The sequence below is a fragment of the Dromiciops gliroides genome, chromosome 1 (assembly GCF_019393635.1).
Source record: "Dromiciops gliroides isolate mDroGli1 chromosome 1, mDroGli1.pri, whole genome shotgun sequence".
In the NCBI taxonomy this organism is placed as follows: domain Eukaryota; kingdom Metazoa; phylum Chordata; class Mammalia; order Microbiotheria; family Microbiotheriidae; genus Dromiciops; species Dromiciops gliroides.
The window spans coordinates 710236498-710515083 of record NC_057861.1 but is presented as its reverse complement, the minus strand read 5'-3'; the positions used below and the strand labels follow the sequence as shown (position 1 = coordinate 710515083).

Here is a 278586-nt window from a genome sequence, read left to right as displayed (position 1 = left end):
CCCGCTGGAGGTGTTGAAACTTGGGGAGCAGATGACCCAGGAAGCTCGTGAGCATCTCTACCTCGTCCTCTTCTTTGACAACAAGAGAACCTGGTAAGGGGAAAGGGGAGGAAGTAATGGGCTAGGGAGGGGAATTAACACAATCTATAAGGATAGCTCTCGTTGTTGCACAGAAGTAGGGTCCAGCAGTCGACAGCCTGACAAACTCTCTGGTAAAGAACAGTAAGGAGAAGGCTTCGATTTATTTGAGCAGAGTAGCTCCAGCCAGAAACCAGGAATACTTCCATTTGTACCATGGAGAAGACAGTCACTGTAATAAAATACAGAGTATCTGATAATGTAGTATGTGCTTGCTGACTGACATCCTGGTACATGCCAGATAGGATTAGAAAGATGGGAGGGACATCTGGCCTTCCTCATTTATTTTATAAATGAGCAGACTGAGGCTTACAAAAGTTGAAAACTTGTACACACAAGTAATAAATAACAGAAAGCTGGGAGTTGGACTCAGGCCTTTGGTTTCAAAGCCAGGACTCTTCCCCAGTGGACCATGCTTTTTCTTCCCAAGATGCCAGTTGTCATATCTTGACAAAGCTCTGATTGTTACCCCGGGAAGAGCTCTCTGAAGTCATCTCATTCAACCCCCTCGTTTTACAGACTGGGAAACCACGGTGGTGGCTGGCCTCGAGGTCACACATAGTTTAGTGATGGAACTGGGATTTATATATACACTTCTAGGACTTTTCCCAGATATCACCTTGATGCTGCCTCCCACCATTGGAGACAAGATGGGGGAAGGACAGTGGGGTCCTGGATCCCCATTCTTCCACCTACACATTTGCTTTCTAGCGCTATCTGTAGAGGGTGATTGGGGTGGGCATCTTGGAAACAGGAGATTTGGGGGCAGGTGGACACATGGAAAGGGTTCCTGGTGTTGAGTGTTCCGGCCTCTCACGTGGTCCCTTTCCACAGGCAGTGGCTCCCCAGAACCAAGCTAGTTCCTCTGGGAGTGAACCAGGACCTCGACAAGGAGAAGATGCTGGAGGGCCGCAAGTCTAACATCCGGAAGTCGGTGCAGATCGCCTACCACCGCGCGCTGCAGCACCGCAGCAAGGTGCAGGGCGAGCAGAGCAGCGAGACAAGCGACAGCGACTGATGCTGCCCGCCCGGCCTGCTCCCCTTGCCCCCAGCGCCGGGGGCTCCCATCAGCCTCTGCACTGACTCATTCCTGGTCTTGGGGCCAGTCTCAGGGGAAGCTGGGCGGGCTGCTCCCGCTCCGAGTGCAGCTGGACTGTACGGGACACTCCGGAGGGCCGGGCCAAAGAGGGGCCCCTGAGCATCCCCTGGATGGACCCTGGCCAGAGGCTCTGCGGTGTCTGAGGCCTCGAGGTGACCTCGGGTGCGGGCCCTTCCCGGCCCGGCCAGCTTGAAGCGAGCCGGGGTCTGTCTGTCCCGCCCTGAAAGTGGGGGGGGGGTAGTGCCTGGTGACCCTTCTGCTACTGTACATACTGTAAATTAGCGGAGAATTTAAATTATTCTCATTTGTAACTGCGTTTCCGGGTCGCGCCAGAATCCTTTGGCACTAAGAAGCCAGGGGCTGGGGACAAGCCCCCGTCCCTGCCTCTCCCTCGGGTCCCCGCCCTTCAAATTGGTTTGTATTTATTTCGGAGGAAGAAAATATATTGATTCTTAGAAAATAAACGGTCTATTTGGAATCCCACTTCCTGCCAAGGGGAAGGGGCAGACGGGAGGTTGGGGGCCGGGTGCGGAGAAACTGCTGGCGGGCACAGGCCGCAGGGCGGGAGCGAGGAGCCGGGGAAGGAGGGAGAGGAGCTCCGACTAGAACCCGCCGCCCGCGAAATCAGACGAGCCTCCCAAGCCCCTAGCCCTTCATTGGCGCTGTCCCGCTGCCTCCGCTCCGGATAGGCTGCGGTCCTTCCCGAGTGGGCGGGGATACTGAGGGCGCTGCTTCCGGTAGCAAAGAGTCTCGAATTGCAGAAGTATCGCGTGAGCGGAGCGCCTCGCGCTCTTTTGCAGCGACTTCCTACTATGCGCAATAAGCTGCAACCCCTGTGTGAAAAACGGGGGTGAAGTGGCATGGGGGGCGGGGCCTGCGTGCTGTGGGGGAATGGCGGGAGGCTTTGATAGGAAAGTCAGCCAATCTTGAGCGGGGAAAGTAAGCGCTTCTGTGCGAACAACGGGCGGGGCTTGGCGGGGTTTTGGGTGGGAGGAATGGGCGGGGCTTCGGCCCAGTGAAATGCAGAGTGGGTGGAGCGTTGAGGAGAGGCGGGGCTGGGGTAGGTGGAGGCGGTCTTTAAAGGGCCCGCGCTCAGCCTTCAGGGCGTCGGACAGTGAAGTTCGGGGCTCCGCCGGCCTCCTGTCGGGATGCAGCATCGCACTCTGGCCTCGGCCCCCGGCCTGTGGGCCTCCATCCCCTGTCCACGCTCAGAGTTGAACCTGGACCTGGTGCTGTCCTCGGGCCAGTCCTTCAGGTGAGCATGGGCACCTTTGCAGCCCCACGTGCCCCAGAAGTCCCCTGGAGGTCTGGGGGGGTGGGTTTCGGGGACGGGACCACCCCACCCCCGTGCTGGAGGTGAGACGCAGGCCCAGCGGGCGGCCTCTGTCTGTCTCTCCCTGGGCTCAGGTGGAGGGAGCAGAGCCCGGGGCACTGGACTGGGGTCCTGGACGGCCGGCTGTGGACTCTGACCCAGGCGGACGGCCGGCTGCACTACACCGTGTACGGGGAGTCGGCCGGGCCCGGGGCCCCGCAGACCCTGCGCCAGTTCTTCCAGCTCCACGTGTGCCTGGCCGAGTTGTACCGTCACTGGGCTTCCGCGGACCCCCACTTCCGAGAAGTGGCCCCGAGATTCCCGGGTAAGCGGGAGTCGGGGCGCCGGCGGAGGGACACCCGAGGACTGCTCAGGCCGGTGACGATCCTCCCTCCCCCGCAGGTGTCCGGCTGCTCCGACAGGACCCCGTGGAGTGTCTCTTCTCCTTCATCTGCTCCTCCAATAACCACATTTCGAGAATCACCGGCATGGTGCAGCGGCTGTGCCAGCACCTGGGGCCGCAGCTGGGCCGGCTGGATGACGTCTCCTACCACGGCTTCCCCAGCCTGCAGGCTTTAGCTAGTGAGCCAGCCTGCCCGAAGCCCCCAGGCATTCCCCGGCTTCCTGGCAGGAGCCCCTTAATTAGCACCCACCCCCCACCCCCCCCCCCACCCCCCGCTCCTGCAGCCCATCCCGCTCACGTCCAGCATCCTCCAGGCACCCATGCAGACAGTCCAGGCAGCCCTTGTACACTTCCACATCCCAGCCCTTTTCTTCAAAGCCCGATGCAAAGGAAAGAGCGGGCAGTCCAAAACCTGAGTTTAAATCCTTGTTCCCTTATTTATAAGAGGAAGGAGCTGAGCTCAATGATCTGAAAATCTGTGATGCTTTGATCTTGGGGACTAGCCCCACCCAACCTCCAGGCATCACTCCGTTATTCCATTACTTTACACTTAACATGGCTTTGTGTAGGCCTTATGTCTTTCCACACCTCTTCCCCAGGAGGCTGTAAATTCCCTAGACACAAGTTGGGGGAAGGGAGGTATATGATGAATCTGTTTCCCATTTGGGCAGCCATGAGCCCAGAATGTGGGGTATTCAGCTCATCAAGTTGCCCAACTCTCCCTGCAGAAGCTGAGGTGGAGCCTCAACTTCGGGAACTGGGTTTTGGGTACCGTGCCCGCTTTGTGAATGAGAGCGCCCGTACCATCCTGAATGAACTGGGGGGACCCAGCTGGCTGCAGCAGCTACGCTCAGCATCCTACGAGGAAGCCCAGCAGAACCTCTGCTCACTGCCTGGGGTCGGGATAAAGGTAAGGCCTGGAAAGATCACCAGCACCCATCACCTCCCTGGTGCCCCACACACACTCTGGATGGTGGGGATTGCCAGAATAGGGAGCAGCTTAGAGGAAAGAGGAGCTCATAGGTGAGAGATTTGGGGCAAGGCAAGGAGTCCTAAGGAGCAGACTAGATCCTGAGCTGCTGTGTTGAAGGTGGCCGACTGTGTGTGCCTCATGGCACTGGACAAGCCTCAAGCTGTGCCCGTGGATGTCCACGTCTGGCACATCGCCCGCAGGGACTATGGCTGGCAGCCTGCTTCCAAGAGCCCCCGGAGCCTGAGCCAGAAGGCCAGCAAGGACCTGGGTGAGCAGAGGCCCAGGGCTGTGTGGGGAGGAAGGCACAGGGGCCGGGGAAGGGAGGCACCATAAGAAAAGGGGCAGATTCAGCAGCGTTCCTTCTCCTACAGGAGACTTCTTCCGGGGCCTGTGGGGACCCTACGCTGGCTGGACTCAAGCGGTTAGTGTCTTATTTCCTCTGAGATCCCCCAGCCTCCACACATACACACACACACACACACACACACACACACACACATACACACAAACATACCTCATTGTACCCTGCACCTACCTCCTCCAACTCAGCCCACGGCACCCACCCGCCCTTCTGAGGGAATACCCTGTACCCCTGGTTCCTTTCCCCAGGTGCTGTTCTGTGCAGACCTGAGAAAGATCCCCAAACCACAGATTCTCCAGGCAAAGGCAAAACCTCGGAAGCGCAAAAGGGGAGCCCCTGAGGAGAGCAAGGGCCCAGTGTCAGGGCAGGAGGACACTGGAGACCCAGGGTGACAGGAAGGTGCCTCCCTCTTCGGTAGCATCAGAGAACCCTGCTTCCTCCCCTCTCCCCAGGCCTTCTAGCATCTACCTCAGGGGCACTCTACATCCTCCTAGCAGATGGCCAGTTAAGCACTATTGGGGAAAGGTAGGGATTGGGAGGTGCTTGCCAAGCTGGAGGGATGAAATGGAGCAATGGTTTTTAACCTCTTCCCTTTAATAAAAGAATGAACAATAAAATAGAAATATTTGTTTGGAAAATGGGTGCATACCTTGACCAGGACATGGGGAGAGATGGGGAGCGCTGAGAGGAGGAAAGCCAAGTGATGTCCCCCTCCAGCGCTGCACACATCTCTTCTCAAGGCCCTGGCTCTCGATTCCACTTCCCTCCTCAGCTCCTCACCCTTCCCAGAGGCCACTGTGGGCAGGGGGAGGTGCTAGAAAGGGGTCAAGAAAGGGATCCAAAGCCAGGCCAGAAGGGTGCAGAAGAGGGTCCTTCCTCCCAGGGGAGGCCTGGACTGATGTGGGCTCAGGGAAGAGCCCTGGAAAGGGAGAAGAGGAGGCTTCCCTGGGGAAGGGGGGGACAGGGAGAGCAGAGGCTTTTACCCCTCCCCAATCAGTGGCAGCTCTACTGCCCTGCAGCGGCCAATCCAGTCAGGGACGCAATGGCTTCTCTTTGGCAGGCTCCAGCCTGGCCCCTTCCCCGGGAGCTCACCCTGAGTATGGTGCCCTCCCACCTCCAGTTTCCCAACCCCCAGCAGCTGGGGGAAGGCTGCTTTAGAGCTGGGGTGGGAGAGTGGCCGGCAGCTCCGGGGAAGACTCTGCACAGCAGTCCCTGCAGCAGCCGACATGGGGACCTGGCAAGGGGAAGCACACGCACCTCAGAGGGGGCCTTAGGAGAAGTGCCAGGAGTGCCCCCTGCCCCCAAGGCTTCCCCTCCCACACCATTGCCTCACCCCCTCCTGTCTCAGGTGCCAGCAGCTCCCCATGGCTGGTGGTCTGGCCAGGGCCGGGGCCATCCTGACTGGTGCCCAGTTGGAGCCTCCTCATATGCCGCACCACTGCTGTGGCATTGAAGGCTTGCTGAAGAGGGAGAAGCCATGGAGAAGGTTATGGGACTGACCCCAAGGGTCCATCAGCCTGACTTGGGCTGGGTGCCCCAGGAGGAGGGAAGGAAGAATGTGGGGACCTAGAGGTGGCCTTCGAGTGATAGAAGAGGGCCCCTGGAGCGGTGACACCAGTAGTAAGGGCTACAACAAGGCTCTGCCCCCAGAGCCCCCGGCTCCAGAGCTGGCCCTGTCTCCTCTGTGCCGTGCTGTTTCCCTAAGGCAGGTCAGGAGGCTTGGGGAATGGGAATGGGACCCTTGAGTCAGGGGCTTGGGAGGGAAGCTGAGGCCTTCAGTGCAGCATAAGGCTCGGCCTTGGCAGGAATGTTAAGGAGATGGAGGCTGGGGCTTGGACTGGCAGCAGGGTACGTGGGGCAGGCAGAGCCTGAGGCTGAGAAAGAAAGAAATAGGTGGAGAGAGAGGCCAAGGTTGAGGAGTAGGGGCAGGGGCCACAACCTCACCTTCCATTTGCTCTTGGCAAAGTTCTTCTTGATCTGCTCACTGACAGACTGGTGGATGTTTTTGTCCAGTGCCGTGTCCCCTGCGATCCTAAGAGAAGGGGTGGGGCTGGTAAGGGATGCTCCAGAGTTCAGGGAAAGGGGCCAGAGAGACTTGGCTCTCCTCTCCTCCCACCAGAGAAGGGGCCTCCCTCACCATGGGTGCTGCAGGGCTTGCTCACAGGTGAACCTCTTCTCGGGATCTTTTTCCATCAAATGCCGGATAAAATCCTTGGCTTGGACCCCAAGGCAGGACGAGAGAAAGAGAATGCAATTCAATTAAAGGACATGGATGGAATGCCCACTATGGGCAGGGCACTGTTAGGTGAGAAGACACCATAAGGCCCAGGGAGGCCCAATCACAATCCCAAGCCCCAAATTAGCCCCAGGCCCTGTCTGGCTCCTCACCCACTCACCAGTTAGTCAATAAATAGTTCTGGATTTGGGCAAAATTATAAGGGGAAATTGTCAGTGGAGCTTCCTCTTTCCCATTCAAATGAGCATCTTTTCCTGCTCAACCCTCTTCTACCCCTATGAAAACCTACTCTTCTGAAAGTATCCGAGAAGCTTCTTCAGACAGGAGAGTAAGATGCTCAAGAATAGTTTAATGCATTGTCTCCTTTCAGTGGCATTTGAATTTTAACAGAGGGCAAAGATAGGAGCTAAAAACGTTGCACATCATCACACCAGCAGGAAAGGGCGTGTGTTTGTTTTACTGTGTTTTTGTAGATTTTAAATTTGGGGGTGGGTGAAGCAACTGGGGGTGTTTCTACTACAGATGACTGAGGGGGGAGGGGAAGGGTAGTGGTCTTCAAGCATTTAAAGGGCTCTTAATCAGAGGAACCACAAGACTTGCTTTGCTTTGCCCAGGGAGGGGCAGAACCAAGTTGAAACTGCAAGAAAATTGAGGCTTTAATGCCAAGAAAACTCTCTTAACAATTAAACTATCGCCGTGAAATGGGACGCCTCCTTGGTGGCGGGCCAAGTCATGGCTGGATGACTATACGCCAGCTAGATTCTAGGGGAAATTTCCTCCAAGGGCAGTTTAGACTGGATGGGTACTGAGGGTCCCTTCCAGCTCTTTCATGCTGTGATTGGGGAGGAGGGTTTCCCAAGCCTTTTCTGGGACCTAGAGACATAAAGGCGATCCCATCCACTGCCTCAGGGGGCCTGGAATTTCTTGTGGCCAGCCTCGGCAGTGCGTGGCAGAGAGAGGCAGTGCAACCAAATCCTTGGCAGGATGCACAGGGGCAACAAATGGGGGCCTCAGAGTATCCCCTCTGGGCAACTGCTCGGTGTGGGGATGGCCGTAGAATAGGAAGGAAGGTCAGGGAAAAGGGCCCCCCTCCCAGCATCGGTACCAGAGTCAGAGATGTCGTCCCAGTAGGGAGAATCAAACTCGTACTCGGCCTTCAGGATCTGCTCAAAGAGCTTGGCATCATTTTCATCATAGAAAGGAGGGTAACCACAAAGTCTGGAAGGCGAAAGAAGGAAGAACATGAATCCCTGACATTCCCTTCCACTTCCCACTCTCTATCCCATTCGGTCCTTTCAACTGTGAAGCAGGGTAGGCACAGAATATCACCGCCATTTTACAAATTATGAAACTGAGGCCCAGAGAGGCCAAGGAACTTGTCCAGTGAGTTACTGCCAGAGCTAACTCCAAGTCCCAGAGTTGGGAAGAAGGGAAGGAGGAGTGACCTTGCCTGTGGCTCACCACATTGGAGTCCCTTTCATCCTCCCTCCCTCCCCTCCCCCTAGCCCATACCTGGGCCCCCCACTCACAGGATATAGGCAATAACACCAATGGACCAGCAATCCACAGCCTTGCTATAAGGTTTCTGAGCCAACACTTCAGGGGCTGCAAAGGTGGAAGAGATGGAAGTCGTGTGATGGGGTGAGGTACAAGGAAAGCACCCCCACAAGAGTTGCACCCACCCCCCAACCTCTGGAAACAGGACTCTCACGGCTCCTTCAAACTGCCTCTCAAATCACACCCTCAAGGCCGCCAGATCCCTTTCTACCCTGATCCCCTCCCCCCTCAGACCAGGTTTCTTTCCTACCTACATATCCTGGTGTGCCACAGGCCGTGGAGAGCACACTGCCTGAGCCTTCCATCTTGGACAGCCCAAAATCAGAGATCATGATCTTGGAATCTTCCTCCAGGCTGTAGTAAAGCAAGTTCTCTGGCTTTGGGGGGAAAATAGCAACAATAACATATTAGTATAAGGCTTTCCTATTGGCCCCATGCTTTTGTCTGTGCTATCTCACAGAATCTGATTTGGGAAGTAATTCAGATGCCACGGTAACAAGAACCCCATCTAGAGAAAATTTGGTATTAAACATGAAAACAAATGTTAAACTCTTTAGATGTCACTGGAAAATAATAAAATACTTTTATGATTTAAAAAAAAAAAGAGGCAGCTTTTAGGAGTAGCAGTAGTCCTATTCTCCTCTTCCTTTGTCAGACTTTGTCCAGAGTACTGTGTTAAAGGGCAGCTAGGTGGTGCAGTGGATAGAGCACCGGCCCTGGGGTCAGGAAGACCTCAGTTCAAATCTGACCTCAGACACTTGACCTGTACTAGCTGTGTGACCCTAGATAAGTCACTTAACCCCAATTACCTCACCAAAACAAAAACAACAGAGTACTGTGTTAAGTTCTGGGCTCTGCAGTTTGTTTTTTTCTTTTTATTTCTTATAATAAACATTTTTATTTAAAGTTTTGAGTTCCAAATTCTATCCTTCCTTCCCCTTCCCCCTCCCTGAGACAGTAAATAATATACATGTACAATGATATAAAACATTACCATGTTAGTCATTTTGTATAAGAAAACTCGAATAAAAGGAAAGAAATATTGAAGGAAATAAAGTGAAAAAAATAGCATGCTAAAAATAAACCCCATCTATAGCATTCCTTAAAAATCTTCATACTCCACTTGAAGCCCCCTAGCAATGGGGCGCTTACTATTGTCTGAGGCGACCCTCCCCTCAAGAGTCAGCCCATCCCTGTAGCCTGTTGAGATCTTTGTGCATCCTGAATCTGTCTTCCATATTAGCTATCCTGCCTAGCTGATGTCATTTGCCAATTTGATAAGCATGCCATTTATATCTTTATGTAAGTCACTGATAAAATGATCTCATTCCGTCTTCACAATAGCCCTAAGAGGTAGCGAAGGCACAGATTATCTCCACTTTACAAATAAGGGGATGGCCTCCAATGACTCTATGATCTCACACGATGAGTCAGTGGCAAAGCCAAGGACTAGAACCCAGGTCCCGTCCCCCTTTCCCCCTCACCCCCCACCCCAATTCAATACCCTTCTTACTACTTTGTCTCTTACCCCCACCTTCCCAACTCTGATTCTCTTGTCCCTAGCCCTGGTCTATTTCCTCATCTGTTACCCCCCTCCTTCAAGCTCCCCCATGGTCTTTCTTTTTAAATTGATTAAATTTTCATTTATTAATTTTAAATCAAGTAATTAATTTTTCTTTCTTTTTAAATGAATGTTTTGTTGATGACTTTTATTTGAACATCAAAGTTATTTCCAGACATACCCCTTCCCACTACCCTCTACTCTCACACCTACCAAATAAGTTTTTCTTCTTAACAAAGAAAAATAAATTAAGCAAAACCAACCAACACAGCAACCATATCTGACATCAAAGGAAACAAACAACGCCCCCCCCCAGCCACTGCACCTCTCTGTAATGAAAGGAGCTGGAGTGTGCATTCCCCCAACTCTTCTCCAAGGCCATGACTTGTCATTAGAATTACATATCATTCAAGCTTTCTCGTTTCTTCTCCAGCCCTTACCACCCCATTGCATTCTTCATTGCACCCCACCCCCAAAATACAAAAAACCACCACCACCAACAACAACAACAAAGAAAACCTCTCACCTTGAGATCTCTGTGTACAATGCCCATGTCATGGAGGTACTTGACGGCATCGAGCACCTGGCAAATTAGTCGGCTGGCATCCCGTTCTGTGTAGAACCCCTTCTCCACAATTCGATCAAAGAGCTCACCCCCAGACACCCTGAAGCCAAAGGAGCAGGCTAGAGGCAATGTTTTCCCCAGCTCTCCATGACACTCCCCTCTCCATGGTGTAACCTATCCACAATCCCTCCTCTGCTTCCAAGTCCCCTAAGAATCTCTTAGAATGCTAATGGAAAGGGGATCATCATCAAAAGGTTAGAGAGGAAGGGAAGAGGCTGGATGAAAACAATGCCAAAGATGTTCGGGTCTGATCTGAGGCAGGATTAGAGCCAAAGAGAAGATGGGGCAGGAAGGGGATCAAGGAGGGACAGAGGTGGGGGGCAGCAGTAAGTCCAAGAAGGAAAATGGGGGTGTGCAGGTCAGGACTGAAGCTAAGAAGGAAGGGGCAGATGTCAAGGGCAGGAGAAAGGTCATGAAGTGAGGGACTGGAGCAGAAGTGATACCAGGAAGGAAAGCTATAGTCTCTGGGGACGGGAGTGGGGCTTAAAAGGAAGACGGGAATGTCTGAGACAAGAGCAGGATGGGAGGTGGGGGGCGGCGCGGTAAGTAAAGCAGGAATGAGGTTGATAAGGAAGTGGGGGCAGAGTCAAGGGAGCGCTGGGTCCTCACAGTTGCATGATGAGGTAGAGGTGCCCACCACACTCATAGATGTCATCCAAGGCCACTATGTTGGGGTGTTTGATCCTAGAAGAAGAAATGAAGGGGGAGGTTCAGAGCTGAGAGAAGATCCAGAAGCCTCTCTCCACCCCTTACCCAAACTTGAGTAGGAGGGGGCAGACAATGCTCCTTGGGGTTAAGGACCACGCCACCCCAGGAAACAGGAATAGGGCAATGCCACCCACCTACCAATTACATCAACAGGTAATATTTGAGGACCTGTGATTTTGGTGACGATGTACGTGTTCCTTCTGCCAACTCAGGTCACAGCCCTGGTTGACTTGGAAGATGGGCTTTGAGAGTTACTGGGGCCAAAAAATGAAGACATTGCTAGGCTGGCCAGACAACAAACATACATAAAAAAAAAAATACATGCGGGGGCGGCTAGGTGACGCAGTGGATAAAGCACCTGAGTTCAAATCCGGCCTCAGACACTTGACACTTACTAGCTGTGTGACCTTGGGCAAGTCACTTAACCCCAATTGCCTCACCAAAACAACAACAAAAAAAAGACTGAGTAGAGACATCCTTCCAGACCAGAATGGTCAGGGTAATGGTAATAAATAAGAAGGTGGTGATGGGTCTGGGACAAATCTGGACCCGGGCAGGGCCAACCCAAGGATGAGAAAAGACACACCCTCCCTCTTGAGTCCCCATAGGAGACAGCCCAGCTCCCACCCACTTGTGCAACACGGCGATCTCATTCTCCATGCTGCTCTCTTTGCCCTCCAAGGCTTTCTTGGCAATGCATTTGATGGCAACGAGTTTCTGGGTGGTCTTTTCTTCGGCCAGTATCACCTCGGAGAATGCTCCCCTGCCAGCGCAAAGAGGAATAAGTGGTTAGGGAGGGTAGGGGGAAAGGAAGTGAGGATATTTCCAAAAAATCTGGGTCCCAAGCTCACGGGTGGATGGGAAACTTGTAACAGCTCCGTCCTTGAGTCACACACAGAACCTCAGGGACATGAGCCCCACCCATAACTGCCCACCCCCAGGACCCCCTAACATAGTGTTCAGGATGTCAAGGGACACTTCAGCAAGGGGAGACAGAGGGAGGTGTAGCCCTGTCCTGAGGCCAAACATTTAGCCTTCCCAGGCTGGGACTGGACAGTGTCCTGCCTCATTCTGAGTATTAGGTCCTAGCACGCTGAGCCTGGAATCCGGAGCCTTGGGTTCTGATCCTCTCTTTTCAGTAAGCTCCCTGTGGGAGCTTGGCCAGCTTGCTGAGCTTCTCAGGACCTTATTTTTCTGTTATATAAAATAAGGGTAGTGATGTATATGGGCTCTGCCTAACAGGGCTGTTGTGAGGATTAACAGACAGAAAGGACAGGCAGGAGCATGGAAATGCACTTTGGGAATGGAAGGGATTAGAATCATTATCCGCCCTCTCCCCTGCTTGGCCCCAAATTCAAGGGCTCGAAGCCCTTCCTTCCCTTCAGTGTGTTCTCCCTTCCCTCCTACTGGAAAAAAAAAATAACAACCAAAAAAACCCAAACAACCAAACAACCAAACAACAACAACAAAAAAAAAAAAAAAAAACAACCCTGCCATCAGCACAGACTCTGAGAAAATCTTCCATACAGAGAGGTAAAGGATTATGCCATTTTTTAACGTGCAACCCCTCTGAAGGGAAAAGGCATTAAAACAGGGGATGAGAGAACCAAAGAATTAACACCTATTGATGCAATGAGAATGTAGGATGAGGAACAGAGGGGTTATGGGGAGGATCTTGGCAGCCCAGAGATCACACCTGAGCCTAGGACTGAGGCTACCCCTGTAGATGAAGTAGAATGGAGAAGATGTTATAGCTTCCTCAGCCCTACAAGAAGCTCGTCCTTCTTCGCCCTCCGCCCTCACACCCGGAGGGTTATCCTTGCCGGGCTTGCACAGAGTAACCACTGCAGAGGAAGGTGATGGAGAAAGGTGGGGACGCCCTGTGGGGCTAAGAGCCTCAGCAAGCTCTACAAAGGCTTGAAGGTGGTAGAAATCAATCCTTCCACGTAAGAGAATCATTCTGGGGAAAGAAGCTGGCCCAAGGAAAGGGGGGACTGGGGCCCATCTGAGACCTGGGGACCACAGCTGAGCTAGGCACATATGGGAAGACCTAAGGTTTCTTTTCTCTCCCCATGGGGTCCTCAATGCCTCAGGGACAGGCTGATCCACTCATCTGCTTCCAGCCAGAGACCATTTGCTAGCCTCGCCACACGGACCTGGGCTCATCCCCCAAGCCTCAGTACAAGACTGAAGTCATCACAAGCCAGTTCGATGTGGTCTGGGCACCAGCTCTTCCCACTGGGCCCATAGGGGAAAGCCATAAAGCAGTCACCCCCACCCTCAATCTTCCCACTCCCCCACTTCCTCTTTTCTTCTATTCTCAGGCTATTTCAAGAAGAACCTCTAAAGGCTTCTCTCTCTCCTGCTCATTTCTCCTCCCAAACACGTCGAGCCTTAAAGCTCTTCCCAAACCTTAGCACAGGAATGGCCTAGAGTGGGGAGGAAAGCCTGGGTTGGAAGGGTTGACCCCTTGGGTAGGGCTGGGAATGGAGGGAGCCCCTGACTCGGCTCTCTGGTCATTCTCTGTGGTACCCTTGAATGTCTCCTAAGGAACCTTCATCTGGATTCCTCCACTTCCTCCCCTTCACGATCTCAAGCCCCACCCCCCACCCCAGTGGGGCAGGACAAGGAACCAGGTCTCTGCTGGCCTGCAGATGTGTCCATGGGCAGGAAACAGCTGAGGGGCTGGTCCAGAGCAAAACTCCATCCACTTCCGGACAGCCTAATTTTGATGCCCAGGGCCCAGCTTGGGGAAGGGAAGGCCCCTCCCTCTCTCCCCAGGCCTCTGAGGCATACCTTCCACCATGCCAACCCCTCTCTGTCTCCCTGCCCCCTCTTCTGTAACCTTGGCCCTGCTTCATCTGCCAGAGAAGGGAGAGGTGGAACAACAGGAGGTACCACTTACGTGCCCAGGACATCCCGGAATTCATAAATGTCCCGGATGTCATCCGCATGCTTCTTCCAGCTGGGTCCATCCGCTTCCCGAGGCATTGCCCACTGACTGCTGGCTGCAGCCAGGGCTCCTGGGGGTGGGACAGCTTGGGCTCGGTGGGAGCATGGCCTCTCCACACACACACTGCCCCCCACCCCCCACATCCCCTCCCCCTGTCTCCTGCTTTCTCTTTCCTAGTTCTATACTGCTCTCCTCAGTCCTTTCCCTTCTTCATCCCTTGAATAACAGGGACTCATTTCTTCCCAAATCAGAGTTCCAAAACACACACACACACACACACACACACCCCACTCCATAATCCATAATGGTGGGAACATGTTGAAGGGGCCTGAGATATAACTGGTGACATTCCCCTGGGGTGGGAGGGTCCTCCATCACAACACTGATCCCCCTTCCTGGGCAGGCATATGTATGTCCAGGATATCCCCTCCTCCTCCCCTCTCAGAAAACAGGTTCCCAGCTCCCTCTGCCTCCAGCAATATCTCAGCCACGTTTTTAAATAGCTCCATTTGCACGGTTGCCATGACAACAGCAGCCACATCTGGAACAGCTGGTACTCTCTCATCCTCCCACCTCTTCTGACCATCATCCCCCACTCCTGCCCTACCCACGGCAGAGTCCTGGACCTCTGGGCCTTGTCTCCAACCCTGCCCTTAGTTCTTGGTTTTAAAGAGCCCCCCAACCAACCCTCCTTGATCTCTACCCCCAACCCCTCTCTGATGCAATCTTCCAGCTCAAATGAGTTGGAGGCTTCAGACTCCAGGGTCCTTTCACACTGGGCCAGGCCAGGCTAGGCTCCTTCATTTAATTCTTGAACCAATACCCAGCAAGGGGCAGAAGGTCTCTGGCTTCACCAGCTTCCACCCAACCATCTCAAATTGATCCTGAGCCCTGATCCAATTCATATCCCAAATCTAGGAGTCCTAAATAAGGAATTAGGGAGGACAGGAAGTGAATAGTAATTCCAATTCTCTACATGGGGAAACCAAGACCCTGAGTTACAGAAGATTTGAATTCAGTGTTTCCCTGGGAGGTTCAGTAGCTAGTCTCAGTTCTGCTCCCTCTAGCCAGAAGGGGACTGACTGACCTGAGGAGAAAATATAAAGTGGTAAAATGAAGGTGCTGGACTAAATAACTAGGGTCGCTTCTCTCTTTTCCATTCTCTGAATGGAAATAGATTCAGCATGGGTTCCACCACTAACAAACTATATGTTCTTGGGTCCATGACTTTCCCTCACTGGACCTCAGGGTCCTCATTAAGAAAAGGCAGTTAGACTGTATGACCTTTAAAGTCAAAGAACAGAATTTTACAAACCTCCCAGAATTAACATTGGATTCTACAGGGGACCCCTAGATACCCAGGAATCCAGATTCCTTTTCCCAAGGGAAAAGGGGTCAGGAAGAGTAGGATAATAAAGAAGTGTAAAGGGTGGTCCCACCCTCCATCTTGTAGGCCACAGCCTGTTTTTCTCACACATCTGGGAGGCTCCATAGAGTAGACCAGGCTAGAACCTAAATTTGGATGGCACTAGTGGGCTCTCCACTCCTCAGGGAAGCCCAGGTGTTCAAGTGGCAGGAAACACAAGGCAGGAACAAAAGCATGATCCATCCATGCCTCCCTCAAAACCTCCCACTGCTTCCCCTCTGGATGGCCAATTTTTCAACCAACTCCCCCCACCAGAGGCCCAGAATGCCTCTAACCTAGTGGGAGTTCTGGCAATAAAATTTTCTGGTACATAACACAGAGATATCCCTCCACAGGACAGAGCCACAAACCTAGGCACATAACTTAACCCATCAACACTGCACACTCAGATATGCCCCCAAATCTGGATATACCCTCGAATATACCAACACTCAGACACCCCCACACACACACACACACCTCAGAATGTGAGAAGTACATCCCTATCTATTCTCCAACACCCACATCCTCTTCCAGTTGGACACACCCTAACACTCCTATAAAAGGAGGTGGGGGAGGGTTGGACTATATGATAGCTCATCTCATCCATCTGGGCATCCTGTGAACCTCCTGTAACCCAGACACACAGGCACACACACACACCCCTTCAATAACCATATATGCCTTTCCTTGCAAACATACCACTAATACAGACAGACACTCTGACACACACTGAATCTTATCCATCCCTAAGGTCGTGCACACAATACAAACACAGAGCAATAAATATTCGTACAAAATGCTGACTCCTGTCTAGGGAAGGGGAGCAGCTGCCCCAGGCCCAGAGATGGCTCGCCCGTCCAAGGAAGAACCAGCCACCTAGCCCGGCCCTGCCAGAGAGCAAATTGGCCCCGCGGGTTTGAATTCAGGGCTGGCACACTCACCCCCACCTCACCCCTGCCCCATTTCAGTCTATCATTTGCTAAAACATATCCCACCCACTCCTTCGTCAGGGATTCAGACTGGGTTCCCTGGGGATCTCCTGGGAAAGGCTGAGGAACTGTACAGTGTTCCCACCCTCAACCCAGAGACACACCCTACCTCCCCCCCCCCGCCCCCTGCTGGGACTAAGTATGGGACCTTTGTTTGGAGGGAAAGAAGAGGGGCTGGGCCGTAAGCGGACCTGGGGCAAAGTCCCACGCAGGTGGCCCTACATAGAACAGGTGGATATGCCCGGGAGCCCCTGGAGAAGGGGTGGAAGGAGGGACAGCCTTGGAGGAGGGAGGGTATGAGCCACAGGGAGCCTTCCCCGATCCCTGGGTCTGGGGCTTGCAGCCGAATTCTCCTTTCTGCTGCATAACCCCTTCCTCAGCAGCCTCGGGGATGGAGCCGAGCTCATTGGCAAGGAGGGGAGATGAGGGTCCATTCCCCCCTCGGAGCCCCAGGGGAGGAGCCAGGGGAGGCCAGAGCGCAGGCTCCCTCAGACCTGGCCCCGGGCTGGGGGGAGCCAGGCAGGCTCCCTCCCGCGTACCTGAGGCTGCCCAGCAGTGGGGGGGTGGGAGGTGGGGGGGTGGCTCCTTGGGTCTCTCGGGCCCCCACCCCCACCGCCTCCCGAGGCCGCCGCTGGCCCTGGCCCCGATCTCCGAGCCGCTCTGCTCCCGCCTGGCCGCCTTCGCTCCCCGCGCCCCGCGCTCGGTGTCCTACACTCCGCGCTCCTCCTAGCCGCCGCCGCCTCGTTCCGGCCCCCGTGCCCACAATCGGCGGCAGTGGTGGCTTCTCCTCCGCCTCCCTCAGCGGCCGGACGCTCGGCGGGTTTGCTCTGATGTCAACCGGGCGGAGGAGGAGTTTGTGTGGCCGCAGGAGGGGAGAGGAGAGGAGGGAGGAGAAAAGGAGAGGAGAGGAAAGGAGAGGGGAGGGGAGGGCAGAGGAGGGGAGCCACGCGGAGGTGGGGCGCGGAGGAGCCCCTACAGAGCCGCGAGCTGGAAGCCGGTACAAGAGAGATGCGCCTGGAGAGCCGAGCACCTCTAAAACTCGAAGGCGAATAGATTGGGGGCGAAGGAGAGGGGCAGCTGCCTCTCCAAGTCGTGGAACAACGGGCAGCCCTGCCGTGGAGCGACTGAGGCTCAGAGAAAAGGGAAGAGACTTGGCCAAGGTCGCACAGGTGGTAAGCGGGAGGGCGCCCCTCCAAACTCCAACTCTGGCTCCAGATCCACTGGACATATGCGGTCTGCTGTTGCCAGTTATCTTTTCCTGCTTCTTGGCATTGCCATGTGATGGACGTTGATGCCAAGGGTTTCCGTGGATTAGAGCCAGGTTGGACAGGGGAGGAAGAGGCACCTAGTCTCAAGCTTTCCACAGAAAGGAGTGACAAGAGGTGCAGCCTTTGAACCCAAAAGACAGCGGTACAAGGCCTGCCTCTGACACAAACCAGCTGGGTGATAAGTAGCAAGCCACTTAACCTCCCAATGTCCTGGCCAATCGCTCTTAAGTTACAGAGGAGTTATCTGTGTCTATCGGTGGGCAGATTTCTCCACACCAACTGTGAGAGCTCTCAAAAGATGAGGCCATGTCCTGAACTCCTTCACAGCTTCCACAGTGTCAAGTGCAGAACTGGACCCAATAGTAGATACATATTTGTTGGTGCACTGGTGCACACATTTAGAGTTGGAGGCAGCGTAGATCTATTTTTGTTCAGTCGTTTTTCCAGTCTTGTCCTATCCTCCGTGACCCTATTTGGGGTTTTCTTGGCAAAGATACTGGAGTGGTTTGCTATTTCTTTCTCCAGTTCATTCTACAGATGAGGAAACTGAGGCAAAAAGAGTTAAGTGACTTGCCCAGGGTCACACAGACAGTAAGAGTCTGAGGCCACATTTGAACTCAGGAAGATGAATCTTCCTGACTCCAGGAACCGCAATTTATCCACTTTGACACCTAGCTGCCCCAACCTCTCTCCCGACACCTCCCCCTAGTCTAACAGCTTCACATCCCCACTGGACATGTCAAACTGAATGTCCCACAGACATCTTAAACTCAACATATGCCCCTATCCTCCATTCTTCCAGTCACCCTGCTAGCAAACTTGGAGTCATCTTTTTTTTTCCAAATAATTTTTGTTTGTTTTTCTTGGGGGTTTTAATTTTTTTTTTTGCCAGGCAATTGAGGTTAAGTAACTTGCCCAAGATCACACAGCTACTAAGTAAGTGTCAAGTGTCTGAGGTGGGATTTGAACTCAGGTCTTTCTGACTTCAGGGTCAGTGCTCTATCCACTGTGCCACCTAGCTGCCCCAAACTTGGAGTCATCTTAAACCTCTTACTCTTACTCACCCCATTTATCTAATCTGTTGCCAAGTCTTGCTTCTACCTTTGCAACATCCCTCCTATACATCCTCTTCTCTCTTCTAACAAAACAACCCTCCTGGTCCAAATCCTCCTGGACCACCACAAAAACCTTCCAATTGGTCTCCCTGCTTCCTCTCTCCCCACTCCTCGAAACAACTTAACAAAGTGATCTTTCTTTTCTTTTCTTTTTTTTTTAGTGAGGCAGTTGGGGTTAAGTGACTTGCCCAAGGTCACACGGCTAGTAAGTGTTAAGTGTCTGAGGCCTGATTTGAACTCAGGTAGTCCTGAATCCAGGGCTGGCGCCACCTGGCTGCCCCCAAAGTGATCTTTCTTCAACTCAGATCTGACAGTATCCGTAAACTCAGTATACTCCAATGGCTTCCTGTTACCTCTGGGACCAAACATAAAATCCTCTGTTTGCCTTTTTCTTTTCTTTCTATGAAGTGGCTTTATCTCTAACATAATGTTCCCACCTTTTCCCCAGCTGTCTGTCTGCTGTTTCTGGAAGGCTCTTCCTCCTCCTCTCTGCCTCCCCAGAGATTACCTCTAATTTATCCTCATACATTTTGTGTCTACATAGATGCCTGTGTGTTGTTTCCTCTTTGGAATGGGAACTTCTTGAGGGCAGGGACTGTTTTGACCTTTCCTTCCCCATCTCTTAGCACAGTTCCTGGCCCAGAGTTGGCACTTAACGAATGCTAGCTGATTTGACTTGTTGGCTGACCAAGTGAATGAAGAAAAAGGAAATTGGGGTTCAGTATGAGTTCATAGGAAAAAGGCCCAACAGGAATGATAAGCAGTTTAGGGAAGTTGTTCTCTAGGCCTGTTCCAGACTCAAGCTATCATTAATTATCTTTGCTGTTATGTTTCATGGACAGTAGAAGATTGAGTGGTCCAGGAAGATGGTGGCAGGGAGAGGCTAATCCATTTCTTTCTTTCTTTCTTTTTGCAGGACAATGAGGGTTAAGTGACTTGCCCAGGGTCACACAGCTAGTAAGTGTCAAGTGTCTGAAGTCAGATTTGAACTCAGGCACTCCTGAATCCAGGGCTGGTGCTCTATCCACTGCATCATCTAGCTGCCCTGCTAATCCATTTCTAAAAGACTGTGGGGGAGGGCAAAAGAAGAAGAAATTGGAAGGACTCTGGAGTGGAAAAGGGAGAGCTGTGAAATCCTCTGACTTTCTCTGCCCTTCTCTAGTCAGCAAGTGGCCTTCAGGACTGGGCCCCTGGGCGGAATGAACTAGGGGATGGGTAGAGGTAGTTCAGGAAAGAGCTACAGGAGGGACAGGGCACGTGGGAGGAAAGACACAGAGATTGTTGGAATCAGGTGAAAGAGAACAGCATGTGTTACCATGTGATAGGTGTCTAAGCCAAGGGTTTCATGGACTGTGGCCATGTTAGGGAGGAGTGGGGGAGGGGCACCGAACCTCCAGCTTATTTGGTTCCTCCCTGCCAAAGAACAGAGTACTCATGGGGGAAACGGGCCAGAAGCCAGAGGAACAAGGCTGAAGCAAGGTTATTCAAATGAGTGTTTTAGGAAGAAAACTGAAGAAATAGCAGGGATAGGGGAGGGAGGGGGTTGCTTGGAAAATTAGAAAAATGTAATTTTGGGGGCAGCTAGGTGGCACAGTGGATAGAGCACCAGCCCTGGATTCAGGAGGACCCGAGTTCAAATCCGGCCTCAGACACTTAACACTTACTAGGTGTGTGACCCTGAGCAAGTCACTTAACCCCAATTGCCTCACAAAAAAAAGAAAGAAAGAAAGAAAGAAAGAAAAAGAAAAATTAAATTTTCTTACTTTTCAACCTCATCCTATAACTGCCCTTCCTAATTCCTTCTCCTCTGCTCAGGGCTGAGTGCTAGGAGCATAAAGGATTTATCAAAGATTTACTGAGCACCTACTTACGCAATGCATCCTACTGGGAAGTGGAGGCGGGGGGTGGGGGGGTGGGGGGGTGGGGGGGTGTTTAAGGCTAGGAGGATGGAGAATCCATCCTGGATCCTGGGAAGGTGGCACCCTCCAGTGGCCAGGGTCTTATCCCACAGCCTATGAAGACAGGACACTTCCATCTGCAGTTTTTCAGGAAAAGGTTCCCTTCCCTAGAAAAATTATATAAACTGGGTGCTCCTTTCATTGACTTGAGACCAGGACACTACAGGTGGGTTCAAGAAGACTGGAAATCTCCCTTCTGGGAGATTGGCCTTTAAGTCCCCTCTAAGATTTTTTGGAACAAAAGTCCCAAACACGGGGGGGGGGGGGGGGGGGGGGGCGGAACGGGACGGGACACAAAGGACTCTAATAAGATAGAAAAAGCTAAGACTCTTACGGAAAATAAGAATAGTTTATGTCTTCTGTGGTTTTATGATTTACAAAGAGCTTTCCTTCTCATACCAGCCCTGTGAAGTAGGTAGTAGAAGAAGTTTATGAAGAAACTAAAGCAAACAGGTCAAAGAAGTATAGGTTTTAGACCATAAAGAGACCTTACAGATCTAGTTCAACTCTTATTTCACTGATGAGGAAACTGAGCCCCAGAAAAGAGAAACAATTTGCCCAAATTCACACTGAAAGTGAAATAGCAGGGCTTAAATTCAAATCTAACTCCTTCTCATTTGTTTTTTGGCGGGGGTGGGGCAATGAGGATTAAGTGACTTGCCCAGAGTCACAGAGCTAGTAAGTATTAAGTGTCTAAGGCGGGGTTTGAACCCAGGTCCTCCTAAATCCAGGGCCTGTAATTTATCCACTTCGCCACCTAGCTGCCCCCCTTTCATTTCTAATCTAGTGCTTGCTTTCTGGTTTCCACTGCTTGCTTTACACAGTTTATAGGACTTGGACCCTGGTCTTCTGACCTTAATTTAGGGCCCTGAATTTAGTCTTTCCACTACCTGATTACACAAGGTTTACCTGATTACACATGATTATTCTCTGTCCCCTGTGCTTGAAATGCTCTCTCCTCACTTCTATCTCTGGGAATTCTTAGCTTCCCCTAAAATGCCTTCTCTGATTCTCAGTTGTTTTCTCCCACCCCACCAAACATTTTTATTTCACATTTATATGATTGTGTTCGAGTTGTTTTTAACCAGTAAAATTTAAACTCCTTGAGGGCAGGGACTACTTTGCTTTTGTCTTTGTATGTCTAGCACCTAGGTTGGTATAATGCTTGACACATAATAAATGCCTTATAAATGTTTGCTGAGTTGAAGAAAACAAGCTAAGAGGCCATTAGGACATGAAAATTGTCTCCCTGAATCAAGCCCATAGTTCACTAACCCCACTTTAATAGGGGGCCCACTAGATACTGCCCCTCCCAACTTTCCTCAGACTGCTTAGGAGTTAAGGGTCTTAGGGGGAGCCAGGTGGCGCAGTGGATAGAGCACCAGCCTTGGATTCAGGAGGACCTGAGTTCAAATCTGACCTCAGACACTTGACACTTACTAGCTGTGTGACCCTGGTCAAGTCACTTAACCCTCATTGCCCGGGGGGGGGGGGGGGAAGTAATTGAGTTAAGGGTCTTCGTCTGAGTCAAAGTGCTCTTCAGGGATGTTGGTATCAGAGAACTTGTCCACCACTTAGCTATATTCTTTTTTTTTTTTGGGCAGTTTTATGAAACCCTGGATTAATAGGAGCAAAATGTCCTTCAACTGAACTCCAAACTTAACCTAGATAGCTAGCAGATAAAAGACCCTACCTAGTGACTTCTTTTCCCTCAGGATAGTAAGTCCCTGTCTTGTGGTAACATCTGGGCTTCCTCATCCTTGCCAAACCCTTTTTTGGAATCCTGTAGTCTTATCATGATGCTTCTGCATTTCCTCCATACTTGTTATAACTGAAATTGTTAAACTGCTTTTTGCTTCTGGGTTGATTTCTGTATCATACCATTGAAACTGACAACGCCCTGTAATCAATGCACTAAAACCATATATACCCTCAGAAATGGGGAGTCCCCCGAGCTTCTCTCGTAGGAGGGGAGTCTCCACATGATCATGTGTCGTGTTATCTTTCTTCTTGGGACAACAAAATATTAAATTGATATTGTGTTTTTCTGTCTGTCTCTGATTTGTTTCGTAGAAGGACAGGTATGTTTTTTCTATCTCTGATTTGTAGAACTTGAACATGATTTCTCTGATCTGTTTGTAGGAGACAGGCAGATACAAAAACTATATTTTAATATTCAACAAGATGAAAACTAATATAGCCCTAGTCTCTTCTCTGAACTCCAATATCACACCATCAGCCTACTGGACATTTAAAATTGGAAATCCTATAAGCATCTCACACTGAGCATGCCCAAACCCACCTGTCTTCTTACCTTGCCTGCCTACAGCAGGTCTGAAACACTGGAGTCGAAGGGAGTTCCTCACTCTCACCTCCCACATCTAATCGGTTGCCAGGTGTTGGTTATCCTACCTCCACAACACGTCATATCTGACCCCTTCTCACCTGGTTACTTAGCCCCCTCACCTAGTCTGGACTATTGCAGTAGCCTCCTAATTTTTCCTGATTCATCTATCCAGCTTCCCAAAGCTGCCAAACTGGTATTCCTAAACCTTAAGTATGACTCATCCTGTCACTCTCCTGCTCAAGAAGTCTTAGTGGCTCCTTCTTACCTCTAGGCTAAATTTCAAATCCCTTTTTGGCTTTTAAAGTCCTCTACAATCAGGTTCCGGGGCTACCTTTGTAGACAATAGGCATTGCTCCTTTTCTGAGACTCTAAGCCCAAACCGGCTGATTTGCCATCTCTGGCCTCTATACCTTTGCCCCAGTAGCACTCTCCACCAGGGGTGAACTCCTTTCCCTTCTCAAGCCCTCGGTAAAGGGGCTCCTGCTGCATTAATCCTGTCCTGACTTCGGATATGTACGTCTAAAAGTCTATATGGTCCAATTCCTCTCCCCATGTAGCAAATAAGATCCTTAAGGGCAGGAGCATGGGTTGTCTGGGTTTTATCTTTATGCCCCCAGTGCCTGACACATAGTAGTCGTTCAACAAACATTTATGAAACACTTATGTCCCAAGTGCTGGGGACAGAAACAAAGGCAAAAGACAGTGCTTGGGGCAGCTAGGTGGTGCAATGGATAAAGCACTGGCCCTGGATTCAGGAGGACCCGAGTTCAAATCTAGTCTCAGACACTTGACACTTACTAGCTGTGTGACCCTGGGCAAGTCACTTAACCCTCATTGCCCTACAAAAAAAATAAATAAATAAAAAGACAGTGCTTGCTCAGAAGGGGCTTTTTCTAATGGAGGGCACGTGTTCCAAAGCTGGTCCAATTTAATACAATAGAAAAGGTTCAGTATAAATGAACTGTTCATGACGGCCCAGAAGGTAGCTATCCCAGAGGCTTACGGTGTAGTTCAAACTCTGGGCCCTGAGGCAGGAAGACCCAGGTTCAAGTGTAGCTTCAGGCACTTACTAGCTGCATAGCCCTGGGCAAGTCACCTGGCCTCTGCTTTAGTTACCTCTGCAGTAAAATGTTGGTGATAGTGATAGCAACTACCTTACCCCCTAGGGTCATTGTAAAGATCAAAGGAGAGAATTGTAAAGCCAAGTGCCTGGCACGCGGTAGGCACTTAGTAAATATTTGTTCCCTTCTCTTCACCCCCACCCCTTCCCACAGTGAATTCTGGGTCTAAGGTGTCTATATGCTAATGTGTCAAGCTCTTTTCAATTTTTCCCACTTTTTTCAGTCTTTCTTCCACTTCACAACCCACATCTCTCACAACAGGATTGGACTAATGCATGTGAGGTCCCTTCTACCTTTTAAATCTATGGTCCTATAACCTCTTAACATTTTTGTTGACGTTCTGCCCCCCTCATCCCAATTTGTCCTATTACTGTGCTCTGATCAGTAACCCACATACATGGAGAACAAGGAAGTTATTTGAGCATTTTCTGGGTCCCACTGTTTTCCCCAAACATTACTACATCCACAGTGCATTTATCATTCTCTTTCTCTGGCTCCACCAAGAGATGATGGTCCCTAATGAACAATTTTGGAGGAATGGGGGGTGAGGGAAGGATGAAGAATTTAGTGTAAGGGTTAATTATGGGTGCAGAAAACCTTATAACAAAGGAAGACTTTTTAAAAAAACTGTCACTGCCCACCCTGAATCCTTTTAAATGATGTATCTGCCTGGGCTCAAGCACAAGTTAGTTACTCACTCCCTTTGCCCACAGGTTTATTCCTGCCCTTTCTCTCTACCAGTTTCTTTTTTATCACAGGTTAGGAAATTGATTTTTGGAAAGCCCAAGACTTTCTGCTGATTATCCACTGGTTAGCAAGGATCAATAAGGGCTTAGTGTGTATTAACACGTCCTTCTTCCTCAGAGGGCCCTTAGAATTGGGAACTGGAAAGACAGCCACAAGTTTCAGTCCAGTAATAATGGCTCACATTTCTATGGTGCTTTAGGGTTTGCAAAGCACTTTCCTAATAGGAACCCTGTGAGACAGTGCCCCCTTTACACATCCAAACGTATCTGTCTTTAAAGGCCATTCCCAATTAATGAACAGGATGGATTGGGAAAGTTAATTGGTTAGCTGGTTTGGAACTTGGATTCCCCCCCCCAAAAAAAAACCCACAACGTTCTAAATGTTTATGTTCCCAGAGAAGTTCACAAAAGCCTATTTAAATAGAAAAACAGCCACACTACAGAGCTTCCCACCATTTCTTTGGGAAAATACGTTCCAAATTTTGACTGGGAAACTGGGGAACACACTAACCCATCCTTACACCACCTTGCAAATAAAGGAACAATCTTGTTACCTTTCCACTGCATTTTTGGGACTTCCATTTCCCTTCCCCTCTCCTCCCTTCCCCCTTCCTTCCCCCCTCCTCCATCTCCTATTGTGACAAGAGAGGGATTTCTGGCCAAGGGGACTCTCAAGGAGAAGAGCTATTTCCAAGCCCAGCGTTCCTACCTCTCCAGCTGCAAACTCCTCCCGGACCAACTACCAACTAAATCACTAGCATTTGTTGCCACAACTCCCTTTGCTTGGAGGGTTCTTCCCACTGAATGTCCATTCTCTTGGACCAGGTTCATTTCAGTTCAAGTTTTCTCCTCTGATTACCCCAGCACTTCTAGGCTGTGCCCACTGAGTCCCTGATTCTACTGGCCCTGCATCATTCTCTAATTCTTCACCGCCAGCACATGGCAAGTTCCTTAATGCTGAAAACAATGATTTCTACTTCTTTTGTATCCCCCCTCCCCCCAGCACCTTACAGGGAACTAGGCACATATGGCTGCTCATATCAGGATGGGAAAGCAGGTTCTTTCATTTCCCCAAAGGCCTCTGGGGCTCACCGTCCAGTCTCCAAGTGAGAGAAGACTCCTGCCTCACTGTCCCCTCCTAAGCCCAGCCCTCCCACTCTGCTTTCTCCTGTCTCCTCCAAGAGATGACATGGAACTTGTATTATTTTCTTAAAAACCAGAGAAGTCTGTTTACTCTAAAGTTTACACCTTAGAAAAACACAGGGTCAAAGTCCTTGGAAGAAAAGAGAGGGAAGAAGGGGACAACAGCCAGGCACAGGGCATCAGAAGATGGGAAGCCAAGCACAGCCTGGGGCCAGCTCCAGCCCAGCTGACCCCTCTTGACCCCTGGCTGGGCATTGTCTAAGAAGTCCAGGGAAGACAGGCAGCAAATATACAGCAGCTCCCACCCACTCTGCCAGAGGAAGGCCTAGGCTCTTCTCACTCTTCAGCACTCAGGTTTGGGAGAAAAAGAACTAAGTGGCCCAGCCAGGCTATCCATCCAGAAGTTTAAGGATGCTCTCCCGCTCCTTCAGCGTCTTCCAGGCCTGGTCTTTTTCCTTCTTGGTGGGAGTCCTCTTCTTCTGCCGGGCAGCCATGATCTTCCGGAAGGCATCCATTACCTCGTTGTCTGCCATGCGTACCCGCTGCCTCAGCTCCTGACGATTCACTTCTTCTTTGGCCAACCTAAAAAGACCACCACACTAGGTCAGTCCTAACTAGCTTGGAGACATCATCTCTGATTCTTCTGCTCCTTTAAAATCCCAACCAAACTGCATCTTCTGGAAAACCTTCCCAGGAGGGACCAAATCAGTTCACTACAAAAACAAGAAAACTAAAAAAGAAAAAAAAAATTCTAGTTCTGGTCAACTGCCGAATTCAAATAACACAACTCCAAAACAGCCCGAGATTCTGGCCAGAGCCTTGGGCTTCATTATGAAGCAGGCATGGAGGCAGTCCATGAAGCCCAGGGATCCCTTCTCAGAACAATGGGGTTTTTTTGCAGGGCAATGGGGGTTAAGTGACTTGCCCTGGGTCACACAGCTAGTAAGTGTCAAGTGTCTGAGGCCGGATTTGAACTCAGGTCCTCCTGAATCCAGGGCTGGTGCTTTATCCACCGCGCCACCTAGCTGCCCCCAGAACAATGTTTTTAAAAGCATAAAATATAATACAAAGGCTTACCAAGAAAACCAATTATATTTCAAGTTATCAAACATTAAAATTAACACTATGTTCACAGAGCCTAGGTTAAGAACAGCTATTTCCAAAGATCTGAAAGCTGTAAGTTATATGTTCTTCATGTCGCTGTGATTTCTCTTTTGTCATCTCGTTTTCCTTGTTTTCTCGCTCAGACCCTAAATGCCCAGGGAGGGGAGAATATCTTTTTTCAGTCAAGCAAATCTTTGCACAAACCTGACATGAATGTCACCCCACCCCCACCCGGCCAAGTGTCCCAGGGGATGCTAAAGGAGGACAAGACCCAGTCTCTCCTCTCAAGAAACCTGTGGCTTGGTCACTTCTCTTCTAATAGACAATTAGAGGGTACCCACTGTTTTCTAGAAGATTCAAATTCTGACTAGACTTTGATACTAACTAGCCACGGGACATTAGTCAAGTCACTCCTTTTTTTTCCCCCTATTCCTCTTTTTGAACTTCCTCCCATGAGAAATTGGGGTGGGGGGGGAATGCCCAGAGGGTAGTGAAGGGAGATGCAATTTATTATCACCTTATTAAGCTCATGTTTTTTAAACATGACACATAGCAGATGCCCATAGTTTCCTGCTCAATTCTTTTCCCTATTCTTCTGTCTTGAAATGTTTGTGATTATTGATCACAAAAAAAAAAAAGACAGTGGGATTAAATACTGTTTGGTGGGGTCATATGCTGGTTTTCTAAACTTTTTTTTCTTTGAAGGTCACTGGGTAGAGAAGAGGGGTATATATAGAAATGATTATGATGTAACAATAAAAGACATCAACGAAACATTTCTTTTAAAATGAGGGTTTGGACCAGATTATGTCTAAAATCCTTCCAGCTTTAATATCGCAGGATTTCCTCCCACAACATTATCCCCTGACGCCCTTGCAAGAGATATTATTAGGCTGGACTGACTATGAATCTGCCCCATCTGCTCATGATTCCTAAAGCATCCTACTTGCAGTTTGGCACTACTCAGTGGGTACCCAAAATACCCCAGACATTGATAATTCTACATGTGTGGCTTTTCACACTGATGAGGATGCAAAGTGAAAACCTGAGACACCCTTATAGTCTCCATGAACTGGTATGGCCCCAAAACCCCCCAAAACAAAAAAACCCCAACCCCAAAAACCTATCACCTGGATGCCGAATCTGAGATGAGCCCCTCTGCATGTAACTGGGTGACAGTTCCTACCACTCATAGCCTTTCCGACTTTGTAGTACCCCCCAGTGGCACAGACTTCAAGAATTCAGAATCATCTTCACCCCACAATGAGATACCGAGGAAAGACTTTAAAGGGCCCAATAGTAGCAGTTTATATTCACTTAGTGACAACCTCACTGGTGTGGGTAGCACTTTAAATCAGAGACATTAAGTAACAGGTCACCTAAAGGCTGTCTACCAGTGCAGGTAATGGACTACCCAACGACCCTTCTGGCTCGTGCCCACCTTAGGAGATCATGCTTCTTGGTTCGGTTGTGGGCGCTGAGTGCCTTCAGTTCAGCTTGCCGCTTCCGCAGCTCAGCAAGGACCTCATCTTCTGAGTCCTCAGCAGGCCTGTCCTCAGACTCCAGCAGGCCTTGGGCTATGAGCTCCTCCTTTATTCGTCCCTCCAGAGACTTGGTATGGGGGACACTGTGGATGGATCACATGTTCACGGTCATGTAAGCTTCACATCACAACACCACCCTCACCCATTAAAGGACAAGCTCTGAAGAGGACCCGGCCCTGTAGTCACAGAAAATATAGCTGTTTCTTAATTTAAGCAGCAGCTACTGATCAGTTCCTGGGACTTGCACCTCTCACCCCTGTCTTCTTCACTGGAGGTCTCCCCACTTGAAGTCAGAGACCCATAAGAGTCAGCTGATCCTAAGAATGAGCAGAAGCTGGGAAAGAATGGGGTGAGGACGGGCACCTGAATGGCTTGTTCTGATTTCGTGGGGAGGTACTGGCACCATCAGCTCCAGACTCCTTGCCAGACACATCTGGGATAGGGGAATCTTCCATGGGGGAGATGATGTTTTCCTAGAACATGAAAGGAAGACAAGTACACTGACTCTAGTGTCAAGGTCAGCTCTGTTTCCACACAAATCATCTGCTCCCTAACTCCCAGCCTTTGAGAGGTGACCCCTTCCACACACCAATGAAATATTATTTTCCTTTCCAGCCAATCAATCTCAATCTCAATCTCTCTCTCAGAAACCCTGCTCTTGTCTAACTTTCTCCAGAGTCTTCCAAAACTAAGAGCAAGTGTTCTGGCAACTACGATCGCTGCAGCAAACACACCTTCTTCCCTAGCAGTTATGAATAAAGAATGTAGCCAAATAGGGCTTGAATAGGTCAAGTTCTTGAGTTTTTCCTTAGGTGTCTATCCTGTATTCCTTCTCCTTCCATCAGACTAGGAGCTCTCGGGAGACAGGAATACCTTCACTCTTCCTCTAACACCCACGGTGATTTACGTCCCATGAAAAAGGCTCTACACAAAGTTACACGTTCGGCAGGACCAAGTCTTAGGGCCCGAGACCAGGCCTGGAAGGCACCGTAAAGGCCATCTAGTGCAACTCCCCAATTTTACAGATGAGGAAATTAAGATCCAGAGCAGTCAAGTTACTTGCCAAAGGTCACACAGGTAGTGAGAAGCAATATTTGGAACTAGGTCCTCTTATCCAAAGCTAGAGCTTCTCATATCAAACTGCCTCAGTCCCATCCTGAGTCCACTGACCTAGGGCATCTTGGGCATGCCAAGATCGCATCCTCACCTCCACCAAAGCCTGTAGGAGTCGCTGAGTGAGCGGGCCAAAGGGACACCCATCTTCAGGCTGCTCATGCTGGGCCTCTGATTTCTTAAGCAATGCATCCACATCTGGAACCAGAGAGGGGTAGAGAATAAAGGGGGCAAGTGGATTTTGGGGTACAATTTAGACTTTTCCCCTGGGTCTCATAGGGATGAGGAGGGAAAAGGTGAGCTGACTAGACCCAAGAGAGCACCTTTGGTGTCCAGCTCAGTCAGTGGTCCCATTATGCCTTTCTTCTTGTCAGCCACGGCTGCGGCCCGGGCCCCGTCCTTCTGTTCCTCCAGTAAATCTTCCTGGGCCCAGCGCTGGGAATAATGCTTCCCCAGGGGTGGGATCTGCATGGAGGAAGGAAGCAACCAACCTCAGTAGGACAAAGAGCAGTCAAACCAAAGAACCTTTTCTTGTGGTTTTTCTTTCCTTATTCAGTGTGTTTCAGGTAGTCTAAGCCTCTGACTAAGACACTCCCTGCCCCAAACAGGGTCCGACAAGGGGCGGTGCTCAGAAGGGTCTACCTTGTAATGCTCAGCCTCATCTTCTGGGGGCTTCAGCAGCTCTTCCAGCGTTCGTACTTCCTCACTGGTGATGTCAGCACAGTACGGCTCCACGGAAGCCCAGAACCTGGGAGCAGAGCCTGGCCCTGAGCACAGACAGTCCCCTCGCCTATTATCAGCCACTATATTAAGTGCCTGCTAGATGGGTGGTCCCATTCTACATGCTTATCACAGAAAACAATGACAGCCCCCAGGAGAACAGAATCCCCCCTGGGGTCCCTCCCAATTCCTGACAGCCCATGTCCCTTGACTTCTCCCAGCCCTGCACCTGTTAGGAGCATCATTCTTGGGAATCCTCGGCACATCGATGGGGTCATCTGTGAACTCATATTCCTGGATCTTGGGCTGGAGGTTCTTTGACTTGGGCCGGCCAGGGCCAGGACCGGGCCCATGACCTGCCTTTCCTTCCAGCTTCTGCTTTTTGGGCTTGCCATGTTTTGCAGGGGCTCCCAGTTCATGGTCCCGACCCAGCTTCAAGAATCGCCGGTCACCTTTCTTATCCTGCCAATCAGTCAGGATCTGAAAGACAGACAGTTATTGAGGGAAAGAAGGATGTCACTGGATCACTTTCACCCAAAGAACAGCTGGAACCTAAGGGATATAAGCCCTTAAGAAATGGGCTGCTGGTTACCTCTTGATGTGAACTATAACTCAGATCCCACAGTGCAAAAGCACTCCCCAGCTCTCACAGCAATGAATGTCGGTCACTGTGTACCCATATGTGTGCCCCGCAAGTGTCTAAACTTCCTTTGTCTTCTCTAATTCCCCAAGTATCCACGCCCATTGCACGGTGAAGCTGCTTACCCACAGGACTGATTCCTTTCCTACTTGGCTCCACTACCCAATCTGCACCCCCCCAACACACACACTAGGGCAGGACAAGTTAAAAGAAGGCGTCACCTGGGTCTCAGCCTCCAGCACCCGAAGACGTCGGCTGGCTGAAGAAAGCAGATTCTCCAGCTCCAGCTGCAGGGTGTCGAGTTCCTCGATGCCAATGCCGTCATCTTCCGAGCGGGCCAGCACGGCTGTGTATCGAGGACATACCTTCAGGTGGTCCACTGACTTGAAGTCATGGAACTGCAGCGGGCAGTCCTTCAGCTCACTCATGGCCCTTGGGTGCTCTGCAGGGCTGGAGAAGAAAACAGTCAGCTGACAAGAATGGGGAGGTAGCCTGGCACAGGAGGACCGCTGGGGGGGGGGGGCGCCCTATTCCTGGGATAGCCTTAACTTCAAATGTAAGCAGTGAGTCTGCTCCTCGCTTCCAAGATGTCGCTGCTCCCTCTCATCCACTCTCTTTTCTCCAAAGCTGAGCCTAACTCTGCCCCTACCTTGACAATCACCAGCTATGTCTCCTACCAGGCTCTTGTCCTTATTCTTCCTCTCTCACAGGTGGTTTCCCCTCCTATAACCCCTAAACTTCCCTCTTCTTCCCTTCCCTTTTCTTCTTCATTCTTCTTTTTCCTCATTCAATTCAATAAGCCTTCATTAAGCACCTACTACATACCAGGCATTGTGCTAGGAACTATGAATACAAAAATAAAAAGCAAATAGTCTTTGTTCTTGAGGAATTTATATGCTACTGAGGGGAAACTATCATCTATCATCCGTCTATCCTATTTATCCTATCTATCCACACACACACACACATATACGTATACACATATATACACATAGAGGATTCTACATGGATGGATGTCTATGTATGTGTATATAGGTGTCCCTATGTGCAAATAAGTCCTAAAATAGACAAAACAAATGCACATTAGTTTGGAGGACAGAGTAATAAGAACTGGGGGGAAATCAATACATGCTTTTTGCAGGAGCTGGCATTTAAGCAGAACCTTGAGGGCCTTAGGGACGCCCTTTGTAAAGACACAGAAACAATATGACAAGTGCTGGGAGACTGAGTAGCCAAGTGGGCTAGTCTGGCTGAGAGGTGAATGCTAGAGGAAGAAGAATGAACCTGGAGTCGCAATGTGGAGGAATTTAAATGCAAACAGAGGAGTTGTCTATCCTAGAGGCAACAGGGACCCACAGAAGTTTCCTTTGTATGGTAAAGGACTTGTGAGTAAATCTGAGAAATGTTATGGAAGTAGAATTACAAAGACTTGGCAACTGGTTGAATAGGGATGTGAGAAAATGAGGGACTGAAAAGGAGCCCAAGGTTTAGAAACTGGATGACTAGAAGGATGGTAGGTTTTTTGTACTTATCTATGTACATATTGTTTCCTATTAGTAGGGGCAGCTAGGTAGTGCAGTGGACTCAGAAGGATGCATGTTCAAATCTGGACTCAGACACTTGACACACTAGCTGTGTGACCCTGGGCAAGTCACTTTACCCCAACTGCCTCAAACATCTGGGGCCATCTCCAGTTGTTCTGATGTATATCTTGCCACTGGACCCAGATGGCTCTGTAGGAGAGAATGAGTCTGGTGACTTTGCACAGCCCTTCCTCACTTAAATCCAATTTGTTGCATGACATGTGTCATGGTCCTCTTTGAGAATGAAGGATAAACAACAATCCCCTTAGTAGAATGCAGCTGACTCCCAAATACCAAAGTGAGAAGCAGCATGGTCTAGTGGACACAGGGAAGGTAGGAAGAGGTATAGGTTTAAGGAGAAAGCTAATAATTTATGTTTTGGATATGCTGAGTTTGAGGTGACTACAGAATATCCTGGAGATGTCTAGCAAGCGAATGGCGAGACAAGACTGCATCTAAGAAAGATGAGGACTGGATTTTGTAAGATCACAGTTTTTGAGCTAGAAATGAGCTTAGATGATATGGAATCTAATTCTTCCCTCCCCACCTCCATTTTCAGAGAAAACTGAGACACAGAGAAGTTCCATGAACTGTCTAGGGTCACACAACTAACGTCTGAGGGAAGATATGAACTCAGATCCACCTAACTCCAGGTAGAGTGAGTGCTCTATCCACTAGGCCATGCTGCCCCTCAGTTGCATCCTCCTGAGGTGAACAACATGTATGTAGATAAGTACAAAAATGCATATAAAATAAATTTAAAGTAATTTGGGGCAGGGAGTGATTACAAGTAGGGGGAAATCCGGAAAAGCCTTTTGTAGGAGGTGAGAGAGATGATAGCTGAACTGAACCTCAGTCATAGCCCTAGAGGACACATAGTTACAGATGAACTCGGACGCTTCTGCACTCGGGCCCAGCCCTCTTGAGCACTGTATCTATTAACTGGCAATCAGACACCATTCAGTCTTCCATCCTGACATCTGCCTGCTACCTTGTACCCTCTTTCCTCAACTTCCTACCTCTGGCACAGTAGTCAAACTAAGAGTACAAGTATTCCTAGAAAAGTCAAGTCAACTGACTGACCTCTATACATCTCACCATCCCAGTGAATCCTCAGACCCATACTCTCTTCCCTGGTTACCATGTTTGTTAACTCCCCCATTGGAATGTCAGCACCTTGAGAGCAGGAATTGTCTTGTTGTATTTGTATTCCCAACACTCTCATCCTCTCCTGGTTACATTCTGGACTTCCTCTATCACGCCCCAACCTAAACCTTTCTCTAGTCCTGGAACTCACACATCGGAAGTAACCTTGGTTCCTGAAGCCTCTCCCTCTGATTGCAGGGCTCCTCATAGAACTCCTGCCCAGGTCAACCATGCCTCATTCCTCTCCAGGATGCAATAAGAACTTCCTCTACCAGCACCCCACCTTGCCATCTCCCCCCTATTAAAGTGCAAGGGACTTCCTGTCTACATGTATTTGTATTCCCAGCACTTAAGCACAGTGCCTGGAAGTAATTACTACTTACTAAAAAGGATTTGAGTAAAAGGTGCTTGGCACTAGTAGGTACTTCCTAAGTGTTAAAGGAGACTGAAAAGAGAACAAAGAATGAACAAGAAACCCTATGGAAGAGAGAGGATCTAGGAGATGGTTCACACTGACCAATGCCAAGAGTCTAAAAGAATGAGAATGGATCCACGACAGAGCGAGGACCTTCCCCACAGATTTCCCCCTCCTTGATACGCCCTCCCAATCCTTCTCCTGCACAGGGCGCCCCAAAGCCCTTCACCCCTACCACCTTTCTCAGATTCCCCCATCCCCTGGGCCCCCATGTTCTCCCCTCATTCCCTCACCCCTCCTCCGCCTCACCTCCATGGTCCCCTCACTCCCTATGCCCCAACTCCTTCATCCCCTTGCCCCCCTCATTCCTTCATCTCCAAGCCCTTTTACTCTCTCACATCCACACTCCTGAGCCCCCTCCTCCCCCACGCCCCCTTCTCTCACTTCTGACACCCCCTCACTGCCTCACCCCACGGTCCCCTCACCTCCACGCCCCGCATTCCCCGTGTGGTCGCCCCCCCTTCCCCGTCCCTCACCCACACGCCCCCCCAAGCCCTCCCCACGCCCCTCCCCGTCTCCCTCAATCCCTCGGCCCCCCTCCTCAGCCCCCGCCCCTCCTCATTCCTCGTGCTGTTCCCCCTCCCCACGTCACACTCCCTCACACATACACCCCCGCGCCCCTCCTCACTCCCCGTGTCATCGCCCACTCCCCACGCCCCGGTCCCGCCTCCACCTTCACAGCCCGAGCTCTATCCGGATCCACGAGGCGCGAGCCCGGCCGGCCTCAGTCCCTCGCGGGTGTGGGACCGGGGTCCTCGTGCGCAGGTAACCGCTGGCCCTGCAGGGACTGGCGGAGCCGCCCACTGCGGCCCGGGGGTGGTGCAAAGGGGCCGGGCCCACTCTCGGGCGAGGCAGGGGAGCCTCGGCGGCTCAGGCCTGGGCAGTAACAGACCGCGGGCGGGCGGGGTCAGAACCGGAAGAGGCGGCGCGATCCTGTGTCTGGCCCTGTCCTAATATGGAGCCAGAACGGCGAGCTGGGCTGTACCTTCTCGCAGAGAGAGGGGGGAACGGGCGGAGGATGTAGGCATGGAAGAGGAGGATAGACACGACGGGAACTCCCGAAATCGTATCGAGCCCTGAAGAAATGTTCATAACCTCGGAGAGAAGGGGTTCCTGCAAGATCCAGGAGCAGAAGAGAACGGCTGGGGTGGCTTTGCTCCAGCCACCCCTGCCCTTGGCGCAGCGGTGGTAGCGTCCGGGCCCGGCTCCCGGAAGAGACGGCGCCCCGGAGCCAGTGCACTCCTGCACTTCCGCTTTCCGGCCTAGCCAGCACCAGCAATGGTGAGAGTTGGGGGGCATCCGCGGAGGGACCTCGGGGGGGCCTGGGAGGGAGGCAGCCCCGCGGCGCGGAGGGAGACGAGGTGTCCGAATGGCTGAGGGAGATGAGGGGCCGGTCGGGGAACCAGAGCAGCTCCACTGGGGGGGATCCCGGGAGGGCTGAGGGGGCTCCAGGGGCTGGGGGAGCTGCAGGGGCAGAGGCGCCGAGAACGGATGGGGGGCTTGGCAGAAGGGCGCCGAGAGATGAGGGGGCGTAGGAGGGGCCGGGGAGAAGGGAAGGGTTGAGGGCACGGGGGAGGGAGGGAGGGAGAATGCGGAGGGCGGAAGCAGGAGCTGGGTGGGGGGTGGATGGATGGATTAGTGGAGGGGCAAGTGCGCGGAGGGCGGATGATGGGGGAGACCAGAAGACTGGGAAGGATGGAGGAAGACAAGGGAGAAGCAGGGAGGGGCAGCCGGAGCATAGAATGAAGAAGGGGAAGTGGGCAGGGCTGGGGGGGAGGGGAGGCATGGAAAGAGCTTTCAGAGTTGGGGGACTGGACCCCAGCCCCGCACTGACAAGCGCTGAGTGACCTTGGCCAAGTCATTTCCCTCTCTTTGCCTTAATTTCCTAATTGGGTGTTGATGTCAGCTCCCCCCACCTCTGGGGTATAAACAAAAGTGCTTTGTCAGGCGTATAGTTTTGGGTCATAGGCAATGACTTGTCGTGGAGAATCGAGAGGATGCTTCGGTGACCCAAAGAGGCCTTTTTTTGGGGGGGGGTTGAGGGGGGACATGAAGAGCACAGGTGACAGAGCTCCAGGTGGACCCACTATCCGGCCTATAAGCGGATTGCCACCCACCCTTCCATCTCTGGTCACCTGGGTGAGGTGGCTGCCACAGCTGTTCAAGTCTGAGCCAATGGTGCTGTCTGGCTCCTGTTAAGACGAGCAACTGGGGGGAAAAAACCAACAACCCACGTTCCTTGGAGTAGGGGGCATCCTGCTTTGACTCCTTATGTTTTGGGTTTTTTTTCCTACAGACTGCCACTCTCCGCCCCTACCTTAGTGCCGTGCGGGCCACACTTCAGGCTGCACTTTGCCTGGAGAATTTCTCCTCCCAAGTTGTGGAGAGGCACAACAAGCCAGAGGTAGAAGTCAGGTAGGAAAAAGTGGAGCATGGTGGGCCTTGCTTAGTGGGGCTGGGGGGCACATGGAAAGCCAGGACCAAGGTCTCAGTAAAAATTGCAGAGCCGTGTCTGAAGCACTACCCCCCCACTTGTGGGAAGTCCCAGAGTGGTGCCTATGGATGAAGGACCCCCTGCGGTAATTGCAGGTGTTTTACAGATCTCTGAGTTATCACTTCCTCTTTTTCATTATCATAAGGACAGAGGGAGGGTATAGTGAGTGACGTGAGCTGAAAGAAAATTTTGGTGGTGAGTGTAAAAATTATCCTGGATTGATAATTAAAGGGCTTTGCCTATGCTTTATGTCGATTAGTCCTTGTCCCTGAATCTATCTGTATAGATGATCTCTTTGGTTCCTGTTTTGAAGCATCTCTGCAGTTAGCTAGACCACGTCCACCACCTTGCGCTTTATCTAAGTTGTTGATTTGTAGGGTCTGTTGTGAGCTCTTTTGACTATGCCATCCATCCAGTGACAGTGGGATCTTTGACATTGTATTTCTAGGAGTAGCAAAGAACTCCTGTTACAACCTGTGACCATCAGCAGAAATGAGAAGGAAAAGGTTCTGATCGAGGGCTCCATCAACTCTGTTAGAGTCAGCATTGCTGTGAAACAGGTACATTAGCCACTCAAGGGCCACTCAGAACTGGAGACCGGATATATGGGATTTTGCATTACACTGAGGACTTGAGGCCCTGAGATCCCAGAGACTGTTGAGATAAAAACTTAATGGAATGAAAGTGATAGATATTTTAAAAGATGGTGCTGTTTTCTGGTACCTGAGTGCTTTAGGAGAGTGTTTGTGGAGACAACAGATTCGATCATGAAATAAGCAGCAAATTGAATCTTTTCAAGTTGTTCTTTTTTCCAGGTTTAGTGGACAGAGCTACATGTAAGTCTGTCCTGCCTCTCAGGAGCTTTGTGGACTTGGGGGGGTTACAGACAAAGGTCATGTTTCTGGGAGCCTCAGTGTCCAAACTACATAAAACGAGGATGATACACCACCACAGGGTTCTTGTGAGGACCATATGAAATAGTGGAACATAGTTTGTAAAGATAAAATGATATGCAAATATATGTTGATTTCTAATGATAATACAGATTCAGACATATTTTAGCAGCATGGTCCAAAGCTGACAAGACTGATCCAGTTCTCTTGCTATTTTCTGGGGCCAGGCCTTTTGACTGTTTTTTGGTGAGAGTACTAGGTGGCGCCAGAGTGCACAGAGTGCTGGGCCTGGAGTCAGGAAGACAAATCCTGCCTCAGATACTCACTAGCTTTGTGACCCTGGGCAAGTCATTTCACCCTGTTTGCCTCTGTTTCCTCATCTGTAAAATGAGCTGGAGAAAGAAATGGCAAACCACTCCTGTATCTTTTCCAAGAAAACCTCAGGTGGGGTCACAGTGTCAAATACAGTTGAAATGACTGAACAACAAATACTATATACATACTTTATCTGGAGTAAGGAGGCAGAACTCATTCCCAGGAATGAAAATAGGTCATGCTAATTAACTTGTATAGCATTATGGACCCCTTGGGCAGTCTTGTGAAGCTCTTAGACCACTTCTCAGAATAATGTTTTTTAAGTGCATAAAATACAGAGTATTGCAACAGAAACCAATGATAATTAAAATACAGATGTGGAAAATATTAAAATAAGTTCATAGATTCCAGGCTAGGAAATCCTGTGTTCATGTAATATTGTTAAATTGGGAAGGACCTTACTTAATATGCTTAACTCTTCTCATTCTTGAAAATTACTTTCTTTCCTTTTGGTTTCCAGACACTTGGGTTTAGGGATGTTGCAAAGCAACAGCCTCAGATGGACAGCCTCTGTCTGGTAGCACTGTGGGGACATGGTTGGGTATGAGAGATTGAGGACCAGATCATTATGATATTCATATCCTATTATCCTGGCTTTGTGAAAACCTGGTTTGTTTATTGCTCTCTGCAGGCTGACGAGATTGAGAAGATCCTTTGCCACAAATTCATGCGCTTCATGATGATGAGAGCAGAGAACTTCTTCATCTTGCGTAGGAAGCCTGTGGAGGTGAGCTAGAGGCCTGGATCTGAAGCACTTAACCAGGGAGAGAAGCTGTAATTGATGTGTCCTAGGTTCAGAACTTTGGTAGGTTAAAAACTGCTGGCCTGTGTAGACAGGACCCTATGACCTTCATGACTCAGACTGTGTTTCTCATTTTTTTGATTTGCTCTTTTGTCTGTCTCCATGCCTCATGAAAATTCCCAGTGGGATGGGAATGGTATCTGAGGTGGCGTTTCATGCATTCCAAGATTGTTCCTGGATCGATGGTTGTCCCTGACACCTCCATCTTAGCTAGCTTAAGGCCAGAGGTCACCATCTTGAAATCTTCCTCTAAGCAGTAGTCAGTGAATTTTCTTCTTTCTTCAGTTGTGAAAGTAGTGAGGGCATCAGAGGCTGGGGAGAAGCCATTCTCTCAGACTGTGGGTAATACAAAGGCTCATAAGACAACAGTTCCAGTCTTAAGAGTATCTAATCTAATTGGGAAAATACAATAATAGTTTTCATTTATGCTTCATACATTATCTCATTCCTGCTTCACAACATTTTTAGGTATTCATTTCCCCATTTTACAACTGAGGAAAATAAGTCTTTGAGGGGTTTGCCCCAAGGCAGTTGGCTGGCTAGCAAGAGGCTGATCTGAGACCTGAACCTCCTGGCATTCCCACTTGAGTCTGGTGCTCTTCCCATTACACCATTCTGTCTAGCTATGGCAGCACTGCCACTAAGGAGCTTTTGCATCGTCCGGGCTTCCTAGGATCTTAGGATTTAAAGCTGGAAGAGGTCTTGGGAATCACTTAGTCTTACTCCCATGACTCTATATTTGAGAAAACTGAGACCCTGAGAGCCTTGGTTTGCCCAGGGTTATTCAACTTTCTGACTACCTCTAAAACTCTTGCCAATATACATACTGATTTTCAGTTTCCCTGTCAAATTTGGGTGGGCTAGATGACCTAAAGATTTTTGCATCTGTAAAACCCTATGATTTTACGGTAGCTGGAGCAATCATTGCTCCAAAATTAGATTTAAGGAAAAGATCCTGTAAAAACTTTCTAGGCAGAATAACCCTTATAAGATCAATGCTAGAGAAAGGAAATTAGGGGGAAGCTAGGTGGCGCAATGGATAAAGCACCAGCCCTGGATTCAGGAGGACCTGAGTTCAAATCTGGCCTCAGACACTTGACATTTACTAGCTGTGTGACCCTGGGCAAGTCACTTAACCCTCAATGCCCAGTAATAAATAAAGAATTAAGAAAAAAAGAGAGGAAGGAAATTATTAGGATGACCCTTATGTCATAATCTGTTTGAAAAGATACTCCCTTCCTCCAAATCACAATTTATGCCTAAATGTCCCATAGATATGCTTATAAAAAACGTAGAGAGGGGGCAGCAAGGTGGTGCAGTGGATGAGGCAACAGTCTTGGATTCAGGAGGACCTGAGTTCAAATCCTGCCTTAGATACTTGACACTTACTGGCTGTGTGACCCTAGGCAAGTCACTTGGCCCTCATTGGGGGGGGGGTAGAGAAGTTTTGTGCAGCCTGAGGTTCAGTAGCCTAATGTTCCCAAAAGAGTTGGTATATTGGTAGGTGAAAGATAAATATTAGCCTTGGAGAAGGTAGGGTTTCAATGCTATCCATTCCTGGATAGAGAAATAATGGATCTAGAGTAAAGATTGAGACATCTCTTTTGGATCTGGGCAATGCTTTCTCGGTTTGGGGGATTTGGGTGGGAAAGCAGACTTTCATTGATTGAAAAAATGTTTAAAGAATTTTTTAGAGTGGATTGAAAGAGAGAATTTGGATTAAGAGAGGATACTTGGACTTGGTCTGCAAAGCCTGCCCCGCCCCCCAGCAACTAAACTGCTAATTTTTTTCTGTTTCTTTCTCTGTTTCTCAGGGTTATGATATCAGTTTCCTGATCACAAACTTTCACACAGAGCAAATGTACAAACACAAACTGGTGGACTTTGTGATCCATTTCATGGAGGAGATTGATAAGGAGATCAGTGAAATGAAGCTGTCCGTCAATGCTCGAGCTCGTATTGTGGCAGAGGAGTTCCTCAAGAATGTGAGGCTGTTGGAGGCTTTGCTATTTCCTTAGGGGGCAAGAAATCAGATCGCCTTTTTAGTAGAAAGGCAATGCTTGGGAAATGGCATTTCTTCCCTGAAAAATTATTAGGGCTAGAAGGAGTATCTGAGACTACTCTGATACAACCAGTTGCTTTAGGCCTAGGTCTGGAAGCCAGCTCTGAGAGTTGGAGCACTTTTTCCATCTCTTTAAGACATCCCAGGAAATCTCCCATGGTGACCTAGGCCCAGAATCTCAAAATCTTCATGCCCAGAAAATTCTTTTCTATATCTCACTTGTATCCATCATAAGGGAAGTTAAGTAGCATTCTGCAGATATAGAGTAGGTAGTAGTTTGCATAGCTTAGAAGTCATTCCATATTTCCTTTCTGGCTTCTGTTTTTCAGGCTCAATGATCTTGATTTCTGTAGCCAGTTCTTAATCTTTTTTATTTACTCCTCATAAAGTTGTCTTTCTTTCTGGTTATAGGACCTTGAGTAAGGGCCGACCTACTCCAGACAGTGTGAGAGCACTGACTGGTGTGTACTCCCAGCATATTTATTAGATTTTTGGCTACATAGTCTAATTATATACTTTTTATGTGTGTACATAGGCGTGCACACACAATTGCATCTCACAGAACTTCATTTATTGGTGTATTCAGTTCATAGTCAACTCTTATCCCCAGATATTTAATTTAGTATTTGTCAACATTGAAAGTGTGCATAGGGGGCAACTAGGTGGCACAGTGGATAGAGCACCGGCCCTGGAGTCAGGAGTACCTGGGTTCAAATCCGGCCTCAGACACTTAACACTAGCTGTGTGACCCTGGGCAAGTCACTTAACCCCAATTGCCTCACTAAAAACAAAAACAAAAACAAAACAAAAGAAAAAAAAAGAAAGTGTGCACAGGAAAACAGGCTCCGTCCAGAAGAAGTTCACTTTCCTAAAAATGATAATTACAACCAGTTTCTCCTGGGATTTAATTAGACCTCATGTTGTCTGTGCGGAAAATAGATGTAATAACCACAGGTCTGGAGATGAGTTCAGTTCAACAAATATTTATTGGACCTTGTGCAAGGCACTGCCTAGGGAGATAGAAAGAGGTATAAAATAATCCCTGCCCTCAGGGAATTTACAATCCAGTTAAATTGAGGAGATGCTGTGGTAGCTTAAAGTCGAAGGTGCAGGATGCTTTGAATTCATCCTTACATAAGTAATATAAGCATTTCTTGAACAGCTGTTGCCCCAGGTTGAGGGTGAAACAATTCATTCAACTTCTATTTTCAGCATTTTTAGGATCCGTGATTTCATCCTTGTGGGCACTTTACTGATGCAGCCTGCAACCTGCCACACTTTAGTAGTCTACTGAGTTGCAGTGCTCTCCCCACAAAAAATACTGATAATCCCCTGGTAGCCAGCCCAGCCCCTTGGTGTTAGGTAAGCCTCCTTTTGATGACAGAATTTATTGTCACTAGTTCCTTGAAGCTTTTCCAACTTGGTATAGAACTTTCTAGAATTTTCAATCCACTGGTAACAACTTCAAGGACCCAGGGCTTGTGGGCCTCGACTTGAAAAGAGAGCCAGAGGACTTTGATGGAAGTATCAGTTAACAGTCATTTATTAACATCCAGTATATATGCTAGCTGGCATTGTTAATGGGCACTGTGGAGGAGATCAAAGAAATAGAGTGATAAAAGATTCTCTAAGGGACTAAAGGACCTTCCAAATCCAATTGGGGACAGAGAAAAACAGAGAGAATGAGAGACTGTCACTTTCAGAAGAGTTATCATTTCATTGGTTGGGCACGTCTTCCACCAAAGCAGATGGCAGCTCCACCTTGCCTTAACAGAAGTCTTCATGCCTTGCTATGACCTTAAAATGACTCACCCTAGTGTCAGTCCTTTGGTAACAAATCTCTCTGAACTCAGCTGGGCTGATCCTAGTTGACAGATTGTCACCAGGCCTGTCCTCAGTCTGTCCAGCTTGAGAAAGGCCTTGGTGGAACAGAAGACGTTGCCTTGAAGAACCCAGGGATGCCTTGGCATACTGACGGGACAGCAGAGTTGGATGTTAGTGGTGGGACAACCAGTGAAATACCAAATCCTGGACCCCTCTTCCCTCCAAGACTAAGGCTGGTCTGTTACCTCCCTTAGTTTCCAGGCCTCTCCACAGGGAGCCTCAGGGCGAGGTAAAATAAGGAAGAGCATGGGTCTTTCATCCTTAGTCATTTAGTGCAGTGCCAAGGTAGGCATTTATTAAGTGCTTGCTGAATAAGTAATGTCTTCAGAGGGGGGAAAGGGGGTGGGGGTATATTAGGTAGCTGAAGGAGATAGAAAGGAAGAGGGAAACTTTGAAGACCTTAATTGAATGGGGGCTATTTAGCTGAATTCTGATAAAGTGGTTGGAATCAGCATGCAATACCACTGAGTGACTAATCCATTTCCCCTTTTGTTTTCTTCAGTTTTAGAGCATCTGACTGGATCTCTGGCTACTCCCTCCTCTCATCCTCTCTCCTCTCTCTGCAAAGTTGCCCTGGCAGAGCTTGGAAGAACAGTGGGGCAAGGGGAGGGACAGGGCTTGGGGATGCTGGGCACAGGCTGGAGAGCTTGCTATTGGAAAGAAAAAACAGCAGTAGACCTGCAGGGCCACAACTAGTGGCCATCAATGTTCAGTCCCCTGGGCTGGGACAGGTTTTTTTTTAATGTCTTGAAATTTAAAACTCTGTGCTTGTAGGACACTGTAACCTTTGTCTTTTTTTAAACCAACATAACCACCTCCAGTTGCTTTACTGTGGGTCTGGGCGGGCCTGGAGCCAAAAGGCGGCTGTGGCCTTCCTTCCCCCCCCCCCCCCCCCAATGTGCAGGGAAGAGCGGTTCCAGACCAAGCCTCTTTCTTTCCCTCCTTGGTCCCAGCGGAGGCCACAGGGGCTGCTTCTTGGCTTTCTGAGATCTGCTGACTTAAGAGGGCTTGAGGTAGGGGTGAAGTGTGTGGGAAGACAGGCCCTCATTGTGCCTCAGAGCCTAGAACAGTGGTGGGTTCTCCACTCAACCTTCGGAAGGGGAGTGGAGCCTCTGTTGAGACCTGCCTCCTGGGGGTCCTTTGTTGTCCATGCTAGAAGTGGTGGATCCTTCCCTAGTAGATGCCTCTGCCAATCAGTGCCCCCACCCCTTTGCCTGCCCTTGATTCTTCTGCTCTTGCACTCGATGTGACTTTTCTTAATCTGGTGACCTCACACCCCATTAAAATCTTTTCCTGCCCTCTGAGGGGCTGCATGATGTCTTCGATGTGTGTGTGTGAACAGTGGGTGCGGTGTTTTGTGGGGGGCTGCTAGATCATCGCTATACCTGGACCCTGGCTTCACAGTTCAAGGAGGGGGGGGGTTGTAAGACGCCACCCCCCACCCTGCCTTTCCATTCATTTTGGGGAGGGGGGGAAGGCAATGAGGATTAAGTGACTTGCCCAGGGTCACACAGCTCATAAGTGTCAAGTGTCTGAGGGCGGATTTGAACTCAGTCCTCCTGAATCCAGGGCCAGTGCTCTATCCACTGTGCCACGTAGCTGCCCCCGCCCCCCACCCCGCCTTTCGACCCTTTTTCTAACCTGTGGCCACCTTGGAAGAAAACCAATCCACAGCAGTAGCTGGAACTTCAACTTCCATCCTTTGGGGTTCTAAGAGAATTTTGGCCCGATCAGCCTTCCCTCCACACTTTGCCACGGGGATAAAGGGGTTCATCTGGGAGGAAACACGGCCTTGTGGCGGAGCTAGCCTCTCCCTGGTGCATTACAGAAGAAGGTTGCTACGAGCAGCAGCCTCTCGGGGCAAACGTCCGGGAGGGAGGTGCCAAAGGAGGCAAAGCGCCTCCAGGCCCTAACGGGAGTCTGAACTCTCCACCTAGGTGCCACCCCTCCCCCCCTTTATTGTGCCCCGGGGGTGGTTTCCATAACAACGCTAAACAGAGGGCGGGGTCACGCGTGGGACCGAAGCTGCCCCGGCCAGAGGCGGCCGGACGAACCCTCCCCCACCTCACCCCTCACGCGGAGGAGCCTGCGAGGGAGGGGCGGCGAGGGACTTCGCCTGTTCTATGCAGGGCCTTGAGGCTGCTGTTCTCTTGGGGGGTGGGGAGCTCGGGACGGTGTACAAGGGTGATCCTCCATGGTATGCGAAGCAGCCCCAGGCCGCATGCAGCGGCGACCAGCTATGCAAAGAGCCAGTCTGGCCGAGGCCGGCCTTCAACGCCACAAAGCCCCAGCGCCCCGGCGCTCTCGAGCCGCGGCTGGGCCTCCCCAGGCCGTGGCGCCCCAACACCTACTGGGACCGAAACCGGCTGTCGGGGTCCGCCTCGCCCCGCCTCCAGGCTCTGCATTGGCCTGGGTCCGAGTCGACGCCGTGGGGCCCCGGGAGCCTGGGCCGCCAGGCCCCGGGAACCCCAAATGTGGGGCCGCAGAGCCGAGCGGGGCCCCGAGCTGCCTCGGGCTCTGGGGCCCCCGGGCGCGGAGCCACCCCCGCCGCCCCCTGTAATGCGGCCGCGGGCGCTGGGACTGCGGGGGCGCAGCCGCACCCGGGCGACCAGGGTGGGCCCCCCGAGCTGCCTCCCCGCCCAGCAGATAGCTCGGCCTCCGGGAGCTCTGGGAGCCTGAACCAGGTCCCTCCGGCGCCCTCGGACGGCGATGGCAAGGCCGAGGTTATCCCTCAGCCTCAGCCAGAGAACAGCATGGTGCCCCCGGGCCGCCCCCAGAGCCCGAGGCGCCCGCCGACCCTGGATAAATCGCGGCTCGAAGGTGAAGTCCGACCTGGGCCCCTTCGATCTATGCCTGTCCCACCTCCCTCCCCGCCTCGCCCAAGAAAGGGATGGGGGTGGAAGGTGTACGCATGGGTGGAAGAGGTGAACACCCGATCCAGAGGAGATGGGTGGATGGAGAGGGGCAGACGAGGGAGGGAGGGAGAAAACCAGGAGGTAGATAGAGGGGAGGAGTGGGGGGGGGGAAGAAACAGGGGATACGGAGGAAGAGATAGGATACCGAGGGCCAGGGTGTCGGGAGGTAGATGGATGGGGAGAGGAGATAGAGGATAGGAGGTGGAGAGAGGGAACCAGTTATATGGATAAGGAGGAATAGGGTCAGTAGATGGATAGAGACCAGAAGATATGAGTAATTGTGGACTGGAGACTTCGAGATAGAGGAGGAGATCAGCTGGTGTATGGATGGAGCAGTATCTGAGAATGCAGAAAATTATGTAGTGCTCGGGGCTCCACATGGATGGGATGGGACCAAGAAGGAGATGGATGGATTCAGTGATTGGAGAGAGAGAAGAAAGTGGGAGGGAGCAATTAATTCCATGGATGGGAACAGGAGATTCAGAGAAGGAACCAGGAGTTGGGGGCAGGGGATGAAGAAGAAGAGATGGGAGGGATAGGGCAAAGGAATGGATGGAGAGAACCAGGAGAGAGATGGATCAGTACTGATTGGGGAGAAGGGGGTTGGAGGAATAGCAGCAGTTGTATGGATGAGAATTAGGAAGTATATATGAATGGGGACTGATTGGAGGGAAGGAGATGGAGGGAAGTGATTCTATAGATGAGGAGAGGGGATTCAGGGAAGGCACTAAGATGTATATGGATGTTTGGCATGGAGGTTAAAAAATATGGGTAGGATAAGAGGCTGAGGATGGAGGGAAGCAAACAGGAAGTATGTGAATGGAGTTGGGTTTGGATAAGGGTGAGGACATGAGATATGGGTTATTAGGGCAAAGGGGTTAAAAAGAGACCAGGAAGTGTGTGGATGGAATCAAGGAATGGAGAAAAGGGACCAGGAGACAGGGAGGGGGACAGGAGCACAGTATAGGGGCAGGAAACAGACCAGAGAAGATGAGAGGACAGTAGGGAGACTGAAGGATGGGGAATAGGAGATGGAAAAAATAAAAGATGAGGTAGAAAGAGAAGAAGCAGGTGGCCCATTGGGAAGGAGAAGACAGGCAACAAAGATGGAAGGACAGGAAGAGGTACGGACCTGGATTCCTAAGGTTTGGGTGAGAATTAGACCATACAGAACAGGGTTTGGGAGGAGAGCTTGGCAGAAGAGCTTCCAGGATGTGTCTGGCTGTCTCACTGTAGGCCCCCAAGCTCCGATGTCTGTCTGGAAAGGGTTCCCTGGGGCCCCACTCAACATTGACCGGCTTAAGAATGCCAAGATCCTGGTGCAGAGAGCCATCAAGGTCAGAGGTGGGAAAGAAAGGGGAACAGGGAGACCTGTCAGAGTCAGGGGGAAACCGAGGGGGAATAAGGCCTCAGGGAGGACTGACATTCTTTTTTTTCTTTCTTTCTTTTCTTTTCTTTTTTTTTTTTGGTGAGGCAATTGGGGTTAAGTGACTTGCCCAGGGTCACACAGCTAGTAAGTGTCAAGTGTCTGAGGCTGGATTTGAACTCAGGTCCTCCTGAATCCAGGGTCGGTGCTCTATCCACTGTGCCACCTAGCTGCCCCTGAGGACTGACATTCTATCCACTTCCTCAGCCTCCTTCTCCCTTGCCTTCCCTCACCCCACAGCAGAAGAAAGTCTTCATGATCCAGGGCCGCTACCCCGTGATCCGAGGGATCCTGCGCCGCAGGGGCTGGGTGGAGAAGAAGGTTCCCCATTTAACAACAGTGCCAACAATGCCTCCCCCTAGGGATTTTGACAGTTTTGGATCTGGAGATAATGATATCCCAGAGGACTGTGATGAAGGTAAGAATGACAGACTCCTCACAGTTTTCCTCCTCCCTTCCCCCTCACCTCTGAGGGAGGAATAACCAAGGTTTGGAGGAATTCAAGCCAGTCCTGAGAAGGACCGAAGTCCAAGGCTAGAGCAGGGCTAGGGAGTGGAGATGAAAAATCTAACCAGCAGCCCTACTCCCCTCTTAGAGCCTGGCTTGTTTCTGTGGGTGAAAGGTTAAGATGAATACCCAGAGTGACCTTGAAATGAAAAGATGCCAAAGAAGAGGAGGGGGGGGGGCTAGGTGGCGCAGTGGATAAAGCACCGGCCCTGGATTCAGGAGTACCTGAGTTCAAATCTGGCCTCAGACACTTGACACTTACTAGCAAGTCACTTAACCCCCCATTGCCCTGCAAAAACAAAACAAAACAAAACAAAGAAGAGGAGCTTGAGGATGAGGGGTTTTGTGGAAGGGACAGTCCTGCGGGAAGGATTTCCTTAGAGTTATGAGCCAGCAACTTATGCTGCAGAATGTCTGCCTGAATCCTGGTACAAAGGGTCCCATTGTAAATTTTTTTTTATACCAGTAGAGGCTCTGAAAGGAGGGGCTAGGTGGAATAGGTCGGAGCCTCACCTATTTGGGGTTTTTGTCCCCTAGAGGATGAAGAAGATGATGATGAAAGTCAACAACCAGACCTTGAAGATATAGATGACACTCATGACCTTATGGTAATGGGGAGAGGGCCCCTCTTTTCCCTTCAGTTCAGGGATCAGAGGGTCAACTCTCCCAGGAAATCCCTCCAGGATACTTTAAGGGACTGGTAAGAAGGTGGGCTGCTCAGCGGAGGGCCCATGGAGGGACAGGGGGGGTTGACCTTGTTCATCTTTCCACTTTCCATCCTCTCCTTTCTGTCCTAGTCCCGAATGGTTCGAAATGAGCTGCCCTATTTCATCTGGACCACCCGGAGGGATGTGATTGACTGCCGCCTCCTCTGCAAAGAACAAATGATAAATCATTACGCTCGGGCAGGCTCCTTCACCACAAAGGTGGGATCCCTTAGATGGAGGTATGGCGGGGGGAGAGACACCATGCCACAGTGGGCAGGACAGGGCAGGTTTTCTCAGCATTCCCTCCACTCTGGGTCCATATAGGAAAGGGAAACACCTGTCTCTCTCTGACAATTAGTCAAGTATGATTCTTGTACATACCACCTGTCTACCCCTGCCCTAGTCACTTATAAAGAAGTCTAAGGTATAGTTCCTACCCTTAAGGAGATGGGGAGCAATTATCAGTACAAGACAAATGATGATTCAGTCCTAAATTGTGTGGTATAGACCACAATCTAGAACTGTCCAAGTTCAAAGGAGAACACTGAGGACTAGAAAGATCAGGAAGAAGACAGGGTTTTAACTGTCCCTTGAAGGATGGTGAGAATCTGGATGGTCCCCCAAGCTCCGATGTCTGTCTGAAAAGGGTTCCCTGGCATTCCAGGCATGAGGAGTAGCATAACCAAAAGCATGGAGGATGGGAATGAGAAAATTTGGGGCAGAAAAGATAGACCAACCTTATTATAACGGAGTGCCTCTTCATAGCAATCTAGGCACATCTCCAGGGCATGATCAGTCCCCTGAGCAGTCTTTAAATACTCACTTCATTGATGGTTTTTACCTTGCTTCGAAATACGTGGAAAGTATGGGTGAACCCCCTAAGTCAATTCAGCAAGCTCAGGGGAAGTTCCACCCTGCTCCCTACCCCGGCTGACTTCCTAGGTTGGTCTGTGCCTCAACCTCCGGAACCTGCCCTGGTTTGATGAGGCCAATGCAGACTCCTTCTTCCCACGCTGCTACCGCCTGGGAGCCAAGGATGAGAAACAGGCCTTCATGGGTAGGATGATGTCCTTTTCCTCAACTCCTGCTCCTTATTCCCTCCGTCGAAGGAATCACCCCTCTTTGAGGCTGGAGAGTTCTCTGCTTTGTCTGGCCATAGTTTTGATGACCCTTACCCTGCCAGATTTCCTTCTGTGACCCTGTCAACTGAGCCTTGGTTCTTTCCTAGTTATATCTTCTCCAAAACAATCACAACACTGAACTAGCTGAATCAACTCATATTCATTAAGGTCTAGTATAGATCAGGTTCTAGGCAGGAATTGGTTGCCAAATCTTGGCTGGGTTCTAGATCTATACAAGGTTCTAGATTTGAGCTGGGTCTTAGACCCACACTAAGGTACCAGGTCTAGACTGGATTTTAGATCCACATGAGGTATCAGGATTAGGTTGTACTAGGTAAGAAGACTACACTGGTGTCCAGGTTTAAAATGGACTCTAGATCTGCATTTGGTGCTAGATTTAGGCTAGGCTCCAAATCCACACTAGGGGAATAGGACTTGAGTTGGCTTCCAGATCTACGATAGGTACTAGGTCCGTGTTAGGGTTTTGGTCCATTCTATGTTTTTGTTTGTTTTTTGTTTTTTTTTAGTGAGGCAATTGGGGTTAAGTGACTTGCCCAGGGTCACACAGCTAGTAAGTGATAAGTGTCGGAGGCCGGATTTGAACTCAGGTCCTCCTGAATCCAGGGCCGGTGCTCTATCCACTGTGCCACCTAGCTGCCCCTTGGTCCATTCTAGATGCCGGACATGGTTTAACTTTCACATTTATCTGGGGTACCAAGTCTAAGTTCTAAGTTCTGCAGTTGTACAAAGCCCGGATTAAACTCTAAAAGTAGACCAAATTCTGGAAACATTTAGTTTGCTGTAGGAATAGAGGCTGCTCCCTTCTGTCCCTCCCCCTATTTCCTCTTCCATGGGCTGGTGCTAAGGAGGGTATCCCCCATCCCTCACTCCCAACCCCATCCTGGGAGCAGAGGACTTCTGGCTGACAGCTGCACGCAACGTTCTCAAGCTGGTGGTGAAGTCGTGGGACCCCTACTCTGAAGAGAATGACCGGCCAAAATCATCCCCTACTCTGTTGGAAAAAACCCTCTCAGGTAAGTAGCATGAGTCATCTATCTCCTCATCACTCAATCCATCATTTGTTCGGTCATCCAACATTGAGTCAGTACCCTCTGTGGGCCCAACCCTGTGTCAGGCACTGCCAGGGTTACAGACTCAGCAGAAGATGTGCTTTTTGTTTTCTCTTTGGGAAGGCAGAACACACCTGCATTGACTAGAAAGGCCATAAGCAGGAAGTTGCAAGTGATCCAGAATCCCTTGTACCTAAGTACTGAGGAACACAAAACAGTAGAGCAAACATTTTTTTGGGGGGGGGAGGGGAGAGGGCACTCTCCACAAGACCACTATTCCAGAGTCTTGTAGATTTCCGCCCTGGTCCACAGACCTGAAATTCAAGGGGTATTGCCAGCTAGGGACTCAGGAAAAGAAACAACTTTGAGATGAGAGGGCAACGAGGCTCCAAGAAACCTTGTCTTGTACCACAACTTTCCTCTCCATGTGGGAGAATTTCCCAGCTTTCTTTTCCTGTGTGTGTATGTAGGGCAGAAGGTGGGCACAAGGATCTATCCTTCCTTATCTCCACAACCACCCCCAGGCTCTCCAGGGGGCAGGCAACGTAAAAAACCAGAACTCAAGCAGGTATCATCAAAGCTGATTGAGGATGCACTACAGGCCTGTGAGGGTCACCTCAGCAGTTTGGCCCATGAGGACATTGACAAGACCATGGAGTCCCCAGGGTACCTAACCCAGGCTGATTGGACTTTATTTCTCCAGCACTACTACCAAGTGGTCCAGTAAGTGTGTTAGCTCAGAAAATGGGGTGTTGGGATATGAGGAGCACAAGTGGGCCCAAAGACCTTTGGGGGGGGTATTCCACCCATTCTGAGCCTGCATCAAGGATACTATTTAAAGAAGCACTGGGGGGAAGCTAGGTGGTACAGTGGATAGAGCACTGGCCCTGGATTTGGGAGGACCTGAGTTCAAATTTGGCCTCAGACACTTTACATTTACTAGCTGTGTGACCCTGGGCAAGTCACTTAAGCCCAATTGCCTCACCAAAAAAAAAAAAAAAGCACCGGAAACATTATATTGCTTACTGAGAGAACTCTGTGTGAGAAAGTGTAGGTGTGATCTATACCTTGCATAGGCAAGGTGGTTTGGGATTCCAGGGTATTTGCCCCTTTCTTCATTCATGTATTTGTATCTTCAAGTAGTTTATGTGTTCCAGTGATTGTGTTGTTGCACTGTTGCAGAATCCAGGCAGAAATCACAGCATTAGGTGAGGTGAGCCATTCCCAGTAGTAAGAATAAGAGGAAGAAAAACAGTTCAACAAAAATAAGCAATATATCAATGGGATCAGACAGTATATGTGCTGTTCAATTAGTCAACAAGCATTTATTCAGCACCTGCTCTGGGTCAGGCACTAGGCTAAGCACTGGGCAATACAAGAACAACAACAAAAAGAAAGAACTCTGGTTCTCAAGGAGCTTACATTCTATTGGAGGAGATGATATGTGCATATACGATCACATATAAAATTAAACTGTGATGGTAGAAGACAGTTTAGGGAGGGAGGAGGGCACTAGCAGTTGGGGGAATCAGGACAGGCTTAATGTAAAAGATAGTGCTTCAGTGGAGTTGTGGAGGAGCTCAGGAGGCAGAGTTGGAGAGGAGGGAATAAGTACATGCCAGGCTTGGAGGGTGGCTGCTACAAAGGCACAGAGATGAGAGATGAACTGCTAAGTGTAAAGAACAGAATGGCCAGTTTTGTCAGACCATAAAATAGAGGAAGAGTAGAGTAGCTTGCTCCCCATTACAAAGGAGTCAGTTTACATTTCCCCATTCTCTGAGTCCCAAGCCTGGTAATTATAATTCTATAGCAATCAATTTTTTTTTGTTGTTCTTTTCATTTCCGTGAGATCATAGGGGCTATCGATTTCAACCTTGTCTTATAGGTGATGAAACTGAGGCCCAAGCTAAGTGACTTGCCCAGAGTCACACAGTTAATGAGTGTCTGAGGCAGGTTTTGAACCCAGATCATCCTTATTCCAAGTCCAGAACAAACATTTACTTTTCCTGGTAGTGTTTACTTCCCTTGGTATCCTTCAGTCACTGACTTCTGATAAAAGATCATAGCTGTAGGGGTGAAGGCTATGCTAAGACTTGACATCTTCATTTTACATGAGGAAATGGAAGCTCAGAAAAGTGTAATAACTAGCCCTGGGTCACGAAGTAAATAGCAGAGGCAGGTTTTGAACTCAGGTCATGTGACCTGATAGAGATATTTTCCCACTGAACCACCACATCCTTTCTAATAGACAAGAGGTAGAGGCTTTGGGGACAAGCTATTATTTGTCCCAGACAGTTGAGCAATCTCTGGAGAAAAGGTAATCCCTCCTTTTAGGTGGCTTAATTAGGGTGTAGGGGTGTCCATCAATCACCAAGCATTTATCAAGTGCCTGTTGTATACAACAGATACTTTGTGTTAGGCACCAGAAATAAAAAACATACAACCAAAATAGTCTTTGGGGGCATAGAACATGTGCACAGATAAATGCAGCAAATACAAGATAGAAGCAAAAATAAGTACAAAGGCAATCAGGGACCAGGGGAGGGTGAAAACTGAATCCAGAAAGGCTTCTTGGAGGAAGTGGCACTTGACTTGAGTCTTGAAGGGAGCTGGGTATTCTAAGAGGCAGATAGGAGGAATGAGTGTATTCCAGGAGTGAGAAGATAAGGAGATAGCCTATGCCAAGGCCTATAGTGCAATATAATGTCCTATACAAGAAACAGAAAGCAAGTCATTTTGGCTGGAGCATCAAGTACACAGGGCCGGCAGGGGTCCGGGGATGTTTAATCTACCTGGAAGGATAGGCTTTCATGTAGGACTTTAAATACTGAAGAAAGGAGTCTGTGCTTTATCCTAAAGGCTCTTGATCATCTCTTCCCTGCTATATTGGCATTGCCTCCGGTCTCTTTGACCAATCCTCCTACATAAAGTGGCCAAGGTGACATTGCTACAGCACATGTCACTTTGCTCCATAAACTCCTGTGGGTCCCTATTACCTCCAGCATAAAATAAAATCTCCTGTGGCATTTGAAGCCCTTCGCAACATGCCTTCAACCTACCTTTCCAGGCTTGTTACTTTCCATTTGTGTTTATGCACTCTTTGGTCCTTCCAAATGGGCTTTCTTATTCTTCCTCACACTGGACACTACTCCCTGTGTTTTTGTGTAGGCTGATCTCCCTGCACGCCCACCCCCAAGTCTGGAATATACTTCCTCTTTACCCCAGCCCCTTAAAACACCCTAATTGCCTTCCAGGCTCAGCTCAAATATCATCTCATACAGGAAACGGTTGCTGATTCCTCAAGGTACTAGTCCCTCCCCGTTGAAAGTATCTTGAATTTAATTTGTAACTCTTTTGTATCTCCCTTTATGTTGTGTACATGTCAAATTCCCAATAGAATGTGAGCTCCTGGAGCACAGAAATGATTTCATTTTTGTCATTGTATCCACAGTGCCTGAAGTATTGTAGATGCTTAGTAGATACTTATTGATGAATGTAGAGAGCCGCCAGAAGAATAAAGGTCAGACCTTTGCTTTAGAATGATCTGGCAACTCTTGGGAGGATGGATGGGAGCAGGGAGAGACTGGAAGCAAGGACCCTAGTGGATGCTTAAGAAATGTTTACTCCCTTCCCCTGAAATAGGGTGGTAATCATTTGATTAGCAAGATATGGCATTGGAGTCTTCAGGACTTGTCAACTGATTGGATTTGGGGGATGAATAAAAGTGAAAAGCAGAGATGACTCCCAAGTTTGTGAACAGGGGTGTTGGGAAAGATTCAAGAGAAATAGAGAAGTGTGGGATAGGGGCAGGTGAAGAGGGAAAGAGAATACATTCCGTTTTGGACATGTAGGTTTTGACATACCTATGGATTATCTAAGTGAAGACGTTTAGTAGGCAGTACTTTGGAACTGGGATTCATAAGAGAGAGTAGAGCTGGATATGTAGATTTGGGGATCATCTACATCAAGATAATGAACTCAGGGGAGCTGATGAGCTCCCCAAGAGAAGGTATGGAGAGAGACTTGTCTGATTTAGGTGTTTGCAGATCACTTAGCCTTAACCATTTCCTTTTGTTTGGTGGGGAAGGGATTATATGTACTGGGAGATAACTATGATGTAAAAGATAATATCAAAAGGCCTGAATTTTCAAAAGGTAAACATTTATTGGAAGAAGAATGAATGAAAGAAAAGCTATCTAGCCTACTATAAATAAAACCTAGCTGAATAGGCCCCAAGGAAAGGACAGAGGTGGAATAAACAGGTAGTTTTCCATTGAGAGTTGCTAATAAGAATGACAAAAGATTATGACTTACCCAGGGTCACACAGCTAGTAAGTGTCTGAGGTGAGATTTTAACTCAGGTCCTCCCAACTTCAGGGTCACTTTGCCATCTAGCCACCCCCCTGGAGGAAAAAAGGAAAGGGCTGGAGGAACCCTTCTCTAAACTAATTATCAGAGAGAGCTGTGTTCTTTGAAAAGAATAGAAGTTTAAAAAAAGGAAAAGAATAGAAGTACTTCAAGGAGAACACAGAAGAAAAATAATATAAAGAGACAGAGCATCCATAATACTATCCTGTGACCTGCAGTTGCAGGAAGGAAGACTATGACAAAGAAAAGAAAAGGGGAAAGGATCACCAAGCTTTGGAACCGAGTCACGGATATGAGAGGTCTTTGGAGAAGCAGGGTAGCCAGACCCTCTCAGAAGGGAGAAATGGTACTCTGGGTGCCACCAGTGCCAGAGGACATGTCATCCTGTGATGTTGAAAAGAAGGCGAGTGGTTGACGATGAAGGCTCTCTACCTGCCATAAGTAATAGAGAGGTCTGCTCTTGATATCTTGCATGTGGAGAGCTTTCATAGAACAGCCAAGCCTGATGACTTGGAGCTAGCCCTGGTCATGTAGTGTGGACATACGATGCTACCAGAGGGAATCCAGGAAACATTACCAGGTATTAGGAAGTCCTGAGCAAGAAACCAAAACCTTAAGGGTGCGAGTGATGTTCTCAGAACTATTGCTGATTGAGAGAACAGGTTCCAAAAGAGAAAGACCGATCTGGGAAGTGAATAATACATCAAGAGACTTCACATCCTAGATAACAGCATCAGGCCAGTTTCTTGTTGATCCCAAGTTGACTAGGCCAGTGGAGAGACAGGGTATGCATGGTAACTATCCTTCAAGACTTATTCTGATTGGCCCCTTAGGGTAGAACTAGGAGCAATCAGTGGAAGTTGCAGAGAGGTAGATTTCAAAACTATATTGGGAAAACTTCCTGTCCAGTAGGGGGGAAAATGCCTTGAAAAGTACTGGGTTCTCCCTCCTTGGATGCCTTCAAGCAGACTAAATGACCACTTGTTGGGAATGTCAGGCATAGTTTAGACCATATAATAATAATTATCATATGATAATATAACTAATATTTATACAGCATTTAATATTGCAGGGCACCTATGCTAAGCACTTTACAGTTTATTATCTCATTTGATCCTCAAAATAACCCTTTTGACGTATATGCTGCTCTTATTATCCCCATCTTACAGATGAAGAAAACTGAGACAGGGGGCAGCTAGGTGGTACCCTGGATTCAGGAGGACCTGAATTCAAATCTAGCCTCAGACACTTGACACTTACTAGCTGTGTGACCCTGGGCAAGTCATCTAACCCTCATTGCTCTGCTCCCCCCCCCCCAAAAAAAAAAAACCTGAGACAAACAGGCTATGTGACTTGCCCGGGGTCACACAGGCTCTGAAGTCCCTTCCAATTCAGCTTCTCTGATTCAATGAGTCAGATGAATTGGACTCAAGTCTTAGTTGTGTGTGATCTTGGTAAAGTGATGTTGTCTCTTTTGGTGTCAGTTTGTACATTTGCAACATGAGGGAGGATTTCTAAAGGTCCTTCCAGCTTATATCATTCTACAATGTTATTGTATACAAAAAATGATGATGGGAGGGGGGAGGGAGGGGAGGGAGGGAGGGAGAAAAATCTGAAAGTGTAAAGCATGTATAAACAAAAGTTGAGAACTATCTTTACATGTAACGGAAAAAATAAAATATCTCAAAAAAAAAAAAAAAGAAAACAAAAATGATGATGGGGGCAGCTAGGTGGTGCAGTGGATAGCGCACCAGCCCTGGAGTCAGGAGGACCTGAGTTCAAATCTGACCTCAGACACTTAATACTTACTAGCTGTGTGACTCTGGGCAAGATACTTAACCCCAATTGCCTCACTAAAAAAAAAAAAAATGATGATGGAGCATCCAATAGAGTCTTTCTTCCTGGGTCAAATGAAAGAACTGAAATAAAACCGAAAAGAGGAGAGACCTTTGGGAAAGAAATGTGGATTTTTCTGTGCTTTTGGGGGGAACAAGTTCATCTTTGCACAGAAACCAGAATTATCAGTCAGTTTAAGTAAGTTAAGTGTTTGTCTCTCTAGAACATGATAATCTATAATGAGGTCTTAACTTCACGGAGCATTCAACAATTGCAAAAGCAGTTAGAAAAATATGCAACAAGTATGGGTTAGAGCATACAGAAAGCTGAATTGTAAATAATGAGCTGATATGTACTTTTTAAATCACATGTATTTTTATATTTTTTTCCTTTTAGTTCTTGACATTTATTATGGGCTTAGTTTATTCTTTTTAAAAAAATAATAAATATTTTATTTAATTTTTTTTTTAGTGAGGCAATTGGGGTTAAGTGACTTGCCCAGGGTCACACAGCTAGTAAGTGTTAAGTGTCTGAGGTCGGATTTGAACTCAGGTATTCCTGACTCCAGGGCCGGTGCTCTATCCACTGCGCCACCTAGCTGCCCCTATTTAAACTTTTGAATTCCAAATTTTATCCCTTCTTCCCACCCCTTTCCCCCCTCCCTGATTGTGGTAAGCAATCAGATATGGGTTATACATGTGCAATTATGTAAAACATTGCCATATTAGTTATTTTGTATAAGAAAACTTGAATAAAAGAAAAAATGGCAGAAAGTGAAAAATAGCATGCTTTCAGTCTGTGTTCAATCAATATCAGTTGTTTGGAGGTAGATAGCATGCTTCATCATTAGTGCTTTGGATCATTGTATTGCTGAGAATAGTGAAGTCATTCACAGTTCTTCATCAAACAGTATTGTTGTCTCTGTGCACAGTGTTCTTGGTTCTGCTCTCTTCACTATACATCAGTTCATACAAGTCTTTCCCAGACCTTTCTGAAATCATCCTATTTGTCATTTCTTATAGCACAATAATACATATGTACTTTTTTTTTTAATTTTGTTTTTTTTGCAGGGCAATGGGGGTTAAGTGACTTGCCCAGGGTCACACAGCTAGTAAGTGTCAAGTGTCTGAGGCTGGATTTGAACTTAGGTACTCCTGAATCCAGGGCTGGTGCTTTATCCACTGCACCACCTAGCTGCCCCCACATATGTACTTTTGAATAGGGTATAAATAAGGTGGGGAGGGGGAGATCTCCAGCCCCACTCTGAGCACCTCACCATTTCCCCACAGTGAGGGGGCTGAGCTAAAGAAGGTTGACTCTCAGATCCAGCGTTGTGAAGACATCCTTCAGCAGTTACGGGCAGTGGTGCCTCAAATCGACATGGAAGGAGACAGAAATATCTGGATCGTGAAGCCTGGGGCCAAGTCCAGAGGTCGAGGTAAGTGAAACCAGACCGAGGGGGGGGCGGCGGGGAGGGAAGTATTGGTCAGCATGATTAGGTAGAGAAAGACCCCATGTCCTAGTCAGTGCAGCAGATGAGTAAGGAAATGCCCTTGAACTGTTCATTCACATAAACAAACATCACTATGGCAGTTGTATTTAATTTTCTTAACAGTCATAGTGCTTAAGTATGTTCCCAGTTTACTCTTGCCATCTCCTGGTTCTCCAGTCTGTAGAACCTCATAGAATCATATAGTCTTTTTACTGGAAGAGTCATAAGCAGCCTCAGTGTGACATATTAGAAGCTTCATTAGACTTGAAGTTAGACCCCCAGCTCTTGGGCTCACTTTACTATCTGTGAGACCTCGGGCGGATCACATCTCTGGGTCTTTCTTCTCCTTTGTAAAATAAGGAAGATGGACCTGCTGAACTATTACCAGGTATAATAGCTCCAACATTCTTAGACAACTTTATCTCAGAACTTGTTTCTTTGTCCATGAGATGGAAATAACCTATCTCCCAGGCTTGTTATGGGGAAAGCACTTTGGAACTCTGTAAAGTACTTAGTAAATGTGATCTATGATGCTTCTGTTTCTACAAATCTAAATCTGTGGGGCCATCTTTCCCCATTGGGTAGCACAAGAAGGGAGTAGGATAAGGGAAAGGTCAGTGGGCACTGAGAACCCCACATTGTAAGGGTTGTTAGCCCAGTGTGTAAAAAACATCTCTGGCAAACAAGGTGTGACTCAATTTCAAATGTACCAGAAACTGTGCATTCAGAAATGCCTCATCACTTTCAAAATGTAATCACTTGGAGTGGAAACAATATTTCTTCCATTGTTGAAGATGATGAAATGGTACTGGAGATGGTAAGTGGACTTCATCATATTTGAGTGCATCCATTCGGATGAATTTTATCTAAGAATTAGGCTCAGCTGCCCTCCTTTTCTGAGGGAGGGGAAGCTAGGTGTGCAGAACACTTTGACAAGTGTCATACTTGGTGGCTATATGGATTGGTTTTGGAGAAATGCTTCCCCCCCCTTTTATTCTTTTTTTTTTCCTTAAAAAAAGGAATGGCATTCTGAATGAGAAGGGGAGGCAGGACAGACTGAGAAATTAAAGTGATAGAAACCCCCCAAATCAATAAAAATTAGGTTCATGTTTTGTGGAAGCAAAAAACTGAAAACAAAGCGGGTGCCCCCAATTGGGGACTGACCAAGCAAAGTGTGGTAAGAGTGTAATGGAATTTTATTGCTTCATAAGGAATTACAAACATGACGAATGCAGAGAAACCTGGGAAGTGTGTACTAATACAGGACAAAGACAGTAGAACCAAGAGAACAATGTACCCTGTGGCTACGATAATGTAAAATGACACCGAAATGTTCCACACTCAGTTTAATTGTAAAGAACATACCTCTCCTGCTGATAGAAAGGTGTAGAACCACAGATACAAAGTGTTTCACATACTCTCACGCAGGGTCACTTTGTAGATTGGATTTTGTTCATATTTTTATTTATTTCAAGATAAAATTTAGTGAGACTAGGATATACTCTGGGGAATTATGTTGGGGGAAAAACATAAAACTTGTTAATTGGAAAAAAATTAGACTTATTACCATAAAGTCAGGGCAGTTATGTGGCATAATGGATAGATCACCGGACCTGGAGTCAGGAAGATCTGAGTTAACATCTAGTCATTTAACCCTGTTTGCTTCAGTTCCTCATCTGTAAAATTAACTGGAGAAGGACATGGCAAACCACTGCAGTATCTTTGCCCGCCCCCAAAAAAACCCAAATGGGATGATGGCATGAAGAGTCAGACATGACTGAAACAACTGAAGAACAAAACCTTGTAGCTACACCTCAGAGAAGTTAATGCCCTTCAGGCAAGGTCCCCTACTCCTCTCTGCTCCAGACCACTGGAGATTCCCAGGACCTGAGTTCTGTTCCTTCCTATCTTCTCTCTTATTACCCAGGCATCATATGCATGGACCACCTGGAGGAGATGCTAAAGCTGGTGGATTGTGACCCCATGATTGTGAAAGATGGCAAGTGGGTGGTACAGAAGTATATTGAGCGACCCTTACTCATCTTTGGCACCAAGTTCGACTTGAGGCAGTGGTTCCTAGTTACTGACTGGAACCCACTCACTGTCTGGTTCTACCGAGACAGTTATATCCGCTTTTCCACCCAGCCTTTCTCCCTGAGGAACCTGGACAGGTAAAGCTGGGTGGTGGGGGAGCAGCTTAGGCCCAAGGAAAGTAGATCCCAGTGTCCCCTGCCTCTCCCTGACCACTGGTTTTATCTTCTAGGTTTGGAAGAAAAGAGGGAAAGGGTAGAGTGCCTAAATAGTTTAGAACTGTGAGATCGATGAAGGGACTTCTTTCCAGGATTGGGTTCAGTGGAAAAGTGATATGACATAGCAGACAGAATTCACAACTTGGTTTCAGTAGGGACCTCAGTCCCTAGTTGTGTGACTCTGGGTGAGTCATGTAACCTCTCAGCCTCAGTCTCCTCATCCATAAAATGGGGATAAAATTACTTATACTACCTACCTCACAGGGTTGTTGTGAAGAACTCCTCTGTAAACTCTGAATGTAAATGTGAATTATTCTCACTAAGGAGTCTAATGCAGAATATTAGAACCATGAAGAATTTGGAGACCAACGAGTCCAATGACCTCATTTTGCAGAAGAGGGGATTGAAGTCAAGTAATTTGCCTAAGTTTACATGGCTAGTTATTGGGAGGCCTTCCACAGGTTTCCTGTCTTCATTCTAGCACCGCATCCTTTTTAGGAAATCGCCCAGGTTTTCCACCAAATCCTTGACTTTAGGTTGGCACCAGGTCCCTTTAGAGACACTCTTCCAAGATGATTGTCTCTGTCAGCACCAGCTTGCTGGGTATGAGAATAGTAAAGGGCTTGACACATTGACATTTTGGTCTAAAGCATCAAAACATTAGAATGGCCTGGGATCCAGCTAGAGGTAAATATGAGATCTTAGGGGGAGAGATGACCCAGGGCTGGTCACTGTAGCAATTCTAAGCAGAAGCAACCAGAAACCACAGGAACAGGTCAGAACTGGGCTCTAATGTCTGTCTCCCCAAACCCCCAGAGATGGCAGGCAAAGGGAGGAGGGAAAGGGCCGTAGCTTCTCCTCCTTCTCATTTAGTTCTGTGCATCTTTGCAACAACTCGATCCAGAAGCACCTGGAAAATTCTAACACTCGTCACCCCCTGCTGCCCCCCGACAACATGTGGTGCAGCCAGAAGTTCCAGGCTCACCTGCAGGAGGTAGGGGCACCTGAGGCTTGGGCCAATGTCATGGTTCCAGGCATGAAGGCTGCAGTCATCCACGTACTGCAGACTTCTCAGGACACTGTGCAGTCCCGCAAGGGCAGCTTTGAGCTGTATGGGGCTGACTTCGTGTTTGGGGAAGATTTCCACCCCTGGCTGATCGAGATCAATGCCAGCCCGACAATGGCACCTTCCACGGCTGTCACCACCCGTCTCTGTGCTGGGGTGCTGGCTGATACTTTGCGTGTAGTCATAGACTGGCGGCAAGACCGAAACTGTGACACTGGTGCTTTCGAGCTTATTTACAAGCAGGTGAGATGCTCTGGCTCTAAGGCCATGTAACCTTCCCTCCCTTGGGTCTCCTGAGGGGAAAAGAAATATCATCCGGCCCACGGTCTCTTCTTTTAAAAGGAACCTTTCAAATCCCTGATGCCCCAATCAACCTCGTGTGTGTAACCCATGGTCATAGGCACAAGGGGAGGATGTGGACTGAGAAGGAAAGTCTGATCACTCCTGCCCTCTAATGATTAGCTGAGGAAATGAGATGTGTACACAGAGAACAGTTAAAAGGCAGTACCTGACAATTGCTAAAAGATGAGCAAAGACATTAACACTAGAAGAACCAGGTGTGTCAGTTGATGCAAAAATTTTTTTTAATAATTTACTATAATTTCTTTTATCTGTGCAAAAGCATTTAAAATACAAACAATTACAGGTAGGCATTACTTTATCATGAAATAACATTTTTCATCCTATTTCTACTTTCTTTGCCTTGTGGGGGGAAAATGCACTGATGCAGCTTACTCCTTCTAGATATTAGAGTCCAGTCCTTCATCAAAGGCTTTTATGAGAGCAAAGGAAGAAAAGATCACTTTGGGCGAGGCTGGGCACAAAAGTCCTCCCAGAAGAAAAAGGGTCTGGACTGGGTTTTAGTGGAGGGTATGACTTTAGGGGCCAGAGGAGGGAGGAGAGCACTCTTAGTGAGGAGAGTGATGCTGAGGCCTAAAAGCACAAGATGTTCAGGGCCCAGCTAGACCCCAAGCTCATCTTCTCTATTTCCAAACCATTTGGCCTCTCCTTTCAGCAGCTGGTTGACTCCTAGGTCCCTAGGTACAATTCTCGTTCCTTTGAATGCTCCAGAGTATAGGATCCCTTTCCTCTGATGGGGCTGTACCTATTTTTTTTCCTCCCATTTTACATCCTGATGAGACCTAGAACCCCACAAATGACCCAAGTGAATCTCAGGAAAGGATTTCATTCACTAGCTGCCTCATGGCTGTCTCTACATTACATGGAGAGAGGTGGGGGAAGTTTCATGATGCTTGAACTGTCTCTCCCACTAACACTTTTGCTCTTTAGGCAGCTGTGGAAGTACCCCATTATGTGGGTATCCGACTAATGGTTGAAGGCTCCCCTGTGAAGAAGCCTCTGAGTGTCCGTGGCCGAAGACCACCCCGTCCATTGGCACGTCGATATCTTAGAGGGCATAAGAATCCAATGCCTAAGGAGGCTAAAGAGTCTGTGCCTGGGGAGGCCAAAGAGTCCATGCCCGGGGAGGCCAAAGAGTCCATGCCCAAGGAGGCCAAAGAGTCCGTGCCCAAGGAGGCCAAAGAGTCCGTGCCCAAGGAGGCCAAAGGGTCCGTGCCCGGGGAGGCTAAGGAGTCTGTGCCCAAGGAGGCTAAGGAGTCTGTGCCCGAAGAGGCTAAGGAGTCTGTGCCCGAGGAGGCTAAGGAGTCTGTGCCCGAGGAGGCTAAGGAGTCTGTGCCCAAGGAGGTTAAGGATTCCATGCCTGTTGTTCCCAAATCATCAGGGCATTCCTACCATCGTGGGAAGACTTTAGGAGGCAGGAGGAACCTGGGGTCCACTGAGAAAACAGACTCCATAAGCATGGGAAAGAAGAAAGTCAACACCAAACAATCCACAGAAATTGTCCTGACCAGCTTACAAAAATGGGATATCCACAATCCTAAGGTCACCCAGATCTTCAGTGCATCATCACCACCCATTGCCAATCAGGGAAGGCAACTTCACCTTGTGAACAAACCTCAGCTGCTTCTGAAGAATCGCATGTCTCAAGGTAGGGCAACATTCATGCTTTGGGCCCTTAGCTGATTTCCTCTTGCTCTCTGGGTGTCCTCCCCACTCCCTGTGGTCTGTGCCCAATGGCTGGAGGTTGGGGTCTTCACAGCAGATGCTTGGCTGTGTGAGGAGAAATCCTATGGGTATAATGTGTGACTGTAATGTAATGAGACTGGTTTGTAAACAAAGGCAGGAGAATATAAAGCAGAGGACTCGAGACCAGTGAATGACCTAGGTGCAAGTCGGCTCTGTGACTGACATGCAGTCAGACCTGGGCAAGTCTCAGAGCCACTTTGGACCTGTTTCCTCATCTGTAAAATGGGAATAGAATGTGTCTTGCCCATCTCAGAGGGTCATGGTAAAGATCCAATAAGATGATGCCTGTGTGAATTACCGACAAGCATACCAGGACATAGACACCCCAAAGGGTAGTTTCCTACCCTTCTCTTCAGTGAAATCACTTTGGGAGGTTACACATAGAGTGCAACGAGACTGCCATTGCTCATTATTTTGGGAACTCTTCTTTGGGATTTGCCTTCAGAGCCAGGTTATGAGCCACATAAAAAAATCAGTCTCTTTACTTTATAGTCACACCTCATTTTTTATCAAAAAATGGTATTACCTAGCTTGATCACCCACCTTCTTCACCAGACTTGGCTCCAAAAGGCTCTTGGCTGTTTCCAGAAATCAAACCCTTCCTCAAAGGATGAAGATTTTACCACCTTTGAGGATATTCAAAAGAATCTGCCACAGGCTCTGAATGCAATTTCCAAAGAGGAGTCCCCTGAGTGTGTAGCCTCCTAAGGGTCTACTTTGAAGGGAACAACATTCATTTGGATGCCTAAGTTCTGGTATGTTTGCAGCCCCTGCCCCCCAGAGGGAGAGCAAACACTAAAACACAAGACAGTATGAAAAGATAACGCAATAGCATATCCTAGATACTAAGTGAGCAGTGCAGACAAAAGTTCAGGAGTCATCCCCTCAGGTTCTCTGCAAGGAACACAGGCTGGTCTATATATAGACTTGGTGGATGTTAAGTTAGAAGGGATGTTCAATCTCATGTCACCCAGTCCAACCCCTTCATTTTACAGATGAGGAAAGTAAGGCCCAGAATGGGGCTGTGATGTGCCTATGGTCCTCACACTCCTTCTTGGGTTGAGATCACCCCCAAGGGCTCCAGAGAGGGTTTTGGAAACATGGGCTCACCCTAGGAGTATTGGAGGGAAAGAGAGAATGAATCCGCCTCCACCCCAATCAAATCCTACTAGAGTGGGTTCTCCCAGGGGGCTTCCTTGGCCCTTTCTCACAGTTTACCGTGTACAAGCCGGGGGGCCTCAACAGGACACTAGTCCATCTGTGAAAACAGAAATGGAACCCAGTGCTCCTAATTCCGCCTGCTGCTCCTTCACCTTCCACAGAGCCAGAGGGATTCCCCAGCCTCCTTAGTAAGCCTGCGCTGCCAGATTCCCGCGCACTCAAACCTCGCACCTTCGTTCTCAGACTGCAGCTCCAAAAAACACCCATTCCCAGCAAGAACATCAGTGCCACGGGCAGGGCCTTGCTTATGTTCCCAGCTCATAAAGAGCCTGTTCCTAATTGTGGGAAGCAGGCCAAGGTGGGCCCTAAACCCTGAGGGGCCTGGGAGGGGGCTGATTGGTGCTGACAACTGGGAGAGTTTGGGGAGGGAGGAGGGAGGGAAGAGGGTTTCTCATGGTCTAGACTGAGCCAATGGGAGCTGACTCCTGCTTGGTCCAAGCCCCTTGGCCCCAGCAAGGTGTCCCCAGTTTAGAGCCTTGGCTGTGATCAAGCCCAAAGGAGTACAAGAGGCAAGTTCTATGTGTTCTTTGGTTTCACCCCAAAGCAATTTTCACAGAAGCGGGCGGGTAGGCGGGTGGGCAGGAAACAGACCACCCCTTACTAACTCCTCATCCCTTCCGCTGAGAAATTCCCATCAGCTTTTTCCCATAGCCTCACATGGCAGTTGTAGATCACTCAAAACTCCATCCACCCAAATCACAGAAAAAGGAAGCGCCTCTGGGCCCCATTTGCACCAAGATGAAATGCAGCTTCCTGCCACCTTTAGCAACTCGAAGCCCAGGCTTGATAACAGACCAAATTTTGATGAAGGCACTCCTAAAGAGTGCCCAAGTTCATGGCTCTCGCTGGCACCTGGCTTCCAACCATCACCAGCCGGGAAGGACCAGGAAAGAACTCTACGGATTGGAGGCTGTGAAATTGGGACATTCCTGGCCATATTTCTCCTCCCCCCCTCCCAACCTTAAGTCCTGGCCAAAGAGATTTTCCTGGGCCAAAAATAAATGGGATTGAGATACATCCTGCTTTTGTCATGTTTACTGTTGGGGCAATGAGGGCAGGGGTCAGACATACTGCCGGGTCTGTCTGGCTGAAGAGTAGATGGGGAGAGGGGTGGGGAAAAGGCTAATCGGGATCATGAGAAAGGAGCTCTTCTGTGGGAGGTGTCAAGTGAGCCCAGGACGTAGAAGGGAGCTCAGGGGGAGCAGTTGCGTGTAGTAGAGGAGAGATGGAAATGGGGGTGGGGATGGCTCCAAGGGGGCAAGGAGAAATTCAAGCTGAAAATCAGGAAAACTTCCTGAGGCAAGCCCGAACTCTGGGGATACAAGTGAGAGGAGGCGCCTTCCTGTCCAGGAAGGGAGTCACCAAATAGAACCAACCATCAGTCTCGGAATGGCCTCCCCAGTAGCAAGTGAGCTCGTCTTAACTTTGGCAGGGATCCAGAGTCCCCTAGGAAAGAATCTTCTCAGCTTCCCTTTTTATGCTAAAAAGGCCAGGAGGGAGGTGGGCCCAGACACATGCTTCCCAGACAAGAAAGCAGGTCTTCTTTCTCAACCCTCACCACTGGGGCTTTTTCCACTTCATGAACCAAGAGCCATCTTGAACGTTGTTGTCTTGTGCTAGTTCTTCCTGGGCTTGCCTGGCATTCGGAGCCCTAAGTTACATAGGGTTTGTGAGAAGAAAGGAGGCAAGGGAGCTACAAGCACTGTGGGGGCCACTGAGGTTTGGGGGAGAAGGATTTGATGCAGGTGGAGGTGGAGGGGTAGAAGGGCCACCTTCTCTGAAGTGATTTTCAGGCGTTGGAGGAGTTCCTCATTCAGGACCTATAGGGTAGAAAAGAATTATGATTGAGGACATGGATCTAACAGTTAAGAAAACCCCAACAGTTGCTCATTTAAAGTGAAGGCTCTGAATGGGATAATGTGAATCTGAGCTGTCTCTACCTCAAGTCCAAAGACTTTTTACTAGTGCACAGTCTGGATATTAGAGCTGAAAGGCAATTTAAAAACTGAGTCCAAATCCTTCATTTTAGATGAGTCAAAGAAGTAATTTCACATTTTCAAAGTCGACTAACAAGCTGGTGTCAAAGTGAGGACTAGGGGCCGGGTCTCCTACCACCCACCCGATCAGGTCAGCTTTCTGTTGTATCACACTGCATCCCCAGTGACAAGGTCTACCCTGCATAAAACAATTAACCCAGGCGGGCAGGCAAAGCCAATGCAGGCACCTGTGTCTGAGGCACTGAAGTCTCCACGGGCAACATGAAGTTTTCGCCTAGGACGCTGACGATTCGGGAAGAGTACACATGATCTCCAAGCACAGGACACAACTGAAGCACCATGTGCACCAGGAGCTGGCTGGGAAATGCTGGGGACAAGAACAGTGACACAAAGAACTTGCCAGCTGCCCTCTGGAGCCGGGGCTTAGTCCTGAGGTCCTGCTTCTGCCTTCTGTTCTAGCTTCCTGGCTGGACACCGAGATACTCGGAAGATCCCAAGCACCGGCTTTCAGTAGTAAACCCGCTTCCAACCAAGCTTCAGAAGCCCCAGTGGATGGCCCTGCCTCCTACCTGTAAGTGGTTGGAGCTTTACCAGAGCACAGCCAGATGCGGAGTCCTCGACAAAAAAGTGGGTCAGGGTTTTCTTGACACCCTCCTTTAAGGTCTGTCGAGATGGGGCCTTTACTGGGACTACCTGTGACCAGTCCCCCAGAAAAGAAAAACCATTTCAAACTCTACACTCTGATGCCCCCCCCAACCCCCAATGTTGTAAGAACAACCAAGTTAAGGCCCCAGGGATGCCAGATGCTCCTGATGAGTGAGGCCAATGAAAGCTCACACTTGCCCATCTGGAGCCCACCAGGAGCCTCACCACACCTCACTACCTTTACCAAATTCATGGGAATGAACTCATCCTCTCCTTTGTCCCATGGAGCAAGAAATGAGAGTCAATGCATCACTCACCAGGTCTCTTCCCCTAACTTGACCCAGCTTCAAGGCAGCTTTAATTTCACCTTCGGGGGTAGTTGGGACCCCAGCAGTTACAGCCCTGAGGGGAACACAGAAGAAGGCGAGGTCACAGAGCAGCCACCCTGGGACAGTTATCACTGAGAGGTGGAACCAAGGGATAACACTAGAAGCCAGCAGCTGCCTCTCACCAGTAGGTCACTGTGGGTTTCTGAGTTCTTCGAGAGTGGATGAAGAAATTCTGGAAGGTTTTTGTTATCTGGGGACAGCTGGAGAGCAAGACAAGCCCTGAACTCTCCCTGGTGGAAGGGGAAGAAAAAACAAAAAGAGAAATCATATTGTAATTGTTATAATCCATATATCTATAGTACTTTAAGATTTATAATACCATTTTCTCACAACCACCCCTTTAAGTAAGTAGTATTATCATTGCCACTGTGTGATGATGAACCTGACAGTAGCAGAGTCGCACGGAATGGGCCAAAGCCAAGGTTTGAACCCAGTCTCACGACTGAAATTCCAGTGATCTTTCCACTACGGAACTCAAAATGGATCGGAAGGCTCATTTTACCAATGAGGAAAGTGAAGCCAGAAGAAGTTAAGTCAGTTGCCCATGGTCACACAAATAGTTAAGTGGAAGAACTAGGATTAGAGCCTAGGTTTCCCATTATAGGGCTTTTTTCTACTATCCTACATTAATCTCTACCTGTTGTAGGGATGTCTACAGTCTTAAATCTTGCTGGAAAAACTTTATTATATTAGCTCGGCCTACCCATGAATGATTGATATTTTTCCAATTGTTTATATCTGATTTTGTGTACAAAGTGTTTTGTAATTGTGTTCATATAATGTCTGGGTTTGTCTAGGCAGGTAGACTCCCAAATATTTTATATTGTCTACAGTTATTTTAAATGGATTTTTCTCTTTCTATTTCTTGCTGCTGGACTTCGTTGTTCATATATAGAAATACTGATTTATTTTATATCCTGCAACTTTGTTAAAGTTGTTAATTGTTTCAAGTATTTTAGTTGATTTTCTAGAATTTTCTAGGTATTCCATCATATCATCTACAAAGAGTGAGTTTTTTCCTCCTTGCCTATTCTAATTCCTTTGATTTCTTTTTCTTCTCTTATTGCTAAAACTAACATTTCTAGTACAATATTGACTAACAGTGGTGATAATGGGCATCCTTATTTCATCTCTGATCTTACTGGGAATGCTTTTAATTTATCCTCATTACATATAATGCTTGCTGATGGTTTTAGATAGATACTCCTTATCATTTTAAGGTAAACTTCACTTATTCCTAAGCTCTCTAGTATATCTTGCTGGGAAAACAAGCCTCCTGACATACTGTTTTGTTTTGTTTTGTTTTTGGTGAGGCATCTGGGGTTAAGTGACTTGCCTAGGGTCACACAGCTAGTAATTGTTAAGTTGTCTAAGGCCGGATTTGAACTCAGGTCCTCCTGAATCCAGGGCCAGTGCTCTATCCACTGCACCACTTAGCTGCCCCTTGACATACTGTTTTGAGCAAGTGCAGTTCTCACTTCAGCTCAACATAACCTTTGCCTTTGATTTGCGGTTTAGCATTATCAATAACTTACTTTCCTGGAGCTCGGACAACTTGAAGATCCTGATTGAACCCTAGGTTCTGGCCTACTTCGGGAAGTACTGAGAGCAATGTCAGTTCTCCTGGTTTTCCTGTAGACACAAGGAGAAAAGTAATGAGGTTTCCTATATACCAAATTCTTTAACCTACCTTCTCCCCACTTCTATTACTCCCTTAATCCTAAATCCAATTCCCTTCCATGTCTTCTAACCCATACCTCTTCCTTCCCTTGACATACCTGTCACTGCCAGTCCTGGTGGTTTGTTCAGGGCCACCAGAGGTCCTAAAACACAAAGTTAACATTCAGATGTGATATCTGGGGGCAGCTAGGTGGCGCAGTGGATAGAGCACTGGCCCTGGATTCAGGAGGACCCGAGTTCAAATCTAGCCTCAGACACTTAACACTTACTAGCTGTCTGACCTTGGGCAAGTTACTTAATCCCAGTTGCCTTACCAAAAAAACAAAAAACAAACAAACAAACAGATGTGATATCTGGAAATAAAGCTGTGATTGCAAAACAACATGAATATTTAATAATAAAAGGAATAGCTAAATAAACCATTTTGTATTAATGTAATGGAACACTATAATGAAGAGGAATAATTAAGAAATACAAAGAAATCTGGAAAGAGACCTTTATAAACTAATGCAAAACAAAAAAAGCAGAACCAGAATTATGAAGCACACACTAACTAGGACCATATAAGAGAAAAATTTTTAAAATTGAGAAAGAATTGTGATGAGGACTTTGAAAACCTGAAACACTACTAATAATACTTTGTGTTGTTGAAGATAGTCTATTTAAATGTAAATACCAAATAAGTTTAGTTGGTTGCACTGATAATGTTAAGTTTTTAATACAATATTTAAACACAAATTAGCATGGAGTCCCCTTCCTGTTCCCTAATGGGGCATGGTGAATCACTATGCTCAAATCAGGTTTATTGATCCCTAAATCTTCTGTCCCTCCCCTCACCATTATGAAATAGCACAGCTGTCTTTATTATCTCAGCCAACTCCTTGTAGTTTAGCGTCTCTGGCTGCAGCATCCCAGGAAAGATCACATTCCTCTTCTGGGACTCAAGGTACATCTGGTACCTATAATGGTGGAAAGGGAACAGAAAAGGGTAATTACTTGTAAATCTGGTGTCACATACAGGTCTTGAGTCAGGAGACCCGAGTAAGTACCAGTTCTGATACTTTGTGCCTCGAGGAAAGTCATTTAACTGCTCTGGGAGTCAGTTTATCTGTGAAATGGGGGAAATGATACTCTACCTAAAGCTCAGTATTGCTGAGGTAAACACTTTGTAAAGTTTAATGCCTCAAGTAAGTGTGACTTACTCAAGGATCTATAGTTTCTGAAGTTCGGGAGCTCTCTCTACTAATATATATCATAAGCCTTCTGAACCTTAGTTGATGGTTTTCAGGAGTTATGGCCCAAACATTTCATTTCCTGTTGGTCAATCCTCAAGTGAGTTACCTTTTCCACACTTAACTATGATGTGGGATTAAGATGACAGACAAAAAGCCCATGACCAGAATCATACACAAAGCCTTATAATCCTTGAGAATTTGGGCCATGCTGAGACAACTGAGGAAGATGTCAGTGGAAAACGCCATAGGACAGGGTTATCACCAGAAGGGAATATAAACATTATCTAGGGTCTAGTTGGACGTTCAGTCGCCGGGGGAGGCTGAAGCTGGTGGATAGCTGGAGCTCAGGAAATCTGAGCTGCCTTCAATCCCTAAACGAATATGGTGAGCAACCACCCAGGGGCAGGGGGCCACCAGGCTGCCTATGAAAGGGTGAACTGACCCAGATCGGGAAAGCAGCTGGGGTTAAAGCTTCTGTTATAAATATTAGGACTCCCTAGCCTCCCCCACCTCTCCAACCCCTTCCCCTTCTCCCTGGTATCGTCCCCTCTCCCAGTCCCCTCTCTCCCCTTTCAGTCCCTTGTCCTTCATTTCTCGGTCTCTCACCACTCCCTTCCCCTCCTCCTCTCCCCTTCTCCCCTCTTTCACTTCCCTTCCCCCTCACTGTCCTCTCCCCGCCCTCATTGTGTCCTCCTCCCTCCTTCCCCATTCCCTCCTCCTTTTCCTCCCTCTGCCTTACTTCCCTCTCCCTCTCCCTGACTGTCCCCAGACTCCACGTTGTCTTCTCCCCTCTCTGCCTCCTCCCATATACACATTTTGCTCCTTCAGTCTGCCCGCCCCACCCGCCCTTGACCCCGGGCATCAATCACCAGGTCTTGTTCTTTAGGGTCTGGGACCGGGACAGTGCCCTGACTCCTAGTCCCTGCCCCGTCCCCCCGCACAACAACCGACACAAGAAGCGACCCCTCATCTAGACAGGAACTTGAAGCCGGAGCAGAGAGTATGCACATGCGCCAAGGAGAAGGTAGGAGGCGGAGCAGAGTGGAGAAGGCCGAGGACGAAGCCGGAGCACCACCCTCGCCATGCGGCGATTGGACAAAATGACTATCAATTAGGGCAGACGCGAGGCGGGCCTGAAACTGGCAAGCGGACAAGAAGGGAAGGGGCGTGGCCTGGGAGCTGATGCTGGCCCGCCCGGTCCTGAGCCGGCTGAGTACATAGGCCGAGATTGCATAAACTCCTTGTCAGCCGCGGCTGCTCATCTGTAAAATCTCAAGGGAGACGACCCAGATGAAGTTTTGAGGTCCTTTCCTGCTCCGAAATACCCTCATAAATTGGTCCAGGCCAAGTCCCGACCCTAGTGTCCCTCGGACTTTGTATTAAATGAGACGCACGTCGTCATCATTTCCCAAATTCATCCATCCTTCCTTAAACCTTCCCTGAATCTCCTAGCCCACAGGGAGCCAATGCCTACTCCCCTTCTCCCCACTTTTTTTTGGGGGGGATTCCTTTTATATTTTGCTTGATTCAACTCTTTCAATATCTGGCTATTTCTCTTCCATATTCTGTTCTATAATTCCTCTCTTCCTCCTCCTTTTCTTCTTCTTCTTCTTCCTCTTCCTCCCTTTTCCTCTTCTTTCTCTTCCTTCTCCCCCTCCTCCTCTCCTCCTCCTTCTTTTCTTCCACCTCCTCTTTCTCTTCTTCCTCCTCCTTTTTCTTCCTCTTACAAAAAGAGAGGCATTAGCCCAAGCCATAGGAAGACTGGCAAACGACTTAAAATTCTTCCCAGTTTTTGTAATTTATCTCCCTGCTTTCTACTTTTAGGCTTTTCCAATGAGCATCATTGGTCCTGGAAACTGAGCTGCCAAATAGCATTCTCCTGCAGAGTTCTCTTTGTTCTGGGCTGCAGATGGTTTCCTTGGCAAGAGGATGAGCTCAGGCATAATTGATAATCTCAGGAGCTGCACACTGGCTTGGAGGGACTTGGTTAAATTTATTTTCCTGATGAGGAGCCATAGAGACACCAATGATCTATGCCACTTACTATATGAATATACACCATCCTTACTATTATCCATTTATCAGAATATACCAACCTGAACCCTACCAGCCAGAACTATGGCATGAAAGGGAAGAAAATGGGGAATGGGTCAAAGCAGCAGCGTGGCAGAAAGATGGATGAGGTAAAAGATTATAGAGGAGTCTCAGAGTGGCTAGATAGAAAATTTCCTTTCACCAGTCAGGACAGCATGGCCTCGGGCTCCAGCCACTGAGGTGGGGCTGACTAAGGTGACATAGCAGGAAGATGGGTCCTTCTTATTTTCATAGTTAGTTATATCAGGGCAGCTAGGTGGCACAGTGGATAAAGCACCGGCCCTGGATTCAAGAGGACATGAGTTCAAATCCAGCTTCAGACACTTGACAATTACTAGCTGTGTGACTCTGGGCAAGTCACTTAACCCCCATTGCCTTGCCAAAAAAAAAAAATTGGTTATTCATAGTTAGTTATGTCCACTGGCATGAAGCTGCCAAGGCATTCCACAACTAAAAGGGATATCTTTCTCCTGACTCTTGCCAGCACTCACTGTAGTACTCATATTGACAATGACTATTACCTCTGATTATTCTTTAGACAATTTCCTTTCATTTTGTTTCCCCAAAGAGACTGTAAAATTCTTGAGGGCAGAGCTTTATTAGCACAAGGACTCAATGGTTAACAGCTGAAATAACACTAAACAACTTTGTCCCTGATGTCAGAGCATAGAATCTAAGGTTGGAGGAGCCCTAAGAGATAACCTACTCTACTCCTCCCCCCATATTACAGGTAGAGTGGCCCAGAGAAGGTAAATGACTTTCCTGTTGTCACCCAGGTATTAAATGGAAGAGCTATTATGAATCCACAACTTCTAAACACAAGTTTAGTGTTCTTTCCATAATATTAGGAGGTTTTCTGATCCTAGGTGATTCCTATCCATCCTTTCCCACAAATTGTCCATTGAGGATTAGCCCAATGTATTTCATACATGTAACACTCCCTTTTTGCTCATTTTTCCAGCCCCCACTTTTACTGGTGGGTTGGGTCCCCAGAAGGTAGCTGACTAGTTTTCCCTTTGGGGTAACCCAGAAAAGTTGGAGATTCTAATCCTATTTCTTACAAGCCCCGATCCAGTACGCTCCTCCCCTCATATTGAATAACCACTTGATATCTTCCCAATATCAAATAACCATTTAAAATCAATTAGCTTTTAAATAATATTTACCAAAACAGTATCGTAAGTGTTGTTGTTTAGTGGATTAGTCATGTCCAAATCCTCATGATACCATTTGGGGTTTTCTTGCCAGTTCCCTCTCCAAATCATTTTGCAGATGAGGAAACTGAGGCAAATAGGGTGAAGTGACTTACCCAGGGTCACACAGCTGATAAGTATCTGAGGCTGGATTTTAAACTGGGTTTTCCTGGCTCTGGGCCTGGTGCTCTATCCATGGCCCCAGTTAGCTGCCCAGTATAGCAAGTACAAAAACATCTTTGGCACACTGTTCCCTCCATAATTACACTTCCCCTCTGTCCCTATTCCAATGATCAGGAAAGAATAAATAAAAGAAACAAAAGCACTATGCATTTATGGACACACAACAGTCAGGTGTGAGGGAGGGACCTCACCCAGAGGTCCACAATAGTTCTTTCTCATCAGTCAAAAGCTACCACAGAAGAAAATGAGAGGTTGTCCACTCAAATATTTTGTATGTACACTCAGTTCTGGTTCAGTAGCCCATTAAAAGATTCTTTGTCACCATGCAGTAGGCCAACAGAAAACAACGAGAAAATACCTGCATGAATGATCTGAGACAGGGTGGGGAGGGTCTCTCCATTATGAATACCTGGAAGCAGGCTCACTAAGCAGCTTCATGGGTTGAAACCAAGCAGTATATATTGTATATCTTCTAAGGACTGATCCCTTAACCCATTACATACTCAGTATAGGTGTATGTGCATATACATATCATAATAATAATAACAACAGTAAACATTTATTAAGCACCTTCTATGTGCCTAATGAAGAAAGCTGTGAGCATACAAAAAGAGACAAAAGACAGTCCCTGACCTCAAGGAACTCACAATCTAATGGAAAGACATGTATATACGTTTACATTACACATATTTGTACATTTATATGTATATACTTATACATCTATACAGACAGGTTAAACCAGATTGAGGGTCACTTACAGGCCTCAAACCCCTCAATGAGTTAAGGGAGTATCTACCCCAAGCGTTTGAAGACTTCAGAATTCACTCAGCAGAATGGTTGGGTGAGATGAGTTTGTTCCAATGACCACAAAGGCTGCTGAAACAGGCGCTGTGGAATGCCATCACCAGTTGTTCTTGACTTTTTTCTCGCCATTGGACTTCAATGACTCTGGTTGAGAGAGTGAGGCTGACGACTGTATGCAACTCTGCCTCACCAATCCAATTCACAAGCAAGTGATGTCATCGGTCCTCTTTGAAAACAAAGGGGAAAATAAAATAAAATGAAGGAACAACAACAGTGTGTGTGTGTGTGTGTGTGTGTGTGTGTGTGTGTGTAGGTGGAGAGATTCAGACTATCCATTTTCTTTCATTCATATGACACAACCTCTTTTCAGATATACATATAGAGGGGCAGCTACATAGTGCAGTGGATGGAGCACTGGCCCTGGATTCAGGAGGACCCGAGTTCAAATCCAGACTCAGACACTTAACACACTTACTAGCTGTGTGACCCTGGGCAAGTCACTTAACCCCAATTACCTCACTAAAAAAAAAAGGCACAAAAAACCCCAAAACAGATATACATATATAATTGGTAATGTTTATTATTGCATCTCTTGTAAGAAAATTGACCTTGTTATTATGCTGTAACCCCCTTATATCCATCATTCATCTTTCTATTAAGTGTGTTTAGCCGTAAGGATAGGTTTATTTGAATGGAAATGGAATAGCCATCAAGTCCAAGGGTCATTAACTCCTCAGGAGTTGACCTTTTTATGCCCTGTGTAACTAAGGAGCCATATCAACTGTTTGATTTCTGTCTCCTAGGCCAAGGAACAACTTCTCTGTCTTTTAGGGGAAAACTAGCCCCTCCCAGCTGGTCCTTGATCTTTCTTCAAAAAACTAATAATGTTAACTAGTTACTTGATATTGGGAAGATATCAATTGGTCACTCCACATAGATGGGGGGAACACTGGATGGGGGAATCATCAATCTATTGCTTTATTAAATATTATTCCAGTCATAGTAGTATACTATCTGTTTTAGGAGGCTATCAATTATATGTCATCACAACAGAATAAATGGTAGATGGGGCCCCAGGAGAAAAGAAAATTGGAGAAAGATTTCTTTTTCTCTTAGTAGAGACATAGGGGACAGTGGGTGTAGAATGTTGAATGTTCTGTCAGATACAACTGCTTTGTCACTTGGGTTTTGCTTAAATTTTTCCTTAGTTACAAGTTTGTTAAGATAATAGATTTAGCAGATACTCAGGGACCCACCTAGAGATTTAAACTGATTGAATTAGATAAGGCAACTGACAGTAGACCTTACTAGAGTGTAAGCACATCTGGGTGGTACTTAAGGGTACTTAAGAAAGCATGGTTCTCAGAAGCTAACAACTTTGAACTTTGACCACCTTTGGGCCCAGTCAACCAATCAGCTTGAAGAACCTCCCATTTTCTGGGAGCTTGGCCTCTTTGGTTGTGAGACATCACAGTGGTGGAGAGAAGATTTCACAGGGGAGTTTAGGAAAGCTAGGATTGCCAGGTTATAGGAATTCTGTTCTCAATCTTTCTCTTTCTTTTACTATCTTTCAATAAACCCTTAAAAACCTAAACTTGTTTATCAATGATTTTAGTCAGTTTCCCCCCAAAACTGGGGGGACAGACTAGAACCTACATTTAGAAATTTAAATTACACACAAGGAATGAGTCCAATGTAACGAACATACTGGGAAAAGATTGTGTTGTAAAAAATAAAGTATTAGGGATAGGAATTGCACTTGTGATTTTAGTTGGCATAGGGAATCCCTGGGTAAGGAAATTCCCCCTACCAATACAAGTTGGCGTAACATATAGTCTTAGAGAGTTGCCTAGAGCATGGAGAGTTGAAATGACTTGTTTGCCCAAGATCACATAGCCCTAGGAGTTGGAGGGCAAGCTGTCACTCTGCTCTTCCTGGCTTCAAGGCCAAGGCTATATCCACTATACCACAATACCTCTCTAATATGTTGTTAAGTGGAAGAAAAAAATGAGGTTTTAAAAATAATAAAATAGCCCTAAAGTATTTTATGTGTGTGGGGAAATGTTATGGCATAGTTTGAACCTAGCCCTTCATAGTTGAGAAACCAAAATCAGATTTGTTTAATGCTTAACTTGGGGCCTAGAATTTTGTTGACCAGAAACCCAGTCAGTTCTGAAGACTGATGCAAGAAATGTGAGTTAGCTCCCATTATACATCTCCAACTACCTGGAAACTGAAGCCACAGGCCAATCAGCTATTGTTTCCTTGTTCCTTTGTTTGAATCTTAAATAATGTGTAACTAACACACTGGGGGTGGGCAGATCTCTGCTCTGCTGTATGATTTTAAAAACTTCTTTCTAAATTATTTCAGTTTGGGGTTTTGTTCTCAGCCAACACATGGTGTCATAGTTTTTCTTTTCTTTTTTCTCCCCAAAATACTTTTCGATTGATACTTTGGATAGCACTGGTGCTTTCTGACACATATCCAGACAACCACATACACTGTAGCCTATGGAGGACCTGGGTTTGAAAGTACCAGAACAACTAGAATCACAACATGATAGCAGAAAGAATTTTTATTTTTTAAATAGTATTTTATTTTATTTTTTCAAATTATATGTAAAGATAGTTTTCAACATTCATTTTTGTAAAATTTTGAGTTCCAAATTTTTCTCCTTCCCTCTCTTCCCTCCCCACTCTAAAAAGCCAGAAAGCAACCTGATATAGTTATACATTACAATCATGTTAAACATATTTCCACATTAGTCATGTTGTGAAAGAAGAATCAGAACAAAAGGAAAAAAAAACAAGAAAGAAGAAACAACAAAAATGAAAATAGTATGCTTCAACCCACATTCAGACTCCATAATTCTTTTTCTGGATGTGGAGAGCATTTTCCCTTATGAGTCTTTTGGCATTGTCTTGGATCATTGTATTGCTGAGGAGAGCTAATTCTATCACAGTTGATCATCCCACAGTGTTGCTGATACTGTGTACAATGTTCTCTTGGTTCTGCTCATTTCGTTCAGCATCAATTCATGTGTCTTTCCAGGTTTTTCTGAAATCCACCTGCTCATCATTTCTTACAGCACAATACTATTCCATGATATTAATATAGCACAACTTGTTTAGCCTTTCCCCAATTGATGGGCATCCCCTCAATTTCCAATTCCTTGCCACCACAAAAAGAGCTGTTATAAATATTTTTGTACATGTGGGTCTTTTCCCCTTTTTTTAATGATCTCTTTGGGTTATAGACCTAGTAGTGGTATTGCTGGGCCAAAGGATATGCATAGTTCTATAGCATTTTAGGCACAGTTCCAAATTGCTCTCCAAAATGGTTGGATCAGTTCACAACTCCACCAACAGAGCATTAGTGTTCCAATTTTCCCACATATTCTTCAACATTTAGCATTTCCCTTTTTTGTCATAGAAATAATTTCTATTAAAGGTAAGAATGATCACAGAATAAACAGGAAGGCTCACATTTCTAGCAGCAGGAGCAAGCCCCAGCAAAGATCCTTCTAAATGGCTACTGGTAACTACTGGAAAGGTTGGCTTGATTTGGATGGAGGCTTCAATGAGCTTAATTAGTCTGGGTCCTTTTTATCCAGACCTCTTTTAGGTATTCAGCCTAGTTTGTCATGTAGTTCTCTAGGCAGATATTGCAGATAAAGAGACTCCCCAGACCAGGCTCAAGCCACAGTCTCTACCTGACTGAGCAAGTGTTGATAGCTTTACTTGCTTCATTCAGACAGAGATGACCATTATTTACATATACTTCAGAGAGTTTTTGTCTTTCTGTATAAAGTCTTCCCAAAATTCTCTGTCTCCTATACCCACAAAAACACAGCAATGCACCAAACAAATAAGCAAAGCTGCAGAATAGGGTGATTGCTACTGACACTGCAAGTCACTTTCCTGGTGTGTTGTTTGATCTTCATAACTTCTTGAGGTAGACAGGTCAGTCATGGTTATCCTAATTTTTCATAGATAAAAGAACTGAGGCTCAGAAAGTTCATGTGACTCTCTTTAGAGTGAATGAATGAATGAATGGTTGAATTAAACATTTATTAAGTGCTTACTATGTATAAACACTGGGCTTAATGCTGGGGGATACAGACAGAAAAGGAAGAAAGTCCCTGCTTTTAAGAACTTCACATTCTAATGAGAGAGACAACAAATATGCACCTAATCAGCAGTAGAGAACAGTCTAGAATCCAAATCTTCTGACTTCCAGATCCAAGTCTCTTTCCATGACACTAGTTAATAGCTAAACTGAATACAGGTCATTGACAGCCCAAGACCACAGGGCAATATAGTGGGAAAAACAGAGAAAAGGATTCTCTAAGACAATCCCAAGGGACTGATGATGAAGCATACTATCCACCCCCATAGAAAGAACTGATAAAAAGATCACTTGTGGATTGTACATATATAACCTGGTTGCTGTCTTATGGAGGGGGAAGGAAAGGGAGGGAGGGAGAAAAATTTGGAACTCTAAATCTTATGTAAATGAACATTGAAAACTATCCTTACATGTAACTGGAAAAAATAAAATAAATGTTTTTTGCAAATAGAAAAGAAAAGAAAAGAAAAGGATTCTGTCCCTTCCTTAGAAGGTGACAGAGCTGACCAATCTGTAGATTTCCAAATTGACAAAACAGATGAATTCAAGAAGAGGAATCAAACTCATTTCCCACTAGCCACAAGCAGCCTACAAAACACCCAAGTGTAGCCAAAATCAGATTAAAATGTAATTGGGAAATGTTTAACAAAATAAATACAAATACAACATAAATAATATATTAATTTGTGGGTTTTCTAAGTCAATATGTGGTCTGCAAGGATCTATTTGAGTTTGACAGTCTGATTTAGGGGGACATCTTCTTTACTAAAACATTTATCATGTCCACTTTATTGTTTTTTGTTTTTATTTTTGTTTTGCAGGGCAATAAGGGTTAAGTGACTTGTCCAAGGTCACACAGCTATTAGGTGTAAAGTGTCTGAAACCGGATTTGAACTCAGGTCCTCCTGACTCTATCCACTGTGCCATCTAGCTGCCCCATGTCCACTTTAAATAGCCAACATCCTCCTACTCCCTTGCATCTCAATTCTATTTTTGATTATTTACATATACTTCAGGAATATACCTATTCACATTCATATAGCATTTTACATGCATTCTTTTTTGAGACTTTAGCTAATTTATTTTAAATATATAGTATTTTATTTTCTCCCAATTACATATTAAAACACTTTTTAACATTTTCTAAAAATTTTGAGTTTTAAATTCTTTCCCTCCCTTTCTCCAGTCCCTCTTCCCTGACATGGTAAGCAATCAGATATAGGTTATACATGTACAATCAGGTAAAATATTTCCATATTATAATTTTGTACAAGACTCAAAAGAAAAAGAAAAGAAAGTGAAAAATAGCATGTATTCAAACATCATTGGTTCTTTCTCTGAAGGCAGATAATATACTTCATCATTAGTCCTTTGGGATTGTATTGTCTTGGATCATTCACAGTTCTTCATCATACAACATTGCTGTTACTGTGTACAACATTCTCCTGGTTCTGCTCACTTCACTTTGCATCAATTCATGTCTTTCCAAGTCTTTCTGAAATCAACCTGCTTGTCTTTTCTCATAGCACAATAATCTATATGCATTCTTAATTCATCCTTTGTGACAAACCTGTGTGACATTGATGAAGAAGTTGTGACTTACCTGCAGTCACAGGGCTGGTAAATGACAGAATTTTATTCCAAAGTCCAGCGTCTTTTCCATTCTAACACTGTTTTGTGTCTATTGCATGAAAAGCAATAAATGCCTAAACTGGAATTTAGTGGGAAGGTAAGGGGGCAAGAAATAGAAGGGAAAAGAAAGAGGTGGAAAGTATCCTCTGACCTTGGGATATTTGCCCCCAAGGAGAGGTCTCTGAGGGGGAAATGTCACATAGATGCCAAAATATAGCAGCCATTTTTGTGGGGATAAAAAACTAGAAACAAAAGTAGGTGTTCATCAAGTGGAAAAATGCTGAACAAATTATGTTATACTAAGGGAGTGAAATGGTATTGTGTTGTAATAAATAATGAATGTGGGGGAAGCTAGGTGGTGCAGTGGATAGAGCACCAGCCCTGGAGTCAGGAGTACCTGAGTTCAAATCTGGCCTCAGACACTTAACACTTACTAGCTGTGTGACACTGGGCAAGTCATTTAACCCTCATTACCCTGCAAAAAAAAAATATTTGGGAGTCTACCTGCCAAGACAAACCCAGGAACTCTATGAACACAATTACAAAACATTTTTCACACAAATAAAATCAGATCTATGTAATTGGAAAAATATCAATTGCTCATGTATAGGCCAAGCTAATATAATAAAAATGACAATTCTACCTAAATTAATTTACCTATTCAGTGCCATACCAATCAGACTACCTAAAAATTATTTTATAGAGTTAGAAAAAATAATAAAAAATTCATCTGGAAAAACAAAAAGTCAAGAATATCAAGGGAACTAATGAAAACAAAATGCACAGGAAGGTAGGCTAGCTATACCAAATTTGAAGCTATACTATAAAGCAGCAGTCATCTAAACTATTTGGTACTGGCTAAGAAATAGAGTAGTGGATCAATGGAATAGGTTAGGCACAGGAGACACAGTAGTAAATGACTATAGTAATCTACCATTTGATAAACCCAAAGACTCCAGCTTCTGGGATAGGAACTCAGTATTTGACAAAAACTTCTGGGAAAACTGGAAGACAGTATGGCAGAAACTAGGCATACACTAAAATCTTATACCTTATACAAAAATAAGGTAAAAAAAAAAGGCTGATACCATAGATAAATTAGGAGAGGAAGGAAAAGTTTACCTCTCAGATCTAGAGAAGAAAACAATTTATGTCCAAACAAGAGAGAGAGAATATTATGAAATGCAAGATGGAAGACTTTGATTACATTAAATTATAAAGTGTTTGTACAAGGGGCAGCTAGATGGCATAGTGGATAGAGTACTGGCCCCTGGAGTCAGGAGTACCTGAGTTCAAATCCGGCCTCAGACACTTAACACTTACTAGCTGTGTGACCCTGGGCAAGTCACTTAACCTCAATTGCCTCACCAAAAACAAAAAACAAACAAACAAAAGTGTTTCCACAAACAGAAGCAATGCAGCCAAAATTAGAAGGGAGGAAGAAAACTAGGAAACAATTTTTACAGCTAGCATTTCTGATAAAGGCCTCATTTCTAAAATATGTAGGGAATGAAATCAAACTTATAAGAATCCAAGTCATTTCCCAATTGAAAAATGGTCAAAGGATATGAACAGGCAGTTTTCTGATGAGGTCAAAGCTATCTATTGCTATAGGAAAAAATGCTCTAAATCACTATTGATCAGAGAAATGCAAATTAAAACAACTCTGAGGTACCACCTCACACCTATCAGATTGGCTAATATGATAAAAAAGGAAAATAGTAAATGTTGGGAAAGCTGTGGAAAACTGGAACACTAATGCATTGTTGGTGGAGCTGTGAAGCGATCCAACCATTCTGGAGAGCAATTTGGAACTATTCCCAAAGGGCTATGGGACTGTTCATACCCTTTGACCCAGTGGTACCACTGCTAGGTCTGTATCCCAAAGAGACCAAAAGGGAAAAGGACCCACATGTACAAAAATATTTATAGCAGGGGCAGCTAGGTGGCACAGTGGATAGAGCACTGGCCCTAGAGTCAGGAGGACCTGAGTTCAAATCCAGCATCAGACACCTAACACTTACTAGCTGTGTGACCCTGGGCAAGTCACTTAACCCCAATTGCCTCACCAAAAATTTTTTTATATAGATATAGATATATATTTATAGCAGCTCTCTTTGTGGTGGCAAAGAATTGGAAATTGAGGGAATGGCCATCAGTAGAGGAATGGCTAAACAAGTTGTGGTATATGAATGTGATGGAATACTGTTGTGCCATAAGAAATGATGAGCAGGAGTTCAGAGAAAGCTGGAAGGACTTACATGAACTGATACTGACTGAGAGGAGCAGAACCAGAACATCGTACACAATAACAGCAACATTGTGTGATGAACAATGGGGATAGACTTGGCTCTTCTCAGCAGTTCAATGATCCAAAACGGTTTCAAAGAACTCATGATAGGGGCAGCTAGGTGTCGAAAGTGGATAGAGCACCAGCCCTGGAGTCAGGAGTACCTGAGTTCAAATCCGGCCTCAGACACTTAACACTTACTAGCTGTGTGACCCTGGGCAAGTCACTTAACCCCAATTGCCTCACTAAAAAAAAGAAGAAGAAGAAGAAGAAGAAGAAGAAGAACTCATGATAGAAAATGTTCTCAACATCCAGAAAAAAGAACTGTGAATTATGAATGTAGATTGAACCATACCGTTTCTGCTTTTGGACAGGTTTTTTTCCCCTTCTTTTTTAAGGTTTTTCCTTTGTGATCTGATTCTTCTCTCACAAGATGACTAATGGAGAAATATGTTTACTGTGATTGTACATATACAACCTATATCAGACTGATTTCCATCTTGGGGAGGAGGGAGGGAAAGGAGGGTGGGAGAAAAATTTGGAACTAAAAATCCTGTGAAAACAAATGTTGAAAACTATCCTTATATGTAACTGGAAAATAATAAAATACTTTAAAAAAGAACTTGTGTATATCCAAATTAACATTTCAAATGTAACACCCTATGATATGTATGGGAAAGAACATCATAAGCACCTCTATAAGGACTTTGATTATTCACTGGAGGGCAAACCAAAGCCATTCTCCTACCTCTTGCCAGCTAGTTGGGATATCTTTTGCAGTAATTGTCTCTTGCCTTTTAATTTCTCCTTAAAATCAGCCAATAAAATCTTCTAAAATCTTTCCTCGACAACAACCTTAAAGTATTCACTTGGGGCTAGAGAGACCCAAGGCCCCTGGCAGCATAGATGAGAGAAACCATACTTCCCTTCTTACATAATCTTGACTAAATCAAGGATCATTTCTAGTGTCGCTCAAAGATCCCAAAGTATAGTTTTAGAAATAGAATTTAGCAGATAGCACCTTACTTTAATCCCTATCCATTACCCTTCCTGAAAATTTTTGTCCTACCCCACACCCTGGAGGTGTATCTCTAATACATCTAAGACAGAATTTTTTCCCATTAAAAAAAAAAAAGGAAAGCTAGGAAGCCCCCCAAAAAAATTCTTTTTAATTCTCATTAACTTTTATTTTCAAATCTGCATCCTTTTTCTATCACCTCCATCCCTAATAAGAAAGCAGGAAAACCAAAACCCATTACAAATAAGTGTGTATTGTCAAATAAAACAAATTCCTGCATTGGCCATGTCCAGAAAGAAAAAAAAAAGTGTCTTAATTTGCATTCTGAGTCCATAGCTACCCATCAGAATATGGGTAGCATGATTCACCTTGAGTCTCCCCAAATTGTAGTTGGTCATTGTGTTTATCAGAGTTCCTAGATCTTTGAAATTTATGTTTTTTCAATATTGTTGTTACTCTGAAAAATTGTTCTGATTCTGCTCAATTCACTCTGCATCAGATCATACAAGTCTGGGGCACTATCTTTGACTCTCTCATACTAATCTCAACTTGGAAAGCTGTCACACTGTCACCCCAGTCTGGACACAGATGATGAGCTCTGTAGCATCCTACTACTGTTTCCATCTAATCACAAAGAAAAATCTTCCATAAACTTGCTTTGAAACACTTGTTTTGTGGGTGGGTTCCCCTCCTCCCTCCCTTGTCATGAGGTGGCTTCGGTTAACATCTAAGTGCACATTTTAGAAGCATTTGCCACCACATGAAGGAATTGAAACTGGAAGAAGCTGATCCAGTCTCCTTTTTTTCCAACTCCTCAAATTCCAGAAGCTCTCATTCCAGAGACTGCAGGGAATGGTCCCAATTTTTTTAATTTAATTTTTATTTTTTTAAAGTAACAAACATTTTTATTTATAGTTTTGGGTTCCAATTTTTATCCTTCCTCCCCTCCTTCCCCTCTCCCCTCCCTGTAGCAGTAAGCAATCAGATATAGGTTAGACATGTATGATTATGTAAAACATGACCATATTAGTCATTTTGTAGAAGAAAATTTGAATAAAAGAAAAATGAGAGTGAAAAATAGCATGCTTCAGTCTGTGTTCCATCAATATCAGTACTTTCTTGGGAAGTGGATAGTATGTTTCATCGATAGTCCTTTGGGATTGTCTTGGATCACTGTATTGTTGAGAATAGCTAAGTCTCTCACAGTTCTTCATCAAACAATATTGCTGTCTCTGTACACAACATTTTCTTGGTTCTGTTCTCTTCACTCTACAAGTTTTACCAGTGGTCCCAATTTATTGTCCACATAGTCACCCAATCCTATAGATCCACTTCCAGGCACCAAGTTGGTAAGAAAAAGAGACAAGGAAGCTGTAATTTCCATAAGTTACATATTACAAATGTATCCCACCATAGTAGGTTTAATTTATGACAACTCAAGTCAACACAGGAGTGAAGCAAGAAGAGGAAAATGCATATTCAGGAACATGTGCTACATTGCTCATGGATCCTAGTAGACTATGACTTACAACATAGGTCACTCTGACCAGGTAAGGGCTTGGCCAGACTCTGAGTCCCCCCCAGAGATGGGGGGAAAGGGAGCAAGAAAGCCCACAGCTTCCCCTTCAGTCCACACCAGTAACTTCCATTCTTCCTGTGATTTTGTGGTATAATGGCAAGACGGTGGCAAGATTGGAGAGAAGACAGGCAGAAGTCCTGGTGAAAATACTCCTAGGCACTCAATGGCACTCTGGTCTCTCTGCTTTTCAGTGTTTGGCCTGAGGCTTCATTGTAGCATTTTCATAAGGGAAGGGGCTATGAGCTTTGTTGGGAGAGGTAGAAAGCCCCCCTCTGGGGACTGCTGCTTTTCTTCATCTTCGAGGAGGTGTTGCATGAAGCAGGAGGTGCCCACAAGGACATGACCAGTGGCCTGCATGCTGAAGAGTGCACATCGGAGAGCTTCCCTGAGTAGAGGGGGCAGGGAGGGGAAAAGGGTGGGGGGGAAAGATATTTGGTTACCTGGAGGCAATGCTGGAAAACACTTCAGAGCATGTCTTAGAGCTATTGATCTAGCCTTTAACCTCCCTTCTGATCTCCAGTCTTGCATCCCCAAGATTGGACATCTTGAACTGGATGTCCTGTGTCAGACATCTTAAACTCAACATGTCCAAAACTGAACTCATTGCCTTTGCCCCCAAACCCTTCCCTCTTCCACACTTCCATATCACTGTCACCATCCTTCCAGTGACCCAGGCTCAAAACCTAGGTGTCATCTCACCACGCACCCCCCCCCAGCCCCCGTGCTTTGCCACATCCTGTTGATTCTACTTTCATAGTATCTCTTCTATGTCCTCTTCTCTCCTCTGACATTGCAACAACTCTGGTACAGTACTCATTACTTTACAATTAGACCACTACAATAGCCTGTTGGTTGGTCTATTTGCCACTTGCCTCTCCCCACTCCAGTCCATCCTTCACTCACTTGTCAGATTGAACTTAAAATGTAGATCTATTTCCCACATACCATTCTCATTTCCTGTCCCACTCCACACACTCAATAAATTGCAGAGGCTACCTATTACCTCTAGAATCAAATACAGATTTTTCTGGCTTCCAAAGCCCTTTATAACCTGGCCCCATCTTACCTTTCCAGTCTTACACCCCTCTACATACTCTGGGATCCAGTGACACTGACTTCTTTGCTGTGTCTTGCATAAGATACTTCATTTCCCAATCCCCTGCATTTTCACTGGCTGTCTCCCACGCCTGGAATGCTCTTCCTCACCTTTGCCTCCTATATTCCTTTAGGTTTCAGCTGAAATCCCATGTTCCTCCTTAATGTTAGTGCATTCCCTCTCAGATAACCTCCAATTTATTCTGCATGGACATGATTGTTTGTATGTTGTCTCCTCCATTAGCATGTAAGCCCCATGAGGACAGGGACTGTTTCTGCCTTTCTTTGTATCTCCAGTACTACGCATATTGCCTGGCATATAGTGACTACTTAATAAATACTTGCTATCTGATTGTTTTCAATCTTCAACTGAGCTACATGAAATCTTTTTCCTCCCAGGCTTCCTGACACCAAGAGCTCTTAACTTGGCATCCATTAACTTGTTTCTTAATATTTTAGTAATAATTCCAATATGATTGATCTTCTTTGTAATCTTATTTTAGTCACTTAAAAACATTCATCTAAGAAAGGGTCTGCAGGCTTCACCAAAGGGGGGAGTCTGTCTGTCTGTCTGTCACACACACACACACACACACACACACACACACACACACATACACACACACACACACTAAAAATACCTGCCCAGGACAGAGAGAAATCTTCAGACATTAGTGAGATATCAGTATCTAGCTTAAGTTGATCTTTTATTTTCATCAGAGCAAATTGGAATCCAGTCTTTGGAGCCCCAAACTTCAGGTTCTTCCTGTCTACTGCCTTTTTTTTCCAGCCAATATATAATACACCCTTGGCCTGGGCAGAAGGGAAAACTTTCAAGTGACATTCCTCACACTCAGGGATAGTGCTAAAGACTTCTGCAAAACTTTCAGAAGCAAAGGGGTTAGCTGGGCTATTGTGGCAAGAAGGAAACAAGAAAACCCACAGCTTTTGAAGTAGGCTATTCCCAGGCCTATATACAAGGGAGGAGGTAGGGTCAAGGAGCAGCAGGGATTTCAAGGAGGAAGTTCTCAGGCTGTGATGCAGAAAAAAGTAAAAGCCACTGGGAGTTAGGGGGTGCTGATGGACCAGAGCCCTGCTCTTGTGTAGGCAGCTAATGATTTTTGTTTCATGCATAATTGAAGACTTTGTACTGGTGATGTGGTAGCTAGTAGTTCCCCTGGAAACAGGGAGAGTGCCAAGTGGAGGAGGGGGCCTGAAGCCTCCTCAAATTTGATGGTTCTGTACTGTATGTTCACAAAATCATCATGGGGGGGGAAGGGTAACAAGGTCGGGTCATTCAACTGAACCAAAACCACTAATATGGATCCTTTATCTGGACTCAACACCTATATGTGTATGAGTGCATTAAATCCATTCTTTTCTAATCCCTTTGCTAAGTACTAGATGGTTTGTGCCAGCCAAATACCCAGGTTTAGGACAACTTCCCATTTAGTCATGCATCTTGGTCTGTTCCTGCCCTTCCTTGGGTGACTCATAAATTTGTAGTAATTAAGTGTTGGGAGATTCCTCATGGTCCCCCTCCCCCTTTCATTTTCTCTGCCTAACTCCTTCTGTTTAAGGCTCCATTTAAATGTCACCATATCTAAGGGAGCCTTCTTCCATCCCCCCAGCTCACAGGGAGTGGTCCCTCTATGACCTAAGACAGGTGTCTAACATGGGACCAACAGGCCAATGCTTCAGGTTGCAGAACTAGATTAAAATGTTTGGGAAGTATTTAACAAAATAAACAGAAATGCAATAAAATAGTTGGCATTGACATGTTTTAAAACTAAGTCAATATGCTTTCTGCAAGGATACACATCTATGGATTATTGGCCCCCATTTCTATTTGCCTTTGACACTTAAGGCACCTGCTACCTTAATCATCCTCATGGCCTGGAGTGATATCCAAGCAGAGAGAATTAACATCTTGTCTCTTCAACTAGAACAGAAAACTCTTTCAAACATTTATTAAATATCTACTGGGTGTAAAACACTAGGGATAGAGACAAATTAAGTAGTCCCTAACTTCAAGGAAGTTATAGTAGGCATATGATGTCTATTGATTAGTTTCACTAGGTGGCTATAAGATAACAGCATCATCATAGCTAGTGCCTATACAGTGCTTTAGTATTTCTAAAGTACTTTACATATGTTATGATCCTAATGACTTATGAGGTAGGTGTTATTACCCCATTTTACAGATGTGAAAAAAACCAAAGCTAAGAAGTTAAATTACTTTCCCAGGGTCACATATTTAGAATCTGAGGCAGTATCAGGAAGACTCATCTTCCTAAGTTCAAATCTGACCTCAAATACTTACTAGCTATATAACCTTGGGCAAGTCATTTAACCCTGTTTGCCTCAGTTTCCTCATCTGTAAAACAAGCTGGAGAAGGAAATGGCAAACCACTCCAGTATCTTTGCCGAGAAAACCCCAAATGGGGTCGTGAAGAGTTGAACATGACTGAAATGACTGAACAACAATTGGGAAGGAGAGATAACTGGGCTGGAAAGAAGTCAGGAAGGACCTCATATAGAAGTTACCTCCTGAGCTGAGCCTTAAAGGAAGCAAGGTGCTCTAAGGAGAAGGTGAGGAAGACACCTGTGCTGAGGCCCGAGATATGATATCATGTCTAAGGAACAACTAGGCAGCCAGTTTGTCTGGACAGCTAGGTCAAGGAGTGTATCTTATGCTTCTATATCTCATCCTCTGGGATACTACTCTGATTGTGTTGGCTATGCAAATACTTGTTGAGCTAAATTAGAACAGAGTTTTTAAGTAGAAGAATGTTCCTGGGAAATTGAGCTGCCTTCCCCAAAGCTACTCACTTTATGATGCGCTTGGCCCCGTAGCACTGCAGATCATAGGACAGTGTATAGTTGCCATACAGTGTTGCTTTCACATTCAGGCAGCCAATGAAGTCATCTGGCCTTGCTTTGTAAAAGTCAAAAGTCACAGAGGCCACATCCATCCTCTTAGAGGGCTTTTGAGAGAGTGAGAGCTGATATCCAGATGCCTAAAATGGGCATGACAGGTCATGGGAGGTAGGCTGGTCAGTTAGGACATGGATAAGAGCAGTCAGTGGACAACTTTTGCCACCATTAGAGTTTTATCTTCTCTTTCCCTTCTTATCCCCCTGACATGGTTTACCTGATTGGGTGCTGGTCGCCATTTCTGACCCTTCTCTAGGACCATGAGAACTGTGCCTTCATTTAGCGTCTGGAAATACTCCTCTGTTTCAATGATAGTACCATCTTCTTCCAGAACTAGGGAGAAGGTGTCTACCACTGACAGAGCTTCTTGGACCTAGGGAAAGAGAAACATAATTATGACCAGCCCTTTCCCCTCTTCTTTTCCCCTCCTTCCCTTTGTAGTAAAAAGTTTTTTAATAGTAGGTTAGTGAATACAGAAAGACGCCAGTTTTTGAAGGACCACCCTTTCAGGGAGGAGACCCACAGCCATGCATGGGCTACGCAAGCCAGCCCAGCTGCTAAGCACTCCCCTTCCGGGGTGCGAGCTTAAAAGGCAAGGAGAGAACGGAAGTGGGAGGTCTTTCCTGCTCTCCTGGTCCAATGACTGTGCTGCTCGGACAGACGCTGACTGGAGTTCGACTGGGCCGGGCTCCTTGTTAGCAGCATGTGCCTGATGCGGCTCTCCTCCCCAAAGGTGGCCTTGGGCTTTTGGTGAGTTTTATATGGAATATAGACTAAGCTTAGACTTAAGACTATTTGTTGTGTATTTCTACTTTCCTATCCCTCTAATCAACATCACCTTGTAATAATTTCCAAACAATAAAAGCTCTAACTAGAGACCAGAAGCTTCTTCCATTTACTAGTCTGGGAGATAAATTAAGGGAAAGGTTAAAGAGGGGAGATTAATGTTCTAGTATCCAATTTTAAATCTCACACCTTCATATCCTCAACAGAAGTCAAGATATCAACTAGACTGAGATTCAGTTCAACCTAGGTGCTAAGCCCTGGGGTATAAAGATGAAAAGTGGCAGTCCCTAAATGGTCTTGAGGATCTTTTTCATCTTTAAAGCTTTCCATCGGCCTGGTGACACAATGGATAGAGCACTGGGCTTGGAGTCAGAAAGATGAGTTCATATCCAGCCTCCGACTCTTATTAGCTATTTGACTATGGACAAGTCAGTTAACTATAGTATGCCTCGGTTTCCTCATTTGTAAAGTGGAGATAATAACAGCACCTACTTCTCAAGGTTGTTGTGAGAATCAAATGAGATAATATTTGTAAAGCACTTATCTTGGCAGAGTAGGCACTATATAAATACTAGCTGTTATTATCTATAAACTATAGAGTTAGATTTCCAGAAAAAGCAAAATAAACAGTTGACAATAAATAGTATGAGACATGAAACTACTATGTCACAGAAAAAGTATTGAAATGAGTACATCATAGAAGAGAGTATTACCCATAACACTGCTGGCTAAGGCTTCAAAGAATCCTACTTAAAGCCCTTCCATACTCAAGGAAATATTTTAGAATGTTTGAAATCCCACCTATGTTATAAGATCATTTTGATGAGACTGGAAAGCATGGTATTTGGGGGGGGTGAGGCAATTGGGGTTAAGTGACTTGCCCAGGGTCACACAGTTGGTAAGTGTTAAGTGTCTGAAGCCAGATTTGAACTCAGGTCCTCCTGACTCCACGGCCAGTGCTCTATCCACTGCTAAACCCAGCTGCCCCATAAGATCATTTTGTAGCCAGACTTCTTATTTTGGGGAGGGGGAGGGGGCAATGAAGGTTAAGTGACTTGCCCAGGATCACATAGCTAGTAAGTGTCAAGTGTCTGAGGTCAAATTTGAACTCAGGTCCTCCTGAATCCAGGGCCAGTGCTTTATCCACTGTGCCACCTAGCTGCCCCTCATGCTTCTTTTTGTTTTTTCTTTTTAGTGAGGCAATTGGGGTCAAGTGACTTGCCCAGGGTCACATAGCTAGTAAGTGTTAAGTGTCCGAGGCTGGATTTGAACTCAGGTACTCCTGACTCCAGGGCCTGTGCTCTATCCACTGCACCATCTAGCTGCCCCTGCCCCTCATACTTCTTAACCTTAAAAGTACTAACTAGGATATACTTTCCATGTTCTTTCATGCTACTAAAAATAATACAAATGTATAAAATCTGAGTTTATGAATTAAGCTTTTAAAAACATTATTGTTTGTTAGTATTTTGCTAAATGAAGTCAAATGTGTTTAGTGGCTACCAAATAGGGACAGGGAGCAGTATCTGACTTTTAATGTACTGGGGATTCTCCCCCACCTCCACCTTGTGATAGATTCTTGTATCATTTTAACTCTAGTCTAATTGAAAGATCTAACATGTCCACAGACAGGAGTTAAATTAATATGGCTGTCATTTCACACAATAAGGGTCTTAAATAGCTCTGACTGCTACATATTTGAACTAGAGAGATGAATTAGCCCAGCTCCTTAAAGGGAGGGAGAGGAATAGAATTGTCCAAGGTCATAGAGCCAGTTAACGGGATAGAACCAAGATCCATCTCCCATCTCTTAAGTCCAAAGCTCTTATTGTCTTCATTGTAACAAGTCTGGCCACTTGTGACTTAAAGTACTTGAACAAAGTTACCAGATTCAATAGTATAGACAAAGTTTCTTTCACTAGGAAGTGAATTATTGACTGAAATCTATTTCTGTGCCTTTACAATGTTGCCAGTATTTACTTTCAATGGGGAGAAGGTGTATAGAATATTGTATATATTGTGAAATACTTAATGTCCGTTGGTTTTGCTGAATTGCTGCTCCCCTTTCCCTTTCTAATCTATTTTACAAGGGATAAGATCTGAATAGAGGATAAATGTAGAAGTAAAAGTGTTATAAAAATGAAGAGCTGTAAATAAAAATAAGGTGTTTTTTTTTAAAGTCAAGAACCTTTTCATCTGGGAGAGCTATAACACATTGACAAATGAATACAAGGAAAATTGAGAAGGGAAAATACCATAGAAGCAGGAGATGAGACCCTCGCAAAATAGCCATTAACCCAGACATACCTCTTATCTTCTATGGGGCTCAGATTTTTTATCTGAGAAATAGAGATTGGCTCAAAATTGATCTACCCAAGGTTCCTCCCTCTTCTGAGACAGATCACAAAAATCTTCTTTATCCAGCTTTAGCTTCAGGCAGATTGGGTTTCAAGTAGGCATGGGTCACCCTTGCCTTGTGTGCAAAGATGTACTTACCACTAGAACCTGGAACCTCGGCCTCTCTAAGACAATATTCTAAATACAGAAGGCTGACCTAGATACCAAGATTCTCCTATCTAATACAATCTCTCACCTTGTGGCTGAGGTCTAAGAGACTATCAGCCATGATCCCCTTCCGAATACTCCGATCGGCATTGCTGACACGGTAGGGCCGGGCTTTGGTCACAGAAGTGGTTTCAGCCAAGAGTTGCTGTGATACCACAGAAGAATTTACTGCTACCCAACTGGAAAGCCAGATATGACAGTAAGGATGAGTTCTCTCTATAACTCCCAACTTCTTCCCTTACCTTCTTCCACCTTCTAACCACCTCCCCCGTCTTCCCAACCAAATAACCCCTCTCTTCATTCTAAAGTCTATTTCAGGCTTATTTCAGGCAGACTTCCATGGTGAACTTCACCTTGTTTGGATCAGAACATAAATAAGCGGCAAGGGGGAAAAATCTACTTAACCTGAGCCTTCTGGTGGGCTTATAGCTCAGGGAATTGATTTGGAAAAAGTGAACAGGGAAAAGCCTCACCTGGAAAGAGACTTGGGAGAAAGAAGGCTGAGGGACTTCATTGCATACTCCATCCTGGTCAGCTGTTCTGGTTGAGACCTATAAAAGAAACAAGAACTACTCATTCCAAACAAGTCCCATTTCTCTTCCTCACAACCTCTCCCCAGCAGAGGAAGCTCAAGGACTTGTTTTCTGATGGTAGTACAGCAACAAAACCAATGAGAAGCAATCTACTACCATTCAGACCCCTCTTCCACATCCCTCCCCTAGCCTGACATCCTCACAACTGGGTTTACATTTAGTTGCTTTAGTATCGACAGCTGCTTCCAAGTCAGGTTCTATACTCTGGTTCTATACTCCCTCTCAGGTCTCCCTCAGTAGGGTCTAGTCCATTTCTGACCATCATTAGCCCAGACACTCACTCCATGTCTGCCTGTCCTCCTGCTGTGTTCAAACTGGGGAAACCCAGGATTAGAGCTAAAGAGACACAAGATGACTGAACTCTGTTCCAGGGAGCAGAGTCCACAGCCAACTACGCACTTACGTAAGAGCTTGGGAGTCCTTTACTGAAATGAGGAAGGCCCCACTCCCCCACAGACTTTTCACTTACTTGGCTATCAGACAACACAGTACTCAAGAAACTTACGGCAATCACATTTCTTTTGATTTCCCATTGAGGGAGTCTATCTCCACCCCAAACTGCTCCATAGCCAATGCTGGGAGAGAGTTCAGGGCTTCTACTAATACCTAGGGAACTTAAGTTCTGAGAAAGCCCTAGATCAGCCTAGGAACTTTACCCTTTCTCTTACTCTCCCTAACCCAGCACCATCCTCACACCCATCACCCTACCTAGGAATTGTTTTCCCCCTCAGCAAGACACCCTGCCCCAACAGTCAGGGCCCCTCCATTCCCCTGACATCATTAAGAGCCTCACCAACTTTTCACCCTTACATCAGCCCCCACAACACCCCCTTCTACCACCCTTCCCCAATTAGAAGCAGCCTCACTAAAAGCCATCTCTAGAGCATCACTTGCCTGCTTGCTCCCCTGACCAGAAGCACTCTTAAGTTCAGCCCCCTTTGTCCTCCTTTCCTTGTTTTATTTCTGGCTCCCAGGAGAGCCCCTCCTTCTGGGTTATCAACTCCAGCCAGAGGAAAAGTATGTAAAGGGTCATGGCTTGAGCTGTCCCTTATGCCTTATGACTTCCAGTTGTCCAGTTCCTCTTCGTGGAAGGAAATCATGGAGAGGTGGGGAGAAGGGAAGAGTTCAGGCTGAGGTTGACACCATAGCTTCTCACCTTTTCTGGCCAAAGATCTGGGAAGTCTGCTAGACTTTCCAGGAACTAACTCCAGGCCATCAGGTTGGCCATTAATTCAATAGGTATATATTGTACATCTATTATGGGAACACCAAAGGGTAGACAGTACAGGGTATATGAAGATATATCCTACATGTACACAAATGACAGCAATACAAGGAAGTAGCTGATAAGTGTCATATGGGTACTGTTTACATTTTTTTTTTAAAGCAGCCTCAACTTATATTTTGCTTCCGTTTTCATTAGCAAGGAGAATGATTTGGAGGCTAGAAAGGATAGAGTAGAAATGGCTAATAGGGACATCAAACCCACGATAAATAGTGAGATAAGAGAGTAGCTATCTTCAAAGAATTCAAGACATCAGACTTGAATTAACTAGATCCCAGCTACAGAAAGAACAGTTTCTATTATCTATCTGAAAGATACAGCTTCTAAGCAGCTGTGCATGTGAGTTTGGGAGTAAGGGCTGGGGATTGTTGAAGGATCAGAGAAAGACAAATGTCTCAATTTTCAGAAAAGGACAGTCAAGTTTGCAAATCATAGACTAGAGATTAGAGATTCCTGGCAAAATTCTAGGAGTTTGTGGGCAGCTAGGTGGCTCAGTGGATAAAACACTGGCCCTGGATTCAGGAGAACCTGAGTTCAAATCCAGCCTCAGATACTTGACACTAGCTGTGTGATCTTGGGCAAGTCACTTAACCCTCAATGCCCCACCAAAAATAAATAAATTTTAAAAATAAATTCAAGGTATTTTTTTAAATTGGATTTTGGATAGATTACTGAAGGGATATGACTATCAAGAAAGTTTCATTGTTAAAGGTTGCATTGTTAAAAACAAACAAACAAACCACACAGTCATAACAAACTAACCTTTTCTGACAGGGATATTTGACTGGTAGATCAAAACAATGTTTTATTAAGAATTTATTAGCTTTGTAAGAGGCAGCTTGGTGGTGCAGCAAATAGAGCATCTGCCCTAGAGTCAGGAGGACCTGAGTTCAAATCCAGCCTCAGACACTTGACACTTAGTAGCTGTGTAACTTTGGGCAAGTCACTTAACCCCAATTGCCTCACCAAAAACAAAGAGTTTATTAGGTTTTTAGATAGCATTTGACAATCTCTTATGCTGTCCTTCAGACAAAATTGAGAGTTTTGGGAGCTAGACAAGAGAGAACAGTTAAGAGGATCAAAACCGGTTGGCTGACCTCACCCAAAGAGTAGTCATTAATAGTTCCATGTCACCTTGGAGGGAGTTTTCTAGTGAAATGTTGCAGGGATTGGTTCTTGGATCTGTACTATTTTAATCTTTTTATCAATGACTGGGATAAAGTCATAGATGACATGCTTAATCAAATTTGCAGATGACTCAAAGCTGGAAGGAACAGCTAACATATTTGATGATAGTAAGGATCTAACCTTTCAATTTATTTATTCATTCATTTAGTTAGTTGGTTAGTTATTTTTGCGAGGCAATAAGGGTCACACAGCTAGTGTCAAGTATCTCAGGCCAGATTTGAACTCAGGTCTTCCTGAATCCAGGGCCACTGCTTTATCCACTGCACCACCTAGCTGTCCCTGATAGTTAGGATCTAAAAAGATCTCAACAACCTAGAACATTGGGTCAAATGCAATAAGATGAAATTTAATAGGGAGAAATGTAAGGGTCTTATCTAAATTAAAAGTTTAATTTTACAAATAAAAAATAAGAGATGATAGTTCTTATGAAAAAGATCTGAAGATTAAGGGAAAAATAGTTGGTACAGAACAAAATAGGAAAGTTCCAGTGGATCTGATGAGACAAATAAGAACCAGAAATAATTGAAAATGTTATCTCAGGGTTTGATAAAAACCATGAACATAAATTACTGGGGGAAAGACTTCCTATTTGATAGGAACTGCTGAGAAAACTTAAAAGCTATTTGGCAGAAATTAAATTTATACTAGCAGCTTACACTGTATATTGATCTAACTCTCTACTTTTTAACCTATGCCAAATGCTGTCAGTGGCTGCAGCTTTGTAATGTAGTTTGAGGTCTAGAAGTACCTGACCTGAGTTCAGCTTCAGACACTTATTAACCTTGGGCAAATCACTTAACCTCTATTTGCCTTAATCCACCAGAGAAGAAAATGGCAGATCATTCTGGTATCTTTGCCAATAAATCCTCATAGAGAATGGCTAAACAAGCTGTGGTATATGATTGTCATGGAATATTATTGTGCTATAAGAAATGACAAGCAGGATGATTTCAGAAAAGCCTGGAGAGACTTATATGAACTGATGTCTAGTGAAGTGAACAGAATCAGAACATTGTGCACAGTGACCGAAATATTGTTCAATGAAGAACTGAGAATGACTCAGCTATTCTCAGCAATACAATGATCCAAGACAATCCCAAAGGATTAATGATGAAGCATACTATCCACCTCCAAAAAAGTAACTGATATTGATTAAATACAGGCTGAATCATGCTATTTTTCACTTTGTTTCATTAAAAAATTTTTTCTTATTCAAAATGACAAATATGGTAATGTTTTGAATAATTACAGGAGTATAACCTGTATCCGAATCAGGGAGGGGGAAGGGGAGGGGAATTGAAGGAGGAAGAGAGGGATAGAATTTGGAACTCAAAACTTTAAATAAAACTTTATTAACATAAAAATAATTATTAAAATAGTAAATAAAAAAGGAATCCCCATAAACAGTATGGTCCACCAGTCAGTCACAAGAATCAGACATGACTGAACAAAAATATATATATATACACACTATGTCTGCCTTTTATACATGTTTATGTATATGTAATATGTAACTATATTAGCTATAGTAAGGATAGGCACGGTATACACATAAAGTCGTACCAAAATGTTGATTTTTTAAAATACAAAGTGAACGATTAATACCACAGATGAACCTCTCAAGATATTTTTATTGCAAAATCATACATTTGTGAAAAAGCATCCGGTAAAACGCATAGGAAAAAGTTCCCTAGAGCCTATTAAGACCTCAATCTGGCCTTGGGATGAGGGAGGCATAAATGAATTATGGTGGTGGTGCGCATTTGTGCCAACTCAGCGAGGTGGTTTTGGAAGCATAGAGGACCTGAGTTCGAATCTTGACTCTGCTACTAACTTCCCCACATCTCTCAGGGATTCGGTTTCTTCATCTGAAAATGAAGGTGTTGGGCTAGATAGCGGCCCTTCTTTTCTTCCCCTCCCCCAGTCAATCCCTCCCTACCTCGCCCCATTCCCCAGTCCCACCCCGAAACGTGAGTAAACTCCCAAGGCCAAAAACTATTTATTTGGGGCTTGAACAGAGCAGATTCCTGGAAGCTCAGACACCCAACTCAGTGCCCCTGAAGGAATAGTTTCTCCCGGCTCCGAGGCTTAAATCAACCTTGTCTCAAAATCCACGTGTGAACACTGGGGACGGCGAAGGATGACTCATGCACAAGGCAGTATCACCGAGTTGGTCTTCCAAGCGCCTAGAGAGACCGGAAGTCCTCCCTTTGCAGGGAGGCGAAGGTGCTAGAGGGGCTGGACTCGGCTCCCGCTTGTGTTCCTCTCGACTGCGTTCGGCCGGACTCGGCTCCCGCTCGGCTGCGTTCGGCCGGGCTCGGCTCCCGCTCGGCTGCGTTCGGCCGGGCTCGGCTCCCGCTCGGCTGCGTTCGGCCGGGCTCGGCTCCCGCTCGGCTGCGTTCGGCCGGGCTCGGCTCCCGCTCGGCTGCGTTCGGCCGGGCTCGGCTCCCGCTCGGCTGCGTTCGGCCAGGCTCGGCTGAGGTAGCCCGTCTGGCGGGGGCGGGTCGGGTGGGCAGCCTCGCTCTCACGCTCGCTCTCCGGGCCTCTGGTTGGGCTTGGTGCGATGGCGTCTCGCGCGGGGCCCCGGGCGGCGGGCACCGACGGCAGCGACTATCGGCACCGGGAGCGCGTGGCCTCGCACTACCAGATGAGGTAGGAGAGGGGGGCCTGGTCGTCCGCCCCGGCCTCTGACCCCTGGCCGGGCCTCCTCGTTTCGGGGTCCGGGGCTGGGAGGTGGAGGTGCAGTTGGGTGGCGTGGGGGAGGGGAAGAGACCCTACCACATCCGGGGACCTGCCTCGAGCTCCTCCCCCGGGGGGGGGTGGAAGGGGGCTTCCCCTGGGCGCGGCCCCGCAGTCGCCCAGCCTTTGACACCCAGAACTGCCTTCCATTCATTCTGTGCCCATTTTAAAATTTCATCCTCGGCCACCCTCCCCCCACTCATTCAAACGCTTGACCTTTAACCTGTGCTCAGCTTTTGCTGAGCGTTTTTTAATAGAAAAAAAAAATTCAACTTAATTTTCTTCCCCACTCCCAATTAACAAGCATTTTTTTCCTCCCACCTCTCCTTTCACCCCCCAAAAGACCCGCTTCCTGTAGACGTAGTCGAGAGAAACAAGTATTAACCCTGTTTGGGAGTTTATCCATTTGGGGGTGGGAGGGGGCGGGGCAGGGAGGGATTGGTGTGAGAAGTTGACCCTGCATCACTCACTTGATCTCTGGCCTATGCTGGGGATCCCTGTGACCCAGACTGCCGCCCTCCATTCATCCAACCGAAACCCATTAAATTGCTGCCCTGTAGAAGAAAACATCCTCCCGCTATTTAAATCCTGTGATCCTATAATTAATCATCAACCCGAATTGATTAAACACTGACTATTCACCAGACCATTGGTTAGTCTCTGGGGATAAAAAGACATAAGGAAACAAACCTGCCCTCAAGGAGCTTACGTTCCATAAGGGAAGTGGGAATTGCCTAGTCTATTGGCATCACCTTATTTTTATTCCCAGTCTCATTAATCCGTATCTCTCTGACGTTCCCTGCAGTGGCCCGTCCAAACCTGCCCATTCTCATAGGTCACGTGGGGGTGAAACGTCATCTCTGTGCTGCCCAGAGTGCTTGAGCTTTTCATTACCGACCTCCCAATCTTGCTTATGCATCTCTTCCTCAGCTTCATTCCCACCCAATCACGAAGCTGAAACAGAAAGAAAAAAGGTGGAGAAAAAGTAAAGATAGGTGTTTTAGAAAAAGGACCTTCCCCAAACTGGTTGCCCAGTGTCCCCAAGACACTGAATGCATTTTTCTTCTTTTGCTCTGCCCCACAGCGTTACGTTCAAGACTGAGATTAAGAGGCTGATCTACATTCACATAGGTCTTTGGCTCCTGTTAGCGGCCCAGATGTGTGTGGGGCATCTGAAGCTCCTGTCCTATGATCAAGTCGCCATGCCCTACCAGTGGGAATACCCCTACCTGCTGAGCATTGTGCCCTCTGGTTTTGGCCTGCTCTCATTCCCCCGAAACAACATAAGCTACTTGGTGCTCTCCATGATCAGCACGGGCCTTTTCTCTATTGCCCCTCTCATCTATGGCACCATGGAGATGTTTCCTGCTGCCCAGCAGCTGTACCTCCACGGCAAGGCATACCGTGTCATCTTTGGCATCTCTGCTGTCTCCATCATGTACCTGGTGCTGGTAGTAGCCGTCCAGGTGCATGCCTGGCAGCTCTACTACAGTAAGAAACTACTGGACTCTTGGTTCACCAGTACACAGGAGAAGAAGCGTAAATGAAGCGGGACGCATGGACTATGGGCTGTAATTGGGGGTGGGCATGGGGCTGGGGGAGGGGGGAGGGGAGGCTGGGCCTCAAATTGAGAGAAGTGGGAGGGGAGAGGGACTAGTCCTGAAATACTCTCCAAGCCACTGGCCTAGTAAGGTTGGCAGCGGGTGCACAGTAGGCTGAGATTCCGGAAAACATTTCCTACCTCCCTCACCTGCGTGTTGGAAAGGCCGTGTTGATGTAGGGCTCTTGGAGTTGGATGGGGCTCCCTTTGGCCAGGATTGGATGATCTAATGCTGTGGCTTGAGCCCTTCAGGATTTCCCTTGAGAGATGGACTATCCTCTTCATCTCCTGTTTACCATCTCTTTTACTCCTTCCTTCCATCCCTTCCATTCCTTCCTGCAGCCATGAAGACAAGCAGAGACCAAGCAGAAGCTGGTAATGAATCCGGTTCCATACTTTCTAGGGAGGAAATACCTGTAGGTTGTGTGGTCTCTGATGCCAAGAATCATGACTCAAAAAGGAACTCAATAAAATTCACCTGTGTCCTGACCACCCATGTTTTGTATTTGATGAGATTTGGAGTAACGTGAAGTACACATTCCCAAAATTGTTCTTATCAATGGGTGAAACAAAGAATAGCAACGTGTACATAATAGAGATCTGCAGTTGTGTGTACAGTCCTCTTTTCTGTCCTACCATATATATGAAAATGCCTACTTCATTTGGAATTTAAGTTCTGAATAAAAGGGGGGGAAAAGAAATGGGTGAGATATTGAAAAATAAACCAGTGTGGTATTATAATAGGAAACCTGGTTCCTGGTCTCTAGCCCTGCTGCTCACTTCCTGTGTCACTGTGAGTACAGGAGCTTTTATCTCTTTTGACATTTAAAATATGGGAGGATTCCATTCTGAATTTTGGAGAAATAATAGCTCCCACTTATTTAAGTACTAAAAGGTTTGCAAAGTGCTTTTCATCCACTAGCTCATTTGAAGTTTGGACTGTTTTTAATGGAACATTTTGGTTAATCAGTCAACATTTGGGGGGGCACCTACTTTGTCCTCAGCACTGTGCTGTTCAGTGGGATGAAGTTTAACTGGCATCATCTTTTCTCATAATGAGTTTGCAGTCTAGTAAAGCAGATTAACAAGCAGAACAATTTGTTGACAACATTCATTGAGCTGAACAGATGTAATGGCAAGAAGAATTAGAGAAGGGTGAAGTCAGTGTTGGATGGAGTCATCAGGAAGTCTAAACCAAAGCAATTTATGTAGGCCTCTAAGGAGGGTGGCTATCCATATGAAAGGGAAGGGGAGGGAATTCAAGGGTTTTTTTAAATAAATAGAAAGGTATCTGGAATTATACACAGATTACCAATTTTTTGCGGGGGGGGGGGGGGGGTTAAATGACTTGCCCAGGGTCACACAGCTAATAAGTATCAAGTGTCTGAGGTCAGATTTGAACTCAGGTCCTTCTGAATCCAGGGCCAGTGCTTTATCCACTGTGCCACCTAGCTGCCCCAACAGATTAGTAAATTTGAAAAAATGAAAATGCAGTTAAAATACACAACACTAGCTATGATGTGACAAGCATAATTTTTTTTTTTTTTAGGCAATGGGGGTTAAGTGACTTGCCCACGGTCACACAGCTAGTAAGTGTCAAGTGTCTGAGGCCGGATTTGAACTCAGGTACTCCTGAATCCAGGGCCGGTGCTTTAACCACTGCGCCATCTAGCTGCCCCAAGCATAATTTTTTTTAAGTACTTCAGGTTTCTTTTACCTTAAATCCTTATGAACATCAATCATTGTACAATACCTTGGGGAAAAGAAGTCTGTTACTTGAACATTCCAGTGGCTTGGGGATGAACAGGCCGGTGCTCTATCCAAAGACATTACTTTTAAAAATGCCTTATTGAAAACAAACAAAAAAGGGGGCAGCTAGGTGATGCAGTGGATAAAGCACTGGCCCTGGATTCAGGAAGACCTGAGTTCAAATGTGGCCTCAGACACTTGACGCTAGCTGTGTGGCCCTGGGCAAGTCACTTAACCCTCATTGCCTTGCAAAAAACAAACAAAAATGCCTTACTGATGCATTTTTCATATCAGTTATTTCCTAATTACCTTCCTTGAATAGAAGCCTCCTTTATTACAGGTGTTACTCCCTATTAACCAAGTTGATAATGAAGCATCATTGAATATATTCAACAGCAAAATGGCAGAGAAACTCAGATTTCATCTGTCACCCTAAACAGGGAAGCTAGTTGACTAATGGATGAAGGCCCATCCCATGGAGATGACTAGAAGACAAGGCTGGGTCTCTGTTGAGTTTTCCTTAAGTTTCCCAGGACTTGGTTGTCCTTCTGTGGAACAAAGGTAAAGACACCCATTAAATGAACTGGATCGGTGTCACACGGACAGGTACTAGGCAGACACCTTCACATTTAGCATGTCGGGATCTCATTAAAGCAGCTGATCTTTATAGTTGATACTTTGAGACCTGCTATGTATGAAGAGAAGAGGCCGGGACCCTCCTAATTCTGGGCGAGAGAGGCAAACGTGGATCAAGAACCCAGGTTTGAACCCTAAATTAAGGTTAGAGTATGAAATGTAGCCCATTTGATTATGACATAGGCCAATAGAAGAGAGAGCCACCATCCTTGAAAACTCAAACAAGTTCACTGTTAAGTTCTGTGGAGAGAGCCTTTCTCTTGGGGAAGAAAGCATCCTTTACCCTTATTAGCGTTCTTTTAATTGTAAATAGTAATTGGTTGCAGGCAGCTGGTTGATACAATGAATAGAGAACTGGGGCTAGAGTCAGGAAGACCTGAGTTCAAATTTGATCTCAGTTACTTAATTGACTATGTGACCCATCGCAAGTCACTTAACCCTGTTTGCCTCAGTTTCCCCAACTGTAAATTTAGGATAATTTCAGCACCTACCTCCCAGGGTTATGATAATCTAATGAACTAGTATTTATAAAGTGCTTAGCACAGTGTCTGGCACATGGTAGGTGATATAAATGCTTATTCCCTTGCCTCCCTCCTCCCCCTTACTGACACCTGCCAACAATCCCTGCCATCTCATAAAAGTCATAATTACCTGTGCTTCACCCAGCTACCCACCCTCTTTCTCTGTCTTCAGTCCTTCCATTTATGGTAAACAGTCAAATCTAGTAGCATATTATTGCTAGGAGACCTCTAACACCATTCCTTCCTGTCTGTTCTCCCAAATTCTGGAGGTAGGGGGATACTCCTGGTTCAGAATAGTCTGCCTTCATTCACTCAGGCAACCGTCATTTATTAAGCACCTATTACATGCCAGGCACTGTCTGGTACTGATAACTATCAGGGGCTGAGGTGGGAAGCCACAGGACAAGAGGTGCTAGAATTCAGAAGATCGCCAAGTCCAATTCTTCTGACTTTACATATGAAAGTGAACAGGAAAACGACTTCAGTTCCCAAGATCATTTACTAGACAGTAGCAGAAATAAGATTCCAACCTGTGTCCTGACTCCAAATCAATTGTTCTTGCACCATCCTGTGCCCCAAGTTTAAGTGTTAAGTGTCTGAGGTCGGATTTGAACTCAGATCCTCCTGACTCCAGGGCTGGTGCTCTATCCACTGCGCCACCTAGCTGCCCCCCAAGTTTCTTTATTCTCTCAGCTGCCTTGGCAGGTTCCCCACATTCACAAGATAACTGAGCCCAGTACATGTCCCCAAAACGACTCTGGATAGAAGTTTGTCTGAGGCTGTTTGAATGGGGCACAAGAAGGAGGAAGCTGTGGGACGGTAGGGTCCCCACAAATAATGGAACCTTGTCAGCTCCCCCACCTTTTTTTTTTTCCTAGCACAGGAAACCGCAGGAAACCAGGTCAGTATTGTACCCGGGCCCCTCCCCTATCTCCAGGGAACTGCCTGACTCAGCTGCCTGGAGAAGCGGGTCTCTCTGATTTAAGCCCTTTTCTCCAGAGTACTCAGAAGGAGATACAAAAGGGTTAACATGAGGAAGAAAGGCCATTCTTGTCGGGCTGGCCTGAGAGGCAAGACCAGTGGATCCCCAGAATGAGGGTGGAAAGGTAGAGCTGTGCACCAGCCTGGAGCAGTCTCTCTTCAGAGATTTAGGGCTGCCAGATGGTGGGTGAAAAGATCAGGGCTCGGGGTGGTGAAGGTGAGGGACGGGAGGGGTTAGGGAGCCAGCCTTGGCAGACACTCCTCACTCTCTGTGGGCGCAGCCCAGCCTTTCCCTTAAACTTGGACCCTTTCCTCCACCTACCTGTTCCACCCCTAGCGGGCCAATCAGCCTCTGGAGTCCTTCAGCAGTTCGGGAACTGGAAGCAGAAGTCCCTTTCTGAACAAGCCCTAGCTCGGAAGAAAAGGAATGTGGTTTGGCCGGCTGCTGAGAGCTGAGGAGGAGCTACGGGGCAGGCAAGGGGGCAGGCTCGGGCTAGAGCGTCCTGTACCGAAGAGGGACACCTGGCAGCCCATCTCCAGCAATGCAGCCATGCTCCCAGTGCGCTGATCTCTCGGAGGCCCATGGGGAGTCCGGAGCCAGGGGCTCCCCTCCTCGTTCCCTCCTTGCTGCTTCTCATCAGCCTCTCTGGCTCTGCTGGGATCAGGTCTTCTCATTTGAACTGGTGGGGGCCCCGTTTTCAGTCTTCCCACATGGTAAGGACATGAAGCACTGGGGACAGCCTTTCTCCCCCCACTCCCCACCTACCCTCAGTCTGGCAAAGATCCTCTGCCACTTGATTCCCTGCTTCCCCCTCCTGCCCCCACCATCTCTGCTCTGACAATAGGACTTCAAGGTGCCTGTGGTGGGTTTGTGGCACACATAGGGTGGAACCAGCTGATGACCCCAAGTGGGTGGAATGGTAGCCTGATGACTTCCACTGGGCAGTTTGAGACAAAGGTCCTGGGCTAGCGTTTCCCTGACAGTTTTTTATTAATGGCTCTTTTCCATTCTTTCCACCCTGGCCCCAACCCTGGCAGGATGACAGTTTTATCGGTGAGTCTATTTTCGCTTTTATAAAAAAAAATGTTTCAAGTCCTCAGAGTCTCTCTCTCCCGTGCTCCCTACTCTTAAGCCGTAACTCGTAACTAGTTTCTCCAGTCAGTACAGAGAAGTCCCCAATGTTTGTCCTACTTCCTAATCCCTTGCAGAAAGTCCTGCTCTTGACCTTCACCAGCCTGGGGTCTTGTCCACAAGGTCACAGTGCTATCTGGCCTGGCGATGCCCACAGTGCTTCCACATCCAACTTGATTTGAATCTGCCAGGTATGGAGAACATACCCCTAGAACAGAAGGACGGCCCTTTGGGACCAGTCAGTTCCCACTGGATAAGTTGGGGTGAGACTAAGGCTATTAGACAATCCATTCACTTTTAGTGAGGGTGCCCTTGGGGGAGGGAAGAGAGACGTCTTGAGAAATGATGTTAGAAATGGAGCATTAAGCTCTGGAATCTTAGTTCAAACGTAGGGCCCACTGAGTCCTGGGATTTTCTCTCTATAGGAGTCCAAAGGGACACAGCGACATAAAATCAGAGGATTGTAGGGGTGGGAGGAACGTCAGAGATCATCTAGTTCAATGCCTTCATTTGATAGATAAGGAAGCTTGAAGCCGGGGGAAGGAAAGTTCTTAGCTCAAGGTCACATGGCTAATCAGTGGCTGAGCCAAGACTTTTAGTGCCTTGAATTTCCTATTTCCCAGTTCACTACTCTTCCTGCTCCGTTCCTTCTGGGAGCATGTTCACCTTCACTTTGTGAAGCTGCACAGGTTAAGGATGTGCCAGAATGACCCTACTTTGCATTTGTCATTTATCCAGGTTCTGTTGCTTATCTGTCCTTCAAATCTCATTTGAAGTGTTTTATATTTTCAGTCTTTAGTGATCCTTTGAGTCATGAATGTTCCTGAGTTTTCTGTGTAATGCAGGACCTCCTCTTGTTTAGCCTCAGTTTATCTCTTGCTAACTTTAAGTGGTACTCCCCAACTCAGTAGTACACTGGAATTTGAGGTCCTTTCTGTGCTCTTTGAAGTTTTGTTTTGTTTTTTTGTTGTTGTTTGTTTTTTTGGGGGGGGCAATGAGGGGTAAGTGACTTGCCCAGGGTCACACAGCTAGTAAGTGTCAAGTGTCTGAGGCTGGATTTGAACTCAGGTACTCCTGAATCCAGGGCCAGTGCTCTATCTACTGCACCACCTAGCTGCCCTGTGCTCTTTGAAGTTTTATAGACTATGTTGGGTCTAGGATTAAAAGGTACAGAGGCAAAACCTAGGTCAGTCAACAAGCATTTATTAAGCATCCTACTGTGTGCCAGACATTGGACTATGCTGGGGATACAAAAAGAGATCAAAGATAGTCCTTGCCCTTGAAGAGCTCACAGTCTAAGGAAGGAGACATCATGCAAACAAGATATATACAGGATAAGTTGAGATAATCAACAGAGGAAAGGTGCTAGCATTAAGATAGATCAAGAAAAGCTTTTTGAAGAAGGTCCAATTTTAGCAGGGTTTTGGAGGAAGTTAGGAGGCAGAGATGAGGAGGGAGAGAATCCCAGGCATGCGGGTCGGGGAAACAGCCAACGGTGATTACTCTGATTTAAAGGATGGAGGTTTTGAGGATTTGTATGCCCTGACAATTTCACCATCATCCTATTCTGTCTACCATCTTGATATCAGTTTCAGTTAAGAAGGATAAAAAAACATGTTTAATCTCTGGCATGCAGCTCTGAGAACGTTTCAGGCTGGCTCTGAATGGCCCAGGGAGGTTAGAGTCTGTGGTATGTTTTCACAAGGTAGGTCTAGGTGGCTGGAGCCCTTTATCAATATATCTCTAATGAGTAGGCCAGGAAAGAGTAACCATGTGGGTTAGTGGAACCCTTTGAAGTTGGAACTGGTACTTACTTATCAGTCATTTTGTCTATGTCTACCCACATATCCCCCTTTCATCCCTGCCTGTTCTGGGGCAAGAGGCCCTGTCTAACCAGACTACAGCACTGACTCAGGTTGGTCTGAAATGTGAAATGCTAAGATGATCTACAAAGAGGGTCAGTCATCTTAGTCTGCCTTCATATAGCAGCCCCATCTTTGTCCTGGACTTTTTAAGTTCATAACTTTCATTGAGCCCCTTTAAGTCGACAAAGTGCTTTATATACAGCATCTCTGTTTTACTGAGGAGGAAACTGAGACTGAGAAAGAAAGATAAATGACTTGCTCAGGGTCATGTCTATGAGATGGCATCCCAAACCAGGTCTTCCTAGCTGCCGGGCCAGGATTACATCCATTTCACCATGCTGTGTCTCTAAATGACAATTTCTAATATCCAGTACGCTTCATTAGGAAAAGGAGGCAGAGTGGTTGTAGAGGCCAGGATGTTGAATTTGGAGTCAGGAGGACCTGGGCCCAAATCCTGCTTTGGATATTTATTAGCTGTGTTATCTTGGGCAAGTCAATAATCTCTCCTGGCCACAGTTTCTTCATCTGTAAAATGAAGGGATTAGACTACTTGGTCTCTAAGGTTCCTTCTGGCTCTAATTCTGTGGTCCTGTGACCTCTGAAGGCACCCTAGATCTCCAATGACACCATCCTTTTCCTCCTACCTCAGGTCTTCGAAAGCACTGCCATCACTTTCTAGTGCGGAAATATCACAAGTCCCATAAGTTCCAGCTCTGCATGAGGCTCAAGATGCCAACTGCTGCCCAGGTAGCCTGCCTCTTCCTCCATTCTCCCGTCCCGCTTCATTCTGCGGCTTGTCTGTGCCCCGATCTCTACAAAATTTTTATTATCAAAGCAGTCTCAGATCAACCACCTCACCCCATTCTCTTGTGGGCTAGGTGGAGGATATGGGAAGGGAAAGAGGAGACGGATGATTTTTCTCATTTTAGAAATGGGAAACTGAGGCCTCGGGTGACTGACCTGTGCCCACACAGGTTGTCAACAGCGCTACAGGGTCAGATCTCTGATCCCTAGTTCAAGGTTATTGTGCTTTATGGTTCCTAGTGATCAATAAATATGCATTTAAAATGCTTAAGGGATAAAAAGTGATGGGGATAGGCTGGAATTCAAAAGCAGGCTGTACCTTCAAGCTGTTTACCTTCTCCTGGCTGAGACAACACTCAAGCAACTATGCACATACAAGATTATTTTGTCCTCTGTCTTCAGTGGAAGTGGCTGTGTGACTGCTGCCTGGCTAGACGGGGCCACCATACTGCTCTCTCCTTCCCAGCTGTGCCCAGCTCTGGACTGCGCTTAAAAAGGACCCAGCTCAGCCCTCCAGAGCTGGCCGATGGGACTCCACCTCGGCCTGGTTCCCTAAGGCAGAAAGGTGAGCAAGAGGGAATGCTGGCTGGAGGGGTGGGCTGGGCGAGGGAGAGACACCCCCCCCCCTCAGAGGGTGCCCATGCAGCAGTGGGTGAGCCTGCTCTGGGCTTTTTGTGAGCTGAGAGTCAGGGCCATTCCTCTGCTTCCCCCAGGACCTGAGTTCTCATTTGTGCTGCTGCTGGGAGAGAGGGCAGTTCAGGTCACAGCCCCCCCAGGTCCTGACATCAGTGTGAGGCTGTGCCACCAGTGGGTTCTCGAGTGTGAGGAACTGAGCAGTCCCTTCCACAAACAGGTAAAAAACCAACCCCCCCCCCAAAAAAAACATACACACACAAAACAAAAACAAAACAAAACAAAATAAGCAATCCCAGGGGCAGACAGACCACAGAGGTCAAGGGTCCCTGGAGGGCATTCTCAGGGAAGGGAGAAGGAAATCAACCTAGAAAGAGCTGACTTTTATGTAGCGCTTTATAGCTTTAAAAATACTTTCTTGACAACAACTCCATGATATATGTAGCGCAAGTATAGATTGTACCCATTTTACAGATGAGGGGACTGAGATTTAGAGAGTTTAGGTGATTTAAATTATACTGGCTGCCCACTGTAGTGGAGCCGGAATTTGAATTCAGTTCTGACTCCACCACCAAGTGCTCTTTCTACTATGCCAGTGCCTTCCTGGTGAGAATAATGTCTTTATGGTAGGGGTCCCACAGGGCCTTAAGCAAAATTCCAGTTAGTAGGGGACGTCTGTCAGACCACCTAATCTTTCTTCATTTTCTCTCATCTGTCCTCCAAGGTTCTTGACATTTATTACATCTACCCTCTCTTGCCCTATCCCAGACAATCTCTCTCTGAACCTTTGCATAAAATATTATGGGCTTAACCTGCTGAGAATATGTGTAGATGCATTTCAAGGAAAAGCTTCTCGAGTGAGCCCCCTCCTGACAGAAAGGATGAACTCAGGGCTCAGGAGACAGATGTTTTTTTGGGCATGGCCATTGTAGTGATTTGCTTTGCTTGACTATGCTAATTTGTTACAAAGTGGGTCTTTTTCCCCCTTCTGTTTTTAACAGGAAGGGTATGGGGAAGAGAGGAGAGGAGGTAGCATTGGTGATGTAGAAAAAAAGAATACTGAAACTTTTTTTTTTTTTTGCACAGAAGGGAAAGTCATGTTGAATCTTTTTTTAAAGAGCAAATGGTATGGAATGGATATTTATGGTTTCATATACAATTTTTGTATTCTACTTTGTAATGGAAATGATCTTGGGTGTTTTTTGTGTTAAGTTCAGAATTTTAAAAGCATGAGGAAAAAGAGGGGCTTATTAACTCAAGTGAATCTCAGCTTTAAAAAAAATTGTGGGGGCAGCTAGGTGGCACAGTGGATAGAGCACCAGCCCTGGATTCAGGAGTACCTGAGTTCAAATCCGGCCTCAGACACTTAACACTTACTAGCTGTGTGACCCTGGGCAAGTCACTTAACCCCAATTGCCTCACTAAAAAAAAAAAAAATGTGCTTACTCAAGTTTCCAATTTAAAAAAACCACACACATGTAAATGCAGATCTCCATCTCGTCTGTAACATTCTATGTATATGTAAGTGAGATTTCAAGCATAGGGTGACTTCAGAGGACATGTGATCCAGCCAGCTCATTTTACGTCGGCTCGAGGTTGGTCACACAGGTGCCCTTGCAGCAGAGATTCCAAATCCAGGGGTAACTTTCCAATAATTCACATCTCTTTCCTTCCTTGAGTCTCACTATGCTGTAAACATACATAGAGAACTTTCTACATAGAGAACTTTCTTCACCTTAATTTTTTTTTCTTGGTATGTAGTCCCAACTATGGAATGGCTCACCAAGTCAAATGGCATGGCCAATTTTGTAGCTTTTGTCATACTGGGCCAGGTTGCTTTTCAAAAATATTACTCTGTTCAGCACTGGAGAATGTACCTGCACTTTTCTCTTTTAAAATTTTTCTTTGGGAGTCGGGGCAATGGGCGTTAAGTGACTTGTCCAGGGTCACAAAACTAGTAAGTGTCAAGTGTCCGAGGCCAGACTTGAACTCAGGTCCTCCTGAATCCAGGGCCAGTGCTTTAACCACTGCACCATCTATCTGGCCCTGGATTCAGGAGGACCTGAGTTCAAGTCTGGCCTCAGACACTTGACACTTACTAGTTTTGTGACCCTGGACAAGTCACTTAACCCCCATTGCCTGCAAAAAAAAAAATTCTATAATGAACCCATCAGAGTAGGCCCTAATAATGTCTTCTATGGCTTTAACAGTCAGATGTTTATGGAAGGAATATTTCCTTTTTTCCATATAAATATTTTATTATTTTCAATATTTGTTTTTATAGGATTTCTAGTTTCAAATTTTTCTCCATCCGTCCCCTCCCTCCCCTCTCCCCAAGACAGCAAGTAATCTAATAGAGGTTATGTATGTACAATCACATTAAACCTATTTCTGCATTAGTCATGTAATGAGAAAAGAATCAGAGCAAAAAGGAAAAACCTCAAAAAAGAAAAACAACAACAACAAAAACAATAGAAATTGTATGGTTTGATCTGCATCCAGATTCAACGGTTCTTTTTTTTTCTCCTGGATTTAGAGAGCATTTTCCATCATGAGTCCTTTGGAACTATCTTGTACCATTGTATTGCTGAGAAGAATCAAGTCTGTCACAGTTGATCAATGCACAATGTTGTTGATACTGTGTACAATGTTCTGGTTCTGCTCATCTCACTCATCATCAATTCATGCAAGTCCTTATGGAAGGAATATTGCAGGGTGGGGTGGGGGATATTTCTGGTGATTCTTTGTGACTCTGGCCAAGCAAGGGTTAACAGCATGACACCCTATCTTTGTGGGGGTTTTTGTTTTGTTTTGTTTTGGGTTTTGTTTTTTGCAGGGGCAGTGAGGGTTAAGTGACTTGCTCAGGGTCACACAGGTAGTAAATGTCAAGTGTCTGAGCCTGGATTTGAACTCAGGTCTTCTTGGATCCAGGGCTCTTGCTTTATCCACTGTGCCCCCTAGCTGCCCCTATCTTTGAAAGGTGGCTGAGTCTGGAGCTATGACAAGCAATGGGGCTGAGATTCTAGCCAGGGTTTTGAGTTGAAATTCTTTATAATATCCCCTCATAGTTGCATGGTGCTTTATGTTTTTAAAGTCCTCTCATGCATATTATTAACCTTTGATCTTCATAGGGAAATTAGTAGGGCAAGGATTCTTTTGTTTCTTTTGGTTTTCTAGTTAAATTTTATTTATTTATTTTTTATTATCAAGCATCTATTTTTCTCTTTCCCATTTTCCCTCCCCACCAAAAATAAATAAATAAATAAATAAATAAAGGAACCCAAACCCTTATAACAAACATACATGGTCAAGCAAAACAAATTCTTTCATTGTCAGTGTCCAGAAACATGTGTCTCATTCTGCATATTGAGTCCATCAGTTCTCTGTCAGGAAATGGGTGTCATTCTTCATTACTGGTAGAAAAGGAATAATGAATCCCATTTTCTAGATAAGCTTAACTAAGGCCCTGGAGGGGTTACTCTATTTGTTCCTGGTTATTTGGTGAGTTAGTGTCACTAGTTGGTTCTAGCACTCAGGTCTTCCAACTTCCTTGTCCAGTGTTCTTCTTCCAAACTGCACCATGTCTGCCTCTCCCCCCGCATTCTCTCCAGGTGTATTCTGCCATGATTTGGCCTCTGTCCCATTGTTCCAATAAGCTTCATCCCCCAGTAGCTGTCAGCTGTCACCTCTGAGACCAGGTAGTAATTATGAGGACCTCACAGGATCGCAGACACATCACATATGTCATAGCCCGTCCATCCTGGCATCCAGCTTCCTGGTTCTGGTTGTTTACACCAGGAAAGTCAGTCTGAGCCCTGGGGGTGGGACATTCTGTTCCAAGTCTCCTTGTACACACCTCCAATCCTTTCTCCAATAACAAAATTGGCAGTCACCCAGACAGCAAAATGTCGAGAATGAGAGTGATGAGGCCGACGAGACCGTCCCCAAGGAGAGCAGGTTGTTGTTCTCCAGAGGAAGAAGAAAGAGCATTTATAGAAATATTTGGCCACTCCCATGGGGAGCTCTCAAGCCTAGGTCCTTTCTTCCCTCTGCCTCACTTGGCCTGGAGATTCCCATCCAGAACACACCTACCCCTTCTTAGGCACCTTCCATTCCTCTCCTTTCCGCTTCTCCTGCAGGAGACTGTATCTGGAGGCCACATGGTCCAGTTGCCCTATGAGTTCCTGCTGCCCTGTCTGTGCATAGAGGTGAGACATGGTGTTGCTGAGACCTTGATCAGGGCATAAGTGGACTTTTAATTCTCCATAGTAGCCAGTGGACCATTGACTCTTCCTGGTCCTCATCCCATTCGTGGGATGTTGAGGAAGGGCCTGGAATGGCTGGTCTGGGAAGAGAAGCTGACATCCATATTGCATTTTAAGGTTTCCAAAGTGCTCGGTGTACACTTTCCCCTTTGTGCCTCATAACCCTGTGTGGTAGGTTCTATGATTGTCCCCAATTTACAGATGAATACAGGGAGGCTTAGAGAGGTTGTAACTTGCCTAAGGTGGCACAGCTAGCATCCAAGGAGGGGCCTAAGCTCCAATATTCCTGCCTCCAGCATTTTATTCACTAGACTACTTTGTCTCCTGCCCCCAATCTAGGACTGATCTGGTGCCAGTTTTACTCCAGAATGTTGAGTCATTTAAGAGTCAACAATCATTTATTAAGTTGTCATAGGAGTTCTGAACTGGAAAGACACATTTGAAGATATCATTCTTACTTTCAAGTGACTGATCCCCTCCTCCCAACACCTTTACATGGATTAGTCGATAAAATTAAATGGAAAAGGAGCAAACAAGATCCTCTAGCTATGGAACATGGTGTGATGAGGCAGGTTAGGGTGTAACAGATGGCTGGTGGGTAAATAAACTGAATGCAAAGGAAGAGTATTAGGACTGGAGGCTAGAGGTTCTGCTGAGCTGGGGAGAGTACCTCATTAGGGGTCTTTGGGTGGCCTAGGTCAGGGAAGTGGGGGCAACATGAGGCCAAGGACATATCCCGCAGGAGATATTGCTGAAATGAGACTGTGGGTCAGGGGGATGGAGCCCAAAGGGGGAGGGTGTAACAGTAACCCAGATGTGACATAGTTCTTGGTGGAAAAAAGGAGATGAAATATCAGCTATTCTTATTACTTGTATTTTGTTTTGCCTCCCACCTACGGATTTTTCCTCTCCTTCGGGTTGGGTTCTCTTGATTTGTGTGTGTCCCCTTCTTGGACATTGAGTGTATACTCTAGTTTGTTATCTCTGGCCCCAGAGAATTAGGTTCTAATGGGGTGAGATTAAAGTGGGTTTGGGTCTAGGTGGTATAAAGAAGTCTGTCCCTCTGAGCATACAACTCTACCCCTTCATTCCATCAGGCAGCATACCTGTACCAGGACAGTGTGAGGAGGAAGCAATGCCCCTTGAAGGACCAGCCTCAAGTCTGTGCGTAGCCCACACAAACCTCATCCCTTCTTTCAGTCCAAGGATGAGCTCCTCCATTCAACACCCTAACTGGGACTTAGTGGGGTCAGGATGGGTGGGGGATGGGTTTGCCCTTTGGGAACAGGAGACAAGATGGCAGTGATACTCAAGTCTTGGCACTTCAATCAGTCAGTCAATAAACATCGGACCCTTGGTGGGCATGCCCATTTCTCCCTCCTTGTAGTCTAGATGGGGAGACAGGCTATAGAGAGCCTTCTGCTCACTAAGTACTTGTTCAATGAGTATTATGAAATGGTGCACAGTACAAGATAGTGTATAAGGAAGAGACCAGTTGTATGGTACAAACTATAAATGCTCTAAGACTTTGAAGAAGGAAGAAAACCAGGTGGGCTGGAGCCCTCTAGGACTGCTTTGTGGGAGCAAAGGGACTTTAGATGGGCTTTGAAGTGTAGGTAGTACTGAAGAGTTAGTGGGGAAAGGGATGCATAGACCACACATGGTCTGTGTGGAGGTGAGGGAGGAGACCAGAGAAAGATGGCCCATGTGGGGCAGAGGATACATGTGAGGAGCTATTTGATCTAGTGTTGGGTCAGACATGAAGGACATTGGAATGGCCTGGTCTGCTTTGTCTATCATGTTAGCACCACCATAGAGAGATCATCTTGGGCCTGGGCTGGGAGCAAGGAGGGCAGGGGGTTGGTAGGATGAAGCAGAGATGGGCCAGAGGGTGAGCAAATCCCTCACCAGAAGACCCTTTGTCCACAGACAGCATAGACTTCTGGAGGTCAGTGCAGTTCACTGACCACAGCTACCAGGACCAGATGGCCATGACCCTAACCCTACGCTGCCCAGTGAAGCTTGAGGCCTTCCTGTGCCAGAAACAGGGCTGGCACAGCACCTGTGAAAACCTTCCCAACGCCACAGTCTCTGAGTCAGAGGGGGTGAGGAAAGGGGATTAGGGGGGAGGAAACAGAGATGGGGAGGGAGGGAGAGAGGAGACAGAGAGAGAGAGAGAGAGAGAAAAAAGAGGAGAGGAGAGGAGGGGAGGGGAGAGGAAGGGAAGGGAAAGGAGGGGAGAGGAGAGAGGAGACAGAGAGAGAGAGAAGAGGAGAGGTAAGGAGAGGAGGGGAAGGAAAAGGAGGGGAGAGGAGAGGGAGAGAGAGAGAGGAGACAGAGAGAGAAAGAGAAGAGGAGAGGAAGGGAGAGAAGAGGAGAGGTAAGGAGAGGAGGGGAAGGGAAAGGAGGGGAGAGGATAGGAGGGGAGAGGAGAGAGGAGACAGAGAGAGAAAGAGAAGAGGAGAGGAAGGGAGAGAAGAGGAAAGGTAAGGAGAGGAGGAGAAGGGAAAGTAGGGGAGAGGAGAGAGGGAGAGAGGAGACAAAGAGAGAAAGAGAAGACGAGAGGAAGGGAGAAAAGAGAGGTAAGGAGAGGAGGGGAGAGGAGGGGAGAGAAGGAGGGAGGAGAGAGGAGACAGAGAGAGAAGAAGAGAGGAGGGGAGGGAAGGAGAGGGGAGAGAGGAGGTGAAGGGAGGGAGAGAAAGAGAGAGATCAGATATTTTTCATCTTTAACATTAAGGGAGCTTTCAGTATATTATATGGTGGCCCCACAACATGAGGTGACCCTGAGGTGAATTGAAGCTCAGAACTTCTCCCATCTGACTCGTTTCTCTCCCAACAGTGGTACATTTTGGAGAAAGTGGATTTGCACCCACATCTTTGCTTCAAGGTACGACTGTAGCAGCAGAAGTTTTAGGGAAGAAGGAGAGTTGGTGCTTTGGTTAAACAGGGGATATATGAAAGGGGAAATACGTATCTCTCCGCCTTCTACCTCCATCCCAATGACTTTCTTTTCCTCTCTTCCCTAGTTCTCTCTTGGAAATAGTACCCACGTCGAATGCCCCCATAGGAATGGTGAGTGTGTGATCTCCCCTCCCCCCAGCCCATTTAACTTCCTTTCAGCTGTGACCCCCAACCCCATGCTAAGTACTTGTCCGTGTATCTCTGTATCTCCCCCTTTCCAGCCTCCTCCTGGAATGTGAGCATGTATGTCCAGTACAAACAACTAGTCTTGCACTTCTCCTCAAGGATTCCAGCTGCTTTCAGTGCTGCTTGGAGCCTCCCAGGGATGGAATATTACGCTCCACAGCTGCCTATTTATTCTGTCAGCCAGGTACAGTCTCTGAAGCCTAGAGCAGTCCCTGCCATCTCCTCTAGAACCTCAATCCTCCTTTCCCCCCTCCCATGTTCTAGGATTCCCTTTATCTCTTGAGAGTTAGCCATGAGCACAAGGATGTGTGTGCATGGGGCGGGGGGGCAATGTTAATATTAGGGAGAAAGCAAGAAGTTCTTCACTGCAATACCTTCATCTCTCTCTATGTTTGTCCCATTATCCTTCTACCCTTTATCAAGAGAAGACTTAGGAAGAGATGTGGTTCTCAAGTATTTGAAGGACTGTTGTGTGAAAGAGGGAAGAGTCTGGTTCTGTTTGGGCCCGGGGGCAGAACTAGCAGCCAAGAGGGAAAGTTAGGAAAGGCTGATTATAGCTTGAGGTAATGGAAAACTTCCCAAATAATCAGAGCAATTTGAAAGTGGAAGGTGGTGGCTTCCCTGTCCCTTAGGGTTTTCAAATGAAGACTGAAGGCCATTTGTTAGGAATGCTGGGAAAGCTAATCTTGCTTGGTATAAGGACCCTACCAGATGCCTTTTGGAGTTTTATATCTAAATCTTAGAGCAAGAGTTCTTAACCTGGGAGCCATGATCTTTTTTTTAAAAATTAATTTTGGTGCCAATTTCAATATAATTTATTATATTTGCAAACCCATGTATTTTGTTTTATACATTTTAAAAACATTACACTGAAAAAGAGATCCATAGGCTCCACCAGATGCCCAAGAGGTCCATGGCACCAAAAGAGTTAAGAACCTCTGTCTTAGATTGTGACTTCCTTTAGTCTAGAACAACATTTCCTAATTTTTCAGTTCCTGACATATCTGTGAACTTACTAGGCTGTGGCAAGTGGCAAATTATCCAATTCCCCCAACCCCCTCCCCCTATCTCACTTGGTCAGTCATTGGTCTAGCCAACTGTTTATCCATATGCCATTTTATATTTACACACACATATACACACATCCTTTTCGCTCTCTACCATGGCCACTGCAGCCTCTATCTTTTACCTGATCCCTCCAAAATAACCAGGTATTGTTTTTGGTTTTGGGTTTTTTTTTTTTTTTTTAGTGAGGCAATTGGGGTTAAGTGACTTGCCCAGGGTCACACAGCTAGTAAGTGTTAAGTGTTTGAGGCCGGATTTGAACTCAGGTCCTCCTGACTCCAGGGCCGGTGCTCTAGCCACTGCGCCACTTAGCTGCCCCAATAACCAGGTATTGTAACACACTGGAACATATTTAGGATGTATCAGGCTGGAAAATAGTGTCTTAGAAGTCTCCCCTCTGCCCTCCGAAGACTAAATCCATTCACTTTGGTGAATCCTCAGCAAAGAGCAGCATCTAACCCATACATTTGGACAGATCTTTTTTAAAAAATTCTATTTTAGGGGGCAGCCAGGTGGTGCAATGGATAAAGCACTGGCTTTGGATTCAGGGGGACCTGAGTTCAAATCCAGCCTCACACACTTGACACTTACTAGTTGTGTGACCCTGGGCAGGTCACAACCCTCATTGCTCAACAAAAACAAAAACAAAATCTGTTTTATTGATTCCTTTGATTTTTATATCACAGTCCTTTCATTTCATTACCCTTCTAGGGTGAGATCTGCCTTGTAACAAAGAAACAATTAAGCAAAAATATGTCTTAGAGTAACCATCTTGAATGACGCACTGTATTCTATTTTGTAGTGTTCTACTTCTCTGATGAGTCAAGAGAGGTATATTTTGTTATCTACTCTTCAGTACCTTCTTTGTTTTCTTCTATTACTCAGAGTTGGCTTCTTTTTTCTTTTCATTCTCTGTTGTAGTCATTATGCCTATTTCTCTTGGGCCTGCCCATTTCACAATGCATCAGCTCATACAGATCTCATACAAGTACATCAACAGTGAGTGAATCAGTGTGCCAATTTTCCCACAGAACATTGGAGTTGGACCAGATGCCTTTTGAGGTTCCTTATCTAAGTTTTAGAGCAGGAGTTCTTAACCTGGGGGCTGTGAACTTGATTTTTTAAATTATTATTTTGATAACTATTTAAATATCATTTATTACCTTTTCAGAATTCTGTATTTTACTTTATGTAAACATTGTTCTGAGAAGGGGGTCCATAAATTTTTGTAGGTCCACCCCCTATGGAACATTTACTGTTCCCATCTTTTATCTTCTTTGCCAATTTGTATGGTGTAAGATAATGATGAGAATAATAATAATGACAACAATAATACAATAATAATAGCAAAGTACTTTATTGATGTTATCTCATTTGACCTCACAACAACCATGTGAGGTAGATATTATTATCCCCACTTTACAGATGAGGAAACTGAAGAACAGAGAGGTTAAAAGTCTTGCCTAGAGTAAGGCAGTAAATATCTTTTTCTTTCTATCTTTCTTTTTTTTTGGGGTGGGCAATGAGGGTTAAGTGACTTGCCCAGGATCGCACAGCTAGTGTCAAATGTCTGAGGCTGGATTTGAACTCAGCTCCTCCTGAATCCAGAGATGGTGCTTTATCCACTGTGCCACCTAGCTGCCCCCTCTTCTTGACACTTAGTAGACACAAATAGTCAAGTCTTCCTGACTCCACATATTGTTCTCCTAGCTCCTTTGTGGCGAGTAAAATTATGTGTGTCCCAAGTGTAGGGAAAATTAGCTGGGGTTCCTAATATAGTTGTTACTTATAAATTAGAAGCTTTAGCACTAGTTTTAGGGCATTAAGCATTTATTAAAGTAAATTAGATATTAGTAAAGATAGAACACATTGGCTCTGAAAGATAGGAAAGCCTAGCTAGGATCTAGGGAAGAGAATAGAGCTCAGCCTGGCCTTCTAGCCTAGAGGAAAAATAGAGCTCAGCCTTCTTCCTCCAAGTCCTCTGCTAGAGTCTAACTCTTTTTATGGGTCCGGAGAGGCGGTTCTTACACACTGCTTAAAGCTAATAGGCTAGCATCATGCAAATCTAGTGGTTCACTGGACTTGAGGGTGGTCCTGTGTTGAGGTCAGAGTTCACACCCTCTGAGAACACCCCCTCTTGAGGGCCAGGCAGGTGTGGTTTTTAATTGAATTAACTTTAAATGACTTAATCAGCAAAATCAGTCAATCCAATCAATCTTAATCCAATCAATCCCATCAATCTTTTATTTATTTTATTTTATTTTTTTGTTTGGTAAGGCAATTGGGTAACCCCCAGGGTCACACAGCTAGTAAGTACCAAGTGTCTGAGGCCAAATTTGAACTCAGGTCCTCCTGAATCCAGGGCCACTGCTTTATCCACTTCGCCACCTAGCTATCCCTGTGTATACATTTTTTTTTTTTTTAGTGAGGCAATTGGGGTTAAGTGACTTGCCCAGGGTCACACAGCTAGTAAGTATTAAGTGTCTGAGGCCGGATTTGAACTCAGGTACTCCTGACTCCAGGGCCGGTGCTCTATCCACTGCGCCATCTAGCTGCCCCCTGTGTACACATTTTGAACTAATTGTGGTATATGAGTTAAGTTGTTGGTTTATGCCTGGTTTTTGCCGTACTGCTTTCTAGTCTTCCCAGTTGTCCAAAAGGGAGTCTTCCCACCAGTAACTTTTGTTTTGGGGTTCCTATCTTTGATTGTTCCTGGTTCTTGCTTATCTAGTCACTTCTACTAATCTACTTTGGGGGGGGGGTAAACCAATACTCAATAGTTTTTCTTTGGCTTTTGACCATAGAACTGGGTATTAGAAGAAAACTTGAGGTCATGTCCAACCTCCTCATTTTGTAGTGGAGGAAACTCAAGTCTAGAGAGATAAAGGGATTTATTTGCCCAAGGTAACATAGTAAGTAGCACCCCTAGGATTTGAATCCAAGTGCTTTGACTTCAAGCTCTCTTCTTTCCACTGCACCATCCTGGGATGGGAGGTCAAAGAATGCAAGGTTCAGTAGTCAAAGATGGCTTCATGGACAAGGTATGACTGGACTCCATCACTCCTAAGAATGAGGAAGATAGGCAGAAAGGAGACAGAAAAGAATTCCTGATCATAAAAGCATAGAATCATAGGGTTAGAGCTGGAAGGAACCTTAGAGGCTATTCTTCATTTTATAGATGAGGAAACTGAGGCAAACAGAGGTTAAGTGACTTGCCCAGGGCCCCACAGCTAGTGAGGCAGGATTGGAACTCAGTTCTTCCCGTCTCCAGGTGTGCTCTATCACTGTCAAAGAGGGGAGTAACATGGCAATAATTATAGGACCCTTTACACATTTTCATGCATGGGGATGACCATTGTATCCTTTGTTCTCATAGCCTCACGGTTCCAGCCCAGTGAAGTCAGATCTCATCATCCCCTTACAGAGCTCTGGGGGCTGTGTTCTGGTAATGAATCTTTCTCATACCCACCCCCTTCCTCCCTACCCTCCTTTCGTCTCATTGTGAACCCTTTACTGGGCAGGTATGGCGGTCAGATGTCCGGTATGCCCAGAAGCACCTTTTGTGTCCTGATGGTAAGTCTCAGGGTCAGCGATGGCGAAGAGGTTGAAGGAAGGGAGTCCTACCCTGGCCTCACCTCTGCCTGCTTCAGTCTCTCACAGGCACTTGGGGCTTCTGGCTCTGGGGCTGTTGATGGGGGCTGCCCTGCTGGTGACCATCCTGGCTTTGAACTTCCAGGGCTTACAGAAGCTGCTGACAGGTGAGATGGCCTGAACGATGCAGGAAGGGGGGGGGCGGGGCGCGGATCTGGGGACATGGCCCTTCCTGCATCGGGGCTCCCTTTGGGAACAGCTCTGTCTCTTTTCCACTCGCTCCCCACACCCCACCCACCCATCCCACTGCTAAAGCTGCCTCTCCCATACCTCCCCCTCCCGGTCCCTCAGGCTCAGGCTGGATGCCTGAGGATGGAGCGCCCCCTCTCCAAGCCCTCTCCCTCCCTTTGCTCCTGGCCTTTGTCCCTCCTGTCTCCACAGGCCCCGGTCGACCTAGGCCCGTGCTGCTGCTCTACTCTGCGGATTCAGAGGTGCACCGCCGTCTGGTGGGCGCCCTGGCCGAGCTGTTGAGGGTGGCTCTGGGAGGCGGCGGCGACGTGATCCTGGACCTGTGGGAGGGAGAGCGCGTGGCCCGCTTGGGGCCCCTTCCTTGGCTGTGTGGGGCCCAGGCCCGCGTGGCCCAGGAGCGGGGCACCGTGCTGCTCCTCTGGAGCCGGACCAGTGGCCACCTCTACCGCCGCTGGCGAGCCGGGGCCGGAGCCGGGGGCGCCCGGGACCCCCAGGACCTATTCCTCGCCGCCCTGAGTTGCTGCCTTCACCCTGGCCCAGGCGCCGCGGAAGGGACTAGACCTCCACTGCTGGCCTTCTTCAGTAAGCTCTGTGCCAAGGCGGACATTCCCCGGCCGCTGCGCACCCTCCCTCGGTTCCGCCTGCTCGGCGACTTGCCCCAGCTGCTCCGGGCCCTGGGCGCCGAGGAAGCTCGCAGAGTCCCGCGTTGGCTTGGGCTCCGGCCCCGGCCCCCAGAGCTCCAGGATTGGCGGTGCTATTTGCGGACCCGCCTGGAGTTGTGCCAAAGACTGGAGAGGGAGGCTGCCCAGGTTGAGCTGCCCACCTCGGACAGCGGCTGATCTGGAAGGGAGGGAGAGAGGTGCCTTTGTTCCTCCTTCCCAGGGTGACTGTGAAGCCCAGCGTTATGTGAAGAGAAGCGAGCTGACGCCAAAGGGGTCTCCTCCCCATCTCCAAGCTGGAGGGGAGGACCCTGAGGATTGAAAGAGCGCACAAAACGTCTGGCCCCTCCCCTCCCCGCAAAAGAATTGGTGCTCTTACACCTCTGGCGAGGGCCTAGCTCACTGACTTCCCCAAATCAGCAGCATTCCATTGTTGCCCCATCCTTTCTCACCCCTTGCACATGAATTCTCGCTTCTATTAAAGTGTCTTGGTCAGAGATCGGAGGTAGTCTTGGATTGCTCGGCCCCCACACCGCCCTAGTCTCCCGCTTGGATAACAGTGAGGAGACCTTTTGCTCCAAGCTGGAGAACCCAAACCTAAGATGGAGGAGGGGAGGGAAGCTGGTATAGGAAGCAAAGGATGGAGGGGTACAAACAGATGCGACCCCACTGATCTGAAGTTAATACAAGAGCAAGTGTGTGTGAGCCCAGAGTTCCTGCCCCCATCTCTTACCTAAGTAGAGGTGATCTGTGATCTTTGCCTGTTCAGCTAGCCTCCTTCCTCTGCCCCCATTATCCCCAAGGTCTAGGGAGGACTCCAGAGGAGGAGACTGAGTGATGAACTTGGCTGGAGTGAGTAGTGCAGGCTACTTTTTACAGCTTGGGAAGGAATGGGCTACACAAAGCAAACATGGTGAACTTTGATTACTTAATTATAGAAGTGATAATGAAACACACCTTCCTTTTGGAAGGGGGGGGGGTAGGTTACTGCTATGCCTGTTAGTTTTACTTGACTTTTTGGGGGGAGAGGGGGGTTAAAAGTGAGAGTTCAATTAATGTGTGGGATATGTTTTTAAAAAGTCATTAGAGGGGCGGCTAGGTGGCGCAGTGGATAAAGCACCGGCCCTGGATTCAGGAGTACCTGAGTTCAAATCTGGCCTCAGACACTTGACACTCACTAGCTGTGTGACCCTGGGGAAGTCACTTAACCCCCATTGCCCCGCAAAAAAAAAAAAAAAGTCATTAGAGAGGGTGCAGCTAGGTGGCACAGTGGATAAAACACTGGCCTTGGATTCAGGAGGACCTGAGTTCAAATCCAGCCTCAGACACTTGACACTTACTAGCTGTGTGACCCTGGGCAGGTCACTTAACCCTCATTGCCCCGAAAAAAAAAAGTCATTAGAGGGAGGGGAAAAAAATGAAACAAAATTAAAATTTAAAAATAGTAAGTGTAATATGTGTTATTAAAATATTTAAAAATATACTGCTAACATTTTAAATAACAATCAGTATGTTACAGATTCATTGTTTTATATATTATTCTAATTTTCTGGCCTTTATATGTGGGAGTGTTGGTGTTCATTGATACTTTTTAGTTCATAGTGCAAAAAATTATTTAATAACAAAAAAGTGTTGCAGGCAATAAAGTGCGTGTGGGGGGGAGGGGGGTTGACCATCAAAAAAGACATGTCAACTCTTTTTTTCAATCAATTTTTAAAAAAGATCAACATGAAGGAATCCAAATGTACAGCAATGGTCACAAGAATGGGTGGGTAGGAGTCAGATAGAAGGAGAAATATAGTAACTAAGCTTGACCTGAGAAGAGTCAAGTCAACTATGGACTACCTAAACATTACCCTAAACAAAGGTCTCCACTGAAGTGATTGAGATGGTTCCCTCTTCTTGGTGGGCTTCAAGGCTAAGTTATCACTAATCTGGTATGTTATGATACATATTCCTTTTGTGTACAAAGTGGACTGGATAGCTGCTAAGGTCCTTTGCAACTCTCAAATTCTGTTATTTTATTTTATTTATGTATTTATTTATTTATTTTATGGGGCAATGAGGGTTAAGTGACTTGCCCAGGGTCACAGCTAGTAAGTATTGAGTGTCTGAGGCTGGATTTAAACTCAGGTCGTCCTAAACCCAGGACTGGTGCTTTATCCACTGTGCCACCTAGCTGCCCCAAATTCTGTTATTTTATAAGATCACACCTTACTAGCTGTGTGACCCTGGGCAAGTCACTTAACCCCAATTGCCTCACACACAAAAAAAAAAGAAAGAAAAAGAAAAGATCATACCCATTTACCAAGTAAGGAAGGCTCAGTGTCCTGGGAGTGGTGGAGGGACATGCCCACTTGAGTTGTAACTCCAACCCTCCCTTTTGTGTGGTGAGCAAAGGACCCGAAGGGGGTATTTGTCCTCTTAGGGCCACCATGACCCAAAAGGTATTAATAGTGCCAGGTCTCTGGATGCCATCAGTGCCTTAAGGCCTATCTTGGTGCCAGCCTGGGAAGGCATGAGTGGGACAGGGCTTTCAGATCCAGGAGAGATGGGTTGGGTGTTACCTTAACATCAGCAGCAGGAAGATGAATATCATGCTTTATGACATGGAATAGTTTCATACCAACAAGTACCCAAAGAAGGGCCTCTGGGACTGCCCTCCCCTTTCCCATCTTCCCACAGGACTCCCTGGGGTAGTAGGTGGCCTTGCTCAATATTGCCTTTGATTAGTGGCCACTCCCTAGCTAGGTGTATGTGTGTGTGGGGTGTGTGTGTGTGTGTGTGTGTGTGTGTGTGAATTGGGAGGGTTGTACCTTGTCTGGAGTGGCCAGTGAGTTGCCTGCTTCCCAGTCATTCACATTCTGGGCACTGGGCCCAGTGTTTTGTGGGAGGGACAAGACAGGAGAGGGGCTGGAACAAGAGGCGGGACAGGAGGGCTCAGAGCTGAATCGAAAGCACTTTGGATCCCGAGATCAAACTGAAAAAAGTGATCGGAGGGAGCCTCGCTACTGGAATCTCTTCCCAACCCTCCCACCCTAGGAGGCCCCAGAGCCAGGATAGGAGTGGGAGGGGAGGGGTCCCAGTCCCCACTGTGCCACTGCTGGGCATCCAAGAGGAAAGGAGCAGCAGTTGGTCACACCAGACCTGGGTAAAGCAGGGGCAGAGCTAGCTTCTGCCCCCCATGGGGAGCAGCCTCAGGCCTGAGCCCTGGCTGACAGCAGAGATCGGCAACTAGAAGATGCCATTTTCATGGCTCCTCCTGCTCTTCTCCTTGGTTCTTGGTAGCAGGCTGTGGGTCCTCTCTTTGGAGAAGTTGGCAGGATCCCATGATGATGCTCGATGCTCTCAGGTAGGTTGGGAACCCTGGGCTACCTGGAGGTCCTGGAGGGGTTTAGCGAATGGCCAGGGGAGAGGCCACATTCTGCTTGGGGCTCTGGCAGTGGCAGCCATCGCCACCCCACCTCTGGTGTAACTGCCCTTTCAGGTCTGGCTAGGTGTGAGGCTGGTACCGGGCTAGGGGGAAGGGCAGAGTCAGGGGGGTGGCAAACATCCACCTCTGCTGACTCCTTTCCTCCAGGCCACTGGCTTGGGTGTTCGGAGGCTTAAGCAGGGTTCAAATCTTTGTCCTTAGAGCCTGAGATCAGAGTAGCAGGTACCTCTGGAAAAGTGTGGGCGCTCATGGAGGCTCTAGCTGTCTCTCCATACCCTTAAGTCTAGAATGAAGTCTGAACCCCACTTATGGGAGCTCAGGGATGCACGTGGGAAAACTGGGGAAGGGAGACATGGAATCTGTGAACTCCCTTTCTTCCCCTAGGGTCTCTCATGTCACCTTTGGGGTGAGTATCAAGAGAAGACTGGAGATGGAATTTACTTTCCTGCTGCTGGCTCCTTGGAAACCTGAGCTGGTTCCCTGGGGCTGCCTAGGGGATCCTCCTGTGGGCATCTACCCTTGTCCTACCATGGAGGGCAAACACAGTATTCTTCCCTCATCCCCCTTTGCCCCTGTTCTGGCCTGGGTGGAGAAGGCATTTCCAAAGGCTGCCACTTGCCTCCTCCTGCAGATGATGTGCTCTGCCTACTGGAGAGAATCGAGCCCACCAAAGACCCTGTGCTGGTGCCCACAAAACTACAGACAGAGGTGGTCCTTCGATGCAGGGAAGAGAATAACTGTGTCCCCTGTGTTCGAGTGATCCTTCACCTAACAGTGCAGGGTGAGAGACTCTGTGTGTGGGGAGGGGGGGGGGGAGGGGGAGCAGTGTCGTGAGGGACCTCCTGCCCTGAAGTGGGTCTCTGGGGCAAGAAGGAGGGAGGGTTTTTCAGATACAAGAAGAGGTGGAGGGTAGAGGAGGCCCCAGGGATAGGATGTGGATCTAGGGTAAGAGGTAGAAAGGACCTGAGGCAGGGGAGAGAAGGCTGGTAGGGACATAGTTTGGCACAGTGGAATGTACACTGGTTTCAGGTTAAAGGATTTGGGTTCAAATCTTTCACTCCTCTATTTAGGCTTATAGGATCATAGGGCTAGAGCTGAAAGGGACCTCAGGAGCCATCTAGTTCAACCCTCCCTCCCCCTCCCATTTTATAGATGAGGAAACTGAGACTCAGGGAGGTTAAGTAACTTGCCCAGATGTGAGATTTGAACCCAGATCCCCTGATTCCAGAGCAGATAGCCTTTTCTGAACTACATGCCTCTCTCAGGTGACTTTAGGCATTTAATCTCATCTGTAACATAAGAGGGATACTCCAAAGTCTCCTCTAGCTCTAAATTCTAAAATTGTGTGGTGGGGGGACAACATTGCATTTAAGAGGGAGAAAGAAGGAGGGGGAAAAATCTTGATGAGAAAACGAAGAGGAGAAAGAGTTGGTGGGAGGGAAGAGGGGCAAGAATGGGGCAGAAGATACTGCTCTTGCCATCTATGTGTGTGTGTCACTAGGTTTGAGGGGAAAGGGATCCAAAGTGATTGAAAAGACAGGAAAGGTCCTGGCGGGAAGCATTTGGCAAGAGGGGAAGGGAGTGGTGAGGGCAGAAAAAGCCAGTAAGAATGTGGTCATCTGGGGAGGGCTCAGGCCCATGGCTAGGAATAGAGAAGCTTTGGGGGAGGGGGAGGAAAGGATTCCCCCTTAAATTCTCTAAAGGCGGCAGGATCTCAGCTGTTGGCTCAGCGTCCCTTCTCCTTGGGCAGGATGTCCTGGGCTCCCCTACCTCTGGCCCCAGCAGCTAAGGTAGGCAGGACCCCTTGGGATGCAGCCCAGAGGCTTTATTTCCCAGCACAGGGAATTCCAGAAAACCTGGGAAAAGGGCCAGAAAACTTACTCACTGTCTTTGAGCTGGGGGTGGGCGGGGTGCTAGGGCAGGGGGGGCTCTGCCCTTACAGAGTCATTTTAGAGCCTAGGAAGGAGGATCCTGAGGAGGGCGGGCTCCGAGAAGATGCTGAACTAACATCTCGACCTTGGCCGAGGAATGGTGAGACGGCTCCCTCTCTGCTCCCCGGCTCTGCTCCCTCCCTGGGGAAGGATGGTTCTTAGCACACTCTTCCCTTTGTGCCTCATCCTTGCTTTGCTCCTCAGGCCAAGCCGGGCTGCTCTTCCTAGCCCCGTGTCTTCCCAATGCAGGTGATATAAATGTTTACTGAGTTGAATTGTATTGTGTCTCCCATAGAATCTCTCCATGCAAAAGTCATAATCTCCTTCCAGGCCCACCTCTCTGACCGATGTGTCTTGGTGGAGGTAGAGGTGCCTGCGGCCATGGTACAGCCAGGCCAAAATGTGGTAGGTTGAGAGATGAAGGGGGGGAGGGAAGCTTTCGGGGTGCTGGCCCATCATTTCAGCCTTATCCTGAAGCTCTTCCCTGAAATTCTACCCTGACACACATAATACACGATGGAGGCATAAAGCAGGAAAACAGCAGTCTTGGAGTCAAAAGGCACTAACTTGTTGTGTGACTGTGGGCAAGTCTCAGACCCTCTGCCTCAGTTACTCTAATTTCTAAAATTCTGCCTTCCTTCTAGGGTTGTTTTCAGGAACAAATAAGGGGATAGTTAGGGTCGTACTTTGAAAAGGATAAAAATAAAGAGTACTTGAGGGAAGGAATTGAACTTGGGTAGAACTTTCTCTTTCACATAAAGGGGAAAGGAAGATATTAGAGCTTACTGTGTGCGTCACTATACCTTATAAGTGCTTCACAAATATTATCTCATTGGATTCTCACAACCACCCCGGGACTTGGGTGCTGTTATTGTCCCCTTATTACACTTGAGGAAATTGAGGCAGACAAACGGACGTTAGGTGACTTGTCCAGGGTCATATAGTAAAGCATCTGAGGCTAGATTCAAACTCAGGTCTTCTTGACTCCTCTGGCCTGTAACTCTCTCCACTTTGTCATTTAGATGCCAATTGTGATATATGTGTGTGTGTGTGTGTGTGTATGTATGGATATATACAAGTGTGTATATGTATGTGTGTTACATGTATATATACATACATGCATGTGCATATACACACACACACACATACACTTGGAATCAAAAGATCTGGGTTTGAATCTTAACTCCCACTTTGGACCTCAGTTTCTTTATCTCTAAAATGGATCTGTATACTGCCCCCTGATTTCTCAAGGCTCTTGAGAGGAAATCACAGGGTAAATGTTCCTAGCAAATTATTTTTAATTTGCCTGTAGGGGATCATGGAAGGAGAGGCCAGGCTGGGGAGACCTAGTAGGGTAGAGAAAGTCAGCATTGCTTAATGGAAAGAGCTAAAGATCCAGTTAGTGACCCTTGCTTTTGATATTTTTTTTTTGTGAGGCAATTGGGGTTAAGTGACTTGCCCAGGGTCACACAACTAGTAAGTATTAAGTGTCTGAGGTTGGATTTGAACTCAGGTCCTCCTGAATCTAGGGCAAGTGCTCTATCCACTGCACCACCTAGCTGCCCCCCTTGCTTTTGATCTTAACCCAGACCCTTTGGGGGGCTTTTGGCTTTTTCTCAGGGCTCACTGGTATTTGACTGCTTTAAAGCACCAGTAGGGGGGGAAGTACGGATCTGGTCATATACTCAGCCCCCCTACCAGAAGGAACTCAATCATACAGAACAACTACCAGGTAAGAGCTAGGCCTGGGGTGGGCTGGGGGAGGGGAGAAACAAGATTGGACTTCAGCCACATCTAAAAGGGGGAAAATTGGTTTTCAGTCTCTTCACTCTCATCTTTTTGGCTCCTTTCCTCTCAAGTCTGCTTTCTCCCTCCTCCTATCACAAACTAATGTCAGGAGCCTAACCATTTTTACCTAAAATTGAGGGTTATTATTATTTTTTTTTTTGCAGGGCAATAAGGTTTAAGTGACTTGCCCAGGGTCACACAGCTAGTGTCAAATGTCTGTGGCTGGATTTGAACTCAGGTCCTCCTGAATCCAGGGCTGGGACTTTATCCACTGTGCCCTGAGGGTTATTTTAAATATAAATTTAATTTTAAATTGGTAGCTCTCATTTTTATATCACCTACATTTCCTAATAGATCTTTTCCCCTCCAAGAGAGACATCCAGTATATCCAATAATTTTTCAAATAAGAAAAAAATAGTTCAGCAAAAGTAATGAACACATTGAGAAAAAATCTGACATTATATATGCTATTTTTCATCTGTAAACTCTGCCAAAAATTTTTTAAAAGGTGGGGCGTTTTCCCATATCTTTTCTTTGGGGCCAAGTTTGGTTGTTGTAATTGTAGAATGTTCAACAAACTTGAGTTTTAATTTCCAAGTTCCTTCTCCTCAGAGCACTGCCTTTTATTACATTGAAGAAGACCTGGGTTCAAATCCAGCCTTTGTTCCTTATTGCCCTTGTGACTCTGGGCAAGTCACTGCCCTTTGCTGAGTTTTAGCTGCATTGTCTGTAAAATCAGAGAATTTGACTTAATGATCTTTAAGGTTTCCTCCAGCTCATGATTCTATGTCTAGGCTTATATCAGAGCTACCCCCAGTCTTAGCTCTTACTGTGGGATGAAAGGTTCTAGCCTTTGAAGCACTTCACAGTCTACCTCCACCCTATCTTTCCAGGCTTATTCTGAATTACTCCCCTCCAAGCGCACTAGCATGGGACGGACTGAGCCTTCTCACTGCTTTTCACATACTCCATTCTTCCTCCCATGTCTGTCCCTTTGCATGAACTGTTGTTTTCCACGTCTGGAATGTCCCCTGAGTGAGCTCCTCCTCTTTAGAAACTCTAGTTTCCTTAGAGGCACAGCACAAGTAGCACCTCTTTCTAAAATAACCTTGTATTTATTTATTTATTTATTTTGGGCGGGGCAATTGGGGTTAAGTGACTTGCCCAGGGTCACACAGCAGGTCCTCCTGAATCCAGGGCCAATGCTCTATCCACTGCGCCACCTAGCTGCTCCTGTATTTGGAGATTTTTTTGTTTTTTGCTTTTTAGTGAGGCAATTAGGGTTAAGTGACTTGCCCAAGGTCACACAGCTAGTAAGTGTTAAGTGTCTGAGGCCGGATTTGAACTCAGGTACTCCTGACTCCAGGGCCGGTGCTCTATCCACTGCACCACCTAGCTGCCCCTCCTGTATTTGTTTTTTATGAGATAGCAAGTCAGTCTATGGGGAACTGACCTTGAAACTGGAAAGATCTGGACTCATAGTCAGACCTCTGGACCACCCTGGCTGTGCGACTCTCTCTGGACAAATAGCTTGATCTCTCCCTGTTCTAGGCACCTCCCTAAGATTATAAATTGCAGAAAAGGTATCTACTTCCATTGGTAGATGGATTTCCCTCCCCTGGGAACTGTCTCTACCAATGAAATCACAGATCTAGTCTCTATGCCCATTTATTTTGTATGTATATATATATATATATATATATATATATATATATATATGTACATCTTATTTCCCCCAATAAGGGGATAAGGTAATAATAAGGTATAATATGTGTGATGATGGTGATCATGATGAGTTAATAACCCTTGAGAACAAGAATTGTTTCATCTTTGGTTCTGTATTCCCAATATGTGGCAGAGTCCCTGGCAGAAAGTAGATTTTTAATAAATGTTTACTAAAGGTTGATTAATTTCAGGCACTGGGGAAAGGTGGGGACAAAGTCTGGATTTACAGGTTGGAGTTGCTGGATTAAAATACTCACTTTACCATTTGTGTGATGTTTGGCAAATCATTTCACTCCCCCGGTCTCTGTTTTCTAATCTTTAATTAATGGGGGTCAGATTAGATGACCTCTAAGGTCCTTCCCAGCTCCAAACCCAATGACCCTGGGTATTTGGGTTGGGGGAGGGGGAAAACAAGCACAGGTTTTACTGAAATCTTGTCTTGTGACGTGTAGTTGGTTAGTTGTTGTCCTTCATTTTCAGAGGACCGAGATGACATCACTATGTCAGGGTCAAGGTACAGTGTGTCTGACTGGGCTGATCAGATCAATATGAGCTCAGAAGGCTCTACCACAGGTCAGGAATAGTCCACATGAACATTGGGTGTGGAGATGTCTCTAAATCTGTGCGTCTCACATTTCTTTTTAGCTACTGAGATTCTGCTTCGCTCAGAACACAGCCCTTTCTTTGATATGGGCATGTCATGCTGGGTAGTCCCATGCTAGTGTCTCCCACGGTTCAGAATTGATTCCAAGGTTCTTCAGGGAGACCTTGAGAATGTCCTTGTATCTCTTCTGACTTCCATGTGAGAGCTTGCTTGCGTGAGTTCTCTATAAAAGTCTTTTAGGCAAACATATGTGTGATGCATAGGGAGCCCTTAAGAAATGCTTGTTTTATGTGTAACTGGAAAATAATAAAATATTTTATGATTTTTTTTTTTAAAGAAATGCTTGTTGACTGGTTAGTTACCTCCTCAGCCAGTGAATAAGAACTTGTGAAGAGATGTTATATCTCTCTCTGGTTTTTTTTTTTTGTGTGTGTGTGGGGGGGGCAATGAGGGTTAAGTGACTTGCCCAAGGTCATACAGCTAGTAAGTGTCAAGTGTCTGAGGTCAGATTTGAACTCAGGTCCTCCTGAATCCAGGGCTTTATCCACTACACCACCTACCTGTCCCTGAAATGTTATCTCTTAACCCTACTGTTTTCCTCTTAGTCCCTACTGAGGGCATTTGTTCTGTTCTCTCCTCAGATTGCATCAGGCCTGAACTGCAGGACAGCGTCCCGAGCTGCTGGGGTATAGAATGGAGTGGGGGTGAGAGGAGGGGTACTCTGGGTGGAGGGGTGAATTTGGGGGGGCAGGTGGAGACAGAGGGGAGTCTGAGTTGGGGGGCAGACAGAAGGAGGAAGGGACACTGCTAGGGATGAAGGGGGTGGACCTTTACCCCATGCCACCCCCATTCCCTTCCAGTGCTGCCCTGGTTCAATATCTCAGCCGAAGGGGATGCTATACAGCTGGTGTTGGATGTCTCCGCTGAGCAGAACTATGTCCTCTTTCTTTACTGGAACCAGACCCGGAATTTCAGCACAAGGTTTCATGAAGTCCTGGTGAGAAGGGATACAGCTCTCCTCTTTAATATCCCATCCCTGTTTCAGTCATCTCCTACCCCCTCTTCCCTCCACTCCACCAGCCTCCAAGTCTGCCTCCTCCCTGCCTAGGATCTCCTAGTCAATGCCTCTCCCTCTCCCCTGCCCTCTCCTCCAACAAACCAACCAGCCCATTTTAGGCTTGCGGTCTCTCCCCTTTGTCTCAATCTCTGAAGTTCCTCTTTGGGTCCCTCCTATCTTTCCTGTCAAAATCTCTTTCCTGGCCCCTTCCTGGCCCTGGCTCTGATCCCATTCCCTGTCTCATGCTTGTTCTCTGGTGCTAACCAACTCAGCCTGGATGTGGTGTATTGTCTGACAAAGGTTTAAGCACACCTATCCCCTCCCTCTCCACCCTCCCTGTTATTCCATTAGGGTTTTTATTTTAAAAGGAGACTCGCAAATAAGAAAGCCTCTAGGCCCCAAATGGTAAATCTGTAATGACAGAATTTCATGCACTGGTGATTGGCAGAAGGGGAAAATCATTGGGGAATACAGCTGCTCCAACCTTTCTCCAGTCATACATACCCTTCCCCCAACTCTCAGGGCTGACCCGCTCCCTTTAGCTATGGCCTCTTGCCTCCTTTCCAAGAGCCTGTCTGCCCTGACTCCTGCCCCATCTCCCAGTGCTATTGATATCTCTGATTCCATGCTTGACTTGTCCCCTAGACAGGACCACAGAATATCACTCTCAACCAAACGGATTTTGTTCCTTGCCTCTGTATTCAGGTACAACCTAAGTCTATTCAGGGTCTGGAGCTTGGTGGTGGTGGTGGTAGTGGTAGACTTAGAATTCTCTCTGTGGGGGGAGAGAGAGAGAGAGAGAGAGAGAGAGAGAGAGAGAGAGAGAGAGAGAGAGAGAAAGAGAGAGAGAGAGAGAGAGTGAGTGTGTGTGTGTGTGTGTGTGTGTGTGTGTGTGTGTGTGTGTGTGTGTGTGCGCGCGCCTTCACCCAAACTGATTCATTTTCCAGATGTGGCCAAATGTGCAAGATGCTATCAGAAACAGCCATTGCCCCTTCTGGGAGGGTGAGAAAGTTTGGGATCCTGGGTTCTTGGTGGGTGAGGCAGTTGCTGGTCCTGGAGTGTTAGTAGGGGGCGGGGAAACGGAAGCCTGGGGAGGGGACAATGAGGTGGGGATGGGAGGTGGAAGTGGGCGAGTTCCTCTAGTGGATGGCACAGGTAAGGGTCTCCCACAACACTTTCTCCCCAGACCCCAGGGCCCACAAGAATCTGTGGGACCACAGCAAGCTGAAGCTGAAGTTCTGGGGGACGACAGGCCTCAGCTGGATGGTGGAGGCACCCTGCCCCTTGTCTGCAGAGACTGTTCTCTGTTGGAAGCCCAGGGACAGTGAACTCTGCCACCCACTGCCTCTGCCCCTGCCTCGGGAGAATGTCACTGCAAACGTAAGGGAAGGGAGAGGTGGGAAGACAGAAAGGAGGGCAGTGAGGGCAAGGGGAGGATGGGGACTCCAGAAGTAGGCTGGAGAAGAGCTGAAGGAGGAAAGAAACAGGGGACTGTCACCTGGAGATTAGCTCAGGTGATCCAAAAGGTTGGGGAGGATGTTAGAGAGTTTCTAACACACACACACACACACACACACGCACACACACCCCTTGTGTCTGTTAACCCTGAGGGTTTCCCTTTCCCTCTCTCCTTCCCTCCTTTTCTGCAGAAATCCCAGGACCTCCCTCTGCTGACTGTCCAACCCAATATCTGTGTGCAGGTGAGATCCCAAAGGAGGAGAAAGAAGGCTGGGCCCAACAGAACTGGAGCTCTGGGTTCTGTTTCCAGCTCTGCCATAAACTCTCTGGGTGACCCGAGGCTGGGCCCCTCCCTTCTGTGAGAATCAACTTCCTCTTTTGTGAAATGATGGTCATCTTGTGCTCCCTGTCTACTCTCTGGGACTGTGTGGAAGACCCCTTTTGGTGCAGTGGAAAGAATATTAGTATAGGAGAGAGAGGGCTTTACGGCAGGCCATGCCATGAGCTGACTTGGTGACTTAGTGTATGACCCTCAGTTTCCTCATCTGAAAAATGGGGGGGGGGCATGGTAGACTACATCAGGGGTTCTTAACCCCCTTCCTTCAGACTCAAAGGGTTGATGGATACATTTCAGGGGGTCTGGGAACTTTGGAAGGGGGAAAATTACTTTATTTTTACTAACCTTTAACTGAAATCGAGCATTTCCTTTGATTATGAATGTAAGCAACAATCCATTCTTCTGAGAAGGGTCCACAGGATCCATCAGATGGCCAGCGGGGCCTGTGACATAAATAAAGTCCAGATGGACAGTGAGCCTCTCATCCCCAGAGGTGGTATTTTGCTGGCAAATGCTTGGTTTCTTTATCTTGGAGATAAGATCATATCTCTGAAAGAGCTTTTAAAAATACATGAATTGGGGCAGCTGGGTGGCGCAGTGGATAGAGCACTGGCTCTGGATTCAGGAGGACCTGAGTTCAAATCCAACCTCAGACACTTAACACTTACTAGCTGTGTGACCCTGGGCAAGTCACTTAACCCCAGTTGCCTCACTAAAAAAAAAAAAATTAAAAAAAAATACATGAATTGCTATAGAAGTTGAAGGATGATCATCGTTATTCCTCAACCTTTGACTTCATTGGGAGGGGAAACTCCCAAGAAGGAAGCTCCTACTATCAATGCAGCTGTCTGGAAGCAATGAAAGGTTAAATGAGTTATCCAGGGTCACACAGCTCCTATTGGTCAGAGGCAGGAACTGGACCTAGGTCTTCCTGACTCATTATGTACAACACTAAAATTCTTCCTCATCATAACTTATTTTTACATTTGAAACTTATCCTTCTCATTATAACAACAATAGGTAGCATATATATACCACTCTTAGTTTTCCAAAGTATTTTACAAACACTGTCTCACTTGATTCTCACAATAATTCTTGGGAGATAGGTGGTATTGGTGTCCCCATTCTGCAGATGACACTGAGGCAGACAGAGGTCAAGTGTTTAGGGTCCCAAAGCTAGTAAGTGTCTAAGACTGGACTGAACTCCATCAGGCCTAGTGTTCTATCCACTAAGTGACTTTTGTTGTAAAGTCGTTTTCAGTTTGGGAGACTATTTGGGGTTTTCTTTTTTTTTTTTCCTTTCTTTCTTTTTTGGGCTGGGCAATGAGGGTTAAGTGACTTGCCCAGGGTCACACAGCTAGAGTAAGTGTCAAGTGTCTGGGACTGGATTTGAACTCAGGTCCTCCTGAATCCAAGACCAGTGCTTTATCCACTGTACCACCTAGCTGCCCCCTGGGGTTTTCTTAGCAAAGAAACTGGAGTGGTTTGTCATTTCCTTCTCCAGCTCATTTTCTAGATGAGGAAACTGAGGCAAACAGGGTTAAGTGACTCGCCCAAGGTCACACAGCTAGTGTCTAAGGCTGGATTTGCACCCGGGTCCTCCTGACTCCAGGGCTGGTGTTCTATCCACTGTACCACCTAGTTGCCTGTTGTTATTATTTAGAAAAAGTTCCCCTCCTCTTCCCCCCTGTCCTTTCTCTTAGCCTGCCCTTCTCCTTCCTCCTCCTCATTTGGAGCCTTCTCCTCATGAGGCTTCCTGATTCTGTCCTTATTCCCTACAGGTGTGGAGTGGGGGAAAGCTCCAGATTCAGGAGTGTCCACAGGAGGGTGAGTGAGCCGCTGGGAAGAGGGGATGAGAGGAAGGAAGAAAAGGGGAGACCTGGCCAGGGAAAGATGAAGAAAGAAGGCATGGGGGGAGGTGTGGTGGTCAGATCGAAGAGAATGAGGGAAGGTTCTCATTCTGGTTTCTCTGACCTTTAACCCCTCCCAGATATTCTGGGCCCCCTAAAGGATGACATGCTGCTGCTGGAGACTTGGGGGCCTGAGGGGAGGCACTCCTTCTGTGCCATGGAGACCAGTGGGTGTACCCCCCTGCCAAGCACAGCCCACACGGTGAGAGCCAACCCCTCATCCTGCAGACCCTCTCCTATACCACATACCATCTTCCCCCATCTCCACCAATCCTCCCTCAACATACCGTAGCCCCCAGTCTTTCAGGGAGGTCCCCTTCCATTCTCTGACATTGGACTTGGAGTCAGAAAAACATGTTCCTATCCCAACTCAGTTACTTACTAGCTTTGTGATTCTGGGCAAATCACTTAAGTTTTTGGTGCCTCAGTTTCCTTATCTATACAATGAGGATGTTGGACTTGACATCCTAGGTCCCTTCTTCATTCCTGGTTTTCTTTATTCCCTGTTTTTCCCCCTCAAACCCTGCAGCCATAAGGCCTGAGGTCACTTGCAGGTTCCTGAGATTTGAGGGGTCTTGCCTCTGTCATCCCCCAAAGCTCCCTTCTCCCCCTCACCCCCCAGCTCTGTGGGGCCCTGTGTAACATCTCCTACCTTCGATTTGACAGAGAGCAGCCCTCCTTGGAAAACAGCTTCTTCAAGACATACAGTCGGGTCAGTGTGTGCAGGTCAGTGGAGGGGAGAGGCCAGCAACTGTGGGCAGGAAGTTCAAGGGAGGGCGCCTTAGGCAAACATCCTGGCCTGGGAGAATGGAAGGAACACTGGACAGAGACAGAAGACCTGGGTTTAAGTCCCAGATGTGATGCTTTCATTGTGGGTATCACTTAATTAACCAATCACTTAATTAACCCTCAGTTCCCTCCACTCTAATATGGGAAGAACATGAAAAACTGTGTGCTTCAGTGGGAACTCACCTGTGATCCTCACCTTTGGTCCTAACTGTGTGACTTCCAGATTTCACTCTTATTACTGGGAATCACTGTGCAATCATGGAACTTTGCTGGGCCTTAGTTTTCTCATCTTTAAAATTCAGGCAAGGACCCAGATGGCCTCTGAGATGCCTCTGAATTCTAGGTCTGTGAACCTATGATCTGAAGTAAACTTACACAGGGAGGCAGTGTGGTATACAGGCTAGTAGATTTGGCTTCAGAGTTAGGAAAACCTGGATTCCAGCCCCACCTCTCTCTCTCTCTCTCTCTCTCTCTCTCTCTCTCTCTCTCTCTCTCTCTCTCTCTCACACACACACACACACACACACAGGCAAGCCATATCACCACTCCCTCCCTCCCCAACCCCACCCCCAGTGCCTTAGGCCACTTACTAAGACTCTAAGAACTGTGGCAGATGAGAAGAGGGAGTTTCCTGATCTACGCCAATGAAATCATAGTTCTGGACCCAAACTTGCCCTTCCTGCCTCACAGGGTTGTTGTGAGCAAAGTGCTTAGGCTGAGTTATAAGGGAATCATTTTCCTTTCTTCTCTCTTCCCTCGTCAGTCTCTTCCTTAGTGGAAGGGGAGGAAGGTGGGGAGGTGACCCTGGATTAGATGAGCTCTATTAAGAGCTCCCTTCCAGCTCCATTCTCCCTTCTAACACTCCATGCTTTCAGATCTTCTTCTTCTTCTTCTTCTTCTTCTTCTTCTTCTTCTTCTTCTTCTTCTTCTTCTTCTTCTTCTTCTTCTTCTTCTTCTTCTTCTTCTTCTTCTTCTTCTTCTTCTTCTTCTTCTTCTTCTTCTTCTTCTTCTTCTTCTTCTTCTCTTCTTCTCTTCTTCTTCTTCTTCTTCTCTTCTTCTCTTCTTCTTCTTCTTCTTCTTCTTCTTCTTCCTCCTCCTCCTCCTCCTCCTCCTCCTCTTCCTCCTCCTCCTCCTCCTCCTCCTCCTTTCCTTTTCTTTTCTTTCTTTCTTTTTTTGGGGCAATGAGGGTTAAGTGACTTGCCCAGGGTCACACAACTAGTAAATGTTAAGTGTCTGAAGTCAGATTTGAACTCAGATCCTCCTGAATCCATGGCCGGTGCTTTATCCACTGAGCAATCTAGCTGTCTCTATTCCTATTCTAATAGTCTGTGTTCTAAGGTCCCTTCTGGATCTAACACTGTCCTAACATTCTGTGTTCCACGGTCCCTAAGAGGCTAGCATTCTAAAAATGTCATATATGTTGCTGCTGTTTCCTAAAGATGACTCACCACCTCAGATAGAACTCCTTTCCCTTGTAACAAATACAGAGAGTCGATAAGAACGAATCAGTACATTTGGCCGTCTCTGAAAATATATCCTTCCTTCCACACCTGTGGGATCCACCTCCTCTGCCAACAGGCGGGAGCCAGGCTCCGCCCTAAATCAGTTCTCTGAGGTCAGGATGAGTCACTGCATAAAGCAGAGGTCTAGAAGTCTTTCAAGTGTTCTTTCCTTTACCTGGTGATCCCTGTGTCAATAGTTCTGGGCTAAAGTAAGATTGCAAGGTTCCTTCTAGCTCCCACATTCCGTGTCCTTACATTCTGTGGTCCCAGGTCTCTGCCAGATCTAAAAGTCTGTGACATTCCATGGGCTAACACTATTTAACAAGGTCCCTTCTGTCTCAAATCCCTTGTGTTTCAAGACCCTTCGAGCTCTAGTATTCTGTCATATTATAAGCAACGCCACCGACAGGGATCCACTTTGTACTGAGCTCTGGGCTGGACCTTCTAGGAAGATGTGGAGGAATGGGGGGGGGCCCTGATCCATCTCTTTAAGGAGCTAGCTGACTAATGGAGAGACTAATGACCACAGGAAGCAAAAAGGAAGCCTATTCTGCTGCTGCTTTTCTATCTCCAGCAGCACCTAGCAAAGTGCCTCCCGAGTAGATGATTGATGCAGGAAACCCGATCTCTTGCTATTTCTAGTGAGCCCTGCAATCCCCTGCTCTCTCCGTCCCACACAGCCTGGGCTCTAGGGCAATATTCATATTTAGATGGCATTATTAGATTGCTTTTTATGCAATTTAACATTGGCATATGCAGTAAATTTTCTGCTAAGAACAAATCCCTCTTTGCATTTAAATTTCTGTTCTTGGAACCTCCCAGGAAAGGTTTCCCATAATTTCCTGATGATTTACTGTCATGTTTAAAACAGAAGGATATAAACAAACAACATCACTAACTCTGCCTCTAACCTGTGATGTCATCATAGAGCCAGTCACTTAATGGTCATGGTCTTCAGTTTCCTTTGGAGTTAGAATGGAAATGGAAAGAATAACAACAAAAACCTGAATATAATATAATTCTAATCACCAACCTGGGCTCATAAGAAGAGATAAGGAAATACTCCAAATTGGAACCCAAAACTATAAATAAAAATGTTTATTACATTAAAAAAAAAGAAAATACTCCTCCTTCCTTTCTTTGCAGAGGTAGGGGATCATGTGTATAGAAGACCAAATGCACTGTCAGGTGTTTTGGTTAGTTTCAATGAATTGATTTCCCCCCCACCCCTTTCTTTTTTATTCACTGTTATAAGGAATGGCTTGATGGGAAGGGGAAGTGGGAAAGATGTGCTCAGAAATAAAGATACTGTAAAAACAAGAGATATTTCAATAAAAAATAAATTTAAAAAACAAAGGGGTTGGGCTAGTTCTAAAATTCTATGATTCTGTACAGACAAGGAATTTCTAAAACCTAATTTAGTTATAGTTCAGAACATATTCATTCATTTTATAATCATTCCATAATTTTATGATGGCTTTTATTAATTATTTTATTATTTAATATTTCTCCAAATGTAACCAAACTGGGTTTTGGAAAACTCCCAATATGCCTGATGCTGGGGGAATACAAGGAAACAGTCCTTAATAGTGTTCTGCACTGATGGAACTTATAATCTAGTTGTACACACAGGATATCATACATGAAACAATTATGATAATACAAGATAGAACATAATTACTGTGTTGGTCCAAACATAGACCACACCTAAATACAGTCTGCATAATAAGATCTCTTTGAAAGGAAATATATGTATGTCCTGAAAAATAACTTGATTGTAGGCCACATGGGTTTTATACAAGCCAGATACAGTGGGAGAGTACAGTATTTATTTGGATTGGTATGGAAAGTGAAAAATGTATGGGAGGGACTTTAATGAGATGAAAAGATCAGAGGGCACTGGGATATCCAGGAAAGGTTTCTCTGAAGAAAATCAAGCTTAAGGTAGTCCTTAAACTGAGATTTAGGGGCAGCTAGGTGGCGCAGTGGATAAAGCACTGGCCCTGGATTCAGGAGGACCTGAGTTCAAATCCGACCTCAGACACTTGACACTTACTAGCCGTGTGACCCTGGGCAAGCCACTTAACCCTCATTGCCCCACCAAAAAAAAAAACAACCACACAAAACCACCCCTGAGATTTGAAAGGAGAGATAGGATTTGGGGGATGGGCAGCATGGCATAGTATAGGGAGTGTAGGATTTAAAGTCAGAAGATCTGGGTTCAAAGTCCAGTCTTGATACTTATTGTCTCTTTGTTGTTGTTGAGTTATGTCTGATTCTCTTCGACCCCATTTGGGGTTTTCTTGGCAAAGATACTGGAGTGATTTGCCATTTCCTTCTCCAGCTCATTTTACAGATGAGAAAACTGAGGCAAACAGGGTTAAGGGACTTGCCCAGGGTCACACAGCTAGGGAGTATCTAAAGTAGGATTTGAACTCAGGAAGATGAGTCTTCCTGACTCCAGGCTTCCACACTCTATCCACCAGGCCAGCAAGTTGCTCCATACAGTCTGTGTGAATTTGGGCAAATCAACTGACCTTTTTTAAGGCTTAATTCATCACCTGTCAGATGGGAATAATAACATTCATCAGGAAGTACTTTGTGAAGATGAAGATACTATAGGATCCCCAGATTCAGAGCTGGAAAGGACTTTTAGAGATCACCTAATTTGGAATAGGTTTGGGGACTGGAACTATAATTTCACAGATAGAATTACTAGATAAGGAAACTCGAACAGTGTAGATCAGCATCTTCTTTGCTCCTTGAAGAGAGCTGCCTAAGAGGCTCACCCATACAACCAGGATGTCAAAGGGGATTTGAACTCAGGTCTTCCTGGCTCCAAAGCTAACTGTATCCATGAACACACTGCCTCTCCATCTAGTCTAACTCCCTAAGCCAAGAACCAGGAATATATAGAGACTTGTCCAAGGTCACATAGGTACTAAGAGACTAGACCTGGGATTTAAACCCAGGTCCTCTGACAATGAATGCAACCTGTTTCCCACTATCCTTCTCCCTCTTTCTCTGTCAAGGGTGGGGAGGGGAAGTGGGTAAAGAGTTCCTCAAAGGCTCAGAGCTGAGTTGTCAAGGAAGGCTTCTGGGTGGGAAGGATCCTGGGATGGCTTGTGGAAGAATTTCAGAGATGTGGTTTGACAGAGGGAAATGGGGCAAAGCAGGATGTTATCCTGGAAGGGAAAGGAGGAAGAGACAATCCGTGATGCTAGGAGGGGCTCCTGACCTTTAATGCTTGCTTAATACCTTTCAGTTGTGGAATGACACAGGGATCTTGTGGGCTTGCTCTCTTCAAAAGTGTGAGTATAGCTTGGGAAGGGTAGTGGGTGGTGCCTTGACCCTCCTATAGTCCCTGAGGGAGGAGATCTGAAGGATGGTTCAGACCCATCAGGGTGTCTGCCTCCCCTTCCCACCCACTCCAGGGGCCCCGGTCACTAGCCCTGGTGCTGACTTCTCCCCACTCTGTCCCTCAGACACCCATGAGCGTTGGGTCCTGGTTTGGCTGGCCTTCCTAATACTAACGGCTTGTATCCTGCTGCTCCTCCTGCTCAACAGAGACGGTATGAAAGGTGAGATGCGACACTCTCGGGGTGTCATTTCCAGGGGCAAGACAAGAACAGACCTCCTCTTCTCCCCTCCGGCCCCTAGCCTTTCAGGCCAGCTTTCCCTCTTCCTCACACAGCCTTAGTACTGCATAGAGCCCTGTTAGTGAGTCCCTAGTGGGGAGGGAGGTGGGCCAGAGTGACCCTAGAGTGACCTAGACCTCGCAGGCCTAGAACGCCAAGCACATTCAGGGGCCAGGCTGATTGGCTGCCTCTGCCCCTCTCCCCTCACAGGGTGCCTGCAATTCTTGAAGGAGGATTACCGCTATGGGGGTGAGTGTCAAGGGCGGGGCCCGGGTCACACCTCTCCCTGTTCTCTATAGAGGGGCTGTAAGGCGGGAGTGGGGCTTTCTCCTTCCTCCACTCCTTCCCCCCCCCAACCACAGCCCTCTTCCTTGCAGGGGCTGCCCGTGGCCGCCGAGCCCTTCTTCTCTACTCTCCAGACCATGCCAGCTTGGAGCGCCTCGTGGCCACCCTGGCCACAGCCCTTGGGCAGCTGCAGCTCTCGGTGGCTGTGGACCTGTGGCACCGCCGGGAATTAAGTGCTCTGGGTCCCCTGGCCTGGTTCCACGCCCAGCGTCGCCAGGCCCTGCAGGACGGCGGGGTGGTCATCCTGCTCTTTTCCCCGGGGGCAGTGGCGCTCTGCCAAGAGTGGCTCCAGGAGGCGGGCGCTGCCCAGCCCCCCGCGCCCACTCCGGACACCTTCGCTGCTTCTCTCAGCTGTGTGCTGCCCGACTTCTTGGAGGGCAGGGCGTCGGGGCGCTACGTGGTGGCCTGCTTCGAGCAGCTGCTCCCCCCGCAGGGCATACCCGATCTCTTCCACGCCGTGCCCGTCTTCTCTTTGCCCTCACAGATGCCTGACTTCCTGAGGGCGCTGGTGGGGCCCGGGAAGGGGCACCACGACACTTGGAGGGCTCACGCCACGCGAGTGAGTCAGTACCTCCAGCCTGCCCTGGAGGAGTGCGTGCAGCTGGGGTCATCGTCCTGTCTGTGACCCTGCCCTGGCCCCTGGACAGGAGGCCCGAGGACAGCGGCCGGCCTCTGGATCTGCATCCACACGTGGGGAGCAAAGGTCGCCTCCCCACTGTAAATCCCGCCCATCAGTGCCTGAGAACGTGTGGACTTGGTGGGGACAGGAACCCCTGCTTGGGGCTGCGCGGGCATAGCTGGGTGAATAAAGATAGAATTATTTTTGTAGCCCACGAGTCTCCAGTCTATGCGTGCGTGCAAAGGGCCTGCGAGCCCGGGACACCGCCCTCGCGCGCTCCGCGCCGCGTCTCTTTAAAAGCCCGGACAGGTGCAACCCGAGCCGCCTCCCATTGGCCGCTCGGGCAGTGACGCCAGGGCACATGGCCCGCCGCTATTGGTGGAAGGGCTGGCCCCGCCCTCCAGACTGCGGAGCTTGCGGAGGCTCCGAGCCGCGCGGAGGCTTCGGCGGCGGCGGCTTCGGCGGCGGCGCGAGGGCGGCTGGGCTGGGCGCGGCCCTGGAGCCCCCCGGCCATCCGGGCTCCGGAAGACGGCGGGTACGGACGGCCCCACCCTCCGCGGGTCCCGCCCCCTCCTCTCCCCTCCCCCCGCCCCGCCCCACCCCGGAACTGAGCAGGGGGGGTCCATGTATCATTCTCCCCCGCCCCCAGGGATCCCCTCCCCCAAACCTTCCCTTCCCCTCCCCCCACCGCGGTTAATATGAGCCCCTTCCCGAGCCTCTTCCCTTCATTACCGCTGTTCACTTCAGCCCCCCAACGTTGCCCCGCTTAATACCCTGGTTAATATCAGCCCCCCCAATGCCCCCTTCCCTGAATATCTGGTTAAAGCCCTGCCAATATCGTTTCCCTTAATACCCTGGTTAATATCAGCCCCTGATATTGTCCTCTTCCCTTCAAATACCGTGGTTAATATTAGCCCTTAATATTGCCATTGCCCCCTGAGTAACTGGTCAAAATCACCCCCCCCACATCACCCCCTTCTCAATATCCCAGTTAACATCAGCCCCCCTCAATATTGCCCCTTTTTCCTTAACACCCTGGTTAATATCAGTCCCCTCATATTTCCCCTTTCCCCTAAATACCTGGCTAATAATATCAGTCCCCTAATATTTCCCTTTCCCCGCTTAATACCTTAGTGAATACCAGTCCCTGATATTGCTCCCTTTTCCTGAGTACTCCAGCTAACATCAGACCCTTTGATACTGCCCTCTTCTTTATTTGGTAGTTGCTCTAACCACACACCCCCCCCAGCTCATGTTGCTGCCTACCCTGGGGGGGCGGGGTATATCAGGCCCTCTGATATTTCCCCCTTCTTTTCCATACTTTTCTTAATATCAGCACCCCTAATATTATCCCTTTCCTCTCAGTTCTGTAGTTGCTATAACCCCCCCCATATTAGCTCTTCTCTCTCAGTATTTCAGTTAACATAAACCTTTCCCCATACTTCCCTTCTCCTCCCAATATCTTTATAAGCCTCCCCTTCCATGCCCCCCACTGACTCCTTCCTTGGAAATACCTCTTGCCCTCCTATCATTCCTTCCTTCTCACCCCTAACTCCCAGCATGCTCAGCACTGCTCTTTCCAGCTCACCTCTTTTGCAAATACCACAATTTCTCCTTCTTCCCCCCAACCCCTACACACAAGCCTCCATGGACACCGTCCCATTGCTGTCCAGCTTTTTGCCTCCTTCCCCTCCCCCAATACTATAATCCTAACCCCCCTCCCCTTCCCACCCCATCCCCAAACAACAGGCAGCTCCTCTTCCTCAGTCTGTCTTCCCCACCCCACTACTCTCCCCTTAACTAGAAAGTCCAACGTAGTTATTCCTGTCCCCATTTAGAGTTTCCTAGTCACTGGTTTCTTTCCTAATTCATTCCACTTGCCTAGAAATGGAGCAATTTACCTTCTCACTATTTTACTCTCTACTGCCCTTCCTTTTCTCTGATTTCCAGGAGGACTTGTCCCTTCTTCCCCTCCTCCTCAACACTCCCTTGCCTGTTATATATTCTTCTTCCTCCAGTGCATAGTCTCATCACTACCCTTGGGTTTCCCCCCTGGTTTTCCGTGGCCCCTGAGCCTCGCCCCTTGACCTCTCTCTGAAGTGCCACCCAATAACCCCCAGCCTTCTGGAAGGAAGATGGCTCTGGTGCTCTGGAGAGGCCTGATTCCAGCCCTGCTATGGGGCCTGTGCCTCCTTTTGAGCTTCCCAGGCCCTGTGTGGCTCCAGTCACAGCCCTGTCACACCTGCCGGGACCTGGTCAACAGCTTTAGCAAGGTGGGTGTCTTCTCTGGTCTCTCCAGCTCCCCCCACACCCTGGTACCTCGTGCTTCTTAAGTGTTTGAGGCAGGGCCACTCCTCATGCAGTGGGATGAATCCTGGCGGTTTTTTTGCCCAGGGCCTGGAGCGTACAGTTCGGGACAACTTTGGAGGAGGGAACACTGCCTGGGAGGAGGAGAAGCTGTCCAAGTATAAGGACAGGTAGTTTCAAGGGTTGGAGGACCCTGGGGCCTTGGGGGCTGCTAGTTTGGGGCAGGACTTCCTTTCCCAAGGAAATGGGGATTCCCCTCGATGTATTTCCGATTTGTGCCCCACGGGGGGCTGGGAGCCTTCAAAGGTCAAGTCAGCCAGCTGTGGCGATCGAATCCCCTCCTCTGCTAGGTACCATTGGTGGGGGGGTCACCCGCTGTGCCAGGCTGGGGTGGGGGAGGGAGGGAGGGCCGGGCAAGGAGCCGGGCCGGGCCTCAGCTTGTCCGTGTGCCGTGTGGCCAGTGAGACCCGGCTGGTGGAGGTGCTGGAGAGTGTGTGCAGCAAGTCTGACTTTGAGTGTCACCGACTCCTGGAACAGAGTGAGGAGCTGGTGGAGAATTGGTGGTTCCACAAGTGAGTGGGTCCCCTCCCCCCGGGGGGTGGGGTGGGGTTGGGAGGGAGCTGGCATCGGTCCAGAAGAGCAGGCTGGCACCGAGTCTCTTCTGCCCATATCATGCTCCATCCATCTTGGGTAGTCTTTGCCAGTGCCCGTTAGATTGTAAGCTCCTTAAAGGCAGATGCCACACTTGGCATAACACCTCTGTGCCAGGTGCTTAATACATGTTTTTAAATTAAACGGAGCGGAACTGCTCTTTATTTTGGGAAACAAGATGGTGAAGTAGAAAGAGCATTGGCTCTGGAGTCAGGACCGCGGGAAGTCTGGTGCTCGCCCCATGGGGGACCAAGCCAGTCAGCCTTGGGGGGCCCTTGCTTCTCTCTCTGTCCAGGGAATGGGTCTGGGTGAGGGAGGTCTCTCTTCCATAGCAACCCTAAAATTCAAATCTGTGGCTGGCTCCATGGTTGTGGAGCATCAGGGGAGGGGGGATCCCCAGCTAGGTGGGCCAGGACTCTCTCCCTTCAGAGAATTTAGCCCCCCGTTCTTTGTGGCACGGATTCTCTTCTGCCCCTTTAATGGTACCCCCACCCTCTCAGGCAACATCAGGCCCCAGATCTCTTCCAGTGGCTTTGCATGGACTCCCTAAAGGTTTGCTGCCCTGCTGGAACCTACGGGCCTTCCTGCCTGGGTGAGTTGTTCAAGCTGCCTCTGGGACAAGGGGCGGTGGGATGTGCAGGACATCTGTGCCCCTCTCAGGGACCCTGCAGATAGGGTGGCACAGAGCCTCTGCTCTTAGGGAAGCCGTTTAATTTCTTTCAGTCTCAGCTTCTTCCCACTTTCTAACTGCATTGGATTTGCTTGTACAAATGCTTTTCAGTTTTATCTCACAAAAACTGCCCATTTTCTCTTCTGTCATCTCCTCTAACCCTTGGGTAGTTAAGCTGTCTCCTTCCCTTCATCTCCACTGGTCTTCTAATAGGACCTAGCCTTAATTCCTTTATCTGCAAATTGGGGATAATGATACTTGTCTAGCTCCCAGGGTGGTTGTGAAGATGAAGTGAGCTAAAAAGATGGAGCACGCTTTGGAAGAAGGCAAGTGTGATACCATATGCTGATTTGAAGGTGTGACAGCTAGGCCCCAGGGCCTCCACCTCAGGCGAGACCCAGTCATGCTGACGCAGATGAAGGGGGAGTACTGTTCTAGGGGGCTCTATGTACCTCAGGATATTTGGGAGAAGGGCTGAGGGAGTAGCTTTTGCCAGCCTCGTTCCAGGGCTGTTCCAGGGCTGTCCCAGGCTTAGGATGGGTGCTATCTCTTACAGCCTGCCCCGGGGGCACGGAGAAGCCATGCAGTGGTAATGGGCACTGTGACGGGGAGGGCACCCGACAGGGCAGTGGGCGATGTGACTGCCGGCCCAGCTATGGGGGCCCTGCCTGTGCCCAGTGTGGGGATGGTTACTATGAGGCCACTCGCAACTCCAGCCACCTGGTATGTGAGGGTAGGTAGCGGGCCAAGGAGAGGGAGGCCCTCGGGTGGGGGCTGGAGATGGCACGGTCTGCTCAGCTGTGGATGGCACCCACCATCTTGCCCCATCTCACACCATCCATCCCTTTCTCCCTGCTTCCATCAGCTTGTTTCGGCCCGTGTTCCCGTTGCTCTGGTCCCAAGGAGGGTAACTGCCTACGCTGCAAACAGGGTTGGGCCCTGCACCAGCAGAAGTGTGTGGGTGAGTGTAGTAGAGTGTGCCAGGACCAAGGACAGAGCTTCCACACTTTGCAGGCCTGCCCCAAAGATGAATAATTTTGCCAGAGTCATGAAAAGAGTCCAGTGAGTTGGATTCTTGTCCCTGTACCACTAAGTAGCTATGTGACTTTGGTTAAGTCACTTAAACTACATAGGCCTCAGTCTTCCCATCTGTAAAAATGGAGCTAAAACTACTTTTCCCTTATGAGGTTGTTGTAAGGATCAGATGAGTTCATGGACATAAAACTTGAAAAGAACAAACTATTGTAGGTTCACATAGAGTATTGTGGGGCCTCTGAGGACAGGGTCCCCACAAAGTAAGAGGGCATTAGGGGCGGGAGGGTGGCAGCCATTTCTGAAGGTTTCCCCTTCTCCACAGACATCGATGAGTGTGGGACAGAGATGGCCGCCTGCAAAGCCAACCAGTTCTGCGTGAACACGGATGGGTCCTATGAGTGCAGAGGTCAGACCCAACTTTGGAGGTGGTGGTATGGGAAAAGGAGGGCCCTTGGGAGAGTCAGCCCCTCCTTCCGTCTCTCACTGCCTACCAACCGTCCTAAGTTCTTGACTTCCACAATGGTGTCAGATCATGGGGTCCTCGTCACAGCCCTTCCTCTTCCCTTTCTCCCCAGATTGTGCCAAAGCCTGTGCTGGCTGTATGGGGGCAGGGCCCGCCCGATGCAAAAGGTGCAGTGTGGGCTACCGGCGAGATGGAGCCAAATGCCTGGGTGAGGGAGTCTTCCCATCTTGTGCTGACCACTAACAAGCCTTCTGGTCTACCCGACACTGAGAAATGTGGTGGGGCCCAGGACTCTGGGGCAGGGTGTCAGGGGCTCATGCCAGAAGGTCACCCCCAGATGAGACCTGACCTCCCTTTCATCCCCCCCCAGATGTGGATGAGTGTGAGGGTGAAGTAGAGGTGTGCACGGGTGCTCACGAGCTCTGTGAGAACACAGACGGAAGCTACCGATGTGCTTGTGTGGAAGGTTACGAGAGAAGCCAGGAGGGCTGCGTGCCTCAGCAGGCTGAAGGTGAGCCATGGTTGGGAGGCAGCAAGCGCACCTGCCGGGTTAGTCTGCTGATGTCCTGCCCTTCCTCTCAGTCTCCAATGAGATTGCTTGGAGGCCTGGCCAGCGTTTATCTGGCCATCTGCTAGACACTTGTCACATTTGCTCTTTAGTGTCCATTACGCAACAACTCACTTTCTGTGTGTGCTCTGTTCTTACCCCAAATTACGCTCTCCCAAGGCCTTGCCATGTCCAGCGTGGCCTAGTGGTTAGAACCCTAGACTTGGGTCAGGATATGGGAGTTCAGACCCACTTGGGGACGCGTGGGGACCCAAGTCCCTGCAGCTCTCTCAAAGATGTTTCCTCATCTTCAGAATGAGGATAGTGATGTCATGAGAGCAACTACCCTGGAAGGTTGTTGGGCTCAAAGGAGGTCCTGGGAGTAACACCCTTTGTAAAGCCCAGAGCGCTGTGCACCTGCTAATCTCTGATCACCATTTTCAGAGCCCAAGCCTGGAGGCTTCTTCTCCGAGGTGACGGACGATGAGGTGGTAGTCTTGCAGCAGATGTTCTTTGGTGTCATCATCTGTGCCCTGGCCACGCTGGCAGCCAAAGGTGACATGGTCTTCACCGCCATCTTCATCGGGGCCGTGGCTGCCATGGCTGGATACTGGCTGTCTGAGCGCAGTGACCGGGTGCTGGATGGCTTCATCAAAGGCAGATAGAGAATTGCCACAGGTGGGAGGGCACCCCCTCCCTCTCTACAGTGCAGGGCCAAGGGTGGTTGGCTCAGGTCCAGCCACTAGGGCTGCCACGAGGAAAGCCTGGAAACTGACGGTGGGGGGAGGCTGGATCCAGATGGGAGGCAGCTTGGGCAAGAAGGGAATGAGCCAGAGTGGGGGCAAGCTGGGTCAGCAAACCTTAACTCTACCCCTGCCTCCCCAAGCCCAACTGAATCAGGATCGCTGGCTTCCAGGTGCCGCACCGGGCCTCAGCGAAGCTCAGTGCCTCTCTCTGTCCCTTGGCTTCCATCTTTGCCCATGTGGCCCACCTGGGGAAGAGCTGGAGACAGGGCAGATGTCTCCCTCCCAGCCAGAGGCAAGGGCGGCAGTTTGTTTTGATGTGTGGGGACTGAGCCAAGGTTCCTCCCTTTCCTCTGGCTTCTTCACCACACTCCCCTTCTCTACCACATGCACTTCCGGTGGCCCTTCCCTCCCCTTTGCACTGGGGCTTCAGTCCCTCCAGTGATGCTGAGGCCAACCTGTCTTAGGAAGGGTTTGGAAAAAATGCCTCTGGAGGCAGGGCCCAAAACTTTAAGGGGAGCTGGGGACGACAGTGGGAATGAGATGCCGAAGGGGAGAACGGGTAGTAGTTAAGTGATTTTTGAGAATCATTTCCCCCTTTTGGTAGTGCCTACGACCTTGGCCACACAGCTGTGCCCTACCTTCTTCCTTCTCCCCAATTTCGTCCTGGGAACTGGGAGGCAGAGGGAGGTGATCTACGCAAGGGGAGGGCAGCAGAGGGACGGAATCCTCCTGCATGCTCCCTGCCCTTGCTTTTGCCCACACTGACTCAACTATTTATTCATCTCAGGAAAATAAAGTTCTTCATAAATCTAGCAATGACTTGAGCCTGTCTAAGCCAGCCTGCCCTCCACCCCAGGCCCCAGCCTCCCTGGGAGGGAGGGCTCCAGTGGGCCTTCGATGGCCTTGAGCAGGGTGTCCCAAATCACCCTCCATCCTCACTTCATCATCCTGTGTCTGTGGCCTCCCCTAAGTTTGCCCCTCATGGCTGAGCTAATGAGCTGGGAATCTTCTTTCATTTTCCCCTGACTTCTCAAGGATACCCTGTTCCCCTTCCTTATCCCTCACTCTTGCCAATGGACCAGCCCATCTTTGCCACTCATACATTTCCTGGACATTCTTTGTTTTTGTTGTTGTTTTTTTGTTTTGTTTTGTTTTTCGGGGCTATGGGGGTTAAGTGACTTGCCCAGGGTCACACAGCTAGTAAGTGTCAAGTGTCTGAGGTCAGATTTTAACTCAGGTACTCCTGAATGCAGGGCCAGTGCTTTATCCACTTCACCACCTAGCTGCCCCTCCTGGCCATTCTTGACTCTAGTTTTTCAAAATTCCTCATTTTGTTAAATATCACACCCTGCTCACTCCCACCAAGCACCTCTTCGTTGCTCTTTGTGCAGTACTTTTAAAAAATTGTGCAGTACTTTTTAAAAAATGTGCAGTACTTTTTAAAAAATTTGTGCAGTACTTTTAAAAAATTGCCCCAAAAGTTTGGGCCCAAACATTACTATCCTTATTTTACAGAGAGGAGTCTCACAAAGGCTAAATGACTCATGCTAGGTCTGTGAGGCAGGACTCACACCCAGATCCTCTGACTACGAACCTTGGCTTATAACCTTTTCAGCTCCCTAGAGAATAGAATCTGGCTGCTAAGGAAGCTGAAGAAGTGGCAGCAGCAGGCACTCTTGCCATCATTTCCAGCCTGAGAGCTTCAGGAATTGTTCCCTGGGGGAATGTAGCTTGTGTCCAGGAGATTCAGTTAAGAGCAGGGGCCTGAAGGCAGCTGGGTGGCCAGCAGATAAAGCACCGGCTCTGGATTCAGGAGGACCTAAATTCAAATCCGGCCTCAGGGACTTGACACTTACTAGCTAGGTGACCCTGGGCAAGTCACTTAACCCCAGTTGCCTCATGGGGGGGAAAAAAAAGCAGGGGCCTGGGAATTAATGGACTCCTTGGAAGTAGCCTGAATGCCAAAGGAGAGATGAGCCTCTGTAGCCACTCTGCCCACTCCCCACCTCCAGCCACCAGTCTGTCCGTAGTTTGTCTCTCCCAAGAGCTTCTCATTCTTCAAGTACAGCTCCTGGCTCCTAGACCTAGAAACAGAAGGGACCTTAGAGAAGATCTAGTTAAACCCCCTCATTTTACAAATGAGGAAACTGAGTCACGGAGGGGAGGTGTGACTAAATAGCAAAGCCAAGATTTTAATTTCTATCCTGTGACTTCTGAGTTCATGACCCTTCCCACCGTGGGTCATCACGGATGTTGCACCAATGCCTGCCTTTCCCTTCCTCCACTTACTCTCTCTTTCATTGGGTGGCTGAAAGCGCAGGCTGGCGTGGTAGTAGCGGCCTGACCCTTCATAGAGCCGGAGGATGGAGATCACACGGGAGGAAGACCACCCCTCTAGCAAAGCCCAGGGACAGAAAGGGCTGGGCCAGCAGGATTGGTTTTAAAAGTTTATTTTTTCTTTCTTTTGGCACAAAGCGGGAAGTTTTAGACGCGGCTCTCCAGGGGGCTTCTTGCGGAAGCCTAATCCGCACTCCTCCCCCAGTATAGCTCTCGCGATCCTTCCTTCCGTGGCTCTGTGCTGAGGGGGCAGCAGAGGCCTGTGGCAGAAGCACCCTCCCCTAGAGCTCTTCCCAGCTCTCCTTCCGGCTCTCCCTCCGCTCCGTGAAGGCCATAGCCCCAGGACAAAATCAGAGTTCAAAAACGATGTAAAAAAATAATCCTGGGTTTGGGGACCGGATGCCCCATTCTCCCCGAGCTGCTGTGGGGGAAGGGGAGCCACCCCCCATTCCTGTGTAGCTCCCAGTTCCCCAGTGTCCGCCCATCCCGGCTGATCACAGCTCTATGGTCTCGCTGGAGGCGCTTCGCGAGTCCACCTGCTTGCTCAGGGCCAGGAAGCTCCGGCGGGCCTCTCGCTCTGGGTCCCCGGGCTCCTCGGGAGCGGGCGTGGGCTCCGGCTCGGCCTGGGAGGGCAGCAGCTGCACGGTACTGGGCAGCTCGTCCAGGGGCAGGCTCTCCACCGATGACAGTCCATGGCGCCACGGGTTCCAGCTGATCTTGAGGGAGCCCTTGGAAAAACTGTCCAGCGAGCTCCCGGACGCTGCCCCGGCCTCAGGCTCGGGAGCAGGCTTGGGCACGACCCGCACGTCGGTCAAGGAACAGCAGCGGTCCTGAGGAGTGAGGCCCGAACGGTCGGGGTCGCTGCTGCGCCTCTGCCGCAGGAGGGGGCTCCCGGGCTGGGGGAGGGCCTGCAGGGAGGCGGCCGAGTCCCGACGGCCCAGGCCAGCTGGGTACTGCAGGCTGGAGCGCAGGAACACGCTGTCGCGGACCAGGTGCTCCCGGAACAGCGCCTCGTCGATGCTCCGGCTCAGGTTGATGGGCGAAGGCGGCCGCAAGTCCAGCTCACTCAGCGACAGCCCCGCAGTTTTGTCCAGGCACACGCTGCTACGAGAGCGTCCCGGGCCCATGTTGTTGGGGTACTTTGGGCTGCGGCCAGCCCGAGCCAGGGAGGCCGCCGAGCCGGCGGGGCTAGGAAAGACGTGACCGGCTCTCAGCTCGTTGCTGTCTTTGGGGGGCCGGGGGGCCCCGCTCTCCGCGGGGTTGCGGATGAGGCTCTTGCTGATGTCGATGCCGCCGCGCTCGATCCCGGCCGTGCCCGCCCAGTCGTAGCAGTTGTTGGGATACTCGGGCACCTCATTTTTACCTGGTGGGGGGCACGCATAGTGCAGCAGCTTGCCCCAGCACGTGTGTTCAGTGGGCCTCGGTCCCCAGCGACACGAGGCGACCCCAGCCACCAGGGCCAGGGCGGCGGCCCAGGCGAGTTCCACCAGGCGTAGCCAGAACTGCACGCCCCACCAGGGCCAGGAGAACCGGCTGGGGGTCCCCGCCAGCGGGTACAGCCACACAGCGGCCGCCAGCTGCAAACCGCTGGCCAGCAGTCCCAGGGCCCCGCCCACGGCCAGGACCCTGGGCCCGGGACCCGGGGCTCGGCTCCTCCCCTGGCCCTCGGGACCGAGCTCCACCGCACCAAGTAGCCAGCGGCGGCACAGGAGCAGCGTGCCCAGCGCCACCCCGGCGCCCCAGGCGCATGACAGTCCCTGCACCAGCAGGTTGAGGGTGGGGCGAAGCCAGGGCGAGAGCAAGTCGGCCCCCAGCAGTAGCGTCCCGTGCACCGCGCCCAGCGCGCCCAGCAGGCGCAGGCTGCGCAGCCGGGCCGGGAGCAGCTGCCCCAGGCCCAGGAGCGCCAGCGCCCCGAGGGCCGTGACGAGCAGCGGGAAGGGCAGGTTGTAGAGGACCAGCCCGGTGCGCGCTGCCAGGCGGCCCCGCGAGCCGTAAGGGTCGGCCAGTAAGTAGACGGCGCGCAGCAAAGAGGCGGCGAGCACGAGGGCGGCCGCGGCCAGCGCGTTGGCTCGCCCGGGCACGTGGGGCGTGACCGCGGCGGCCACCAGGCCGGCCAGGGCCAGCAGCGCCAGCAGCAGGAAGAGGGCCCCCGCACCGTACACGTGGAGCTCCCAGGCGAAGCTCAGCGTATGCCTCAGGGGCCCCCAGCGCAGCGGCGGGGAGCTCGTCTCGTTGGCCTGGGGGCCGCACGCCCTCGGGCCGCAGGTGGAATCGGGGGGAGGCTCGGAGGCCTCGGGGCTGGGAGAGGGCTCCGGGGGGTTCGGCTGCCCCAGGGCCCTCTGCGTGGTGACCCGGATGAGCCCCCTGCGGGACGTGGTCGGGGAAGGCTCGGAGGACGCTGGAGGCGCTGGAGGGTGGCTCTGAGGAGGCCGCTCCCTAGGCTGACTTGCCGCTCCACCTGCAACGAGGACATCAATGCGTGAGATCCCTGCCCTCCAGAAGACACCGCCCAGGACCACGGGCCTTCCCACAAAATAAGCACCTACCTCGCAGCACTGTCGTGAGGATCAAACGAGAGAATGACGGTCAAAGCTGCTTGGCTTTAGCACAGTGCCTGCTTATTAGGGTAGGTGCTATCTAAATAGTTATTCCCTCCCCCTCCCAGCCAGCTAGCTAGGGGGACTTCCCCTGGTCCCTCTCTCTCAATCGCTGAGGCCCTGCAGAAGAAACTGGAACTCTGTGAAGATGACCCCCCCTCCCCCTCCCCCTGCCCCATCCCCGATCCCTTAGATCAGCAGAATGGAGAGGTAGACAGAAATTTACTTGGCATTGGGAAAACTCCTCAATCCCGAAGGCCACAAATAAATCAGCTGGCATGGCCTTCCCTTTTTAGAAAGCTGAGGACAAGCGAAAATGGGAAAGTAGTGACTTTTTAAAAAGGAGAACAGCAGAACAAGAAATAACTGTTGTCCTTCTAGGAAAATCGGCTCTAAGTCAATGGAACTAGATATGCTTCCTGATCTCCTTCAAATCAAAGTTCCAAATCAGAAGATTTCAAATCAAGAATCTTCCCTTCTGTGGGTAGTTGGGTCAAAAGGGTCCTCTGCCCCGCCATAGCATTCCCTCACCTGGTGGAGCAGCTGCTGGGAGGCTCTTTGTAGCATTGGTCATCCTCTCAGGAACAGGGGTGCTTGGAGTGGTAGAATTCAGGGAACTGGGTGATTCCACAGCTCCTCTTACTCGCTGAGGAGCAATCAGTTCAGCTCCTTCCAAGAATACTGTCTCTGAAATAACAATAACAACATCTTGGTAGGGGTGGGGTGTCCCAGTATGACAACTCCCTCCACCAACACAACTGATTGGATGTCTATCTTAAGAACTTTGCCTGATTGTAAGTGACTACCATGTTCGTGTACTCCTAAATGTTAGAGGAAGAATTTGATTAGGGGTCTTATTGATCCACAATCCAGAACTCCATCCACTCAGCATATTGCTGCTCTACTTATCCCATATGCATAGCAACTCACAATTTCCAAGGATTTTTTATTTCATTATCTCATTTGGTCCCATCATAGGATTTATTTGTTTTGTTTTGGCGGGGCAACAGGGTCTAAGTGACTTGCCCAGGGTCACAAAGCTAGTAAGTGTCAAGTGTCTGAGGCCGGATTTGAACTCAGGTCTTCCTGAATCCAGGGCCAGTGCTTTATCCACTGCGCCACCTAGCTGCCCCCCCACCCCCATCATAGGATTTATTTTTTTTGTTTTTTGTTTTTTGTTTTTTGGGTTTTTTTTTTTTTTGTAGGGGCAATGGGGGTTAAGTGACTTGCCCAGGGTCACACAGCTAGTAAGTTTCAAGTGTCTGAGGCTGGATTTGAACTCAGGTATTCCTGACTCCAGGGCCAGCACTTTAACCACTGCACCATCTAGCTGCCCCCATCATAGGATTTAAAACTCAAAAGGACCTTGGAGATCATCTAGTCTTACCACCATCACTTTTATAATCCAGGAAACTGTGGTTCAGAGTGGTTATTAAGTGATTTGCCCAAAGTCCTACAGGTAGTAAGTAGGAGAGTTGCGATTTGAACCCAGGTCCTCTGATTCCCAAGGCAGTCTTCATATTCTTTTCATAATCAATACTTCGTATTATTTTCACCACATTATTCACATTTTGCTGATGAGAAAACTGAGGCCCTCAGAGGTTAAATAACTTATCTATGGTCATATGACAGGGAGCTCTCAAGTTTTCTCAGAATTCTGCTTCCTTGGAGGCAGACCACAGTCTCTAGGTCCATATTCCTAGAGAGGGTATACCCAGGGCTGTGTAAGCTCCCAGAAGTAGCATGAAGGCCAGGCCTAGACAGGGCTTCTAGTGTTGAGAGGAGACGCTCTGGGCATTTATTTGCTGGATAGTTTCCTTCTTTGCCCAAAGGAGCCCTGTAGGGTCTAGGATGGAGAACGGGAAGGGTGTAAGCATTCAAAAGGAGCCTACTTAGAGGGACCAGTGCCTAGAACATCCCCTTGGCACCTACCTGGCCCAGGCTGATGCCCAGAAGACAGTGGAGCTGTGGTGTCGGAAATGGGGGAAGAAGCTGATGGTGACAGGGAGCTGGGGAGAAGGGTAGCAGAGGGAGTGTTCCCCACATTGTCAGAGTCCTCCGTCTGGGGGCTGAGTGGAACCCTTTGGGTGCTGATTTGATGGGCAAAATGGGCACTCCAACCTCTGGTCCTGAGGTCAGGCTCTTCAGCCAAGACTGAGGGAAGGCGATTTGCTGAGATCCAGATGGGCAGGGACCTGGAACTCTGAGAGGAGGTCACTGTAGCGGAGGATGTCATCTCAGGCCTTAGGACAGGATACGCAGAACTCTTCTCCGTGATAACCTGGGGGGCCTGGGCTTCTCCACTCCAGCTCCTCCCTGACCCTGGGCTTGGGGAGCCCTGCTTCCTCTTTTCGGTGGGAAGCTTCCCACTCCAACTTTGTGCTTTGGCTGGAATCCCCTCTCCAACTCCCACTGTGGGGCTCAGGGCGTGGTCTATTGGGAAGGGGACGTAGCTGTTCATGGTCCTGAGGGTGACTGAGTCTGTTTGCATAATCAGCTCTCCATCTGCCTCTGGGATCACAGGACTGTGACTCCGTGGCCAGGGCTCCCGGTCAGTTGTCATGGAAGGCACCCATGAAAGAGCCGGGGCCTGGGCAGCCAATGGCCCTTGAAGACTTAGGTCGTCACCCCTGTTCACCACCTTCCAGCCCAAGTCCTCCCTAGGAATCCCTTCTGGGGTGGTGCCTGACATACCTTTGGACAAGACCTCTACCTTCTCCTGAACTATGGACTCCTTTGGGTGGGGGCTTCCTGTTCTGGGTCCTAGGGCAAGGGTGGGGAAGAGATGAAGAGTTGGGGACCCCTCAGGGGACCCAGCTGCAAAGGGGATTGGGGCCACTCGTCCTGGAGCCTGCTCTGAGTTCCTATCTTTGGAAACAGGTCCCTTTGTAACCCAAAACTTGACCCCCACATCCCTGCCCCCTGCATCCCCAGTGCCTAATTTATCCACCAAACTGTATCCTTCCTGCCGAGGGGGGGGTCCCATCCACACAGCTCCAGTGACATTATCCTGACTAGGAGGGGTCCCAAGACTGGCTACTGAGCTCAGAGGAGGAGAGGTGGCCAAGGGCAGGGCTGGGCTATTGGGCCTCTCAGTGTCTCCTGGTCCCACAGTGGCCCTGAACCAAGGAGGCAGCGTGGGTCTCAGCCAGTCTTTGAGTTCTCTGCCAAGTCCACCTTGAACCCCATGATTTAACCAAGACTGGTCCTGAGAGTTAAGGTTCTGGTGCCTGGGCCCAGGGGATCCCCCAGGGTCCTGCTGGGATTCCTGAGTAGGGTGTTTGTCAAGGCTTTGCCTTGAGCCTTCTGGCTGTCTAGGAAGCTGCCCAGCTTGCACTATGCAAGGGAGGAGGGTTGGCATAAGAAAGAGGCTCCAGAGGGAGATGTGAGTCGTGGGGGCCATGGTCAAGATCTGCTCTCCAGGGCTGGTCTTCCTCTGCATTCACTTTTCCCTTGACAAACCTGTAATAGAAAGGAGAATGTGGGGGGGGGGAGGTGAAGAGAATTGGGAGAAGGTAAGCTCCCAGAGGACAGGCACTATTTCTCTTTTAGTCTTTGTATCTTCTGGATTTAGATAAGCCTCACACAGAGCAGGAGCTTAATTAGTTCCCCTGCCTTTTTTATTTTGCCGGGGGGGGGGTATTTAGTTCTTGATTAATCAATTTGATTCATTTATGTAGCATTTAAAAGTTTACAAAGTGTGCAACTTATCCTCATTTCACAGATGAGGAAACTGAGGCAAGTGCCTTGCCTAGAGTCACATAGCTAGGACCAGAGCTGAGGTTCAAAAGTAGGTCTCCAGGCTCCAGACTCTACTTTTTTCACTTTACTCTGATGATTCTGAAGAGGGCATTGGCCTAGAAGTCAGGAGACTCATGTGCCAATTCCAGTTCTGACTCTTAAGTAGTATGACTTTAGACAGCAGGGGTTGGTTCTCTATTTCCTCATCTATGAAATAAGAACTACAGTATTGTAAAAATGAACAATTTTGGGGGGGGGTGGGGCAATGAGGGTTAAGTGACTTGCCCAGGGTCACACAGCTAGTGTCAAGTATCTGAGTTCACATTTGAACTCAGGTCCTCCTGAATCCAGGGGCAGTGCTTTATCCATTGCGCCACCTAGCCACTCCCAAAAGGAACATTTTTGAAAGACTTAAGAACTCCCATCAATTGTGAATCCAGAGGATCAATGAAGAAGCATCCTCTCAATGGAGAAGCGACAACTTAACTTGTAGATTGAGTCACATGTTTGGAGATGACCAATGGGGGGATTTATTTTGCTTGAATATATATATATATATATATATATATATATATATACATAACACATACATAATACACATATGTGTATATGTTTCAAGGTTATTATTTTTGTTTTCTTTTTAGTAGCAGTAGGAGGATAAGGAAGGTGGAAAAAATGCTTGAAAATTTTTAAAAAATTTAAAAAACAGTTTGTAATCTCAGAAGGAAATGGCAAACCACTCCAGTATCTTTGCCAAGAAAACCCCAAATGCCATCACGAAGAGTCAGATACAACTGAAAAACAAAACAACTGAACAACAAAGGCTCATCTCTGAAACCAACTGGTTCTATAATCTTGGAAAAAACAACTAACCTCCTTATCCTCAGTTTTCTCATCCATCAAATGGGAATGATGCCGTTTGCCCTGCCTATTTTATAGGATTGTAAGCTTAGTCAATTACTTCAGAGAATGTAAGTTCCTTGACAGCAAGCCCTGTTTCTCTTTTGTCTTTGTAGTCCCACTGCCTAGCACAGTGCCCGGTTCATGGTAGATGCTAAGCTCTTGTTAAATGAATAACTTGTGAGGATCATAAGAGATCATGAGAAAATACGTGCTTAGGAAAGCACTAGATAACCTGCTTTTTTTTAAGGACCATGTTCCCAGGATTTTGCCCCATGCATTCCTCCTCTGGCCTCAGACTCTGTGGCTCTTGAGGGCTGAGGGGCCATCTTGTCAGTTCTATTACCTCGCTTCTAGGTCTTGGTCAGCCAGACTGTCATCATTCCCTGTCCTGGCCCTCTTGTACTTTGTGTCTATCCCAGGGATGAGTTGGCACCTGACTGAAGGATGAAGGTGGTTCATGCCCCACCTGGCCCCAGCCCCTCTGTTCCCCTAAGAAAAGCCTGAGTGAGGGTGCCTGGGCCCCTGTGGCAGGTAATCAATAATAATAATAATAATAATAATAATAATACCTCCTTTCCTATCTAGGATCGGATGATTTAAAACTGGAAGGGGGGAAGCAGCTAGGTGGCACAGTGGATAAAGCACCGGCCCTGGATTCAAGAGGACCTGAGTTCAAATCTGACCTCAGACACTTGATACTTACTAGCTGTGTGACCCTGGGCAAGTCACTTAACCCTCATTTGCCGCCCCCCCCCCCCCCACACAAAACTGGAAGGGACCTCGGAGATCATCTAGGCCTAGAGAGGGAAAGTCAGTTTCCAGGTCACACAGGTGTCAGGGGCTGAATTTGAACTCGTCCTCTTTATTATTTTTGAGCAGGCTGCCCTCACCCAAAGAGGAATTGTGAGGGTGGCAATGCCCAGAGTGTTTCCAGAATGTGCTCCTGCCCCTGAATATCACAGGAACATAAAAACAGGCTTCCCGGAGCAGGAGTACGGCCTCGGGGAGCACTTGCGTTGACCCCAGTGGCTTTTTACCTGAAAACTAGGGCACATAAATGTTCTGAGTGGGAGTGTGGGAGGAGGAAGAAAGGAGAGGTGGCATCACAAGTAAGGTTGTATTTTCCCCATTTGGAAACCGTCTCTCAGGTCACTCTGGTGAAGGAGATTTGTGTTTGGGGAGGAGGAGGGGAGATAAGACCCTTGGTTCCCCACCAATGGCTGCTGTTACTGACAGCACTTGGGGCCACTGTACTGAGGACCAGGTACTGTGCTCCTATCACATTACCCCCTCTTCCCCACCCGGACTCTGATCCTTCTCTTGTGCCTGGCACAGTGCCCTCCCTGCAGTGCCCAAGCTCAGCCTGAACAGGATGTGTGTGTCTGTCTGTCTGTTTGGAAGGGATTGGGGGAGCTACCCCATGGAGCAGAGAGGGGGAGAGGGTAGGTCAGCAGTCTAAGAGATGTTCCAAGATCCCTGATACCCAGTGCCCCTGGGCTGAAGTGATCCCAAGGATGACTCCTTACCTGGGCACTGGCCCCAGAGCCTCCTCGTTCATTCACCTTGCATCCATCTCTACTGCTTTCCCTGTGCTTGGTATCCTCAGAGATGCTCAGACTTGGCTAACTGAGCCCTGCACTGCCGATGAATGGGCTTGGAGCACCATCTCCAGTCACTGCAGCCAATTTAGCTCTTTCTAGCTAGCCTGCTCTCCCTCTGGTCTAACCCCGCCCCCCCCCCCATCTCCTTCCCTCCCACCATGAGCACAGGTTCATAGGTCATTAGAGATGAAAGCAACCTTAGAAATCACCTGCTGTCAACGCTCATTTTCCTATGGAAGAAACTGAAGCCCAGAGAATGTAACTTGGCCAGAGTCGCACAGTTAGCAGATATTGGACTAGAGATTTGAAGCCAGGGGTTTCTAAGTTCTGAGTCTATCATTCTTAGGAATATCACCTCCCCAAAGACTCATTCTTCCTCTTTTGTCCCATTGTCTCACTACAAAGAGAGCGAAAGCTTAATCTACCGCTCTAATGACCCGCAGGGTTCTGGTTGATCCAAAGAGAGAAGGACTGGAGAAGGCAGACCAAGAGAATGCGTTTTCCTGGACCATTCCTAAGCTTGGAGTGGCCTCCATCTGAAAGAGTTTTCACTGGACCCCTACCCAGCTTCCAGTCTCAAGAACTATCTATGCCTCTAGCGTGAATTTGTTGTGTGGCCTTAGACCACACTCTGTTTTTCCATCTGTCAAATTGGATTGATAATACCGAGACAGCTAGGTATACGTAGGCTAGAGCACTAGTCCTGAAGTTAGGAGGACCTGAGTTCAAATCTCACTTCAGACATTTACTAGCTATGTGACCCTGAGCAAGAAACTTAACCCTAATTGTCTTAAAGCATCTGGGACCACCTTTAGTCCTCCTGATCTATATCTTGCCACTGGACCGAGATGGCTCTGGAGGAGAGAATGAGGTTGGTGACCTTGCACAGTCCTCCCTTACTTAAATCCAATTCACTGCAAGTCATGACATCGGTGATGGTCCTCTTTGGGAATGAAGGAGAAATGACAACAACAATAACACCTGTTTTACCTAACATCATTATCATAAAAATAAAAAGCGTCTCCCATGTGTAGGACACCATTGTGAGGATCAAATTAAATGAGGAGACCTTGAGGTCTGGTGGGAAAAGCACTGGACCTGTGTTCAAATCCTGCCCCTGCCTCTTACTACCTATATGGCTTAGGGGAAATGGCTCCTTCTCTCTAGGTCTCAGTTTCTTTTCTTTTCCTTTTTTTTTTTTTTGCAAGGCAATTGGGGTTAAGTGACTTGCCCAGGGTCACACAGCTAGTAAGTGTTAAGTGTTTGAGGCCGGATTTGAACTCGGGTCCTCCTGAATCCAGGGCCATTGCTCTATCCACTGCGCCACCTAGCTGCCCCTAGGTCTCAGTTTCTTGATCCATAAAATGAGGTTGCACTAGGTGATCTCTAAGACCCCTCCTCCAGCTTGTCGTGAAAAGATTTTTTATACAGAAACATGTTAATGAGAAGTTCCATGTTTTTATTATTACTGATAGAAGGCTCTAAAGTGATTTTTGCCTGTTTTAGAGAAGCCCCCAGCCTCAATATTAGTCCCTCTCTTCCTAGGTCACTTAGCTCAAGAGGATGATCCCACTAGCTACATGCTTAGCATGGCCTTAGTTTCCCCAGCCTGTATTCCTTTGGCTTTTGGTCAACTCTCACCTCATCCTCTTGTCCAAGTATTCCTTAGTTCTTCCTCTTTGTATTATTTATAAGGGTGTGTGTGTGTGTGTGTGTGTGTGTGTGTGTGTGTGTGTGTGTGTCACTTGCTTTAATCTTTTTTTTTTTTTTTGCCGGGCAATGAGGGTTAAGTGACTTGCCCAGGGTCATGCAGGTATTATGCAGCAGAAGGGATGGGCATCTATTTCCTCTTACTCAAAATCCAGCCTATTGTAGTAGAAGGAGCAGGGAACAGGGGAAAGGATTTGAGATTCAGCTGCCTATTGCTATGTGGTTCCTGCTCTTTCTCCCCCATTTCCCTAACAGCTTGATCCAGTCCAGATACACCTGCTCTCTGTGTACTCTGCCATGTGTTCTTCCTTAGAGCAGTTCACCTACCTGTGGTTAGAGGTTGAAGAAGACTTCTGGTTCAAGCACCCCACCCCCACCCTGGGCTGGGTCCTATAGCAGCAGGTAGGTGAAGGATCAGCCCTACCTTCCCCCTCTCCCCCGATCTGCCTCCATAGGCACTGTGGGTGTCAGAGGCCTCTCGTCCAGCCCCTTCACTGGAAGAACCTGCCTCCAGTTCCTCATAGCCCCGCCTCCTGCCTAACCAGGCACCCTAATCCTATAATGTTTCCATGTGGTGGATTAAGAGGGATTCAGAGATTCTGGACAAAGAAAAGATGCATTTTTCTAGCCCCGAGATTGAAGCCAAAATGAAAGTTAATCCTTCAAGAGGAATGGGGACTGGAGAAGTGTGTGTGTGTGTGTGTGTGTGTGTGTGTGTGAGTGTGGATGGGGGCTAGAGAAATTGTGTAGTGTGGATGTGTGTGAGTGTGGTTGCAGGACTTAGAAATTACATGAAAAGGAATGGCAGAACTTTGTTACTTTAGTGGGAGAGCTTCACTCCAGAGAGTAATAGAGGTCAGGAAACCCAGACCCTTAAGGAGTCCAAGTCTGAGTCCTGGCTATGAGGAGGGGCTGGTGGTGGCAGAGAACAGGGAGACAGGCCACCTTGGGGGTTCTTAACCTGGGCTCCATGGACTTCCAAGAGATCAATGGACAGATTTCAGTGGGTCAATAAATCTTCAAAAGTATTTGGATAACTTTATTTTAGTAGCATTGGTTTTCTTTGTAATCCTATGTATTTTCTTGTATGCATTTTAAAACATTGCTTGAGGGGCAGCTAGGTGGCGCAGTGGATAAAGCACCAGCTCTGGATTCAGGAGTACCTGAGTTCAAATCTGGCCGCAGACACTTGACACTTACTAGCTGTGTGACCCTGAGCAAGTCACTTAACCCCCATTGCTCCGCAAAAACAAACAAACAAACAAACAAAACCCATTGCTTGGAGGAATCCATCGCTCTTTATCAAAGTGCCAAAGAAGTCCATGGTGCTGAAAAGGTTAAGAAACTAGAGGCACTGGAGGCCCAAAGCATTTGTGAGCCAAGGCAGTCCTATCTTAGCTCTCTTCCCAATGCTCTAGTATCCATGGAGGCAGGAGAGAGCTGGGGGGGGGGGGGGGGAGCAGGGAAGAGATGTGGGAAAGATGGGGGAAAGACAGAGGCACTTATAAAAGGAGCCTGGGCTCAGTAGCTTACCCGGAAAATCTTTGCAGTTCTCAGCAGCTTTGGGAGCCTCCCCAGCCCAGCATCCTTTGCATGGGAGCCTGTCGGCTAAACAAGAGGCCATCCATCCTGGGGAGAGGTCCACAGCTTCAGCCCTTCCAAATGCAGTCTCTTTCCTTTGGTTTTCTTAGCAGTCTGGTGCCTCCAGTAGCCAGAGTAAAGAGGGGCCTGCACAGGTGACTCCCTAAGCACACAGAGTCTGGGTGTGAAATCCTAACAGCCAACCCCAAGGTGTGCCCCAGAGCAGGCTAGGTGTTGTACATACCCACCCACCCACACAGGCAGAGCAGGACACACACCTTAAGACACCCACCGATGGCTTCCACCCATCCACCTTCCTAGGCAGCAGGGTATGGAAATAGCAGTTTAGATTTGGGGATGAAGGTAGGCGTTAGGGAGGGAGCTGGGGCTAGTCCAGGTTGGAGGAGGGGCCCCCTCCCATCAGATATACCGGGAATGAGAACAAAGTTCCTATGCTGCAAAACTCAGCCAGCTTTCCAGTGAAATGGGCTGGGGGAGGGTGATGAGTCCTCTCTTCAGAGGGCTGTGACTGTATTCTGGGGCATCCATGTCCTAAGCTGCCTGGGAGCCCAGGCTCAGAACTGTGCTCTGCTCCTCCCCACCCCCTACCCCTTGCAGGAACCAATACAAGATCATAGAATATTATTGCTCTTCTCTAAGGCTAAGGGACAAAAGGGCGAATCTAGTCTAAGCTCTTCATTCTGCAGCCTGAGGCCCAAGACGGGAAATGACTTGCCCAAGGTCACACAGGTAGCCCATAACAGAGCCGGAATTCCATCTCTACATTTCTGACATCTCCATCGGTTTCTGCCACCATCCTAGCTCTTGGGACATCCAGCAAGCCTCTCAGCTCTTCGGACGCTTGGCCCTTCCCCTTGAAGCCCCGTTCCAGCTCCCCATTCCCACGCCCCGCCCACTCCCACGCGTGCTCGTGGACAGGGCTAGCGTGGGGGTTAGGGGCGTCTCCAAGAGCCCGCCTCCTGGCCCGACCCATTCCCGAGACCCCTAGTGCCCCTGCTCCGCTCCACTCACCTGAGTGTCGGTCCGAGGTGTGCAGGGCATCCTCCCCCGCGCCGGGTGCCCGCCCCCGCCCCGAGCGGGTGGCGTCAGTGCGGAGCCCGCAGCCGCTGCAGCAGCCTCAGCCGCAGCCCGGCCTGGCCCAGCCCAGACCAGACCAGACCAGCCCCGCGCGTGGGGATGAGCTCTGGGGCCCCTATCCCTCCCTCCCACCCGACACCTTCTCCTCTCAGGCGGGCGGTTGCCACCACGGACAGAGCTACGAGGAGCTGGCCCAGCGGGCGCCAGGATGGAAGGGGTGGGGGTGGGGTGTGTGGGGGTGGGACTTGGGAGCTCTGGCCAGCCCCCTCCCCGCCCAGGCACCCCGGGAGCTCCTGCTGTCGCCGGTTCTTCAGGCAGCCAGGGGCGAGCAGGCTCTGATCTGATTACTGGACCCGCGGTAAGGAAACCTGGGTTCCTGTCCCAGCTTTGTCGTTGGGGACTTGTTGGATGAACTCATTGGGAGAGGTGGCTGTCACTCCACGTTGACGAGCACCTATTCGGCCTATGTATCAAGCCATCCCTGGGGCTGGGCATTATGGAAGCGTTAGTCAGTTGCAGAATGATAGAGGTAGAAAGGACCTCAGAGATCAGCTAGTCAAATTCCCTACATTGATTAAAAGTGTAAAAAGAATTAAATTCATATAATAGGGAGAGGCTCTGGAGCTGTGAATTCATTACTTATAAGGACTTCCCAGGTAAGGAAACTCCCTCCGTCAATGCAGGTGGGCACCTCTGCAACTCATGGAGGGAACTGCAGAGGTTAAAGGAATTAACCAAGCGCAGGGCCTGATGTGTCAAAAGTAGAGCTGCAAGCCAAGGATTCCTGGCTTTGAGGCCAATTCTAGATTAAGTACCAAGATGCCTTTTATTTTCTTTTTTAATTTAAAAAATTTATTTCGTTAAAAATTTCCCCAATACATTAACTTTTTTTTTTAGGCAATGGGGGTTAAGTGACTTGCCCAGGGTCACACAGCTAGTAAGTGTCAAGTGTCTGAGGCCAGATTTGAACCCAGGTACTCCTGAATCCAGGGCCAGTGCTTTAACCACTGCGACATCTAGCTGCCCCTAGTACATTAAATTTTAAAAAGCATTTTAAAATATTTTGAGTTCCAAATTCTCTCCCTCCCTCCTGGCCCTCTCCCACAGCTTGAGAAGGCAAGCAATATGATATCAATTGTGATGTGAAGTCATGAAAAACATATTTCCATATTAGCTATGTTGCAAAAGAAAACACAAAAATCCAAGAAAAATTTAAAAAGTCAAAAAAGCACGCCCCACTCTGCACTCAGTTCATCAGTTCTTCCAAGCTGCCTTTTACAAGAATTTTGCTCAACTCTTGATTTTTTTTTTACATCAAATTTCTTTTTTTTTTTTTTTTTTTTTTTTTTTTTAGTGAGGCAATTGGGGTTAAGTGACTTGCCCAGGGTCACACAGCTAGTAAGTGTTAAGTGTCAGAGGCCGGATTTGAACTCAGGTATTCCTGACTCCAGGGCCGGTGCTTTATCCACTGCACCACCTAGCTGCCCCTCACATCAAATTTCTTAACATATTAGTTATTCCGGGGCAGCTAGGTGGCACAGTGGATAAAGCACCAGCCCTGGATTCAGGAGGATCTGAGTTCAAATCCAGCCTCAGACACTTGACACTTACTAGCTGTGTGACCCTGGGCAAGTCACTTAACCCTCATTGCCCCCCCCTACACACACACACACAAAAGAAACATATCAGTTATTCCTTTGAATCTTTTCTTGTACAAAAGAGAAAAGATGGACAAACCCCAACCCAAAAAAGCAATCAAATTCAACAGTGTAAACAAAATTCTGCCACCCTTAGGTAATTTTTTCTATTAGGAGATAAATGTGTTTTATCATCTGTTCTCCTGGACCAAGTTAAGCTACAATAATTAACCCGAATTCAGCTGCATTTTTGTATTGTTTCCCATTACATTGTGGGGGGCAGGGATCTGCAAATTGTATTCAGTTTTGCTTTCCTTACTCTACATCAGTTTATACAAATCTCCCTATGTTCTTTCAAATGCTTCATATACCATTTCTGACTGGAGGCAGGGAGGGCAATATTCCACTATATTCACATACCAAATATTTTTGAGTCATCTATCTCTTAGTACTGATTCCTCAGCATTGATCCCACTTGTTCCCCATTTGTTTTCAATCACAAAGAGTGTCGCTCCAAATATCTTGGTATACATGAGACTTTTCTTTCATTCATTTACTTTGAGTATACTACTCAATAGTAGTATTTCTGTATCAAAAAGCATAAACAATTTTGTGACTTTTCTAACACAAATTCAAATAATTTTCTGGGTCAATTGGAATAATTAATAGTTATACACATATATGTATAACCTGATATGTGTGTGTATCATTTTATCAGTGTGTCTGTCTTCCTTCAATTATTTACTCTTTCTTTTAACATCTTTGTCAATTTGGTGGGTATGGAATTGTTTCAATCTCTATCTCTCTTATTAGCAATTTGGAATGTTTTTTTCATGTGGTCTCTGGTCATTCACATTTCTTCTGAAAATCGTATGTGCATATTCTTTGACCTTTGACCACATTGAGTGATTCTTGGTCTTGTATATTTTTATCAATTCCCTATGTGGCCATATAAATTCCGGCTATCTGTATCCCAACTTCTACCTCCACTGACAAGTTTAGTCCCTGGAGGACTGACTAGCCACATTTCTTTCTTAAGTTGCTAGTGTTATCAATGATGGGGAAGTGTCATATGTTTCTAATGCTATCACCTCTAATCCCTATTCAACCGTATTCCCTTACTATCAATCCGCAATTAGTATCTCTCCTATATTATTGATTGACCCAGTGATTAGCATTCTAATATTATCTCACCAATTAACAACAATTAGGTTTTACAAAGAGATCTTAACTGAGAAGATATAGATATATAGAATGCAAGTACAAATATGGCCCTTCAAGCCTGAGAAATGCCCCTCTACCATCTCGGTCCTTGAGAAAAGTCATTACAAAACATTCATTCCACCAACTTCATTTCTGAATACTGCATGGCCTAGCCAATAGATTAGTTGCTCCATTGTTGCAGCAGGACATAAGATCTTGGATCCCCAGGACTACACCAGTACCTCACCCTGCTTGCCAACCAGCAAACTAGCAGGGACTCCAGTTCCTGGTGGAGGTCACTCATATTTCTGCTCTTCCAAAACTCACGAGGTTATAACCATTTTAAATGCTTCTTAACTTAAGAGCATTAAAAGATAGATTCAAAGAGGCTAAGAATAGAGGCCAAATGTGTTCATAGCCAGAGTGAGTAGAGCAAAATGACACTGATGTCCTGTGCTCATTCCCCAGATATTTTCAGCAGTCACTGCCTTGATCACCACTAGGAAAGAAGAATGTGAGGTTGACTCAGCAACCAATCAAAGGATCCTCTTTACCACACAGTAAGCAGACAGGAAGCAATCATGGAATGATGATAAGAGGGCCTTCCATTATGCATGTCTGGAAGCAGACTCATCAAACATCCACTTGGGGGATTGCATCAGGCAGAATACTTCTGTGCCTGCTCCTAAGCTAAGCCTCACTGGCCAGTCTCCCATTACTTCTTTATCTTGGCTATCAGACTCGTAACAGATATTGAATGCAAAGATTTTCCTCCATGTGACAGTATCATTTCTGTCTACTTGCATTGATTTCATTCATCAAAAAGTTTTTTAGTTGTATATAATCCAAATTCCATATTCTATATTTTATGATCATCTCTGTCCCTCATTTGGTAAAGAATTCTTCCTTTTGCCATAAAGTAGCTGCAAAAGGTGCCTTCTTCTGTTCTTTAATTTTTTTTGTATATGTGACCTGTTACATTAAAGTCACACTCATTTGAGTTTATTGTGATATATGGTGTAAGATGCTATTCTAAACTTTTTTTTTAATCAAACTGCTTTTCAGTTTTCCCCATAGAACCTGTTGAATGTGAGGCAGCTAAGTGGTATAGTAGATAGAAGACAAAGAATTCTTTTTCGGATACAGAGACCAGAATTCAAATTCTGTCTCCAACATGTCCTAGCTGTGTAACCATGGTCAAGTCTTCTTATCTATCAGTGTACCTGGCAGCTCTCTAAAACCATGAGTTACAGACTAATTATAGATCTGTATCAGTGAAGGAAGGTTCCACACTGGCAGTTCTATGCATCAATGAAATCAGAGGTCATGACCAAGAAAAGGTCTCAGATCATTATTTCTCATCACTGTGTACTTCTAAGCTTCCTAAGTTGATATACAGGCATACTTCATTTTATTGTACTTTGCCGATATTGCATTTAAAAAAAACAAATTGAAGGTCTGTGGCAACCCTGTGAAAAGCAAATCTATCTGTACCATTTTTCTAACAGCATGGGCTCACATCATGTCTCTGTGTCACATATTGGTAATTCTTGCAGTATTTTGAACTTTTTCATTATTATTATATTTATTCTAGTGATCTGTGGTCAGTGATCTTTTTTCCATAAAACTATTTTATTATTTTTCAGTTAGATGTAGAGATAGTTTGCAACATTTGTTTTTATAAAATTTCTAGTTTCAATTTTTTCTCCCTCCCCTCCCTCTTCCTTCCCCAAGACAGCAAGCAATCTGATATAGGTGATATATGTACAATCACATTAAAACAGTAAACATATTTCTGTATTAGTCATGCTATGCAAGAAGAATCAGAGCAAAAGGTAAAAACCTCAAAAAAGAAAAACAAAAAAAATTGAGATAGTATGGTTCAATCTGCACCCAGATTTCGCAGTGTTTTTTTTTTCTGGATTTGGAGAGCATTTTCCATCATGAGTCCCCTGGAACTATCCTGGACCATTGTATTGCTGAGAAGAGTCAAGTCTATCACAGTTGATCAACACACAATGTTGTTAATACTGTGTACAATGTTCTCCTGGTTCTGCTCATCTCACTCAGCATCAGTTCATGTAAGTCTTTCCAGGTTTCTCTGAAATCTGCCTGCTCATCATTTCTTATAGCACAATAGGGCAGCTAGGTGGTACAGTGAATAGAGCACCAGCCCTGGAGTCAGGAGAACCTGAGTTCAAATCCGGGCTCAGACACTTAACACTTACTAGCTGTGTGACCTTAGGCAAGTCACTTAACCCCAATTGCCTCACCAAAAAAAAGAAAAGAAAAGACAAGTAAAAAAAGAATGATTTAGAGCATTTTTTCATATGGCAATAGATAGCTTTGATTTCTTCATCAGAAAACCACCTGTTCATATCCTATGGCCATTTTTCAATTGGGGAATGACTTGGATTCTTATGAATTTGATTTAGTTCCCAATATAGTTTAGAAATGAGGCATTTGTCAGAAATACTGGCTATAAAAATTGTTTCCCAGCTTTCTGCCTCCCTTCTAATATTGGATGCATTGCTTCTGTTTGTACAAAACCTTTTTAATTTAATGTAATCAAAATCATCCATTTTGCATTTCATAATATTCTCTCTCTTGTTTAGTCATAAACTGTTCTCCTTTCCATGAATCTGAGAGGTAAACCATTCCTTCCTTTCCTAATTTAATCAGTGATCTTTGATGTTATTATTGTAATTGTTTTGGGGCACCACAAACTGTGTCCATATAAGACAAAGAACTTAATTGATAGATATTGTATATGTTCTGACCATTCTACCAACTGAGCTGGTCTGTCTCTCTCCCTCTCCTTGAGCCTTCCTACTCCCTAAGATACAACAATATTGAAGAATATTACATAAACTTAGTTGATAAAGCAGTCATAGGATTGACTCCAATTTTGAAAGAAGTTCTACTGTGGGTAAAATGCTATCGAACAGCATCACATGCTACAGAGAAATCTTTGGTGAAAGGAAGAGTCAATCTGTGTGGCAAACTCCACTGTTGTCTTATTTAAAGAAATTGCCACAACCACCCCAACCTTCAGCAATCACCACCCCGATCAGTCAGCAGCCATCGACATCAATGCAAGACCTCCACCAACAACAAAAAAATTTACAGCTTGCTGAAGGTTCAGATGAAGGTTAGCAGTTTTAGCAATTAAGGATTTTAAAATTAAATATGTACTTTTTAAAGCCTATACTATTGGGGCAGCTAGGTGGCGCAGTGGATAGCGCACTGGCCCTGGAGTCAGGAGTATCTGAGTTCAAATCCGGCCTCAGACACTTAACACTTACTAGCTGTGTGACCCTGGGCAAGTCACTTAACCCCAATTGCCTCACCAAAAAAAAAAAAAAAAAAGACTATACTATTATCACACACTTAATAGACTACCGTATAGTGTAAACATCCCTTTTATATGCATTGGAAAACCAAAAATTTCATGTGATTCACTTTATTGTGATAACTTGCTTTATTGTGGTGGTCTAGAACTGAACCTGCAATTACCTCTGAAGTATACCTGTATAAGGGGCAGCTAAGTGGAGCAATGAATAGAGCACTGAGCCTGAAGTCAGGAAGACTCATCTTCCTGAGTTCAAATCTGGCTTCAGACACTTACTATTTGTGTGTCCTGGGGCAAGTCATCTAACCCTGTTTGCCTCAATTCCTCATCCATAAAAATGAACTGCAGAAGGAAATGGCGCATTACTCCAACATTTTTGTCAAGAAAACCTCAAATGGAGGAAAAAATGACTGAACAAAAACAAAATGCCTGTATGAGGAAATTAAGGCCCAGAAATGATGTGGCAGGTAGCCTCATATCACAGAGATAATGAATGAGAAAACTGGGATTCCATTTTCTCCCTCAGAATCAGATCATTGGAAAGGATTTCAGTGGTCATTAAATCCAAACCATACTCCAAAGGAATCTCTGCTCTAATATGCCCAATAAATGTTGGTCCTCCAGCTTTAAGCCAGAGGCCTCCAAGGAAGAGGAACTTTACTTTGGGGGGGGGCAGGGCAATGAGGGTTAAGTGACTTGCCCAGGATCACACAGATAGTACTTTTCAAGTGTTTGAGGCTAGATTTGAACTCAGGCCCTCCTGAATCCAGGACTGGTACTTTATCCACTGTGCCACCTAGCTGCCCTGGAACTTACTTTCTCCTGAGGCAGGCCATTCAACTCGTGGACAGCTTTGATTGTTAGGAAGGCCTAAATTATCCTTTTTGATACTTCTACCCATTGCTTTTAGTTGTGTTCCAAAGGCTAAAACAGAACAAGCTCAATCCCTTCTGCATAGGACAGCTAGTCCAATACTTAGAGGAAGTTATCGTGTTCCCCACAGTATTCCATTCTCCAGGTTAAACAATCTCCATTCCTTCACATTGGCCCCATGACCTATTCTTTTTTTTGGGGGGGGGGTTTGGTTTTTTTGAGGGGCAATGGGGGTTAAGTGACTTGCCCAGGGTCACACAGCTAGTAAGTGTCAAGTGTCTAAGGCTGGATTTGAACTCAGGTCCTCCTGAATCCAGGGCTGGTGCTTTATCCACTGCGCCACCTAGCCGCCCCATCCCATGACCTATTCTTTTTTTTGTTTTGTTTTGTTTTGTTTTTGCAGGGCAATGAGGGTTAAGTGACTTGCCCAGGGTCACACAGCTAGTTAAATGTCAAGTGTCTGAGGCTGGATTTGAACTCAGGTCCTCCTGAATCCAAGGCCAGTGCTTTATCTAGTGCGCCACCTAGCTGCCCCCCATGACCTATTCTTGATGAAGTCATGCTGATTCTTTGTAGTCAAAGATTAACTCGAAGGCTTGATGGATAGAATGGGGCTACCTAAAGGTTGTAGTGAGGATCACCAGATAAAATTTGTAAAACGCTAAGTATAGTGCGTGACACATAGTAGACACTATATGATAACCACTACAGTTTCTAGATATTTGCCAAACATCTCTTTCATGATTCTTTCTGGAATTTTTCCAAGAACCAAAGTCAATTTCACTGGCATAATTGGTAGATTGTTTTCTTCCCTTCTTTGAAAACTAGTACAATTGGAAATTGAGGGGATGCTCATCAATTGGAGAATGGTTGAACAAGTTGTGGGATATGATTGGGATGGACTACTACTGTGCTATAAGAAATGATAAGCAATATGATTTCAGAAAAACCTGGAGAGACTTACAGGGACTGATGCAAAGTGAAGTGAGCAGAACCAGGAGGTCATTGTGCACAGTAGCAGCAATAATGTCATGGTGATCAACTATGAATGACTTAGCTATTCTAAGCACAGTTGCAAAGAACTAATGATGAAAAATGCTATCTACCTCCAGAGAAAGAACTAATTTGAATGCAGATTGAAACATAATTTTTTAACTTTATTTTTTTCCTGGTCTGTGTTTTCTTTCACATGACTAATATGTTATGCATGATTGCACATGTATAACCTATATCAAATTACTTACCATCTTAGGGAGGAGGGAGGTGAGGGAAGGAAGGAGAGACTTTGGGACTCAAATTTTTTTTTAAGTGTTAAAAATTATTTTTACATGTAATTAGGAAAAACTTTATTTTTAAAAGATAAGAAATTTTAATGTGTTAGGAAGGTATTAATACTTTAAAATGTATGAATCCCTTAATTGAATTAGAAGTCCAGTTCCCCTTTAAATGGGGTTGATTGGTATTAGCAAACAGAAGTTGAATATTTCCCAGACACTAAATCAAATGATTGCAAGTTTCCCTCCTAACCAAATACATGAGAGCAGAACAGATGAGATCTGTTATCTGGGGTTGGGGTGGGAGAGCAAAGCAGATGGGTGAGAATTTGTGTTGTTTTGATGTCCTTACAAAAGTCCATTCCCCTGTATTCTATTCCTCTCCAATTTCCATTAACTTATTACTTAATGCCCATGAGAGAGAAGAGTAGCTTAGTTGAAACTGACAAGGAAGATGAAGGGGTGAAAGTATAGTGATCTAAATATGTAAAATGCCCCTAAACAGGGTATGTATCCACAAAGCAGGATCTATTTGAAAGAGAGGAAATGTAGAGGTTGATGTTGCAATATAATTATACTAAATGACTGCATCAAATAAAATTAAAAATTGCTTTCAGCCTTGCAGCTATCATTCGAGGGAAATAATCACTGTGGAAAAGGGGCCCAACATCTTTGTTACTACCACCAATAAACACTGACCTACTACCATCCGCAGCCAGACAAGCCTTAGTCCAAGGGCAGCAGCATCCTGCAGATCATCAGCCCTGCCATCAATTGTCAACAGATTGTCTAGTCAGTCACTCAGACTAATGAAATCAAAGCAGCAAGGCACCCTGAAGGAGAGAGGGGAGGCTGCATGTGTTAGTTGTGGCAAACCACCTTTACCACCACAACTCTGAAACTTGGTGGAGATAGTCTAGCACCCTGAGCCCAGAGTCCTGAGAAGAGGGTCCCCAAGACTACTAGTCCTGCTTCTAATTTGGCCCTGGAGCCAACATTGATGGATGCAACCCTTGTGGGGAGGAGCCCTTGCATCCCCTTACCATGCCCACCACCATCACCAACTGCCACTAACTGGCAGGTATCCTCAAGAGCTGGGGACAATATCGCCCCCACCCCAGATCACTGACCCTACTTTCACACTGACCCCAAAGCCATCGTTGTGGGAAGCAATACTCATGGATATTTGCCCTCAGAGCTGCCTCTGCAGGTCCTTCAGCCTCAACACCTTCTGGTAGCCCCAGCTACCTACCAAAGCCCTAGAAAAGAGAGTTCCTGGGGGCAGCTAGGTGGCGCAGTGGATAAAGCACTGACCCTGGATTCAGGAGGACCTGAATTCAAATCTGCCCTCAGACACTTGACACTTACTAGCTGTGTGACCCTGGGAAAGTCACTTAATGCTCATTGCCCTAAAAAAAAAAGAAAGAAAGAAAGAAAAGAAAAGAGAGTTCCTATTACCAAAGTCCTTGGCATGGTCAAATGGTCCAACATCAGAAAATAATCGAGTATCGAGTTGTTGTGTTGGTTTTTAAAAATTTAATGGAAATGGCATTTAGGAAGATCTACTATCCTCTGCTTTTCTGCTGCATCATAAAGACCCCTGGGCTTTTCCATTTGACTTGCAACTGAAATCTCCTATATGTGTTATCTTCTCCCTATTAGAATGTGCAAATTTCATACGCAATCATCTTTTTTATTGTACTATGTTATGGAAATGCTTGTTTTATACAATAAATTAAAAATAAAAAAAGAAAGAGTAAAGGAATTGATTTTTTGTTCATTAAATCTGTCTCCACCTAATGTATAAACTCTATACTCTGTTAAAGTATTGAAGTTTGGATCCAGTTCATTAAAACAATTTTTTTTAACTTAAAAAAAAAAAAAGAATGTGAGTTCTTGAGAGCAGAGACTTTTCTATTTGTAACCCCAGAACTGAGGGAAGTGCTTTGTCCATATTACATAATTACTACATATTCATTCATTCATTCATTTTTATTATTTTGCTCTCTTTCATCAGGTTATGTTCAAATCATAGTTAAAGGGAAAATCATGGTCTATTCAGGCTAATTTGGGCAGCCAGGTAATACATTGGATTGAATGCCAGATCTGGAATCAGGAGAACCTGAGTTCAAATCTGGCCTCAGACTCTTACTAGTTGTGTTATCCTGGTCTAGTCACATAACCCTGTTTGCCTCAGTTTTCTCATCTGTAAAAATGAGCTAGAGAAGGAAATGGCAAATCACTCCAGTATCTTTGTCAATAAAACCTCAAATGGGGTGGGAAAATTGGAACACCAATGCATTGTTGGTGGAGCTGTGAACTGATCCAACCATTCTGGAAAGCAATTCGAAATTATGCCCAAAGGGCTATAAAGCTGTGCATACCCTTTGACCCAGAAATACCACTTTTGGGTCTTTTTTCCAAAGAGATCATGAAAAGGGGAAAAGGACCCACTTGTACAAAAGTATTTATAGCTGTTCTTTATGTGGTGGCAAGGAATTGGAAGTTGAGGGGATGCCCATCAATTGGGGAATGGTTGGACAAGTTGTGGTATATGAATGTAATGGAATACTATTGTGCTGTAAGAAACGATGAGCAGGAGGAGTTCAGAGAAACCTGGAGGGTCTTGCGTGGGTTGATGATGAGTGAGATGAGCAGAACCAGAAGAACATTGTACACAGTATCATCAACATTGTGTGTTGATCTACTGTGATGGACTATATTCTTCTCACCAATGCAATGGTACAGAAGAGTTCCAGGGAACTCATGATGGAAGAGGATCTCCAAATTCAGGAAAAAAAAAAAGAACTGTGGAGTATAGATGCTGAATGAACCATACTATTTCTTTTGTTTTTGGCATTGTTGTTGTTTTTCTATTTTGAGGTTTTTCTTCATTGCTCTGATTTTTCTCTTATAACATGACTAATGCAGAAATAGGTTTAAAGTTATTATATATATATATATATATATATATATATATATATATATAAAAAACCTATATCAGATTACCTGCTGTCTAGGGGAGGGGGGAGGGAGGGGAGGGAGGGAGAAAAATCTGAAATTGGAAAGCTTATATGAACAAAAGTTGAGAACTATCTTTACATGTAACGGGAAAAAATAAAGAAAATACTTTATTTAAAAATAAATAAATAAATAAAGCCTCAAATGGGGTCATGAAGAGTCAACCACAACTGAAAATGACTGAATAACAACAACTTTCAGACCAACTGGGTATATTACTAGTGTCATGAGATTGTAAGAGTTCGGGAAGGCCTCCCAAGTACAGAATGTTAAAGCTGGAGAGAACTGCACATCATCTTATTATTTCGTCTTTCCTATACAGATTATAGGCCTTATTCTCTTGTAGCCCCCATAGTACCTAGGTCAGTGTGCGGCTTGTCCTGAATAGGTCAATACTTGTTAATTAATTTGTTGATTGTGATTGAAAGGGATTTTTTTAAGGTATAAGATTAAGGCCATGAAACTGGGGGATTAAGAGTCAACAGTCTTCTTAACAAGTCTTGAGCTGGGTCTAGAGTCCTTCGAAGGGTTTAAACCTGCTAAGCACTGCTGGCATTAAAAGTTTGTACAACAGGATGGAATGAAGTGATTGGCCTACTTATTGCTTCCTTGTTCTTCTCTCGCCTCCTCGACAGCTGCTCCCACAAATTTTCCAAGGGGCTGATTTCCTATCAACAGATTTTCCCAGAAGGACAGGTCTCCCCTCCGTCCCAGTTTGCCAAATAAGGAAGCCCAGTCTTGGTTTTGCCAAATAAAAATCGACCGGGACTGGTCACAGAATCACAGTATCTTGGAATTAGAAGGGACCTCAGTGACCTAGGGTAACCTGCCCCTGGACAAAAAGCCTTTCTACAACACTGCCAACAAGTGGTCATGGGAAAAAAAAAAATAAAACTCTGGCAGGAGAGAAGCCACTCTCTCTTGAGGCAGTCCACTTGTTTTTTATTTGTTTTTGGTGAGACAATTGGGGTTACGTGACTTGCCTACGGTCACACAGCTAGTAAGTGTTAAGTGTCTAAGGTCAAATTTGAACTCAGGTCCTCCTGAATCCAGGGCTGGTGCTCTATCCACTGTGCCACCTAGCTGCCCCCCACTTGTTGTTTTTTTTTTTTAGTGAGGCAATTGGGGTTAAGTGACTTGCCCAGGGTCACACAGCTAGTAAGTGTTAAGTGTCTGAGGCCGGATTTGAACTCAGGTACTCCTGACTCCAGGGCCAGTGCTTTATCTACTGCGCCACCTAGCTGCCCCTCCCACTTGGTTTTTAAATGTCAGGAAGGTCTCCATTACATTGAGCTAAAGTCATCAGACAGAACAAGTCCGCCGGTCAACAAACATTTACTAAACACTTACTGCGTTATGAGCCAAGTATTGTGCTAAGTCCTGGGGGGTCAGCAAACATTTACTAAACACTTACTGTGTTATGAGCCAAGCATTGTGCTAAGTCCTGGGGATATAAAGACAAAAATGCCATCCCTCCCTTGAAGGAGCTCCACCCCAATCAAGTCTCCTTTCAGACTTCTCTAGGTGATCCCCGCCCCCATCCCAGCTCCTTTTGTGTGTGGGGGGGGAGGGGGGCAATTGGGGTTAAGTGACTTGCCCAGGGTCACACAGCTAGTAAGTGTCAAGTGTCTGAGGCTGGATTTGAACTCAGGTCCCCCTGAATCCAGGGCCGGTGCTCTATCCACTGCGCCACCTAACTGCCCCATCCCAGCTCCTTTGATCAAACATTGCATAGCAATGGTCTCCAGTTCCCTCTTGATCAATGATCACCCTCCTTTGTTTGCGCTCTAGCTTGTCAATGCCATCCTACAATGTAGTGCCCACGACTGAACACAAGACTGCAAATGTGCTCTGACCAGTGCAGAGCGAATGGGGGCTTTTCCTCCTCCTCTTCTGGGCACTGTGCTTCTCAGTGTAGCCTGGGGCTGGATTCATCTTTTTGGGTTGTTAACGTTTATTGTTAGCGGTTCACTCGACTCCCCGGTCTTTTGCATAGCAACTGTTGTCTAGTTGATAATTTCAGGAGGAAGGAATGCCTTGTATGCATTTGTGAATTTGATTTTTTGAACCCAAATGCAATACTTTACATTCATCCTTATTAAGTTCAATTCGATTAAATCTAGTCCATTGTTCTATACCATTGACATTTTTTTGGATCCTGATTCTGTCATCCCCGGTGTTTTCTAGCTCTCATCTCTAATCGCCTGTGGCTATTTCCATTGTCATATTCAATTACAGCACACTAAATCTGTCATCTAGCTGGCCCCAAATACCAGACTTCACCTCTCATCCATCTGTCCACTTTGGCGATCTTGCCGTTTGTCCTACCACTAACCTTCTCTCAGCTGGTACATACAGCACCTCTAGCCCTGGTCACCAGAAAAAAATTCCCACTCTCCCTAGGGAAGCTGATCGTTCAGTTTTGGAATCAAGGCCCTCAAGTCATGCTGTCTTGTTTGGCGAGTGTATGCTCAATTAGCCTGTGTCTAGTCAGCCTTAGACCTGCAGGTCAGACTGCTTCACAGCTCATCTGGTCATCCTGGCATGAGATGACCAGCTGCCATGGTGCCTCTCCCTCCTTCCCACTTTTCTACTTGCTCTGGGCTCAAAAATTAAGATTGCTGTGGTTCCTGAAAATGATGTCAACTGCCCGTGCTCATCTCCCCTAAGTCGTCTCCCCCTATTAGAATATAAGCTTCTTGAGGACAGGGACCATGTCAGTCTTGAGTTTGTATTCTCAGCATTTATCATAATGCTTGTCATATAAGGGCTTAGTCAATGCTTTTCCTTTCATTCATTCAGATCAGGAAAAAAAAAAAAAGAATAAAAGACTGAGGATCGATCTGCATGGCGCTCCAATTAAAAACGTTCCCTCATTGATTGCTCCTCTTTGGGTCCCATCATTCAACCAGTTATGAGTCCAACTAAATGTATTATAATCGGGTCAGTACGTCCATCTTGTCCACAATGATGGGGGTGGGGGGCGCAGACTGTGCTTTGCTGATACCTGGATGTACAATGATGACATCATTCCTTGGATCGACTAGTCCAGTTACCCTTTTGAAAAAAGAAATGAGGTTAGTCTGGCATGACCTGTTCTTCATAGTCATGTGGCTTTGTGCAGATCATTGCTTCTCTTTTTAAATGCTCACAAATATCCCTTTGTGTTCTAAATTTTTGACTAGAATGTGTTGATGTAGTCAATCCGTCCTGGGTTTACCATGTACTGTTTCCTCAGATAAAGGTTCTCCAGAAGAGTTCATTAAATTTACTGGAATCAGGCAGCTAGGTGGCGCAGTGGATAGAGCACCGGCCTTGAATTCAGGAGGACCCGAGGTCAAATCCGGCCTCAGACACTTGATGCTTACTAGCTGTGTGACCCTGGGCAAGTCACTTAACCCCCATTGTCCTGCAAAAAAAAAAATTACTAGGGTCTCAGAAGCAGCTGCCACATTCTTGATTATAGAAGGTCAGAACTAGAAGGAACCTTAGCACCATCTGGCTCAACTTCTTCAGCTGGGGCTAGAACTCAGGCCTCTTCACTTTCAGTTCAGCATGTGAAGCACCTACTATGTGCCAGGCATTGTGCTAAGTGCTGGACCATGGATTTAGGGTTGGAAGGGACCTCAGAGCTCAACTAGGCCAAGCCCCTTGTTTTCTTTCTTTTTTTTTTTTGTAGGGCAATGAGGGTTAAGTGACTTGCCCAGGGTCACACAGCTGGTAAGTGTCAAGTGTCAGAGGTCGGATTTGAACTCAGGTCCTTTTGAATCCAGGGCCAGGGCTTTATCCGTTACGTCACCTAGCTGCCCCCCAAGCTCCTTGTTTTAAAGATCAGAACTGAGTTGCTCAGGATAAGTAGGAGAGCTGGGCATTGAACCAGTACATCACCATACTGCTGCCTCTCTTGAGACCACAAATGAGTCTTTAGAGTTCCTTTCTTGTTTGTGCTGAGAGAAGATGAGCACCCAAAAAGAGGGGAAGAGATTCACCAGCTAGCTAGCACAGCGTTTCCAAGAGTAATAATAATAGCTAATATTTGTATAGCATCTTCTATGTGGCAGATGCTGTGCTGCTATGCGCTTTTCAAACAGTCTCATTTGATCCTTATTTTACAGATGAGGTAACTGAGGCAGAGGTGAAGTGACTTGCCCAGGGTCACACAGCTAGTAACAGAAGCTGCTTTTCTTCCTTCATAGCCTCATGCTCACAATGTCTTACTTAACCTCTAGGTAACAGCAATAAAAAGTACTGACTTTAAGGCTCTTTGACATGTCCCTTAATTTGGGGGAGGGGGGGGCAGGGCAATGAGGGTTAAGTGACTTGCCCAGGATCACACAGCTAGCAAGTGTCAAGTATCTGAGGCCGGATTTGAACTCAGGTCCTCCTGAATCCAGGGCCAGTGCTTTGCCCACTGTGCCACCTAGCTGCCCCCTTAATTATTTTTGTTGTTGTTTTTGTTTTTTGTGGGGCAATGGGGGTTAAGTGACTTGCCCAGGGTCACACAGCTAGTAAGTGTTAAGTGTCTGAGGCCGGATTTGAACTCAGGTACTCCTGACTCCAGTGCTGGTGCTTTATCCACTGTGCTACCTAGCCGCCCCCCCCCTTAATTATTTTTAAAAATGAAATCTTTTGTTTTTTACATTGCTTTCATTTCTGAACTTATTTTTCAGTCTAGTGTTTGAATACTTTATATCTGGGAAGTATCTTCCCTCGTGATTTTTTTCTCTTAATGTTCTGTGCATCGGTTGTCTATGGACAGAATCTCCTGGACAAGACCTTTCTTCTACATTGTGATCAGCAGAATCTCACAGGGTGTGTGTATGTGACAGTTGATTACAGTGATGTGTTACTTCCAGAAATACAGAATCAAATTCAGCTTATTCTATGGCTGAAAGAGAATCAGACTGCAGAAAGCACCCAGTAATAGGATTCCCCTTAAGCTGTATGACTGGACAAATCACTTGAGGTGCTTGTTTAGAGAGGCAGTGTGGTGTGGTGGATGAAGTACCAGGGTTTGAATCTGGCCTTGGACACTTAGCAGCTGTGTGACCTTGGGCAGGTCACTGCCCCTGCTAGTGCCTCAGATCCAACATTTGTAAATAAGGTACTGGGATTCAACCATCTCTGCAGCCCCTTCTAGCTTCACATTTATGACCATATGGGCTTCAGGTTTTGCCACTGACACAGAATTGATCTGATTTATATAGTGATAAATTCTAGAGCTAGAAGGGACTTTCAGGGATTGCCTGGTCTAGTGCTATCCCACACTCCCACCTCCATGCCTTTGCACACACTTGCCTGGAACACATTACTGACTCACAACTGATTTTGTCATTTGCTTTAAGGATCAATTCTGGTTTCACTTATGAGAAGCCACTGCTGATTTCTCTAAATGTCATATTATTTTGTACTATTTATCTGTGTAAGTGCTGTATTCCCCTTGGAGAATGTAAACTCTGTAGAGGCTGGAGCTATTTTAAAAACTTGCATCCTTAGTGTTTTGTACAGGGTAGACACACCACCACCGATGTTTATATACTGTTATATGTGTGTTCTCATTTTGACCCTCACAATAATCCTACAAAATATGTAGTATACCCATTTCACAGATAAGGAAACTGAGGCTGAGAGAAGACTTGTACCCATGGTTATGCAATGAATAAGCCTGAGGGTTAGCATCTGAACCCAAGTGCTCCTGACCTCAAGTTTGTACTCTAACCATCACATTGCACTGTCTCTAATAATCTTGCTACTCAACTCAGACAACAAGGCATCAATGGCCTGGAGAGGTGGTGACAGCCCAGGATCACCCATCCAGTCAGGGCAGAAGGGGATTAGAGAGAAGTAGCTTGGTGCCATGGAAGGATGACTATACTGGGAGTCAGGCCAACCCGAGCTCCATTCTGATTCTGCCCCTACCTGTACTACCCAGGCTAAGCTGCCACCTGTGGGCCACAGCTGGCTCGGCTGTGACATGAGCAGGCCAGGGAGGTGACCTTTAAAGACCCTTCTAGCTCCAAGGCCTTTCGGTATCCCATGACTAGCAATGATGATAACTGCTCAAGCCAAAGCTCATGTGGATTCCTGCGCAAGCCTGTTAGGGAATAATTTCACAGATCCAAGAGAAGAGTTCAGTTTGTTTAATTTGTAGAGAGGGTTAGATTTTTCACTAGTTACAGCTCTCATCACATGAAGAGGTTCACCACAGGGTAAATACAACACAAACTAGTTCTGCTATTACAATTAACCAAGTAAAATGACCACTGCTTAGCCTATAACACGTGTCTGGATGAAGTGAATCAATAGCTGCCCAGGTCACTATATCAAGCAGTAAATTCCTATTTATTTACAATAATCCCCAGGGAATGGAGTGGTTTGATTAAGCCATTATAGAGAGGGCACAGATTCCAAATTTCCAAAAAGTTAGATTGCCATAAAACCCATTCAACACTAGGAGAAAACTGGCCATCACTGAACCTGCCTTTGATGATTCAGAAGGCACTTCAGAACTGTGTGAGGACCCAGCAGCAGAGATGCCAATTTTCGCGGGAGATGTGGAAGGTAGGGTTGACTCCATGGCACACTGCAAAAGCTGTGGCTTCCCGTCAGCTGCTGATCAGAATGATGGGGGTGAGGATCAGCAGACCTGGCCCTCAGTCGTGACTGCACAATCCCAGGAGGAAGTCCCAAGCCTGTGTCTGCCCTGGCAAAAAGGGGGTAATAGCTATCGATGGCATGCCTGACCTAACAAGTGCTTTGTAAACTGCAACGTGCCATAACACGTGAGCTCTGGTGGGTGGAGGACAGAAGGAAGAGACTTCAGTTCTTCGGACACAAGGAAAAGATCAGCTTGTACCTAGGGTTATTTACTGAGAAGTGGCACCTTTTTGGCAAAAGGGTCAACCTTGCTATTTGTTTATGCTCTCACTAGCTGGCTTTCTCCCCTTACTGGCTACTGTTACCAGAGGCATAAGCTGGAAAATACATTATTGTTTAAAACGGTTCTCCTCCAAGTCATGTGAAAGGCTCTATTTCTCGTACTTCTCGTGACTTCAAACATAAAGAGGGACACAAGTTCAGACAAGAGGCCCCAGTTCAGTGTCCAGCCCACGCCCCTTTATTCTGAGCTTTTCAAACACAAACAAAACAATGTCTTGTCTTCATGGGGCCCCCGGCAGCATGCCAGAGGTGCCAGTGTTGGGTTAACCACCGTGTGAGCTTTCAGAAAAGAGATGTCTGTAGCTCCTTTTTGAACATGCCTTCCAAGTGGAGATCCTGGGCCATGAGCTCTTCTTCAACATCATCAAGTGCCCACTGATGATCAGTAAGCTCCAAAGCTTCCCACTCAGTCTGCAAGGAAAGAACACACCAGGTTAGTGAGAGCACAGCGGGAGAGGGGAAGCAAGTGAGGAGTGATTGGTCCCGGGGAGGGGAGGATTTGGGAGCTCCTTTAAGGCCTCTGTGAATGCCATCTTAGCAGAAGTTAAGTCAGAGCACTGGCCCTCCAAAAGAATGTGTAATAAACCTCATTACACAGGCCCTTGATAGTCTGACAGAGAAGTCAGATTTCCTAAGAAAATAGAATGAATGCTTTCAGTGCTTTTGTGCAAATGGTCTTGCTAAAACACTTAAATTTATTGATTAAAAATGAATAATTTATTGCTTAAAGCAGGTTGAGCAGAACCTCACTTAGTGTGAAAATTATTAAAAGTCCTTTAAAAAGATAATTTTAGATTTCAATATTGGCTAGTCCTCTGGTTCAATTAGCGAGGTTTTACTGCAAATAGAAACAAAATTAAACAAGTTAATTTAGGATGTGTCCTAAACATAAATCATCTTCAAAAAGCAACTGATTTTTTTCCTCTATACAATTCACCTCTTACATCTATTTTATGCAGTCATCAATGAGAAGATTTGATCCTTAACCAGGCCTTATGTATCAGAATGAATTTAATTTTGTAACTAGAATCAAACTTGGCCATAAATATACAAAGTGAACACAGAGATATAAAGATGGGTGTTCCTCATGCAAGAAGAGATGTTTAAATGGAAATTCTGTATTCAGAATCATATAAACACACTAAGATCTCACTTTTTAAAAGGAATTCTGCAGCAGGTATCTTTGAAAAGCAAAGAAATTATAGGCATTGTGAGCAACCTAAGTATTGCTACACATTCCAAAGTCTCATCTTTTCCCTCCCCAAGTAGAATTTGAGGCTACCTTAAAAGCCTTGTTGGTGTCTGCAGGCATGGCCATAGCTGCTCCCGTCATCTGTTCCTGCATCACTCGAGACTGGTCTGCAGCTGCAACATGAAGTGTACAAACAAGATGGTAACTCAGAGAGCAAGGACACTCATTTCACTTTTCTGTGGCTTCTTGCTGACTCACCTGCAGAATTAGCGAGTCAGACTGGATCACCACCTCTAAAGTCCCTTCCAGCTTACAGATGTATATTCATTTTTCAACAGCCATCGCAAAGGGCATCAGTGATGTAAACTCAACATGAAGGACCAACTTACATATGTCTGTGTATTTCTGTATGTTGATGTATGCGTGGAAGGCCAGAGCAACCAGAAAGGTAAGCAGCTTAGAGCAGTTTAGCTGGCACCTAGTCCTCTCTCCAATGCCAATACTGGTTCTGGGATCACACCAGAGTCCCCATGCTGACCCAGTATCTCCCTGTCTGCTAAGGAGCTGAACACATGCTCTGCATGCAGGGGTGCCTCATCCCCCACCTTGATCTCAGGATAGGCTAAGAAGCTGGTCCCGACTGCCTTTGATCCAGTAATACCACTACTAGGTCTTTATCCCAAAGAGCTCATAGAAAAGGGAAAAGGACCTACATGTACAAAAATATTTATAGCAGCTCTCTTTGTGGTGCAAAGAACTGGAAATCAAGGGAATACCCATCAATTAGGGAATGGCTGAACAAGATGTGGTATATGAATGTCATGGAATACTATTGTGCTGTATGAAATGATGAGCAGGCAGATTTCAGAGAAGCCTGGAAAGACTTAAGTGGACTGATGCTGAGTGAAGTGAGCAGAACCAGGAGAACATTGTACACAGTAACAGCAATATTATGGGATGATCAACTGTGATAGATTTGGCTCTTCTCAGCCATACAATGATCCAAGACAATTCCAAAGAACTCATGCTGGAAAATGTTCTCCACATCCAGAAAAAAGAACTGTGGATTCTGAATGCAGATTGAACCACACTGTTTCTACTTTTTTTTGTTTTTTGAGGTTTTTCCTTTTTGTTCTGATTCTTCTTTTCCAACATGACTAATGCAGAAATACGCTTAATGTGATTATACATAATATAACCTATATCAGATTGCTTGCTGTCTTGGGGAGGAGGGAGGGAGAAAAATTTGGAACTAAAGATCTTATGAAAACAAATGTAGAAAACCATTTTTACATGTAACTGGAAATTAATAAAACACTTTTATGATTAAAAAAAAAAGACCTGCCTGACCACTAGGCATTTATTGACTTGGGTATCTGGTTTGATCTCCCTGCTGCTATCAAACACTCATCTCGGGTGTTTAAAGAGAGAAGCTGTAAATGATGACCCATTCCTCAGGACCATAAAACCCCATTTAATCTGGCTGGCAAATGCCAGCTTACTGCTCCTCTCCTTCCTGTGATTCGGCTGTCGTTTGTGTAGGTGAGCACCCTTTCCTCTTGATAGCTCTCCTCCCACGATAATCACTCCGGAGCTCAGCCCTACTCCTCCTCCCCAGGCTCTATCTTCCTCTGTTCTCTGGTACTTCAGGCTGTGAAATGAACAAAATCCTGTTCATCTTACATCCTGATTCATAGTCCTTTCTTCTTTTTGTGCTCACAGAAACCTGGCCTTTCCCGGAAGATGCCTCATGTCTGGCCACCCTGCTCAGTGCGGGCTGTTCTTCCTCCCCTGCCCCAAAACAGGGGTCAGAAAGAGGAGACCCCTGTCTTTGCTCATGTGCCTGCCTTTCAGCTCTTAGTACTGCCAGAGGCCGCCTTCTTGGCAACTTCTCCTTTAAGGCTCCCCATCTATCTGTATCACTTGGCTCAGATCCTTGTGGATACAATGTATTGGCCTTCAGGAGCAGACTTACAGCTTTATCTTCTATCTCTAGCCCTATCTTCACATTTGGAGGCTTCCACATCTGAGTGTGGGTCCCTTCAAACACCCAGACTTCTGAACTCCCATGATTGACATCTGTCATACTGCCCCCCACACACTACCCAGAGAGGAGGTCACCTCTTGGATCTCCCCACTGCCTGTTACTGAATCACCTTAATGATCTCCAACAATTACATTCAATAATGGCTCTGTGCTCCCATGTACCTTTGTGGGGCTTTAGCTTCCCCTGTAGGGGCTGTCACATTGATCTGACATGGGGCAGTCAATGCTGCCCAACTTCCATTAGGAAGCCCTGTGTATCTGACTAAATATGGGAACTTATAGATATAACACTGGGGCTATAATCTGTTAGGAGAAAAGCCTTTAAAAAAAGTGTATTATAGGGGCAGCTAGGTGGTGAAGTGGACAGAGCACTGGCCCTGGAGTCAGGAGGACCTGAGTTCAAATCCGGCCTCAGACACTTAACATTTGCTAGCTGTGTGACCCTGGGCAAATCACCTAACCCCTACTGCCCTGCCCCGCCCCCAAACAAAAACAAACTGATGTTAAAATAGTTTTTACATGTAATTGGGGAAAAATAAAATTCTAAATTAATTAGTAAAAATTTTAAGAATTAAAAATTTAAAAAAAAATAGAAGATAAGCTAAGGAGCCACAATCAGCATCCTCCTCTGCCCCCAACACAGATTATTTTAAAAGAGGCCCAAACAATTCTTTGTTAAGTTATACACAAAATCAGCAAAGGAACAGCTGCAGGCTGAGTTCCAATTGCAGTTGGATGCCACGGGGTACAGAGTGTGTGAAATGGAGCTGGGAATTAGGCAAGAAAATGGGGAGAAGAGGGGCTCGGGTGAGGGAACAGGGGGAACCATCAGCTGGCAGAGGGGTGGAAAGGAGAAAAACTACCTAAAAATGACGCCTTTCAAGAACTGTAATGGGCCAGCTCCCTCTGGAGGCAGTGGGGGCTCCCCCTCGTTAGAGGTCTAGTAAAGACTGAATAACTAGGGTAGGAAAGGGAAACATAAGACAGGGTGGCCTGGTTGGGGGAAGAAAGAGAGCAATCTATATTTTCTGATACAGACTTTTGGGTTCCATTTCTAGCCTCCTGAAAAGAACTGTGCCTTACGCTTTAAGAATCTTGTTGGAGATTCAGTCTCCCCATCTGGAAGAGGAGGGGGTCTGCTCCAGCTCAAAAGCTATTTTCCTGAGCCTGCCTGGCCCGAGGTCTCTTCCCCTGTGATTCAGACACTTTTATGGGATTACTCTGCATCTCCTGCTCCCTAAGCAGCCGATACCCCATGGCTCCATCCCAAGCCATCTCCTCTTCTCTCCCTCAGTCATCTCCCATGCTCCCACAGGCTCAAATTTCATCTCCATACAAACAACCTCCAAAGCTATCATTCTAGCTCTTGAACTCCAGTTCCACATTTTCATCTGCCTGCCAGATATCGTATCAGCATGCCCCAAACATCTCCCTGCCCTCACTCCTTCAACTGGGAGAAACCTAATTTATTCCTTCGGTTAACTAGAACTGGGAAGGGGTGACATCTTCTTGGTAACTCACAAGTAAATCAATCTTCTAACTCCTTACATTTTTTCTTTAATTCTACTTAATGGACCTTTGTTTTCCCCCCAATAGATCATTTACTTCCCTGCTTTAGTGAATAAGGTACAATGACCAGGATTTCACTTTTTCTTGCTGTCTCATGATCTTTATTATGAACACCCACTGGACTTTCCTGTACATGTCAGAGATGTGGAACACTGGGCTGCAAATGCACAGAGGTCAAAACAGACCCTGACACTTGCTTTACTGGGCAGAAAGCACAGTGTTATGGGGCATATGGTCATCTGCCTTTTTCAAAAGAACAAAGTCTAGCTCATAGTATCCTTCCAGGTTACGGGACAGGTGGGTGCTCTGTCAAATGAACTCCTAAATTAAAGGCTAAAGCAGTCTTTGCCTTTCTCACCTTCCCCCAACATCCATTCTTTTTTTTTCTTTTAAAAATCTAAGTCATCTCTCTCTTAAATAGCATTCCAAAGCGTCTCTCAGCTTCATCCAATGCTTAGTGAGTGCTTCCTATGCACAAGGCAGGCACCATGTCAAGCCCTGTGGAGGAATACAGAGGCCTTGCTCTCCCAGTCAAAAGCAGCAAGCCCCACTTCAGCCACCTTCTCTCAGTCTCCTTTAACTTAGTGGGGGGAGTATAAAGGAAGACTGCCCTTTGGTATTTGCTCTGTCTGTGCTATTGCTCTGGGTCAATGTCTGCTCCCAAACCTGCACAGTCTTCTTCACCGAAGGTGACCCTTAGGCAGTAGATGAAGAATGCTTATCAGATTATGACACACATCCTGATAAAGACAACTGAAGAATTTTGGACAGGTGCCACAATGGGACAGTGGACTGGACCAAGAACTGGAAAGGACAGGTAGAAAAGGTTAGACCGCAGCACTCTCCACACTCCCACGCTGCTCCCAACATCAGAGGCCATCTTTTTAATACAAACGTCTTCCATAGCTCTCCAGATGATAAGTGTGGCTTCAAATCTTGGAATATCATGATCTCCAAAATAACCAAAAATACAAGTGACCCAAGGGCAAAGAAAAGAGGCATGGGTACAAATAGCTTACAGTATATCAACAACAGGGGTGGCTAGGTGGCGCAGTGGATGAAGCACCGGCCCTGGATTCAGGAGTACCTGAGTTCAAATCCGGCCTCAGACACTTAACACCTACTAGCTGTGTGACCCTGGGCAAGTCACTTAACCCCAATTGCCTCACTAAAAAATAAATAAATAAATAAATAAAATTTTAAAAGTATATCAACAACAATACTCATGGAAGTGGTAAATCAGACATCTATATGTACGAGAGCGAAGGAAGTCTCCAGTATGTTGAGCAGAAAGATCTGTGATGCAGGACTAATGAAAGGACAAGGTAGGGGTGGACTGGGACCTTCATCAGTGGACAGAGTACACCTATTATGGAAGGATGGATCCTTATTGAAAGACTGCCAAGTGTTATTCAGATCTTACTTTCTGATATTGTTCTTTTTTTTTTTTTTAGTGAGGCAATTGGGGTTAAGTGACTTGCCCAGGGTCACACAGCTAGTAAGTGTTAAGTGTCTGAGGCCGGATTTGAACTCAGGTCCTCCTGAATCCAGGGCCGGTGCTCTATCCACTGCACCACCTAGCTGCCCCTCTGATATTGTTCTAATAGTATACTTCGAATGTCATCTTATTCTCTAAGTTCAAAGTATCTAACTTACCCCCAAATACTGACTGCTTCTTTTGCCCAGATCCGTATGACGATCACTTCTGTGAGCAGAGTCAAAGAATATTTGTGAAGCTGGTAGTACTCACCATTGTCTTGGCCCAGGATCAGGGAATAAATGCTTCGGAGTCCAAACACATTGAGAAAGTACCAGGATGCAGAACTCACCCTAGCAAAACAGGATGAAACTTTGACAATATTGTATAAGGAATTGTGTTCCCACTTCTCTAGGTAAATTAGACTGACAAAACTGTATACACTGAAATTTTTCCAATAAAGAAGAAAGGGCTGAGGTCTTGGCAGCTCTTACAGATATGTTCATTAGCAAACAAAATGAAGGAAGATGAGCATCATACAAAGAACAGCAGCCTTACAAACAGTTACTCAAGGTAGGCAAGTTTTTACTAGCATTTTAACATAGGGAAAGATTTAAGCCAAAGAAATACGTGATAATGGTGGCACCTCAGGTCATGGGGGGGGCCCCCCTCGAATTTTGGTGGAGCAGGAAGGTTTCCCCAACACTGCTGGCCTCACATCTAAGACTTTTCTTCTTATTCATAAGGCTGACACTATCCCTTCTCTTCCTGCATTGTGCTACCTTTGAGGGTTTGTATTAGGGTGGCCAATGATACATCCTTTGCCCCTTATCTCACAGGCGAAACAATTCCTCAAGTCCCTTGCTGGAAGTGAAGTAGGATTATCATATGATGTAATGAAATCTTCACAAGCACTGTGGGAGCTTTAGATGACCCAACACTGACAGACTGCCTCAGTGGACTCCAAAAATCAGAATCCCTTTTCCCTTACCCACATTAAGGTTGGAGTTCAGTAAAAGAAGGTTCTTACCAGGATGCATCTAAAGTGAGCAATTCAATTCCTTGCTGCAGCATGGGTTTAAATCGAAGGGTCAGAGGAAATGGGACCTTGGCTGTGAGGAAGAAAGGAAAAAGCTCACCAAAATTTCACAAATGTTTTCTGCTATTGTATTTTTAGAAAGTTTTAAGTGTTAATGTGTACAATCTTCTACTTGAGGATATGTGAAAAATCTTCAACACATGTTTCTTTGTGAAAATGAAATTTTAAAGGCTCTTTGTGACTATTTCTAGCATTAAAAAAAAAAACGTCATTCAGTTTCCTTGGGCTAAATCAGGTCCTCTTAAGAGCTGTTATTATCTCCCTTTGACAGCAGGACTTAGGATTTCAACTACGAACCAAAGACTGAAATGGACTTCACTAATCTGTTGAACTCAAGAACTCAACCTACTTTTTAAAAAACAGAACTGAGAAGAGAAGAATTTAAAAAAAAAATAGTGAACTAGTTTAAACTAGAATCATATTTACATATTTTTATTAGCCTGGAACATCAAAGTAGTCTTTGAACCAAACAGATATTTCATTTGGTTTGAATGCCTGTTGAGAAGACAGTCACAAAGAGAATAAAGCTAAACTGGCTTCCACATTATAAATGGGGTAATTGGTCTAAAATGAACTAGTAGAATTACTGTAGTCTAAAAGATGGTCTTGAAAAAAATTATTAAAATCTATCGATAAACAGATTTACCTGTTCTAGGAGCATTTATATTTTTCTGAACAAAGAAAAAGTATGGTAGTATAGTGAAAAAAGCACTGGCTATCAGGTCAGCAATTCTGTATTGCAATCCCACCTATGTTACTTACTACTCTCCAGGTATTCGTTTAGTCACTTGCTGTCTCTGGGACTCAGTTTCCTTATCTGTAAAATGAGGGAGTTGAACTAGATGATGGCTAAGGTCCTTTCCAGCTCTTAATCCAATGAACTAAAAAGAGGTAAAAGAATAAATTCACAAAACATCCTCTGATGGACAACTCACTCACTTACTTGTGACAAATCCCGAGAAAGTCATGTTGATCCATCCACCGATAAGAATCATAGGAAGTACATTTGTTACATTTCCTTTCATCATGTCTGTGAGCATAGTGGGATCTAAGAATGAAACAAACAGACTGATCACTGATCTCTTCTTTTCTCAGTGAATTCTTGATTGCTTTCTAAAGGATTATTTAATATTAACTAATGGCTCACGTAAGATGTTATTACAAAGGTTATAAATAACTGGTTCTTTTAAGAAATGAACACAGTAAAAGAAAAGGCAGTCAGAAATAGATAACTTATTTTAATCTCCTTTAAATACTTATTTACTTCTAGATCAACAAGACTTAGAAGACATTTAAAAGAAATCACCAAGAGTAGAGACAGACAATTTCTAGCAATTAAAGCAGCTTGAGAATGAAATGAAATGCCTTGCTAGGTAGTGTGTTTCCTCTCACCAAGCAAAGGCTACATGAATGAATGTTGCTCAGTTTTTTGCAGTAATAAATTCTATGATACTCTCTTAGAATTTTAAAACTCCTTGTGTCCCACCATTTGTTTAAAGTGGAAGAAAACTAATAAAATACCTGTCATAGGAGATGGAGGCACTACCTTCCTCTTTGTTTTTTTGAAAAATCCATCCTCAGGGTTGTTGAAATAATACTTTCGTGTCAAGAAAGACTAAAATTAAAACACATTTGAAAAAACAAAATTCAGACACAAAATTATTGTGTTTAGAGATATACTCTAAAAAGGCTATTGTCATGAGAATTATGATTATATGCCACATATTTTGCTAATTTCACCAAAATGTCCACTTCAAACTTTTTTTTCCAGAGGTGAAGGACTATGGTGTGGAACATCATATATACTGTCAGACTTATTTAATGTGTTGGTTAGTATTGTTGAACCATTTTTCCTTTTCTTTTAATTTTTTTATTACACGATATAGCTTCTATATTGGGAAGGGGGAAAGAATACATTTGGAAATAAGTGATGTTAAAAACGAGAATTAGCAATAAATAAATTGAATGACAGTGACCAAACATTTTTTTTTTTAATGTGCTGACCTTGGAATGTTCACATTACTCAGCAACCAACCAGCTGTCCAGGAAAGCCCATTTGAAAATGAGTTTCCTAAGAAAGACACTCACAGAAAGTAGCAGGAGGTCAGGGCCCAAAACAGTTTCTAGAAGCCATCAACTCTCCCCAGACAGTACCCTCATAAAACATTCAGATACTTATAACCATTAACTACAAATAGATCTAGTCAGAGAGATGCCAACCAAAATGATGAAGTACCTGTTTGGGAATGTATTTTCCATTTTCCCTGAGGACTCTACTTCGAATTAAGACTTGACTGGGAAAAAAACAAGACAATGAAATTATTAGAATGAAATACTGGGGAAAGACTATAGATAGAGCTGTGAAATCCTCCTAAACACAAGCTAGGTGTCACTGGGCAGTGGCTATGCCAAGAAGGGATGGGGGGGAAAAAGGAATAAGCATTTATAGAGCACCTACTATGTGCCAGGCCCTGTGCTAAGTGCTTCACAAATATTACTTGATCCTCACAACAGTCCTACAAGGTAAGTACTGTTATCCTCGTTTTACAGTTGAGGAAACTGAGGCAAACACAGCTTAATGACTTGTCGAAGGTTACACAGCCAGTAAGTATCTGGGGTCAAATTTGAACTCAGGTCTTCCTGACTCTGGGCCTAGCGCTCTATCCACTGGGCCACCCAGCTTCTCCAACAGGTAAATACCAAAATACAGATATAATACCAAATCAATATTATCACATATTTAATCCAACAAATCATTAGTAATATTGGTTTTCAAAGTAGAAGGAATTGCCTCTCCACCCTCCCACCCCCAATTTCTACAAATCAAGATTTCTAAGGAAAACAGATCACGTTATTTCCCCAGGTTTTTCTATTACCTTTGGGGGGGGGAGGAGATTTTTTTTCTTCTTGAATGGAAAGAACAGTTGGTCATTGTCCAGAATATGGGGAAAAAATAAGGTTTTGAACTATGCCTAGAGGTCTTATCTTGCTGCAAAGATATACTGTTATGGCAAACCATACAGGAAAATTACAACAGGATCCATTTTCTTTTTCCCTTACTTCCTGCTTAAGAGGAACATGGTATTCTTCAGTATCTCAGAGGTATATCAATAAGGAAAACACAATGTCCGCCAGGAAGATATACTAAGAATGGTAGTAACAAAGAACAGCAGGTCATCTGCAAGAACCCTCTTCTTCTTCCCTTTTTTTCTTTGTGAGGCAATTGGGGTTAAGTGACTTGTCCAGGGTCACACAGCTAGTAAGTGTCAATCGTCTGAGGCCGGATTTGAACTCAGGTCCTCCTGACTCCAGGGCTGGTGCTCTATCCACTGTGCCACCTAGCTTCCCCTGCAAGAACCCTCAAAGGCCTCAATAGTTCAATCCTAACTAGGTTTTGAAGGGTTTCTAAAACACAATAAAGGGAGAATAAAATCTCAATTAATCAGAACCCCAATTTAAGCACTGAATGTATCAAAACCCCAAGCGACTGACAAACACAAATCACAAAAAAGACTACCTATCGACTGCTCAGTCCCGTGTCGTCGTCTCCCCCCCCCCCCCCTAACTGTCTCTTCTACAGACAGTTGTTCCCACCTCTGTGATAACACCTCCTTCCAGCCTCTAAGTCTACTTATTTATGGTCTGGCCCATTTTCAAATCTCTCTTGTTCCATGAAGCCTCTGCTGGCGACTAAATTCCACATAACACATCATATACAATTCTACTCTCAGAGTATATGGAAGAGACAACTGATTATATTAGTATTAGCAGTTTTGATGCTGGCTGACTGGCTTCTCAAATGCTACGCCAGTGAGGCACAAGCTCTGGCAGAAACGACCAAAGAGAAAGGCTTTAAGAGTGACCCAGATTAGGAATCACATGTCTGAGAGAGCTAAATTCAGAGACTGACTGTGAGGCTGGCCAGAAGGAGCAAACTTTCCACTAGGGACTTCTGAAGACAATTATAGAAAAACTGTGATTTGCATTAGATAGAAGAGCCATACTGACAAAATTCAACATGCTTCAACTCTTTGAAGCATTAATTGACATTAAAAGTACTAAACTCTTGGGGGCAGCTAGGTGGCGCAGTGGATAGAGCACCAGCCCTGGAGTCAGGAGGACCTCACTAAAAAAAAAAAAAAAAAAGTACTAAACTCTTTTTGTTCACAAATTGTTACTGAATACTCCTTCCAGATGTGGACTCTACTCATGTCTCATCATTTCTTTCTATACTCTATAATACCTAGTAAAATGCAATTCAGGAGGCGGCTAGGTGGCGCAGTGGATAGAGCACCGGCCCTGGATTCAGGAGGACCTGAGTTCAAATCCGGCCTCAGACACTTGACACTTACTAGCTGTGTGACCCTGGGCAAGTCACTTAACCCCAACTGCCTCACTTAAAAAAAAAAAATGCAATTCACAGGAGTGCCAGATGGGTCAAACCATAGTCACAACCTTAATGACTATCTCCTTTTAGACCCCACAGAATATAGCCCTGGACCTTACACCTAAGAGCAACCTCTCCCTGCCCCCAACAGCACCAGACCTGCTTTCGAGCCCAGCCCTCAAAGTTGTCATGTTGGAGGGCAGACTGGCAACTGAGTCTGCCTATGCTGCCTCTTAGCCAACCCAGCTACTAAGTTCTCATCACTAAAGACCTGGGCACTGCCAAGTTCAGTAGCAGAAACAAAAATGGTTTTATTAATAGAAATGACATTTTATTTTTTTAATAATAAACTTTTTTTTATTTAAAGTTTTGACTTCCAAATTCTGTCCTCTCCCCCCCCCCCCCCCCCACCAAGGCAGCCTCACCGGCTGCTCCTCTGCTGTAGCCCTAAGGACCAGGAGGTCATTCCACCTGACTTGCAGCGGAATCCTCCTCTCTGAGCTGTCTCCATCTATCAGAATGTGAGCTCCTTTAAGAGCTGGGACGGCCTTGCTTTTCTGCTGGTATGCCTGGTGTTTAGCACATTTCCCACAAAGTAAGTACTTAGTTTAAGGTTCTTTCATGTACTCCTGTGCATAACGGATGCATAGCAGAGCGAACAGAGTATGGAACCTGGAGCTGGGAAGAGCTGGTAGAAACCCAGCCTCTGACCCCTGTGCCCTGGGACCCTGGCCAGTATGACCCTGGCTGAGGAATCACTTAGCGCCCAGTTGTAGTTTCTTCATCTGTAAAATGGGGACTGAAGCAGCTACTTCCCACCAGAGAGGTTCTGAAGCTCAATAAGAGAACATGTGTGAAGTGCTTTGCAGATTTGATTCCCTCCCCACCCAGGGCAATGGGGTTTAAGTGACTTGCCCAGGGTCACACAGCTAGTAAGTGTCAAGCGTCTGAGGCTATTTACACTCAGGTCCTCTGGAATCTAGGGCTGGTGCTTTATCCACTGCACCACCCAGCTGCCCCCTGCTTTGCAGACTTTAAAGGCCTACAGAAATATGAGCTGTGACTAGTATAAAGACCTTCTTCTTAGCCCTCTGCACTTCTTTCACCCAGAATCTCTATCTATGCTCTTTCTATCTATGCTCCCATCCTTTGCCCAGCCTCCCAGGCTAGAAGACTTGGAGTTTTACCCTTCCCTCAAAATCTACTTGATCATCTAAATCTGGTTATTTCCTTCTCTGAAAGGCCTTTTGGATTCATCCTTTCCTTTCTTTTTCAAAATTCAATTAAATGATTTATTTATTCATCCTTCCCTTTCTTTTCTCATTTATCAGAAGGTTGCCCGCAAGACTCTCCCGGCTTCCCCACAGTATCAAGCTCGATCTCCTCAGATAGGCTTCTGCAATGACCCAAGATATCCTCCGACCTCCCTTGGGCTGCCCTACCTGTTCCCTGTACACGCCGGGCTTGTTTTGTGTCTGTGCCTTCCTTTGCTTGGGTTATTCTGGCATTCTACACTCCAGTTTTAGATTACTCTGGCTCACACAGATCTTTCCCTTCTCGGAACTCTTACTGCACGTCTAATCAGTACAAGGATCTCTAGTTGCTTTACATCTGTGAGTCGGCTCTCCCTTGCCAGATGGTCCTCTCCCTCCTCAAGGGCCAGGGCCAAGCTTTCTACTTCTTTTCTATCTTCAACAATGTTGGGCACAAAAGACAGGTTCAAAACCTACTAACAGGAAGGTCAAAATATTTAACGCTTTCAGTTACTTATATTCAATCCAGCTAAAGACAAGAGCTTCATTTGCAGCACCGAAGCTACTGCTTTTTCTCTTAGTTTAAATAGTCAGAATACTGTTCACGTGGACATTCACAGATTAAGGTCTGGAGATAAACATTTTTTTTCTTGCCCTGCAACCAAGAGCCATAGATATTTCATGTTGCCTTGGAAGCTAAAATAAACTGGGAAAGAAACAGATTACAGAGGTGGTGGTGATGGGGGGAAAGAGGGAAAAGGAATCAGATCAGTATCCCTGCACCCCAGGAACTCATTAATCTTGGCATCTCAGCACCTAGGACAAAATTCTGCCTAATAATGCTAGCGTGTTTGCTGAATGGCAAGCTCAAGTGGATGAGGCAATGGGGGTTAAGTGACTTGCCCAGGGTCACACAGCTAGTGTTAAGTGTCTGAGGCCATATTTGAATTCAGGTCCTCCTGAAACCAGGGCCGGTGCTTTATCCACTGTGCCACCAAGCTTCCCCCTGTTCTAGGACTTTTTTTTTTTTTTTAGTGAGGCAATTGGGGTTAAGTGACTTGCCCAGGGTCACACAGCTAGTAAGTGTTAAGTGTCTGAGGCCGGATTTGAACTCAGGCCCTCCTGACTCCAGGGCCGGTGCTCTATCCACTGCGCCACCTAGCTGCCCCTGTTCTAGGACTTTTAAAAGAACATAATAACTGTAAATTCTCTAATAATAATTCTAGAGGATGTGGTGCTTTGATGGGTAAAAACCCAAGCAAGCCTGCATTTATAAATCTCTCATTTTCCTCACCACTGGTAACCTGTGAATGTTTCTGTTAGATAACTCCCTCCTGTGTCACAAGGCCCAGTTTACTCACACCGGCTTCAGTGACAGTGTCTTTGGCAATAACACCTAAACTTGTGTATGGTGGGGAGGAGGGATTTTTCTTTTCACCAAGTATGGTCAGGTACAAAGTAGTCCTAAATTCAGAATGTTACATGATCCTTCTTGAAACACAAACCTAATCTAAGAAATCACTTGTTCTAGGGGGTGTTTGAGAAATGCCAATCTTAATAAAGCAGACCTTGGTGACCATTCTCTTCCAAGTCTTCTCCTTTTCCTTTCCTGTACAAATGTACTTTAAGATTTCTGTTTTTTCCAGGGCATGGACAATTGGCAAAATATTTGCTATTTCCCAGCTTTTTTCTTTTTGTTCTTGTTTAATCATGTTCGAAAGATTTTGGCTCAAGATTGTCCCTGTTTGCCCTGTAGACATTCAGGGCAGACAGAAAAACTCCCTAGGGAGTTTTCTCATTATTTTTTCATTTGACATGTCTCTTTTCTGCATTTTCATAATTTTTTTTTAAAGCATCAGCCTGTTTAAGGTAAAGTCTGCCATCCAGACCAACCATTTTCTTTGCCTTTTTGTTTTGTTTTGGGTTTTTTGCAGGGCAATGAGGGTTAAGTGACTTGCCCAGGGTCACACAGCTAGTAAGTGTCAAGTGTCTGAGGGCGGATTTGAACTCAGGTCCTCTTGAATCCAGGGCCAGTGCTTTATACACTGAGCCACCTAGCTGCCCCCGCCTTTTTTTTTTTTTTTTTTAAAGAATGTTCATGAGGGGGCAGCTAGGTGGCTCAGTGTATAAAGCACTGGCCCTGGATTCAAGAGGACCTGAGTTCAAATCCGCCCTCAGACACTTGACACTTACTAGCTGTGTGACCCTGGGCAAGTCACTTAACCCCAATTGCCTCACCAAAGGGGAAAAAAAAAAGAATGTTCATGAAATCAAAGGCATGTCCATCAACTGGGGAATGGCTAAACAAGCTGTGGTATATGATTGTAAAGGAATATTATTGTGCTATAAGAAATGACAAAGCACCGGCCCTGGATTCAGGAGGACCTGAGTTCAAATATGGCCTCAGACACTTGACACTTACTAGCTGTGTGACCCTGGGCAAGTCACTTAACCCTCATTGCCCTACAAAAAAAAAAAAAAAAGAAAAGAAAAGAAATGACAAGCAGGATGATTTCAGAAAGGCCTGGAAAGACTTATAAGAACTGATGTATAGTGAAGTGAACAGAACCAGGAGAATGCTGTGCCCAGTGACAGCAATATTGTTCAATGAAGAACTGAGAATGACTCAGCTATTCTCAGCAATACAATGATACAAGACAATCCCAAAGGACTAATGATGAAGCATACTATCTGCCTCCAAAGATAGAACTGATGTTGATTGAATACTGACTGAAGAATGCTATTTTTTACTTTTTCTTTTCCTTTTATTTGAGTTTTCTTATATAGAATGACTATGGTAATGTTTTACATAATTGCGCATGAATAACCTATATCTAAATCTGATTGTTTATTGCCTTAAGAAGAGGGGAGGGGTGGGAGGGATAAAATTTGGAACTCAAAACTTTAAGTAAGATGTGTTGTTTTTTTTTAAAAGAATGTTCATGAGTGTCTGTTTTCTTTATTTCTCTAGTTTGATGGTAATTTAAGTGGCAACCAAACCACTAATGCTATTCATTCTATAGCAAGTTGTATATAGTTTCCAATTAATTTTTAGTCTATCTTTCCATGGCCCTTTATTACATGTAATTTTTATTGCATCATGATCTGAAAAGGTTGCTATTTACTATTTCTGCTTTCTGCATTTGACTCTGAGGTTTTTCTGCCCTAATACAGTCAATTTTTGTTTAGATGCCATGTACCACTGAGAAAAAGGTATATTCCTTTCTATCCCCATTCAATTTTCTCCAGAGGTCTATCATATCTAACTTTTCTAAAATTCTATTCATCTCCTTAACTTGTTTATTTTGTGGTTAGTTTTATCTAGTTCTGAGAGTGGGAGGTTGAGGTCCTGTAACGATTGGAATGACACCACCTGCTGGAGACTTACTGTAGGAAAGCTCTACTATGAGGAGAAGGCATCTGAGGGCAAGCCATGTGGCTTTTCTTTGGCATCAGGAAGTGACGTTTGCTTGTGGGAGGAAGAGGGGGCGAGGCTGGTTCTCTTGCTCTCTTTCATCAGCACTCTGTTGGAGACCAGAGCTAAAAATGCGCTCTCCCTTTGATAGATAGATGAATCTAGATCTTTCTCTCTCTCTTCACCAAATTCTTATTCTCCTTAATACATGCTTAAAAGTCTAAACTCTTTCTAAAGCTTATAATTTATTGGCAACCACTCATTAGATATTTTAGACAGACTAGCTAGAATTTTAGCCCCTTTCAGTTCCCCAATAGTATAGTTTTTCTGTCTATTTCTTCCTTTAACTCACTTAACTTCTCCTCTAAGAATCTGGATGCTATATCACTCAGGGCATATATGTTTAGCATTGATATTACTTCATTGTCTATGGTACCTTTTAGTAAAATGTAGATTCCTTTCTTATCCCTTTAGTTAGATCTATTTTTGCTTTTGCTTTGTCTGAGATAAGGATTGCTACCCCTGCTTTTTTTTTTTTTAACTTCAGCTGAAGCACAAATATTCTGTTCCAGTCTTTTACCTTTACTCTGTGTGTATCTCTCTGCTTCAAATGTGTTTCCTATAAACAACATATATTGTAGAATTCTGGTTTTTAATCCACCCTGCATCCAATTCTGTTTTATTAGAGAGTTCATCCCATTCTTAGTTATGATTATTATGTAGTTTTTTCCATCTTATTTCCCCCCTTGTTTATACTTTTCTCTTTTCACCCTGTCCCTTCTCACCCATGTTTTGCTTATGACCACTGCCTTCTTCAATCTAGCAAGTTGTATATAGCATGTTGTTCTATAGCATGCATAACCTGAAGTCATTATCAGTGACCTGATTCCATACAAGCCAGGAAAAAAAAATCTCCCTTATTCCATCTCTCAGAGCCTTACCATGCATCCCCAAGTCACTTTTCTTTCCCCTCTAAAATCCAACCCAGCTCCTCTTAACCTAATGGGACTTGACTAGATGACTTCTTAGGGCTCTTTCAGATGTAATTAATTCTATGATCCTAAGCTCCTTCCTCTACATCTCTATTTATTTCAGCAAAGTGGCTTGACAGTCTCTTATTCATTTAGCCTTTGAACCAATGAAATTTTGACTTCAACACAAGACCAGAACATGAAGATGAATATGTGGACAACTCTACATATCCTACATTTTATGGCTCCATTAATTTTTTTTATGTAATTACTCCTGAACTCATAGGGAGTAACAGAAACAAGAAATAAATTTTATTCATGCCCCCAGTGGTGATGAAATTTCTGCCTGCCATCTATCCCTAGAAATAAGCCAGACATTTTTTAAAGGTTTATATCTGAGGGAATCAAAGCTATGGAATTCAAACAGGCCATGAATAGACAGTAATTGAAAAAGTATTCTTTTTATAGTACAGGGAGTAAGAGAAACAAAAACCTTCTTCAATACTAGCTAAAAATAAACCCTCGCTGTCTTGGGGCTATGGGCACAATACATCTCATTCTTAAAATTACACAATTTTGGGGAAACTTTTCATTAAACTTAGAACAAGATACAATCTTAACTGCTCTCCAACCAACTGTGGTTAAGTGACACAAGCCAGATGATCTTTCCTTCATAACATCCCAAACAAAAAATGTCTTCTTAGCAATGGAACTAATTATTCCAACTGGATGAAAAACTAGAACTCTGGCAGTTTCTGCCCCCAAACCTTCCTTGTCCCACTTTCTCTAATACAATATGGACTTATTTCCCCCCTCAAATCCATCCCTTCTCTAAACTTCCCTGTTTCTGGTTCAAGAACTAATATCTTTCCTGACACTCAGGTTCAGAACCTTTCAACCATCCTTGATTTTCCCTGTTCACTTATCATTCACATCCAAACAGTTGCCAAGTCTTGTTGATTCTACAAAGTTTCTTGCATCTAGTCACATGGCCTCTGTCACAAGTTGGCCTAAGCATTACTTCTTGCTGGGACTATTCCAAGAGCCTCCTTATTTATTTCCCTCCTCCAGTCCCTCCTATTTTCAATACATTGTACACATAACTATCAAATTGATATTTCTATTACTAGAAATATTAATATTTCTAAAAACCATGTCATTTCTCTACTCAAAAAATCTCAAATAACTTCCTTTTGCCTCTAGAACAAACTAAAAAATACTCACTATGGCACTTTAAGCCTTCCCTAATTTGGCTTTCACCTACCCTTTCAATCTTATTTCATATTGTGTCCTTTCACACCCTTCATTCCAGTGAAAGTGACCTATTAGCAGTTCCCCAGACATACTACATCTCCTACCTCAATGCCATGGTAGAAATGGTCCCCGAGGGCCTGTAATACACTTCTTCCTCAATTCCCCTTCACAGAAGCCTTGCTTCTTTTGAGACACAGTTCAGCTGCCACCTTTCCTGATTCCCCCTCCCCCCTCTCTCTTTTGAAGTTATTTTGTATTTATAGTACAAGTAGTGTAGGGACCAATTTTTAATTGGGGAGTGTTAGCTAGGCAGCTCGCCGCAATACTGGGGCAAGGAAGGAGACTGACAACCTCCCTCAAGACAGAGCAGGATTTATTTAACAAGAAGGAACTTTAAAAAAACACAAACAGGATCAGTAGGATCAAGGGAAAGGAAATAAAATAGGGAAAGGGGAATAATACAACCTGAATCACACTACAGCCCAGGAATCAGCTGAGAACACATAGCAATGTCCTGCCGCCTTCCAGAATGCGGAAAAACCTCCCTTCTTCCCAGCAGACCCCAGGCTGACCACACAGCCAATTGGCTGTCCGCTCTGACAGTCACATGACTACCCTCAATGGGCTTACAGTCATCATAATTTTGCCAGACCCATGTAGGCATTGGCAAGTGGTGATGATGAAAGGTTCGAGCGCCATGGCAATGACCATAACCAGTGGGGGGAGCACCATGCAGTTGGCAGAGGCACTGCGTCTGAGCCCCAGGCCAGTGTGCAGAGGTTTTTTAAAAATTCTAGCCAAAAGATGGGGTCATAAAACCCTCAAATAACAATTTTTTACAGTAGCATCCCCTCCCCTTCCCTATAAATGTAAGCTCCCTGAGAACAGGGACTGTTTTGTTTTTGTCTTGAATGCCCAGTACCCAGGGGAGTACTTAGCATATAATAAGTTTAATAAATGTTTGGTGAATTTTTGTTGATCTCTTCTCTCGGTCCCCTTTCAAACTCTTCACCAAGTAAGAGCCTCTGTGGGCTACAACCGGACACTAGAATTAGCATGCTGTGGACTACAATGTCGTCTCAGGAGCTGGGATGAGTCAAAAGGGATGAGACAATAATACAGGTCTGGCCTAAGGGTAACCGTGGGAAGGATTTCTTAACACTCTACTTCTAACCCTTCCCCGACATTTACAAGGCACTCTGAGCCAAAAGAAGCTAGAATGTTATAATGGGAGACACACACACACATACACACATCCTGGCTATAATAGTCCTCTAAGTTAAGGAAGACGAGCTCCTGGTTTATATTAATTGGCCTCTCTTAATCACTTAGGTTTTATCTAGAAGTAATTACAATTCAGAGCTTCCTTTCAAAATTCGTATCAAATGACACCCAACCACATGGAGCAGCTATTTTAACTTCATGTTCCTAAAGCAATTGCTATTTCTGGCAATAGCATGTAAGCAGATAAGGCAGTGGTCCCAACCTTTTGGCTTCTGAGTTGCTCCAGAAACCACAGGGTCATAAAATGTGTGAGTTAGACCAAACTTTTGGATATCATCTAATCAAACCCTTCTCTTATAGATGTTGAAATTTACAATCACAGAGGTCAAGTGACTTAAGGAACGTTCACAAAGTCACATACTGAATTAGTGGTAGAACCTATACAATGATATAGTTCATACACACACACAATTCAGTTGTTCAGTTGTGTCCGACTCTTTGTGACCCTATTAATGGGTTTTCTATGCAAAGATGCTGGAGTACTTTGTCATTTCCTTCACCAAGGGATTACGACAAATAGAAGTTAAGTGACTTGCCCAAGGTCACAAAGCTAGTGTCTGTGGCTCAATTACTCCATTCACTGAGTCACCCTAGCTGCCTCATTCATTCATTCATTCATTCATTCATACATACACGAACACATGGTCTTAAAATCTATAAAGCATTTTCCCACAACACCCCCAAGCGATAATGCATTTCAAATACTCAAACCATTTTTCAAATAAACACAATTCAACAAGTATTTTTTGAGTTCTTACTATAACCAAGGTACTACATAATGCCCTCAATATAGAAATGCAAAAATAAAGAAGGGGGCAGCTAGGTGGCTAGAGCACCAGCCCTGAAGCCAGGAGGACCTGAGTTCAAATCTTGCCTCAGACACTTGATACTTACTAGTTATGTGACCCTGGGCAAGTCACTTAACCCCAATTGCCTGCCCCCCCCCACACAATTAAAAAATAAACTAAGACTCAAATATGTTGCCTAATTCACCCATTGTTACCCAGCTAGGAAGTATAAGTGCCAGTTTTTGAACCCAGGTCTCCATACTCCAAGTCTGGGGTTCTTTCTACTATATAACACCACTTTACTTTTTTTTTTAATAATTTATTTTCTTTTTTTGCAGGGCAATGAGGGTTAAGTGACTTGCCCAGGGTCACACAGCTAGTAAGTGTCAAGTGTCTGAGGCCACATTTGAACTCAGGTCCTCCTGAATCCAGGGCCAGTGCTTTATCCACTGTACCACCTAGCTGCACCCAACACCACTTTACTTTTTACCCAATTTCTCTTCTCTTGTGTTTATGTCAAGCAGACCTTTTATGTCAACTCTGCAGACCTGCCTGTGGCTACCTGGGACCTAACTTGGTGGCCAGAAGGGACAAGAGTCCATTTGGAGTTTTCCTACCTAGTTTTTCCACTTCTTCTCTTTAGGCTTCTACAAAATGAGGGTGTTGATAGGTATCAAAGCCCAAGTAGGGCCCAACCTGATTAAAAATGTAATTGGGAAATATTTAACAAAATAAATAAAAACACAACATAGATAATATTAATACTAGTTTTCTGAGTCCACACGCTGCTGCCAGGACTAGATGATCCTCCCAATTCCAAATCTCATGAATCTATGAACTTCTCTGGGCCCCCCTATCCCCTTTTCTCGGTCTCAGAGCTTCCTTCAAGTCTCGGCTCAAATTCCACCTTTTACCAGAAAACTTCCCTGACCCCGCTCGGTGCTGGTGCCTTCCCTCCGCCGATCACCTCTAATTTACCCTGTCCGTGTTTTGTTTGCATGTCTTCTCTCCCATCTGACTGTGAGCTCCTTGAGGGCAGGTCTGGCCCGGCGCTTAGCCCAGGGCCCAGTACACAGCAGGCGCTTAATCAATGCTTGCCCACTTCACTCCCTCCTCCATCCAAATGCCGAGGCGCTGGAGGGTGGCCCGGGGACCGATCCCAGGATTTGGAGCCACCAGGCCCTCGGCCGGGGCATCCCGCCGCGCTCCGTGGCTTTTACCGAGGGGGCCGCTGAGGCCCGACGGGGTTCCTCACCTGTCGGACACCTGCTCCTGGGTGAGCTTCTTGTCGCTCTGCAGCAGGATGGACACGTAGTGGCGGATCATGCCCACGAAGAAGGTGATGAAGACGATGGGCAGGACCACCCAGAGGCGGATGTTGGAGTCCAGCAGCAGCTCGGGCTCCGCCATCGTGGACGGGGAAGGACGTCCGCAGGGGGCTCTGGCAGCTCCAGAGCCTCCTTCCAAGCGAGGGTCCTGCGGGCGAGCAGCCGCGACCTCCGCTTCGGCCTCCTCGCCACCCCGGGGGTCCCTCCGCCTCCGCCCTCTTTCCGCCGGCCCGCTCCCTTGCCTTCCCCTAAGAGTCCCCGGGGCCGCGTCCGGGCCCGCAGTGACGGCGCCGGCCGATGACGTCACGGAGCGACGGATGACCCGCCCCTTCCGGTGATGGTATCCCGAGGGGCGTGTCGGGCGGGAAAATCGAGCGGGGTGGAATCCGGAGCCGGGCGGGTGAGTGAGTAGGGACGCCCCAGGCCCGTGGCCGGAGGCCGAGCAGAGAAGGCGGCGACCTCGCGGAGAAGGCGGCGACCTCGCCCAGGGGCGGGCGCGGAGACCTCCGGAGTCGACCCTCCACATGCTCGGGCCCGGGACTGGGGGAGCCGCAGCCGGCTGCGGGAGAGAGACAGCTCCCCGGCCCTGCGTGAACCCGGGCCGCTGGGGGCGGGGGGTGGGTGGGGGCGGCCTGCTAACAAGCCCCGGATCCCCCTAGGCCCGCGCCTTCTCACCTGCAGCCGCTACGTCCCTGAGGCTGGCCTTAATCCGAGGACCCGCGTTCGAATCCAGCTCTGGTTTCTCGAAGGGTTCAGTTCTCCCACCTCCTCCGGACGCTAGTGCCTCTTACCCCCATCCCATTACTCATAATACCTAGCCTTTACGTAATAATAATAACAATGGATAACGTTTCTATATCGAGTACTATGCGCCTGCTACCGTGCTAAGCGCTTCAACCTTGCAGGGATCCCAGTGGGGGGTGGGGAACCTGAAGCGGAGAGAAGTTAGGGGAGGGGCTTGCTTCGGGTAACATTAAGTTTCCGGGGCAGAATTTGAACTCAGGGCTTCCAGATTCCAGACCCTGGGCTCTCTGCACTGTGCCATCCAGCCGCTCCTATATCTGTATTGTATATAAGGTCTTGACTCCAGATCAGTGTATCGACAATCACAGGGTTTTAAAAAATTAATTAACCTTTTGCACCTATTTTTAGTAATCTGATCTTTTATTTACTGAATGAAGCATTAAGCGTTTACTATATGCCGAGTACCGGGCTAAGTGCTCCGCATATAAGGGGAAAGTAAGGCGGTCATGTATGTAACGTGGTACTTATATAAGTACGTGTCTCCCCCTAGCTAGACTATAAGGTGCTTGAGAACAGGCTCTGTTTTCCGTGGTGACTCTGTATCCCAGCAACTAGTACAGCAGGAGACACCTAGGTGAAATAAGTGATTATTGTTTGATTGAACTGTATACTGCACTAAGACATCCGTCCATCTATCTATCCATATGTAAATATGTACATATAATATACATATATACTTATATATAATACATATATAGTCCCCTTATATTCATAGAACATAAGGTTTTGAGAACTGAGACTGTGTATCTTTATTGTACTTCCTGCAGCCCAAGGAGAGAAAGAGGTACACACACAGTCCCCAAAGTCCTATATATATTCCTAGATATGTATATGTGTATGTTTATATGTGTATACACACATATCCTATTTGTATTCAGGGACAATACACACATATATGTCTGTATAGTCACTGAATACATATAGGATTATATATAATATACAGATATAATCTACATATAGAATACACACACACACACACATATATATATATAACACCTTGAACTGCAGGAAGTACAAAGAAAAATACATAATCTCAATTCTCAAAAAATTTATATTCTATGAATTATATTCTAAGTATTAATTAACAGTCAGCTTAAGACAAGAATATGATATGCCAAATAAATGGTGAGTAATGAATACCAGGCAGCTAGATGGCTCAGTGGATAGATTGCTAGGCCTAGAGTCAAGAAGACTTGAGTTTAAATATGGCCTTAGACACTTACTAACTGTGTGACCTTGGGCAAGTCACTAAACCTCTGTTTGCCTTAATCCATTGGAGAAAGAAATGGCAAACCACTCCAGTATTTTTGCCAAGAAAATCCCATGAACAATGTGGGCGTGCTATGGTGCACAGGGTCACAAAGAGTCAGTCACAACTGAACAATAACAACAGTGAATACTAACAAAAACATTATATCTTAACTATTTTGCATGAGGATAGTCCCTGACCCACACAAAGTCGCTTTTTTTTTTCTTTTGGTGGGGCAATGAGGGTTAAGTGACTTGCCCAGGGCCACACAACTAGTAAGTGTCAAGTGTCTGAGGCTGGATTTGAACTCAGGTCGTCCTGAATCCAGGGCTGGTGCTTTATCCACTGCACCACCTAGCTGCCCCACAAAATCACTTTAAACTCTTAACATTGGTTAGAGAATTACAACTCCTGAAAGTATTTGTATCATAAAAGAGGAGCCTGGGAATGGCTACCCCTAATTCAGAGAAATGGAGTTTTAGATATCGTCACCAGGACATTGCTATAATAGAAAGAGCAATGGATTTTTAATTGATTGGATCTCATTCTTTCACTGTTTTGTTACCTTGGACAAATCATTGTAACTTCAATGAGCCTTAGTTTCCTCATTTGTAAAATGAAAGGGATCTAGTGATACTATCTTCCTTGCCTTTCCTCAGACACAATAGTCCTTACAACTTCAGACATTTTCACTGGCTCTTCCCATGCATAGAATTCTCTCCTTCCTCATCTCCATCTCCTGGCTTTATTTGGTCTCACTTTCTGTAAGAATCCTTGTCAGGGCAGCTAGGTGGCTCAGTGGATAAAGCACCGGCCCTGGAGTCAGGAGTACCTGAGTTCAAATCTGGCCTCAGACACTTAACACTTACTAGCTGTGTGACCCTGGGCAAGTCACTTAACCCCAATTGCTTCACACACACACACACACACAAAAAGAAGAAGAAGAAGAAGAGAGAGAGAAGAATCCTTGTCTAGTTCTTAATTTTAGTGCCCTCCCTCTGAAATTATCTCCATTTTATCCTGTATATATCTTATTTGTACATAGTTGTTTCCTTATTGTCCTTCCCATTATCATTTACATAGCACCTTCTCCATTAGACTGAGTGCCTGAAGAGCGTTGACTGGTTTTTGTTTTTAAATTTTATTTTCCTTTCTATCTCCAGGACTTAGCACAGTGCCTGGAATTTTGGGAGGGAGGCAGGAGAAGGTTTCTTCTAACTCTATATTCTTGCTCTGAACCTCTCTCTACAGAGGGAAGTTTTATTTCTACACCAGCAAAAACATTTGTTACGAATCTTTAGTGTGTAGCACATTGTACTAGGGACTGCCAAGTGTATACTAGAGAATATTCTGAGAAGCCAGGATCCCTTAATTATTGTTACTTAAAATAAAGGATCCCATGGGGCAGCTAGGTGGCGCAGTGGATAGAGCACCGGCCCTGGATTCAGGAGGACCTGAGTTCAAATCCGGCCTCAGACACTTAACACTTACTAGCTGTGTGACCCTGGGCAAGTCACTTAACCCCAATTGCCCCACAAAAAAAAACAAAAAAATAAAATAAAATAAAGGATCCCAAAAAGGAGAGACATGTAGAGAATTGTGGTAGTAGCAATGTAGTACTCCCATGCAGTAGAGGGAGAGGCTTAAAAACAGGGAAATTGATTGTTCATGAAGTTGCAATTAACTCTCTGGGATTTGGACGGGTTTAATGTAAAGACTAGAACCCATTTGGCCCCGTGAAACATTTTTCCTTTGAGATCCATCTTTGTTTAGGAATTCAAAACCTGTCTGGAGGGTAACTTATCTTTTCTGACATGACTTTAGGAAGTAATCTTGGCTATAGAAGATACTGTCCACAATGTTTGGGAAAAGAAGACTGTCCAGACTGGAAGACAGAAAGAGCCTCACAGAGGATTGCTCCAGTATGTGAATAGTCATTCATTTCATTCAGCAAGTCTTTGAATGGGTTGTCACTGGTGGTTGTGAGACAGAGGCTAAGTCCCTCCCTATTGGGGGTGGTATAGGGAGGATTCATGTATCAGGACAGGAGTCCTAAACACTTTTAATGACACTTCAGATATTCCATTTATTAAGCAACTATTTTGCAAAAGCTCCATGTTTGGTGTTGAAAGGAATACAAAAATATATAATACACAGTCCCCACCCTCTAGGAACTTATGATCTAGGTGGAAAGGTAGCTTTTTATGTTAGGAAAATGATTTATTTACCTAAAACTGTTGAGTAACAATGCCAGTCATTCAGCACTAAAATGAGAGGATGAGAGAGGCAGTGGCTTGAGAGTCATATTCATTGATAAAATTTTTCTTTTTAAATAGTGATAACTGCTTTTATACTTGGGTTTGTTTGTTTTAATCATAGATCTGTTATCTTTGGGGGACACATCAAGTTTCTTGTTTTGTTTGCATTTAACGTCTTCTCTGTTCATGGAATCTATGAGATATTTCTTTTTTTCTGAAGCCAAGAAGAATGAATCAAATAAAAAACCACGGAGATCACTTGCTCAAGATGAAGTAGTAGAGAATGATAGTGCTTTTGTAAAGCTTCTCAAGACAGCAGGAGTTACTCTTAAAACTGGAGAAAAGCAAAATCAACTAGGTAATAGTCTTATCTTTATCCTAGGCTTTGCTATCATATTACAATCGTGTGTGTGTGTGTGAGTGTGAGTGATGTGGGATTGAGCTATATGCTTTTGTAATTTAATGTTACAGAGATTAGAAAAGGCTGTGAAGAAGTAGGAGACAATATGGAAAATACTATCAGTCAGGGACTAGTAGAGAATTGTTTTCTAGAAAATATTCTCTAGATCTTTAAAACAATTAAAATTTTCCTTTTTTTTAATAAACTTGACAAATATCAAGAAACAAGGCATTTCCTTATGGAAAGTACAAAAAAAGGATTGTATATAATTCTGGGAAAATCTATTACATCTAGCTTTTTTTTTTAAGTATGTATTAAACTAATGATAGTGATACTGAAAAAGATAAAAAGATTGTTAATGAATTATTTTTAAAAATATACAGAAGAAAGCAAGAAGGTCAGAGGGAAGACAGGTGAGACAGGAAGTTTTTCAATTTTTTTGAAATAGAATAGCTAGCATTTATATCATACTTTAAAGCTTGCAAGCTCTTTACATACCTCATAATAACCCTGTGAATAAGATACTATTATTATCCCTGTTTTAGAGATGAGGAAACTGAGGCTGAGAGGGTTAGTGATTTGAGCAAATGACTGAGCCAAGACTTAGACCCCCTACTTCAAGTCGAGCACTCTATTCAATGGACCAGCTGGCTCATGAAAATATTCATGGTTTTTTATGTTTGTCAAGTTCATAATAGGATAAAAGGATAGTACTAGGAATGCTTAAGGTCATAGATTGTCTAATCACTGTTGGAAAGAAAGGAGGCCCATTGACGCAGAGAATCCTATTGTTGCTTTGCAGCATTAAAACAAGTTTCAGGGGCAGCTAGGTGGCGCAGTGGATAAAGCACTGGCCCTGGATTCAAGAGGATCTGAGTTCAAATCTGGCCTCAGACACTTGACACTTACTAGCTGTGTGACCCTGGGCAAGTCACTTAACCCCCATAGCCCGGCAAAAAACAAAAAAAACTTAAGTTTCAGTTCAATGAGAAAGATAGTTTTATGTACATGTTTTTTCAGCATTTGTTAATCTTCTAGGAAAGCCCAGCTTTGTACTCTGAAGAACTTGAATGGTTTTGGTGCTGATATTAAGCTAAGACTCTCTGTTGGTCCATTCAGGCCAGAAACATGGGACCTCATGAAAATTAATGGCATTGGGGGGGTGTTATAGAACTTGAAATAATAATGTGCATTAAAGGAGCAGCTAGGTGGCACAGTGGATAGAGCACTAGCCCTGGAGTCAGGAGTACCTGAGTTCAAATCCGGCCTCAGACACTTAACACTTACTAGCTGTGTGACCCTGGGCAAGTCACTTAACTCCAATTGCCTCACTTAAAAAAAAAAGGCAATAATAATGTGCATTAAAGACAATTTACTTAAAATTTAATTTGATCTTTGCTTCTGACACCAACTTTTTCTTTCTTATTCTATAGCTGTGGATCAAGCAATTTTCCAAAAGAAGCTCTCTCAGGCCTTGAGGAAACACTCTTCTTATCCCAAAGTATGTATTTCCTGTCCTGACTTTACGTATTTATCAGCAGTACTGTGTACTGAAGCACTGACAGCTTGCATCAGGGCATTGAAGAACTGAGATAGGTTAGAGTAGTATTTTGCCACTGACAAGAAAACTCCAAATGAAATGTTCTTAACTTCTCTTGCATAAAGGTCCCCTTTGGCAGGCTAATTATACCTCAGGACCCCTTCTCAGAGTAATGTTTTTAAATGCATAAAATAACATAAATAGGCTTGCAAAGGAAATGACATATATTGAAATAGAATTATCAGGGACAGGTGGGTAGCCCAGTGGATAGAGCCCCGGCGCTGAAGTCAGGAAGACCTGAGTTCAAATATGGCTTCAGACACTTACTAGCTGTGTGACTCTGGGCAAGGCACTTAACTCCAGTTCCCGCCCTGCCCCTCCCCGCCAAACAGTTCTCAAATTTTTTTAAAAACACAATTTTATGGACCCTGAGTTAAGAACTCTTGCTCTAAATCAAACATCTTATTCCCTTTTTCTCTTTTCCCAAAGGCAGTGGAAGAATTTATTAGTGGCCTGGAATCGTACATAGAAGATCGAGACTGTTTCAGGAACTGCCTCTTGTCTTGTGAGCGACTACAAGAAGAGGAGACAAGGTGTGGAAAGGAAAGTGTATCTAGTACAGCTGAGATATGACCAGGGCGCAGTAGCTCACTGGGGTAGAAGAAGGAATCGAATCATTTCCTGAGATTCCATAATGAGTTACATCTCCTTTTTCTTCCCCCATAATTTCGTCATGAGTTACATCTTGCCTCCCTACCCCAATAGTTCAGCTCCTAGGCTATAACTATGAGGGCTAAGGGCCAAAGAGTTTTACTAGAATTCTTTCAGCAAGCCAGTGTGTTAACACAACGTGTCACCTGCTCTCTTGGTTAAGAGCCATCTTTTTATTGCTCAGCTTTTAGAGTGGAGTTTGTGTCTCTCTTTTACAGCATGGCCACTCCTTACTATAAGAGCCTCATTAAACTATTGCTGGGGATTGACAATTTACAGGTGAGATTTAAATTTTTTCTTCTCTAAATAAAAATGTAAAAAGTGCTATAGTTTGTGTCAGTCCAGTGTAAATGATTGAAGCACTGTCAGGAGATGAATGTAGTGGTGATGTTGGCATGTTCAGCTGTTCCACGGTCCTGTGCAGACATGAATAAGGTAGGGCAGATGGAAGGCAGATATGGAGATTGCTGATAAGGACTTGAAGTGCTTCGGCCATATAGAAACGATCGAATTTCATACATAGTTAGTAGCAATAGTTCAAATAGCAAGCTACCAGATAGCCGTTCGCCATATACTATTCTCCTAGCCTTTCCAGCCTTGCAGTATGCCAGGGCACCTAATGTCATAGCTATCTCCCAGCCTCAGCTGAACTTGTCTTTAAAAGTTGATTGGGGGGCAGCTAGGTGGTGCAGTGGATAGAGCACCAGCCCTGGAGTCAGGAGGACCTGAGTTCAAATCCGGCCTCAGACACTTAACACTTACTAGCTGTGTGACCCTGGGCAAGTCACTTAACCCCAATTGCCTCACTTAAAAAAAAAAAAGTTGATTGGGCTGAGTGAGATGAGCAGAACCAGGAGAACATTGTACACAGTATCAACAACATTGGGTGTTGATCAACTGTGAAAGACAAATACAATGGTCCAAGATAGTTCCAAAGGACTCTTGATAGAAAATGCTCTCCAAATCCAGAAAAAAAGAACGATGCAGATTGAACCATATTATTTCTCTTTTTTTTGTTGTTTTTCTTTTCTGAGGGTTTTTTCTTTTTGCTCTGATTCTTTCACAGCATGACTAATGCCCAAATATTTTGAATGTGATTGTACATATATAACCTATATCACATTGCTTGCTTTCTTGGGGAGGGAGGAGGGAAGGAGAAAAATTTGAAACTAGAAATCTTATAAAAACAAATGTTGAAAACTATCTCTACATGTAACTGGAAAATAATAGGATACTTTGGGGGGGGGGAGTTGATTGGGGGTAGCTAGGTGGTCCAGTGGATAAAGCACCAGCCCTGGATTCAGGAGGACCTGAGTTCAAATCCGGCCTCATATGCATGACACTTACTAGCTGTGTGACCCTGGGCAAGTCACTTAACCTTCATTACCCTGCCAAAAAAAACCCAAACTGTTAATTGGGGGTGCATATTATGCCCCCAGCACAACTTAGGGCTGTGCTGCTGCTTTACTGGATCTAATTCCAGCGGGTTAATTTCTGAGCCATACAACTGGTGATTGGCTGTTTCACCCAGCAGCCCCCTGTATTCCCAATTCCCCATTGTCCAGATTCCCCTTACATCTCAGTTTCTCAGCTTTGGGTCTCATGCATTTCTGCCAACTTTCCTCTTCTCCAGTTTGATTTCATTTCCTTCCTTTACCCTTCAATTCTTTCATTCCATTGGAAATCCTGAGTATGATTCAGTCAATGTAATTCTTCAGTGGAGAATTTCAGAGTCAGAAGGCCCTCAGAGATCACACTTGAACATGGCTATGCTCTATAGCATGGCCAATAAGAGGCCCTCTGGCCTTTCCTCCAACCCCTCTAGTGAAGTGGAATCTCACTAGTTCCTGAGGTGGTCTGTCCCACTTGGAGTGTCGGTTATTAGGAAGCTTATCACCCCTACATTCACCCTTTGCATCTTCCATCCATCTGTCCTTGGTCTGCTCTCCAGAGCCAAACAGCATGGGGCTAATTCTTCCTCTGCCTGACTGACGGCCCTTCAGATACCTTTGTGGTCCTTAGTAAAACTTCCTGATGCTACCTGATAACGGCTTTAAATATTCCATTTACTGGATTTGCAGTTATCACTATTACTACCAAATATCCATTGAGTGTCTAGCTGTTCATGGTGTTTTGTTGGTCAGTGGGACAAGTTACAGATTTTTGCAGTTGTTTTTTTTAAAGCTTGATATCCTTCTTGTAAACTGAGATGTGTGTAGTAGGAGCTTCTCTGATGGTTTAACCTGAGCTTTCCTGGGCCTTTTGGGGAGCGTTGGTGACACTGGTCACCATTGGTTCTCTCTTATTAATGTTTTGGAATAGGCTAACTTCTTACCTTTTTTACAGCCTGCTGTTATCAGAATCTTATTTGAAAAATTGCCCGAGTTTCTCTATGAGAGGTAAGTGTCAGATGTACAGGGAGACCCAAGGGGACATTAGAAGGGAGTCTCCTCAAGGAAGCTTTCTTTGAAGTGGCCCCAGCTTTTCTGAAAGAAAACGTCTCTATAATCTTAGGATTTGCTACATCCATATAAAAGGCTAAAACTCTTTTGTGTTTCTCTGTTCTAACATTGCAGCGTTAATAACGATGGGCTCAACATGCCTCGGCTTATTATCAATCAGCTGAAATGGCTTGACAGGATTATTGATGGCAAGGTACGTTTTGCGGTCATTTTAGTTTATTTTCCAACTGTATGTCAGGCTAGACTTTTTTAAAGTAAAAATTTTTTCCCCCCAATTGACAGGCATTTTTTTCTCTCCCTCCCATCTCTTTTCTCTTCACTGGAGCGGGGTGGGGGGAGGGGAGAAGAGAGAAGAAAATCGAAACTCTTGTAACAAATAAGCACAGTCGAACCAAACATTCCCGTCTTAGCTGCGTCCAAAAACTGTAATTTGTAGTTGTTTTTTCCCCTTTAGCTAGATTTTTTCCACGTATTATAGTTTATTAAGGAATAATCATTGAGAATGATGGTGGTGGTTAACTTTTTACAATTTATCCAAAAGAATTTTTGTAAGAATATCGTGATTAGATTTTATTACCTTTGGGATAGAAATTTGAAAAGCGATTGATTATTTTACATTTTTACTATAAACTTAACAACAAAACCAATTATGTACACACATATATATGATTGTTTTTGTTATTTGTTATATATAAATAACTTTTAGCCTTTAACCTGTAATATAAATGAAAGCCCAAAACTGGAATGACATCCTCTAAGTTCTTTTCATATATCCAACTGCATTTCATGTTTATCATTTTTAGAGCAGGAAAATACATGTTATCATCTTTTTACTTGTTATATTTTCCATTATAAATAAATAATTTTTAAGTGCTTTTATAAGGTGCATAGAAGCCTACTCAACTGTAACGGTATTGTGTGTGTGTTTACTTATCTTTGTACAAGTTATTCCCCTCTTCTCCCACCCCCAACTGAATGTGAGCTCCTTGAGAATAGGGACTGTCTTGTTTTTGTCTTTGTATCTCCCACATTTGGGACACAGTATATTGGATGAATTGATCAATTGAGTCCTTTCCCCGGCATTGGGTATGGCATAGCCTTAGCCTTTACCAGGACAAGGTGAATATTTGTGGCCCACTAGCCAGAGCTTGGCTGAACTGATAAAGAATTTTGAGGCCCAGATAATGCCTTGTGATGGGGCACTTTAACCCAATCTGACAGGCATGTCACCTATGAGTTGTTCAGGGGTGATGCAGACAGGCTCAGCTATAGGTGAGTAAAAGTGTAGACTTAGGCATGGGCTTGGCTAAAGGTTGTCACAGGCTGGTGTTCTGGGTTGTAACACTTCCCTAGGGATCCTAGCTTGCCAGAGGCTCGTCTTAAAGATCTGGGACTAGTGACATTGTTTACCAGTCATAACAGGTGTGGTGGAGCTATGTAGCTTAGGCACTTAAGTAGCGGTCAGGGCTAGGTGAAAGGGTTGTCCACTTGTCCCAGCCAGGCAGAGGTCTGCTTCCCAGAAGTCTGAAGGTGGTGTTGTCTAATAGCCCAGTCCCATGAATGGGAGGCTCAAGATATTTAGTTCCATTAAAGGGGCTGCCTTTGATTATGGGAACCAGTAAAACCCCAATGCAGTATTCAGGTTTCACTGAAAGTATATCTTACTGGCTCATGCCTAATGAAAATGTGGGCTGGGGTTGTGGGACAGAAGCAATGTCTTGGTACTTAGGTCTTTTTGGAGAATTCTGTCCTGGTGCTTCAGGAAGAAGAGAAGTATGGGGGGCAGCTAGGTGGCACAGTGGATAAAGCACCGGCCCTGGATTCAGGAGGACCTAAGTTCAAATCTGGCCTCTGACACATGACACTTACTAGCTGTGTGACCTTGGGCAAATCACTTAACCCTCATTGCCCTACCTAAAAAAAAAAAAAGAAAAAAAAAAAAGGAAGAAGAGAAGTATGGCCTGAAGTTCAGGCAAAAATAGAAAAGTCAGTACAAGAAACCCATACCCTGGGATAAGACAGTTTACCCATATGATGAGAGCCAGTGCTGTACAAAGGATTATCTAGGTGCTGTGTGCGCTATAAAATGAGTAAGACGTTGTCTTTGTCCTTAGGAATCTCACAGTCTAGTAATAGAGATGAGACATAGACAGAAATAAGTATAATACAAACAAAGATACCATAACACAAAGTGGAGTGTGAGAAATGCTTCCAGAAAGGTTAAACAAAGGAGATTGCTGAAGATGAAGAAAGCACTTTGAGCTAAGGGAATGGAGGAAGGGTTCCTAGAGGAGGTGATGTCTGAGTCATTTCCTTTTTTCTCCTAATCATCCCAACCGTCTCACTCTCCTCCTCTTCCCCCTCAATCTTTTTTTTTTTTTTTTTTTTGGTGAGGCAATTGGGGTTAAGTGACTTGCCCAGGGTCACACAGGTAGTGTCAAGTGACTGAAGCCGGATTTGAAGTCATGTCCTTCTGACTCCAGGGCCACTGCTCTGTCCACTGTGCCACCTAGCTGCCACCCCCCCCCCCCCCAATCTTTAAGTTCAGGTAGAGCTTTACCCAAAGCTTTGCCTCGTTACACCCAGGAACAAGCTCTGGGTTGAAGTCTGTGGAGCCAGGGGCAGAATTTCAGTTTTGTCTCACAGATGGGAATGGAAATCCTCACAATTTGCTGGTTTTGATGTTTTTTTTAACCTCCTAGGACCTCACAACCAAGATTTTGCAGCTGATCAGTATTGCACCATTGACCCTGCAGCATGACCTCATAACCAGTTTGCCCGAGATAATTGGAGACTCCCAACATGGGGATGTGGCTAGAGAGCTGAGGTACTGAAATATGTTAGAGAATGTCTTCAGCAGGACCTTGTCCTGAAATTGGGTTTTGTCATTTTGGTCTAACAGATAGGGTCATGCTTCCTCTGTTAGGATGGTGCTGGCCCACTGTCAAGGCTACGAATGTGTTTTGACTTGTTTTCTTAGTGACGAGAATAGATCTAAAGCTGGCAAGGCCTCAGAGGCCATTGAATCCAAATGTGTCCTTGGATTGATGTGGAAAGCGAGGCCCCAGGCGAGTTACGTGACCTGTGCAAAGACAGGAGAGCAACAGGAAGCAGAAGTGGGATTAGAGCCCTAGTCTTCTCCCTCCAGTCATCAATTTTGCACCTGGGCCATTTGGGGTTGGGGCCTGGCCCCTAGCAACAATTCTCTTAACCTAAAGGGACTGATTCCTTCTTCCAGCTGCATCAGTGGTTTTTTTACTTCATTTATAGTGCTCCCCTTCCCTTCAGTTTGTGCTTAAAGAATTCCATGCCCACAGATTGAGTGACAGGGCTGACACACTCGGGACAGATGGGGACAGATGGATAACAGCATGCTACTGCAGAGTTTGATGTGAGGGAAAAGCCATTTGGATGTCATTTCTACTGATGTGATATTCTTTTGATGGAAAAGTAGCTGTGTCCAAATCTCGATGTACTTGCCAGGAGTCTCTATTACAGCACATCCCTATTGCCTTATATGAACCCGAATTTTTTGCTGCCAAGGAGTATTCTTTGTGATACTGCCGCCTGCCCCCCCCCCCAGCCCCTCAGGTTCATGGGAAGTCTGAAACGTGCTCTTCCTGCACTTGAACCCTTGGAGAAGGGCTGGGCTGGGCTGTGAGAAATGTGAGGAGAGGAAGCTTTGCAGCAACCCCACCCCCCACCCCCACCCCGCCAGTACAGGCCTTGTGCCAATTCTCCAAGCAGTAAACATCACTGCTTTAGAGAAAAGGGAACCTGGATCCCAGAAGGGCTTCTCCATCGACCAGTTCTAATTAGACTACTTTGAACTCTGTGGACGAAAAGGAAAGTGTCAGTGTTCTTTCATCCACAGTGTTTTCAGGGTACCTACCCGGTGCAAGATATTCAGTATTCTTTGGGGAGTTTTTTTGGTTTGTTTCTTTTTTTTTTTTTTTTGGCAGGGCAATGGGGGTTAAGTGACTTGCTCAGGGTCACACAGCTAGTAAGTGTCAGGTGTCTGAAGCTGGATTTGAACTCAGGTACTCCTGAATCCAGGGCCGGTGCTTTATCCACTGCGCCACTTAGCAGCCCCACACACTTTCTCTTTTAAAAAAGAAACAAACTAGGGGCGGCTAGGTGGCACAGTGGATAAAGCACTGGCCCTGGATTCAGGAGTACCTGAGTTCAAATCCAGCCTCAGACACTTGACACTTACTAGCTGTGTGACCCTGGGCAAGTCACTTAACCCCAATTGCCTCACACACACACACACACACACACACACACACACAAAATGACTGTAATAAAAAAAAGTGTGTGCCTTGCTCTCAAGGAGATTACAGCCTAATGGAGAAATACCATGCATTTCGTATTCTGCAGAGAGAAGTGGCAAAAACAGAGAGACGGGCAGGTAGCTGGAAAACTGAAATTTGAGATATGAGCTAGGTAGGACTAGACTTCATGGGGCATATAAAACTGTTACGTTTTTTAAAACTGGACTTTAGATTTCATTGATATAGGGAAGTCCTGATGGGGAAATTCTCTTTGCTAATGAAGATGGGCACCTGTTCTTTAATTTAGAGAGTTGCCAGGACACTGAGAGGTCAATGGACTTCCAGGGTCACAGGTAGGATGGGTCAGAAGCAGGTGTGTCCGGCATTGCTCATTCTGACCAGGCTTTGAGTTCTAAAACTGTTTAGGCTGCATGGCCTATGTACAGGGCTAAAATTCTAGCTAGTCTGTCTAAAATATCTAATGAGCAGTCGCCAATAAATTTTAAGCTTTAGCAAGAGTTAGACTTTTAAGCATTTATTAAGGAGAATAAGAATTTGGTAAAGAGAGAGAGAAAGGCCTACATTCATCTATCTATTAAATGGAGAGCGCATTTCTAGCTCCCTTCTCCACCGGAGTCCTCAGGAAAGAGCCCCAGTCAGAGCGCCAGGCTTCCCCCTTCTTCCTCCCACAAGCAGACATCACTTCCTGACGCCAAAGAAAAGACTCCTGGTCTTGCCCTCAAAGACCTTCACTTCATGGCGGAGCTTTTCTACAGTAAGTCTCCAGCAGGTGGCATCATTCCAATCCTTACACCTAGTTATTAATGACTTATAGCCATTACTTAGAGACCAGAGACCCAGGATGGGAATAAACTAAGTGCACTGAAGTCCCATTTTTGGTGAATCTTATACAAAGTAGCATCAAGAGAGGCAGGGTAGTGTGATGACACAGCTTTGAAGCCAGAAAGACCTGGGTTCACATCCTCCCTTTGACACATACTGGCTGTGTGACCCTGAGCGAGTCACTAAACACCTCACTACTCTAGACTTTTAAGTTGCAGAGAAGGTGCCAATCTAGTCCAGTCCCTATCCCTGTATCAATCAGTATCAAGGGAGTGTAGCTTCTTGGACCTGATGAACTTTTTTATTCCTACGTGAACTGCTGCTGTTATCAGCTTGTGTACACGTGTCCCCTTGGGCAGGGACTTGGAGAGTTGTGCCTGTTAACGTATCCCCTGACTGAGGTTTGTTGATATTTAGTAAAGGGGGTTTGGTTTGGTTGTTTAAAAAAACCCTTCTGTCTTGTTAACTGAATCTCTTCCTCCAATAAGAGGCCAGGGTGTACCTGGCCTAAGATAAGTAGACTGGAACTGTGTCTTCCTTACTGTGACACCAGTTCTCTTTACACTTCATATTGCCTCTCCAGAATTTTTTTTTTTTAAGAAAGAATGAGAATCGATGGAAAGGGAGGAAATTCTCCACTTGCTTTAAAAGCAAGATTTGACTTTGTCAGTTAAAGCCTTTGGTAAGAACGCAGGGGATGTTGGGGTAGTGGTTCCCTCTTTTTCCCTGAAAAGGACTCAGTATCTTCTCATCCACCAGGATATTCCCCACATTGTTCTAGATTGAGGTTTTTGTGGTCATCTTACATACTTATGTGGCTTACTAATTGAACCCTTTGAAAAAGGGGGAAAAAATGCTTTGACTGTCATAGTCCAGTATGGCAATGAACCGGAATGTGATCTGAGCCCATATTCTTAAGAGGGGGAAGATCTGCATGCACTTAGTTCTCTGTTAATTTCTCATGTAATTACTGCTACTTGTACACAGTGACCTTCTCATGACGAATACGACACTGACGGTCCCAATCCTGGATGTGCTTTCTAGCCTGCGCCTTGATCCAAAGCTTCTGTCTAAGGTAGGGAAGGAGGGGGAAAGAGCCATTTTCAAGGAACAACTGCTTTTTAGGAAAGTTACTGTAGTGAAAATTGCATTTTGAAAGTACATTACCCGGGCAGCTAGGTGGTGCAGTGGATAGAGCAGTGGCCCTGGATTCAGGAGGACCTGAGTTCAAATCCAGCCTCAGACACTTAACACTTACTAGCTGTGTGACCCTGGGCAAGTCACTTAACCCCAATTGCCTCACTAAAAAAAAAAAAAAGTACATTACCTTGTTGCTCTTTTTAGGGTAGGTGAGATGAACAGAAACTTGATTGTTTTAGAAATGAGCCATAAATTAAGCTGCAGCAGACTAATGATCCATTTTGTTAGATGCTCAGATTAGGGCAGAGAGAGAGGGGTTTGTTGTAGTTGTTGTTAATGTTCTAAGTGCTTGAGCTTTATTTCATACTATACATAGAAAGAATGGATTCCTGTATGGTTCCCTCCCTATCCCCTCTCCTGACTATAGAAAATTCAGTCTCCCAAATCTGAGAAGATAATAATAGTATTATATTATTATGTGTCTTTAGTTATAACCTTTTTAGCATTCAGTTTCTTGGGGATTTCACTTCAGAATCAGGTGTTTTACTCTCCACTGTACATTTGGGGAAAGCCAGGCACTGAAGATTTTTTTTTCTATTTTTTTCACAGGTTGACAGGGCTGAGTATTGAATTTGAGAGACTAAGGTAGTCTTGCTTTCAATTTTAGGTGCGCCACTTGGTGATGGCTAAACTGTCAGCTGTGACACTGGACAATTTACCTGTGATAATCAAGTTCATTCTTCATGCGGTCACAGTCACTGATGCGTTAGAGGTACATTGGCTTGATTTACTCACTGGCTACCCAAAATGGTGTGAAACAGTGCAACATATATAGATTCGTGTTCAACTTTTAGGGAATTTCTATTCTGAAATGGAAGAGAAACAAAAACGTTAAAGTCGTTTTCACTCGTACTCAGAGGCAGAAAAAAGACTGCTTATTTTTCCATGAATTTGTTTTGTTTTTTCTATCTCCAGACTGCTTAGTGAGTCAGGGTAGCACCTGGGAGTAGAGAACAGCACTGCTGGTCATATATATTCTCATGAGAACATATTTGCTCCTTCCTTATAGAATGCCAAACACTTAGCATTTTGAAGGTTGTGACAGCTCATTTTAAAATAAATTTAATTGTTCTAATTTCCCAAACTAAAAGGAAAGGCAATATTATGTTAGTGGTTTGAGCTCATCCATTGTAAAGGATTAGAACATACTAGGGATCCTTTGCTTTCTGCAGGTGATTTCTGAGCTTCGGAAAAAATTGGATCTAGAACACTGCATTTTGCCGCCTCAGCTGCAAACTTCCCAGAGCAAGTTGAAAAGTAAAAGTCAAGTGAGGTAAAAATAAAAGTCAAGTCCTTGACCCCTCTTTGTCCTGGTCTGTTTGGTTATCTACCCAAGCAACAAAGCTTCTCTTTTGGTCATCAGAGAAGTCACTGTCCAGACTGATATTGGAAAGGCAGAGCACTCAGCTGGGCAGGCTTCTGGAAGCAGCCTAGCTGCAGCTTGGTAGACAGGGACTGTTGTTCTGCTTTGGGGACATTGATGGATGTGGGTTTTTTCTCTGCTGATAGCTCTGGAAATCAAGAAAACAGCGATCAGGACTGTGTTTCTCTCCTCTTTGATGTGATCAAGTCAGCTGTTCGATATGAGAGAGCCATTTCAGAAGCATGGATTAAGGTAACTGCCGGCTCCTCAAACAAGACCTTTGTGCTATTTTGGCTCACTTGGTTAGACCATCTCACTACAGAGACCACTATGCTCATGGGTTGGATTTCCAAATAGGCAAGTGAGCTTTTTGGGTTCTGCTGCCACATCCCCTGCTCACTTAGTCAGCTATTCTGCAGATAAGTGATGCCGGTTTCAAGGATGCATGGGTAAGAGCCGATCAAACTGATCCCTCTGTTTATATGAAGGTTGACAGTTTTATTAATTTAGAGGGAAATGTACCAGAGAAATTGACTTCTTATTAATCATTACACTTAAGTGTCTTTCCACCTTCCAAAGATTTCCAAAGGCCAAATGTAGACAGGAAGTTGATAATAAGATGAAGAAAGTATAATTGAAAATGGCAAGAAAAGAAAATGGCACTGATTTTATAAGTGTTGTGAAAGAAGTGGTGAGATTTGGTAGTGGCTTTCTATAGTTCTGAGAAAGAAGCATATAAAAAGAAATATAACTTAAAGATTTAATGATTGAATTCCCTTTGGTTGGAAAAGTGAGTGGAAAGAGAAGCTCAGGTTATCTTTAGTGTGTTGTTTCATTTAATCATCAGTGGCTACTGTTGTGTTAGGCTCTAGATGTAGAAAAAAGTGTAAAGCCTTGTTCCTGCACTAAGATGACTGAACAGCTCCCTATAGTGATGACTCACGTTGGTATTGGTCCTTAGGATCTACAAAACACTTCACTCACTATAATACTGTGAGGCAAATGGTGTATCATTATTACCACCATTATAAGAGTATGGCAACAGGCTTAGTGACTTCCTTAGAGTCTCCCCAGCAGCAAGGGCTGGAGCCTTGTTTTGAGCTTGTGGCTCCTAATTGTGGTCCCTTTATAACCTAGTTGGGGAGAGAGGACCTGTCCGTAGAGAAGTAAGTCACAGTACAGGGTACCATGTAGACATGTCAGCTCTGTTTATGAGGGAATACTGAAATAAAACAAGGTGCTGCGTTCTACTTCTAAATGCTCTTTTGTTTCTATTCTCTCTCTAGGCAATTGAAAACATTGATTCTGTGTCTGACCACAAGGTGACATTTATGTAATATAATTCCCTAATCATATACATTTTGGGTTTGAAATTTGGAATTTGAGCCTTTCTTAGAAACATAGTCATTCACTGGGGTCTGTGTTCATTTTGTAGTGACTCTAGAAACCTTTATGGGTGACATCAGGTGATCTTGAGGGTAACTTCTCGGACAGTGGCCCCCCTTTCATTTGTTCATTGTAATTATAATGGACCTTGACTGACCAAAAAGGAAAAGTTGTAAATTCTAAATGAATGTGCCCTATTGCACTCAAAAAACTGGTAAGAAAGTGGAAAATGAAGAAATTACCTATTTAACTGACATGTGTCTAAGTTTCATTCTCACCCATTCCCTCCTGCCCCCTCCCTTCCCCACCATACTCTCCATTCTTTATTTCACCAGCAATGGAGATCTGACAAGGTGGGACTAAAATTTCCATCTACTGCCAGGAAGCCAATTGTACCAAACCCTGTCCTGCTCCAGTTCTGGAAATCCTGGCTCCTTGCAGAGAACCAGAAGTTCATTCCACCTCTCTTCCTGTCTTAGGACTGTTGTGTCTCCTCTGCTGGCTCCTCGTTCTGCTTTGGCACACTCAAAGTGGAGGTGTACCTCAAGTGGCTCTCTGGGCTTTCTTCAGGCTTTCTGCTTGGCTCTTTTGTTGGCCCTGTGTGGTTGATTCACCTCACTGTCATTTTCCTTGGTGAAGGTTCTTGACCTGCTGATGCTTCTGATCATCTATAGTGTAAACACTCAGAGCAAGAAGTGCATTGAGAGGCTGCTGAGAAACAAGGTTCAGTCAGGATTCATCCCGGAACAGCTGCTTCAGAGCACTTTCTACACATACACATCGGTAAGTTTCAAAGACTTCGGAGGGTTGGACTTTCCAGCTCATCTAGTTCACACTCCTGGCAGTGATATCGACAGGTGCAGGGACATCCAGCCTCAGCCAGGACACAGAGTAACATCTAAAGCATGTTCCTAGATCTCTTCTTTTCCCAGTCAAACCCCTAGAAAAAGTTGTCTGCTCTCATTGCCTCTTTTTCCTCTCGTGCCCCTCCCTTTTCAGTCACCTACAGTCTGCCTTCTGATCCCACAGCTGGACTAAAATCGTCCTCTTTATCTGCTTAATTTACCCTTTTCCAGGCTTCGTTCTACGTGACATCTTTGCAGCTTTTGTCCTGTACACCACCCCTTTTCCCTGGAAACTCTTGCCTTCTTTGGCTTATGTGACACCCTTCTCCTTGGTTCTCATTCTTCTCATGGAACCATGTTGTCTCTTTTGCTGGATCATTGTTCCTTTACACTGTAAGCAGAAGTGTCCTTCTAGGCTCTGTCCTGAGTCTTCAACTCCCTTGGGTTCATTATCTCTATATATAGACTCCTAATCTATATAGCCAGTCTTAATCTTTCTCCCAAACATCAGTTCGGCTGTCACCAGCGTGTCCACTAGACATCTTTAACTGTAAGGCCTATTATAGGCAAGTCAGGCTCATTGTAGTTGAGAAAGAAGGATTTTTCTCTCCTGAAAACTTGTCTGTTGCTATTGATCACCCTTCCTGTGACCCACGTTCATGACCCTGGAACCATCCTTGACTCTCTCTTCCTTCTCTCTCATTCCACATATCCAATCAGGTGCCAAGTCTGGTTGAATCTCTCCTTCCATAGCATTTCCTGCATCTGTCCCCACCTCTCCACTCAGCTTCTACCCTAGTTCAGGACTCCATCATTTCTCATCTGGAGTTTTGCAAGATCCTCTTAAATGATCTCTCTGTCTTTAATCTCTTTTTCCTATTTTCCTCCAAACAGCTACCAAATAGATAGTATTTCTAAAACACAGATATGATCTTGTCACATCCCTGTTCAGAAACATAGAATGGTTCCTGTTACCTCTAGGATAAAAGACAAAAGCCACAGCCTAGCATTTGAAAATATCTTGTACTGATAGCTTTTGTTTCTGTGTCACCTTCATTTCTGAATCTGTTCCTCCCTCTGCCCCTATCCAATCACTGCACCTTCCTTTCTGAGAAAAGGAAAAAAAGGGAAAGAACAGTTCAGCCAAACTAACCACTTTCACCTCTCCTCTCAGCACTTTGTTTTCTACCCAAACTGCAGTTCTTCCATCTCCATGCCATCCCCCTTGTTTGGAAGGCTCTCCACCCTCCGCTCTGCTTTCTAGAATCCCTTCCTTCAAGATTCAGGTCAAGCACTACCTACTACATGAAGCCTTTCCTGACCTCCCACAGTTGCTAGTGTTTACCTTCCCTGTATTTATCCACCATGTATTTATTTAGTATATACTTTTATTTGGACATGTCTACCCAGGTATATTGTAGGCTCCTTCCGGTGACTGTTTTCTTTCTATCTTCATACCCCTCAAACCTAATATAGTACCTGAAACTTAATAAATGCTTATTGATTGGTACATCTCTGAATCCATCATTTTGATAGTTTCATATGGCCTTGTAATATTCCATTGTATTTTTGTACCATAAAGTTGAGTTCCTAATTCTTTGTTCCCACAAAGAGTAATGCTGTGAATATTTTGGTGTATAGGGGAACTTTCTTTCTTTGGCCTCTTGGGAGGCCAAATACCTAGCAATGGCATTTCTGGGCCAAAGAGCATGGACATTTCCATTATTTTTTAAGCATTATTCCAAATTGCTTTTCAGAATAATTAGACTCATTTATAATTTAAGTAGTATGCAGGTATGCTTGTCATTTCACAGTCTCTCTAGCAATTTATTGAGTTTTCTAAGTAAATGAATGTTTTGCCAGCCTCGAGAATGAAGGTCACAACTTGCAACTTCCTAAAAAGTCTGATTAGGCTATTGCTTTGAGCCTTTCAGGGTTTTTTGGCATGACCCCAGGAAGCTGGAGGAATGTTTTGGTTCATGTTGATGTTTTTGCACTTATCTGTGCTTGCATTTGTTTTTATAAACTCTTAGAGAGCTGGGGAACTTTCTGTTCAATTTTTTTGTATGTTGCTCATGGTGGTTTACCATATATCTTTGGGTATTTCATAAATATTTTTTGAGAAAATTATGAAGTTTGTTTCTATCTTGTAGCAATAAATCACATTTGCATAGTGCTTCCAAGTTTCCTTACAATAACCCTTAGAGGTAGGTCTCCACCAATGGCCATCCTGCTCTCTAATCTTGGAAGAAAGTCATCATGACCCTCCTGGTCCTTTTCTGACTAAAGCAGTTTTAGGAAGTTTGTCACCAAAGGCCACTTGGCTTCACTTTAAATCTTCAAGCAGAACAGGTGAAGAGGACATTGAATTAGCCTCCCAGTGGTTGGGACCCTTCTGAAAAAGAACAGGCAGTGTCTAGAGTCCAGAGGAAAGGTGGGGAGAGAAGCCCAGAAATGCCAAATTAAGCAGTGTGATATTCTAGAAAGTGTAACAGCCCTGAGCTCCATCCCTCCCACTTCTACCTTCCCACTTTTGAACAGGTCATTTGGCCTCTTTCAGTTTCATTTTCTTTATCTACAAAAGAAGGATAATGTTACTCATATTTAATCTACCTCACAGAGTTATTGTAGTCATCAAAGTGGATAGTTTATAGTAAAGCACTTGGTAAACCTTAAAGCACTATATTAATGTTTGCTATTTTTCAGGTCCAAAAAGTTGAATGTGACTTTCTTTCTTTCAGGTTCTCAGAGATGTCTTTCCATCCATTTTGTCCCTGGCTCAGAGTTTGCTGCACTCCACAGACCAGAGTGTGATCTCTTTTGGCAGCCTGCTTTACAAATATGCCTTTATGTCATTTGACACATATTATCAACAGGTATTTTGGAATACAGCTGGGGAAAACGGGGCAGCTAGGTGGCACAGTGGATAGAACACCGGCCCTGGATTCAGGAGGACCTGAGTTCAAATCTAGCCTCAGACACTTGACACTTACTAGCTGTGTGACCCTGGGCAAGTCACTTAACCCCAATTGCCTCACCCCCCCTCCCCCAAAAAGTGAAGTTTGACTCAATAGAGCAGAGATCATTAAATAGTTTTAGAAGTAGAGTGTGATAAGGAAAAAGAGACAGTTTCAAAATTTAACTATGAATAATCTAGTTGTCTATTGAACCTGGAGCCAGCAAATTAAGAATGAGCTCCAAGACCCCAGGGGTTCTTAACAGTTTTGTGGTATGGGCCCCTTGGTCAGTCTGGTGAAGCTTCCCTCCTTATCACATAGTTAAGAGAGTTATCAATTTTTTTTTTTAAGTGCATGGATCTTAGGTTAAGAAACTCTTTCCAAGACTCCCTTCCATGAACATGAGCCATGAAGTGAAAGTGGTGGCAACTACAGCTCTTTAAACTGGGGAAATCATATTGAGTGGGGGGACGTTAACTGGCCCAGGAGTCAGGAGAGTGCCAATGCCCACGAGCCCTGTTACTTATTTCCTGTGTGACCTCATCCACAAAATGAGGGTCATAGGATCACAGGATCATAGATTTAGAGCTGAGAGGGTGCACAGACACCACCCAGTCTAACCTCTTCACTCTACAGATCAGAAAATAGGGGAAGAGATGTTAAATGGCTGCTGGGAAGTATCTAAGACAGAATTCCAATTCAAGTTTTCTTACTCCTGGTCAGGAGCTCTAGCCTTTGCATCCCCTCACAACCACTTATTAAATTTGCCCCAGAACACTTCGGGGATTTGCCCAGGGTTCACACAGCCAGTTTCTGAAGGCAAGGTTTGAGCTCGGGTCTTCCTGTCTCTAAGGCCAATGCTTTATCTACTGTATTCCTCGCTAGCTATTGAACCTGAAGATTGATTAGGACTCCTCCGCCTTTAGTATTTGAGCATTCTAAATACATAGGTGAGAGGGAAGTAAAAAGCCAAACAATCTGCTATAGGGCCCGATGAGGGGGAGTTAGGCCCCTTAGGTCTAGAAAGCTCTTCAGAACTGAGGAAGGCTGTCCCCACAGCATGTTCCTCACTTATGTTGGTTGGCACACAATTCTAACTTGTGACACGTAGGAAATCACAGCGAGTGACAGCCTCATAAAACCCGTACTTTAGCCGATTGCCTGAATTTCTGTGTTGCCTCCTCTTCGTGATTTGTTAATAGTGTTATACAGTCTTGCTTGCCATGAGTTCAGCATTCGTTGCTTCTAACCACACCTGGATTAGAAAAAGGAAAGAGCATGAATTCCAAGGAGATAGAACTGAAGCTCCATGGAGAAATCAGAAGAGCTCATTTAATAATGTATGTGAATAAACAAATACAGTTTTGGGGTTTTTTGTTTTTTGTTTTGGTGAAGCAATTGGGGTTAAGTGACTTGCCCAAGGTCACACAGCTAGTAAGTGTCAAGTGTCTGAGGCCAGATTTGAACTCAGGTCCTCCTGAATCCAGGGCTGATGTTTTATCCACTGCACCACCTAGCAACCCCCAAATATAGTTATAAATATAGATAAACATATGAAACATTTGGAACAGAAAGGCATGCCTGGTGAGGGACAGTGTTGGTACCTTCTCTGTCAGATGACATAGAGGCTTGGAGAATTGCCCACATAGTGAGAAGTTAAACGAGTTGTTTGGGGTGACACAGAGACAGTGTGTTAGACGTGGCACCAGAACCCATGTCATCCTGCCTCCAAGGCCAGTTCACCATCTGCCAAACCACAAAGCTTCTTCCCAAAATGTAGAACATGGGATTTCAGCACTGGGAAGGACTTGAGAGATCATTGAGTTAGGCCGCTTCATTTTATAGAGCAGAAAACTGAAGTAGAGAGAGGGAAGTGACATGTCCACAATCTCATGTCTAGTTAAAAATGAAGGGAACAAGTCAGGGGATGTGATGAAATTTATGTCCCTATAATGCTAAAGGCGACGTAGCCTGCACCAAGACATGATAGGCACAGACTCTGTTGGGTGGGGAGGCTAGAGATGGGAAGTATATACGCTGGGGAAGAGATAGGCACAAGACCACCGTACTGTATTTTTTGTTTCATCTTCTCAATTGCTTTTCTCCTGGCAGGAAGTAATTGGTGCTTTAGTGACCCATGTCTGCAGTGGGAATGATGCCGAAGTTGATATTGCTCTAGAGGTGCTCTCTGAGCTGGTGGTTCTCAATCTGTCTGCTGTGAGACTGTACGCTGTCTTTGTGAAGGTGCGGTTCTGTCCGCTGAGTCCTGGAATGTTCCTCAGCTCTGCACATCTTTGAGAAGATGTATCTGTTAGTTTAAGCTCATTGTTTAGTGCTTCTTCCTGTGTGCAGAGTATGGAGGGGAGGGGGATAGAAGGGATAAAGATATTTACCCATAGTCACACAGCTATTAAATAGCAGGGCTAAGTGTATATGAGATGGGAGGCAGCACCATGCCTGGAAAAAGCTCAGGATTTGGAGTCTGCCACTTCTTCCCTGTTTGACCTTGATCAAGCCATAGAGTTCCCTCCCACCTCTCAAGCTATGATGTACTTGGGGAGGTAGAACACAGGCACAGAGCAACAAGAGGATAACCACCAAGTCTGCCTTTTCAGAATAGGCAGACCGAGCCATGAACCAGGCTGGTGGGGGCGAGGGGTAGAGGTTGTGCTTGATTTACTACAAGAGTCAATACTCTTGGTTATTGAAATGATCAATGAATAGCTTGAAGTCTTCAGTTAAATCCTCACCCAAAGGGCAGCTAGGTGGCGCAGTGGATAGATCACCAGCCCTGGATTCAGGAGGACCTGAGTTCAAATTTGACCTCAGACACTTAACACTTACTAGCTGTGTGACCCTAGGCAAGTCACTTAACCCCAATTGCCTCACCAAAAAGAAAAAAAAATCCTCACCCAAAAGTCAACGTCCAAGATGAAATCTGTAGCATCAGCTGTTAGAACTTGAATGTCTTGCACTGTCTTATGAACCTCTGAGTGATTGGATGTCTGTGCACGTACACACACGTGCACATACACATATGTGTACATTTTAACCATTAGCTAATAAGATTTAGAGATGATAGAGTCCAATTCCTTCCTTTCACAAATGAGCAAACAGGCCCAGAGAGGAGAAGTGATTTGCCAAGGACAAACAGGTAGTAACAGAGCTAGAATACAATGCAGGTCTGACTCCAAGTCCAGGACTTTTCTATGACATGTTTCTAGGCCGCTAACCCCTTGGTCTCTAGAAAGTGTTCATTCCTGTACCTCATGGTCTGATTCCTTCACAGGGCATTCTGGATTATCTAGATAATTTGACTCCTTCTCAAATAAGAAAACTCTTCTATATTCTCAGTATGCTGGCATTTAGCAAGGGACATGAAGATAGCAGCCACATTCAGGTAAGAGGCACCACGGTGGGACCGAGCTGTCATCCTATATCATTCTTCCATTTTTTGGCCAAATTCTTTGAAGAAGCTGTCTATATATACTGTCTCTTCTTCCCTCTTAAGTACTTCTCAGCCCTTTGCAGTCTGACTTCCAGCCTCATCACTTAACTGAAAATGCTCTCCTAAGTTAGCAGTGATCTTTTTTTCTAGTTTTTTTATTTGACATTTATTTTTCCCCAATTACATGTAAAGACAGTTTTTAACATCCATTTAAAAAACTTTGTGTTCCAAATTCTCTCCCTTCCTCCCCCCAACTTGGAGAAGGTAATCAATTCAGTATAAGTTATACATGTGTAATCGTGCAAAACATTTCCATATTAGCCATGTTGTGAAAGAAAACAGATAAAAAAACTCAAGAAAGATAACGTTTAAAAATTATGCTTTAATCTGTATTCAGACATCATCAGTTCTTTCTTTGGAGATGGATTGAATTTTTCATCATAAGCCCTTCAGAGTTGTCTTGGATCATTGTATTGCTGAGAACAGCCAAGTCATTTGGGGATTTCTTAATTGCCAAATCTGATGTACTTTTCTTGGTGCTCATCCTTTCTCAACCTGTCTGCTACACTAGACACCACTGACCGCTCTCCTTACTGGGTTTTCAGGACACTCCTCTCTCCTGGTTCTCCTCTTTCTTTTCTTACCATTCCTTATTTTCATTTGCTGGTTCGTTAGCCACATCATGCTTCCCAATATGAATGTTCTCCAAGGTTCTAAGCTGAGCTCTCTTCTCCCTCTCTCTCCTTCCCTCCCTCCCTGTTTCTCCCCCTGCGGGCACCCCCCCCCATCTTTGTGCAGATGGCTTGCCAATGGAACAGTGAGCTCAGAATAGACCAACAGGCAGATGCTTGACCTCAGTAGAGAGGTGAGGGCTGGATAATATGTAGATCTAAGATCATCAGCTTAAAAATCATTAAATCCACGTGGACTGATAACAGTCATTAGTCCCTGGACCAGAAAGGCTCTTAAATTTCGTGTACCAACAGTTAAATCAGTGCTTATAGATCAAATAGAATGCTTGCTTTTTAGCTCCCACTGCCCCTTTCCTGCCACTTTACCTCCATTGCTGCAGAAGCAGAAGGGGACCTCCTAGGGCTGGGGGCCATTCTGTATTTTTCTTTCTCTCCTAATCACCAAATAGCTAGCTAGCCTAGTGGGAATTAGTTTCTTATCATCACAAGGTATACAGTCTCTCATCATGACTTTACACAAAGCCTTTCTAATATGGTAGATCTTGTCAAAGCTTGTACTTCTCCGGCATAACCTTTGACAACTCAGAGTCAAATATTTGCCATTCCTGGCACTGAAGCAAGACTGCCATATTCTCTGGCGTCTGTCATCCAAGAACTAGCCAAGCGCACCCCGCTTAGCTAATGAGACTGGATTAATTTTCCTGAAAGTCACAAACATCTCCCATGACTGCATTTTCTTTCCTGGAACTCCTCAAAATGCTTTCTGGAACCTGGGAATTTGGAAGAAACCACATTTATAGAAAACATGAGTTTAGGGTCAAGAAAAAGTATAAAGATAAATAATATTAGGTGGGAATCCCAATAATCTTTCCTTATTTCTGGTAAGGTTTACAGGGTCCTGGATGCTGAAGACTCCATCATGTCACATGAGCCTTTCTATTAATTCTGGCATCATAGATTCCAGGAACATGAAAAAGGCTGATAATTTCCTTTAAAAAAAAAAAACATGTGAGGGGCAGCTAGGTGGCACAGTGGATAGAGCGCCGGCCCTAGAGTCAAGAGTACTTGAGTTCAAATCCGGCCTCAGACACTTAATACTTACCAGCTGTGTGACCCTAGGCAAGTCACTTAACCCCAGTTGCCTCACTTAAAAAAAAAAGGGTAACTAACCATTTTTTTTCCTTATTTTTTTGTGTCTTTTGCAGGATGATATGTACCTGGTGATTCGAAAACAGCTTTCCAGTACTGTATTCAAATACAAACTCATTGGGATTATTGGTGCCATCACCATGGTGGGTAGTATGGCCGCAGACAGGTGAGAGTGGGCTGAGTTTGTGCCTTCCAAAATTGTAGGTCAGGAATTAGCCTTGTAGTCATTGCATCATAGAATTGGTGAGGGCCTGGAGATGATCCGGTTCACCCTTCTGGTTTTTAGGCACGCTAGGTAGTATCATTCCCATTTTGCTACAGATTTGAACCAGAGAGACTATGATTTACTCACCCAAAGTCCCAGAGCAAGTGAGTGGCATAAGGAGAACCACAACTCACATTAAAGAGAGCATTGGGGGCAGCTAGGTGGCACAGTGGATAAAGCACCGGCCCTAGATTCAGGAGGACCTGAGTTCAAATCCTGCCTCAGACACTTGACACTTACTAGCTGTGTGATCCTGGGCAAGTCACTTAACCCTCATTGCCCCACAAAAAAAAAAAGAAAAGAAAAGGGAAAAAAAAAAAAAGAGAGCATTGTATAGTAGAAAGAGTCCTAGACTGAGAGGCAGGAGAGTCTTGATTGTGAGCTTAACTCTGACACCAGTAAACTGAATGACTTTGGGAAGATCACTTAAACACTCATGATCTATTAAATGAACAGTTTGGGCTAGATGAACAATAAGGTCCCTTTCAATTTTAAGATCCCATGTTCTATATTTTCTGCCACGTAGTCCTCTAAGATACTAAGAACAATAATAATAATTCTAATCTCCCCTCATTGGCCTACCCAAAGTCTAACTCTTGTTTTCATTGTTGTGCAAATCTGGCAGTGATGGGTTTCACTGCTTTCACAAGTAAAAGAAAACGAGTTCAGGGGCAGCTAGGTGGTGCAGTGGATAGAGCACCAGCCCTGGAGTCAGGAGGACCTGAGTTCAAATGCAGCCTCAGATACTTAACACTTACTAGCTGTATGACCGTGGGCAAGTCACTTAACCCCAATTGCCTCACTATTAAGAAAAGAAAGAAAGAAAGAAAAAGAGTTCAGTTTGTTTAACCTGTTAAACAAGCAAGAGTTTGTTGCTGGTTATAACTCTTACAAACATGTTCATGGTACAAGAAAATTAACACCAACTGAATGCTCTAGAGAAAAAGTACCCTTGCAGAGGCCTTAACCTGTGTACAAAGAGAAGGAAATCAGTAGCTGCTCCTTCTCCCCTTCCTTTATTAACTGAATTTATAAAACCAAACAGTGAATTCCAGTTTATGCAAAATGACTCACAGATTAGAGATTCAGACTTGGAAACTGTATTGTGCAGGAATTGTATAGTTATTCTAGAGAATGGCTGGGGCTGAGGTCCCCAAATTATTTTCACAGCTCAACAACCTTTCTCATTCTGCTGTTCTTTTTCCAGTGTCTCACACCTCTTCTTTTCTTAGTACTGACCAACATTTTCGTAATACTGTTTTCATCTTGTCTGTGACTTTGTGGCTAATGCTCTATTTGTAAAATTGGGCTTCTTGCTTCTGGTCTATCCCAAATGGCAGCCAAGGGATTGGGGGCATAGCAGGGTGATCAGCTTGGGGCATGGTGACTTCTTCTTGGAATTAGTTTTGCCAGGATGTTTCTAAGAGTTCGGGAAACACTTTTAGAGTCCCTCAGGGGGTCTTCATGATGTAGTGGGAAGAGCCTTGGACTTGGAGTTAGGAGGCCTGGATTTAAGTCTTGGTTTGGCCGTTTATTAGCCTTGTCATATGGAGAAGTCATTTAATCCCTCTGCCTCAGATTCTCATGTGGAAGAAGGGATGTTAGTAATAGTTCAGTCTATGTACAGAACAGGATTTGGGGGAGGAAAGCCTTTTGTAAACTGTAAAGAGCTATAGAAGTCATCATTCTTCTATTTGTTCTTCATAATATCCTTTGCTTAGCACTTATTTACTATGGTGGACTTATCTCGATGAGAATTTCCAGGGCTAAGCCCATATTCAGAGCAGCCCCCATGAGTCCTCCTTTGTGCCTTTATCCCTTTGAGGGAAAATGGGCCCTGTTGATTCATTTATGGCAAGATATTCTGTACCACAGATGCACAAGTGAAGTCATTGTCTTCCTGCCAAAGTCTTCGCTGTTTTTAACTTCCTTGTTCCCATCAACAGTGTGCATCATATGCTGGGGTCACTTGGGTTCATTTCCTCACCCTCATGTCCAACAAACTCACAGGTTCTGTCCATTCTATCTCCACAATATCTGTTTCTTTCCATTCCTGCTGCAGCTGCCCTGGCGAAGGCTCTGGTTAGATCTCAGCTGTCAGAATGACCTCTTGCTTGATTTCCCCTGCTTATTTCCCACCTCTCTGCTTTCTGCACTGTCTTTCATGCTTTTACCAAAGTAATCATCCAGTGGCATGAGTCTGACCAACTGACTCCCTGGCCTTAAACCACTCAGTGTGGCTTCTTATTGCCTTCCAATAAAATATAGATGCCTTAACCTGGCATTGAAGGTCCTCTGCGGTGTGACTCAAACCTAATTTATCAGCCTCATTTCACACACTTTACTATCATATATTTTACTTGCCAGCCCAAATGAATATTGCAGCTCTCCAGTCTCAATCTTCTTTTCCTCCCTAACCTCTCTGCATCTGCCTATGCGATTTCCCATGTCTAAACCAGACCCCTCCTACATCACTGCCTATTGAAATCCTTCCTTTCTTTCAGGCTCAGCTTGGCTGCCACTTCTGGGAATCATTCCCAGCTAAAATGACAATTTTTTTTAATGTCACAGTTCACTACATATATAAAAATAAAATGATAATATTGATAAAAATGATCATTTTTTTCTTGGTAGTATTTTATTTTATTTCCCAATTACATATAAAGATTGTTTTCAACATTCATTTTTTTACAAAAATTTTTTTTGATTTTGAGTCTCAAATTTTTCTCCTTTCCCTCCCCCCTCCCCAAGATAGCAAGCAATCACATATAGGTTTTACATATATACAATCATCTTTTTTTTTTCTTTTTTTTCTTTTTTTTCTTTTTTTTTTTTTAGTGAGGCAATTGGAGTTAAGTGATTTGCCCAGGGTCACACAGCTAGTAAGTGTTAAGTATCTGAGGCTGGATTTGAACTCAGGTACTCCTGAATCCAGGGCCGGTGCTCTATCCACTGCGCCACCTAGCTGCCCCTATAATCATCTTATACACATAAAATGACAGTTCTTACTATGAACCTCTGGTGCACCTCTGTTTGGACTTTCCTATGTATTTGATTCCATTCCAGCCTGCGTCATTGTTATTTTTCTTATGTCTGATTGCCTTACTGGACTGTAAGCTCTTTGAGGTTAGAAATTCCATCCTTAAAATAAAATACTTTATTAATTAAAAAAAAAAAGGAAAAAAAAGAAGGCAAGAAACTCAATAAATGTGTAGTCATGCAAAAACACACACACACACACACAAAAGAAATTCCATCCTTATTTTTTTTAATCCTTGTACCAACAGTCATGGAATATCTTCAGAAGATAGATAACTGTATCCGTGCTCCCTCCATCAATGCAGATAGCAGCTCCTCAATAGACAGTCTTAATTAGTTTCTGTGGCTAAAAAATGTGAAGTCAATTTACTTATGAGTTGTTTCCCATAACTTAAGTGGTCTGATTGGTCCTTACACAACAGAAACACCACATCCATTGCTAAACCCCATGCTCAAAATCTTTAAGGCATGTCAGACTAGAACCTTAGTAGAGACTTGAATATTGAAGGGACTTAATGTTTAACTAAATGGAAAAACAAGGGCTGAGGCTATTTATTGTTTTCCAAAGTGACACTTCTGGCCCAGCCCCAGATGGAGCAGAACTGAGCAGTGAGCGCTGCAAACAGGTAAGTGGACACTTTGCTTATAGCAAGATATAAGTAGGTGCTTGACAGTTCCTTCCCAGCTAAGTCAGGGAAGGAGGGAAGAGTGGATTCCCACTCACCCAAAGTTTCCCAAGTGCATGAATTTACATTGTTTTGTCCACTATCATAACGCCTTTGAATAAGTGTATTGTTTTCCTGTGATTGCTGAAGGTGAGGAAACAAGGAGTTTTGCAAGTGTGGCTGATACAGGGATAGAGATAGGTCACTGACATGACTCCAGAGGTGTTTGAGAAGGCAACAGGGGCTCTGGAGTCAAGAGATCCGGGTTCAAATCCAGTCTGTGACACTTAGTACTTGTCTGACCTTGGACAGTCACTTAATCTCTCTGAGCCATCGTTGAAATGATGGTTTCTGGGGGCAGCTAGGTGGTGCAGTGGATAAAGCACTGACCCTGGATTCAGGAGGACCTGAGTTCAAATCCGGCCTCAGACCCTTGACACTTACTAGCTGTGTGACCCTGGGCAAGTCACTTAACCCCCATTGCCTCACAAAAAAAAAACCAAAACCAAAACAAGAAATGATGGTTTCTGAGGTCCCTTCCAGCTCTGGATCTGTGATTCAGTCATTTACCAGCACTGTGGGTATAGCTTGTGTGGGATGAGACGAGCTCTTGACCAGAGCAAGGGCTTTACTTTAGGAGAAGGTGTTGATGGTTTCAGCAAGGGTGTATGGCTGAAGGATCCCACAGTGCCCCACGGGAGGACTTGGGGAGGGGCTTTGGCAGGGAGGAGAGAGAGGGATGGGGGGGGTGGTTGCTTTGTTGTTGCTGTTGTCATTTTTTAACATGTACTCATAGGTAGCTTTTCCTACTTCCACAGGTGACCTCTTTATTACAACTGGTGCATTCTTGCAGTGAACAGTCTCCCCAGGCTTCTGCACTGTATTATGATGAATTTGCCAACCTGATTGCAAAAGGAAAATTGCCTCCAAGAACCCTGGTATGGCCAAGTGTCGATGCACGAGACTAGTTGTATAGATGTGGGTACTTTAGATGACCCTTGCTGACCTGGAGTGGGGGTGGGGGATGGGGGGGGAGCAGAGGGGGGTGCAGAAATGGAAAAAAATACTCTATGCAGTGTGTCTGAGCTCTTTGGGAAGGACCAGCCCTCAGCTCTGCCATTTCTTAGTGGCCTTTTGCCCAGACTGCTGCTTCTTTGTCTTTTGGGGGGGGGGCAATTGGGGTTAAGTGACTTGCCCAGGGTCACACAGCTAGTAAGTGTCAAATGTCTGAGACCAGATTTGAACTCAGGTCCTCCTGAATCCAGGGCTGGTGCTCTATCCACTGCACCACCCAGCTGCCCCTCTTTGTCTTTTGAAGGAATGGATTGAACAGACCATATGTAATGATTTCCAGGATGCATTTGTGGTAGACCTCTCTGCTCTTCCCAAGGTTAGGTAAGTGTTCTCTGTCCCCTGGTTTGGTTCCATTTCCTTGTAAGATTTTCTTCCTTTCATTAAGATTTTCTTTCCCTCCCATTATTAAATGCCAGGCATCAATAATATGTTTCTTTTCCTCCAAATCCCCAGGCCCTTCCATTCCCAAAGCTGGCATCTTGAGTACTAAGTGTCTCCCACAGTGTTTGTTTCCCTCTTGGTCAAACAGCTGTTTCTATGGCGTTTCTCTTTCACCCCAAATCAGATGAGAGCTGGCTCATCGACTTGGTGTAATACTTCCCCATCACCTCAGCCACTCCTTGATCCTGGAAACATGAGGTGGCTTTTTTCTCTGCAGTGATTATCCCTTCCCGGTAAAAGCCTTGTACGGTCTGGATGAAGATGATAGTCAGGATGGAATCGCCATCAACCTTCTGCCACTTCTTTTGCATCAGGATCTTGGGAGTGATATGGGCGTAATGACTTCTCGGGACCAAGACCAAAAGTCAGTGGAGTTTCTCTTTTTCCAAAGCCCCTGTCTGTGTCTTAAATGTACACTGGTGAGCCAATGGTTCATTGAGGTCGCAGACACTTGAGCAGGCAGGGTTCTTCTGGGCTGGTAGCAGTGGAAAGGATGGAAGAAGTGGGGACGCTTCTGTTATGTCCTCTCACTTAGCAGTAAATACTATAGTGTACAGTCTTCTTTTGCCAGTGCTTACCCATTCCTTTTCCTTTTCCCTTTGAACCTGCCTTCATCAGCTTCACACCTGCACACCCTACCTTCATTGAAACCAGCCAATATTTGCTAAGCACATCCTCTTTACCTAGTCCCCAGTCCCTAACATTAGTTGGCTTCCTCTGGCAAAATCCTTGTTACTAGTGGTTGGGCTTTCTTAATTATCATTTAGAAATGAAATTGTAAAATGAAACTGAGAACTCTTTGCTCTTTTTTCTAGGTTAGTGTCTCCAGTGTGCCTATCACCCTATTTCCGGTTATTGAGGCTTTGTGTGGAGAAACAACATGGAGATTTGGAGGAAATCGATGGTCTATTAGGTACGTGAGAAAACCTTGAATCCCACCTTTCTGTAATTGTTGATGGTTTGTTTTTGTTTTTGTTTTTGTTTTTTGCAGGGCAATGAGGGTTAAGTGACTTGCCCAGGGTCACACAGCTAGTAAGTGTCAAGTGTCTGAGGCCAGATTTGAACTCAGGTCCTCCTGAAACCAGGGCTGGTGCTTTATCCACTGTGCCACCTAGCTGCCCCAATCGTTGATGTTTTTTCTGGATTGCAGGGGAGTGGATATGTCTATGCATGGGGACAGGGCTACCTTGCTGTGGAAAAGAGAGTTATTCTTGAGATGAAAGAGAAGTAATGTTCTTATCCATGAAGGAATCCTTTGGCAAGTGTGAGGAAAGGTAGCAAGTAGGAAATAGGATCAGCTCCTGAAGGCAGCAAAATCTCCATGGACCTTTTAATTTGAGTTGAAGGAAAGCAGAGATTTTTCTTCTTTTTCAGATTGCCCTTTGTACCTCACTGACCTGGACCTTGGAGAGAAGCTAGGATCCCTTTCTGTACAAGAGCGTTCCTTTAGATGCTCACTCTTGTTCCTCGTTATTAACTGGTTCCGGGAGGTATGCACACACCTACCAAGGAGGATCCTGGAAGACAGGATCTGTCGTGTCTAATCTTTGTACTCCCCCAATAGCAAGTGTGGTGCTCCGCATTCAGGAGGTATTTAATAATGTATCTGTCCTTGTGGCCCTGCATGCAGGAGGTAGCCCATCGTCACATTTGCTTCTATCCAATCTCCTTCCATTCCTCACATCTAAGTCTGGGAAATATTTCCATTTGATGTTTTTTAGATTTTTGACAGTTACTGTTAATAATAGCATCTCCTATTTGCATAGCATTTCTTATTTTCCAAGTCTCTTGACATCCATTGTCTTATGTGAAATCACTGTCCTATGAGGTTCAGTAGAAGTTTTCTTAGCCCCTTTTACAGATGAAGGGACTTGAAGCCCAGAGAAATTAAGTACCTTTCCTAATGCCACGTAGCTAGTTAGTGACCACGCCTGGTTTCCTGATGCCTAGCCTATGATCTTTGCACCCTATCCTGTGACCCCAGCAGTCTGCTCTTGGGGGGGGGTCTCCAGGCCTCAGGTCCCCAAGTTTGCTGCTGAATAGCATCTTCTCATAAACAAATTCACTTCAACATTTGGTCTGCTCTTTTGACGTGTAAGTCACTGCACCAAGTAACATAAGACATAGATAAAGATCCTCATTCCCTGGAATTCTCTAGTTGGTGATGGGGCAGGCGTGAAACAAGTACAGAGGTGACTGTGCCATGTGAAATGTGTGAAGTGCTATAGAGGTCCAAAAGAGGGAAGGGTCATAGAGTCATCCATTTAGAGCTGGAAGGGACCTGAGAAATCATGACACCCTCAGCCCACGGCCCGAGGCTAAGGCAGAATCTGAACGGAGGTCTCCCTAGCTCCTGGTCTAGCTCTCTCGCTCTCTCTCCTATGCCATGCAAAGAAATCCAGTCCACGTGGCTTTTTCAACCTTGAGAAGTTCAGTAATTGCTTGTGAAGGGAACTGGTAATTAAGAAACTCTCAAAGGACCAGTTAGTGTTTATTCAGGAAAAGGCTGTTTGCTGTAGTGGAAAGAGCACTGAGCCTGGGGTTGAGGGATTCCTGGTTTTAATCTCCTCTCCAGCACTTATTTCTGATATGGTCCTGGGCAGATTGTTTCTGGGCCTCAGTTTATGTCGTCCATGAAGTGAGTGTAATAATGACTAAAGCACATACTTCACTGATTTGTGAGGCTTCAGTGAGATAATTTATGTAAATTGCTTTGCAAATGTTAATAACCCACATAATTATTAGTCATTATTATGCAGCTCACGGTAAGCATGTCTTATGGGCTTTTTCAGGTTGTGAACGCCTTCTGCCAACAAAAGTCGGCTGAAATGAAGGGAAAAGTGCTGATCCGCCTACGGCACATCACAGAATTACAGATGCTGCTGGAGAAATATTTGGCAGGTGAGAAAATAGCTGACTTCTTAGCTTTGGAACTCTCTGCCCTGTCTTCTGGCCAGCAATGTTCCCTTCTGTCCAGATATCATGATTTTTAGCCATTCACTCAGTCAACAAGCACTTGATTTATCAAGTCCCTGATATGAGCAGGCACTGTGGTGGGGACTAAGAATGCAGAGATGAAAAATGAAAGCATCCTTGCCCTCCAAGAGCTTACATTCTATTGGAGCAGACAACTTGCACATGCAGAAACAGGCAAACTACATACAAAATAGATACAAGGTTCTGTGGGGAGGGAAGGGGCGAGAAGCAGGGGGAAATTGAGACAGTGGTCCTTGAGTTGGGATGCTTCGAGGTGATGGTGAGGAAGGGAGTGCATTCCAGGCATAGGGACAGCCTGTGCCAAGGTATGGAGATGGGAGGTGAAGTCTTGTGTGTACAAGGCAGAGCTAGAAAGCCAATTGGAGGAGACCATGGAGTAGTGAGGGGAGTCAATTGGAATAAGGCTGGAAAGGTAGGTTGGGTCTAGATTGTGAAGGGCTTTAAAGGCCAAAGGCAGGAGTTTTTATTTGATCCTAGAGGTGACCAAGCCACTGGAATTTTTTTTTATTCATTCATTCATTCATTTATTTATTTAAAGTTTTGAGTTCCAAATTCTATCCCTCTCTCATTCCCTCCCTCCCTCCCCTCCCCTCTCCCCAAGGTTGCAAGCAATCAGTATAGGTTATACATGTGCAATGATGTAAAACACGACCATATTAGTCATTTTACATAAAAAGACTCAAGTAAAAAAAAAGAGAAAGTGCAAAACAGCCTGCTTCCGTCTGTTCAATCAATATCAGTTCTTTCTCTGGAGGTGGATAGTACACTTCATCATTAGTCCTTTGGGATTGTCTTGGATCATTGTATTGCCGAGAGTAGTTAAGTCATGATGCTGTCACTGTGCACAGTGTTCTTCTGGTTCTGCTCACTTCACTCTTCATCAGTTCATATGAGTAAGCCACTGGAATTTATTGATTGAGGAAAAGACATTGTCAGACCTGTGTGTTAGGGAAATCATTTAAGCAGCTCAAGAAGGGTTAAAGACTTGAGACAGGCAGACAATTTGGAGGTGATTGTAGTAGGGCAGGCGAAAGGGGAAAAGGTGTGAACGAGGCTATGAGAGGAAAAGGGAGACAGATGTGAGAACCGTGATGGAGGTAGAGATGGGAAGATATGGCAGGTGGTTGGCTGTATGGGGGGATGGAGAGGGAGGCACCACAGAGGACATGGGGACCGATGATACCCTCGACTGAGATGTGGGAGTTCAGAGGAGGCTCGGTTTCATGGGAAAAGATGAGTACTGTGTTTGGCCATGTTCATTTGGAGATGCTGCATGGGCAGGTGGCGATGCCCAGTGAGATGGGTGCTTTTATGATCCTCATTTACAGTTGAAGAAACAAGCCAGCCAGAGGTTAAGTGACATGCCTAGGATTATATAGTTAGGAAGTATCTGAGGTTGGATTTGAATTCAGGTCATTCTGACTACACTGTGCCACCTAGTGGCTGTCCTGTAGCACGCTGCAAAGCCTTCAGTCACAAGTGTCAGCTCTTATTACTAAGTATGCTTCCTATCTACAAAGATCCTCTGTTACTAGCTAATTTTTTTTTTAACTTGCTCTCTCTATTTCAGTTACTCCTGACTATGTCCCTCTTCTTGCAAATTTTGACTTGGAGACTTTAGATGGAGGCCCTCACAGCAGTGCTGCTGTTCCAGTGAAAAACAAAAAGAAGGGAGAGAAGGGTAGGCCCTTCTTCTTTCCTACTTTTAGCCTCGATGTGGGTTATATGGAGCCAACTCAGCAGCCCTGGACATCCTCTGAGGCATGAGTAGTTGAGGGAGACTGGCCTCCAGCCCCTTGCTTGGGAAGTGTTCTCATTGTGCCTACTTTTCTTCCATGTGGTTTTGTCCCTTTTATCGATGAAAGCCAGAATTCCTTCGTGCCTTACATCTTCATGAGTTTTCATGGCCTAAAATAAGGTCATTGCCTAGTAGACAACCCTCTGGTGAGGAGTCTATGCAAATTTAGCTGGGCTGGCCCTTAGATGACAGTTAATTTTGAGATACACATTGGGAGGACATGTCCAACCTTGCATTTTGTTGGTGTAGCTTTGGACAGCTGAGGGCACCAAGACCTCACAAAGAGACTTTGGCATAGGACTTTGAGAAAGGGAGCATGCCACGATGTGGGAGTGGGGGGAGCATTAAGAAGTTTTCTCTTGTAATGATTCCCATGCACAGTGGGGTTCTGCAGGCAGGATTATTGTTTGTTGTTTTTCCTCTGAAGCACTGGGAGGAAGAAAACGAAAAGCTGATGGTGGCAAGTCTTCCTCCCCCGAGAGACTCTCAAAGGAGGATGGTTCAGAATGTGAACATTCACAGTCTGATAAAAGTCAACTGGAAAAGGTATTGGGGCAGGAAGAAACCAGGCTATTACCTCATAAGCCCTTATTTAATGGTTTTTTTTGTTTTTGGGGGGGGGTTTTGGTGAGGCAATTGGGGTTAAGTGACTTGCCCAGGGTCATACAGCTGGTAAGTGTCAAGTGTCTGAAGCTGGATTTGAACTCAGGTACTCCTGAATCCAGGGCCAGTGCTCTATCCACTGTGCCACCTAGCCGCCCCTATTTAATGGTTCTTATGCCTCCTCTTGCTGGACAACTGAAAGACTCACATCATAGTCGTCCTCGTCTGATGAACCATCTCCCCTTCCCTGGGGACAGTTGCTGAGGACCTGGGAGTCTGGGGTGGCCTCTGCCTGTCAGTGACCCACCTCAGCCACATGAGGTCAAGAAGTCAGGGATACTGTGAGACTGGCCATAGCAGAAATGTCAGCGTGTGGTGGTGAGTTCTCCACCACTGTCGCCTGCTGTTTGGCTACTGAGGCAGTGCGCCATATTGAAGAACATGCTATTCTGGAGGTGAGAAGTCGCTTGGTTTGATTTCTACCTCTGACAGCAGCTTGCTCTATGATCCTGAACCAGTGCCGCCTTGTTATTTTTTTAAATCAAAACAACTTTTATTTATACATGTTCTATTCCCTCCCTCCCTCATTGCTCCCCCAAATAAATATCTCCCCTACCTTGTGGGATGACCAAAGAGGGCCAGCTCCCCCAGAGACCCAGCCCCCCAACAAGATACGGCTGCCTTGTCCCAGCACATTTGAGGGGACTGGAAATCAAGGTCCTGAGTGTTATATCAAGGGATATTCTCTTAGCTCAGAGCCCCTAGTGCTGCCAGGGGAGGGGGTGGCAGTGTGACTGTTGGGGGAGGGGAAACACCGCTGCCCCCCACCCCCCAAGTTGTGCAGATGTTGCATTCTTCAGCCAGTGAACAGTCCTAGGATAAGACTCCAGGTTTGAGCCCCTCCTTTTCTTCTGGGTCTATGAAGAGAAACGTAGAGTCAGAGAAGAACGTTGGGGGGAGGGGATCACTGTAGAACAGGAACACCAAGGTGAGACAGTACCAGACAAAGTTGGGCACAGCCCACATCATTACTGGATCACAGCTGTGCCTGGACGTCCTTGTCCCCGTCTCTTCAATGGGGATGGTGAACTTCTCTTTCCTCTGGCACTGTCTCCATACCAAAGGGCCAGAAAGGAGCCCTAACATGAGCATCAGCCCCAGTGTGCCCCCCAAGACTGGCCACAGCAGAGGAAAAGGAGGTGGGGGTGCTGTAGTGCAGCCAGGGGTCGAGCTGGACATGAGGAACAGTCCATGCACTTGTCCAGGTCTGGGCTCCAAGACCTGCCCTGAGGGCAGGGGACGGGTGCTGAGGCTGTGCCTCCCCCACCTTATTATTTAACTCAAGGAAAGTGCTTTGTAAATGGCGTTGTGGTCTCTGACTATGAACTACTTTTTAGTATTTCTCTTTTTTTAGCCACTTATAAATAAATGCAGTGCCTGGATAATGTGAGGCCTTAAAAGGACACAAAAGAATAGTGATAAGTGATTATTGGCTTTGAGATAGCATGGCATAATGGGTAGAAAGCTGGTTCTAGCAGCAGGAGGATTTGAATTCAAGTCCTGTCTGTGACCCATCCTGGCAGTGTGGCCTGGGCAAGTCACTGAACCTCTTTGGACTTCCAGGCACCCTTCTATGATGATGAGTGACCCAGAAAGTGCTGTCCAACATTGGGGGGAGCCTCCTCATTTGAGAGTCACCAGTGAGATCACGGCTCCCTGCCTCCCCCCACCCTTACAATCTTAGAGTGTTAGTTGTAGATTATTAATTTTAGTTAAAGCACACACTCCTTTTGTTAGACAACAAAAAATGGGAAAGTTGGGTGTCCTGTTGTTGTCTTGTGGCAATCACTCAGGCATCTCTTCTTAGCTTTTTTATGGGAAGCTAGTATGAAGTAGTTGGGTGTTAGGAAGTGACTAATATGTTGATATGAAGTATGTCCATTTAAAAAAGGACAAAGATTAGTTATAGTGAAATTCTTTAAATAGCTTCCTTAATAACTTTAAAATGTAATTGAGTTTATGCACATCTTTTCAGATATACATCTTTTGCATAAAATTGAATATATTAGTATACTTTGCAGTTTCCAAAAAGGTAGATTTGGCCCCAGGATTTACTGTATCATATGTGTGGATGCTGTTTTTGCCCAGGAGGTCACAGAGAAGGAAGAGGAGAAGGCTTCAGTGTCGCTCCAGAATTACACCACTTTCTTCCGAGAGTTGGATCTAGAAGTGTTCTCTATTCTACAGTGTGGACTTTTGACCAAGTCCCTGTTAGATACTGAAATGCACACAGAGGTAAGGGATCAAGTGGGGATCCTATTAAGGCTGGACTGCATCCTTCTATAAAAAATTCCTGGAGCCTTTTATTATTTTTCAAGAAAACACAGAAATAAGTAGTAGCAAAGTTTGTAATTGTCTTGAGAGCCTCTCTACATGTCTTACTGCTGTAAAAAAAAATGGGGAGAGGGAACAAGCATTTCCTAGACCCCTGCTGTGTGCTAAGCACTTTACCAATTTGATCTCATCTGGTCCTCTCACCTCAGGAATCCTGGTAAAGGCATCATTCATTTATCACTATACAATTTCCTGAGGAGGCTGACTTCTGCCTCTGTAGGCAGCAGTGGCCAGGCCCACTGTTTTAGAGAAAGGATATATCTTGTCATGCTCTTCAGTCATCTGAGATGGCAATCTCTGAGTTTTTAGGTGATTTAGTCTGCACCCTTAAGTAGAGGCAAAAGCTGAAGGATTCGTTAATTACAGGGGAGAAAACTATTACTTGTGACTCTTCTCATTAGGCTTAATTCACTGTAGAAAGTTTCACTCTAATCGTTTCAGAAGTCAGAGCACAGTAACATTGCTGTACTGTGAAATGGGAGGGTTTTCCCATTATACATTTTGGTTTTAGATTTTTGGGAAACTGAAAAGGTGAGAATTCTCCTTCAGATGGAGAAGGAGCAAAGGTAAAAATGTGTGAACTTCAGGTCATAGATTTAGAGATGGAAAGGACCTGCAAGCCCATCTTGTCTGGCCCCTTCATTTTAAAGTTTAAGAAAATGGGGCCCACACAGATTGAGAGATTTGCTCAAGGTCACATAGATAATAAGTATCAGAACCAGATTCTAAACCAGATCCATTTATCTCAAATCCAGAATTCTTCCTACTGTACTCGTGAACCTGATAAAATGGTAAATTCCAATATGTAGCTGCCAAGGTGAAGCCTCTCCCCCCCCCACACACACACACACTTTTGATTGAATAAGAACACTTAAATAAAAATAAACCAAAGGAACAGATGAAACTGACTTGCTTGTGATTAGAGGACACTAATTACATGATACAGGATGTCCCAAAAGTTTTAGAGTAGTTTAAAGCTTTAATAACTTCAGAAGTATAAATGTTACAGATTTATATCCCCAAAAAGTGTCTTGTTCTATACATCACTCTAGTTGATTTTTGAACTTGGTAAAAACTTTTAACAGCTGCTACTCACTGCCTGAAAAAGGTTGCATTTGTAATCTTCACCTTCAGTTCATAAAGAATGACGTTTTGATGCATACACTCCACATATTGTATGACCAGACAAGAAAAAGTCTAATGGAGGCGACCAAGCAAGAGGATCCGCTCTCCTGACCCACCAATTTGAGACAGTGTCATCCAGAAACTGTTGTGACAGAGCAGCTACTCTTTTTTTTTTTTTTAGTGAGGCAATTGGGGTTAAGTGACTTGCCCAGGGTCACACAGCTAGTAAGTGTTAAGTGTCTGAGGCCGGATTTGAACTCAGGTACTCCTGAATCCAGGGCCGGTGCTCTATCCACTGCTCCACCTAGCTGCCCCCAGAGCAGCTACTCTTGTTAAAATTTCAAATTTATTAAGGAAAATTCACAAAATAAACTGTCAAAGAAACTTAATAACTTTTTTTTTTTTGGTGAGGCAATTGGGGTTAAGTAACTTGCCCAGGGTCACACAGCTAGTAAGTGTTAAGTGTCTGGGGCCGGATTTGAACTCAGGTGCTCCTGAATCCAGGGCCAGTACTCTATCCACTGTGCCACCTAGCTGCCCCCGAGGCAAGATTTGAACTCAGGTCCTCCTGAATCCAGGGCCAGTGCTCTATCCACTGCGTCACCTAGCTGCCCCTTAATAACTTTTTTTTTTTAATACTTTTTTTTTGGTGAGGCAATTGGGGTTAAGTGACTTGCCCAGGGTCACACTAGTAAGTGTTAAGTGTCTGAGGTCGGATTTAAACTCAGGTCCTCCTGACTCCAGAGCCAGTGCTCTATCCACTGCGCCACCTAGCCGCCCCTTAATAACTTTTTAAATGTAGTTTTTTGTTAGTGTGTAGCCTATATACTTCCAAAGTTATTAAAGCTTACAGCTGCCCTGAGAATAGCCTTTATTGGGAAATTGATGTTTATGATTTCATAAAGATTCCAAGGCTCATGTATAAATATGTCTCTGTGTGTGTGTGTGTGTGTATCTACATATAAATGAATAAATAGTATATTATGTGATGTTTTGTTAGCAGCCATGCCCTAATATTTACTTTTGGGGGGGGGGGGAACCAATGAGGATTAAGTGACTTGCCCAAGGTCACATAGCTAGTAAGTGTCAAGTGTCTGAGGATGGATTTGAACTCAAGACCTCCTGAATCCAGGGCCGGTGCTTTATCCACTGTGCCACCTAGCTGCTCCCCCTACTATTTACTTTTGTTAATAATTAAGTTATTCTGCTTTCTTTAAGGACACTTGAGATAGATCATGGTGAGGGGGAATTTCTCTTAACACAGAGTGTTAGGTAGCAGGGACAAACAGCATTTGAAATTTTGTGGATATTTGACACGCAAATAACAATCATTCATGTGATTGAGGATATCTGACATCTTTTCTCCAAATCATAGGCCACTGAAGTTGTACAATTAGGACCCCCTGAGTTACTCTTCCTACTGAATGATCTTTCCCAGAAACTGGAAAATATGCTTGTGCCCACTGCTACCAAGCGTATCTTTTTCCTCAAGGTCAGTACAAGCAACAACAAGGGGCCTTAATATCAAGTAAATTTGCTGAGAATTTCTCTCATTTTATTTGCATCATCATGCAGCAAGCTACTTCTGGGAAATTTTTTTATTCAACTTAGTGATGTGACAAGTAAAATAAGGAACACCTTTTTAAAATCATGACTTTCAGGTAATGCAATATGAAATACTTTACATTTCCTCCTATCTTTTTAGTGTTTTGGTTTTCTTTTAATATTTCTTGTTGTCTCATGGAGTCATGAACTTCTTTTTGCCATTTTAATTTTAGGGAGACTGATGCATAGGTAAAGTTTTGCATCATTTGTGTTGTTAATTTTCTTTCCATATCTCTCCTCCTTAACTCTCATTTATTTCCAATTTTTTTATCTAGTGCTCTCAGTTTTGAAATCATTTTTAACACCTTTATTAAAAACTTTTGCTTCATCTCTTCCAGGAGTTCTAGTTGACCTTGTGCCCACACTGTTTTTCTTTGCATTTTTGCTTGTGAGCATTGTATTCTCTTATGGATTTATGTCTTGGGCATCCTTGGCATCATAGTATCTATTTATCTTTTTTAAAATTCATTTTTCCAGTCTTACTTCCTAGATTGAGACTCTCTTATCTAATGACCTGCTGTTGGAGTCAGAGTGATAGTACTATGGCCCTGTTCTGCTCCGAGGGCCTGGCTTCAGGATCCCCTCTTTTGGGTCAGAGTATTAGCCCAGTTCTTTAGCCAAAGGCTGAGTCTGAAGTCTCCTCTCTAGGGTTAAAGTGATAGCCTCTCTGTGCTTGGGGATGGAGTCTATGACCCCAGTCTCTATTTTGCAGTCAGTGAAAGTGTTGTAGCCCTGTTCTGCTCCAAGTCTGACTCCAAGATCTTGGTCCAACCCTGACTCACCTCTGTGCCACAGTCCTGCCTAGTTACTTGCCCATTGGCCAAATTTGTGATCTTGTGCCAGAAAGATAACCCACTGTGGTTTTCTCTTAGATTTCCAATAATTACTTTACAAGACGTTCCTCTGAGATCTTTGCAGGAATATTAATCAGTAAACATTCATTAAACTTCTACTATGCACCAGGCACTGTGCTAAGTGGTGGGAATACCAAAAGAGGCAAAACACATAAGTACTAACAAATATGTACAAAGGAAGCTATATACTGGATAAATAGGGCCTAGTTAACATAAGGAAGTCACTAGAATTAAGAGGGGTTGGGAAAGGCTTCCTGTAAAAAGGTTTTAGTTGGAACTTGAAGGAAGCCAGGGAGGTCAGTAAGCATTGTTGAGGGGAGAGAGAGTTCCAGGAATGGTGTGGGGGGTTGCCCCCAGAGAAACTGTGCGGAGCTGAGAGATGGAGTATCTTGTTCATGGAGTAAACCAGGAGGCCAGCATCACTGGGTGGCAGACTACATGGAGGGGAGTAAGATGTAAGAAAATAGGAAAGGTAGGAGGCGAAGAAGAGCTTTGAATGCCAAACAGAACTTTTATGTTTGACCCTGGAGGTGATAGGGAACACAGGAGGTTATCGAGTAGGAGAATAACACAGTCTGACCCGTGCTTTGGAAAATTGCTTCAGTGGCTGAATAGAGGGTGAATTGGAATGCAGAGAGATGAGACAGGAAGACCCCCCCAAGCAGCCATTATAGCAGTCCAGGTGTGAGGTAATGAGGGCCTGCCTAAGGGTGGCGGCAATGTCAGAGGGTACAATAGAGAGAAGCTGCAGAGGTGAAATCAGCAGACCTTGGGCAGTAGCTGGGATATCAGGGGTGAGAGACAGGGAGGCTGTCTCCTAGGTTTTGAGCCTGAGGGACTGGGAGGATAGTGTTGCCCTGGTTTCTGTATTTCTATAGGGCTTTAGTTCCTTAGAAGTAAACTTCACTCTTCTATGAAAGTCAACTAGCAAAGAGAAGAAAGGACTATTCTATTTCTTGTGGTCAGAATTCATTAAACAGTCAACTGGGCAGTTTGCTGCCTCAGATACTCCTTCCTAGAAGTTGCTATGTAGTACTTAGTGTCTACTATGAACAAGATCTTGCTTCTTAAGGGACTGTGTAGTAACCTGTTGTTGAGTTTGGGGGTTGGTGTTTTTTTTCCATCTCTGGCCTCATTGCAGAATAAAGGAAGCCGGAACCTTGGATTCTCACATCTTCATCAGAGATCAGCTCAGGAAGTAGCTCACTACCTAGTGCTTCTGCTAACCCCACTGTGTAACCATCTGGAGAACATGCACAACTATTTTCAGGTCAGCAACCTCCCTATCTTTCAAGCTACTTCTATAATTTATAGCATCGGTGACCAACACAAGTAGAAATGGGGGCCACTAAACTCTACATAAGAATCCCTATGGGCTGCATAATGACTTAGAAAACCACATAACTACTTTCATCTGTGTTCTGTTGTATTTTTATTTGTTTTGTTAAATATTCCTTAATTACATTTTAATTTGTTTAGGGCCTCACTTGGGAGTGTTGTAGGCCACACTGTGGCTGGCCACTTGACATCTCTGATCTAGAAGCTTAAAAATTATCACCTAAATAGAGAATTTAATTTCTTTTGTTATGATGAATTGGAGGAAAATAGGAATAATCACTGAAGAACTTGACCTAGGAACATGTTCTTCCCTTTATTTAAGTGCTTAGCTACCGAAAACCATGGTGTGATGGATGGACCTGGAGTAAAAATACAGGAGCATCAAATAATGTCATCTTGTTACCAGAGGCTGCTGCAGATTTTTCTTACCTTGTTTTCCTGGTGAGTGTGTGGGATGTGGCTCAAGTGGGTGTAAATGAATTATGTCCTCCACTTTCAGTCCTCTGACACCAGTTCTATAGTAAAGAGAGAACATGGACCTGGAGTCCAAAAGACTCAAGTTTGAATCCTCCCTCAGATACCTAGTAGCTGGCTTTGTGACCCTGGACAAGTAATCTAAGTCTTCCCCAGCCTTAGTTTCCTTATCTGTAAAAAGAAGGTAAAAATATCAACGTTACAGGATTATTGAGAGGATTAAGTGAAGTAACATGTAAAGGGCTTCGTAAACATTAGAGTACTTTGTAAATGCTAGCTGCTCTTATTAATGCTATTACTATTGAGAGGAAGGTGTTTATTGTACTTGATGTTCTTCAGAATGGAAGAGAAATAGAAGTCCCTTCCCAGGGCACTAACATTTATGTAATTTTTATGTTTTTCAGAGTATCTTCATGTACATTGTTTTATACTTGCTTTACCTTGTTTGGCTTTTAGTGCAGGCATGGTTACTCCATTTTAAAAGTGAGAAAACTGAAGTACCAAGAGGTATGGGAACCTTTTCAAGGTTACCACAAGTTTGTGACATGTGACCCAAATCCCACAATCTGGAGAGACTTTGTCTCCAAGATCCCCCTAAAAATACAGGATGTAGGATCAAAAATATTTTCCAGCTTTCACTTGTCCATTTTCCTCCCATTGTCTGAGTTTCTGAAATTCTTAGATATACTTGTTTAGAAAATCCTTTCAGCTAAATACTGAACTTTTGCTAGTCTTCAAATAATTTTTACCAGCCCACACATTCCCTTTGATTCCCTTTGTAGGTAGTGATAATGATACATTGAATTTACATGAGACCTTTCTTTAAAAAGCTCTGGGTATTGGGGCAGCTAGGTGGTGCAGTGGATAGAGCACCGGCCCTGGATTCAGTAGTACCTGAGTTCAAATCCGGCCTCAGACATTTAACACTTACTAGCTGTGTGACCCTGGGCAAGTCACTTAACACCAATTGCCTCACCAAAAAAAAAAAAAAAGCTCTGGGTATTTATACATTCTATATTATCATTATTCCTTACGATCCCTCTGAAGAATATTGTAGCTTGGGGAAGCTAGGTGGTGCAGTGGATAAAGCACCGGCCCTGGATTCAGGAGAACCTGAGTTCAAATCTGGCCCCAGACACTTGACACTTACTAGCTATGTGACCCTGGGCAAGTCACTTAACCCTCATTGCCCCACCACCAAAAAAAAAAATTGTAGCTAGCCATTATACATTGTAGCTTATAAATGAGATATTTAGTTCCAGAGGGTAAATGAACCCAGATCCTTTGACTTCTTGTATTATTTAGTTTACACTAAATGATACTCTCTATGGTAATGTTAAGGAGAATAGATAGCATTGTACATTCAAATATTTACAGGTTAGTACAAAATATGTCTTCAAGTACCAAACTGAGTATTAAAAGTTCTAAGTCCATGAAGTTCAAAGAAAGTTATCATTGTAGACCAGAATCATTTGGAAGGTCTTTAGGAGACAGTAGGACTTGAAGGATAAGTAATTGAGAACAGAGACGAGAGTAAACTCTAGAGTAGAGAAAAAGCATGAGCAAAGGCCCAGCAAGAAAGAGCAGGAGCCATTAAGGGAGACCAGTGTGGAGACCAGCCTGACCGGACCAGAAGGATGGGGTCAGCCAAAGAGGTTCTAGCATGTCATAAATAGTGGGCAGGGAAGAGTAGGCTTGGGTTTTCGGAAGATCACCACGAGGGAGAGCTGCCTGGATTAGGGCAGAGACAATGGCAATGGGAAGGACGTGTGAAAGACGGTTGAAAAAGAATTGACAAGACACGATGCCTGACTGAATAGTAGGAATGGAAAAGAGAAAGTCTTTTCAGAGCTGGCTGCTTTTGGTGAATCATGGCAGGACCTTGAGGAAATTATTTTGTCTATATTGCCATTCCCGTTCTGGCCACACAGACCTACGCGGCAGACCCAGAATTGACCCAGTAAAGCTTCCGTTTGGCCTTTGTCACTTTTCCTCATTTTCAGGTTATGTTAATAAACTACAAGCTAAGAGTCCCAAGTGCTATGCAGACCATCCTTGCCTGAAACCACCCTAACCTGCCCTTCTCTTGGCTTATCCCTAGGGGTGGATTTTCTCAGGCTGAAAATCGGAACTTAATGCTGGCGGCCCTGAAAGTCCTTGCCAACAGACTGAAACAGGGAGACCAGGGAGCACCTTTAGCAGAGTTACTTGGGTGCGTAAAAGACACACTGCCAAGCTTTGGCCTAACATCCTCTCCCCTTCTTTGAGAGTTCAGGAGATTCTTAGAGGTGCTTCCTTAGAGCATCCTTGCAGATAAATACCAGATCTACTGGTCGTCAAACAATTCTTGTTTACTAGGTCACTCATCCTCCAGACTAACGTGCCTGTCCTTTACATGTAATACTGCCCTGGCCTAATGTAACATCTTTATTTTAGAAGGTTCTGGGCACCTCTACCTCATGTCTTATGATTTTTCTTCACATCCCTATGTGGAAAAGCGGGGGCAGTTGTTGCATTTTTTCAGATGGAAATATAGCAGGTGAACTGTCCATAGTCTCCAAAGTCATCACAAAGTCAATACAGAAGTCATATTTTCCACCCTCCCATCCCTGATTCTTCCCCCTCTCCCACCTTCCAGCCCCTAGGTTCCATCCTGCACTTCCTGGTTTGGGGCATGGCTGTCACCTCGAAGGAGCAGTCAGTCATTTAAGCACTTGAAAATGTAAATGCCTTGGAAAAGATCATGGAAAGGGAGTAAAATCCTTGAACTGGGTTTAGGGAAACATTTAGCTGCAGACAGAACTGGAATGACTATCGCGCTGTTTTTTCTTTTCTTTTTTTCCCTTTTTTACAGCCAGAGCTTCCACTACTTACAGAATTTCCATCACAGTGTTCCCAGTTTCCAGTGTGCTGTTTATCTCATTCGGCTCCTTATTGTCATCTCAGAGAAATCTGCAGCCTCCCAGAACAAAAAAAAACTAGGTGACACGCCCTGTTTCCTTTTTCAAATGGAGAACACTGTTCTTTTGCAGTCTGAGGATCTCCAAGCACCTTATGCATCTGGCCTCTTAAGTCCCTTCCCTTATTAAGGTGGTGAGCAGTTATTGTCATACTAGTTTTGTAATGAGAAAAACTGAGGCACCAAGTCAGGTGGTGATAGGACTTTCTCCTTATCTAGCACACTGCCTGTTGTTATCAAGAGCAAGACAGTTGGACTTGTTGAAGAATTGTAGACTATAAGAATTGGAAGACACCTCAAAAGTCATCTAGACCACTTCATATTTGAATAGGAATATAGAGCCATAACCTGGCTTAATTGACTCAATTAGTTAGACTGGGACTGATAAGATCAGGGTTGGAGGTTTGAATCCTGTCTGGGCCAGTTAGCTTTACTCTGCTCCACAGCTAATGAATTTGAGAAGGATTTTGGGAAGGATGCATCTGTAAAATCTACAGGAAAACCAGATTAGAAGGTTAGGTTAGTGGCCTCATCTTTGTAGATAAAAGCACATTCTCTGCTCAGTTCTCTTCATTCTCTACCTCAGTTTCTTTACCTACAAACTGAGAAGTTATTTGGGGGGTCTAACGTAGTGGGGTTTCTTGGTCACATTATGCGGCTGCTTTCCTGCCGTACAATCTAAATTAATAAGTTGGTGCCAGGAAAGCTCCTTGGCAGAAAGAATCTGCCAAACAGAGCTTTGGACCTTATCTAAAGTTAGCCTTTGCCAGTCTGACTTAGCCCCTGTCATTTAGAGCTGGAGGACATTCGGTCCATTGCCCTTCTGATCCTCAGGAAACTAAAGCTAAGCCAATTGAACCTCAAACCTTCAGAAGGAAACTAGTTGTATTGAGTCAGGCTGCTAGGCTCAGGAGACTGACTGTAAGCTCCTTGAGGACAGAGACTGTCTTTTGCTTCTTTGTGTATCCCCAGCACTTAGCATGGTGTCTTTCTCGATTGATTGAGGCAGTCACTACCATCTAAAGTCTTGTTCCAAGCCTTAAAAGGTTTAGAACTTCAGTTTTATCAATTCACTTAGGGGTGATTAAGCACTAGGAAACTCATTCAAATTAAGCAAACTCATAAGAAACCTCCAATGTGATTGTTAAATTGTTTTTAAAAAAACAAGGGGCACCTAGGTGGCGCAATGGATAGAGCACCAGCCCTGGATTCAGGAGGACCTGAGTTCAAATCCGGCCTCAGACACTTAACACTTACTAGCTGTGTGACCCTGGGCAAGTCACTTAACCCCAATTGCCTCACCAAAAAATATTTAAAACAAAAAAAAAACAATTAAAATATCAGTAATAATATCCATGGGTGACCTTCAAAAGAAAAAAATACGTGTTGATTATTTTAGCATGCTCTTTTCCCAGTAGGGGAAACTATGGGAATCCAGATTAAGATTGGGAGATGGTTTGATAAATGTAGAATCACAGCACATGATGTCCTATGAGATGTTAAGGGTGCTGGGGCATGTGTATATTAGGAGACAGGGTCATAAGGAGCTTCCTTTTTTTTTGTTTTGTTTTGTTCTTTTTTTTGTAGTGAGGCAATTGGGGTTAAGTGACTTGCCCAGGGTCACACAGCTAGTAAGTGTTAAGTGTCTGAGGCCAGATTTGAACTCAGGTACTCCTGACTCCAGGGCTGATGCTCTATCCACTGTGCCACCTAGCTGCCCCAGGAGCTTCCTTTTTAAAGACAGCTTTACAGTTGTGCTCTCAAAGCTAAGAAGCCAGGGAAGGCTGGATCCCTTCCAAGCCAGTTGTCATCCCCGTATTCTTCTTCCAACAGCTTCCCTGGCGAGGCAGTTCCTGTGTCAGGTTTGGGTACAGCCAAATGGAGAGAGAGAGAAAGGCAGCAGCTTTAATGACCACCTGCACACTTTGCTCTGGTGAGGGAGTTGGCTTTTGCCAGGAGAATCAAATGTTATTTTTCCATTTGCTACTTGTGGGACCCTTCATCTGGCAAAAAACTCAGAAACGGCTGGTGTTAACTTTAATCCTCAGTGGGGTGAACATTGGAAGAAAACAGAAATGACCAGATTGGCCTGAAATGATTGTTATGGCATTAAATCTGTAAATTAATCTAGATATTATTTTTGTTGAAAAAAAAAAAAGAAAAATTTTGTTGAAATCCAGCCATACACAATGATTCTCCAGTTATTTAACCCTTCCTTTATTTCTGTAAAGAATGTTTTGTAATAGTGTTTAAAAGTCTTAAGTATGTCTTGGTTATAAACTTGAAATGAGCCAGATTTGGGACTAATGGAGTCTGTGATCTTTCCCTTCTGTGTTAAATTTCCATATTACTCCTTTGGTTAAACAGAATAATTCAGGATGCACAGAACCCCTCAATCTGTAATATCTCCCTTGTGAGTTACTCGAAACCACATTGAACTAGGAACACCAAAGAAGATAAGCTCATCTGTAGTTCCTAAATTTATTCTGTCCATAGGTTCTGGAAGAGGAACTCCAGAGTACGACACTTCATAATTGGCTCAATGAGCTCTAGCTCATTCCATCTATTATATGTTTTATCTCACCCTAAGAGAGTTTAGAAAAGAAATGAGACTTTGTTTTGCTAATAAATAAACACCACTCAGAGCCTCTAAGAGAGGAGTGTTGAGTCTGTTCTAAAGCCTTTAGTTGCTCTGTTCTTAATCACGTGGCTCTCTTAGTGCAGCATTTACCTGGAGCGAGCAGATAGTGTCCTCAAGCTTATAGAGGAGATTGCTGGCACTGGGGTCCCAGAGTTAATCAAATCTTCCAAGGATGCTGCTTCTTCCTCTTTCCCTACACTGACCAGGTAAGTCTTAGATTGTTGTCTCTTCAGGGGTGTTCACAAGAAAGTCTTCCCCATCCCACCTTTTCACTGTCTTGTTTTGTCCTGAGGATAATGCTGTTTTACTTCAGAAGTACTTAACTAAGGGCCCAATAAAGTATCTTACAAATGGTCTCATTATTAAGCTAGAACCAAGCTCTCAAACCTTTTTCTGATGTCCAAATGATTCCTACACTCTACATCTGGCCTTAATGTTTCTTATAAGACATTGGTGGGGTCTCTGTGACAGATGGCAAACATTGACTTGTTCTCAGCTAGTATCATTCAGATCTGAGAAAATCCTATTCAGCAGCATTAGAAAATTGGGTTCTTAAAGCTAGTGAGGTGCTTGGAATGGGGGGAAATCTAGCTTCATAGCATCCTCTTCTCAAAGACATGAATTTTTTCATTTAACTTTGAGAGGTCATCTAGTCCATATTCTAGTTACTTCACTTTTAAAAGGTTAAAAGTGGGGGGTAATGGGGCAGCTAGGTGGTGCAGTGGATAGAGCACCGGCCCTGGATTCAGGAGTACCTGGGTTCAAATCCGGCCTCAGACACTTAACACTTACTAGCTGTGTGACCCTGGGCAAGTCACTTGACCCCAATTGCCTCACTAAAAAAAATTAAAAATTAAAAAAAAAAGTGGGGGGTAATGGCTGTAATTTATAGAGTCCTGTGTTCCTTTTCTTATATCATCCTCATTGGCCCTTGTGTGTCATTGGGTTAATTTTGCTCAGGTTTCGTCTGTGGCCTTACCCCTTAGTCTCCCTCCTATTTTAATGGGTCCCAGTGACAGGCTGCTGAAGGAGCTGGGAAGGAATGGCTTTTGGTTTCTCCACAGAAGAAGTGCCTGCGCTGCCCTGCTCGCGGCCGCTTTGCCAGGGCCAGGAGTTTATAAATCTTCCCTTTTTCTAGGCAGACATTCTTAGTTTTCTTTCGAGTGATGATGGCTGAACTGGAGAAATCGGTGAGGAACCTTCAGGCTGGTACTGCTGCAGACTCGCCTAAGGTGAGGCCCTGACCTTGGATAACAGCTGAGAAGGGAGCTAACACAACCGCTCCCGCCACGTGCTGTCTCATCTGGCCCTATTCCCTCTAGAGGGGCTGGGGTAAACATGTCTGCCCTTGGCCAGGGACTCTGCATTCTCCCAACACCGATACTCATACAGGGAGCTCTCCAGCCAGTGGTCCCACTACATTGCTCCTCCTGGGTTCCTATATCCAGGGGTCTTCAGAGATTCCTCAGAGCAACTTCCTGCTATACTTAGTCCCCTTTGCTCACTCTCTGTTAGCCAACCCCAGAAATGCTGTGCCAACACCAGCTCCTGTATTCTCTCCATCCTCTGCCTTAGCTCATCCCCTGATCTGTTCCTTTGTTTTCCTGGAGGTTGAACGTGTAACTCACTCACTGGATAACGGGTCCCAAATCTATTTCCTAATAGTGAGGCATGATCCTTCTCTTATGGTTGATTATATTATGCATTTTAAGTAGTTAGGAAATAGCCAGATTACTATCTATCTATCTATTTATTTATTTTTGTGGGGCAGTGAGGGTTAAGTGACTTGCCCAGGGTCACACAGCTAGAAAATGTCAAATGTCTGAGGCTGGATTTGAACTCAGGTCCTCCTGAATCCAGAGCCAGTGCTTTATCCACTGTGCTACCTAGCTGCCCCAATGATCCTTCTCTTATGGACCTGACCTCAAAAAGCCAGCTCTGGCTCCTGCTGTGCCCTGGTGGTCACCTGACTAAGCTGGGTTTGCTTTTTAGGAGCCAAGAGAGGATTAGAAAGCATGTTTCTTAGTATACCCCATGCCGGGTCTTTAGGAGCTAGCTCACCACAGCTGGTTTAGGTAGAGACTCGCAGTTGTATGTGTGTGAAAGAGCCCCAGAGGTCTCCTGGCCAGTAGTCAGTTTGATGCTAAGATCTGCTTGGAAACCAGGGTCTTCATTCTTGTTTCTTGCACATATTTTGACTTGACATATGAATGAATGAACGAATGAATGAATGAACGAATGAACGAACGAATGAGAATTTATTAAGCACCATGCAAAGCCCTTTGCCAAGCTCTGGAGACTCAAACAGAAACATAAGAGAGTCCCCAGCCTCAGTGAGCTCCCGTTCTAATGGTGAAACAACACATATGTGAGGTTTCCACTGCCCATCCTATGGAAAGGACCGATGGCCCTTAGGGGACAGCAGCAAACTGATGGTAACATCTTCTTTAATGTCATTTCCACTGATAAAATCATGTCAGTTTCTGATGTTGAGACATTTGACATTGGCAAGGACTTTGTAGATGTAGAACTTAACCCACTGTAAGGGTATATGACTGCTTCCTCTTGGTTGGAATCTTGGACTCTGTGCAGTTTAGGGGTTTGATTGCTAGATATGGAATGTAAAAACAGACCATGGCTCTGATTGGGGGATGCCTGTTTCTATGGCCCCTGCTAGGTTCATGAGGAGAAGCTTCTGTATTGGAGCATGGCTGTCCGAGACTTTAATATCCTTATCAATCTGGTCAAGGTAAGTGCATGGGTCTTGCTCCATCTCTCTAGAGCCTGTATGCTCTTTAAGGAAGCACTGGCTCATTCTGGAGCCTCCACCTATCGTCCTGCATCATTTTCCCAACTTCCCTGGGGCGGGGGTGGGGGGAGTGTGCTAACCCTTACTCTGTCCTGCCACCACCCAGACAATCCCTTCTTTCTTCCTTGTGAGGTTTGTGAGGAAACCAAAGCCCACATCTTTCCCTATGCCATGTCCCAGTTATGAGATGGGGAAACTTGGGAACAAGGCCATGGAGGAAACACAAAAGCTCCTTCTTTTCTTTTCTTTGCGCAGGGCCTCCTAATGTTCCTTCTTCCTCCTGCCAGGGTCACTTGTGAAGCTGTTGCTCTTCACTGCCTGTGCCTGTGGATTGTCTATAAGTAGGATTATTATCTCCCTATATAAGAAGTAGGCCCAAACTTTTACTGGTTTTTCTTCCCTCTCAGGTGTTTGATAGTCGACCGGTCCTGAATGTTTGTCTAAAGGTAAGGGAGGCTTTGCTGCTTCACTAACAAATCAGACCCATTTTGATTTTCCTTCCAATCAAGAAGAGTCTCCACTGCTCCAAGAAAAGGCTTTGGCTCGTGTCTCTTCCCCATAGTTTCAGGAATTAATGCCTCCCATTATTTTGGGAAGAAATCAGTGAATGAGTCTTCCCAAACTCATTGAACATTTGGTGAATCCAGTGTCCCTGTAGCTTTAAATCCCTGGTTAGAGGCCAAGGCACCAAGTCAAGGAGTTGGGGGGGATGCAGATGCCTTAGGAATAGGTAGAAGTGGTAAGTGGGGGCTGGTGTGACACTGACTGCCGTGCCCAGCATCTCTGGGCATATAGGAGGAAAGAGAACAGGCAGGGGAGCCTTTTGGGCCTCTGTAGCCCAGTGATGGATCTCTAGGCCTGAGTCAGGTAGGAGCTCTGTCTTCTTTTCCTTTAGTATGGACGCCTGTTTGTGGAAACCTTTCTGAAGCAGTGTATGCCCCTCCTGGACTTCAGTTTCAGAAAACATCGGGTAAGAGCAACAAGCCAATGGAAAACAAAGAGTCAGGGTGGGCCCTGGGATTGGGGTCCACTCCAGGCTGGGAACAGAAGAGCCAGAATAGAAGTGGACACCTGCCCCCAAGAAGACTAAACCCAAGGTGGGAGTGAGCCTGGTTTATACCCACGTTCCTAGGTCTGCCCCAACGTGGAGAATAGAAGTAACTGGACCAAAATATCCATGTTCTTATCTAGGCTTCAGAGCCAACATTCCCTTCCTGTTTTTCCTGGTACCGGAATTGATGTTAATATTGACTTTCCAGAGACAGCCTGTTCTCAAGAATGGAACTGACACTAAATGCTTTCCTTTTGAAGCACCAGATCATTCTCAGGGTTCTAAGCATTCATCACTCTGCCTGGAGAAAGGGCCATTACTCTAACTTTGGTTGTCATTCCTCCCAGCAATCTTGTGAGATTAGTCAGCGGGCTCACAATCCCCAGGTCCCTGAGGATGTGAATAGAGAACTCAGATGGAGTGCATTTTACTGTTGAGCAGTGGGTACCAGGAGGGAGAGGCCTGGGCAAGGTTGTGTAGTGCATAGAAGGGATGACTGACCCTGGCTCTTAAAAGCCTTGCACGGTGCTCATGTTTGATTCTCTTGAAGAAGGAAACTGAGGCCCAAGAGGTTAAGTGACTTAACTCCCCCAACTGGACCAGAAGTAACTGGTATCCAAGTCAAGACCCTTAGCTTGAGGTTCTTTTCCATGAACTACACTGTCTATCAGGTGACAGAAGATGCCAGGACTAAGGAGGACATCTGCTTGCCCCATCACTGCTCCTTGTCAACAAGGACCAAGTAACGATGACAGAGCTGTGTAGCCAGGACCCTTTATTGTGGGTTATCCTGTCTTAGCTGTATGTATTTTTTGCATTTGTAATGAAATAAGAACTCTGGTTGCAGAAAAAAAGGAAAATATTTTTTAACCTTAGTTGACCACTTGCTAGGAACAGGAATTTTTATGTAACAAATCTTTCTCGGATGGTTTCAGGAAGATGTTTTGAGTTTACTGAAAACCTTCCAGTTGAGTACCAGACAACTTCATCACATGTGTGGGCATTCTAAGGTAAGAAAGCCAGTGGGACACATTACCAGCCCTTCTAGCTGTTTGAAATCTGCAGGTACTGCTTCCCAACTCACAGATTAGGGTAGTTTCTTTACCTTATAATTTTTTCAAGCTGACGCCCTGTCTGAAGTAATTTTATTTAGTGTTGGGAAGACTTTGGGGAGCTGAGGGAGGACAGCCAGGTCTAAGATAAATTTCAGCATGTGAAATAAATTCACACCCTACATGTTCCAGAAGGTGTTGTTTGGGGAGAGAGACAGAATGCCTGTGGATGCATTATATAAGTAGTGAATCCCTGCTGGTGAATAAGTGACAGGAAGCCAGCTGTTGGAGCCCTCTTTACATTTATAATCTGCCTGGCAGAAACAGGTCTCTTGCTTCTGATAACATTTTAGGCATAAAAGAATAAATCGTTTTTTCTTGCTAGATGCCAGCCCCGTGATGGGCTGTTGTGTTTCTTAGTCCAAAGGCTCAAGGGACTACAGAACGCAAAGGCCAGATGAACTGGGACTTCTGCCCAGGCCCCTCTACCAGCTGTTTTCTCCTCTCAGGTCCATTTTTAGAAGGTGCTTCTAGTGAAGATTCAAATAACATTTCAACCAATTAGAGCTAGTCTGTATTATTTGTCTTTAACATAAATAGGTTCATCAAGGGTCTTGAGAGATCCTTACCAGCTTATTAAAAGGGTATTTGAGATATATGTGATGCCTCTTTTGAAGTTGACATCATGGAAGACAAGTACTTATGCTCTTCCAGAGAATACCCTGTTCTCTGCCCTCAGGGAGTGAATCCTGACTAAATGGGCCATTGGCCTGACTCAATATTTTAAATGACTAAGGACATTGCTAAACAGAAGAATGTGCAGAGGACAACAGCCAGGATGGTGAAGGGCCTTGAGCTCAGGACAAATGAGGACCGCTTAGAACTGGGTATTTTTAGCCTAGAGAAAAGACTATGGGGAGGCATGATGACTGTGTTCAAGTATCTGAATAATTTCATGTGGAGGAATTAACTTTGTTCTCCTGGTCCCCTGGGGCAAGAACAGGAGCAATTTCATTTTGCTGTCAAGAGAAAAGCTGTCCCAGAGGGGAACACACTGACTCAGGAGGACTTACTCACCTTATTGGTCTTCACGGAGAGCCTAGATCGACACACGGGAGGCATGTTATTTATAGCCTGGATTCCCGTGGTCTCTGCATTGGACAGAAGGCTCTATTGAGGCCCCTTCCTTGTATTTGATGATCCTGAGTTCTTGACTCGACCAACTTTTATACTGGAGAAGTGGGAGGCTAAGCTCCAACTGTCTCACTTCTGTGTATCCCTCCCAAGAGTAACACAAAGAAGAATAGACTCTACGAGGCTTAGGTACATTTGGTTCCCCTTTCAGATTCACCAGGACATGAGTCTTACCAACCATGTGCCTTTGTTGAAGAAAACCCTGGAGCTGTTTGTGTATAGGGTGAAAGCCATGCTGATCCTTAACAACTGCCAGGAAGCTTTCTGGCTGGGCAACCTCAAAAACAGGGACCTGCAGGTGAGTGTGGGGCTGTCAAGAAAGACTGAGCCCGCCCTACTTGGGAAAGCTTGGGAGGTTCACTGCAGGAAAGAGAAAAACATCTAGGAAGCAAAGCAAGCAACGGCTGCTGGTAACTGACCCCAGGAGCCCTGTTCTTGAAGAGATCCCTTCAGCCTTTTGGGCTTCCCTATCCATGGCTTAACAGTATCGATGGTTCACTGTCCCCTGGGCCATTCTTGCCATGATCACCTGCTGCACCCCAGGCATGGCAGCCGTCTCATAATTGCATAGTCATAAGGGAGAAGGCCAGACCTTATGGAAGAACATCTCACTGTATTCATTCCCTCCTGAGTTGGAGCTAGTAGTGTCATCTCCATATGTAAAGTAGTGTTCTTTCTTTTCTTCCTAAATGGGTTTTGTTCCTAGAATTACCTTTAGGGTTCATTTCTAAGAGCCTTTTGAGAATGCTCATCTTTTTATGTGAGGGAAGAAGGCTTGTGCAGAATAGTAGCACCGAGTTGTAGTAGAGTCCTGTATTATTAATTCCCACTTACATAGGAAAACAGGAACACTGAGGTTTTAATTGCCCAGGTGGTCAGTGCATGACAGAGCTTGCTTGGGGTAGAAAGAACTCAAGGCTTCTGACTTGGCTTCAGCTCTCCCTGCCCACTCCTTATGGAATGCTTTGTTACTCTACCTTTCTACTGTTGCTTTACTGCTAACGCTACACCTGCCGTTATCTGGAGTTGTGGGGCACTGGAACTCATGCCCGTGTCAGAGAGCATGGTGGGTTGGAGCCCAGTCAATGCCTAGTGAAAATTGTGTGTAGGAGCTACTGGGAAGAGAGGCCAGGGTCTTTAATAGACCAACTGAAAGTGTCCCTAGCTTGTCACTTTCAGCAATCACTTGGCCTTCAGCCTCTTGAGTGACCGTTTGTGTTGGGATATTGAGTAAAGGTAGAAAGTCATTCTGCTCATACATCTGATGTTATTTAAGGAATAAGCGAAACATACTGGAGTTTTTCTTAATGTGTCTGTTATTAACATACTGTTTAACCAAATAGGGTGAAGAGATCTTGTCACAGCAATCCCAGGAAAGTTCAGGAGATGAGAACCAGAAGGAGGTCACCTCTCAACTCTCCAAGCAGCAGGAAACAGAGGAGGTATTTCTGTTGCCTTAGTGGTTGGATTTTGATAGTCAAATGTATTTACAGTACACAAACTCTTACCCTGTCTATGTCTCTCTCTTTCTCATGCACGCACACATGCATGCACATGCATATTCCCAGCCAAATAGCCCCTGTTCTCAGAGAGCTTTGGAAGGCAGAGAAAAGATTCAAAGTTGTCTTTGTCTGGCCTGTTAATTTGGTGGCAATGGGTAGTTCTTTTCTCTGTGTACAACTCACTGGTTTACCCATAGTCATTCCTAAACACCCTACAATTGGGTCTCAATGCCAGTTGAGTTTCCCTTGTAGCTTCCTATCTATTTGGTTTTTATCTGAAACTTTTTTCTTGCAGGATGGGGTCTTGTTTATCTTTTTTCCTGTAGAAAATGCATTTGGGAGCAAAGTCTTGAGTTAAATTAATTCTTCTACTTACACATTCAGGAAAAATGTATACTTGTGCCCCAGTTTGGTAATGCGTTTATCTGAGGTGCCTCCATCTTTCTAAAGTCTCATAAAGAAACTTGTCTTCTCAAAGGCCATGGATTATAGTGCTTCAGAGTTACCTTGGAGTACCTGTGATAGGCAGAAGATGTGAGTCTGCACACACACACACACATACGCATAACACTATGAGCCTAGTACTCATAAGTGGAGGTGAGCCAAGCCACAAATATAAATTAGGAAAAAGTAAAGGTCCTATTCTGAAGCTTGCCCACCCGAGGAAGGTGCCAATGTCCATATAAGCCTCTCTTGATCCATGTCCTGGACTGTGTCATTACTCAGTGAAGCTGAGCACTAGATCCTTCTGGTCCTTCCCATAAGCAGCCCTGCTCAGGCAGTCACAGATCACTAGTTCCACCAAATTTCACACTGGTAGTTGTTTTTTAGTGAGGCACTTGGGGTTAAGTGACTTGCCCAGGGTCACACCGCTAGTAAGTGTTAAGTGTCTGAGGCCGGATTTGAACTCAGGTCCTCCTGACTCCAGGGCCGGTGCTCTAACCACTGTGCCACCTAGCTGCCCCCACACTGGTAGTTATTAAGTATGGGCTTGCTAGTTGGAGAGCCTTCTTTGTAACCCTTGAAAGCTCATCTACTTTGCGTTCTTGCCTAAGGTTCTAAACTGTCTAGGAATTGGGGAGAATGCTGCTGTATTGAATGTTTGAAAACAATGGCGGGTAAATAATGTGTACTTCTACTAGGAGTGGTGAGTCTAAATTCCTAGAAATTCATCCTACCCACCCAGGGCACTGCTACATCCATATAGAATGCCTAGATATTCAGCTTTTCACTGTGATTATTCTTTGCTTCAGGGAAGTGCAGATGAAGCAAGTGTTGGTGAAAATGAAGAAGATGGTAATGAGAGTGATGACTGATTGCAAGGGGAAGAGGCTGCTCCCCCTCCTCCCACCCTTCATCTTCACTCATGCTTCCTGGCCTCCCCCAGCATCCGGTCTCGTTAGAAACATCTTATTTCGCATGTGAAGATGAGGAATCTTTAAGGCATCATCCCAGCCATGATTTGTAGAGTCTCTGCCAACATCAAGCCTGCTGTCATGGGAAGTGACTCTCTTTAATGGCACTCGTGATTCATTTCCCTTTTGGCTTGTGAAAAGATCACTCTGATGTAGACACAGTGTCTCTATTTAATATGGTTTCAGGTCTTAGAAGCTAGACTTTGAAAGCAAGCACTTTAATTGGTTCTGAGGATTGGACTTATTCCACCTCAACTTTTGGATAAATTCCCTCCCTCTACTTTCCACATTCCCTTAATTGTTGGGGTAATGGGTGGATTGTTGTGGTCTTTACCGAGGAAGGCCCAAGATGGATACTGAGCAATAAAGTTGTGTGGCAGTATCTGTCTTGTCAGGCTTCCTGCTGGAGATCCCACACTGCACACCCCTTGGCATCTACCTGACTGCTGCTTCAGATTTTTGAGAAAAAAGGGTGTACCAGCAGTGACACTGACTATCCCATCATATCTAACAGAGGGGCCTTTCTGCTGCTGCTCTCCCTCATCATCCCATTACATGGCTGGGGGGAAAGAAGCAGGATGGAGCATTCTCAATTCCTATTATGTTGAGTGAATTTGCACTGATAATTTGCTTACACACTGTTCTAAAAATAATTTGCAATTTGTTTGAGTTACCACATGGCAAGTAAGGGGTGTGGCTTGTGCACTTCAGCTAAAGACAGGAAATCAGAGAGATGTCTGCTGAGCTGGGACCCTGCTCTGCCTACAGCCCATACTGAGACAACCTCCTATCTCTGTCAAGCCAGAATGCAAATGTGCTTAATCCTGGTGCATTTCTACCTGTTTGGATTTTCTGCCTTTTCTCCCTAGGGTTTTTTTTTTTTTACACTTATCAACCAATCTAATACTGTAATAGTGTCAGATTTGCTGCCTCAGGCTTCATCCTGTTTATATAGCAGACTGTGCACCTGTACTTCTCCCACTGCTTAAAAACTACAACCGTTTATTGCCTTAAATTTGAAAGAACTGACAAGCCAGCCCCTGTGCTCTTTGGTATATATGGTTTGTTTAATGCTCTTCGGTATCACGCGTACATGTGCTAGTTTGACTCATCTTTAAAGTGGTTTAATTTTACAAGTGAAAGACGTTCTCTCTTGCTCTGTGTCACCGGCCCTTATTGGTGGGGGGGACTCCTGCATTGTCTTGTCTTGACAGAAGAGGTAAGAGAGCTCCAGTGATGTTGCAGTTTCCTTTCCATGAGTTCTGTAAACTCCAGACACCTACCAAAGGACATGGTAGGAGTGTGACTGCAAACCAGGGAGGGGTTTTACTTGGAATGTTGCAAGGCAAACGTGCACTTCTTGTAAGTTGCGTACAGTAACAAGATAGACCGGAGCATCTGCTTACACATAGTCACTGTCATTTGGATTTGCGGCTCCTTTAGTCCAGTGGGCCACTGATGCTCCCGACTGATGATTTTGCAAAATGCTGATTTGTCTGAAACTCGAAATGTCCCCGTCCACTTTGGGGGCTGAGCTGTGATGATCCTGCCAAAGACAGAGTCCACCCCACTGAGGCGGACAGGCTGAGGCTTCCTGACGAGACCTTTCTTACTGTTCATCGTTCGGAGCTCTGATGTGTGACAGGGCAACTTGGGGCTCACCCCAGGTTCTAGAAAGGGGCTGTCTAGGACGAGGGTGACCTCCTGGAAGCAAAGCTGCACTTCCAGGTCTGAAGGAGTATGTGGGAAGCAGTGAGAGGCCCTAAAGGGGTGCTTGGAAGAAGGGGTAGGTGTTGTATGTCGCAACCACTGGAAACTCTCATCCAGTGGTGTCCATGGTGACCAGAGCTGATATCCTGCCATTGTTACACCTAAAGGAGAGCAATTAACATAAGGAACCCCTCTTCATTAACGGTTAAAAGCTGCTTTCAACAGGTCTTATCCATTAAAAAAGGTCAGTGTCGTTCTAATTCCCTTAAAGAGGTCCTAAGGTATTAAAACATTAGTGGTTCTAGATCAGGCCCTGGAAAAAGAAAAATCGCCAAATACCAGACTTTTAAATCCCTACACTGAAAGAAGATACTTGTGACCCTTGAGAATTGTCTTTCTTTTTTTTCCCCTTTTTTTTGAGGGGGTGGGGCAGTGAGGGTTAAGTGACTTGCCCAGGGTCACACAGCTAGTGTCAAGTGTCTCAAGGCATATTTGAACTCAGATCCTCCTGAATCCAAGGTTAGTGCTTTATCCACTGCACCACCTAGCTACCCCCTACCAGACTTTTAAATATAAGCTGCTTCTGGTTCTAGATGGGACATTTACTACTCTGTAGAATACTTGTGTTCATAGCTAAATCTTTTGTGTTTGACAATATCCTTCTCCCTCCCTTTTAACTCAGGTCAACCAAGTTTTGTTTATTTGTTCAGGACTGCATGTGGATTCTCCACTTCTACTTTTCAAAGTACCCAGGGTGATAAAGATTCCTCCCATTTCCCCAGACAAATATGCCTTTCTCTGACCTTCCTTTCTTCACCTACAAAAGGACTAGGACAAGATTTTCAATTCTGGGACATCCCATCCAATTTTAATCCTGAAAATTCTAGTTCATGAACCTTTATTTGTGACAGTGAATTTGATGGACTAATTTCACCCAAATGAAAAACCTGTCACTTAGAATCATTTGGGAGATTGTGTTGGTTTTACTTTTTGGATGTGTGAAGAGGAAGGACTATAGCAATTCCCAGATTAATTTACAAAATTTCCCCTGAAATTCTTGGGGTTTTTTTTGTGAGGCAATGGGGTTAAGTGACTTGACCAGGGTCACACAGCTAATAAGTGTCAAGGGTCTGAGACCAAATTTGAACTCAGGTCCTCCTGAATCCAGGGCCAGTGTTCTATCCACTGCACCACCTAGCTGCCCCCCTCCCCTGAAATTCTTATAAGTAGTGCTTTGCACTTGCTATGTGTTCAAACATTGACCAAAAATAAGTTTCAGAAATCTCATTATTTAGTGGGAAAAAAATCTTAATGAGCTGATTTAAAAAAAAAAACACAAGAAATAAAGGAAGCATTACACATTCCAAACACCCCACCCAAATATTTTTTTGTATCTGTAACATTAAAATTTAGTGCATTATTTTGTTGTTGTTGTGCAATGAGAGTTTTAAGTGACTTGCCCAGGGTCACACAGCTAGTAAGTATCAAGTGTCTGAGGCCAAATTTGAACTCGGATCCTCCTGAATCCAAGGCGGGTGCTTTATCACTGTGCCACCTAGCTGCCCCTAGTGCATTATTTCTGTGCATTTTTAGGAATATAACTGGAAAGAACAAAATTATCTCCCCTTCTCCCTCATTTAACTTTGCTCATTGGGACGCACCAAAGTAAATTTTAATTGCAGGATCAGTTTCCTAAGAAATGTATGAATTGGAGCTTTATACTTAGAGCCTCAAAGGATCTATAAGGCCATCTCCCTACTCCATTTTACAAATGAAGAAACTCAAGCCCAGGGAGTGAAAGTGACTGCTCAAAGTCAACTCCTAAAAGCGCAAGATTAGAACCCAGATCTGTTTTCACTACAGTGATCTTTCTATGAAACAATAAGTGAGACTAAGTATGATCTCTTCAAGGCATCAATCTTACTGCCCTAGACTTAAGTCTTCAACGGATCTAAAGCGCTCTCCCCCAAACCCTTAACTATATAGGTTCGGCTGACCCAGAAGAGAGATGAACAAGACGTCTCCCGGGACGTCCAGGAGAACCCTAGGCATAGCTCTGTACCTCAACTCCTCCACCTGGAAAATAAGGATGCAGAACCGCAGCTGAGCTGTGTGTCACCTCCGAGGCCAAGGGTGGTATTTCGAGTGGCCGGAGCTCCGAGGGTGGGTGTGGAGGTAGATCCGCCTCCTAGCCGGACAGAAAGGAATTGTCTCCGTCTTAATCCCGGGGGTGGGGGAGGAAAGGGGACCTCGCCCGGGATGGGGACAAGAAGGTTAGGTTGGCCAGAGCCGGAGCCAAGCTCTGATCCCAGCTGCCGCAGCGGGTGCTGGACGGGATGGGGAACTCACCTGCTGGGCTCCGCGGGTCGCACGCTCCCGAGTGGCGGCCGCTGTTCCCGGGGCCGCATCTTTCCTCTGCCGGGCGCCTGGCAACGGCCTTTGTGACCCAGGCCCCGCGGGGAGAGCCCGCTGCAGGGAGGGGGTGGGGGGTGGGGGGTGGGTGGGCGTGAGGCTAGGAGGCTCCCGCGAGGGGCTGCTGCCCCAGAGGGCTTCCTTCTCCGTCGGTAACCATTCATTCTCCCAGTCCGGGGCGGGGTGACTAAGAACACACTTTCTCCTCTAAAAGACTAGCATAGGGGCAGCTAGGTGGTGCAGTAGATAAAGCACCGGCTCTGGATTCAGGAGTACCTGAGTTCAAATTCGACCTCAGACACTTGACACTTACTAGCTGTGTGACCCTGGGCAAGTAAGTCACTTAAACCCCATTGCCCCGCAAAAAAAAAAAAAAAAGAGTAGCTTGGGGGCAGCTAGGCACTTAACCCTCATTGCCTGGGGTGGGGGTGGGGGGGCGCGAAGACTAGCTTGCTGAGCTTGCTGCGGGGTCCGATCCTGCCTTTTCTTCCATATGTGGGGCTTCCGCCAGCCTCTCGAATCCCTTGTAAAACTTGAATGGAGCCAAATCCAAAGGGTTCAGCGTGTGCATAGCAATCAGAACTGCAAGGGACCTGACATCTTTAGTCCCACCCCCTTGCTTTACTGAGGCCCAGAGAAGGGAAGTCACTTGTCCAAGGTCATACAGTAAGTAGGAGGCACTGCTTCTGAAGGGGCAGGGGACCTGGATTCAGATTTCACTTCAGACACTCTTCATGTGACCCTAGACAAGTCACTTACCCTCCTTCAGCCCAAGTGTCTTTATCTGGCCCTGGATTCAGAAAGACCTGAGTTCAAATGTGACCTTAGACATTTGACACTTCCTAGCTGTTTGACCCTGGGCAAGTCACTTAACCCTCATTGCCCTGCAAAAAAAAAATGAAGGGCTTGGATTAGGATGGCCTTTGAGGTTCCTTCCAGCTCTAGATCTGGGATCCTCTTGTGTACGGTAGGAATCAGCATGTTAAAGGGGATATTGGTTGGAACACCAAGCTACAGCAGTGACAGTAAGTTGTGGTGAGAGGCAGTAGGGTTATCACGGTGCCGGAAGCAGGAGATTTGGGGGATATGGTAATGGTTAGAATAATTACAATACCCATTGGCATGGGCTTTCATGTGTAGTTCCAGTACAGCCTTTGGAGTCAGAGGACCGATCCTCTGAAAGTCAGTCTCAAGATGAAGGATGAACAACAATATTCATCCTAGAACATGATCTAGAATATTGAAGTTAAGCAATTTTTTTGCTCAATGTCCCACAGGCCGTATGTCAGAAGCAAAATTGGAACTCAGGTCTTCCTGGTTCTGAGGCCAGCTTTCTATCCACTACTGGATGATACAAGTATTATCCTATTTTGCTGATGAGGGGGGAAAGCTCCGAGACTTGATGTGCCTGGCCCATATACACTCAGGATTTGAACATAGGTCTTCTGTTCCCAGGTCCATTGTATTTTCCAGGATTCTCTGAAATTTGAAAGTATGTGGATGGGCCTAGAAGACCCATAAACTATTTCAAACTTGAGAGGGAGGAGCAAAGGTGGGTTTTAATTCATGTGAGTTATAACCCAAAAAAAAGACTTTTTCTGGTAAAATGGTAGGTGCTTTAGAAAGGAAATCACTTCCTAATTGTAAAAAAAAGCAGACTTTGCAAGAAAATTGTGTATTAAAGTACTTGAAGTAAGATGGGAAGCATTATCTTATTAACAGGCTCTGATTTCTAATCAGAAGGAACTTTGGAAGTTGTCTACTGCAACCTCCTTATTTTACAGAAGAAACTGAGGCCTGGAAATGAGAAGTGACTTGCCAAAGGTCAGGCAGATAGTAAATAGCAGAGCCAGTATTTTAATCCAGAGCCTCTGACACTAGATCTAACATTCTTTTTCCTGTACTGTGCTTCCTCTCACTTCAGGGCATTTATTGAGCACCTACTATATCCTCAGCCCTGAGCATGGAAAAATGAAATCTTTCTCCCTGGTGGAGTTTAAAATCTCTGAAACCATTTTAGTTACCTGGATGACTTTATGGTATGTACAATATTATGTGTTCCCTCTTGTCCACCATCATGTAATGATGGTGGTCGCTAGCATTTATATAGTCAGGTTTGCAAAGAACTTTAGAAATATTATCTTATCCTCACAACAATATTGTGAGGTATAAGGTGCTCCCATTTTAAAGATGAGAAAACTGAAGTAGACAGGAGTTAAGTGACTTGCCCAGCGTCACACAGCTAAAAACTTGTAAAAGGCTGAATTTGAACTCATCTCTTCCTAGCTCCAGGTCCAATGCTCTATCTGCTAGCTGTGACTGAACTAGAACAAACCAGCAATGTGGTGTGGTGGAAAGAGAGTTGAACTTGGAGCTAAGAAACTGGAAATTCAATCCCCAATTCTGATACTTATGAGCTCTCTGAACCTTAGTTTTTTCATCTCAAGGGTGAGAATGTTACCTGTGGCCCACAGAACCCCTTCACATAAGGTCCTCCTACTCTGGATTCATTCTGGGGGTGGCCTAATCCCAAAGAGAGGGGATAGGGCTTCTTCCCATCCTCTCTGGCTTGTAATGCCCCCACCCAAATCATTTCACAAGCACTTAGTAAGGACTTGCGGCCAGACATCATGTGAAACACTGGGAATGTGAAGAAAAAGTAAAAACACAGTCCCTGCATTCAAGGAGCTTACAGTCTTGTGGGGAGACTATGCATATATAAAGGCGTGCACACATGATACATGCAAAGTAGATGGTAAGGAGGAAGGCACACTAGTGATGGGAAAGGGGGCGATCCAGACTAGAAAAGTTGGTCTAAAGAAAGGGGCATTTGATCTGAGTCTTGAAGGAAGCCAAGCACCCTCAGAGGTGAAGAGGGTGAGGGAGGACATATAAAGAAAGACACTGGGGCAGCTAGGTGGCACAGTGGATAAAGCACCGGCCCTGGATTCAGGAGGACCTGAGTTCAAATTTGGCTTGACACTTACTAGCCATGTGACCCTGGGCAAGTCACTTAACCCCCATTGCCCCAGGAAAAAAAGAAAGACAGAAAGAAAGACACTATCTGCATCCAGAGAAAGAAGTGATAAATAGAAGTATGGGTAGAATAATTTATATTTTTATATATATATATACACACACACACATATTTGTGTCTAATGTTAGCCATCCCTAGGGAAAAAGGGGGGGAAAGGAAAGCTACATGATAATTTTATTATATATTTAAAAGGAATAGGCAAGTTGTATATAATAGATTTACAGTTTCATGTGCCATCATCTTTTTTATTATTATACTATAATATGGAAGTGTTCATTTTATTCCACAAATTAAAAATAAAATGTGTTAAAAAAAAAAAAAAAGAGGGTGAGGGAAAGCATTCAAGTCATGGGCACATTCTAGGCACAGAAATGGGAGCTGGAGGGTCAAGTATGCCAGTATGGCTGGACCAGAGGATGTGTAGAAGGGACTAATGTGTAAGACTAGCAAGACTGGAAGGGGTCAAGTTGTTGAAGGGCTTTAAAAGCCAAACAAAGGGATTTCATACTGAATGCTAGAGATAATAGGGAACAACAACTGGAGGTTGATTATGGGGGAGATCTCCACTTAGGAAAAATCACTTTGGTGTTTGTATGAAGGCTAGATTGAGTACAGTGAGGGGAAAGTTGAGGCTAGGAGGCTATCCCAATAACCTGGGTGAGGGATGATGAGGGCCTGAACTAGGCTGGTAGAGAAAAGGGAAGTATGAGAAGAAGAAGGCACTTGGTGTACACTGGGACAGGATGAAGAAATGAATTCAGCCTGCAGCCATATGAGAAATGAAGAGATGGCTGACCCAGATGAAGAAAAGGTGTGTGTGGCCTTTCCTAGGCTCGAAGTTAGTAGGTGGCAAGGAGAGGACATGTTCCTTCTACCTGGCAGCCAGCATCACTTGCTATGGCCAGAGATAGTTCTTTGGGGCCAAAGGTAGTTCCTGCCATGTTGGCTCTGGAAGCTCCCATCTGTCTCCTTGGAAGGCCATCTCTTTGGCCTCTTGGCCTTGAAAGTTCTCTCTGGCCATGGTATCTGAAAATTACTACCTTGTTTTTATGGATGACTGGTATAATGGGAACTGGAAGGCTGAAGTAATCCTGCTGGTTAAAAAGAGGTCATAGGGGCAGCTAGGTGGTGCAGTGGATAGAGTACCAGCCCTGGAGTCAGGAGTACCTGAGTTCAAATCCAGCCTCAGACACTTAACACTTACTAGCTGTGTGACCCTGGGCAAGTCACTTAACCCCAATTGCCTCACTAAAAAAATAAATTTTAAAAATAAATTAAAAAAAAAAAAAGAGTTGGGTGAAGGAACTGGAGATCTTCAGCCTGGAGAAGAGAGATTCAAGGGACACATGACCGTTGCCTTTAAGTTAACTGAAAGTCTTTCCCATGGAAGAAAGATTAGACTTGTTTGGCTTGACCTGAGAGGGCAAAAGTAGGAGCAAGGGGTAAAAGATACAAAGAAGCAAATTTAGTGTTGGTATAATTGAACACATGTTTTTATTTGTTCATTCGTTCCTTCGTTCATTCATTCATTCATTGTCAGTCAAGTAAGTCATTCAGTCATTCTGAAGTGCTTACTATGTTTTTTTGGGTTTTTTTAGTGAGGCAATTGGGGTTAAGTGACATGCCCAGGGTCACACAGCTAGTAAGGTGTTAAGTGTCTGAGGCCGGATTTGAACTCAGGTACTCCAGACTCCAGGGCCGGTGCTCTATCCACTGCACCACCTAGCTGCCCCAACTGCTTACTATGTTTTAAGCAGCATGCTTGGTGCTGTGGATACAAAGAAAAATAAAAAGTATCCGCATCCAAGAAACTGACATTCTATTGGGTAGGAAACAACCTGTATATCTATGGATAAATACAAAAAAATATATATGCAAAGTAAGTACAAAGTAATCCCAGAAGAGTGAGGGGGACACTCAGGATAAACCTAATACAGGAGCTGGTTCTTGAGCCGAGGGTTGAGGGAAGTCAGGGATGCTAAGAGTAATGGATAATAGATAATAGCTCCAAGGGCAGGAGAGACAAGTGAAAGTCTTTCCAAGGAAGGGGAAGACTTGGGTGTGTTTTCCTAACAATGAGAACCACTCCAGAGAACTATTAGGCTCTGTCTCCTCTGGGAAGGAGCAGGCAGAAGAGAGATGACATTTGGGGGTATGTTGGAGAGGGGATTCTGGTCGAGATCCAGGCTGGACTCAATGACCACAAAGGTCCTTTCTAATTATGAAAGTCTGTGATTCTAAGGCAAGAGTGTGTTGAGGTAGGACGAACAGTTTGAAAACCTTGGGGGAAAAGAAGCTGGAGGAAAAGGACATTATTTCTCTGCTTTTCTGCTGGACTCTTGTTAATAAATCACCTGTGGTCTTCACCATTAGAGGGTGCACCTATATTGATAAAATCAAAGATCTATTGAAATATTGAAATAATCTATTCAAGCTAGGTGTTGCAGTGGATAGAGGACTGGCCCTAGAGTCAGGAGGACCTGAGTTTAAAACCAGCCTCAGACACTTACTAGCTCTATGACCCTGGGCAAGTCACTTAACCTTGATTGCCTCCGAAGAAAAAGGAATAACCTATTCATTTATTTTTTGATTAGAAAACAGAGAGTAGAGAGCCTTTAGACCTGTATGAGACAGATTTCAGTATTTCCTATGAATGAGGCATTATATCTAGTTCCCAATTGGTGGGAATAATGAATTCTCTGAAGTAGTCAAATTGTTTTAATCTAAGTTGCATATTTCTACTGGACTCGAACGAATTAACCTCTGAGATTCCCTTCCATTTATCTCGTGTATATCTTGTATATACATTTTTTTGCATACTGCTTTCTTCTTTAGATTGTAAGCTCTTTGAAGGGAAAGACTATTTTGCCTTTTTTTAAACCCAGATCTTAGCCTAATGCTTAATGCATTTTAGTATATGCCTAATAAAATGCTTATTGCTTGACTGAGAGAATTGATTGGAAGCCTATGACTTAGCTATGGAGTTAACTCAAAAGAGCTCAGTGAGGAATAAACAAAGGTATGAATTTCACAAATTTCTCAATTTCTATTTCACTGTTAGGAACTCAAGCTGGGAATAGAGTCTGATTATGAAATCTTGGCAAAAACAAACAAAACAAAAACAAAAACAAAAAAGAAGATAAATGATCAGAAATAAGCCAGCTACTCAGTACCAAATGGTAAAAAGACTAGGCAATCTACCAGCCTACAAAAGAGCTATCATTAAAGGCCAGGTTATCCCCTGACTGACTCCAGGCTCAACTGTGTCCATGGGTACAGAGCACTTCTTTAGTGGAAAAGGAGAGGGTACAGTATCCCAGTCCCATTGTATCTAAAAGTGGTTTGGTTGCACAAGTATAGTAGGGTAGAACACACACACACACACACACACACACATACACACACAGAGTTTAGTGCAGAAATGACATCAAACTTGACAGAAAAACAAGTTGGGATATGGGGGAGAGAAGGAGGATAAGAGGTAGGATAAACACCAAGGAGCAAATAGTCACAAACTAGCATTAATAATAATAGCCAGTATGTATATATCACTTTAAGGTTTGCAAAGCTATACATGCATACATACATACATACATACATACATACATACATACGTACAATCATAATTTATCCTCCCAACAACTCTGAGACATAGGTGCTATTGTTGTTTCCATTTTACAGATGAGGAAACTGAGGCACAAAGTGGTTAGGTGATTTGTGTAGGGTGACACAATAAGTGTCTGAGGCTGACCCTGAAGGGAGAACTGAAAGGGGAAAAAAGAGAATTAACATCTAAGGGGGGTGTCTTAGATTGCCTCTTAGACAATTGGGGAATGGCTAAACAAATTGTTGTGGTATATTAATATAATGAATATAATTGTGCCATAAGAAATTATAAAAGATTTCAGAGAATCCTTGGTAGGATGAACTGATAGAGAATGGAGTGAGCAGAACCAGGAAAACAATGTATTTAAGGAAAGCAACATTGTAATGAAAAAACCACTTTGGAAGAATTCTGATCAATGCAATAACCAACCATCTCTCTACAGGACTTTTTATGGTTTTGTTTTTTGTTTTTTGCAGGGCAATAAGGGTTAAATGACTTGCCCAAGGTCACACAGCTAGTAAGTGTCAAGTGTCTGAGATAAGATTTGAACTCAGGTCCTCCTGAATCCAGGGCCAGTGCTTTATCCACTGTGCCACTGCTATAGCTCCTAGAGGAGCTTTTTATGAAGCATGTTGCCCACCTTCTAGCAGAGAGGTGATGGATACAAGGAAGAGAAAGGGACATACATTGTTGGACATGTAACTGTGTAAATTCATTTTGTTCAACTTTTTTGTTATAATTATTATATACTTATTACAGGTAGTTTTTTTCTTTCAGTTTAATTGGGGGAGGAGGAGAGGAGGCAGTAGTAATAGTGATAGAAAAAGACCATTTTAAAAATGTACAAAAAGAGCAAAGGTAATTTAGAGGGAAGAATTGACAAGCTGGACAGTTTTGAAAGTAAGATATAGAATTCATATGTATATGTTATATATGTGTATATATGATGAATAATATATAATATATAATGAATAAATATATATAGAAAGAGAAAGCAAGTGCTATGAAATGGAGAGTCACAGTTTTATGTAGAATCTTCTTTTTGTGCTCTATTTTGTGTATGGAAAAACTTTTTTTCAGTGTTTACTTTCAGAATAAAAATAGTTTTAAAAAAGAAAAATGAAAAGTAGGGCAGGAGATTAAGAAATAAATGGATAGGGGGCAGCTAGGTGGCGCAGTGGATAAAACACTGACCCTGGATTCAGGAGGACCTGAATTCAAATCCGACCTCAAACACTTGACACTTACTAGCTGTGTGACCCTGGGCAAGTCACTTAACCCTCATTGCCATGCAAAGAGAGAAAAAGAAAGAAAGAAATGGATATTATGTTACATGACAAGTACTTTAGAAAAGTATAGAACAAGGTACTACATGAAGTCTGAGGGAGTATGTTCCTTATTTAGAGGGGAAATCGGGGAAAGCTTCACAGAAGTGGTAGTATTTGAGCTGGGCTTTAAAAGTCATCTTGAAAATAAGCAACTACTGACTATGAGATCTAATTGTGATGTGGAAATGACCCTGCTACCCCCTCCCCATTTTTTAATGATAGTTTGTTTTTACAACAC

The 278586-nt window shown here is 45.6% G+C and overlaps 16 protein-coding genes across 43 annotated transcripts in view; 9 read left to right on the top strand and 7 right to left on the bottom strand.

Moving 5' to 3' along the window:
• BRPF1 (bromodomain and PHD finger containing 1) overlaps window positions 1-1697 on the top strand; it is a 13841-nt gene extending 12144 nt beyond the window's left edge. For both annotated transcript variants that reach the window (XM_043976963.1, XM_043976962.1), the window contains exons 13-14: window positions 1-93; window positions 973-1697. The exon at window positions 1-93 is cut by the window's left edge and continues 62 nt beyond it. In XM_043976963.1, coding sequence (XP_043832898.1) covers window positions 1-93; window positions 973-1156 — 277 coding nt within the window. In that variant the 3' untranslated portion in view covers window positions 1157-1697. The remainder of the gene's footprint in view (window positions 94-972) is intronic.
• A 661-nt stretch (window positions 1698-2358) lies between these two features.
• On the top strand, window positions 2359-4769 carry OGG1 (8-oxoguanine DNA glycosylase). Of its 2 annotated transcripts, XM_043976965.1 has the most exons (7): window positions 2359-2492; window positions 2645-2874; window positions 2952-3131; window positions 3681-3862; window positions 4043-4193; window positions 4297-4346; window positions 4535-4769. In XM_043976965.1, exons 1-7 carry the CDS (start codon window positions 2386-2388, stop codon window positions 4676-4678), a joined length of 1044 nt encoding a protein of 347 aa, XP_043832900.1. In that variant the 5' UTR covers window positions 2359-2385; the 3' UTR covers window positions 4679-4769. The 2 variants fall into 2 exon arrangements, with proteins under 2 accessions (XP_043832900.1, XP_043832901.1); XM_043976966.1 differs by lacking the exon at window positions 4043-4193.
• A 93-nt stretch (window positions 4770-4862) lies between these two features.
• On the bottom strand, window positions 4863-17147 carry CAMK1 (calcium/calmodulin dependent protein kinase I). The gene is made up of 12 exons (XM_043976964.1): window positions 16863-17147; window positions 13879-13996; window positions 11605-11736; window positions 10875-10949; window positions 10167-10305; window positions 8330-8456; window positions 8052-8127; window positions 7628-7740; window positions 6424-6502; window positions 6231-6318; window positions 5620-5746; window positions 4863-5520 (listed from the first exon to the last, which is right to left on the bottom strand). Exons 2-12 carry the CDS (start codon window positions 13962-13964, stop codon window positions 5441-5443), a joined length of 1122 nt encoding a protein of 373 aa, XP_043832899.1. The 5' UTR covers window positions 13965-13996; window positions 16863-17147; the 3' UTR covers window positions 4863-5440.
• Window positions 17148-26087: 8940 nt separating this feature from the next.
• On the bottom strand, window positions 26088-35422 carry TADA3 (transcriptional adaptor 3). 2 transcript variants are annotated; one of them, XM_043975053.1, is made up of 9 exons: window positions 35020-35422; window positions 31364-31592; window positions 30732-30982; window positions 30425-30572; window positions 30106-30247; window positions 29877-29980; window positions 29033-29142; window positions 28567-28752; window positions 26088-26603 (listed from the first exon to the last, which is right to left on the bottom strand). In XM_043975053.1, exons 2-9 carry the CDS (start codon window positions 31568-31570, stop codon window positions 26411-26413), a joined length of 1341 nt encoding a protein of 446 aa, XP_043830988.1. In that variant the 5' UTR covers window positions 31571-31592; window positions 35020-35422; the 3' UTR covers window positions 26088-26410. The 2 variants fall into 2 exon arrangements, with proteins under 2 accessions (XP_043830988.1, XP_043830989.1); XM_043975054.1 differs by having other exon boundaries at window positions 30425-30530; window positions 35020-35420.
• A 49-nt stretch (window positions 35423-35471) lies between these two features.
• ARPC4 (actin related protein 2/3 complex subunit 4) lies at window positions 35472-44172 on the top strand. The gene is made up of 6 exons (XM_043975059.1): window positions 35472-35627; window positions 36643-36761; window positions 37289-37400; window positions 38740-38835; window positions 40725-40895; window positions 43359-44172. Exons 1-6 carry the CDS (start codon window positions 35625-35627, stop codon window positions 43362-43364), a joined length of 507 nt encoding a protein of 168 aa, XP_043830994.1. The 5' UTR covers window positions 35472-35624; the 3' UTR covers window positions 43365-44172.
• A 707-nt stretch (window positions 44173-44879) lies between these two features.
• Window positions 44880-65957, top strand: LOC122734317 (tubulin monoglycylase TTLL3-like). Of its 8 annotated transcripts, none has more exons than XR_006354052.1 (14): window positions 44880-45676; window positions 47008-47108; window positions 47438-47615; window positions 48242-48312; window positions 48502-48630; window positions 49354-49468; window positions 50444-50566; window positions 51073-51325; window positions 58096-58244; window positions 60226-60469; window positions 61421-61856; window positions 62904-63621; window positions 64275-64474; window positions 65042-65177. XR_006354052.1 is itself a non-coding variant. In XM_043975052.1 (14 exons), exons 1-14 carry the CDS (start codon window positions 44980-44982, stop codon window positions 65949-65951), a joined length of 3717 nt encoding a protein of 1238 aa, XP_043830987.1. In that variant the 5' UTR covers window positions 44880-44979; the 3' UTR covers window positions 65952-65957. The 8 variants fall into 8 exon arrangements, 7 of the variants coding, with proteins under 7 accessions (XP_043830987.1, XP_043830981.1, XP_043830980.1 ...); XM_043975052.1 differs by lacking the exon at window positions 64275-64474 and adding an exon at window positions 65592-65957 and having other exon boundaries at window positions 51127-51325; window positions 65042-65238; XM_043975046.1 differs by lacking the exon at window positions 64275-64474 and having other exon boundaries at window positions 51127-51325; window positions 65042-65957.
• Window positions 65958-65996: 39 nt separating this feature from the next.
• Window positions 65997-71943, bottom strand: RPUSD3 (RNA pseudouridine synthase D3). Of its 3 annotated transcripts, none has more exons than XM_043975055.1 (9): window positions 71756-71941; window positions 70489-70610; window positions 69750-69794; window positions 69507-69603; window positions 68094-68201; window positions 67900-67984; window positions 67507-67630; window positions 67165-67304; window positions 65997-66760 (listed from the first exon to the last, which is right to left on the bottom strand). In XM_043975055.1, the coding sequence occupies exons 1-9, from the start codon at window positions 71854-71856 to the stop codon at window positions 66557-66559; spliced, it is 1026 nt and encodes a 341-aa protein (XP_043830990.1). In that variant the 5' UTR covers window positions 71857-71941; the 3' UTR covers window positions 65997-66556. The 3 variants fall into 3 exon arrangements, with proteins under 3 accessions (XP_043830990.1, XP_043830992.1, XP_043830993.1); XM_043975058.1 differs by having other exon boundaries at window positions 66623-66760; window positions 67529-67630; window positions 71756-71943; XM_043975057.1 differs by lacking the exon at window positions 69750-69794 and having other exon boundaries at window positions 71756-71943.
• A 13658-nt stretch (window positions 71944-85601) lies between these two features.
• Window positions 85602-94160, bottom strand: CIDEC (cell death inducing DFFA like effector c). Of its 2 annotated transcripts, none has more exons than XM_043979332.1 (6): window positions 94066-94160; window positions 93665-93742; window positions 93220-93370; window positions 90058-90213; window positions 89736-89923; window positions 85602-86193 (listed from the first exon to the last, which is right to left on the bottom strand). In XM_043979332.1, the coding sequence occupies exons 1-6, from the start codon at window positions 94068-94070 to the stop codon at window positions 86016-86018; spliced, it is 756 nt and encodes a 251-aa protein (XP_043835267.1). In that variant the 5' UTR covers window positions 94071-94160; the 3' UTR covers window positions 85602-86015. The 2 variants fall into 2 exon arrangements, with proteins under 2 accessions (XP_043835267.1, XP_043835268.1); XM_043979333.1 differs by lacking the exon at window positions 94066-94160 and adding an exon at window positions 93940-93989.
• A 4525-nt stretch (window positions 94161-98685) lies between these two features.
• Window positions 98686-101086, top strand: JAGN1 (jagunal homolog 1). The gene is made up of 2 exons (XM_043978846.1): window positions 98686-98909; window positions 100081-101086. The coding sequence occupies exons 1-2, from the start codon at window positions 98821-98823 to the stop codon at window positions 100541-100543; spliced, it is 552 nt and encodes a 183-aa protein (XP_043834781.1). The 5' UTR covers window positions 98686-98820; the 3' UTR covers window positions 100544-101086.
• Window positions 101087-104824: 3738 nt separating this feature from the next.
• IL17RE (interleukin 17 receptor E) lies at window positions 104825-122997 on the top strand. 3 transcript variants are annotated; one of them, XM_043975477.1, is made up of 16 exons: window positions 104825-105197; window positions 105522-105537; window positions 105693-105806; window positions 108130-108227; window positions 108687-108849; window positions 108998-109137; window positions 113057-113125; window positions 114280-114346; window positions 115112-115287; window positions 116022-116069; window positions 116209-116254; window positions 116365-116513; window positions 120771-120839; window positions 120916-120967; window positions 121045-121152; window positions 121427-122997. In XM_043975477.1, the coding sequence occupies exons 1-16, from the start codon at window positions 105066-105068 to the stop codon at window positions 122071-122073; spliced, it is 2094 nt and encodes a 697-aa protein (XP_043831412.1). In that variant the 5' UTR covers window positions 104825-105065; the 3' UTR covers window positions 122074-122997. The 3 variants fall into 3 exon arrangements, with proteins under 3 accessions (XP_043831412.1, XP_043831414.1, XP_043831413.1); XM_043975479.1 differs by lacking the exon at window positions 113057-113125; XM_043975478.1 differs by lacking the exon at window positions 120771-120839.
• A 1826-nt stretch (window positions 122998-124823) lies between these two features.
• IL17RC (interleukin 17 receptor C) lies at window positions 124824-143238 on the top strand. 7 transcript variants are annotated; one of them, XM_043977852.1, is made up of 19 exons: window positions 124827-125245; window positions 125711-125732; window positions 125958-126107; window positions 127280-127357; window positions 127553-127662; window positions 128878-128989; window positions 132016-132078; window positions 132235-132371; window positions 133077-133136; window positions 133379-133433; window positions 133618-133811; window positions 134081-134131; window positions 136008-136053; window positions 136217-136338; window positions 136803-136862; window positions 141693-141738; window positions 141913-142008; window positions 142276-142314; window positions 142443-143238. In XM_043977852.1, the coding sequence occupies exons 1-19, from the start codon at window positions 125135-125137 to the stop codon at window positions 143033-143035; spliced, it is 2145 nt and encodes a 714-aa protein (XP_043833787.1). In that variant the 5' UTR covers window positions 124827-125134; the 3' UTR covers window positions 143036-143238. The 7 variants fall into 7 exon arrangements, with proteins under 7 accessions (XP_043833794.1, XP_043833790.1, XP_043833792.1 ...); XM_043977853.1 differs by having other exon boundaries at window positions 124829-125245; window positions 132016-132060; XM_043977855.1 differs by lacking the exon at window positions 142276-142314 and having other exon boundaries at window positions 124825-125245.
• Window positions 143239-143430: 192 nt separating this feature from the next.
• On the top strand, window positions 143431-150260 carry CRELD1 (cysteine rich with EGF like domains 1). 5 transcript variants are annotated; one of them, XM_043976448.1, is made up of 11 exons: window positions 143431-143564; window positions 144980-145302; window positions 145424-145506; window positions 145798-145908; window positions 146488-146579; window positions 147214-147390; window positions 147523-147618; window positions 148015-148098; window positions 148268-148363; window positions 148526-148666; window positions 149147-150260. In XM_043976448.1, exons 2-11 carry the CDS (start codon window positions 145165-145167, stop codon window positions 149365-149367), a joined length of 1239 nt encoding a protein of 412 aa, XP_043832383.1. In that variant the 5' UTR covers window positions 143431-143564; window positions 144980-145164; the 3' UTR covers window positions 149368-150260. The 5 variants fall into 5 exon arrangements, with proteins under 5 accessions (XP_043832383.1, XP_043832382.1, XP_043832385.1 ...); XM_043976447.1 differs by having other exon boundaries at window positions 143435-143564; window positions 145048-145302; XM_043976450.1 differs by having other exon boundaries at window positions 143447-143564; window positions 145150-145302.
• Window positions 150261-151632: 1372 nt separating this feature from the next.
• PRRT3 (proline rich transmembrane protein 3) lies at window positions 151633-165102 on the bottom strand. 2 transcript variants are annotated; one of them, XM_043978495.1, is made up of 5 exons: window positions 164951-165102; window positions 163871-164081; window positions 156315-157844; window positions 154914-155069; window positions 151633-154243 (listed from the first exon to the last, which is right to left on the bottom strand). In XM_043978495.1, the coding sequence occupies exons 3-5, from the start codon at window positions 157822-157824 to the stop codon at window positions 152280-152282; spliced, it is 3630 nt and encodes a 1209-aa protein (XP_043834430.1). In that variant the 5' UTR covers window positions 157825-157844; window positions 163871-164081; window positions 164951-165102; the 3' UTR covers window positions 151633-152279. The 2 variants fall into 2 exon arrangements, with proteins under 2 accessions (XP_043834430.1, XP_043834431.1); XM_043978496.1 differs by lacking the exon at window positions 164951-165102 and adding an exon at window positions 164197-164313.
• Window positions 165103-182501: 17399 nt separating this feature from the next.
• On the bottom strand, window positions 182502-205677 carry EMC3 (ER membrane protein complex subunit 3). The gene is made up of 8 exons (XM_043972768.1): window positions 205306-205677; window positions 192935-192992; window positions 192220-192313; window positions 191642-191746; window positions 190630-190711; window positions 189873-189952; window positions 184598-184680; window positions 182502-183726 (listed from the first exon to the last, which is right to left on the bottom strand). Exons 1-8 carry the CDS (start codon window positions 205458-205460, stop codon window positions 183598-183600), a joined length of 786 nt encoding a protein of 261 aa, XP_043828703.1. The 5' UTR covers window positions 205461-205677; the 3' UTR covers window positions 182502-183597.
• Window positions 205678-205733: 56 nt separating this feature from the next.
• FANCD2 (FA complementation group D2) lies at window positions 205734-267564 on the top strand. The gene is made up of 44 exons (XM_043977727.1): window positions 205734-205778; window positions 209256-209353; window positions 209910-210047; window positions 211523-211590; window positions 212119-212222; window positions 212559-212619; window positions 214687-214739; window positions 214917-214995; window positions 217505-217629; window positions 220907-220994; window positions 221727-221831; window positions 222292-222392; window positions 222629-222734; window positions 223769-223804; window positions 224508-224651; window positions 227455-227589; window positions 229783-229914; window positions 230960-231070; window positions 233016-233125; window positions 236832-236889; window positions 237747-237866; window positions 238247-238323; window positions 238661-238807; window positions 239259-239356; window positions 239818-239933; window positions 241236-241344; window positions 243011-243121; window positions 243666-243784; window positions 245990-246136; window positions 248736-248852; window positions 250961-251089; window positions 251480-251598; window positions 253733-253843; window positions 254486-254613; window positions 256424-256523; window positions 257315-257437; window positions 258370-258463; window positions 259909-259980; window positions 260448-260486; window positions 260936-261010; window positions 262027-262101; window positions 263489-263635; window positions 264681-264779; window positions 266093-267564. Exons 2-44 carry the CDS (start codon window positions 209290-209292, stop codon window positions 266153-266155), a joined length of 4353 nt encoding a protein of 1450 aa, XP_043833662.1. The 5' UTR covers window positions 205734-205778; window positions 209256-209289; the 3' UTR covers window positions 266156-267564.
• Window positions 267087-270701, bottom strand: FANCD2OS (FANCD2 opposite strand). Of its 2 annotated transcripts, XM_043977728.1 has the most exons (3): window positions 270314-270701; window positions 270027-270152; window positions 267087-268125 (listed from the first exon to the last, which is right to left on the bottom strand). In XM_043977728.1, the coding sequence occupies exon 3, from the start codon at window positions 268115-268117 to the stop codon at window positions 267581-267583; it is 537 nt and encodes a 178-aa protein (XP_043833663.1). In that variant the 5' UTR covers window positions 268118-268125; window positions 270027-270152; window positions 270314-270701; the 3' UTR covers window positions 267087-267580. The 2 variants fall into 2 exon arrangements, with proteins under 2 accessions (XP_043833663.1, XP_043833665.1); XM_043977730.1 differs by lacking the exon at window positions 270027-270152.
• Window positions 270702-278586: the final 7885 nt, after the last annotated feature.

Coding starts and splice junctions, on each gene's coding strand:
- IL17RC (XM_043977852.1), top strand. CDS start 125,135: ATGCCATTTTCATGGCTCCTCCTGCTCTTCTCCTTGGTTCTTGGTAGC. Junction 128,990..132,015: donor TCATACAGAACAACTACCAG/GTAAGAGCTAGG, acceptor TTCTCTCCTCAG/ATTGCATCAGGCCTGAACTG. Junction 133,137..133,378: donor TTCCTTGCCTCTGTATTCAG/GTACAACCTAAG, acceptor TTCATTTTCCAG/ATGTGGCCAAATGTGCAAGA.
- JAGN1 (XM_043978846.1), top strand. CDS start 98,821: ATGGCGTCTCGCGCGGGGCCCCGGGCGGCGGGCACCGACGGCAGCGAC. Junction 98,910..100,080: donor GCCTCGCACTACCAGATGAG/GTAGGAGAGGGG, acceptor TCTGCCCCACAG/CGTTACGTTCAAGACTGAGA.
- OGG1 (XM_043976965.1), top strand. CDS start 2,386: ATGCAGCATCGCACTCTGGCCTCGGCCCCCGGCCTGTGGGCCTCCATC. Junction 3,863..4,042: donor TGCCTGGGGTCGGGATAAAG/GTAAGGCCTGGA, acceptor GCTGTGTTGAAG/GTGGCCGACTGTGTGTGCCT. Junction 4,347..4,534: donor ACGCTGGCTGGACTCAAGCG/GTTAGTGTCTTA, acceptor TCCTTTCCCCAG/GTGCTGTTCTGTGCAGACCT.
- TADA3 (XM_043975053.1), bottom strand. CDS start 31,570: ATGAGTGAGCTGAAGGACTGCCCGCTGCAGTTCCATGACTTCAAGTCA. Junction 29,143..29,876: donor TCCTACAGGCTTTGGTGGAG/GTGAGGATGCGA, acceptor TTCATGTTCTAG/GAAAACATCATCTCCCCCAT. Junction 28,753..29,032: donor AATCAGAACAAGCCATTCAG/GTGCCCGTCCTC, acceptor ATCCATCCACAG/TGTCCCCCATACCAAGTCTC.
- FANCD2OS (XM_043977728.1), bottom strand. CDS start 268,117: ATGGCAGGATATCAGCTCTGGTCACCATGGACACCACTGGATGAGAGT.
- LOC122734317 (XM_043975052.1), top strand. CDS start 44,980: ATGCAGGGCCTTGAGGCTGCTGTTCTCTTGGGGGGTGGGGAGCTCGGG. Junction 45,677..47,007: donor GGATAAATCGCGGCTCGAAG/GTGAAGTCCGAC, acceptor GTCTCACTGTAG/GCCCCCAAGCTCCGATGTCT. Junction 61,857..62,903: donor TCGAGCTTATTTACAAGCAG/GTGAGATGCTCT, acceptor TTTGCTCTTTAG/GCAGCTGTGGAAGTACCCCA.
- CAMK1 (XM_043976964.1), bottom strand. CDS start 13,964: ATGCCTCGGGAAGCGGATGGACCCAGCTGGAAGAAGCATGCGGATGAC. Junction 6,503..7,627: donor GGACGACATCTCTGACTCTG/GTACCGATGCTG, acceptor TTGGGGTCCAAG/CCAAGGATTTTATCCGGCAT. Junction 5,747..6,230: donor TTGCCAAGAGCAAATGGAAG/GTGAGGTTGTGG, acceptor CTCCCTCTTCAG/CAAGCCTTCAATGCCACAGC.
- PRRT3 (XM_043978495.1), bottom strand. CDS start 157,824: ATGCAGAGGAAGACCAGCCCTGGAGAGCAGATCTTGACCATGGCCCCC. Junction 155,070..156,314: donor TGGGCATCAGCCTGGGCCAG/GTAGGTGCCAAG, acceptor TTGTTATTTCAG/AGACAGTATTCTTGGAAGGA. Junction 154,244..154,913: donor CCCAGCAGCTGCTCCACCAG/GTGAGGGAATGC, acceptor TCCTCGTTGCAG/GTGGAGCGGCAAGTCAGCCT.
- CIDEC (XM_043979332.1), bottom strand. Junction 93,371..93,664: donor TCTCCCAAGTCTCTTTCCAG/GTGAGGCTTTTC, acceptor CTGGCTTTCCAG/TTGGGTAGCAGTAAATTCTT. Junction 86,194..89,735: donor GGGGCCAAGCGCATCATAAA/GTGAGTAGCTTT, acceptor CCCTCTACTCAG/GGAAGCTCTCCGATGTGCAC.
- EMC3 (XM_043972768.1), bottom strand. CDS start 205,460: ATGGCGGAGCCCGAGCTGCTGCTGGACTCCAACATCCGCCTCTGGGTG. Junction 192,993..205,305: donor CAGGAGCAGGTGTCCGACAG/GTGAGGAACCCC, acceptor TTTTTTTCCCAG/TCAAGTCTTAATTCGAAGTA. Junction 191,747..192,219: donor GCCTCCATCTCCTATGACAG/GTATTTTATTAG, acceptor TTTCATTCTTAG/ATCCCACTATGCTCACAGAC.
- CRELD1 (XM_043976448.1), top strand. CDS start 145,165: ATGGCTCTGGTGCTCTGGAGAGGCCTGATTCCAGCCCTGCTATGGGGC. Junction 145,303..145,423: donor TGGTCAACAGCTTTAGCAAG/GTGGGTGTCTTC, acceptor TTTTTTGCCCAG/GGCCTGGAGCGTACAGTTCG. Junction 147,619..148,014: donor GCACCAGCAGAAGTGTGTGG/GTGAGTGTAGTA, acceptor CCTTCTCCACAG/ACATCGATGAGTGTGGGACA.
- IL17RE (XM_043975477.1), top strand. CDS start 105,066: ATGGGGAGTCCGGAGCCAGGGGCTCCCCTCCTCGTTCCCTCCTTGCTG. Junction 108,228..108,686: donor AGATGCCAACTGCTGCCCAG/GTAGCCTGCCTC, acceptor CTCTGTCTTCAG/TGGAAGTGGCTGTGTGACTG. Junction 120,840..120,915: donor GCTCTGGGGGCTGTGTTCTG/GTAATGAATCTT, acceptor TTTACTGGGCAG/GTATGGCGGTCAGATGTCCG.
- ARPC4 (XM_043975059.1), top strand. Junction 36,762..37,288: donor AAGCCAGAGGTAGAAGTCAG/GTAGGAAAAAGT, acceptor TTGTATTTCTAG/GAGTAGCAAAGAACTCCTGT. Junction 38,836..40,724: donor TGCGTAGGAAGCCTGTGGAG/GTGAGCTAGAGG, acceptor TCTGTTTCTCAG/GGTTATGATATCAGTTTCCT.
- FANCD2 (XM_043977727.1), top strand. CDS start 209,290: ATGTTTGGGAAAAGAAGACTGTCCAGACTGGAAGACAGAAAGAGCCTC. Junction 239,357..239,817: donor GGAAATCGATGGTCTATTAG/GTACGTGAGAAA, acceptor CTTCTTTTTCAG/ATTGCCCTTTGTACCTCACT. Junction 248,853..250,960: donor AGCGTATCTTTTTCCTCAAG/GTCAGTACAAGC, acceptor GCCTCATTGCAG/AATAAAGGAAGCCGGAACCT.
- RPUSD3 (XM_043975055.1), bottom strand. CDS start 71,856: ATGAGGGGTCGCTTCTTGTGTCGGTTGTTGTGCGGGGGGACGGGGCAG. Junction 69,795..70,488: donor AGCTGTGCTATTTCATAATG/GTGAGGGGAGGG, acceptor TTTGTGTTTTAG/GACCTCTGGTGGCCCTGAAC. Junction 66,761..67,164: donor CTTCAGTGCCTCAGACACAG/GTGCCTGCATTG, acceptor TCTACCCTATAG/GTCCTGAATGAGGAACTCCT.